The sequence below is a fragment of the Ranitomeya variabilis genome, chromosome 8, assembly GCF_051348905.1.
Source record: "Ranitomeya variabilis isolate aRanVar5 chromosome 8, aRanVar5.hap1, whole genome shotgun sequence".
Classification (NCBI taxonomy): Eukaryota; Metazoa; Chordata; class Amphibia; order Anura; family Dendrobatidae; genus Ranitomeya; species Ranitomeya variabilis.
Window position 1 is genome coordinate 23925302 of NC_135239.1, and position 288358 is coordinate 24213659.

The 288358-nt window shown below is 44.5% G+C and overlaps 3 protein-coding genes and 2 long non-coding RNA genes across 5 annotated transcripts; 4 read left to right on the forward strand and 1 right to left on the reverse strand.

The window, feature by feature from the left end:
* The first annotated feature begins 11040 nt into the window (after positions 1 to 11040).
* LOC143787473 (uncharacterized) lies at positions 11041 to 13906 on the forward strand. The gene is made up of 3 exons (XR_013218376.1): positions 11041 to 11204; positions 12986 to 13105; positions 13395 to 13906. It is a non-coding gene; the product is annotated as an uncharacterized LOC143787473 (long non-coding RNA).
* Positions 13907 to 59404: 45498 nt separating this feature from the next.
* On the reverse strand, positions 59405 to 166622 carry LOC143788243 (uncharacterized). Its single transcript, XM_077277759.1, has 3 exons — positions 166558 to 166622; positions 67759 to 67855; positions 59405 to 59878 (listed from the first exon to the last, which is right to left on the reverse strand). Exons 1-3 carry the CDS (start codon positions 166578 to 166580, stop codon positions 59405 to 59407), a joined length of 594 nt encoding a protein of 197 aa, XP_077133874.1. The 5' UTR covers positions 166581 to 166622.
* On the forward strand, positions 72887 to 80183 carry LOC143788037 (uncharacterized). The gene is made up of 3 exons (XR_013218539.1): positions 72887 to 72914; positions 78586 to 78673; positions 80043 to 80183. It is a non-coding gene; the product is annotated as an uncharacterized LOC143788037 (long non-coding RNA).
* On the forward strand, positions 154325 to 166391 carry LOC143788132 (uncharacterized). Its single transcript, XM_077277540.1, has 5 exons — positions 154325 to 154407; positions 157239 to 157402; positions 162709 to 162836; positions 164383 to 165045; positions 166335 to 166391. The coding sequence occupies exons 1-5, from the start codon at positions 154325 to 154327 to the stop codon at positions 166389 to 166391; spliced, it is 1095 nt and encodes a 364-aa protein (XP_077133655.1).
* A 3010-nt stretch (positions 166623 to 169632) lies between the features above and the next one.
* LOC143788244 (uncharacterized) lies at positions 169633 to 197045 on the forward strand. The gene is made up of 11 exons (XM_077277760.1): positions 169633 to 169649; positions 170525 to 170688; positions 174554 to 174558; positions 176389 to 177204; positions 178139 to 178197; positions 182630 to 182793; positions 188944 to 189628; positions 189710 to 192582; positions 193042 to 193130; positions 196021 to 196096; positions 196329 to 197045. Exons 1-10 carry the CDS (start codon positions 169633 to 169635, stop codon positions 196075 to 196077), a joined length of 4929 nt encoding a protein of 1642 aa, XP_077133875.1. The 3' UTR covers positions 196078 to 196096; positions 196329 to 197045.
* Positions 197046 to 288358: the final 91313 nt, after the last annotated feature.

Consider the following 288358-nt stretch of genomic DNA (forward strand, 5'->3'; position numbering starts at 1 on the left):
CTTTGGTTCCTGTGAATATTGCAGACGTCCAATGGTTGTTTGATGAAGTCGGGAAGACAGGCGCACTTGGAAATCTGACTGTGGATATTTTCAGCATTACATTTAATGGTAAAGAAGGGTTTCGCCTGACATTTTCATACATGTGTTGATTAATTTAATTCTCAGTTTTCCTCATACAAATCAGATTTACTAACACTGGCATTCTGCCATTCAAACACCATAATTCATATGAGTAAAATGAGCCAAATTTATTAAGAAATGTATTTGACATATCTTTGGCTGTCCTTAGAGATAAAAATCTATGCAGGTTATAAGCAGCAGGCAAACATTGTCGGGAAATTTAATAAAGGCTTTATACCCCTTTTGAGGTTTAAAAAAATAGAAAATTTCAGTGTATGCCATATTTTTTTATCTAGTTTGTGACTTTTCATACCTCAAGTTGCAAGAAGGTATGTAGGTGGTGATTAGCAGAAGGGAGTGAAGTCTCCTGTGAACTCATTGATTTGCCATCACTTATGGTAGAAATTATCCCAAATTTTAGCACAAATCTCTGGAAATTGCACTTTGGCATGATTACTAAGGCCATTGATTAGCTGCAGCAGTGAATTAATAAGTAGGATGGCTCTGCCGCGGCCCAATAAGATGGGTGCAGAGTAGTTGTAGTGGCGTCCAAAGGTAAGTATACTTACCTTATTCTTATTTAATACATTTTAATGCATTACAAGCCATGGCACCATTGTTGGCTGATCCTGAACAACCCTTTAAATAAATCCCACCCCACCTCAAAGCGATTTGGAGGTTTACACTAGATAATTGAGGCTCTGATTCATTTAAGGATAATTTTTTAAATTAGTTGGCACAGAATTTTGGATGTTTTTGAGGTTTGACAAGTACTTTAATATATTTATCTCACCAGAATTGTAGTCAGTGTTATGGTAATAGGATCTAGTATGCTTAAGACAACTGTTCCTTTGTTTCTTACAAAATGTTATATTTTATAGGTCAACAAGTATTTGTACTAACAACTACTCAACCCCTGACGATGTCTAGCACAACCGATACCACTCCAATAGCCAGTCCAACTCCTGAATTCATTGCCATGTCAAGTGCCCCTACAACACCTGTATTCCCTACTGCAACTCGGGAAGTCTCTACCATGACAAGTCCCACCAGTACACCAATGCCAATTGTCTCCACCACACCTGAAATCCCAACCTCACTAAGTCCCACCACAACACGTGAAGTCACCACTTCAACACCTAAAATTACCACTACACCAAATAGCACAACAACACGTGAAATCACTACTACAACACCTAGAGACACTAGTACAATGTTTCATACAACCACAAACTCACCAAGTGCCGCCACAGTAACAACCAAAACAAGAACCAATACAACACCTGAAATTACTTTTACAACACTTGGAGTCACAACGGCATCAGAAGTCCCCCCCACAACTTCTGAAGTAACCACTACACCAAGTGTCACGGTTACATCTGAAATAACCACAATGCCAAGATGTACTAACAAAACACCTAGTGTCACTATAATATCTGTAGTAACAACCACACCAAATCCCAAAACAACACCTGAAGTTACCACCACATCATATGCCAAAACAACAGAAGATGTCACCACTACAAAACCAGAAGTAACAACTGCACCAATTCCTAACACAACATATGAAGCTAAGACCACAAAAAGTCCCACATCGATACCTGATATCAATACTACAACATCTGGAGTTACCACCACACCAAGTGCCACCACATTATCTAAAGAAACCACCATGGCAACTACTACTAGCACAACTAAAATTACTACCACAACACATGGAGTTACTACTACAACTCCAGAAGTCCCCATCACAACAACTGAAGTAACCACAACACCCAAACTTACTGCTAACATAACACCTGGTATTACTACCATAATACCTGAAGTCACCAGCACAACACTTGTCATCACCAAATCAAATGCTAACGCAATATCAGAAGTGACCAACATAACACCAGAAGTAACCACAATGCCAAGTGCCATCACAACAAGTGAATTTACCATCACACCAAGTTTGACATCAACATCTGAAGTCAATGTTACAACACCTAAGGTTACTACCACACCAAGTGCCACCACAGTGAAAATCAAAACAAGTCCCAATACAAGACCTCAAATTACTACCTCAATACTTGGAATCACTACAACAACACTAGAAGTCCCCTCCACAACTTCTGAAGTAACCTCTACACTAAGTGTCTCTGATACACCTGAAGTAACCACCAAATTCACATTTACTAACACAACATCTCTTGTCACTACCAGTACTCCCGAGGACACCACCTCACACAATCCCACCCCAACATCTAAAGTTACCATTACATCAAATGCCAACACAACACCAGACGTCATCACTACAAGAGCCACCATATTACCTGAAATCACCACATCAACACCTGACATCAACACTACGACACCTAATATAACCACTACGCCCAAATATACTACTAAACCTGGTGTCACTACCACAACACCAGAAATACCCATTACACCAAGTACTACCACAACTGAAATCACCGTCATACCCAGTCCCACATCAACAACTGATATCAGTATGTCAACACCTGGAGTAACCAGCACACCAAGTGCCACCACATCACTTGAAGGAACCACAACACAAAGTTCCACTATAACACCTAAAATTACTATCACAACACCTGGAGTCAATACAAAAATATCAGTAGTCCCCACTACAACATCTGAAGTAACCAATACACCAAGTGTTAACACAAAACTTGAATTTACTACCATCATACCTGGTGTAATTACCACAACACCTGAAGTCACCAGTACAACACCCAAAGATACCACCACATTAAATGCCAGCACAACACCAGAAGTTACCACCAAACCAGAAGTAACCATTACACCAAGTGTCGCCACATCTAAGGTAAGCACACCTAATCCCAACACAACACCTGAAATCACTAACATACCTGAAATCATCACACCTCATACCACCACAATGCCTGAAATAACCACTATACCAAGAGCCACCACAACACCTGAAGTCACTACCACGCCAAGTACCACAACAACTGAAGTCGCTACCACAGCTGAAGTCACTAGTACAAATCCAGACACCAGTACAAACACGACAACCATCACAGTTAGGTCTGAACAAATTGTGGCTGGGGATTCAGGAGAAAACATCATAACGAATATGACTTTTACACTACCCGAGGAAGAATTCACAGATGATCTGAGAGACAATAGCACACAGAAATACCAAACACTGAAAGCCAAAGTAGAGAACGAGGTAAGAAATAATAAAGCAATCACATATTCTCCAGAAAATCAGTTGGATATATTATATTCATTGTCTTCCCAGCTCCTGTGATTTGTCCAGTTTTGGATTAGTGTCTTGATTACCATATTTGGATGATGATTGTGATCAAAGGAATAGAAGATTGTTCTGTGTAAGTGTAAGGTCTACATAATGGATGTAAGAGCTTCAACTATTTTTGCGACATTTCTCCCCACAGCCTAATGCAATCCTAAAGAGAAAGTTTGGTGACACTGTGATTTCAACTTTAGTCAGCTTCAGGTGAGTAAAACCATCATATGATGAAATCTGAGCAAGTCCAGCTAAGGGGTCGCCTGCCTAGCATTCCCTTTTAAAAAAAGGTTATGTTCACCTGGGTTTATGGTCAAGAGGATAAGGGTATCACGTGAAAGCAGGGGTTGCAAATGCAAAGGCATAGCCATAGGGAGTGCAGTGGTAGTGATTGCATCTGGGTACCGATGCTGGAATTGTCCCAAAGGCAATAAATAAGACAATAAGGCAATGGACAGAAATGTTCGATGTGCTCATTAGGATGGGCAGTAGACTGCTGGCATTGTATCTATATTTACATATATATTAAACTCATTGTCCATCAGCCCAGGATCAGTGGCCGTTGTCTTACTAATCACCTTGCCAAATAACACCACTGTCCCGGTGGATATTGAAGAGATCCGACAACTGTTTGATGGTGTCAGAGTATCAGCTACTTTTGGAGACCTGAAAGTGTACATCTTTAGTATCACATTTAATGGTATGTAAAGATATGATCTTATTATATACACAAGGCTATAACGATGGCAGTTCCAGGGGTAGCAATGTAAAACTAGGTCAACATCATGTGGACACAGTCAACCTAGCCACAATAAACAGCAAAAATTATAAGTAGATGCCGCAAACATGTCTACTAGATTTTGCTATCGTTTTATGCGGAGTGATAAATTGTATACAGGATACCGTCTATGATTCTCTATGGCTTGTCATTATAAGATCCTGGTGTATGGGTAGGTGACAGGTATAGCCACATTAATCCTGTCATGGTTGTCCTACTATTAACTTACATTGTTTAAATGTAGAAGCTAATGATATCTACACTAGTGCTCCAGGATATCCCTGTACTTTACTAAGAAGATAGATTTTAGGCTTCTTATACTACAGTGAATCAGTGATGTACATGTGGCTGAAAAGTGGCTATCTAGTATCTATTGTAGGGCTAGAGTATTTTTTTGGGTGAAGAACATATATACTGTATATACACTAATATACACTACATTGCTTAATACATTTTTTTCTCAATTATAGGTACTGTGTTGTTTATACAATCGACTATACCGCCTTCTACAATGTTCACTACTACACCAAGTGTCACCACAATACCAGTGGTCACCACCCTCCCAAGTGCCACCACAACAACTTTGTTACCCACCACATCAAGTGCTACCACAACACCAGTGATCACAACCCTGCCAAATGCTACCACAACCCCTCCAGTCACCATTACATCTGAGATCAGCATCACACTAAGTGCCACTACAGCACCTCTGGCTGCCATAACAACTGAGATCACCACCGCACTAATTGACACACCAACTCCTGTGGCCACGACCACTAAAAGTGCAACCACAACACTTTTGGTCAGCACCACAACAGAAACCACCACCCTGCCAAGAACCACAACCCCTTTCTTCACAACAATGCGAAGTGAGGCCATATCTCAAGTTACCACTATACAAAGTGCCACCACAACACCTCAGAACAACACAACTGAAATCACACCTCCTAAGGAAACCACAATACTTGTGGTCACCACTAACTCAAGTGCCACAACATCTGAAATCACTACTCTGCCAAGCGCCACCAAAACAAGGTTGGCCACCACAACACCTGAGGTTGTCACTATGCCAAGTGCTACTACAACATCTAAAGTTACAGATACACGAAGGGCCACTACAACACCAAAGATCACCACAATACCTCAGGTCCAAACAATATCTATGGTCGGCACTATACCAAGTTACACCGCAACAACTGACGTTACCACCACACCAAATGCTATTACAATGTCTGTAATTAACACTACACAAAGCACCACCGCAACACTACAGGTCTCCACAACACCAGAGATCACCACCACTCCAAGTACAACCACATCTCTAGTTACCACTTACACAAGTGCCACAACAATGCCTATTGTGACAACTATACCAAATGTGACTACAACCCCTGATGTTAAAACGACACCAGTTGCCACCAAAATGCCTATTTCCATATCAAGATCTGAGATCACAACCACTCAGGTCACAATCACACCAGATATTACCACAGAACCTGAAGTTAGCACCACACCCCTGAGCATGACAACACCAGTCAGTACATCTGAGGTCACCACCAGACCAGTGCCCAGCAGTGGACATCTACTCATTACAGAAACTAGTACCACATCAATGCCTGCAGTCAGTACCAAGTCCATTGTCACGGCACCTGAGGTTAGCGATGCAATAGAAGTCAGTACTACACCTGAAGGCAGCAGTACATCAGGTCCCAGCACTACACATGTAGGTGGAAGTATATCAAACTTTAGCATCATGCCTGAAAGCAGTACTACTCCACTCCCCAGCATTACACCTGGAGGAATCACTATACCATGTCCCAGCACTACACCTGGAGGCAGTACTACAGCAGTCTCAAGCAATGCACCTGCAGGTTGCACTACCTCAGGCACTAGCACTACACCTGGAGGTAGCACTACCTCAGGCGGTAGCATTACACCTGAAGGCAGCAACACATCAGACACCAGCACTAAACCTGGAGGAAGAACTACACATAGAAGCACTACATCAGGTCCTATCACAACACCTGGAAGTAGTACTATACTTGAAGAAAGCACTACATCCGTTCCTAGCATTGCACCTGAAGACAGCACTACATCAGATACCAGAACTAAATTTGGAGGTAGCACCACATCAGGCCCTAGCACTACACCTGTTGGTAGCACTGTATCAGGCCCTAGCAGTACACCTGGAGATAGCACTATATTAGGTCAGAGTACTACGCCTGGAGGTAGCACTAAATTTCACCCTAGCATTACACCTGAAGGCAGCATGACAACAGACACCGGCACTATACCTGGAGGTAGCACTACACATGGAAGTAGCACTACATCAGATCCTAGTTCTACACATGATAGTAGCACTACACCTCAAGAAAGCACTACATCCGGTCCTAGCATTACACCTGAAGACAGCACTACATCAGATACCAGAACTACATCCAGAGGTAGCACTACATCAGGCCCTAACACTACACCTGGAGGTAGCGCTACATCAGATACCAGGACTACATCAGGAGATAGCACTACATCCGGCCCTAGCATTACAACTGAAAACAGTACAACATCAGACCCCAGCACCATATCCAGACGTAGCACTACATTTGGCCCTAGCATCACACCTGAAGATAGCACTACACCAAACCCCAGCATCATATTCAGAGGTAGCACTACATCAGACCCTAGCACAACACCTGGTGGTAGCACTACATTCGACCCCAGCATTTTACCTGAAGACAGCACTACATCAGATACCAGAACTACATCCAGAGGTAGCACTACATCAGACTCTAACACTACACTTGGAGGTAGCACTACATCAGACACCAGAACTACACCTGGAGGTAGCACCATATCAGATACCAGGACTACATCTGGAGGTAGCACTACTTCAGGCTCTATCACTACACTTGGAGGCAGCACTACATCAGACACCAGAACTACACCTGGAGGTAGCACCGCATCAGATACCAGGACTACATCCGGAGGTAGCACTACTTCAGGCTCTATCACTACACTTGGAGGTAGCACTACATCAGACACCAGAACTACACCTGGAGGTAGCACTACATCAGATACCAGGACTACATCAGTAGATAGCAATACATCCGGCCCTAGCATTACAACTGAAAACAGCACAACATCAGACCCCAGCACCATATCGAGAGGCAGCACTACATTTGGCCCTAGCATTATACCTGAAGATAGCACTACATCAGACCCCAGCACCATATCCGGAGGTAGCACTGCATCAGGCCCTAACACTACACCTGGAGGTAGAACTACATCAGAAACCAGACCTACACCTAGAGGTAGAACTACATCAGATATCAGAACTACATCAGGAGACAGCACTACATTCGGCTATAGCATTCCACCTGAACACAGCGCTACATCAGACATCAGCACTATATCCGGAGGTAGCACTACATCAGGCCCCACTGCTACACCTGAAGATAGCACTACATATAGAGGAAGTACTACGCCTGGAGGTAGCACTACACCTGGAGGAAGCACTATCCCCGGAGTTAATACTACAACAGGCCTTTCCACTACACCTGGAGTCATTATTTCCACAGATGACAACGATGTTTTACCTGTCAATAAATCAAGCCCCACCTTAACAATTGGGCCTACCACTCTAACCAGCAATATTGAACCCGGCAGTACATCAAATCCAGATCCTCTTTTAACAGTTGGCCCAACTATTTTATCAAGCGTCAACAATACACTCGGAGCCAGCACTAATGCTGGCGACACGACAACTGCAACCGCAAACACACAGAAGCCAAGAACAACAACCAAGAGCACAACAAAATATACCACAAGGTCTGCATCAACCAGTATACCAGGTACAGCATAGATTTACTTGTGTGACTGTTATATGTGGTATATTTAGCAGATTAATCTTTAAAACACTTTACAGGCCATAAGATCTGTCTCCAATGGCTTCAGCGGAGGGGATATAGACTCTGTAAAAACGACTTCATTACTTTTCTAATTGCTTCCTCCATTCTCCAGAAAGTGTAGCTTTATCAATTGTGCTAATTAGAGATTTCAGTGCACTCTTCATACCACAGCCTTGAATTGTACCACCTTTCTCTACAGATTGTGCTTGTCTAGGTAAGCAAAAAAGGAGGCAGAAACATGCAAATCATGTGAGAGATATGAAAGAGTGCACTGAGCGGAAAAACATTTGATAAGATGAAGAAAGCGGTTTTCTCAAATAAGTAACAAAATTTTCATTATGGCAATCAGTATCATCATGAACCCCTACTGTGGTCAGTGTAAGAATCTGATCCACAAAGTATCTCCTGCAGACAACTTTATGGATCCCTCTGCAGACCTCCAGAGGCGATAATATATCCTTGGAGTGGCAATTCATGGAATTCAAGAAGCCATTTTTTGAGTTTGGCATGTAGATTATTTTGTCACAGTCTAATGGACCACATACACATTAGACTAATGTTGGTCAAATCCGACTATCTCGAGTTCGGTTGATGGTGTAAACTGTATGGGGGCCCCCCGACAACTGATGGTTGGGGTATATGTCAATCGCACATGTCTGATTTTGGACTGCCAATCAAATTGTTCTCCTGAAGCTAAGCCACTGGCCGATGTGTCGGTCAGCAGCTTTATGATAGACAATGCAGGAGATCTTGGCCGAACGAGTGCTCTTGTGTATGGGAAAGTCGGTTGAGATGGCTGTCAAAAAGCACAGTTTGGCCGAAAGTCATCTGATGTGTAGAATCCTTTTGTTACAGAGATTGGAGATAGTGTCCATAACTTGGGAAAAAATTAAGATGTAGTCCGGGAAGACTAGAACAAAGACATCACATCTAAGAAAAGTCAGCTGTAGAGACCAAAGAGCATAACATGGCATTCATAATGACCAATGCTAGTCTAGATTGGTGAAAATACTGGATCCCTTAATCAGATCAAAACGTTCTGATATGAGAGGCAACAGGTGGCGATCTTTTATGCTAATCTTATTTAAACACTAATAGTCTATGCAAGTTCTGTGAGATCCATTCTTCTTCACAAAGAAGAATCCTATGATAGATTTTCAGATGCAGCCCCTTTACAATTTCTCCTTAATGTAAGTGGACAATGATTCAGTCGTGGAGACAGACAAAGGGTAGAGTCTTCTCTAGGTGGTTCAGCTTCAAGGAGAAGAAATATGGCACAGTTCAATGGATGGTGAGGCTGCAGAGTTTTGCTATTTTGCATGGGGAAGATGTCTAGAATTTCTCATAGGGAGAAGGATATATGAAGGAAATGGAGGAACATAATGAAGATGTCTGAGGTAAAGCTTTAACATAATTTTATAAATAAGATCCTCACTGAGCGATCTGTTCAATCGATCAATGAAAAACCAGTTAGGTGGACTCTCTAAGCACAGGTCCAGATGATGAGCAACATGGACAAAAGGCATTGACGAAATGTTGATCAACCAAGCTGAAAACGCTGAACATCATCTGGAGCAAAATGAGATCTCTGAGCTAAATGGTCTGGATGGCACCTATAATGACTAACAGCAGATGGACAGCTTCCCCTAGGTGCGGTATACCAAAAATGAGTATGCTGGACCCCACATTGGTTGTGAAGCAACAGAATTGAGAATGAAGGATGGAACCTTGTCGTGTAATGGTACAATTGATAGGCTGGATGGCGTTTAGGTTGAGGAACATCAGAGCTGGATATGCAGGCGGCTTGTACAGCAAAGCAGAGTATGCAGATAGGCAGCTTGAATCAGCAGAGCCAAGTAGGCAGAAAAACACCTTTGAAGATCAAAGTGGAATTTGCAGACACTTTGGAATAGCAGAGTCAGGTATGCAGACAAACCAAATTGCAAGAAAAACACTTGTGGCACTCATTCCTTATAACTTGTGCTTTATTCCAAATTACATGTAAACTGCACCAGGGAACTGTATGGAAGCAAAACAGCATTGGCTATGGAGTGAGCCCTCTGGCCTGTGTAGTTTACATGTAATTTGGAATAAAGCGCAAGTTATAAGGTACGAGTATCGCAAGTCTTTTCATTGTAATTTGGATACCTGGGTGCTGTTATGCTGAGAAACACTATGCACAGAATACCCTATAAGTGAACGTGGTTGCTGAATACTGTATATCCTGAGAAGCCACTTTCACATGGAGTCGGCAGTGCCAATGTGGAATCCCTGCTTTTTTTTTTTTTTTTATCAAACATGCAGACATGCACCTTAGAACAGCAGATCCAACTATGCGGACAAATCTTGGAAAAGCAGAGCAGATTTTGTAGAATGCACTTTGGAACAGCAGACTCAAGTAGGTTGACATTCACTGTAGGGTATATGTAGCAGACCACAGCTGTGAGGCAGAGCTGGGTTTGTCTTGTAGCACACGGTGAAGCAAGTATAGAATAGCTCAGTCATGTGTCTGAGGCTCCAACTACGTGAATACTCATGCTGTCACCTGAGTCCGTTAAAGAGGCCTAATCAGGTGAAATCAGAGGTACACAATGGGCTACCATGATAATATGACATGCACGAGAGCAGAGGGAACTGGTTGCTGGGGAAAGAAGATGCAGAGTCCAGAGCTGAAGCCTGGACAAGTGAGCAAAATGGTGAAATTAAATGATATGCCCCAGATAAACAATGTGGGAAAGAATAGGTTGTTTTGTAGGAAAATTGGGTTCTTCTATGGGCAAGTGGTTCATTTAGAGGATTTTGTGGTTCATTTAGGAGATTTTTTGGTGGTTCTGGAAAGACGCTTTTCAGTGACCTCAGCAGGTTGATCTAATGCTTCTCGTTAGATTGAAAATTCATGGACTGACCTATACGAAGTGAAAAATAGAAGGTTTGAATCGTTATCTTTAATTGCTGTACATGTCTGTTACGATGAATAAATCAGTGACTTTCTCCTCTACTTTTAGGGATCGCTAGTAGCATTGCTGTGGTTTCTGGTAAGAAATCGTACTTCCCTGCCTTTGCAATTGCACTGATTGTGATGGCCAGCGTGGCAATTCTCCTGTTGCCGTTACTCATTTTTATGGTAAGTACAGTTCAATGCTTTCTAACTGTATAATGGCATAATACAAAGTGTAGCTGTCATACAGTGGAGCTGCTCTCGTACTGTAGGGCTGTGTGTGACATAGCAAATACACAACAGTGCCACTGCCATACATTGCCATGACAATAATGCATAGCACCATACAGTGCCAAAGTAACACAATACCGACAAAGCAGAGTCAGTAGTGCAGCAATAATGACATATACTGGATACATAACAGTGCCATACAATGCACCCCAAAAACATACAGCTACTGTCACAGAAGGATCATGCTATGTAATAAAGTAACATGCATTGAACAAAAAGCGCTGCCAAAGAGTATTAAATAAAAGTACAATACAGTCCCCACATATGACTGACACACATTCATTACATAATAGTGTCCAGATAACAACTTCATAAAGAATAGTACCACTCAGGGAGGGAACAATATTACCTAAACACATAGCAGTGGTCAGATAAAAGCGCCATACAGTCCCCCAAATAATACCTCACCTACTTGATGTAGTGTGATGACTAGATACCTATATTGTGAAGGCTGTAGAGCAATCAGCTCTTAAAGGGAACTGTCCACAGATTTTTCTATATAGTCTAAGAGCACCATGATGTAGGGCCGGAGACCCTGATTCCAGTGATGTGTCACTAACTGGGTTGTGTGTTGTAGTTTCACTAAAATCACTGTTTTATCAGCAGGAAATTATCTCTGCAGGTGTCTCATGCGAAGTAGTCCTCCGGGTTCTGTCTTACCCAGGCTCAGACTGGGTAACAGGGCAATCCCCCGGTGGGCCCCTGTGTAGATCTGGGCCCCCATCCCCCCTGTATGGGCAGTACTTGGCATAATTCACTTGATTCACCCTGTACAGAAAAAAGCAGCATCTCATCATTCATTAACCACACTACTCAGTTTATTATTATATACAGATATAGGTAAATTTGTGAACGAAGGTAGTATAATATTTGCAAGCAGGTGAAAAGTGGGCCCCCCAAAAGTCAATGTTATTGGTGGGCCCTTGTCACCCCAGTGCGACACTGGTCTTACCCGACCACTGATTGGCTGCTTTCTGCTTATGCACAGTGTACACAGAAAGCTGCAAATCAGTGGTTGGGGTGGAATTATGCGAAAAAAAAAGAAAAGATAATTTCTGCTCACCCTTATGTAGGAAGTTATATAGAGCGCAGCATTCTGAGAACTGGTAGATTTGTAGCAGAGAAAACTGTGATTGTATAAAAACGACAACATGCAGCCCAGCAAGTGACGCATCACTAGAATCAGGGTCTCTGTCTCTATATCATGCTGCTCTACGATTATATAACAAAAACCTGGTGACTTTTTCCTTTTAAGGGGAGTCTGTCCAAAAAAACCTTCTACACTCCCAAACCATGTAGCCCTTTAAAAGATAAGCAAATTGATCTCGATATGACGCGAGAGTGATGCTGCAGCAGCGAGAAATGCTCTGGGGCGTGACTATGCATTTACAGCTCCTCAGCCTCACGCAGTATCCCCTGCCAGCGCCACTCTCCTCTGGCTGATTGACAGGATGTTAGCAGGGAATATAGCTCAATGCACTTCCAGATACATCGTATTCTTTACAGAACGTCACTCTGGGGTCATAAAGAGATAAATTAGCTTATCTTTTAATACCTTTTAAAGGACTACACATATATAAGTCATATAAGTGGTTAGGAGGTACAAACATTTCTGACCAGTTCCCTTTAAACCCGTCCTATAAACGTTAGCTGTTCTTCATCTTTCTGTTCCTCAGGCCGTCAGACTGCGGCTGTGTTGTCAGGCTGCTAGTCCATGGACCCAGGCTCCTGTATATGATCTACCAGAGTCCGAAATGCAGGTCCGAAGCACTGGGGTGCAAATGCCGACTATTAAGGTAAGAGATGCGCTACAACATATTCTCAATAAAAAAGATACCAAACCATCCCACAATCATTTTCAACTGCAAATCACTCCATAAAGGTGCAGCTACTTTTTAGGATGCAGATATAATCAGTGATGTTTCCTAGCTATCACATCTACTGGAGCCTATGGGAATCATAAATCCATTTTCTGTCTCCTTGGAGGTTCAGGATGCTTTATTCCTCCTCCATACTTTACATTGGAGCTCTTCAGTGAGCCTATTCACAAATGAAGAGCGTCATTTCTACTTTTCATCATTCCAGAAAGGTTCTTATGTCGTTAATCCATGAAGTGGCCACAAGCTAGAAAATGACTAATATTTACTGGAATACCTGGAATAAGGATTCTCTCTTGACAAGGACAGAGAGGCAAAATCTTGCACTATTTATAGACTTATAGGACCCAATATGATGGGAAATTCTGATGGGTCCAACAAATTTCATGGAGAAGGACTGGAGATGATATCTGGTACAGCGCCCCCTTGTGTCACAAAGAAGGTAACAGCCAGTATGACACATCAGCTGTGTACACTATTTACATGGAGAAGCTCAGGTGATAAGTAGCCATGTGCGCCTTCACCCTAAGTGCTGCCTCCGTGTACTGCTCCCTAAAGGATCCTTTACTATATAAATGCTGTAATTTATTTTTTATAAGATGATTGTATTTTTTATGATTCCGTGCATGCAGATATGTACAAAGCCAGAATGCTTACTAGGTTTTACATGTGAGATTTATGCTAAAAGATCTTATTTATGGCAATATTAATAAAGAAATGACAAAGCAATAATATTCTGGGACTTTTATTACCCACATGATAGGAAATGGATATGACAGGCAGCTCCATTAACCACAATGGAACGGATTGTGCAGAGCAAAATCTTTGGGGTCAATCAAATAATATCTGTCATCTGCACAATAACAATAGCAATTGGATGCTTATCCTTTTATTTTTTTTATTACATTGTTCCTATATTCTATGTTTATTATTTCCAATATATTCATATAAAGGCCATGGCCCTATTTGTTTGTATACCTGTAGTGACCATTAGGGGGTGCTTAGGAGCTACTACATCGTTAGTGAGTTCAGTATATACCCACATTCAGTAAGCTCCCCCTAGTGGTGGCTTCTGACAGACAGAAAATCTTCACTTAAAGGGGTTATCTGAGACTTAGTGCTTAGGCTACTTTCACACTAGCGTCGGGAACAACCCGTCGCCGTGCGTCGGGCCGACGTTCCCGACGCTAGCGTGGTCTCCGCCGCACAACGGGGGCAGCGGATGCATTTTTCCCACGCATCCGCTGCCCCATTGTGAGGTGCGGGGAAGTGCGGGGAGGTGGGGGCGGAGTTCCGGCCGCACATGCGCGGTCGGAAAAAGCGGACCGTTGGGAGCAAAAAACGTTACATGTAACGTTTTTTTCTCCCGACGGTCCGCTACCACACGCCCAAGCGTCGCAAAACGGACGCACCGTTTGGCAATGCGTCGCAAATGCGTCGCTAATGTTAGTCTATGACGAAAAAACGTATCCAGCAAGAACTTTTGCTGGATGCGTAGTTTCGGCAAAACGACGCATTTGCGACGTATTGCAGTTAACGCTAGTGTGAAAGTAGCCTTAGGCACATTCTTGAAAACTAAGAGGAAGGTAAAACGGATTAGTATTATTGCCTAAAACGCTTGCCACATACTCACATAGTGTGAAGACATCTATGTTAAAGCATTTGGCTTGAGCACATTCTAATCGAACCCTAGATCGCTACTTCAGAATGTGATACTCCTTTAAACCTTTAGCTTGGTGATTGTTGGTTCTTTGATCATAGAAATGAGTAGATTAAAGAGTCCAATTGAAAGGGGTTGTCCCCCTTATATTACTTTTTTTTACTTATATACATGTATGTTGGGCTAAAAATAATATTTGCAATAGGGTTTCATTAAAAGTGTTGCACCATTTGCCTTCTGGTAGTCACCAGACATAGACACATCAAAGTTGAATGTGCAGGAAAACAAATGTTTGTAAAAGCGAAATAGTGCTAATGTTTTAATTAAATCCAAAGGCAAAAAATATTTTTACTCCAAATGTATGCATTTCAAATAAATAAATAAAGTGGTCTGAAAGCTAGACATCCCCTTGAAACCTATGGTCAACTGCTGAATTCTAGATTCGTGGTCCTCAGGTCTCCAAACTAAAACAAAAAAGGAAACGTCTGTCCTTGTTCTTTTGTTGCAGACATTCTCTGCAATGTGTGATTCCTGGAACTTTATTTATTTATTTATGGAAATTGTCTAAATATCCGCCTCCATGTATACAACAAACATTATGATGAGGCGAGTATGACAATACACTATAGCTAAATTCTCAATTACAACTTCTCAGAGGCTCGTTGTAACATCGAGTATAATGAGCTACGCTAAGTGAACTTCCCCTTTAAATTTTGCATGCATAAAGCATCTTCGGAAATCAGTACGGTCATCTGTCGCGAAGGTTTTGGCTTCAGCACAATAGTACATCACGGATATTATTTCCCTCTTACGAGACTGTATTACAACACAGCTATGGGCAGTGACTCCAGCTTAGATCCCTTGTCAATTAGAGTCTGTGGTAGTCTGAACTCATCCTACTGTCACCTATGTGAAAAATAAAAGGTTTTCAGGTAACTGCTGCATACAGACTGATAAGCCCCAATAGTGCTAATGAAAACTATATACCTGAGTCAGTCCCTCAGCAGCTTCCAGGAAGGCTATGTCTCGCGTGACATTACAAGAAATAACTCATAAGGATTCGGTGCCAGTAAAAATAATTAGAGCGAAGTCAGCTATCTGGCACCTGGGATTTGGTTGGCCATCCACTTAATTTGTGCAATTAAACCGAACCTGTCAGCAGGATTGTGCACAGTAACCTATAGTCTGTGTCAGGTCGGCGCCGTTATACTGATTTCAGTGATACCTTGGTTGATAAAATCCGTCTTGTGGTTGTTGTTAGTAATGAGCGAGTGTGCTCCTTATTCGAGATTTCCCGAGCATGCTCGGGTGATCTCCGAGTATTTGTGAGTGCTCGGAGATTTAGTTTATGTCGATGCAGCTGCATGACTTGCGGCTGCTAGACAGCCTGAATACATGTGGGGATTGTTGTGATTAGACTTTTTGGCTCCCTCTTGTGGTTACTAGTGATATGACTCTGGGATTTTCTTCCCTCAGTTTGCACCCAGCTGGGTCGTTAGTTCAGGGGTGTTGCTATATAAACCTCCTGGATCCTTAGTCCAGTGCCTGGCATCGTTGTAATCAGACACATTCTGTTTGCTCCTATCTGCTGGTCCTGGTTCGTGCAAAATTAAGCTAAGTCCTGCTTCTTTGTTTTTTGGGTTATTTGCTTGCTCTCATTTTGTCCAGCTTGTACTAAATGTGATTCCTGACCTTGCTGGAAGCTCTAGGGGGCTGGTGTTCTCCCCCCGGGCCGTTAGACGGTTCGGGGGTTCTTGAATTCCAGTGTGGATATTTTTGATAGGGTTTTTTCTGACAATATAAGTTATCTTTCTATATTCTGCTATTAGCTAGTGGGCCTCTCTTTGCTAAATACCTAGCTCATTCTTGTGTTTGTCTTTTCCTCTTAGGCTGGTTTCACACTTGCGTTTTTGTCTGCAGCGTTTTTTGCACAAAAAACGCATGCGTTTTTTTCCCCTATATTTAACATTGAAAACGCATGCGTTTTTTTGCACATGCATTTGGTCGCGTTTTCAAACGCATGCGTTTTTTGTCTGCATGCGTTCATTTTCAAAAATGCTACCTGCAGTATTTTCTTGCGCGTTTTTTTGCCGCGAAAAAATGCATGCGTTTTTTTCGCGGCAAAAAAATGCATTGCTGTCTATGTAAACGCATGCGTTTTTAAGCACATGCGTTTGTTTGCGCTAAAAACGCATGCGTTTTTATAGAAAAAAACCAGAAAACACACTGAAAAGCCACCCACCACCATCAAGGTGATAAAGGGATCCAAACCCTAACCCTAACTCTACCCCTAACCTCACCCCTAACCGTTTAATGAACATTTTCTGACAGTCATATTGCCACGTATTTAAGTGCCACGTATCACGTATTTCAGTGCCACGTATGCCACGTGCCACGTATTTAAGTGCCACGTGCCACATATTTAAGTGCCACGTGCCACGTATTAAAGTGCCACGTGGCACGTATTAAAGTGCCACGTGCCACGTATTTAAGTGCCACGTGGCACATATTTAACCCCTTTCTGTCATTAGACGTACTATTCCGTCCATGTGGGGTGGGCCCTACTTCCCAAGGACGGAGTAGTACGTCATACGCGATAGGCCGCGCTCACGGGGGGAGCGCGGCCGATCGCGGCCGGGTGTCAGCTGACTATCGCAGCTGACATCCGGCACTGTGTGCCAGGAGCGGTCACGGACCGCCCCCGGCACATTAACCCCCGGCACACCGCGATCAAACATGATCGCGGTGTACCGGCGGTATAGGGAAGCATCGCGCAGGGAGGGGGCTCCCTGCGGGCTTCCCTGAGACCCCCGGAGCAACGCGATGTGATCGCGTTGCTCTGAGGGTCTCCTACCTCCCTCCTCGCCGCAGGTCCCGGATCCAAGATGGCCGCGGCATCCGGGTCCTGCAGGGAGGGAGGTGGCTTACCGAGTGTCTGCTCAGAGCAGACACTTGGTAAGCCTGCAGCCCTGCACAGCAGATCGCAGATCTGGCAGAGTGCTGTGCACACTGCCAGATCAATGATCTGTAATGTCCCCCCCCCCCGGGACAAAGTAAAAAAGTTAAAAAAAAATGTCCACATGTGTAAAAAAAAAAAAAAAAAAAATCCTAAATAAATAAATTAAAAAAAAATATTATTCCCATAAATACATTTCTTTATCTAAATAAAAAAAAAATCAAACAATAAAAGTACACATATTTAGTATCGTAACGACCCCACCTACAAAACTATATCACTAGTTAACCCCTTCAGTGAACACCGTAAAAAAAAAAAAAAAAAAAACGAGGCAAAAAACAACGCTTTATTCTCATACCGCCAAACAAAAAGTGGAATAACACGCGATCAAAAAGACGGATATAAATAACCATGGTACCGCTGAAAACGTCATCTTGTCCCGCAAAAAACGAGCCGCCATACACCATCATGTGCGAAAAAATAAAAAAGTTATAGTCCTCAGAATAAAGCGATGCCAAAATAATTATTTTTTCTATAAAATAGTTTTTATCGTATAAAAGCGCCAAAACAAAAAAAAATGATATAAATGAGGTATCGCTGTAATCGTACTGACCCGAAGAATAAAACTGCTTTATCAATTTTACCAAACGCGGAACGGTATAAACGCCTCCCCCAAAAGAAATTCATGAATAGCTGGTTTTTGGTCATTCTGCCTCACAAAAATCGGAATAAAAAGCGATCAAAAAAATATCCCGTGCCCGAACATGTTACCAATAAAAACGTCAACTCGTCCCACAAAAAACAAGACCTCACATGACTCTGTGGTCTCAAATATGGAAAAATTATAGCTCTCAAAATGTGGTAACGCAAAAAATATTTTTTGCAATAAAAAGCGTCTTTCATGTGTGATGGCTGCCAATCATAAAAATCCGCTAAATAACCCGCTATAAAAGTAAATCAAACCCCCCTTCATCACCCGCTTAGTTAGGGAAAAATTAAAAAAATGTAAAAAATGTATTTATTTCCATTTTCCCATTAGGGTTGGGGCTAGGGCTAGGGTTAGGGTTAGGGTTAGGGTTAAGGCTACAGTTAGGGTTGGGGCTAAAGTTAGGGTTAGGGTTTGGATTACATTTACGGTTGGGATTAGGGTTGGGATTAGGGTTAGGGGTGTGTCTGGGTTAGAGGTGTGGTTAGGGTTACCGTTGGGATTAGGGTTAGGGGTGTGTTTGGATTAGGGTTTCAGTTATAATTGGGGGGTTTCCACTGTTTAGGCACATCAGGGGCTCTCCAAACGTGACATGGCGTCCGATTTCAATTCCAGCCAATTCTGCGTTGAAAAAGTAAAACAGTGCTTCTTCCCTTCCAAACTCTCCCGTGCGCCCAAACAGGGGTTTACCCCAACATATGGGGTATCAGCGTACTCGGAACACATTGGAAAACAACTTTTGGGGTCCAATTTCTCCTGTTACCCTTGGGAAAATACAAAACTAGGGGCTAAAAAATAATTTTTGTGGAAAAAAAAAAAAAATTTATTTGCATGGATCTGCGTTATAAACTGTAGTGAAACACTTGGGGGTTCAAAGCTCTCACAACACATCTAGATGAGTTCCTTAGGGGTTCTACTTTCCAAAATGGTGTCACTTGTGGGGGGGTTTTACTGTTTAGGTACATTAGGGGCTCTGCAAACGCAATGTGACGCCTGCAGACCATTCCATCTAAGTCTGCATTCCAAATGGCGCTCCTTCCTTTCCGAGCCCTCCCATGCGCCCAAACGGTGGTTCCCCCCCACATATGGGGTATCAGCGCACTCAGGACAAATTGGACAACAACTTTTGGGGTCCAATTTCTCCTGTTACCATTGGGAAAATACAAAACTAGGGGCTAAAAAATAATTTTTGTGGAAAAAAAAAAAAAAAATTATTTGCATGGATCTGTGTTATAAACTGTAGTGAAACACTTGGGGGTTCAAAGCTCTCACAACACATCTAGATGAGTTCCTTAGGGGTTTTACTTTCCAAAATGGTGTCACTTGTGGGGGGGTTTTACTGTTTAGGTACATTAGGGGCTCTGCAAACGCAATGTGACGCCTGCAGACCATTCCATCTAAGTCTGCATTCCAAATGGCGCTCCTTCCTTTCCGAGCCCTCCCATGCGCCCAAACGGTGGTTCCCCCCCACATATGGGGTATCAGCGCACTCAGGACAAATTGGACAACAACTTTTGGGGTCCAATTTCTCCTGTTACCATTGGGAAAATACAAAACTGGGGGCTAAAAAATAATTTTTTGGGGAAATTTTTTTTTTTTTTTATCTTCACGGCTCTGCGTTCTAAACTGTAGTGAAACGCTTGGGGGTTCAAAGTTCTCACAACACAACTAGATAAGTTCCTTGGGGGGTCTAGTTTCCAATATTGGGTCACTTGTGGGGGGTTTATACTGTTTAGGTACATTAGGGGCTCTGCAAACGCAATGTGACGCCTGTAGACCAATCCATCTAAGTCTGCATTGCAAATGATGATCCTTCCCTTCCAAGCTCTGCCATGCGCTCAAACGGTGGTTCACCCCCAGATATCAGGTATCAGCGTACTCAGGACAAATTGGACAACAATATATAGGGTCCAATTTCTCCTGTTACCCTTGGAAAAATACAAAACTGGGGGCTAAAAAATAATTTTTGTGGAAAAAAAATATTTTTTATTTGCACGGCTCTGCGTTATAAATTGTAGTGAAACAATTGGGGGTTCAAAGCTCTCACAACACATCTAGATGAGTTCCTTAGGGGGTCTACTTTCCAAAATGGTGTCACTTGTGGGGGGGGTTTTACTGTTTAGGTACATTAGGGGCTCTGCAAACGCAATGTGATGCCTGCAGACCATTCCATCTAAGTCTGCATTCCAAATGGCGCTCCATCCCTTCCGAGCCCTCCCATGCGCCCAAACGGTGGTTCCCCCCCACATATGGGGTATCAGCGTAATCAGGACAAATTGGACAACAACTATTGGGGTCCAATTTCTCCTGTTACCCTTGGGAAAATACAAAACTGGGGGCTAAAAAATAATTTTTGTGGGAAAAAAATTTTGTTTTATTTTTACGGCTCTGCATTATAAACTTCTGTGAAGCACTTGGTGGGTCAAAGTGCTCACCACAGCTCTAGATAAGTTCCTTAGGGGGTCTACTTTCCAAAATGGTGTCACTTGTGGGGGGGCTTCAATGTTTAGGCACATCAGTGGCTCTCCAAACGCAACATGGCGTCCCATCTCAATTCCTGTCAATTTTGCAGTGAAAAGTCAAACGGCGCTTCTTCCCTTCCGAGCTCTCCCATGCGCCCAAACAGTGGTTTACCCCCACATATGGGGTATCAGCGTACTCAGGACAAATTGTACAACAACTTTTGGGGTCCAATTTCTTCTCTTACCCTTGGGAAAATAAAAAATTGGGGGTGAAAAGATAATTTTTGTGAAAAAATATGATTTTTTATTTTTACGGTTCTGCATTATAAACTTCTGTGAAGCACTTGGTGGGTCAAAGTGCTCACCACACATCTAGATAAGTTCCTTAGGGGGTCTACTTTCCAAAATGGTGTCACTTGTGGGGGGTTTCAATGTTTAGGCACATCAGTGGCTCTCCAAACGCAACATGGCGTCCCATCTCAATTCCTGTCAATTTTGCAGTGAAAAGTCAAACGGCGCTCCTTCCCTTCCGAGCTCTCCCATGCGCCCAAACAGTGGTTTACCCCCACATATGGGGTATCAGCGTACTCAGGACAAATTGTACAACAACTTTTGGGGTCCAATTTCTTCTCTTACCCTTGGGAAAATAAAAAATTGGGGGCGAAAAGATCATTTTTGTGAAAAAATATGATTTTTTATTTTTACGGTTCTGCATTATAAACTTCTGTGAAGCACTTGGTGGGTCAAAGTGCTCACCACACATCTAGATAAGTTCCTTAGGGGGTCTACTTTCCAAAATGGTGTCACTTGTGGGGGGTTTCAATGTTTAGGCACATCAGTGGCTCTCCAAACGCAACATGGCGTCCCATCTCAATTCCAGTCAATTTTGCATTGAAAAGTCAAATGGCGCTCCTTCGCTTCCGAGCTCTGTCATGCGCCCAAACAGTGGTTTACCCCTACATATGGAGTATCGGCGTACTCAGGACAAATTGTATAATATCTTTTGGGGTCCATTTTTTCCTGTTACCCTTGGTAAAATAAAACAAATTGGAGCTGAAGTAAATTTTGTGTGAAAAAAAGTTAAATGTTCATTTTTATTTAAACATTCCAAAAATTCCTGTGAAACATCTGAAGGGTTAATAAACTTTTTGAATGTGGTTTTGAGCACCTTGAGGGGTGCAGTTTTTAGAATGGTGTCACACTTGGGTATTTTCTATCATATAGACCCCTCAAAATGACTTCAAATGAGATGTGGTCCCTAAAAAAAAATGGTGTTGTAAAAATGAGAAATTGCTGGTCAACTTTTAACCCTTATAACTCCCTAACAAAAAAAAATGTTGGTTCCAAAATGGTGCTGATGTAAAGTAGACATGTGGGAAATGTTACTTATTAAGTATTTTGTGTGACATATCACTGTGATTTAATTGCATAAAAATTAAAATTTGGAAAATTGCGAAATTTTCAAAATTTTCGCCAAATTTCCATTTTTTTCACAAATAAACGCAGGTAATATCAAAGAAATTTTACCACTATCATGAAGTACAATATGTCACGAGAAAACAATGTCAGAATCACCAGGATCCGTTGAAGCGTTCCAGAGTTATAACTTCATAAAGGGACAGTGGTCAGAATTGTAAAAATTGGCCCGGTCCATAACGTGCAAACCACCCTTGGGGGTGAAGGGGTTAAGTGCCACGTGCCACGTATTTAAGTGCCACGTGCCACGTATTTAAGTGCCACGTGGCACATATTTAAGTGCCACGTGCTACGTATTTAAGTGCCACGTGCCACGTATTTAAGTGCCACATGCCACGTATTTAAGTGCCACGTGCCACGTATTTAAGTGCCACGTGCCACGTATTTAAGTGCCACATGCCACATATTTAAGTGCCACATGCCACGTATTTAAGTGCCACGTATTTAAGTGCCACGTATTTCAGTTGCACGTATTTCAGTGCCACGTATTTCAGTCACGTTTAGGGTTAGGGGTAGGGGTAGGGTTAGGGTTTTCTTGTTTTTTCTTGTGTTTTCTTGTGTTTTTCTATAAAAACGCATGCGTCTAAAAAACGCATGCGTTTTACTGCGTTTACATGCGTTTTTCACACATGCGTTTTTTTTTTTAAACGCATGCAGATAAAAACGCAAGTGTGAAACCAGCCTTACCTCACCGTTATTATTTGTTGGGGGCTTGTATCCAACTTTTGGGGTCTATTCTCTGGAGGCAAGAAAGGTCTTTCTTTTCCCTTCTAGGGTTAGTTAGTTCTCCGGCTGGCGCGAGACGTCTAGGATCAACGTAGGCACGTTCCCCGGCTGCTGGTATTTGTGGTGCTAGGATTAGATATATGGTCAGCCCAGTTACCACTGCCCTATGAGCTGGTTTTCTGTGTTTGCAGACTTAGCCATTATTCCTGAGACCCTCTGCCATTGGGGTCATAACAGTATGCCAGGCCAACATTGAATGTTTAATGCATTGCAGAAGTGGGATAATAAGAAAGGAAATTCTGAGTTTTTTTTTTTTTTCCTCTCTTCCTCCCCTTTACCTTGAGTGGCTTGTGCTTGCTGCAGACATGAATGTCCAGACCTTGATTACAAGTGTAAACCAGCTGGCAGCTCGTGTGCAGGGCATACAAGATTTTGTTACCAGTAGTCCTATGTCTGAACCTAAAATACCTATTCCGGAATTATTTTCTGGAGACCGATTTAGGTTTAGGAATTTCATGAATAATTGTAAATTGTTTCTTTCTCTGAGACCCCGTTCATCTGGAGATTCAGCTCAGCAAGTTAAAATTGTTATTTCTTTTTTACGGGGCGACCCTCAGGATTGGGCTTTCTCCCTAGCGCCAGGAGATCCGGCATTGGCAAATATTGATGCGTTTTTTCTGGCGCTCGGATTGCTTTACGAGGAACCCAATCTTGAAATTCAGGCAGAAAAAGCATTGCTGGCTATTTCTCAGGGCCAGGATGAAGCTGAAGTGTATTGCCAAAAATTTCGGAAATGGTCCGTGCTTACTAAGTGGAATGAGTGTGCTCTGGCCGCAAATTTCAGAAATGGCCTTTCTGAAGCCATTAAGAATGTGATGGTGGGTTTCCCTGTTCCTACAAATCTGAATGATTCTATGGCGCTGGCTATTCAAATTGACCGGCGTTTGCGGGAGCGCAAAACCGCTAATCCTCTGGTGGTGTTGTCTGAACAAACACCTGATTTAATGCAATGTGATAGAATTCAGACTAGAAATGAGCGGAAAAATCATAGACGTCAGAATGGGTTATGTTTTTACTGTGGTGATTCTACACATGTTATATCAGCATGCTCTAGACGTCTAACAAGGGTTGTTAGTCCTGTCGCCATTGGTAATTTGCAACCTAAATTTATTTTGTCTGTGACTTTAATTTGCTCATTGTCTTCTTACCCTGTTATGGCGTTTGTGGATTCAGGTGCTGCCCTGAGTCTTATGGATCTGTCATTTGCCAAGCGCTGTGGTTTTGTTCTTGAACCGTTGGTAAATCCTATTCCTCTTAGAGGTATTGATGCTACGCCATTGGCGGAAAATAAACCACAGTTTTGGACGCAGGTAACCATGTGCATGACTCCTGAACATCGGGAGGTGATTCGTTTTCTTGTTCTGCATAAAATGCATGATTTGGTCGTTTTGGGTCTGCCATGGTTAGACCCACAATCCAGTCTTGGATTGGAAGGCAATGTCTGTGTCAAGTTGGGGCTGTCAGGGAATTCATGCTGATTCCCCGCCGGTGTCTATTGCTTCCTCTACTCCTTCGGAAGTTCCTGAGTATTTGTCTGATTATCAGGATGTATTCAGCGAGTCCAGATCCAGTGCTCTGCCTCCTCATAGGGACTGTGACTGCGCCATAGATTTGATTCCAGGTATTAAATTTCCCAAGGGAAGATTATTTAATCTGTCTGTACCTGAGCATGCCGCAATGCGTTCGTATATCAAAGAGTCTCTGGAGAAGGGGCATATCCGTCCTTCCTCTTCCCCTCTTGGTGCGGGATTCTTTTTTGTGGCCAAGAAGGACGGATCTTTGAGACCTTGTATTGACTATCGGCTTCTGAATAAAATCACTGTTAAATTTCAGTATCCTTTGCCTCTGTTGTCGGACTTGTTTGCCCGGATTAAAGGTGCCAAGTGGTTCACCAAGATAGATCTTCGTGGTGCGTACAACCTTGTGCGCATTAAGCAAGGAGATGAATGGAAGACTGCATTTAATACGCCCGAAGGTCATTTTGAGTACTTGGTGATGCCTTTTGGGCTCTTTAATGCTCCCTCAGTGTTTCAGTCCTTTATGCATGATATTTTCCGGAAGTATCTGGATAAATTTATGATTGTTTATCTGGATGATATTCTGGTGTTCTCTGAAGATTGGGACTCACATGTGGAGCAGGTCAGGATGGTGTTTCAGGTTTTGCGTGAGAATGCTTTGTTTGTTAAAGGCTCAAAGTGTCTCTTTGGAGTACAGAAGGTTCCCTTTTTGGGGTTTATTTTTTCCCCTTCTGCTGTGGAGATGGACCCAGTCAAGGTCCGAGCTATTCATGAGTGGACTCAACCCACGTCAGTTAAGAGTCTTCAGAAGTTCTTGGGTTTTGCTAACTTCTACCATCGTTTTATCGCTAATTTTTCTAGCGTTGTTAAACCTTTGACGGATATGACCAAGAAAGGTTCTGATGTTGCTAACTGGGCTCCTGCAGCCGTGGAGGCCTTCCAAGAGTTGAAGCGCCGGTTCACTTCGGCGCCTGTTTTGTGCCAGCCTGATGTCTCACTTCCCTTTCAGGTCGAAGTGGATGCTTCTGAGATTGGGGCAGGGGCCGTTTTGTCACAGAGAGGCCCTGGTTGCTCGGTAATGAGACCATGTGCTTTCTTCTCTAGGAAGTTTTCGCCTGCTGAGCGGAATTATGATGTTGGCAATCGGGAGTTACTGGCCATGAAGTGGGCATTTGAGGAGTGGCGTCATTGGCTCGAGGGTGCTAAGCATCGTGTGGTGGTCTTGACTGATCACAAAAATTTGATGTATCTCGAGTCTGCTAAGCGCCTGAATCCTAGACAGGCCCGCTGGTCATTGTTTTTCTCCCGTTTTGACTTTGTGGTCTCGTATTTACCAGGTTCAAAGAATGTGAAGGCTGATGCTCTTTCAAGGAGCTTTGTGCCTGACTCTCCTGGAGTCGCAGAGCCTGTTGGTATTCTTAGAGAGGGAGTTATCTTGTCAGCCATTTCTCCTGATTTGCGACGCGTGTTGCAGAGATTTCAGGCTGGTAGACCTGACTCTTGTCCACCTGACAGACTGTTTGTTCCGGATAAGTGGACCAGCAGAGTCATTTCCGAGGTTCATTCCTCGGTGTTGGCAGGTCATCCGGGAATTTTTGGCACCAGAGATCTGGTGGCTAGGTCCTTTTGGTGGCCTTCCTTGTCACGGGATGTGCGGTCATTTGTGCAGTCCTGTGGGACTTGTGCTCGAGCTAAGCCTTGCTGTTCTCGTGCCAGCGGGTTGCTCTTGCCCTTGCCTGTCCCGAAGAGGCCTTGGACACACATTTCCATGGATTTCATTTCTGATCTTCCGGTGTCTCAGGGTATGTCTGTCATCTGGGTGGTATGTGATCGCTTCTCGAAAATGGTCCATTTGGTGCCTTTGCCTAAGCTGCCTTCCTGTTGTGAATTTGACTTTTTTGGCTCCCTCTAGTGGTTACTAGTGATATGACTCTGGGATTTCCTTCCCTCTGTTTGCACCCAGCTGGGTCGTTACTTCAGGGGTGTTGCTATATAAACCTCCTGGAACCTTAGTCCAGTGCCTGGCATCGGTGTTATCAGACACATTCTGTTTGCTCCTGTTTGCTGGTCCTGGTTCGTGCTTAATTAAGCTAAGTCTTGCTTCTTTGTTTTTTGGGTTATTTGTTTGCTATCATTTTTGTCCAGCTTGTACTAAATGTGATTCCTGACCTTGCTGGAAGCTCTAGGGGGCTGGTGTTCTCCCCCCGGGCCGTTAGACGGTTCGGGGGTTCTTGAATTTCCAGTGTGGATATTTTTGATAGGATTTTTTGCTGACCATATAAGTTATCTTTCTATATTCTGCTATTAGCTAGTGGGCCTCTCTTTGCTAAATTCCTAGCTCATTCTTATGTTTGCCTTTTCCTCTTACCTCACCGTTATTATTTGTGGGGGGCTTCTATCCAACTTTTTGGGGTATTTCCTCTGGAGGCAAGAAAGGTCTTTCTTTTCCCTTCTAGGGGTAGTTAGCTCTCCGGCTGGCGCGAGACGTCTAGGATCAACGTAGGAACGTTCCCCGGCTGCTGGTATTTGTGGTGCTAGGATTAGTTATATGGTCAGCCCAGTTACCACTGCCCTATGAGCTGGTTTTCTGTATTTACTGACTTAGCATAATTCCTGAGACCCTCTGCCATTGGGGTCACAACAGTATGCCAGGCCAATATTGAATGTTTAAAGCATTGCAGAAGTGGGATAATAAGAAAGGAAATTCTGAGTTTTTTTTTTTCCTTCCTTCTCTTCCTCCCCTTTACCTTTGAGTGGCGTGTGCTTGCTGCAGACATGAATGTGCAGACCTTGATTACAAGTGTTGACCAGCTGGCAGCTCGTGTGCAGGGTATACAAGATTTTGTTACCAGTAGTCCTATGTCTGAACCTAAAATACCTATTCCGGAATTGTTTTCTGGAGATCGATTTAGGTTTAGGAATTTCAAGAATAATTGTAAATTGTTTCTTTCTCTGAGACCCCGTTCATCTGGAGATTCTGCTCAGCAAGTTAAAATTGTTATTTCTTTTTTGCGGGGCGACCCTCAGGATTGGGCTTTCTCGCTAGCGCCAGGAGATACGGCATTGGCGAATATTGATGCGTTTTTTCTGGCGCTCGGATTGCTTTACGAGGAACCCAATCTTGAAATTCAGGCAGAAAAAGCCTTGCTGGCTATTTCTCAGGGTCAGGATGAAGCTGAAGTGTATTGCCAAAAATTTCGGAAATGGTCCGTGCTTACTCAGTGGAATGAGTGTGCTCTGGCCGCAAATTTCAGAAATGGCCTTTCTGAAGCCATTAAGAATGTGATGGTGGGTTTCCCCATTCCTACAAGTCTGAATGATTCTATGGCGCTTGCTATTCAAATTGACCGGCGTTTGCGGGAGCGCAAAACCGCTAATCCTCTGGTGGTGTTGTCTGAACAAACACCTGATTTAATGCAATGTGATAGAATTCAGACTAGAAATGAACGGAAAAATCATAGACGTCAGAATGGGTTATGTTTTTACTGTGGTGATTCTACACATGTTATATCAGCATGCTCTAAACGCCTAACAAGGGTTGTTAGTCCTGTCGCCATTGGTAATTTGCAACCTAAATTTATTTTGTCTGTGACTTTAATTTGCTCTTTGTCTTCTTACCCTGTTATGGCGTTTGTGGATTCAGGTGCTGCCCTGAGTCTTATGGATCTGTCATTTGCCAAGCGCTGTGGTTTTGTTCTTGAACCGTTGGTAAATCCTATTCCTCTTAGAGGTATTGATGCTACGCCATTGGCGGAAAATAAACCGCAGTTTTGGACGCAGGTAACCATGTGCATGACTCCTGAACATCGGGAGGTGATTCGTTTTCTTGTTCTGCATAAAATGCATGATTTGGTCGTTTTGGGTCTGCCATGGTTACAGACCCACAATCCAGTCCTGGATTGGAAGGCAATGTCTGTGTCAAGTTGGGGCTGTCGGGGAATTCATGCTGATTCCCCGCCGGTGTCTATTGCTTCCTCTACTCCTTCGGAAGTTCCTGAGTATTTGTCTGATTATCAGGATGTATTCAGTGAGTCCAGATCCAGTGCTCTGCCTCCTCATAGGGACTGTGACTGCGCCATAGATTTGATTCCAGGTAGTAAATTTCCTAAGGGAAGATTATTTAATCTGTCAGTACCTGAGCATGCCGCAATGCGTTCATATATCAAGGAGTCTCTGGAGAAGGGGCATATCCGTCCATCCTCTTCCCCTCTTGGAGCGGGATTCTTTTTTGTGGCTAGAAGGACGGCTCTTTGAGACCTTGTATTGACTATCGGCTACTGAATAAAATCACTGTAAAATTTCAGTATCCTTTGCCTCTCTTGTCGGACTTGTTTGCCCGGATTAAGGGTGCCAAGTGGTTCACCAAGATAGATCTTCGTGGTGCATACAACCTTGTGCGCATTAAGCAAGGTGATGAATGGAAGACTGCATTTAATACGCCCGAAGGTCATTTTGAGTACTTGGTGATGCCTTTTGGGCTTTCTAATGCTCCCTCAGTATTTCAGTCCTTTATGCATGATATTTTCCGGAAGTATCTGGATAAATTTATGATTGTTTATCTGGACGATATTCTGGTTTTCTCTGAAGATTGGGACTCACATGTGGAGCAGGTCAGGATGGTGTTTCAGGTTTTGCGTGAGAATGCCTTGTTTGTTAAAGGCTCAAAGTGTCTCTTTGGAGTACAGAAAGTTCCCTTTTTGGGGTTTATTTTTTCCCCTTCTGCTGTGGAGATGGACCCAGTCAAGGTCCGAGCTATTCATGAGTGGACTCAACCCACGTCAGTTAAGAGTCTTCAGAAGTTCTTGGGTTTTGCTAACTTCTACCGTCGTTTTATCGCTAATTTTTCTAGCGTTGTTAAACCTTTGACGGATATGACCAAGAAAGGTTCTGATGTTGCTAACTGGGCTCCTGCAGCCGTGGAGGCGTTCCAGGAGTTGAAGCGCCGGTTTACTTCGGCGCCTGTTTTGTGCCAGCCTGATGTCTCACTTCCCTTTCAGGTCGAGGTGGATGCTTCTGAGATTGGGGCAGGGGCCGTTTTGTCACAGAGAGGCCCTGGTTGCTCGGTAATGAGACCATGTGCTTTCTTCTCTAGGAAGTTTTCGCCTGCTGAGCGGAATTATGATGTGGGCAATCGGGAATTACTGGCCATGAAGTGGGCATTTGAGGAGTGGCGTCATTGGCTCGAGGGTGCTAAGCATCGTGTGGTGGTCTTGACTGATCACAAAAATTTGATGTATCTCGAGTCTGCTAAACGCTTGAATCCTAGACAGGCCCGCTGGTCATTGTTTTTCTCCCGTTTTGACTTTGTGGTCTCGTATTTACCAGGTTCAAAGAATGTGAAAGCTGATGCTCTTTCAAGGAGCTTTGTGCCTGACTCTCCTGGAGTCACAGAACCTGTTGGTATTCTTAAAGAAGGAGTTATTTTGTCAGCCATTTCTCCTGATTTGCGACGTGTGTTGCAGAGATTTCAAGCTGGTAGACCTGACTCTTGTCCACCTGACAGACTGTTTGTTCCTGATAAGTGGACCAGCAGAGTCATTTCCGAGGTTCATTCCTCGGTGTTGGCAGGTCATCCGGGAATTTTTGGCACCAGAGATCTGGTGGCTAGGTCATTTTGGTGGCCTTCCTTGTCACGGGATGTACGGTCATTTGTGCAGTCCTGTGGGACTTGTGCTCGAGCTAAGCCTTGCTGTTCCCATGCCAGCGGGTTGCTCTTGCCCTTGCCTGTCCCGAAGAGGCCTTGGACACATATTTCCATGGATTTCATTTCTGATCTCCCGGTGTCTTGGGGTATGTCTGTCATCTGGGTGGTATGTGATCGCTTTTCAAAAATGGTCCATTTGGTGCCTTTGCCTAAGCTGCCTTCCTCTTCCGATCTGGTTCCTGTGTTCCTTCAGAATGTGGTTCGTTTACACGGCATTCCTGAGAATATTGTGTCTGACAGAGGATCCCAGTTTGTTTCCAGGTTCTGGCGATCCTTTTGTGCTAGGATGGGCATTGATTTATCGTTCTCGTCTGCCTTTCATCCTCAGACTAATGGACAAACGGAGCGAACTAATCAGACTCTGGAAGCTTACTTGAGGTGTTTTGTTTCGGTCAGATCAGGATGATTGGGTGACCTTCTTGCCGTTGGCTGAGTTTGCCCTAAATAATCGGGCTAGTTCCGCTACTTTGGTTTCGCCATTTTTCTGCAACTCTGGTTTCCATCCTCGTTTTTCCTCGGGACATGTGGAGCCTTCTGACTGTCCTGGAGTAGATTCTGTGGTGGATAGGTTGCAGCAGATCTGGAATCATGTGGTGGACAACTTGAAGTTGTCACAGGAGAAGGCTCAGCATTTTGCCAACCGCCGCCGCGGTGTGGGTCCCCGACTTCGTGTTGGGGATTTGGTGTGGCTGTCTTCTCGATTTGTTCCTATGAAGGTCTCCTCTCCTAAATTTAAGCCTCGCTTCATCGGTCCTTACAAGATATTGGAAATCCTTAATCCTGTGTCCTTTCGCTTGGATCTTCCGGTTTCGTTTGCCATTCACAACGTGTTCCATAGGTCTTTGTTACGACGCTACGTTGTGCCTGTGGTTCCTTCTGCTGAGCCTCCTGCTCCGGTGTTGGTTGAGGGCGAGTTGGAGTACGTGGTGGAGAAGATCTTGGATTCTCCTCTCTCCAGGCGGAGGCTTCAGTATTTGGTCAAGTGGAAGGGTTATGGTCAGGAGGATAATTCCTGGGTGGTTGCCTCTGATGTGCATGCGGCCGATTTGGTTCGTGCCTTTCACGCTGCTCATCCTGATCGCCCTGGTGGTGTTGGTGAGGGTTCGGTGACCCCTCCTTAAGGGGGGGTACTGTTGTGAATTTGACTTTTTTGGCTCCCTCTAGTGGTTACTAGTGATATGACTCTGGGATTTCCTTCCCTCTGTTTGCACCCAGCTGGGTCGTTACTTCAGGGGTGTTACTATATAAACCTCCTGGAACCTTAGTCCAGTGCCTGGCATCGGTGTTATCAGACACATTCTGTTTGCTCCTGTTTGCTGGTCCTGGTTCGTGCTAAATTAAGCTAAGTCTTGCTTCTTTGTTTTTTGGGTTATTTGTTTGCTATCATTTTTGTCCAGCTTGTACTAAATGTGATTCCTGACCTTGCTGGAAGCTCTAGGGGGCTGGTGTTCTCCCCCCGGGCCGTTAGACGGTTCGGGGGTTCTTGAATTTCCAGTGTGGATATTTTTGATAGGGTTTTTTCTGACCATATAAGTTATCTTTCTATATTCTGCTATTAGCTAGTGGGCCTCTCTTTGCTAAATACCTAGCTCATTCTTGTGTTTGTCTTTTCCTCTTACCTCACCGTTATTATTTGTTGGGGGCTTGTATCCAACTTTTGGGGTCTATCCTCTGGAGGCAAGAAAGGTCTTTCTTTTCCCTTCTAGGGGTAGTTAGCTCTCCGGCTGGCGCGAGACGTCTAGGATCAACGTAGGAACGTTCCCCGGCTGCTGGTATTTGTGGTGCTAGGATTAGTTATATGGTCAGCCCAGTTACCACTGCCCTATGAGCTGGTTTTCTGTATTTACTGACTTAGCATTATTCCTGAGACCCTCTGCCATTGGGGTCACAACACCTTCCTCTTCCGATCTGGTTCCTGTGTTCCTTCAGAATGTGGTTCGTTTACACGGCATTCCTGAGAATATTGTGTCTGACAGAGGATCCCAGTTTGTTTCCAGGTTCTGGCGATCCTTTTGTGCTAGGATGGGCATTGATTTGTCGTTCTCGTCTGCCTTTCATCCTCAGACTAATGGACAAACGGAGCGAACTAATCAGACTCTGGAGGCTTATTTGAGGTGTTTTGTTTTGGCAGATCAGGATGATTGGGTGACCTTCTTGCCGTTGGCTGAGTTTGCCCTTAATAATCGGGCTAGTTCCGCTACTTTGGTTTCGCCATTTTTCTGCAACTCTGGTTTCCATCCTCGTTTTTCCTCGGGACATGTGGAGCCTTCTGACTGTCCTGGGGTAGATTCTGTGGTGGATAGGTTGCAGCAGATCTGGAATCATGTGGTGGACAACTTAAAATTGTCACAGGAGAAGGCTCAGCGTTTTGCCAACCGCCGCCGCGGTGTGGGTCCCCGACGTCGTGTTGGGGATTTGGTGTGGCTGTCTTCTCGATTTGTTCCTATGAAGGTCTCCTCTCCTAAATTTAAGCCTCGCTTCATCGGTCCTTACAAGATATTGGAAATCCTTAATCCAGTGTCCTTTCGCTTGGATCTTCCGGTTTCGTTTGCCATTCACAACGTGTTCCATAGGTCTTTATTGCGACGCTACGTTGTGCCTGTGGTTCCTTCTGCTGAGCCTCCTGCTCCGGTGTTGGTTGAGGGCGAGTTGGAGTACGTGGTTGAGAAGATCTTGGATTCTCGTCTCTCCAGACGGAGGCTTCAGTATTTGGTCAAGTGGAAGGGCTATGGTCAGGAGGATAATTCCTGGGTGGTTGCCTCTGATGTGCATGCGGCCGATTTAGTTCGCGCCTTTCACGCTGCTCATCCTGATCGCCCTGGTGGTCTTGGTGAGGGTTCGGTGACCCCTCCTTAAGGGGGGGGTACTGTTGTGAATTAGACTTTTTGGCTCCCTCTTGTGGTTACTAGTGATATGACTCTGGGATTTTCTTCCCTCAGTTTGCACCCAGCTGGGTCGTTAGTTCAGGGGTGTTGCTATATAAACCTCCTGGATCCTTAGTCCAGTGCCTGGCATCGTTGTAATCAGACACATTCTGTTTGCTCCTATCTGCTGGTCCTGGTTCGTGCAAAATTAAGCTAAGTCCTGCTTCTTTGTTTTTTGGGTTATTTGCTTGCTCTCATTTTTGTCCAGCTTGTACTAAATGTGATTCCTGACCTTGCTGGAAGCTCTAGGGGGCTGGTGTTCTCCCCCCGGGCCGTTAGACGGTTCGGGGGTTCTTGAATTTCCAGTGTGGATATTTTTGATAGGGTTTTTTCTGACCATATAAGTTATCTTTCTATATTCTGCTATTAGCTAGTGGGCCTCTCTTTGCTAAATACCTAGCTCATTCTTGTGTTTGTCTTTTCCTCTTACCTCACCGTTATTATTTGTTGGGGGCTTGTATCCAACTTTTGGGGTCTATCCTCTGGAGGCAAGAAAGGTCTTTCTTTTCCCTTCTAGGGTTAGTTAGTTCTCCGGCTGGCGCGAGACGTCTAGGATCAACGTAGGCACGTTCCCCGGCTGCTGGTATTTGTGGTGCTAGGATTAGATATATGGTCAGCCCAGTTACCACTGCCCTATGAGCTGGTTTTCTGTGTTTGCAGACTTAGCAATTATTCCTGAGACCCTCTGCCATTGGGGTCATAACAGGGGATTCCCTAACAAACAGCTGTCTAGCAGCCGCAAATCATGCAGCTGCGTCAACATAAACTGAATCTCCGAGCACACCTAAGAAACTCGGAGATCACCTGAGCGTGCTCAGGAAATCTCGAGTAACGAGTATACTCGCTCATCACTAGTTGTCCTTTAATCCTTGTTTTCAGTTTTGAGTTAATGATATGCTCTTGCTCCGGGGCGCCCTGTGGGGTGGGCTTCATGTGGTGCTCTGCTTAGGTATTCATGTGTATGGCTTCTGAAAAAACAATGATCCCTCACTGACCTGCCCGCTAGTTTACATAATGAATATTATATATATATATATATATATATATATATATATATATATATATATATTTTGCAAAAAAAGAAAAAACCTGTTATGGTCCTGGTGGTAGGAACACATGAACTGACCTGATAGGTAAACCAAAACATAGGACAAGCTCTGGGGATGTGGGAACTTTACTGACCGCAATTCTGATCCTATCAAAACACACTATAGGCAGCCGTGGAGCGTTCCTAACTCGGCCTAGACGCCTCTGCACAGCCTGAGAAACTAGCTACCCCTAGAGAGAAACAAAGCCTCACTTGCCTCAGAGAAATTTTCCCCAAAGTGAGAGCAGCCCCCACAAATAATAACGGTGAGTTAAGAGGAAAACACAAACATAGAAATGAAAACAGGTTTTAGCAAATGAGGCCCGCTAAAAACTAAATAGTCAGAAGATAGCAAGGAATCTGTGCGGTCAGTATAAAATACTACAAAAAATTATCCACGCAGAGAATACAAAAAGACCCCCACACCGACTCACGATGTGAGGGGCGCAACTCCGCACCCCAGAGCTTCCAGCTAGCAATCAAATAGCATATAAGCAAGCTGGACTGAACTCATCATATACTGAGAAACATTTTCAAATAGCAATGAGAAAAAATAGACTAGCATGAACTTAGCTTCTCCACGAGGAGACAGGTCACAAGGGAAGTCCCAGAGAGATCTGAACCAGTACTGAATACAACGACAGCAGGCAACAAGTAAAGGTCCAAGTGGACTTAAATAGGCAGCAAGCCTAGCAGGAAACGAGGCAGCTGGAGTCCAGCTACAGACCAGCCGTAACACTCAAAGCCACCAGAGGGAGCCCAAGAACAGAACTCACAAAGTACCACTCATGACCACAGGAGGGAGCCCGAGAACGGAATTTACAACAAAAACCCTTCTGCAGACAGGTGCTGGTGGTGACGCCTGTGCTGCACCGTGATCGCATATGTACTATGCATACAATTAAAGGGACTCTGTCACCTGAATTTGGAGGGCCCAGTTTTGGGTCATATGGGCGGGGTTTTCGGGTGTTTGATTCACCCTTTCCTTACCCGCTGGCTGCATGCTGGCTGCAATATTGGATTGAAGTTCATTCTCTGTCCTCCATAGTACATACCTGCACAAGGCAATCTTGCCTTACGCAGGCGTGTACTATGGAGGACAGAGAATGAACTTCAATCCAATATTGCAGCCAGCATGCAGCCAGCGGGTAAGGAAAGGGTGAATCAAACACCCGAAAACCCCGCCCATATGACTGAAAATTGTTCCCTCCAAATTCAGGTGACAGAGTCCCTTTAATTTGTTTGATGTAATCCTGATATTCATAAAAAAAGATCTGTTTGAAAATGGCGCCATCCGTGCCTGTGCAGTTACAGCTATTGGTGATGCGATAGCTGCTACTGTCATCTTGCCAGAGAAAAAAAAAATTTGTCCTCCAAGATGGCGCCGATGGTGCCAGCGCCTGCCTGCAGAAGGTTTTTTTTTTTCCAAGCTATACAGTGGGGCAAAAAAGTATTTAGTCAGTCAGCAATAGTGCAAGTTCCACCACTTAAAAAGATGAGAGGCGTCTGTAATTTACATCATAGGTAGACCTCAACTATGGGAGACAAACTGAGAAAAAAAAATCCAGAAAATCACATTGTCTGTTTTTTTATCATTTTATTTGCATATTATGGTGGAAAATAAGTATTTGGTCAGAAACAAAATTTCATCTCAATACTTTGTAATACATCCTTTGTTGGCAATGACAGAGGTCAAACATTTTCTGTAAGTCTTCACAAGGTTGCCACACACTGTTGTTGGTATGTTGGCCCATTCCTCCATGCAGATCTCCTCTAGAGCAGTGATGTTTTTGGCTTTTCGCTTGGCAACACGGACTTTCAACTCCCTCCAAAGGTTTTCTATAGGGTTGAGATCTGGAGACTGGCTAGGCCACTCCAGGACCTTGAAATGCTTCTTACGAAGCCACTCCTTCGTTGCCCTGGCGGTGTGCTTTGGATCATTGTCATGTTGAAAGACCCAGCCACATTTCATCTTCAATGCCCTTGCTGATGGAAGGAGGTTTGCACTCAAAATCTCACGATACATGGCCCCATTCATTCTTTCATGTACCCGGATCAGTCGTCCTGGCCCCTTTGCAGAGAAACAGCCCCAAAGCATGATGTTTCCACCACCATGCTTTACAGTAGGTATGGTGTTTGATGAATGCAACTCAGTATTCTTTTTCCTCCAAACACGACAAGTTGTGTTTCTACCAAACAGTTCCAGTTTGGTTTCATCAGACCATAGGACATTCTCCCAAAACTCCTCTGGATCATCCAAATGCTCTCTAGCAAAGTTCAGACGGGCCCGGACATGTACTGGCTTAAGCAGTGGGACACGTCTGGCACTGCAGGATCTGAGTCCATGGTGGCGTAGTGTGTTACTTATGGTAGGCCTTGTTACATTGGTCCCAGCTCTCTGCAGTTCATTCACTAGGTCCCCCCGCGTGGTTCTGGGATTTTTGCTCACCGTTCTTGTGATCATTCTGACCCCACGGGGTGGGATTTTGCGTGGAGCCCCAGATCGAGGGAGATTATCAGTGGTCTTGAATGTCTTCCATTTTCTAATTATTGCTCCCACTGTTGATTTCTTCACTCCAAGCTGGTTGGCTATTGCAGATTCAGTCTTCCCAGCCTGGTGCAGGGCTACAATTTTGTTTCTGGTGTCCTTTGACAGCTCTTTGGTCTTCACCATAGTGGAGTTTGGAGTCAGACTGTTTGAGGGTGTGCACATGTGTCTTTTTATACTGATAACAAGTTTAAACAGGTGCCATTACTACAGGTAATGAGTGGAGGAAAGAGGAGACTCTTAAAGAAGAAGTTACAGGTCTGTGAGAGCCAGAAATCTTGATTGTTTGTTTCTGACCAAATACTTATTTTCCACCATAATATGCAAATAAAATGATAAAAAAACAGACAATGTGATTTTCTGGATTTTTTTTTCTCAGTTTGTCTCCCATAGTTGAGGTCTACCTATGATGTAAATTACAGACGCCTCTCATCTTTTTAAGTGGTGGAACTTGCATTATTGCTGACTGACTAAATACTTTTTTGCCCCACTGTATATAGAATATTCATTATGTAAACTAAGGGATCAGTGACCTGTCAGCAGTCAGATTACCTAATCAGAGCACCACATGAAGACCCACCACCCCCAAAAATAAAGATTACACAACAACCACAAGACGGATTTCATCAACCAAGGTATCATTGTAATCAGTATGACGCCGCCGACCTGACACTGTCTGTAGGCTGCTGTGCACAATCCTGCTGACAGGTTCCCTTTAATCTCATGATCGCTTAAGCTTTCTTCTAGTTTTAAACAGTAACCATCTTTTTATTTTTTTATAAATCAAGTGCACTCATGAAATTTTGTAATATATTTTATTATAGAAATCTGCGTTTTTCTTCTCAAGGACTGATCATTCATTCTCAAAATTCTTAGTTCACAAGTAAAATCTGCCTTCAGTGAATACAGATTTTTCCATTACTGAGATAGAAGATGACAGTTGGTGTTCATAAAGCTCTATGGGGCTATAGAATATTTGTGTCTGCCTCTTGCTCCTCCTCTCTCCATAGAATTGTAAAAGAACCAACTGAAATTTATCTCAGTAAGTGGAAAATATGTCTTCACGGAATACAGATTTTACTAATGTTTTCCCCTAAATTGAGAAATAATTATTAGTTCAGGATGCGAAAGAAGCAGCTTTATCTGATAAGATATATTACAAAGTTGCTCACTTTCTTGCATACTATTCATTTATGAGATAACAAGTGAGGTACTCTTTAAATATCAGCCTCTACCTAGTATTTGCAGGCCTCTTAGCCGGGGTGACCACTCTCAGCACATGTGGTGGTTACTGGGCTCCTCTACAAATTACTGCCAAAAAGGAGGATCCCAAGATGGACAGACGTGAAAAAAGTACAGGTGAGTCGAACGTAAAGAAGGGACAAAGAAGACAAATTACTCACAGGTATTTAGTGAATTAGGACCAATAGAGAGGAAAGCTGTGATTAGAGAAGCCCCTCGATTAGCCCCATGAACTCCAACTGGATATGTAGAAGATTGTCCCAAAAAGGTGAAGAATGGCAAAGGAAATGTATAGCTAGAGGGAACAGACAGGGTTATGGGTTTTCCCAAAACGCAAGTTTGATATGTCAAGTTTCCACCAAAGATCCCCAAGGTTGAAAAATCTTAGATATTATCAATATACATTATGGGTGCAGAATCTAGGTTAATAAATCACATCAACCTTAGTAGCATTTCAGGTTAAATGTGAACCACGGAGATTCAGGGCAGGCTGACCAGAAGGGTAATAGGGCAGTGCTTGGCCAAAGAGGGCAAACAGCCTTTAGGACGCACGTTATCCACAGTAGATACACAATAACCATGAACCAGCCAAAAGGAATCAGAAAGAAAGAAATATCAGTCATATGGTTATTATGTTGCTGTATGTTTCTGAGTATTCAGTATTCTTGCATACATTTTATATCAGAACATGAAATGGCAATCATTAAAATTTTACAGTGATAATTAATCTGTTATTATGCTATTATAACCGGCTATTATGTGTTATTATGTTCTATGCGAAATAACAAAGGAAGTCACTCCAGGACGGAGCCGACTATTACCTAGCAAGAAGTCTTCCTGCAGCATTCCCATGAGGTTACATGTTTCCAAATACTCACATATCAAGCTATGCAAATGTGGCTATTATAATGTACACATTCAGTCCTGTAGATGGGACTACAGAGTTATGATGAGCTGAGTTTTGTCTTAAAGGGATATAGTCTTATTACATTGTTCCCCAACTTATAGCTGCAAAACTACAACTCCCAGCATTTTGGGGGCTGACCACTGACACTACAAAAGACCCTATTCTTCTACATACACTACAGATAAACTGTAGGAAAAATCTGGAATCTGGCTAAGGGTACCGTTACACAAAACGATTTACCAACGATCACGACCAGCGATACGACCTGGCCGTGATCGTTGGTAAGTCGTTGTGTGGTCGCTGGGGAGCTGTCACACAGACAGCTCTCCAGCGACCAACGATGCCGAGGTCCCCGGGTAACCAGGGTAAACATCGGGTTACTAAGCGCAGGGCCGCGCTTAGTAACCCGATGTTTACCCTGGTTACCATCGTAAATGTAAAAAAAAAAAAAACAGTACATACTCACATTCCGGTGTCCGTCAGGTCCCTTGCCGTCTGCTTCCCGCACTGACTGACTGCCGGCCGTAAAGTGAAAGCAGAGCACAGCGGTGACGTAACCGCTGTGCTCTGCTTTCACTTTACGGCCGGCAGTCAGTCAGTGCGGGAAGCAGACGGCAAGGGACCTGACGGACACCGGAATGTGAGTATGTACTGTTTTTTTTTTTAACATTTACGATGGTAACCAGGGTAAACATCGGGTTACTAAGCGTGGCCCTGCGCTTAGTAACCCGATGTTTACCCTGGTTACAAGCGAACGCATCGTTGGATCGGTGTCACACACACCGATCCAACGATGACAGCGGGAGATCCAGCGACGAAAGAAAGTTCCAAACGATCTGCTACGACGTACGATTCTCAGCGGGGTCCCTGATCGCTGCTGCGTGTCAGACACAGCGATATCGTATGGATATCGCTGGAACGTCACGGATCGTGCCGTCGTAGCGATCAAAGTGCCACTGTGAGACGGTACCCTAAGTGTTTTTGAGGACTGACACAGCGTACGCTCCTCTGTGATGTTGTTTTGTACTGGTGCTGGAGAGCAGTAATCATGGGGATCCTGATAGTCAAAGTGCTCACCAAGCTAATATTTGACATCTATTCAGTGGCTAGGTGAGAAAAGATTTTGGCTGGTATTATGTACCTTTAAAAGATACCCATACTGCACCTCTTCAGTCTTCGGTAAATTGGGGATTGTTTACATTATCTCTATTTTATTACATTTGGTCATTATACTGTTACTTACTAGTATATACAGGGGCTACTCACAAAATTAGAATATCATCAAAAGGTTAATTTCAGTTCTTCAATACAAAAAGCGAATCTCATATATTATATAGAGTCATTACACACAGAATGATCTATTTGACGTGTTTACTACTGTTAATGTTGATGATTATGGCTTACAGCCAATGAAAACCCAAAAGTCATTATCTCAGTAAATTAGAATATTTTATAACACCAGCTTGAAAAATGATTTTAAAATCTGAAATGTTGTCCTACTGAAATGTATGTTCAGTAAATGCACTCAATACTTGATCGGGGCTCCTTTTGCATCAATTATTCCATCAATGGCATGGAGGTGATCAGCCTGTGGTACTGCTGAGGGGTTATGGAAGCCCAGGTTGCTTTGATAGCAGCCTTCAGCTCATCTGCATTGTTGGGTCTGGTGTCTCTCATCTTCCTCTTGACAATATCCCATAGATTCTCTATGGGGTTAAGGTTAGGTGAGTTTTCTGGCCAATCAAGCACAGTGATACTGTTGTTTTTACACCAGGTATTCGTGCTTTTGGCAGTGTGGACAGGTGCCGAGTCCTGCTGGAGAATGGAATTTCCATCTCCAAAGTCGGCAGAGGGACGCATGAAGTGCTCTAAAATTTCCTGGTAGACGCGTTGACTTTGGTCTTGATAAAACACAGTGGACCTACACCAGCAGATGACATGGCTCCCCAAACCATCACTGATTGTGGACACTTCACACTAGACCTCCAGCAGCTTGGATTGTGGCCTCTCCACTCTTCCTCCAGACTCTGGCACCTTGATTTCCAAATGAAATGCAAAATCTACTTTCATCTGAAAACAACACTTTGGACCACTGACAACAGTCCAGTTCTTTTTCTCCTTGGCCCAGGTAAGACGCTTCTGGCGTTGTCTATTGGTCATGAGCGGCTTGACACTAGGAATGCGACACTTGTAGCCCATGTCCTGGATACGTCTGTGTGTGGTGGCTCTTGAAGCAATGACTCCAGCAGCAGTCCACTCCCTGTGAATCTCCTCCTAATTTTTGAATGGCCTTTTCTTAACAATCCTTTCCAGGCTGCGGTTATCCCGGTTGCTTGTGCACCTTTTTCTATCACACTTTTTCCTTCCACTCAACTTTCCATTAATATGCTTGGATCCAGCACTCTGTGAACAGCCGGCTTCTTTAGCAATGACCTTTTGTGGCTTCCCCTCCTTGTGGAGTGTGTCAGTGACTGCCTTCTGGACATCTGTCAGGTCAGCAGTCTTCCCCATGATTGTGGAGCTACTGAAACAGACTAAGGGACCTTTTTAAATGCTTAGGAAGCCTTTGCAGGTGTTTTTTATTAATTATTCTAATTTACTGAGATAATGACTTTTGGGTTTTCATTGGCTGTAAGCCATAATCATCAACATTAACAGAAATAAACACTTGAAATAGATCACTGTTTGTAATGACTTTATATAATATATGAGTTTCACTTTTTGTATTGAAGAGCTGAAATAAACTTTTTGATGATATTCTAATTTTGTGAGAAGCACCTGTAAGTATTAGGCTATGCGCACACAATCTGTAAACACTGCAAGTTGGACTGTGAGTACTTGTGCAGTGTCTATTTTGTGGAGATGCAAGTCTCAGCAAGATAAATTTCACCCGTATTGGACGCGGTGAATCCGCACGGTTCAATGAACACATGCGGATTCACCTGCGTTCAATAGCAGCGCTGCCAATTACTGAACATGTGCACATACCCTTAGAGGTTCTCCTCCTGTTTTGGTTAATGTCGCTTTCCTCATAGACCGCACAGAACTGCGCTTCTCAAAATGACCAGATCTGTCCATCCCCATGTGCAGTGTTTCTCTGTAGGAGAAGGCTGTTGGACAGGTCTGCTCACGTCACTCCATCAGCATTCATTGTGAGAACAGAATCAGAATCAATCAGTGCGTAAGACGAAGAACATGTAATCCTTATGTATTACTGTCACAAATCATGTCAGTAACATATGGTTGCAATCAAAACTGTAAACTCTCATTGCAAATGAGATTTATTTCCAACATTTACAAACTTTCTTCTGTTTGCGATAAACCAATGAACCAGAAAAAACTTTGAATACCTCAACACAACTAATATAACAAGTAGTTTCTCCAAATTTGGCACAAAGTGCCTCTTTTACTGGCTACTACAGTCTGTGAATGATTCACCCTTTTACATCTTTAGTACTTTAGCACCACTTGATGTTATAACCTGCTGCACATAAGCAGCATAGGCAGACGGCAGCTTCTGGCAGTGTTCCTGAGTAAGCTTAGATTTCTCATTACGGGCAATGGCCTCCAAGTCACTAATATTCTTGGGTTGTGAAAAGAGTGGTCCAAAAAGAAAGAAAAGAGATAGTTGCCTTATACAAACAAGGTACGGTAAGTGATAAAAAAAAGATACAAAGCCACTGAATGTTCCTAGAGACACACGCAGCTGGAAGCAGAGATCACAAGTTCAAAGTTATAGGAACTAAACTACAGGCTGTACTTCACTGTAGGCTACGCTACCTGGACATGGCAGTAAGAGGAAGCCGTCACCGGCTGTCACCAGATTCCCGAGGAGGCAAAAATACCAGCAGCAACCTAAGGGAAGGAGGTTTCAGTTTGTACAGTAAGGCTAGGGTGACACAAAAGTGCTACAATTCTTTTCTCACTTGTCATCCGTGTGCAGTCCGTATAATCCGTTTTTACTCAGCCACTAACAGTCATTTACAGGACGATTTACATTTTTCTATGTTACAGAATTGCAATGTATCCTCAAAAAATCAAATGCTATCCTGTGGCTCCATATGGCATCTGATTTTTTCTTATCACACCTGCAGAGTGAAATTGCAGCATGCTGAAATTTTTTTCACAAACAGATTCTTTCAGTGAAAAAAAATGGTCATCATCAGCAGTGCCCCATTGAATAACATTGGTCAGTGTGCTATCCGATAAAAAATTGTATAGCACTCATCCGATTTATACGGTGGTGTGAGCGAGCCCAAAGGCAAATACTAGTCACTGAAATTCTCTATGCCAAAACTCTAAAATGTCACCTATACTTACCCAAAAGCAAAAAAAGTTGTCTCTATTATGTTCAAAACCATATTAATAATCCACAAAAGTTTTGCAATTCCGCTTTGTGGAGAGATTGAACAAAATTGGACATACCTTTCCTACAGTGAAGCATGGTAGCAGCTTAATGATGAAAAAAGAGATATAAGCCAGCTCACCTGTGATGCATAAACCAAACCTCGGGAGCACGGACCCGCTGTGTCCAAGCGTATAAAGTCCAAAAAAGAAGAGAATGTCCAGCTTCACCGAATCCGTAAAAAAGAGTTTTCTTTATTCACAAACTTTAAACATAGAGGATACAGACTTCAGCACGAACCATATGGGTAAGAATCTCAACGCGTTTCTGGAGACTAAGCTCCCTTAAAGGGAACCTATCACCCCGTTTTTTTCGGTATGAGATAAAAATACTGTTAAATAGGGCCTGAGCTGTGCATTACAATAGTGTATTTTGTGGACCCCGATTCCCCACCTATGCTGCCGAAATACGTTACCAAAGTAGTAATTTTCGCCTGTCAATCAGGCTGGTCAGGTCGGATGGGCGTGGCTTCTTCCCCCAGATATTGCGTAGTTTTCCGTTGGTGGCGTAGTGGTGTGCGCATGTCCAAGGTCCCCAATCCTGCACGGGGGGGTGAAAATAGCAGCGATGTCCGTTATTCCATTGGTGGTCGGTGGGCGCGGCCATCTTCCTTTGGCCGCGCGTGCGCAGAAGCGGCGCTCTGCTGGCCGCGGCTTCAGGAAAATGGCCGCCGCGATCTCCATCTGCGCACGCGCGGCATCCCGCGGCCATTTTCCTGAAGCCGCGGCCAGCAGAGCGCCGCTTCTGCGCACGCGCGGCCAAAGGAAGATGGCCGCGCCCACCGACCACCAATGGAATAACGGACATCGCTGCTATTTTCACCCCCCCGTGCAGGATTGGGGACCTTGGACATGCGCACACCACTACGCCACCAACGGAAAACTACGCAATATCTGGGGGAAGAAGCCACGCCCATCCGACCTGACCAGCCTGATTGACAGGCGAAAATTACTACTTTGGTAACGTATTTCGGCAGCATAGGTGGGGAATCGGGGTCCACAAAATACACTATTGTAATGCACAGCTCAGGCCCTATTTAACAGTATTTTTATCTCATACCGAAAAAAACGGGGTGATAGGTTCCCTTTAATCATGACATGATGGTTCGTGCTGAAGTCTGTATCCTCTATGTTTAAAGTTTGTGAATAAAGAAAACTCTTTTTTATGGATTCGGTGAAGCTAGACATTCTCTTCTTTTTAGCAGCTTAATGATGCCTACAGTGAAGCAGGGTAGCTGCTCAGTGATGCCTACAGTGAAGCATGGCAGCGGCTCGGTGATGCATACAGCGAAGCATGGTGAGGGCTCAGTGATGCCTACAGTGAAGGATAGTGGTGGCTTGGTGATGCCAGCAGTGAAGCATAGTGGTTGCTTGGTGATGCCTACAGTGAAGCATGGTAGCAGCTCAGCAATGCCAACAGTAAGGCATATGGGGGCTCAATGATGCTAACAGTGAAGCAAACCACATTAGGAGAACTTTAGGAACATATTCATATTTGTCTTATTTGTGGGTCATATTCATTACAAACAAAAACAAAGGATGAGTTTCACTTTCAATATAAGCCCTTAAAGGCATTGTCTAAGATTAGAGAAACATGGTCGCCTTCATCTTCCAGAAATGTACCACACCTATCTACAAGTTGTGTCTCGTAAGAAAGTAATATTTTTTTTCTAATCCTAACCAATCTTTTTAACCTCCTGGATTAATATTCTAGAGCTCAGGCACAGCGCGAGTTTTGTGATAACAAGAAATCTATCGGAAACCTGAAAGAGAAGTTTCAGATAACCTAAGGCAATCACGTTACAGGAAAACTATTTTCAAAGTGAAATCCTCCTCATGACGCAGTAATTGAGTTTTGATGGTTTGTTTCATTAAAGGAAACTGTGATTTGCATATTATTAAAGGCTTGAAAAATTCCGGGCATGGCTTACATTTTTTTCTAATGGGTGTCTTTTAGTTTTTGATTTTAATTAAATTCAAATGTGTTGATGGAGCAATGAAGTAAGAAACATGTCCTGAACAAAAAAGATGACCCACCTCCGCTATATTATATTCTATAGAACAAGAAATATCACAGAGGCCATTCACCAGGAGCACATAACGTAGCCACCTACACTACAGTTTTCCAAAAATGTGCAAAAAGACAAGTATTGTGTCCTGATTTTGGCACAAGCACAGTTACTTTTTTACAATACAAATAGTTTGAGAAACTACAACTGCATAAACAAATGACTGACTTTGTAAATTCACTGCAGTTTCTCTAGTGGACCCACTGTGTGTATGTATCACGTATCCTGTATAGATCCTGAGTTAGATCCTGTATTATACTCCAGAGCTGCACTCACTATTCTGCTGGTGAAGTCACTGTGTACAAACATTACATTACTGATTCTGTACTGATCCTGAGTTACATTCTGTATTATACTCCAGAGCTGCACTCACTATTCTGCTGGTGCAGTCACTGTGTACATACATTACATTACTGATCCTGAGTTACATCCTGTATTATACCCCAGAGCTGCACTCACTATTCTGCTGGTGCAGTCACTGTGTACATACATTACATTACTGATCCTGAGTTACCTCCTGTATTATACTCCAGAGCTGCACTCACTATTCTGCTGGTGCAGTCACTGTGTACATACATTACATTACTGATCCTGAGTTACCTCCTGTATTATACTCCAGAGCTGCACTCACTATTCTGCTGGTGCAGTCACTGTGTACAAACATTACATTACTGATTCTGTACTGATCCTGAGTTACATTCTGTGTTATACTTCAGAGCTGCACTCACTATTCTGCTGGTGCAGTCACTGTGTACATACATTACATTACTGATCCTGAGTTACCTTCTGTATTATACTCCAGAGCTGCACTCACTATTCTGCTGGTGCAGTCACTGTGTACACACATTACATTACTGATCCTGAGTTACATTCTGTATTATACTCCAGAGCTGCACTCACTATTCTGCTGGTGCAGTCACTGTGTACATACATTACATTACTGATCCTGAGTTTCATCCTGTATTGTACTCCAGAGCTGCACTCACTATTCTGCTGGTGAAGTCACTGTATACAGACATTACTGATCCTGTACTGATCCTGAGTTACATCCTGTATTATACTCCCGAGCGGCACTCACTATTCTGCTGGTGCAGTCACTGTGTACATACATTACATCACTGATCCTGAGTTACATCCTGTATTATACCCCAGAGCCGCACTCACTATTCTGCTGGTGCAGTCACTGTGTACACACATTACATTACTGATCCTGAGTTACATTCTGTATTATACTCCAGAGCTGCACTCACTATTCTGCTGGTGCAGTCACTGTGTACACACATTACATTACTGATCCTGAGTTACATTCTGTATTATACTCCAGAGCTGCACTCACTATTCTGCTGGTGCAGTCACTGTGTACATACATCACATTACTGATCCTGAGTTACATCCTGTATTATACTCCAGAGCCGCACTCACTATTCTGCTGGTGCAGTCACTGTGTACACACATTACATTACTGATCCTGAGTTACATTCTGTATTATACTCCAGAGCTGCACTCACTATTCTGCTGGTGCAGTCACTGTGTACACACATTACATTACTTATCCTGCACTGAACACCTAAAAGCGTTGTGCTTCACATACGATCACATAGTGATCCCTTCACTACAACCATGTAACCAATAGAGGACTATGAAGGTACAATATGTAGAAAGATGAAAATTTATTGAAATAACAAACAATCAGTATATACAAAAAATATCAATATATAGAAACTTTTACAAAAGTTCATACAATACTGTGCCACCTAAAAAAAGGGGGGTCTGGCTGTAAGTCTGAAAGACCCCGATAGGACCACCCATGCAGCAGTGTCTATTATTCCTGTTAGAATGTCACAAGAAAGGCCACTAGGGAGACACTTAAATAGTATCACAGTTTGTAAAACCCCTATCTAAGTTTAATAATGGCTATTATTTTGACACGTGCTTGTAACAATAACACCAATATTGCTGGTATGTATAAATCCATATATCCCAAGTTACTTGCATATGTGATAATATAGCTTGACCTGAAGCTTGAAACAAGTACAGTATCTGCCGAACAATGATACAGCAATCAAAAAACTGTTGTAGGTAAAGTTTTAAAACATACCAGCAGTCATTGTACAGCCTGGATAATGGTCCTATAGCGCACCTCGACGCGCGTTTCACTGCCTCTGCAGTTTCGTCAGGAGATCATTATCCTGTACTGATCCTGAGTTATATTCTCTATTATACTCCAGAGCTGCACTCACTATTCTGCTGGTGCAGTCACTGTGTACATACATTACATTACTGATTCTGTACTGATCCTGAGTTACATCCTGTATTATACTCAAGAGCTGCACTCACTATTCTGCTGGTGCAGTCACTGTGTACATACATTACATTACTGATTCTGTACTGATCCTGAGTTACATCCTGTATTATACTCCAGAGCTGCACTCACTATTCTGCTGGTGCAGTCACTGTGTACACACATTACATTATTGACCCTGTACTGATCCTGAGTTACATCCTGTATTATACCCCAGAGCTGCACTCACTATTCTGCTGGTGCAGTCACTGTGTACATACATTACTGATCCTGTACTGATCCTGAGTTACATCCTGTATCATACGCTAGAGCTGCACTCACTATTCTGCTGGTGCAGTCACTGTGTACATGCATTACTGATCCTGAGTTAGATCCAGAGAGGCCATACTGGGCCTCTGGCCTTAAAGGGAGGCCGACGTGACGGGGTTAAAGTGGGAATAAAGGGAGCTGGGTGGTTTATTGGGAGACTTAAGGTACCGTCACACTAAACGATATCGCTAGCGATCCGTGACGTTGCAGCGTCCTGGCTAGCGATATCGTTGTTTGACACGCAGCAGCGATCAGGATCCTGCTGTGATATCGCTGGTCGTTGATTAAAGTTCAGAACTTTATTTGGTCGTCAGACCGGCGTGTATCGTTGTGTTTGACAGCAAAAGCAACGATACCAGCGATGTTTTACAATGGTAACCAGGGTAAATATCGGGTTACTAAGCGCAGGGCAGCGCTTAGTAACCCGATGTTTACCCTGGTTACCAGTGTAAAATGTAAAAAAACAAACAGTACATACTCACCTTCGCGTCCCCCGCCGTCCGCTTCCTGCACTGACTGCCGGCCATAAAGTGAAAGTACAGCACAGCGGTGACGTCACCGCTCTGCTGTTAGGGCCGGCGCTCAGTCAGTGCAGGAAGCGGACGCCGGGGGACGCGAATGTGAGTATGTACTGTTTGTTTTTTTACATTTTACACTGGTAACCAGGGTAAACATCGGGTTACTAAGCGCGGCCCTGCGCTTAGCAACCCGATGTTTACCCTGGTTACCCGGGGACCTCGGCATCGTTGGTCGCTGGAGAGCGGTCTGTGTGACAGCTCTCCAGCGACCAAACAGCGACGCTGCAGCGATCGGCATCGTTGTCTGTATCGCTGCAGCGTCGCTTAGTGTGACGGTACCTTTAGGGTTAGTAAAGATCAGAGGTGGAATTTAGGTTTGAAGAAGTGAGAGGAGGTGCCAGAGGATAAATAAAGGCTCAGGCATCTTCCTAGGGGAAAACATTTTAGATGCTCATCAGCTACTGGGAAAAGCTAACCAGAAAACCAAAGACTCCAATAGTCCAATGCTACTAAGCTGGAGTCATTGGTCATAGCTAAGCCACAGACCATAGCAGCTCATAGCAGTGTCCACCTCCACCTCGCTGGCGTCTGAGTGGAAGTGGAGGTCTGTGCCGGTCACGGACCAATCCATCTGGTCTGTCAAGAGACACAATCATCTCATCAGTCCATAAAACCTGTGTACAATCTGTCTTCAGATATTTCTTGGACCTATCTTGACGTTTCCCTTTCTGTGTCTCACTCAGTGGTGGTCGGGCTCAGCCTCCTCATCTTGGACATGTCTCAGAACGCCGAACACCTTGTGCTTCAGTGTCTTGCTCAGTGGTGGTCGGGCTCGGCCTCCTCACCTCGGTGGTGTCTTTGAGCACTGAACACCTTGTACTTCTGACCTCCAGGGAGGCTGAAGCTCTGGAATAAGACAGAACTGGCAGATAATGGCTTCCTGGTCACTTCACGTCTGTTTTTTCTCGCATCTTTGGCAGTTAATATGCTTATTTTTTTCTCAACATATTTTTTGAGCCCTGGTGACTATTTGCAACAAAACTTTTGCTAGTTCTGTTATTGACCAAATATGTGATCATTTCCCGAAGCTGGGTCCTCTGTAAGACTTGTAATAATGTGTGACTTTTCAGCGTCAGTTAATTCTCTTTCTGGCCAATTTTCCCTAAGGAAAGTAAACTGCCTTATAATTCTGCACACCTTGATAAAGGGAGTTGTATCCTTAGGCCGCACCCTCATCATTAAACAAATACCATCACCTGATCTGCTTCATCCAATAAGCATTCAAGTTTGTACAAAAAATCTGCATAAAAATAATGACGGTCAAAATACTCACCTGCCTGATTATTGCACACAGTGTATCAGCCAGTAGGTTCCCTGGGCCCCCTGGGGTATTGTTTCGTTAAGGTTCAAGGAATTGTGATAAATAAATAAATGCTCACATGACAATTGAATAAACTAAAATGAACTTACTTAATAAAAGATAATAAATATAAACAGTCACTCAAAATAGCAAATAATCAATAAAGTCATAAGTCATACATTACATTAGCATGGTAGGAGTTCAAATCAACCTTGGTCTCTCTCAATGTCCTCACTCTTCCATCTGTGTCTCTCTGTCCCATGTCTAAAGGTACCGTCTCACAGTGGCACTTTGGTTGCTACGACGGCACGATCCGTGACGCTCCAGCGTCGCTGCATTATCGCTCCAGCGTCGTAGAATGTGGTCACACGGGCATGTCACACAGGAGGTGCTCTCACAATTCAGAGCACATTTTGCATAATCTATGCGTGACGTTGTTCACGAGGAGCGTGTTGTGCTGCTAGCTAACTACACCTGTAATGTGCTGATTGGCCGTTGGTTACTGTGCGCGCATTGGTTGGAGAGAAAAGAATACAGCGCTCGAGAGCCGCGGTTTTATCTGCCGGGAACAATAGTACCACGTCTGTCGAATGAGCGCACAGTATTGTACCGCCCAATCAGCACACAGGAGGTGGAGAATTTGGCGCTCCTACGTATCAAGCTCCTCCACCCATTACATCGTATACAATATTGTGCACACCTTTGTTACACGATGCGATCATGCCGCCACAGCGGGACACTTGACGACAAAAGAAAGTTTCAAACGATCTGCTACGATGTACGATTCTCAGCGGGGTCCCTGATCGCAGTAGCGTGTCAGACACAGCGAGATCGTAACTATATAGCTGGAACGTCACAGATCGTGCCGTTGTAGCGACCAAAGTGCCACTGTGAGACGGTACCCTAAGGCATACCTCCCATTTATATGCTAAACCAACTCCATTGCAAGTTCTCTAAAGGTACCGTTACACTAAGCGACTTACCAACGATCACGACCAGCCATACGACCTGGCCGTGATCGTTGGTAAGTCGTTGTGTGGTCGCTGGGGAGCTGTCACACAGACAGCTCTCTCCAGTGACCAACGATCAGGGGAACGACTTCGGCATCGTTGAAACTGTCTTCAACGATGCCGAAGTCCCCTGCAGCACCCGGGTAACCAGGGTAAACATCGGGTTACTAAGTGTTGGGCCGCGCTTAGTAACCCGATATTTACCCTGGTTACCATTGTAAAAGTAAAAAAATAACACTACATACTCACCTTCTGATGTCTGTCACGTCCCCCGGCGTCCACGCGCTGCTGCAGAGAGCTTTCCCTGCACTGAATGTGTCAGCGGCGCCGGCAGTAACAGCGGTGACGTCACCGCTGTGCTCTGCTTTACGACTGGCGCTCACAGTCAGTGCAGGGAAAGCTCCCTGCAGCAGCGCGTGGACGCCGGGGGACGTGACAGACATCAGAAAGTTAGTATGTAGTGTTTTTTTTTTACTTTTACAATGGTAACCAGGGTAAATATCGGGTTACTAAGCGCGGCCCTGCGCTTTGTAACCCGATGTTTACCCTGGTTACAAGTGAACACATCGCTGGATCGGTGTCACACACACCGATCCAGCGATGACAGCGGGTGATCAGCGACGAAATAAAGTTCTGGACTTCTAGCTCCGACCAGCGATATCACAGCAGGATCCAGATCGCTGCTGCATGTCAAACACAACGAGATCGCTATCCAAGACGCTGCAACGTCACTGCAACGTCACGGATCGTTGTCGTTCTCGTTGAGTGTGACGGTACCTTAAAGGTTTGATGTTTATCATGGTATGTGTACTGAAGCCTTACGGCCAAATAGATTAGACTTCACTACTTGGCATCCCTGGGGGCTTTAAGACCTCCAATCAACATATGTATGCCTAGGAAGATCTCTCATCTTTGAAGATAAGTGTAAAGTGTACACTAAATGTAAATTACTGGGTCATTTACATTCCTTTGTTTAGACTGACCATTTGGAACAATTGACATGTGGCTGGACAAGTTTTCAATTAGCTTTCTGGTATACCCTTTGAAAGTACATATATATACTGTATATTATATAACAAAACCAATCAATATCTCTATCATTCGTATTAATTATTTGGAGTGTTGAAATCATATTAAATATATACAGTACAGACCAAAAGTTTGGACACACCTTCTCATTTAAAGATTTTTCTGTATTTTCATGACTATGAAAATTGTACATTCACACTGAAGGCATCAAAACTATGAATTAACACATGTGGAATTATATACTTAACAAAAAAGTGTGAAACAACTGAAATTATGTCATATTCTAGGTTCTTCAAAGTATCCACCTTTTGCTTTGATGACTGCATTGCACACTCTTGGCATTCTCTTGATGAGCTTCAAGAGGTAGTCACTGGGAATTGTCTTCCAACAATCTTGAAGGAGTTCCCAGAGATGCTAAGCACTTGTTGACCCTTTTGCCTTCACTCTGCGGTCCAGCTCACCCCAAACCATCTCGATTGGGTTCAGGTCTGGTGACTGTGGAGGCCAGGTCATCTGGCGTAGCACCCCATCACTCTCCTTCTTGGTCAAATAGCCCTTACACAGCCTGGAGGTGTGCTTAGGGTCATTGTCCTGTTGAAAAATAAATGATGGTCCAACTAAACGCAAACCGGATGGAATAGCATGCCGCTGCAAGATGCTGTGGTAGCCATGCTGGTTCAGTATGCCTTCAATTTTGAATAAATCCCCAACAATGTCACCAGCAAAGCACCCCCACACCATCCCACCTCCTCCTCCATGCTTCACGGTGGGAACCAGGCATGTAGAGTCCATCCGTTCACCTTTTCTGCGTCGCACAAAGACACGGTGGTTGGAACCAAAGATCTCAAATTTGGACTCATCAGACCAAAGCACATATTTCCACTGATCTAATATCCATTCCTTGTGTTCTTTAGCCCAAACAAGTGTCTTCTGTTTGTTTCCTGTCCTTAGCAGTGGTTTCCCAGCAGCTATTTTGCCATGAAGGCCTGCTGCACAAAGTCTCCTCTTAACAGTTGTTGTAGAGATGTGTCTGCTGCTAGAACTCTGTGTGGCACTGACCTGGTCTCTAATCTGAGCTGCTGTTAACCTGCGATTTCTGAGGCTGATGACTTGGATAAACTTATCCTCAGAAGCAGAGGTGACTCTTGGTCTTCCTTTCCTGGGGCGGTCCTCATGTGAGCCAGTTTCTTTGTAACGCTTGATGGTTTTTGCCACTGCACTTGGGGACACTTTCAAAGTTTTCCAATTTTTCGGACTGACTGACCTTCATTTCTTAAAGTAATGATGGCCACTCGTTTTTCTTTACTTAGCTGCTTTTTTCTTGTCATAATACAAATTCTATCAGTCTATTCAGTAGGACTATCAGCGGTGTATCCACCAGACTTCTGCAGAACACAACTGATGGTCCGAACCCTATTTATAAGGCAAGAAATCCCACTTATTAAACCTGACAGGGCACACCTGTGAAGTGAAAACCATTCCCAGTGACTACCTTTTGAAGCTCATCAAGAGAATGCCAAGAGTGTGCAAAGCAGTCATCAAAGCAAAAGGTGGCTACTTTGAAGAACCTAGAATATAAAACATAATTTCAGCTGTTTCACACTTTTTTTGTTAAGTATATAATTCCACATGTGTTAATTCATAGTTTTGATGCCTTCAGTGTGAATGTACAATTTTCATAGTCATGAAAATACAGAACAATCTTTAAATGAGATGGTGTGTCCAAACTTTTGGTCTGTACTGTATATACAGGTCCTTCTCAAAAAATTAGCATATAGTGTTAAATTTCATTATTTACCATAATGTAATGATTACAATTAAACTTTCATATATTATAGATTCATTATCCACCAACTGAAATTTGTCAGGTCTTTTATTGTTTTAATACTGATGATTTTGGCATACAACTCCTGATAACCCAAAAAACCTGTCTCAATAAATTAGCATATCAAGAAAAGGTTCTCTAAATGACCTATTACCCTAATCTTCTGAATCAACTAATTAACCCTAAACACATGCAAAAGATACCTGAGGCTTTTAAAAACTCCCTGCCTGGTTCATTACTCAAAACCCCCATCATGGGTAAGACTAGCGACCTGACAGATGTCAAGAAGGCCATCATTGACACCCTCAAGCAAGAGGGTAAGACCTAGAAAGAAATTTCTCAACAAATAGGCTGTTCCCAAAGTGCTGTATCAAGGCACCTCAATGGTAAGTCTGTTGGAAGGAAACAATGTGGCAGAAAACGCTGTACAACGAGAAGAGGTGACCGGAACCTGAGGAAGCAGTGGACTGAGTCTGGTGTGGAAACATCCAGAGCCACCGTGCACAGGCGTGTGCAGGAAATGGGCTACAGGTGCCGCTTTCCCCAGGTAAAGCCACTTTTGAACCATAAACAGCGGCAGAAGCGCCTGACCTGGGCTACAGAGAAGCAGCACTGGACTGTTGCTAAGTGGTCCCAAGTACTTTTTTCTGATGAAAGCAAATTTTGCATGTCATTCGGAAATCAAGGTGCCAGAGTCTGGAGGAAGACTGGGGAGAAGGAAATGCCAAAATGCCTGAAGTCCAGTGTCAAGTACCCACAGTCAGTGATGGTGTGGGGTGCCATGTCAGCTGCTGGTGTTGGTCCACTGTGTTTCATCAAGGGCAGGGTCAATGCAGCTAGCTATCAGGAGATTTTGGAGCACTTCATGCTTCCATCGGCTGAAATGCTTTATGGAGATGAAGATTTCATTTTTCAGCACGACCTGGCACCTGCTCACAGTGCCAAAACCACTGGTAAATGGTTTACTGACCATGGTATTACTGTGCTCAATTGGCCTGCCAACTCTCCTGACCTGAACCCCATAGAGAATCTGTGGGATATTGTGAAGAGAAAGTTGAGAGACGCAAGACCCAACACTCTGGATGAGCTTAAGGCCGCTATTGAAGCATCCTGGGCCTCCATAACATCTCAGCAGTGTCACAGGCTGATTGCCTCCATGCCACGCCGCATTGAAGCAGTCATTTCTGCCAAAGGATTCCCGACCAAGTATTGAGTGCATAACTGAACATTATTATTTGATGGTTTTTTTGTTTCTTATTAAAAAACACTTTTATTTGATTGGTCGGGTGAAATATGCTAATTTATTGAGACAGGTTTTTTGGGTTATCAGGAGTTGTATGCCAAAATCATCAGTATTAAAACAATAAAAGACCTGACAAATTTCAGTTGGTGGATAATGAATCTATAGTATATGAAAGTTTAATTGTAATCATTACATTATGGTAAATAATGAAATTTAACACTATATGCTAATTTTTTGAGAAGGACCTGTATACTACACAGGTATGTAATGTAATATATGGTGTTCTCATGCAACAGTAACTTGTTAGATGGGAGAGGAAGTATACAAACCAGTACAATGTAAGAATCAACGATAATATCATTTTATTGATGTCTTCCATACTTATATTACAGTTCCAGGTTTTATCCACAAAGTGGCATAGCCAACAGGGTCAACTACCTTAAAGGCAAACTGGCATGTCTCCAAATGCTATTACTCAACATATATCGGGTATATAAAATTAATTTTATTTCTACAGGGAGATGCCGGATTTCAGTCATAGAGGTGGCTTCAGTCACCACTCACAGCATTGTGAGCAGCTGCTGTAAGCATGCCCCTTGCACTTTGATTGACAGCTTGCTCTGCACAGATGTGCTGCAGAGCGAGCTGTCAATGTCATGGACTGTGCTTGAAGCCAGTAATCACAGTGGTGTGACTGGTGACTGTTATTGCTCCATGCACACTTGTATGACTGAAAGCTGGTGGCTCCCAGGAACAATAAAGTTATTTTTCTCCTAGGAGCCGCGCTTTCAGTATGTCAACCAAACAGCATTTGAACACAACCTGCAGATTAACAATATATCTGAAGGTTAATAGCATTTGGGTACATGACAGGTTTCCTTTTACAGAAGTCTAGCCAGTGATAGTAAGTAAGGATGAACTACTTTAACCCTGCTGTGGAACCATGGGGTCATATAGACCCCAGCGCTGAATAAATTGAAATATTTCTAAAACTGGTCAATCTCAGACATTGACATTCTATGTATTTTCAAGGAACATATTTCTGCTTATGTTAATGATATTTTGAATTTGTTTTTCAATTTTGTTTCAAAGTTATTTTCAATTTTCTGTGTTTAGGACTCTCCTGACCCCATAGTACCTTTATTGTCTGACATTTTTTTTTAAATATTTTCTGTTTATTCACAGGTTTTGTAATATAATTGTAAATAAACAATGGCTAGTTCCAAGTGACACCAGCAGTGTTACAGGACAGCGCAAATGGTGCTATGTTGTTTTTCCTCGATCGAAGGACAAAAAGACGAGATTTGTTTGCAACGACTGCAAGAAGTTCATTTGTGAAGAACATGGCACTATGACGTGTAGTGAATGCAAGGGCTAAATTTATTGCCAGATCATTCGTTGTCATTATGTTTTTACTAAAATCAGATTCAGTTATTGTGCATTTTTTTTTATTGAATTTGAATACTTTTAGTTATTAGTAAAGCATTTTAGTATAAATTTCATTTTTTTATGTTTGTTGATGACAAATAAATCACTACAAAGTTACATTTGATTTCATAACTGTTTCCTGAAATGATGACAGAATAAAACTTGATTATTCTGAACAGCCAGCATGTTCATTTTAATGAAATATGACGATTTTGAGCCTGGGGTCATATAGACCCCATGGTACCAAAGCAGTGATTTTTTTCATGGTTCCACAGCTGGGTTAAACTACCGTAGTCCGGCGATCACCTTGTTCCTCCGCGGCAGCTGGACCACGACAGAGTTCACTTCTGCCCTTGTAATTCTCTCTCAGAAGGTAACACTCTCTTGGCAGGCTACCACAGAAGCCTATACTTGTTCCTTGACTGGGGTATTTTATATTGTCTTGTCCATCTTTAGTGATAATGCAGGCAGATTTACCTTAGAGGTTCAGCCAGGAAAGAAGGGGCATGGAGTTTTTCACTATGTTTTCAAACAGGCATGAAGTTTTGACTCAAATGAAAAGACTAATGTATCCACCCACTCCATATATAAACCAGGGTCTGAAGGTTTACGAGTCAACTGTGCCTACAATGTGGGCTTGGGGCAAAGAGGGTTAGCAAGGGAATCAATATAGATCCATAAAAGTAAATGGAACAGAAGCTTCCTATTTTTCCTGCTATTATCTCTATATTTGTTCCCTATAAGAATTTTCCATGTATTATACAATGTTATACTCTGTATGCCAGCTCATTATGCTCATGTTCACTCATAGTACACAAATAAACTTCTCATTGTTGACCTGTTTATTAAATCTGTGTCAATTGGAGTTGACAATTGCTGTATAAACAGATAATATTAATAAGTTACCGCTTGTACAATGTCATGCATTAAGTTGCATGGTATGTGACGTTCCCACTCTATTATCCTGCTCCTCCCTAACTTCTAAGCACTCTGGAATATTAAGGAAATTCTCCTGAGTCATAATCATCATCATGCTGCAGAGATGGATGCTCACATGCTGCAGTCGACTTTCACTCCAATCTTTCTATAAATGGGGGGTCTGCAACCAATGACTCAGAAGCTGTAGTGAAGCTACAACTCTTAGAATGCCTGCTGAGGGCTGACGTTTCCCTACAGCTGGAGGACCACTAGATCCAGACCGCTGCCATAAATCATCATGAATCTTATAGGCTTTATGGAACGTATGGACCGCACCAACAATGTTATATACAGTAAATACATTTCACACATGCGCCTTAAACTGTGTAAAGTAACAGTCTTACCTTGGGCCCACCCGCCTTCTTCATACAGTCGAAAACTCAAAATCCTGATGGCGAGGTCATGCTCAAGATTAGGCTCATTATGCCAGAATGCAGTTTAGATTAGTTTCAGGATGAGGCGTATTTTTCTGTTCTTCCTCCTTAAATTCCAGGACCCATCACTCTATTTTTTTGCTGATGTGTTAGGGTGTATTATTTTAGTAGCATTTTTCAGTATGTATAAATTTGAATGAAACTTAAACAATTTTATTCTAAGTACAATTCCCCCCCAAAAAACAAAAAATACATTTTCATTTGATAATTTTTTTTTGCAGTTTTCCAGACATTAGATGTGTATGTACTACACTGGCGTTAACAATTAAAAAAGCGCGGTGGCTTCGCTCACAGAAAATAATATGTTAAATTGTTCATTACGCTTGCTAAGGTTACATTGTCAGTTTCACCCTGAAGTTGACATCTTCAGCGTTTAAAATTAGTTTTTTAACTCTTTTTTGTTAGTTTGGCATTAACAGTTGTTTACTTTTACAAAGCTGTCCTAACACTGATGCGAACAACATCTTCTTTTGGAACAATTTTTTATAGACTATTTACAGTAAATTTACTTTCCTTTCCAAAACACATAAAAAATTGAGAGAGGGCACCATAGTGCAACAATTCATCCCTCTCCCCTTTGTGTAAGGCTACTTTCACACTAGCGTCGTTTTGAATACGTCGCAATGTGTCGTTTAGGAGAAGAAAAGCACCCTGCAAAGTTTTTTCCCCATAGACTAACATTAGCAACGCATTGCGACGTATGGTCACACTTCGCAACCGTTGTGCTACGGTTACGTCGTGTTTTGGCGGACCGTCGGCACAAAAAAACATTACATGTAACATTTTTTTGAGCGTCGTGTCTGCCATTTTCGACCACGCATGCGCGGCCGAAATTCTGCCCCCTCCTCCCCGGACCTTACAATGGGGCAGCGGAAGCGTCGTAAGACTGCTTCCGCTGCCCACGTCGGGCATTATTTTCACAACGCGCGTCAGCACGTCGGGCCGACGCATAGCGACGGCCCCATGCCGACGCTAGTGTGAAAGAAGCCTAACCTATCAGTGGTTAACAGGAAAAGGGGTAAGATTGATTTACAGATACACGGGTGTGTATTGTAATAATAATAATAATCTTGATTTATTGTATTGTAGAGCTTTTTGGTAAACAACGCTTTTCGTTTTCCCTTCAGGTGTATATATGAAAAGATTTTTGGAGCTGCCCACCCTAGAGCAAGCAACGTAGAGTTATTCATGTGAAAAACACGGACTCTCCAAATTAATGCCGACTACTTTAAGTGATTGACCTTGTGCTTTGTTTATAGTCATAGGAAATGCAAGCCGGATTGGAAACTGCAGACGCATAATGCAGACTGTATCATCCGTTACTCCTAAAGATGTCATTCCCAATGTTCAGATGTTTCAGCTTCCTTTGATTCAGCCTGTCTCATCCGTTTTTCCTGAAGACAACGTTCCCGGTGTTCAGATGTTTCAGCTTCCCTTGAATCAGCCTGTCTCATCCATTTCTCCTGAAGATGACATTCCCAGTGTTCAGATGTTTCAGCTTCCCTTGAATCAGCCTGTCTCATCCGTTGTTCCTGAAGACAATGTTCCCGATGTTCAGATGTTTCAGCTTCCCTTGAATCAGCCTTTCTCATCCATTTCTCCTGAAGATGACATTCCCGATGTTCAGATGTTTCAGCTGCCTTTGATTCAGCCTGTCTCATCCGTTTTTCCTGAAGACAACGTTCCCGGTGTTCAGATGTTTCTGCTTCCCTTGAATCAGCCTGTCTCATCCATTTCTCCTGAAGATGACATTCCCAGTGTTCAGATGTTTCAGCTTCCCTTGAATCAGCCTGTCTCCTCTGTTTCTCCTGAAGATGTTTTAATTATTTATTAAAGACACGTTTTACTAAAGCTGGATTCATTTTTTACCTGTAAAAATTGAAAAGGGGAGCAATCTGCAGGGAAAATCCATTTAACAGTTATGATTTATTTATATTTCATCCACAATATTGCCACTGTATTGATCTGTAGATTTCCTGCCAAAAATATTGGACAGAAAATTCTCCGAAATGCTGGAACTTGTGCATTTCCCTTTAGATGTTTGTTGCCCTTGTATGGAATTAATGCTGAAATACATTGCACCTATTAAAATTAAAAGGAGTCGGTTGTTTAGAGCAACGTTCTATATTCTGCTTGATAGAGAAACTGAAATATATTAAGTGTCCTCCCTGAGACTGGTAAGCCAACTAATCAATATTCTCATACAGAAATGTATGCAAATGTCGCTAATGAATTACCCATGACCCAATGTGGAGACAATGTACCCAGCCTCTAATTACAAGCTTAGAGCAGGGAGCATAAGTGGCATCTGTAGATGTGGGTACAGTCATAGAAAATAAGCTTTGTGCAACTTATCAGAGTACTATCTACAAGCTAATATCATTGGGAGAATTTATAGGCGTAGAAAACACGAGTTCTTACATGTGTGACATGACTTGAGTTCATAGAAGCTGGAGGCTCAATATCATCTACAAATCAATAGGATACATAACACTGGAAGCTCCTGGGTCTCAGTGCAATATCAGGGTCCCTGATTTACCATTTGACATTTATAATATTCTGGTCTTCCTATCTGGACTTTTGAGCCCCAGAGGCTTGGGAGTGGCTGCTAAATGTGCATTTGCTATAGCTATATCTGGGATCATAAGTTTAAAAGAGTTTATCTATGTATCTCAAAACTATTAGCTATCTATTTATTATCTATCCATGTATGTATCTCATATCTACAGTGCTGTGCAAATTAATTGGGACAAAGCAAAAAAATAAAATGTTATTATGCACTGTTACATACTAATTCTGAAAATTACCTTTTTCCACTGGCTAGTTGACCAAGATTTATTTATTATATATTAAAACTGGTTTGAATCACTGACTGGTAACCAACTTACTTAAAAAATGCTTTGTCCCAATTAATTTGCACAGCACTGTATCTATCTATCTGTCTATCTCATATAGTATCTAGCCAAACCATTTAGCATCCAACCATCCATCTATATATATCATGTCTATTTATGAATCTGTCAAACAATCCATCATTGAGGAGTAGAGTGGCTAGAGGAAACCCTTGGATCCACAGATCACTGTGCCAATGCATGGATTTCCATACTTAAGTGGCGGACAATAAGGGATTAACTGTAGTTTTCATGTCCACTATATAATGACTGAATTTAATAGAGCTCCTAATATACCTATTTAGATACTTCTATATTTAGGGATTAGTCAGACTACAGTTATCAAATGTAACAAACAAGTTCATCCGTTGTGTTCAGCAAAGTTTACCGGGAACTTTATTTCACAACTGACCATGAACATCTTTGTTCTTATCTGAGAATATTTAAATCAAGTCTGACACCTCTGTTCAACCCAATTGGCCAATGGAGATTTTGCAAAAATAAACTCAGTTTTCACAGCTGCTTAAACCAAATATAAAATGACATTGACAAATAGGTTCTTGCGAAACCTGTGGTTTAGCAAGTCAGTCTCCAGTGCGGTGTCAGTTGGATTAATCATGTGGCTTTCCAATGTCTTCCTGACATTGAGACTTCAAAAATTGTAGTACGCATGTAAGGGGGTTGACTATGATGTGTTGTGTACCTTTAAAGAGTAATCCCTAAAGAAAAACAAGTTATCCCCTATACCAGTGGTTGGATCTCAGCGATCCCGAGAATGGTGCTCTGAAGGCCTCGCCTGAACAGAGCAGAGGTGTACATGCACTGCCTCCATTCATTGTTTAGGATACTGCCATATGGAGCCCTTGGCCTTTTCCTGCAGTTAGCTACAATTTTGACAGGCAAGCTACATACTAACAGTATTTTCATCCCAGACCAGTAAGTAGAGGTTAGCAGACATTTTTAAAATTACTTTATATGAAATGACAAGTGCCGAAAAGCGCGTTGGGGAGGACGCCATCCAGGTGCCAGGGATCTACATTGCTACTGTGAGTTATCCTCCACTTGGGATTTATTTTTACACTCTATCCTCTTTTTCTACACAAGACACATGTTGTATTTTGTTACTTGATGCCCCGATATCCAAATGGCACACACTGTTTATTAACCATGAATCCATGGTAATACTTACTCAGGTTATATTGCATAATCACTTTATTCATATGTTAATAATTTGCACAATTGTTTTTTATACTCTCTATCCATTTTTTGTGCTGTGCAAATCATTCTGCCACTTCTTCCACCCAGTCCTACTGCTTTTACTCTCCTGGGTGTGTGTCCTTGTTTTTATGTAATTTTACCTTACTCTTATCATTGATATTTCTTCTGTTATTTTACCTGTTTAACTTAATAAATTGTATTTTCTCACCATAATACCTTGAACTATAGGGTCAGCTTCTTTTTGCTCTTTTACTTTAGTGATGTGAACAGAAATAAGTGCCTAAATGGCAGTGCAAATTATTTAGACCTCTGTAAGTAAAATTTAGGTAAGAGAGAGGAAAATGAATATTCCACCTACTGCAATACTAAATAATAACCGTATTATTTGAGTTTTAGAATGGCTAAGTTAAAGGTCTGACCTTAACCCCCCCCTTCACGACCTATGACGTATAGGTACATCATTGGTCATGTATTCCCCTTTGATGCGGGCTCTGCCGATCACTGGAGATGAAGCAGAATAAGTGTGTTGACGTCAAGGGGGATTACACTGTAAAGTAGTAAGACAAATTTTCTCAGAAAATTTAGTTTTCGGATTTAGGTAGATACATTATTGAACACTCCTTATATAATGTGAATAAAGGTCACCTAGATTCAAGAATAACGTTTGCTATGGGACCCATTGGACACTAGTTCATCATTGCTTCTGCTCCTTCATTTTAGCGATCAATAGGGGTCTCGACACGTGAAAAGTTTTCTGAAAGTGCGGTTATGCCTAAAGCAATTAGAGCAAATAACATTTGTTAGGGCTCACTCACACGCCGTATAACATGGCTGAGCGCTCTCTGATGTTTTATCAGATAGCACTTGGACCAATGTTATATTATGGGTCAATGCCGATTTGCATTTTTTTAATACAGATTCAGCAGTAGAATAAAAATAACAGCATGCTGTGAGGTTCTGCGCAAGTTGGACCATGGGCACTCATTCAAGTCTATGGGTGCAGGCAAAATATTGGTCTGCATTTGGATGTCATCCTAGTGCAGTCCGATTTATGCGGACATCGACAATGGAGAAATAAATTTCTCCTTCTTCTCCGTGCCTGTGATAAGATGTTCTCATGTGAGAGAATCTGATCACAGTAAACTGACACAAATCTGATGAGATTTTGAGCCAAGTGTCATTACTGTAATCGATCCGATTTTCTCGGAAGAGAGAATCATTGCTTGTGTGAGCGAGCCCTTAACAAAATTTTTTCTTGACACAGGTAACATCTTGTCTAGATTACTTTCGACCTATATATAGCTATAGACATGATGGACCAGGGTGAAGATTGAAGATTTCTAGATAAAGCATTAGTCACAAATTAATGCAGCCAAATCAATTAACAAAGGGAGGAAATTATTACATACCGCACTGCATTCTTATGAAGAACAGTGTAGCATTCATCATTACATTACATTAATATATTCTGCAATCTACTTATAGTCTATCTTCCCAGTTCACATTAAAATCAGCTTTTTGGCAGGATCAAATGCACTTTAACATTGCCAAATATGTGGAGAATCTACAAATGATGGACAGGTACAACCCCAGTATGACCAGGGCACAGCAACGTCCTCTCAGTCTATGAGAACTACAAATGTATTGAGCTGCTATTCCCATCGTGTTTTGTTCTTACCTTGCTGGATGTTTAGTTTCTTTTCATCCTCCAAGGAGGAAAAGGTCAGAGATTCTTATATAATGATTCTCCCTCACTAGCTATTATTTGGAACTTTGTATCAGGAAAATGGTCTTCCAAGGCTCAGTCTGTGGTGCTGTAGGTTTTGTTGTCCTCTAGCTTCAGAGTTTTTCTACATGTGAGGCTAAGCTGAAATTACACTGAAAGATAATCGGGAACGAGTGCTTAAAAACGCTTATTTCACAATTATCTTGCAGTTTAAACAGGCTGCCTATCACAGCGCAGTGCAAAAGATCATTATTTTATAGCAGCTTAAGTGATCTCTAATAGATCTGTAATAGATCCCCCAGTGCGCATCATTTACTTTGGTCTACTTGTGTAAATAAGCTATTAAATGACCACCAGTCAGTAGAGATTTACCAATCAGTGGTGGTATCATGCCTCTGGTTGGTCCATATAAAGAGATCCTTAGTATGTACTTTGCTGTGGACTTTAGTATATTGTTAGCTCGTATGATATTCTCATTCTGGGCCATTTTTATAACTTAACACTGCTTTACTCTTCACAACTTTATCCCTGACCTGTCTGGTGTGTTCCTTGGTTTTCATGAATCGTTTTGATCCCTAATGTTCTTAAACAAACCTCTGAGGCCTTCACAGAACAGCTATAGTTATACTAAGAATAAATTATACAGGTGGTTTCCATTTACTATTTCATTATGTGACTTCAGGAGGCAATTGGTCACTCGGGATTTTATTTAATACAAATACTGAATACAAATGCACATCACAATTTTCAGATTTATATTTAAAAAATATTTAGAAGACTAGGTATCATTACAGTTGCAATTCATAAATACTTGCCACTTTGTGTTGCTATATTGCATAAAATCATAATAATCTACATTCGAGATTGGGGGTATAACGTGAAAAAAAGGGCATGATATATTTTGTGGGGATCAGTTAGAACTTTTGCTATGGGTTCTTTGATTTTTATGCATGCCCCTGCTTTTGATTATCTTAAGTTTATCCCATTTTAGAACCAAAAACTTGTGTATGCATTAATAAATGGAGTACATAGCAAGGCATCAGAAATATGGAACCTTTTACTTCTATGGCAGTATTCATATCTTCTTCAGCAGGTGCAAATTTTTCACCTGTTTGTTGTGCAGATTAATTTTCCCTAGATAGTTGCATAGCTGCCATCAGAAGTTTACTATGTATAGAAAACTTAGAATATGGGGCGGTGGAGTGGCAGTTGAAGTTATAACAGACTTTTGTGTTTCCTCAAGTCTCGATGATATTTAGGAAACATCTTGTTGTTCCCTATGCTTTTTCCATTTATTTAACAATAGTAATTGTCCTTGCTAATCTTTACCTGAACAAGTAGCCTCTATAACGGTGTGTAAATGATTTAACCCCTTTCTGACCTCGGACGGGATAGTACGTCTGAGGTCAGATCCCCTGCTTTGGTGCGGGCTCCGGCGGCCATGCTACACTGTTCTTCATAAGAATGCAGTGCGGTATGTAATAATTTCCTCCCTTTGTTAATTGATTTGGCTGCATTAATTTGTGACTAATGCTTTATCTAGAAATCTTCAATCTTCACCATGATCCATCATGTCTATAGCTATATATAGGTCGAAAGTAATCTAGACAAGATGTTACCTGTGTCAAGAAAAATTTTTGGTAAGGGCTCGCTCACACAAGCAATGATTCTCTCTTCCGAGAAAATCGGATCGATTACAGTAATGACACTTGGCTCAAAATCCCATCAGATTTTGTGTCAGTTTACTGTGATCAGATTCTCTCACATGAGAACATCTTATCACAGGCGTGGAGAAGAAGGAGAAATTAATTTCTCCATTGTCGATGTCCGCAAAAATCGGACTGCTCTAGGATGACATCCAAATGCAGACCAACACCCAACCCCAGATCACAAAAAATGGAGATGTGACAGGTATCAGAAAATGGCGCAATTTTTTTATTAGCAAAGTTTGCAATTTTTTTCCACCACTTACATAAAAAATAACCTAGACATGTTTGGTGTCTATGAACTCATAATGACCTGGAGAATCATAATGACAGGTCCATTTTAGCAATTAGTGAACCTAGCAAAAAAGCCAAACAAAAAACAAGTGTGGGATTGCACTTTTTTTGCAATTTCACCGCACTTGGTATTTTTTTCCCATTTTCTAGTACACGACATGCTAAACCAATAATGTTGTTCAAAAGTACAACTTGTCCCGCAAAAAATAAGCCCTCACATGGCCATATTGACAGAAAAATAAAAAGGTTATGGCTCTGGGAAGGAGGGGAGCGAAAAACTTAAACGCAAAACCGAAAAAAGCTGGGGTCATGAAGGGATTAAGTGAACTTTAGAAAAACTCCCTATTTCTTTCATTATTTATCATCAGGATATTTCTAACCCATGACTATTAATGGTGTTACCATAATGTTACATTATTGCAATGCTTAATCACACAAGTTTGTAAGGGCCCCTTCACACTGTGCAATCAAAGTCTGAACGAGCGTTCGATTTGTGACGTTTATCCGTCCTCGTTCCGAGGTTGCAAAGTGTGACATGGCGTTACGATTTGCGACGCAGCCCAGCATCGTACGATGTGAAAGAAAGAGCAGAACTTTCTTTCGTCGTAAATGTCTCGCTGTGGCGGTCGAAATCGTAGTATGTGACGGCGGTCATACGAGCTCGTAATGCGACTACGTGGGTTGGGCTTCCGCATACCTGTCTCCTGATTGGGCGTGACGTTTTAGCACGCCCATGCTGGTAATACGTCACGCTCGGAGTCGTAGGACTATGGCGGTGTGAAGGGTAGCGTACGATTGCGACGCGTGACGTTCACATCGCAACTACGTCAGAAAAAGCGTTAACATCGTAGAGTGTGACCGCTGGCTACGAGCTCGTACTGCGATGTCGAATATGACGCAAATGCGTCGTAATCGTAGCAGAATCGACCAGTGTGAAGGGGCCCTAAGTTATCTTTCTAATGGAGCTAAAACTACACACAGCAGAGTGAGGTGTCATGCTCTGTAAGGCACCAATTCTAGTTTTCTGGCACAAATTAGTGTTAGGATTAGTATTTGTCACTCCATTTGTCATTCTCAGGGTGAAACCTGTTGGAACCATCTACAATGCAATGAGTGTCCCCTTACCTCAACCCATGCTGGGGTAACAACTTGTTAGCGGGTTATATTCCTCCACCATGCTCAGAGTAAAGGTAAATGCACCACAGGTGCTTGCCAAAATGTGGAGTTTCTTCAAATACAGTATAATATTAACAAAATAGGAACAGAGAAAAAACTGATGTACTCACTGGTAGCTAAAAAGTTATTCCTTTGTTACATACAGGGTGGATGATACAGGCCGACCATAAAGAGAGTGATGGCTGTTTCACACTCCCAAGCGCTTCATTCAGGGTCCATCTTATCTGTTGTCTCTGTGCACATATATCGGACTGCACACAGATGACATCCGAGTGCAATCCGATGTTTTACACGCACCCATAGACTTGTATGGGTGCAAGTGATACAAATATCAGCATGCGGTGATTGCTTCCTTATCCCGAATTGGCATGAGAAATGAATCGCAGATCTGCACTGCCCCATAGTATAACATTGGTCCGAGTTTTATCCGATAAAACATTTCTTTTGGTTTGTTCAATGCATTCAGGTTGAAAATGCTGAGCAAGTTGTGTTATGATGATTAAGATGTACCGTATTTTCTGGCATATAAGACGACCTTTTAACCTCTGAAAATCTTCTTAAAAGTCGGGGTCTCGTCTTATAGGGTGGGTGCATATGGTGGGTGGGGAGGAGTGGTCCCGATGACGAAGAGAGGGGGCGTCTCACTGGGAAGGTGTAAGTGGAGTATCTCCCATTACCTCATTATAGCAAAGCAGCGATGCTCTCTCTGCTGGGGGGACGGCATCAGCGTATCTCTGTGCAGCATCGGGGCTCAGCCGGCATTTCCTCAAAAACCTATATAGAAAGAAATACCAGAAATAACAATTTATATAGACCAATGAAAAAAACACTAAAATAATTAACCCCTAAAAAATTCCATCAGACAAAGAAAGATTCTTTTTATATTTCAGAAAATATATTTTATTTTAAAATTAATTGCAAATCACAAACATTTCCTCAAAGCCCGGAGGCACCGGCAGCTCCATTGCTGCGATGCAGTGGCCTCTGGGAAATGGCCACTGGGGGCGAAGCATGCTCAGATTCAGATCTCGTCCCGAGATCACGGGAGACGAGATCTGAATCTGAGCATGCGCCGCCCCCAACAGCCATTTTCCCGGAGGCCACCACATCACAGCAATGGAGCTGCCGGTGCCTCCGGGCTTTGAGGAAATGCGGAGCCCCGATGCTGCACAGAGATACGCCGCCACCGCCCCCAGCACAGAGCACCCACACTGCACAAAAAGGAGCCGCCGCTGCCCCCAGCACGGAGACCCCACGCTGCACATAGAGGAGCAGCCAACGCTGCCCCCCCAGCACAGAGAGCATCGCTGCTACAATGAGGTAATGGGGGATACTCCACTTACACCTTCCCTGTGAGACGCCCCCTCTCTTTGTCATCGGGACCACTCCACCCCACAATATGCACATTGGTCACCTGCCCTATAAGACAACACACAGCGTATAAGAAGGCCCCTGACTTTTAAGAAGATTTTATATTTTAAGTAGAAAAGTTGGGGGGTCGTCTTATATTCCCAGTCGTCTTATACGCCGGAAAATACGGTATTTATTCTGGCACTTCGGTATTTGTTTTTTGTGTTTTTTTATTGTTGCATATAAATGTTGAATTCAGAAAGTTGTAATTTGAAAAGAAAAAAGGAAGAAACTCACACAAACATAAAATCAGATGATTCAAAGCTTAAAAAAAAATAAAAATTTGATAGATCCCAAGTTGAATCCCTGTACACTAGAACACAAGTAACACACATGCATGTTTTCACAATTTTAAAACACAAGTTTTTTTCACAATTGCGCATCAAAAATTTTGAATTTGATTTCTCCAAAACAAAATATAAACAAACATAGTCTTGTGACATATCAAACAAAATCCGGTACCTTTCTGAGAAAAAAAAGTGCCTCTCCCACCTCTTTATCTTTATTCTAGCCCGAGATATGCTAAAAAATGTAAAGCCATACCAGGCTAAAATCCGCGCTTTTTCAAAACTTTAGAAATCTGTAAAAAAAATTAACTGATGAAGAAAAAAATTCAAAACTTTTAATTTGTAATTAACTAAAGTTGTATTTCATAAAAACTAAAAATAAAAAAAATCTAAAGACGTCAGGTAAAAAAATATTCATATTTGGATCACTTGATATGGAATGACCCTCACCCTGATCCTCCTTCCTCCTACCATGTTGAGTCCCAGGAGACTAGTGATCCCACACTAGGACACTACGAGGAGATCTTCACAACATCATTTCTTGATAGTGGGCTCTCAACCTGCATGTCCCAAGAGGGACAGGAGGAGATGCTGTTTAGTGATGCACAAAACTTAAAGTAGCCACGGTCACAAGAAGATGACGGTGAGGAACGGCAAATTTTGTCTAAGGAGGTACTGTAAGGGTACTGTCACACTCTGCAACTTTCCAACGATCACGACCAGCGATACGACCTGGCCGTGATCGTTGGAAAGTCGTTGTGTGGTCGCTGGAGAGCTGTCACACAGACCGCTCTCCAGCGACCAACGATGCCGAAGGCCCCGGGTAACCAGGGTGAACATCGGGTTACTAAGTGCAGGGCCGCGCTTAGTAACCCGATGTTTACCCTGGTTACCATCGTAAAAGTAAAAAAAAACAAACAGTACATACTCACATTCCGGTGTCCGTCGGGTCCCTTCCCGTCTGCTTCCCGCACTGACTGAGTGCCGCCGTAAAGTGAAAGCAGATCACAGCGGTGACGTCACCGCTGTGCTCTGCTCTTACATTCCGGCCGGCAGTCAGTCAGAGCGGGAAGCAGACTGCAAGGGACCTGACGGACACCGGAATGTGAGTATGTACTGTTTGTTTTTTTTTACTTTTACGATGGTAACCAGGGTAAACATCGGGTTACTAAGCGCGGCCCTGCGCTTAGTAACCCGATGTTTACCCTGGTTACAAGCAAACACATCGTTGGATCGGTGTCACACACACCGATCCAACGATGACAGCGGGAGATCCAGCGACGAAAGAAAGTTCCAAACGATCTGCTACGACGTACGATTCTCAGCAGGGTCCCTGACCGCTGCTGCGTGTCAGACACAGCGATATCGTATGGATATCGCTGGAACATCACGGATTGTACCGTCGTAACGACAAAAGTGCCACTGTGTGACAGTACCCTAAGTGATGATGAGACACAGTTGCCAATAAGTCATGTTGTTGTTAAGTCACCAAGTCAGGAGGACCAGGGTGCAGCGGAGGAAGATGAGGTGGTGGATTACAAAGTCACCAACCTGGGAAACTGGCATGCAGAGCAATGCCAGCAGCGCTAAAGAGGAGGGATCGGCAGTACCAAAACAGGCAGGAAGAGGCAGTGGGGCGACCAGAGAGAGAAGACAGGCAACTGTTCAGCAGAGCGCCAATATTTGTGAATTTCGCCATGAAAGAGTTAGGAATTCCCCAGTCTGGGACATTTTAAAGAAAGACAAAAAAGGTCATTTAAAACCTGTGCCATGCCTCCCGCCCTGCACCCGTTCTTCCACATTTTGAGACACCATCATCAGGCACTTCCAAAAACGAATCCAAGCACAGCGTTTAGCTGTACCTACCCCAGACATTGGAATTAGAAAGAAATTTCACAGCCAACCACCTACAGGCCCAAACACTAAACGGGCATAATTCCAGACTGCTTGTCTTGGAAATGTTGCCATTTCGGCTGGTAGATACTCATGGCAGCAGCCATCCCTCGGTACTTGGTCCCCAGCTGCCACTATTTTTCCCATTGTGGCATCCCTGCCTTGTACCAGCACGTGTCTGGGAACATTACCTGTGCCCTTACCATCTCACTTTCTAGGATTGTACACTTAACGACCAACATGTGGACAGCATTTCAGGCCAGGGATGCTATAGTTCCCTGACGGCACACTGGGTGAACATTGTGGAGGCTGGAGCCAAAACCCACACTGCATGGAACATGCGCTATCGACACTGAGGATTGCTGGCCCTACTTCTATCAGGGTTCCCTCTAACTCCTACACCAGTTCCTGCACTCCCTCCTGCTCTTCCTCATTCTCCAGCTCCGATTTGGTATCTCAGAGCACGTCGTCCACATCAGCCGGAAGCTGGAGGCACCGTAGCACTGCCTCAGCAAAGTGACAGCAATATCTGTTGAAGCTAATTTGTCTAGGAGAAAAAGCGCACACCGCAGTTATTGAAAAGAATAACTGAGAGAAATCAAAGTGGAGACCCTCGGGTTACATTCATCTTGGCCCAAAAAGAGTACTAGTTGTTCACCCTACTAGACCCACTGTCGAAGACCTGGACCAATTTCATGACACCCTCCAGCATTCAAGCCCTGATGACCGGGTAGTTTTGACAAGGAGGGAAAAGTTTTTAAAGATGGTCTAGCAATACCTGACCTACCAAAGCAGCATATTCTCTAATTCCTTTGCAACCTTCAACTATTGGGTCTCAAAGCTGGACACATGTCCTTCTATGCCTTTGAGGTGTTGTGCTGCCCTGCCGTTAGCATTAGGAAATGCTTGGTTTGCGTAACGAGCATCCGAGAATTTTACTGCTCGCTCATCCCTATTTGTAAGCAAAACCACTAGTGGCTAAAAAAAATGCATAAGAAAAAAATGAATAAGTCGTGCACGTGTTTCTATACAAATATAATCGTTCCACTCCCTGTTTTGACTTACAAATACTGATGTAAAATACTGATCAAATACTGAACGTGTGAATGTGGCCTTATTCATATATCAGTCATCTTCCCATTTAGATATTTTAAACATAAACATTTATAGTATAGGATATATAATATATGTGCATCATTATGGTCATTACACAGTTCATTCGTCCTATCTATGTGAATACATAGATAAAAGCACCCCTCACTTAGAGGGGGTTTCCACTTTCAGAACAGTGGACGGCAAATGCTGAATAATACTGAAAATAACATCATGTACTTGCCCTCAGCAGGCCCAGTGCCAGCACCCAGCTACTGCTCAGGTCTCATGAGGGGTCACTTCTGTAGCCAATGACTGAGCTCTGTGACTGTGCCGAAAGAATTTACAGAAAAAGGCAGCCTTTGAGTTAACAAAATGTGAATGCTTTGAGTTAAAAAAAAGGTGAACGTTTTGATTATTAGCAGACCGTGTATGCAACATATTTATGTACCCAAAAATTTCCAAGTGCACTGAGCTGAAACATTGCATACACCAGCTAAAAAAATAATTTCTATAAAAAAATCTATTTCTTTTTTTTATATATCCGGATAGTCTCAATTAGATGTATAGCAAGAATCCAAAGTCAGGAATAACGAACATCTTCATAATTGAATTGCACTAATGCAAATATTATAACTCTTATGACTGATTAATGGCCCCTCTTTTGCACAAGGGCAATCAACATCTCTCATAAGTGCTAATTATAATGTAGCATGGAACTTTCTCTGCTACATGCATTGTCCCATTGATCTCCAGCCCTGGTCTCCCAATAACCTCAGTGATCTAGCTCCAATCACAATGCTGCTCTCTCTCACTTCCTGCAGGTTGCAACCAGATAACTGTAACATTTGCAGGTTCTAGGATTGTGACACGAGCTGTGGCCCCGCCTGGGGTTGTCTCCGTTTCTTTCTCTCATTCCTCACATACTTGTATTCCATTTCATAATGGTGATGACTGTGTTAATTGAGATGTCCTGCTATTCCTGCATCCCAGTGTCAGGTGTGAGCAGGGAAAGGGATGCTATTCTGTACAGGTACCTGACTCATGTAATTAGTTGGCACTGCCCCCTTTATTTAAGCCATTGTCACCTTCCAGGCCTCACAGTTCCCTATATCAGCCAGGAGGATTATACAGAGGGTACAAGCACTCAGGTGAGGATGGAAAATATTATTTTTTTGTCATTTATTCCTGGAAAATGATTTGTTTATTCCAAGTTATTGTATCTCCCCCAACAGTATCTGAGAAAAGATAGCAAATATTATTTATAAGTCCAAAGTCAATGGTCCACTGTGCTTTGTAAATAGGATTTGGGGTAAATACTTTGGACTATTTGGAGGCTATGTGATTTTTATATATATGACAATGAAGATATACTATCCAGATAAAGTAGTAGTTAAGTATGTTACCAACTTCAATCAGCAAGTGTATGGATAGATATCCTGCTTGGCAGACCTGACGTAATGCAAGGGGGGGCGATCTTTACTATATGTGACACTGAACTAGCAGCAAATGACGAAAGATTTGATCTTTGAAACTTGAATTGTGGGGAATAAAATGCTGGATATAACTCAGGATCAGTACAGGATAAGTAATGTATGTACAAAGTAACTCCACCGGCAGAATAGTGAGCGCAGCTCTGGAGTATAATACAGGATGTAACTCAGGATCAGTACAGGATCAGTAATGTAATGTATGTACACAGTGACTGCACCAGCAGAATAGTGAGTGCAGCTCTGGAGTATAATACAGGATGTAACTCAGGATCAGTAATGTAATGTATGTACACAGTGACTGCACCAGCAGAATAGTGAGTGCAGCTCTGGAGTATAATACAGGATGTAACTCAGGATCAGTAATGTAATGTATGTACACAGTGACTGCACCAGCAGAATAGTGAGTGCAGCTCTGGGGTATAATACAGGATGTAACTCAGGATCAGTACAGGATCAGTAATGTAATGTCTGTACACAGTGACTTCACCAGCAGAATAGTGAGTGCAGCTCTGGGGATTAATACAGGATGTAACTCAGGATCAGTACAGGATCAGTAATGTAATGTCTGTACACAGTGACTTCACCAGCAGAATAGTGAGTGCAGCTCTGGAGTATAATACAGGATGTAACTCGGGATCAGTACAGGATCAGTAATGTAATGTCTGTACACAGTGACTGCACCAGCAGAATAGTGAGTGCAGCTCTGGAGTATAATACAGGATGTAACTCGGGATCAGTACAGGATCAGTAATGTAATGTATGTACACAGTGACTGCACCAGCAGAACAGTGAGTGCAGCTCTGAAGTATAGTACAGGATGTAACTCAGGATCAGTGATGTAATGTATGTACACAGTGACTACACCAGCAGAATAGTGAGTGCAGCTCTGGAGTATAATACAGGATGTAACTCAGGATCAGTACAGGATAAATAATGTAATGTATGTACACAGTGACTGCACCAGCAGAATAGTGAGTGTAGCTCTGGAGTATAATACAGGATGTGACTCAGGATCAGTAATGTAATGTGTGTACACAGTGACTGCACCAGCAGAATAGTGAGTGCAGCTCTGGAGTATAATACAGGATGTAACTCAGGATCAGTAATGTAATGTATGTATACAGTGACTGCACCAGCAGAATAGTGAGTGCAGCTCTGGAGTATAATACAGGATGTAACTCAGGATCAGTAATGTAATGTGTGTACACAGTGACTGCACCAGCAGAATAGTGAGTGCAGCTCTGGAGTATAATACAAGATGTAACACTGTACACAATAAGTAATGCTTTGTATTCACCAAGTGACTTTATTTTCCTAATCCCCTTTTTCTGTAAATCTATTTATCTGTTTATGTAAAAGATATCTATTCTTCTGTATCTAAATGTAGGAGTGGGTCAAATTTTTACCTTTAGATAAACAGGTTCATCCACTATAATGAGTGCAGCTACTTGGAAAACTATTTCACAATGGTGAATCAACATCTTTGTCATTGTACATGAATATCTTCTGTCAATCTAGCTATATATTTACCTGCCCATAATTGTATCTATCTATCTATCTATCTACAAATTTGTTAGATGTAATAACTGCTATTTTTAGGAGAAAATTACAAATAAAAAGAATAAGAAACAGAAAGAGTTAATTTTATGAGATAGATTGTAATTCTACACTACAGATACCTCAATGTGTATACATTTAGCATCATATTAATGAATGATCAGTCACTTAAAGTCAATGATGTCAAAACTGTTTTCTGAACATTTTTAACCCCTTTCTGACATTAGACGTACTATCCCGTCGAGGTGGGGTGGGCTCGTATGACCACCGACGGGATAGTACGTCATATGCGATAGGCCGCGCTCACGGGGGGAGCGCGGCCGATCGCGGCCGGGTGTCAGCTGACTATCGCAGCTGACATCCGGCACTATGTGCCAGGAGCGGTCACGGATCGCCCCCGACACATTAACCCCCGGCACACTGCAATCAAACATGATCGCAGTGTTCCGGCGGTGTAGGGAAGCATCGCGCAGGGAAGGGGCTCCCTGCATGCTTCCCTGAGACCCCCGGAGCAACGCGATGTGATCGCGTTGCTCCGAGGGTCTCTTACCTCCTCCTCGCTGCAGCAGGCCCGGATCCAAAATGGCCGCGGCATCCGGGTCCTGCAGGGAGGTGGCTTCACAGCGCCTGCTCAGAGCAGGCGCCGGGAAGCCTGGAGGAGCTCTGCACGTCAGATCGCCGATCTGACACAGTGCACAGCAAAGTGTCAGATCGGCGATCTTACACTAGAACATGATGCCCTCCTCTGGGGCAATGTTATAGTGTAAAAAAAAAAATATTCATATGTGTAAAAAAAATGTAAAAAAAATCCCCCCAAAAATTAAAAAAAAATATATATATTGTTCCTATAAATACATTTCTTTATCTAAATAAAAAAAAACAATAAAAGTACACATATTTAGTATCGCCGCATCCGTAACGACCCAACCTATAAAACTGTCCCACTAGTTAACCCCTTCAGTGAACACCGAAAAAAAAAAAAAACCCGAAGCAAAAAACAACGCTTTATTATCATACCGCCAAACAAAAAGTGGAATAACACGCGATCAAAAAGACAGATATAAATAGCCATGGTACTGCTGAAAACGTCATCTTGTCCAGCAAAAAACGAGACATGATACAGCATCATCAAAGCAAAAATAAAAAGTTATAGTCATCAGAATAAAGCGATGCAAAAATAATTATTTTTTCTATAAAATAGTTTTTATCGTATAAAAGCGCCAAAACATAAAAAAATTATATAAATGAGGTATCGCTGTAATCGTAAAGACCCGAAGAATAAAACTGCTTTATCAATTTTACCAAACGTGGAACGGTATAAACGCCTCCCCCTAAAAAAATTCATGAATAGCTGGTTTTTGGTCATTCTGCCTCACAAAAATCAGAATAAAAAGCGATCAAAAAATGTCACGTGCCTGAAAATGTCACCAATAGAAACGTCAACTTGTCCCACAAAAAACAAGACCTCACATGACTCTGTGGACCAAAATATGGAAAAATTATAGCTCTCAAAATGTGGTAACGCAAAAAATATTTTTTGCAATAAAAAGCGTCTTTCAGTGTGTGACAGCTGCCAGTCATAAAAATCCACTAAAAAACCCCACTATAAAAGTAAATCAAACCCCCTTCATCACCCACTTAGTTAGCGAAAAATTAAAAAATTAAAAAATATGTATTTATTTCCATTTCCCCATTAAGGTTAGGGTTAGGGCTAGGGTTAGGGCTAGGGTTAGGGTTAGGGCAAGGGTTAGGGATATGGCTAGGGTTAGGGCAAGGGTTAGGGTTAAGGCTACAGTTAGGGTTGGGGCTAAAGTTAGGGTTAGGTTTGGGGTTAAAGTTAGGGTTAGGGTTTGGATTACATTTATGGTTGGGAATAGGGTTGGGATTAGGGTTAGGGGTGTGTCAGGGTTAGGGGTGTGGTTAGGGTTACCATTGGGATTAGGGTTAGGGATGTGTTTGGATTAGGGTTTCAGTTATAATTGGGGGGTTTCCACTGTTTAGACACATCAGGGGCTCTCCAAACGCGACATGCCGTCCGATCTCAATTTCAGCCAATTCTGCGTTGAAAAAGTAAAACAGTGCTCCTTCCCTTCCGAGCTCTCCCGTGTGCCCAAACAGGGTTTTACCCCAACATATGGGGTATCAGCGTACTCAGGACACATTGGACAACAACTTTTGGGGTCCATTTCTCCTGTTACCCTTGGGAAAATACAAAACTGGGGGCTAAAAAATAATTTTATTTTCACGGCTCTGCGTTATAAACTGTAGGGGGGGGGTTCAAAGTTCTCACAACACATCTAGATAAGTTCCTTGGGGGGTCTAGTTCCCAATATGGGGTCACTTGTGGGGGTTTCTACTGTTTAGGTACATTAGGGGCTCTGCAAATGCAATGTGATGCCTGCAGACCAATCCAAGTCTGCATTCCAAATGACGCTCCTTCCCTTCCGAGCTCCGCCATGCGCTCAAACGGTGGTTCCCCCCACATATGGGGTATCAGCGTACTCAGGACAAATTGGACAACAACTTTTGGGGTCTAGTTTCAACTGTTACCCTTGGAAAAATACAAAACTGGGGGGCTAAAATATAATTTTTGTGGGAAAAAAAAGGATTTTTTATTTTAACGGCTCTGCGTTATAAACTGCAGTGAAACACTTGGGGGTTCAAAGCTCTCACAACACATCTAGATGAGTTCCTTAGGGGGTCTACTTTCCAAAATGGTGCCACTTGTGGGGGGTTTCAATGTTTAGGCACATCAGGGGCTCTCAAAACGCAACATGGCGTCCCATCTCAATTCCAGTCAATTTTGCATTGAAAAGTCAAACGGCACTCCTTCCCTTCTGAGCTCTGCCATGCGCCCAAACAGTGGTTTACCCCCCATATATGGGGTACTCAGGACAAATTGTACAACAACTTTTGGGGTCCATTTTCTCCTGTTACCCTTGGTAAAATAAAACAAATTGGAGCTAAATTAAATTTTTGGTGAAAAAAGTTAAATGTTCATTTTTATTTAAACATTTCCAAAATTCCTGTGAAACACCTGAAGGGTTAATAAACTTCTTGAATGTGATTTTGAGCATCTTGAGGGGTGCAGTTTTTAGAATGGTGTCACACTTGACTATTTTCTATCATATAGACCCCTCAAAATGACTTAAAATGACATGTGGTCCCTAAAAAAAAATGGTGTTGTAAAAATGAGAAATTGCTGGTCAACTTTTAACCCTTATAACTCCCTAACAAAAAAAAAATTTGGTTCCAAAATTGTGCTGATGTAAAGTAGACATGTGGGAAATGTTTCTTATTAAGTATTTTGTGTGACATATCTCTGTGATTTAATTGCATAAAAATTCAAAGTTTGAAAATTGCGAAATTTTCAAAATTTTTGCCAAATTTCCATTTTTTTCACAAATAAACGCAGGTAATATCAAATAAATTTTACCACTATCATGAAGTACAATATGTCACGAGAAAACACTGTCAGAATCACTGGGGTTCTTTGAAGCATTTCAGAGTTATAACCTCATAAAGGGACAGTGGTCAGAATTGTAAAAATTGGCCCGGTCATTAACGTGCAAAACACCCTTGGGGCTTAAGGGGTTAAAGATTAGAAAAAAAACCGTTCTATTTATATAGGTGATCTTTGGGAGGAAAAAGTGCAATAAAATGTGAAAACCATGGGTCACAAGGAACTTTTTGTCATAAGGATACATTTAAGTTGTGACTGTGCGAGTGTTGATATTAAACTTACCTGGATTTCTCAATGATGAATCCACAGATACTGGGGACCCAGAAGGAAAAGGTCTGAGACTCTGATCTCAGAATGAACTGGAAGGCGCTCACCAAGCTCGGGCTGCTCCTAGCAGGTAAGTGGATAAATCTTTGCACTGGACATAGACCTTGAAAGAGAAATTTTAATGAATTTGAACCACCTGCATCCTTTAAAAATTTTGAGAGGTTTTGCAACCTGCAACAATTGTTAGGTCACGCCTTCATCATTTCTTTTAAAATATTAAGCCCTCTACCATTCAAGGAAAGTATAATCAGAAACAGCCTATTGTTTTTTATGATCCCTCACTAACTAACACTTCTATTATAAAATTAGATCCATACCGAGGAATCACACTATTTTCACTAGCTGGTAATGGACATCTGTCCTATATACATATCATTGCATGTCTTCAACACTATAAATATATTTTACTGAATAAAATTCCTATTTTGCTGCAGTAAAGCAAAGTTCTGGAACTGTTCTTGTAGTACTCGGGCAAGATCGCTGCTCTCAAAATCAGTCACCTCCAGAAACATTACATACCTGCATATATGGGCTAATATGCAGGGAAATACAATTTATATACTGTTTAGCCAATTTCGAGCAAGGAGAAAATGAAGTTTTATACTTCCTGCATGCGCATGCTTTCTGTTATTGGGACAGTGCCGGAAGCCATTATAGTCACCGTGTACTATAAAGTGAGTGCGGCTGTAATCATTCCCTTGCATACTAATTGACAACCAACTCCGCAGCGTCTGTGTGCAGAGCAGGTTGTCAATCAAAGCAGCAGATGGGAACGTATAAGTACAGGGACAATACATTAGATGGTCACTTTAATGGTTGATCTATCAGCTTAATATGTTGCGATTAAAAAATGCGCAGGACATATAATTTAAGAGTGGTGGTATTTATGAGAATTGCATCGCTCCTGCCTCCCCCAGCCCCTCTATGCAATGGCCTACAGGCTGCTGTACATATTTGCATACACAGCAGTACAACAGCCCCTTTTCTGAACAGTGGTGGGAGTTGTAGAGGGGCAGTGCTTTTCTCATATATAACATCGGACTAAAAAATTATGTTTTCAATGTTATTTTTCAGCATTGCTAGTAGCCAAATGGCAGATGCAATATAATGTTTTAAATAAGGTAGCATATTAGGCTGATTAATTTAAAATGTGATATTTTCTTTGGTGCAAAATATTGGCATAAGAAAGCCAACAAATAGGTGGAGCAAAGTTGGCACCAATGTGCAAAAATGCATAATCCAGAGTGAGCCATGTGATAAATTTGGTCATCTTCCTCCTGACAAGCTGACTCCTACCTGTTGCAGCACAGGGGCTAAAACTTCTCACTATCCGGCACTTAGAATGGTGACATAAAAAGGCTGATATAAATGTACATGACATGTAGGTAACATTTCACATCATACAGCTAATAGATAATTCTGTATTTTTCTGTATACAGCTTTGAGCCTGGGAGCTGAAACACAATCGACTACTGGTAAGTTGAGAAGATTTTAAGTAAACAAAAAATCAAAAGTTCTGAACCATGCTTCAAATACCACACAACCCCCACCAGCCCTGAGACTACAACTACCACACAGCCTCCCACCAGCACTGAGCCTACAACTACCACACAACCCCCACCAGCACTGAGACTACAACTACCACACAGCCCCCCACCAGCACTGAGCCTACAACTACCACACAATTTCCACCAGCCCTGAGACTACAACTACCACACAACCCCCACCAGCACTGAGACTACAACTACCACACAGCCTCCCACCAGCACTGAGCCTACAACTACCACACAATCTCCACCAGCACTGAGACTACAACTACCAAACAACTCCCACCAACACTGAGACTACAACTACCACACAACCTCCACAAGCACTGAGCCTACAACTACCACACAACCCCCACCAGCACTGAGACTACAACTACCACACAACCTCCACCAGTACTGAGCCTACAACTACCACACAACCTCCACCAACACTGAGACTACAACTACCACACAACCTCCATCAGCACTGAGACTACAACTACCACACAACCCCCACCAGTACTGAGCCCACAACTACCACACAGCCTCCCACCAGCACTGAGACTACAACTACCACACAACCCCCACCAGTACTAAGCCCACAACTACCACACAGCCTCCCACCAGCACTGAGACTACAACTACCGCACATCCTCCCACCAGCACTGAGACTACAACTACCACACAACCCCCACCAGCACTGAGACTACAACTACCGCACAGCCTCCCACCAGCACTGAGCCTACAACTACCACACAACCCCTACCAGCACTGAGCCTACAACTACCACACAACCCCCACCAGCACTGAGACTACAACTACCACACAACCCCCACCAGCACTGAGACTACAACTACCACACAGCCTCCCACCAGCACTGAGACTCCAACTACCACACAGCCTCCCACCAGCACTGAGACTCCAACTACCACACAGCCTCCCACCAGCACTGAGACTACAACTACCACACAACCTCCACCAGCACTGAGACTACAACTACCACACAACCCCCACCAGCACTGAGACTACAACTACCACACAACCCCCACCAGCATTGAGACTACAACTACCACACAGCCTCCCACCAGCACTGAGACTACAACTACCACACAACCTCCACCAGCACTGAGACTACAACTACCACACAACCCCCACCAGCACTGAGCCTACAACTACCACACAGCCTCCCGCCAGTACTGAGCCTACAACTACCACACAGCCTCCCACCAGCACTGAGCCTACAACTACCACACAATCTCCACCAGCACTGAGACTACAACTACCACACAACCCCCACCAGTACTGAGCCCAAAACTACCACACAGCCTCCCACCAGCACTGAGCCTCTGACTACCACACAACCTCCACCAGCACTGAGACTACAACTACCACACAACCCCCACCAGCACTAAGATTACAACTACTGCACAGCCTCCCACCAGCACTGAGACTACAACTACCACACAACCCCCACCAGCACTGAGACTACAACTACCACACAGCCTCCCACCAGCACTGAGCCTACAACTACCACACAACCTCCAACACTGAGCCTACAACTACCACACAACCCCCACCATCACTGAGCCTTCAACTACCACACATCCTCCCACCAGCACTGAGCCTACAACTACCACACAACCTCCACCAACACTGAGACTACAACTACCACACAACCCCACCAGCACTGAGACTACAACTACCACACAGCCCCCCACCAGCCCTGAGCCTACAACTACCACACAACCCCCACCAGCACTGAGCCTACAACTACCACACATCCTCCCACCAGCACTGAGCCTACAACTACCACACAACCTCCACCAGCACTGAGACTACAACTACCACACAACCCCCACAGCACTGAGACTACAACTATCACACAACCACCACCAGCACTGAGACTACAACTACCACACAGCTCCCAACCAGCACTGAGCCTACAACTACCACACAGCCTCCCACCAGCACTGAGACTACAACTACCACACAACCCCCCCAGCACTGAGCCTATAACTACCACACAGCCTCCCACCAGCACTGAGACTACAACTACCACACAGCCTCCCACCAGCACTGAGACTACAACTACCACACAACCTCCACCAGCACTGAGACTACAACTACCACACAGCCCCCCACCAGCACTAAGACTACAACTACCACACAACCACCACCAGCACTGGGACTACAACTACCACACAGCCCCCCAACCAGTACTGAGCCTCCAACTACCACAGCCTCCCACCAGCACTGAGACTACAACTACCACACAGCCTTCCACCAGCACTGATTCTCCAACTACCACACAGCCCCCCCACCAGTACTGAGCCTCCAACTACCACACAGCCTCCCACCAGCACTGAGACTACAACTACCACACAACCTCCACCAGTACTGAGCCTCCAACTACCACACAGCCCCCCACCAGTACTGAGCCTCCAACTACCACACAGCCTCCCACCAGCACTGAGACTACAACTACCACACAGCCCCCCCACCAGTACTGAGCCTCCAACTACCACAGCCTCCCACCAGCACTGAGACTACAACTACCACACAGCCTCCCACCAGCCCTGAGACTACAACTACCACACAGCCTTCCACCAGCACTGATTCTCCAACTACCACACAGCCCCCCCACCAGTACTGAGCCTCTAACTACCACACAGCCTCCCACCAGCACTGAGACTACAACTACCACACAGCCTCTCACCAGCACTGAGACTACAACTACCACACAGCCCCCCACCAGCACTGATCCTCCAACTACAACACAAACTCCCACCAGCACTGGGCCTCCAACTACCACACAGCCTCCCACCAGCACTAAACCTGGAATTACCACACAGCGAGCCTCCCACCAGCATTGAGCCTCCAACTACCACACAACCTTTCACTAAATTTTCTAGAGGATTTTCTAGAAGTTAAAATATTTTACTTGCTATTGGTGCCGTTGCTCTGGAGGAGTGAGTCCTGCACAAGTTATCACCGCCCAACAGTAAAGTAAATAGGACCTACCAGGATGGGGCCCAACCTATTTCAGCAGGGTCCCATATAGCAGCAACATGGTCTGCTTTTATCTCTTGGCGATCTATTCAGTTCTTTCATTTTTGCTGAGGTTTACTGTTATATTTTTTCCAAGATGAGGATAAACAACAGAATCGAAAACAAATTGAATTCAACACTGCAAAAATGACAGCAGAACTGCCCAATGTAGATACCACCGCACAGAGCTAAAATAATACTATAACCGTGCTATACAATACCTATATTAATGACACCCCCTTCAGCAGAATGGCTAATGTCAACAATTTAACTGCTCAGAATGTAACGCGGTGTTGGGGCGGTATCTGTGGGTTATGCACTCGTCCTCAGCGCTTCTGCGCGTTACATGAAAGTGTGGCTCCTAGTTGGGTGTGTGGACTTGTGCTGCCTGTTCAGGCCGCATGTAACCAATGCTGAAAGAAAAAAGAGAGTGGAGCACTGACTTCATAAAAAAAAACAAGATTTTATTAATACAATAATACATAGTGTAATAATTCAGAACATAAATATAGAGGTAGGATCCACAATAAGTGTCCCGGGAATGAAAGTGTCCCATAGTGGCGAGGGGAAAGTGCCCTAACACTAGCCACTATGGGCCAATCCCAAACATTAACTCTATCCTAACTGACCCTATCATCACTACCAATGCTGGAGTCAATTATCTAAATCCCTATATTATCTGTCTTAGGCCGGCGTCACACACAACATATAAAAAAAATCGGTCTGTTTTACACGGACGAGAATCGTACAAATGTTTCATGAACACTGATCTATGTGCAATGCGAGGATGCGATTTCCTTGCATCAAAGTATCCGTGTGCCATCCTTATGGCATCCGTATGGCGAGATTTTCTCGCTGGCTTGCAAAATGGACATATAATGGATTTATGGGCTCAAATATTCGTGAAAACATATATATAGTGTGTGTATATATATATATATATATATATATATATATACACACCGTATGTATACACTGCTCAAAAAAATAGAGGGAACACTCGAATAACACATCCTGGATTTGAATGAATGAAATATTCTCATTGAATACTTTGCTCTGTACAAATTTGAATGTGCTGACAACAAAATCACACAAAAATCATCAATTAAATTAAATGTATTAACCAATGGAGGTCTAGATTTGGAACGATACTCATAATCAAAGTGGAAAATCAAATTACAGGCTGATCCAACTTCAGTGGAAATGCCTCAAAACAAAGAGATGATGCTCAGTAGTGTGTGTGTGGCCTCCACGTGCCTGTAGGACCTCCCTACAATGCCTGGGCATGCTCCTGATGAGGTGGCGGATGGTCTCCTGAGAGAGATCTTCTCCCAGACCTGGACTAAAGCATCCGCCAACTCCTGGACAGTCTGTGGTGCAACGTGACTTTGGTGGATGGAGCGAGACATGATGTCCCAGTGTTCAATCGGATTCAGGTCTGGGGAACGGGAGGGCCAGTCCATAGCTTTAATTCCTTCATCTTGCAGGAACTGCTAACACACTCCAGCCACATGAGGTCTGGCATTGTCCTGCATTAGGAGGAACCCAGGGCCAACCGCACCAGCATATGGTCTCATAAGAGGTCTGAAGATCTCATCTCGGTACCTAATGACAGTCAGGCTACCTCTGGCGAGCACATGGAGGGCTGTGCGGCCCTCCAAAGAAATGCCACCCCACACCATTACTGATTGATTGCCAAACCGGTCATGCTGAAGGATGTTGCAGGCAGCAGATAGCTCTCCACGGCATCTCCAGACTGTCACATGTGCTCAGTGTGAACCTGCTTTCATCTGTGAAGAACACAGGGCGCCAGTGGCGAATTTGCCAATCTTAGTGTTCTGCGGCAAATGCCAAGCGTCCTGCATGGTGTTGGGCTGTGAGCACAACCCCCATCTGGGGACGTATGGCATTCAGACCATTCTCATGGAGTCGGTTTCTAACCTTTTGTGCAGATACATGCACATTTGTTGCCTGCTGGAGGTCATTTTGCAGGGCTCTGGCAGTGTTCCTCCTGTTCCTCCTTGCAAAAGGGCTGAGGTAGCAGTCCTGCTGCTGGGTTGTTGCCCTCCTACAGCCCCTCCACATCTCCTGGTGTACTGGCCTGTCTCCTGGTAGCGCCTCCTTCTTCTGGACGCTACGCTGACAGACACAGCAAACCTTCTTGCCACAGCTCACATTGATGTGCCATCCTGGATGAGCTGCACTACCTGAGCCACTTGTGTGGGATGTAGAGTCCATCTCATGCTACCACGAGTGTGAAAGCACGACCAACATTCAAAAGTGACCAAAACATCAGCCAGAAAGCATTGGTACTGAGATGTGGTCTGTGGTCCCCACCTGCAGAACCACTCATTTATTGAGGGGGTCTTGATAATTGCCAATAATTTACATCTATTGTCTATTTCATTTGCACAACAACATGTGAAATTGATTGTCAATCAGTGCTGCTTCCTAAGTGGACAGTTTGATTTCACAAAAGTTTGATTTACTTGGAGTTATATTCTGTTGTTTTAAGTATTCCCTTTCTTTTTTTGAGCAGTGTATACATGTTTATATTTTATACAGAGCTAGATAGCAGAAAAGCTGGTAATTCATTAGTCGGCTTTTGCTAAATCATTACCGAACCCGACAGGATATGAGACATGGTTTACACACAGTAAACCATTGCATATCCGTTATATTTTTTATATGTCCCTCCCTAATAATGTTAGTAGTGTGTGTGTTAAATTTTGGAGCTGTAGGTGTTAAAGGATTAATTCACAGTAAAAACTGGCGTGGGCTCCCGTGCAATTTTCTCCGCCAGAGAGGGAAAGCCAGTGACTGAAGGCAGATAATGATAGCCTAGATAGGGATCATGGTTATTGCCCCCCACCGGCTAAAAAATCTGCCCCCAGCCACCCCAGAAAAGGCACATCTGTATCTATTCCGGCACTTAGCCTCACTCTTCCCACTGCCCTGTGGCATTGGCATATGGGGTAATAATGGGTTAATGTCACCTTGCTATTGTAAGGTGACATTAAGCCTGGTTAACAATGGAGAGGTGTCAATAAGACACCTATCCTTTATTAATCCAATAGTCCAAAAGGGTTAAAAATACACACATACAGTCTTTTAATGAAATAATTACACACACAGGTTTTACATCTTAATTGCACGCTCAATGCAAGCAAAGCCATAGTTCTCCTGTAAAAAATTCCAAAATAAAAAAGCAACAATATCCCATACCTGTCTGCCATACAGTCAAGTCCCACGCTGTAAATCCATCTCAAGGGGTTAATTGGTTTACATTACAACTGTAGAGTGGGAAAGTTTCTGAACATTTTCCAACACTGTCAAGTTCACCGCATCAGGCGGGGAGTCAGCGTAGCCTAAGTGACTTCAGTGGTAGTCACTGAGCATGCGCTGACCCCCCGCCTGACGCGGTGAACTGACAGCATGGGAAAATGTTCAGAAACTTTCCCACGCTAATCAGTTCATTTCCGGTCAGGCAGGGAGGCTGTGCAAACTGTGGCTGGCTGCTGACCTGGAAGGCTGTAGCTTGCTGTGGCTGGCTGCTGGCCTAGTAGGCTGTGTCGTGCTGCAGCTGGCTGCTGGCAGGATGTGGCAGGTTTCAGCTCTGGTGGCAGGTCTGTGTCTTCATTGCTTACTTGCTGGCTGGTAAATGGATGAGCCCTATTAGCAGGCTTTATATACACCTTGGGGGCTGGCTTATTGTATCTGAGCATGGCAAGTTAAAAAAACCCAGAATTCGGCGCCGGATTCCGTCATGTGACGGATTCGGCGCCATAGGCTTCCATTGTAGCAAAAGCCGGATGGCGCCGGATCTGGCGCTGTCCGTTTTTTTTGCCGCAGACAAAGAACGTTACTGTGTCCGTTTTTTCCAGATGCCGGATAAATGTGACGGATGAAACATGATGCCATCCGGAGCAATCCGGAGCTAATACAAGTCTATGAGAAAAAAACGGATCCGGCAGCATCATTCGCCGGATCCGTTTTTTTAAAAATTCACCAGATTAAGCCTGACGGCAAAAACCTGATGTGTGAAAGCAGCCTTACTCTGCCGCTTTTTTCCATTTTGCGCTAGTCCCTGTTCCCAAGTTGCTGCCACCACTCTTCTGTGTGTTGCTGATCACTTGCAGTTAATCTGTCTCACAATCTTTTTTCTATTCATATGGTTGGGGATTGCATGGAATGGCATTGTGGGTTGCATGTTGTGCACCCCTGCCCTAAACCAAATATTTACATACACACAAATAAGACAGAATCATAAAACATAATCATAACATGAGCAGCACTCACTGTTCAGCTACATTAACATGACTATTTCCGGTCAGAGTGCTGTCTGTGGAAAAGATTTACATCACACAGGCAGCACTAGAAGTAGGACTAATGTTACCCAATTGGGCAAATCAGATGATCATCTTTTTTGCACATGGACCAAATACCGGCGTGAAAAAAAATTGCAGCATGCACCAAGTCTCTTACATATTTCAGACGAGACTCCCCTACTCAATGTGGCTGTAGTACAGTGTTATCAGTCACCGTGGTTTCAGTATCTCTTAACTAGAGTGCTCCATCAGGGCCTGGAGTAGATCTCTGGAGGAATTTGCATCAATAAGAGGCATAAATTGTAACAAATTAGCAGAGCCCCATTACGCTCATGGTCCGACCATTTTAGTGAATCTGGAAGGGACTGACGTGAAAATGTTCAATGTTATAACATTTTTACGCAATTTCCAAGATATGCAAACAGTTTTCAAGAAACTAAGTTATTTTATGCCATAAAATGACACAAACACTATATGAATCGGGGCCACAGTGTCCATTATATCTCACACACATAACATAGGGAATACTGAGCTGGAGATTTATACAATCACCAATAATCTGTATTTTCTATAGGAGTCTCCAAATGAGAAATTTGTACTGAAATAATCTAACACCTACAAATTTTTCTACAACAGGTGAAACGACCTCAGCACTGACAACAACCGAGTCTACACAAACAAGTAGTACCAAACCTCCAACTACCACACAGCCTCCAACTACCACACAGCCTCCAACTACCACACGGCCTCCAACTACCACACGGCCTCCAACTACCACACGGCCTCCAACTACCACAGAACCTCCAACTACCACACGGCCTCCAACTACCACAGAACCTCCCACTACCACACGGCCTCCAACTACCACAGAACCTCCCACTACCACACGGCCTCCCACTACCACACGGCCTCCCACTACCACACAGCCTCCAACTACCACACGGCCTCCAACTACCACACAGCCTCCAACTACCACACGGCCTCCAACTACCACACGGCCTCCAACTACCACAGAGGCTCCCACTACCACACAGCCTCCTACTACCACACAGCCTCCAACTACCACACGGCCTCCAACTACCACACGGCCTCCAACTACCACACAGCCTCCAACTACCACACGGCCTCCAACTACCACACGGCCTCCAACTACCACACAGCCTCCAACTACCACACGGCCTCCAACTACCACACGGCCTCCAACTACCACAGAGGCTCCCACTACCACACAGCCTCCTACTACCACACAGCCTCCAACTACCACACGGCCTCCAACTACCACACGGCCTCCAACTACCACACAGCCTCCAACTACCACACGGCCTCCAACTACCACACGGCCTCCAACTACCACACAGCCTCCAACTACCACACGGCCTCCAACTACCACAGAGGCTCCCACTACCACACAGCCTCCAACTACCATACGGCCTCCAACTACCACACGGCCTCCAACTACCACACAGCCTCCAACTACCACACAGCCTCCAACTACCACACGGCCTCCAACTACCACACGGCCTCCAACTACCACACGGCCTCCAACTACCACACGGCCTCCAACTACCACAGAGGCTCCCACTACCACACGGCCTCCAACTACCACAGAGGCTCCCACTACCACACGGCCTCCAACTACCACACAGCCTCCAACTACCACACGGCCTCCAACTACCACAGAGGCTCCCACTACCACACAGCCTCCAACTACCACACAGCCTCCAACTACCACACGGCCTCCAACTACCACAGAGGCTCCCACTACCACACGGCCTCCAACTACCACAGAGGCTCCCACTACCACACGGCCTCCACCTACCACAGAGGCTCCCACTACCACACGGCCTCCAACAACCACACAGCCTCCAACTACCACACAGCCTCCTACTACCACACAGCCTCCAACTACCACACGGCCTCCAACTACCACAGAGCCTCCAACTACCACACAACCTCCCACTACCACACGGCCTCCAACTACCACACAGCCTCCAACTACCACAGAGGCTCCCACTACCACACGGACTCCAACTACCACACAGCCTCCAACTACCACACGGCCTCCAACTACCACACGGCCTCCAACTACCACACAGCCTCCAACTACCACAGGGGCTCCCACTACCACACGGCCTCCAACTACCACACGGCCTCCAACTACCACACAGCCTCCAACTACCACACGGCCTCCAACTACCACACAGCCTCCAACTACCACAGAGGCTCCCACTACCACACGGCCTCCAACTACCACACAGCCTCCAACTACCACACGGCCTCCAATTACCACACAGCCTCCAACTACCACAGAGGCTCCCACTACCACACGGCCTCCAACTACCACACAGCCTCCAACTACCACACGGCCTCCAACTACCACACAGCCTCCAACTACCACACGGCCTCCAATTACCACACAGCCTCCAACTACCACAGAGGCTCCCACTACCACACGGCCTCCAACTACCACACAGCCTCCAACTACCACACAGCCTCCAACTACCACACGGCCTCCAACTACCACACGGCCTCCAACTACCACACAGCCTCCAACAACCACAGAGGCTCCCACTACCACACGGCTTCCAACTACCACACAGCCTCCAACTACCACACGGCCTCCAACTACCACACAGCCTCCAACAACCACAGAGGCTCCCACTACCACACGGCTTCCAACTACCACACAGCCTCCAACTACCACACGGCCTCCAACTACCACACGGCCTCCAACTACCACAGAGGCTCCCACTACCACACGGCCTCCAACTACCACACAGCCTCCAACTACCACACAGCCTCCAACTACCACACAGCCTCCAACTACCACACAGCCTCCAACTACCACACGGCCTCCAACTACCACAGAGCCTCCAACTACCACACAGCCTCCAACTACCACAGAACCTCCAACTACCACACGGCCTCCAACTACCACATGGCCTCCCACTACCACAGAGCCTCCTACTACCACACAGCCTCCAACTACCACAGAGCCTCCTACTACCACACAGCCTCCAACTAACACAGAACCTCCAACTACCACAATGCCTCCAACTACCACACAGCCTCCAACTACCACACTGCCTCCAACTACCACACAGCCTCCCACAACCACACAGCCTCCCACAACCACACAGCCTCCAACTACCACAGAGCCTCCAACTACCACACGGCCTCCTACTACCACAGAGCCTCCTACTACCGCACGGCCTCCTACTACCACACGGCCTCCTACTACCACACAGCCTCCAACTACCACACAGCCTCCAACTACCACAAAGCCTCCCACTACCACACAGCCTCCTAATACCACACGGCCTCCAACTATCACACAGTCTCCAACTACCACCGAACCTCCAACTACCACACGGGCTCCAACTACCACACAGCCTCCAACTACCACAGAGCCTCCTACTACCACAGAGCCTCCAACTACCACACAGCCTCCAACTACCACAGAGACTCCAACTACCACAATACCTCCAACTACCACAATGCCTCCAACTACCACAGTGCCTCCAACTACCACAGAGCCTCCTACTACCACAGAGCCTCCTACTACCACACAGCCTCCAACTACCACAGAGCCTCCTACTACCACAGAGCCTCCAACTACCACACAGCCTCCAAATACCACAGAACCTCCAACTACCACAGAACCTCCAACTACCACACAGCCTCCAACTACCACAGAACCTCCAACTACCACACGGGCTCCAACTACCACACAGCCTCCAACTACCACAGAGCCTCCTACTACCACAGAGCCTCCAACCACCACACAGCCTCCAACTACCACAGGACCTCCAACTACCACAGGACCTCCAACTACCACAGAACCTCCAACTACCACACAGCCTCCAACTACCACAGAACCTCCAACTACCACAGAACCTCCAACTACCACAATGCCTCCAACTACCACACAGCCTCCTACCAGAGAGCCTCCAACTACCACACAGCCTCCAACTACCACACAGCCTCCAACTACCACAGAACCTCCAACTACCACAATGTCTCCAACTAGCACACAGCCTCCAACTACCACACTGCCTCCAACTACCACAGAGCCTCCTACTACCACAGAGACTCCAACTACCACAATGTCTCCAACTACCACAATGCCTCCAACTACCACAGAGCCTCCTACTACCACAGAGCCTCCAACTACCACACAGCCTCCAACTACCACACAGCCTCCAACTACCACACAGCCTCCAACTACCACACAGCCTCCCACTACCACACGGCCTCCTACTACCACACGGCCTCCTACTATCACACGGCCTCCAACTACCACACAGTCTCCAACTACCACAGAACCTCCAACTACCACACGGCCTCCAACTACCACAATGCCTCCAACTACCACACAGCCTCCTACTACCACACAGCCTCCCACTACCACACAGCCTCCCACTACCACAGAACCTCCAACTACCACAGAGCCTCCAACTACCACAGAACCTCCAACTACCACAATGCCTCCAACTACCACACAGCCTCCTACTACCACACAGCCTCCCACTACCACACAGCCTCCAACTACCACAGAACATCCAACTACCACAATGTCTCCAACTACCACACAGCTTCCTACTACCACAATGCCTCCAACTACCACAGAGCCTCCAACTACCACACAGCCTCCCACTACCACACAGCCTCCAACTACCACAGAGCCTCCTACTACCACAGAGCCTCCAACTACCACACAGCCTCCAACTACCACAGAACCTCCAACTACCACAGAACCTCCAACTACCACAATGTCTCCAACAACCACACAGCCTCCAACTACCACACTGCCTCCAACTACCACAGAGCCTCCTACTACCACAGAGCCTCCAACTACCACAGAGCCTCCAACTACCACAGAGCCTCCAACTACCACACAGCCTCCAACTACCACACAGCCTCCAACTACCACAGAACCTCCAACTACCACAGAACCTCCAACTACCACAATGTCTCCCACTACCACACAGCCTCCAACTACCACACAGCCTCCTACTACCACACGGCCTCCTACTACCACACGGCCTCCAACTACCACACAGTCTCCAACTACCACAGAACATCCAACTACCACAATGTCTCCAACTACCACACAGCCTCCTACTACCACAATGCCTCCAACTACCACAGAGCCTCCAACTACCACAGAACCTCCAACTACCACAGAACCTCCAACTACCACACGGCCTCCAACTACCACAATGCCTCCAACTACCACAATGCCTCCAACTACCACACAGCCTCGTACTACCACACAGCCTCCTACTACCACACGGCCTCCTACTATCACACGGCCTCCAACTACCACACAGTCTCCAACTACCACAGAACCTCCAACTACCACACGGCCTCCAACTACCACAATGCCTCCAACTACCACACAGCCTCCTACTACCACACAGCCTCCCACTACCACACAGCCTCCCACTACCACAGAACCTCCAACTACCACAGAACCTCCAACTACCACAATGTCTCCAACAACCACACAGCCTCCAACTACCACACTGCCTCCAACTACCACAGAGCCTCCAACTACCACAGAGCCTCCAACTACCACACAGCCTCCAACTACCACACAGCCTCCAACTACCACAGAACCTCCAACTACCACAGAACATCCAACTACCACAATGTCTCCAACTACCACACAGCCTCCTACTACCACAATGCCTCCAACTACCACAGAGCCTCCAACTACCACACAGCCTCCCACTACCACACAGCCTCCCACTACCACAGAGCCTCCCACTACCACAGAACCTCCAACTACCACAGAACCTCCAACTACCACACGGCCTCCCACTACCACACGGCCTCCAACTACCACAATGCCTCCAACTACCACACAGCCTCCTACTACCACACAGCCTCCCACTACCACACAGCCTCCAACTACCACAGAGCCTCCAACTACCACAGAGCCTCCAACTACCACACAGCCTTCAACTACCACACAGCCTCCAACAATAACACGGTTTCCCATTACCACAGAGTCGTCGACAGCAACACAGCCTTCTGTTACCACTGAACCTCCAATTACAACTCAGCATCTTACTACTGTGAAGCATCCAACAACTACTCAAACCAAGACAACTCCACCTGCTAATTTGGTTTGTCCATTAAAAGTCAGAATCGTGAATATTGAATTCACGGACAGTCTCCTGGACACATCGTCTGCAGATTATAAAGCACGGTCCAAAGAAATAAGAGACAAAGTAAGTAACAATTAATGCATCTCCACATCTATATTTATGCAAGTCAAAGAGAGAAAGAAACATGCCAATAGTCAGGGACTACTGTATAAATAACAATTATTTTATTGAAGTGTATAAAAAACAAATAGTGAAAACATTTCAAAAGGATTTAAAAACATGCACCCATTACAGGGAATTAGCACAAAAGACAAATATGCACCACAAAATATATATGCAAAAAATACATCTTAGCAAGAATTATATAAATGATCCTGAAGACACTGGCCTGTCTAGATTAATTAAAACTTTGTCATCCAGTATGTAGCCTCATGCTGTGTAACAGTGATCCCCAACCTGTAGTTCGGGAGCCACATGTGGCTCTCAGGCCCATGATGTGTGGCTCGCGGCTGTCTGCCAGCTTGGTGCATTAGCACCAGTTGTAGCAGTGTACATCTCTACATGGTGACTTTTGTGTGTAGCCCCCCTGCACAGAAGAGCAGATCTGTATGAGGTAAAACAGGAAACCCTGGAGCTTGGCAGCGCCATTTATTCCATGGCGCTTTACATGTGAGGAAGGGTATACATAATAAAAACAAGTACAATAATCTTAAACAATACAAGTCACGACTGGTACAGGAGGAGAGAGGACCCTGCCCGCGAAGGCTCACAATCTACAAGGGATGGGTGAGAATACAGTAGGTGAGGATAGAGCTGGTCGTGCAGTGGTTTGGTGGATCAGTGGTTAATGCAGGTTGTAGGCTTGTTGGAAGAGGTGGGTCTTCAGGTTCTTTTTGAAGGTTTCGATGATAGGCGAAAGTCTGATATGTTGTAGTAGAGGGTTCCAGAGTAGGGGTGATGCGCGAGAGAAATCTTGTATACGATTGTGGGAAGAGGAGATAAGAGGGGAGTAGACTATACACTATAAGGTCATGTACTTAGTAACACTGGCTGGAAATGGCATGTAAAAATAACTTCTATCTATAAATGTCAATATACGGCAACCCAACCTGTAAATACATGAGTTACAAGTGTGATAAAGAAAAGGCAAGATGACGTAAGATATGACCGCACATACAGGCAGTCAAAGAGTATGGGCAGAGGCAAATATACATCTAAGAAGATAAAGAAGATAGCTTTCAAAATAACCTCAAAAACATATAGAGCCTAAAGAGGACCCCTGAGCTGGTTTGCCAAAGTCCAACAATGGGAGCAATAACTTACCTGCGGATCTGCTGTTGCAGTGCCACAAGTTAAGTCCACGAGAGAATGCTCATAGACCAGGACCAGATTGTCGGTGCACATGTCAGAAGGAACGCGGGTTTCTTTCTCTCTTTGTCTTGCATTGTACTATTTGACATGCTTTAGGTTGACCCCGTTTAATCCTGTGATGGTACCCTCCTGTTTGTTTATATACACATCTATATTTATATTATTAGGGAGCAGTACGTACATCTTCACAGTATGATTATTTTTTGTCTTGTACTACCAAGCAGAAGTATGGCAGATTATATTCTCACATCAGATCCTCCCTATAAGGACATTGTCACACATTCAGAATTTGGTCAGTATTTTACATCAGTATTTGTGAGCCAAAACCAGGAGTGGGTGAAAAATGCAGAAGTGGTGACTTGGTTCTATCATGCTTTTCATCTGATTGTTCCACTCCTAATTTTGCCTGGAAAATATTGATGTAAAAAATTGACCGAATACTGAATGTGTGAACTTGGCCTTATGGGGATGATATTCCGTTATACAAGATGTAATAACAATAGTGTTTTTTTACACTGTTCTTAGTGAAACAAATGTATCCTCTACTGATATGAGCAGATGTAATGTTTCCTCCATCACCTGTCCCCTCATTAATATCTATAGAGTATAACCTGCATCAGATTACTCTGGATGCTATAACACAGGATGATGGGGGTGATGCTACAATCACATTACTGGAGATCTCACTCTTTTTTCCTCTGATCTTATTCTACAGATGCTGGTATTTTTACAGCGACTTTTCAGTGCAATTGCGGATATAATCAACATAAGATTTACGTAAGTACTTATTGTATATGAGTGTGATAACAGTGACACAGTGATATGAGTGTGACACAGTGATAATTAATGTTGAGCTGCGGATGAGCGTCTGAGCTTTATACAACGGTCATGGTCACACGTTCAGTATTTGGTCAGTATTTTACATCAGTATTTGTGAGCCAATACCAGGAGTGGGTGAAAAATGCAGAAGTGGTGACGTGTTTTTGTTATGCTTTTCCTCTGATTGTTCTACTCCTACTTTTGGCTTACAAATACTGATGTAAAATACTGACCACATACTGATAGTGTGAATGTGGTCCAAAAGGTCAGAAGACTTGCTTCAAAAGAGGGTTGTCATTCCTATATGGTGAAAATTCAAAATAGACATAAAGAATGTAAAAATGTTCATTCCCCATAGTTACCAATACATATCGCCTCTAACAGCTTGATGCGTTTCCTGTTTTGGGAAGCCGTTCATCAGGAGAGAAGTAAAATGTCACAAAATAATAATGACCCCACTATATCTTTTTTCTATTAGCCAATCAGCACGTATTATCTGGCTAAGGCCGGGGTCACACTAGAGAGGAATACGGACGTATGAAAGGCGCAAAAACAACGCATTGCACAATGACCAATGTTTCTCTATGGGGCAGCTTCCATCAGCCGTATATTTCTCGGCCGTATTTTATGGGCTGAGAAAATCCCAGCATGCTGCATTTGTCAGCATATTCCGAGAAAAATACGCCAATGAAAGTCTATGGGTGCGAGAAAAATACGGATTATACACAGACCACGCGTGTGACCTGCGAGGAATACGCACCGGTGTTCTATAGAAAAGCCAGTAATTCAGCACGGTGTACAGTAAAATCACACTGACAGGTTAGGATAGAATAGATAAAATAAATGTCTACACATAGAATAGGTATATACACTCACCGGCCACTTTATTAGGTACACCTGTCCAACTTCTTGTTAACACTTAATTTCTAATCAGCCAATCACATGGCGGCAACTCAGTGCATTTAGGCATGTAGACATGGTCAAGACAATCTTCTGCAGTTCAAACCGAGCATCAGTATGGGGAAGAAAGGTGATTTGAGTGCCTTTGAACGTGGCATGGTTGTTGGTGCCAGAAGGGCTGGTCTGAGTATTTCAGAAACTGCTGATCTACTGGGATTTTCACGCACAACCATCTCTAGTGTTTACTGAGAATGGTCCGAAAAAGAAAAAAAATCCAGTGAGCGGCAGTTCTGTGGGCGGAAATGCCTTGTTGATGCCAGAGGTCAGAGGAGAATGGGCAGACTGGTTCGAGCTGATAGAAAGGCAACAGTGACTCAAATCGCCACCCGTTACAACCAAGGTAGGCCTAAGAGCATCTCTGAACGCACAGTGCGTCGAACTTTGAGGCAGATGGGCTACAGCAGCAGAAGACCACACCGGGTACCACTCCTTTCAGCTAAGAACAGGAAACTGAGGCTACAATTTGTACAAGCTCATCGAAATTGGACAGTAGAAGATTGGAAAAACGTTGCTTGGTTTGATGAGTCTCGATTTCTGCTGCGACATTCGGATGGTAGGGTCAGAATTTGGCGTAAACAACATGAAAGCATGGATCCATCCTGCCTTGTATGGAGCATCTTTGGGATGTGCAGCCGACAAATCTGCGGCAACAGTGTGATGCCATCATGTCAATATGGACCAAAATCTCTGAGGAATGCTTCCAGCACCTTGTTGAATCTATGCCACGAAGAATTGAGGCAGTTCTGAAGGCCAAAGGGGGTCCAACCCGTTACTAGCATGGTGTACCTAATAAAGTGGCCGGTGAGTGTATATATATATATATATATATATATATATATATATATATATATATATATGTCATTGACACACACACATATATATATTTATATTTAATACAGCGCTAGATAGCATAAAAGCCGATAATTCATTTTCCGGTTTTTGCTAATTCCTTACCAAACCCGACAGGATATGAGACATGGTTTACACACAGTAAACCATTTAAGATTTGTTATATTTTTACATATCCCTCACTAATAATGTTAGTAGTGTGTGTGTGCAAAATTTTGGAGCTCTAGGTGTTAAAATAAAGGGTTAAATCCCAGAAAAAAAGTGACGTGGGCTCCCGCGCAATTCTCTCCGCCAGAGCGGTAAAGCCAGTGACTGAGGGCAGTTCTTAATAGCCTAAAGAGGGACCATGGTTATTGCTCACCCCCCGGCTAAAAACATCTGCCCCCAGCCACCCCAGAAAAGGCACATCTGTAAGATGCGCCTTTTCTGACACTTAGCCACTCTCTTCCCACTCCCGAGTAGCGGTGGGATATGGTGTAATAAGGGGTTTATGTCACCTTGCTATTGTAAGGTGACATTAAGCCTGGTTAATAATGGAGAGATGTCAATGAGACACCTATCCATTATTAATCCAATATTAGTACAGGGTTAAAAATACACACACACATTAAGAATAAAGTATTTTAATGAAATAAATAAACACATGGGGTTTTATTATCTTTATTGTACGCTCAATCCAACTGACGACCCTTGATCTCCTGTAAAAAAAGGAAACAATAATAATAAAAAAGCAACAATATTCCCATACCTGTCTGCCGTACAGTCATGTCCCACGATGTAAATCCATCTGAAGGGGTAAAATTAATTTACAACCAGGATCGCTGCTGATGCGACCACTACTAGCTGTAAAAGACTGGGGAATGAATGGAATGCAGGGAACCTAGCTTCGTAGACTTGTGGTCTTTGTCATCGAAGCTGTGCTCCCTGGTGGCAGAAACTCATTTGAACTGTAGCATGTGAATTTTTCTGCATATTTTCTCACGCTACAGTTCATATAAGTTTATGCCACCAGGGGGCGCAGCTTTGGTGACGGTACCGCAAGTCGCCGAAGCTCCGCCCCCTGCATTTCATTCATTCCCCAGTGTTTTACAGCCGGGAGCGGTAGCATCAGCACCACTCCTGGTTGTAAATGAATTTAACCCCTTGCGATGGATTACTGCGTGGGACATGACTGTACGGAAGACAGGTATGGGATATTGTTGGTGGGGTTTTTTTGGATTTTTTCAGGTGAACGAGGGTCTTCAGGTGGATTGAGTGTACAATAAAGATAATAAAACCCTGTGTGTTTCTTTCTTTCGTTAAAATACTTTATTCTTAATGTGTGTATTTTTAACCCTTTCCTATTATTGGATTAATAATGGATAGGTGTCTTATTGACTCCTCTCTATTATTAACTTGGCTTAATGTCACCTTACAATAGCAAGGTGACATTAACCCCTTATTACCCCATATCCCACCGCTACAGGGGAGTGGGAAGAGAGTGGCTAAGTGCCAGAATAGGCGCATCTTACAGATGTGCCTTTTCTGGGGTGGCTGGGGGCAGATGTTTTTAGCCAGGAGGGGGGCAATAACCAATGTCCCTCTCTAGGCTATTAATATCTGTCCTCAGTCACTGGCTTTCCCACTCTGGCGGAGAAAATTGTGCGGGAGCCCACGCCAGTTTTTTAACCTTTTATTTTAACACCTAGAGCTGCCAAATTTTGCACACACACACACTACTAACATTATTAGTGAGGAATATGTAAAAATATAACAGATATGAAATGGTTTACTGTGTGTAACCATGTCTCATATTCTGTCGGGTTCGGTAAGGACCTCGCAAAAGCCGGCAATTGAATTACCCACTTTTCTGCTATCTCTGTATTAAATATAAAAAAATATATATATATATGTGTCTTACTGATAGGTATAGGTATATATATATATATATATACACTCACCGGCCACTTTATTAGGTACACCATGCTAGTGACGGGTTGGACCCCCTTTTGCCTTCAGAACTGCCTCAATTCTTCGTGGCATAGATTCAACAAGGTGCTGGAAGCATTCCTCAGAGATTTTGGTCCATATTGACATGATGGCATCACACAGTTGCCGCAGATTTGTCGGCTGCACATCCCAAAGATGCTCCATACAAGGCAGGATGGATCCATGCTTTCATGTTGTTTACGCCAAATTCTGACCCTACCATCCGAATGTCGCAGCAGAAATCGAGACTCATCAGACCAAGCAACGTTTTTCCAATCTTCTACTGTCCAATTTCGATGAGCTTGTACAAATTGTAGCCTCAGTTTCCTGTTCTTAGCTGAAAGGAGTGGTACCCGGTGTGGTCTTCTGCTGCTGTAGCCCATCTGCCTCAAAGTTCGACGCACTGTGCGTTCAGAGATGCTCTTAGGCCTACCTTGGTTGTAACGGGTGGCGATTTGAGTCACTGTTGCCTTTCTATCAGCTCGAACCAGTCTGCCCATTCTCCTCTGACCTCTGGCATCAACAAGGCATTTCCGCCCACAGAACTGCCGCTCACTGGATTTTTTTTCTTTTTCGGACCATTCTCTGTAAACCCTAGAGATGGTTGTGCGTGAAAATCCCAGTAGATCAGCAGTTTCTGAAATACTCAGACCAGCCCTTCTGGCACCAACAACCATGCCACGTTCAAAGGCACTCAAATCACCTTTCTTCCCCATACTGATGCTCGGTTTGAACTGCAGGAGATTGTCTTGACCATGTCTACATGCCTAAATGCACTGAGTTGCCGCCATGTGATTGGCTGATTAGAAATTAAGTGTTAACAAGAAGTTGGACAGGTGTACCTAATAAAGTGGCCAGTGAGTGTATATATATATATATATATATATATATACACACACAATACAGACCAAAAGTTTGGACACACCTTCTCATTTAAAGATTTTTCTGTATTTTCATGACTATGAAAATTGTACATTCACACTGAAGGCATCAAAACTATGAATTAACACACGTGGAATTATATACTTAACAATAAAGTGTGAAACAACTGAAAATATGTCTATATTTTAGGTTCTTCAAAGTAGCCACCTTTTGCTTTGATGACTGCTTTGCACACTCTTGGCATTCTCTTGTTGAGCTTCAAGAGGTAGTCACCGGGAATGGTATTTACTTCACAGGTGTGCCCTGTCAGGTTTAATAAGTGGGATTTCTTGCCTTATAAATGGGGTTGGGACCATCAGTTGTGTTGTGCAGAAGTCTGGTGGATAAACAGCTGATAGTCCTACTGAATAGACTGTTAGAATTTGTATTATGGCAAGAAAAAAGCAGCTATGTAAAGAAAAACGAGTGGCCATCATTACATTAAGAAATGAAGGTCAGTCAGTCTGAAAAATTGGGAAAACTTTGAAAGTGTCCCCAAGTGCAGTGGCAAAAACCAACAAGCGCTACAAAGAAACTGGCTCACATGGGGACCACCCCAGGAAAGGAAGACCAAGAGTCACCTCTGCTTCTGAGGATAAGTTTATCCCAGTCACCAGCCTCAGAAATCACAGGTTAACAGCAGCACAGATTAGAGACCAGGTCAATGCCACACAGAGTTCTAGCAGCAGACAAATTTCTACAACAACTGTTAAGAGGAGGCTTTGTGCAGCAGGCCTTCATGGTAAAATAGCTGCTAGGAAACCACAGCTAAGGACAGTCAACAAGCAGAAGAGACTTGTTTGGGTTAAAGAACACAAGGAATGGATATTAGACCAGTGGAATTCTGTGCTTTCGTCTGATGAGTCCAAATTTGAGATCTTTGGTTCCAACCACCGTGTCTTTGTGTGACGCAGAACAGGTGAACAGATGGACTCTACATGCCTGGTTCCCACCATGAAGCATGGAGGAGGTGTGATGGTGTGGGAGTTCTTTGCTGGTGACACTGTTGGGGATTTATTCAAAATTGAAGGCATACTGAACCAGCATGGCTACCACAGCATCTTGCATCTTCCAGACCTGAACCCAATCGAGATGGTTTGGGGTGAGCTGAACCGCAGAGTGAATGCAAAAGGGCCAACAAGTGCGAAGCATCTCTGGGAACTCCTTCAAGATTGATGGAAGACCATTCCCGGTGACTACCTCTTGAAGCTCAACAAGACAATGCCAAGAGTGTGCAAAGCAGTCATCAAAGCAAAAGGTGGCTACTTTGAAGAACCTAGAATATAAGACATAATTTCAGTTGTTTCACACTTTTTTGTTAAGTATATAATTCCACATGTGTTAACTCGTAGTTTTGATGCCTTCAGTGTGAATGTACAATTTTCATAGTCATGAAAATACAGAATAATCTTACAATGAGAAGGTGTGTCCAAACTTTTGGTCTGTACTATATATATATATATATATATATATATATATATATATATATATATATATATACTGTATATATGTTTTGGAGAACATTTGAGCCCATGGATCCATTATACAGTATTTCCATTTAAGAAGCCGGCAAGAAAATCTCGCTGTACGGATGCCATGCGGAAGTTTACATGAGCAAAATAAGCAGCCACATCTTGCCAACGGATGACATACGGATCAGTGTTCAGGGAACATTTCTGCATATTTGGTCCGTAAAAAACGGACCGTATTTTTATACGTTGTGTGTGACTCCAGCCTTACTCTGTGGCAAAAACTTGTCTCAAGATTGTGAGCATATTTTTTTAAGCACAGAGCTGCACTAAGAACACATCCCCTTTCCAGCTAGGCCAGGCTTCCTTATCAATCAAGGAGATAAACGTATTTACAACTCAATAAATCTGATTAAAATAAAAAAATAAGGTTTTCTTAGTGCAAAAAGTGCCAGAATTCAGCTGCATTGTATAATAAATCTTTCCTACAGATTTCAGTACAGAAGAGACTTCCCCATGAAATTATTCTCACCATCAACATCCCCAATTCTGCTGTCAGACACAATATACTGAATATTGAAGAAGTTTTAACCTGATTTTTTGGCTCCTTCCTGCAGGAAAGGTTCCTTAATCACCTCCATGGATACAGTTTATAAAAGTGCTGAAGATACTCCTACCTCCGAAGAGATGGTTGAAGCAGTGAGTGAAGGATTGAAAGACTCCTCAAATAATTTTCAAGGTTTAGAGTTTGATCCTCAGAGCATTCAATCTAGAGGTAAATGTACACTGGGATTATTCTGGACTATATAATAGTCACACAACCCCCCATAAGTCAAAATATTATTCATAAAAAGAGCAATATTATTTAAAAGTAAATTATTGATAGCAAGAAAAAAAACATTCTCCAGCACTTTTATTATAGAGTAACAATGTATCTTTTTAGTGTCTATAACTATTAGCAGAGACTCCTAAATAGTTGTGGGTTCTCACTGCTAAATAACATGAGAATGTTCCCCCTCCTGTCTATCACTGACCAGGGAATTTGTTTGGTGAGCGTCTACATTTAGATCAGGACGTCATCTTCATACAATTTAGGGGATGTAGAGGTGCAGGGCTCTCCCTCTATCACAAAACGTCCTTATGTAATGAGCCCCGTTCCCTAAAAAACATATACCGGTAGGTGACCTCTATCAAAAAATGAACCTTGTTGAAATACTGTGAAAAACTAAGGAATATGTAACTGTTCCCTCCTTCAATTTATGTCGAACCCCTGACTCCAGGCTCCAAGAATGGATTAGATAGGAGCTCCATCCTGGGGATGTCTGTCACATATTTCCAATATATTAAATGAGTTGTGTCCAATAAGCTACCAGTCAGTGAAACACTGTCGAGTTACAAAATGCACTGTACTACATAAGTTGTATAGTGAATAATCAATGCGATCAAAGGATTGTATTTCATGCAGTATGTAATGGGTGGATGTCCTCAATTACATAAAGATTGGTAAACATTTTTAATCTAGGTATTATCCCATTTTTCTACTAAAATGTTGTTTTAGCCCCTAATTTTCCATTTTCGCAATAAGTAGTAGAAAAAAATTAATCCGACAATGTAATATACACTTTTTCCCAAGTGAAATAATAGCATGTTTGATCGCCGTACAAAGGTGCACAAGCCAATATTATTGTTCATGGGAATACGATCAGAGCAATACCAGATTTATAAAAGTGTTTGTTTTGCTTCTTTTGCACATTCTAAACTTTTTTTTTTTTAAAGAAAGTTTTTAGATTAGTATCCTGCATCTTCGGAGACTTATTCTTTTTTTTTGCTAATGTGTTATACAAGGGTTTGTTTTTTTACTGGATGAGTTGAAGTTTTCAGTGCAGGTTTAAACTTATTTATCCTTTTCTATGATATTCACCATATGATTTATATAATGGGACAGTTTTAACTCGAAACATTCCAAACACAGTGATACTATTCGGGGGAGGGTTGTACATAAAAAAAAGCATATTTAATAGTGAAAGATTTTTCCGTGATTATTTATTTACCTTTTTATTTTGTCCCGCTATGAAAATTGAACATTTTACATATTGTTTTCTGGTTTAATGTACTACCATTCTTCTGTATCGCTGTACTTTAAACTTTTAATGTCTTAATATTTTAATAAGCCCATTGCAAAGGATAAAACTCTTCCCTAAGATAAATCATATCAATAAATAACCCAGGTGTGTGTAAACCAAAAGGTAACAAGGAGTATTGCACAAAAGTATATATATATATTTTTTAAATATATTTTTATTGAAAATTGTTAAAAAAGATATATTACAGTAAGAAAGGTGCAGAATAAGAAAGAGGGATCAGAATTTGAAAGTGAAACTTGCAGGATATGGTAATTAATATAACATTCAATAATTGTACAATGGCATTCTGATAAGACATAATTGCATTGGTAAATCGATCATAGGTTTTTAAAGTGCATAAATAGTCAAAAAAAGTATAATACAAATTGAAGTAAATGCTTATATCAATTGTATCAACTACACAAAACCTTATTGTAATAAAACAATATTTCGCTATAAAGTGGGAATATGCATTAGGTAAACAGTAATATTTGTCCTTTTTTTCCCTTTGCCGTATTTTTTAGCATTCAAAAAGGAAAGAATAGCCTATCTGAGGTATATAGCAGAATATATAAGGTGCTAAGAGAGTGCATCTGGTTGTGACCGAAAAAATCAGGGTCTGATGTACCTCATGGCAGACATTTAGCAGACCTGGTCACACACCTATGGAAACAATGTTAGGGGACCGAATATATTCTTGGTTGTGAGATGCAAGGGAAAAGTGAGAAGAAGCAGTGCGACACGTGCTTGTCAGGGCAGAGGGACTGGCTTGTACTACAGCTACTAATTGCTTAGAACTCAGGTAATAACTTCAGTTTTCCACTTCTCACTTTTCCCTTGCATCTTACAACCAGAAATGTATTCGGTCCTCTAACATTGTTTCTATAGGTGTGTGACCAGGTCGCAGACCCTGATTTTTTCGGTCATAACCAGATGCATTCTATTAGCACTTATACATTCTGCTATATACGTCATATAGGCTTTTCTTTCCTTTTTGAATGCTAAAAAGGGTGGAGAAAAGCAAATATTACAGTTTACCTAATGCATATGTCACTGTAAAAGTCAGAAGGACGGTAAAACCTAGGATTTACCGGTCAATCTGGACATTCACCGAGGCCGTCGGTAAAAGCTCAAAATGAAAAGTAAAATTGGACTTTTACCGGTGAAGTCTTGGTAAATGTTAACATTTCTCAACAGCGTTGGTAAAAGTCAGAAATATCTGGTGTGAAGATGGAACATCTGACTTTAACCAAGCGCTGTTGGTAAATGTGCACATTTACCACGGCTTCTTGGTAAATGTAGCTGAGAAGGGTGTAATAAGAGTCGGAAATTGCGTTTAGTTAACTTATACCACCATCATCTGCTGGTCAGAGTCAGAATTCTGTGACTCAAAGTTACTTTTACCAGCACATGCTGGTAAATGTAAAGATTTACCAATTCGCCCAGGTAAAAGTCCAAAATCGTTCGTTTATATGGAATACATCTGACTTTTACCAACGCTGTTGAGAAATGTTAACATTTACCAAGACCTCACCGGTAAAAGTCCAATTTTACTTTTCATTTTGAGCTTTTACCGATGGCCTCGGTGAATGTCCAGATTGACCGGTAAATCCTAGGTTTTACCGTCCTTCTGACTTTTACAGTAAGGGTACCATCACATTAAGCGACGCTGCAGCGATATAGACAACGATGCTGATCGCTGTTTAGTCGTTGTGTGGTCGCTGGAGAGCTGTCACACAGACAGCTCTCCAGCGACCAACGATGCCGAAGTCCCCGGGTAACCAGGGTAAACATCGGGTTACTAAGCGCAGGGCCGCGCTTAGTAACCCGATGTTTACCCTGGTTACCAGTGTAAAATGTAAAAAAAAAAAACCACTACATACTTACATTCCGGTGTCTGTCACGTCCCTCGCCGTCAGCTTCCCTGCACTGTGTCAGCGCGGCCGTAAAGTAAAAGCAGAGCACAGCGGTGACGTCACCGCTGTGCTGTGTTTTACGGCCGGCGCTGACACAGTCAGTGCAGAGAAGCTGACGGCGAGGGACGTGACAGACATCGGAATGTGAGTATGTTGTGTTTTGGTTTTTTTTACATTTACAATGGTAACCAGGCCCTGCGCTTAGTAACCCAATGTTTACCCTGGTTACAAGCAAACACATCGCTGATCGGCGTCACACACGCCGATCCAGCGATGTCAGCGGGTGATCCAGCGACGAAATAAAGTTCTGGCCTTCTAGCTCCGACCAGCGATGTCACAGCAGGATCCTGATCGCTGCTGCGTGTCAAACACAACGATATCGCTATCCAGGACGCTGCAACGTCACGGATCGCTATCGTTATCGTTCTAAAGTTACTCAGTGTGAAGGTACCTTAACACATATACTCACTTTATAGCGATATATTGTTTTATTACAATTATGGTTTTGTGTAATAGATACAATCGATTATAATCATTTACTTCAATTTGTATTAACTTTTTTGCACTGGTTATGCACTTTAAAAACCTATGATCGTTTTACCAATGAGACAGTATGCAATTACGTCTTATCAACATACCATTGTGCAATTATTGAATGCTATATTAATTACCATATCCTGCAAATTTCACTTTCAAATTCTGGTCCCTCTTTCTTATTCTGCACCTTTCTTATTTGAATATATCTTTTTTAACAATGTTCAATAACAATATATATTTTTTTAATGTATATGATTTGTGCAACACTCCTTGTTACTTTTGGCTTACACACACCTAGGTTATTTGTTGATATGTGCAATAAACCTGTCAGGTTAACACATGGCCTGCTAGATCTGCTTATGATAGAGACTAGCTGGACACTACAGAGGTAGATGACAAAAGACAATACTACTGTATATATTCAAGGGTTAGATACACTTATGTAACCGATCAATTGTAAAAAAAACCCCATAAATAATATAATGGTGTTAGATGTATCAAACCAATAATACTGTTGAATCCAAGACCTTCTTAGGGTATGTGTCCACGTTCAGGATTGCATCAGGATTTGGTCAGGATTTTTCATCAGTATTTGTAAGCCAAAACCAGGAGTGGAACAATTAGAGGAAAAGTATAATAGAAACATATGCTCCACTTCTGCATTTATCACCCACTCCTGGTTTTGGCTTACAAATACTGATGAAAAATCCTGACCAAATCCTGATGCAATCCTGAACATGGACACATACCCTAAGGGTATGTCTCCACGTTCAGGATGGCCGGCGGGAACGCCGCTCGGCGCTAAGCCCCGCCCCCTTTCTGGGACGCGATCATGCCGGATGTGTTAACTCTTCACATCCGGGATGATCGCTCTCTCCCATAGGGCCCTGTGATATGCCTTGCGGGGACGCTGCGTCCCCGCAAGGTGTACGGACATGCTGCGATCTGAAAAGACGCGCAGCATATCCGGAGTCGCAGGGCCGCCGCGTGCGGGTTTCCACGCATAGTGGAGACGGGATTTCATAAAATCCCCTCCACTATGCTGGAACATCTGGACGCTGCTTTTTTGACGCTGCAGCTCTGCGCAGCGTAAAAAAAGCAGCGTTTCCTGAACGTGGAAACATACCCTTAGGGAGCAGAGTCAGCTGAGGATGTCAGTGGAGGAGAACAACAAGTGTATAACTGCTCAAAACAGCTTCATCACTGAAGAGAAGTTGTAGTATACAGCTGATACCTGCTGAGCCTGCACCTACAGGCTGAAGTTAATTTATTCCACAGAGCCCCCTTGTTATGGACTGAGGATTAAGCGAATAATACACCCAAGCAGGTACATGCTGTGTGAATATCACCTATATATTACAGCCATCACGGTGCTGCACCAGACACGATTGGAGCCCCACTGATCAGCTGAAAACAGGTCCGGAGGTCGCTGGATGTAAACACATTAGACATAGTGGCTGAGCCCAGCGCCATTCAATGTGTAGCAGCTGCTGCTGAGTATTGCAGAATAGATCCTAAGGGTACCGTCACACAGTACCATTTACATCGCTACGACGGCACGATTCGTGACGTCGCAGCGTCGTATAATTATCGCTCCAGCGTCGTAGACTGCGGTCACACGTTGCAATCACGGCGCTGGAGCGATGCCGAAGTCCCCAGGTAACCAGGGTAAACATCGGGTTACTAAGCGCAGGGCCGCGCTTAGTAACCCGATGTTTACCGTGGTTACCAGCGTAAAAGTAAAAAAAAACAAACAGTACATACTCACCATCTGATGTCCGTCAGGTCCCTTGCCGTCTGCTTCCTGCTCTGACTGAGATCCGGCCGTACAGTGAGAGCAGAGCGCAGCGGCGACGTCACCGCTGTGATCTGCTCTCACTTTCCGGCCGGCAGACAGTCAGAGCGGAAAGCAGACGGCAAGGGACCTGACGGACATCAGATGGTGAGTATGTACTGTTTGTTTTTTTTTACTTTTACGCTGGTAACCACGGTAAACATCGGGTTACTAAGCGCGGCCCTGCGCTTAGTTACCCGATGTTTACCCTCGTTACAAGCGAACGCATCGCTGGATCGCTGTCACACACAACGATCCAGCGATGACAGCGGGAGATCCAGCGACGAAAGAAAGTTTCAAACGATGTGCTACGACGTACGATTCTCAGCAGGGTGCCTGATCGCAGTAGCGTGTCAGACACTGCGAGATCGTAACGATATCGCTAGAACGTCACGAATCGTGCCGTCGTAGCGATAAAAATGCCACTGTGTGACGGTACCCTTAGTAGTGATGCGCGCATATACTCGTTACTCGAGATTTCTCGAGCACGCCTGGTTGCTAGGGAATCCCCACATGTACTTATGCTGGCTATCAGATGTAAGTCATTCAGCTGCGGCAAGAAAAACTAAAACTATGAGCACTAAAAAATACATGGAGGACCCCCGAGCATGCTCGAGAAATCTCGAGTAACGAGTATATTCGCTCATAACTAATCCTAAGCTTTTGATCAGGAGTTGTGCTGCCGGACCTGGCAGAGGCCACTACACATTAGAGATGCACATTTTCTTGTATAACACAGTAATGTAGCACCTACACAGAGCAAACTTTAGCTGAACTAACTTTGTCACTGTAAAATTGTAACACCCCAGGTAACCGGTTGTTAGAGTGATGTTGCCTTCCTTTTGGGGAGGGTGATATCATGCTTGGAGGCAAGGAGGATTCTCTTTACTAGGTAAGCACACGCATTCAACACATTCTGAATCCAGGCCAGGAGGGGGAGCTCAGGAACTGGATTCAGGGGAGATTCCCTCAAATATGGATATATGTCCTGGTCTGGAGGAGGAGTTAGTCAGTCTCAGAGAAACACCGAAGGAGAAGGAAGTCTGAGAGAGCAGACAGCGGAGCCGTGCAGCCAGGACTGGGCTGCGGTTCCTGGAAAGGAAGAGAACCCGAGGGGTTGTTGTATGCAGTGAAGCTATTGAGGGAAGGTGCTCAGGAGAGGAAAAGGGCTCAGAGGGGAACTGTGACCGGGCACCCTCAGAGCCAAACCGCAGAAACAGGGTACCGGGAGCCTGAGGATTTTGTGGGACTCTAAGACACATAGCAGAACCGAGGGCTTAGAACTGTATGTAATTTGCTCGCACCACACCTGGAGGTGAAGCAGCACCGTAGGAGCCCGGGTCATCAGAGAGACCCTGTAAAACTGCTCAAGCTGCCCATCATACAGGTACCAGTTCTAGGACAGGAGGAGAGGACTTTGCCAGCAAGCTTCAGGCAGCAGGGACCCACATATTAGCGCAGTAGGAAGGCTTACGGACCTCACCTAGGAGAGGGATCACTTTTACCTCCAAGCCGGCCGGACAACATCACTACCGTTCCCTTTTAAATGAGTGCCCATAGCCACAGACCGGGTCGCAGCCACCGTGACATCCCCTTTAAGAGCGACCGGACCCGGTACCGAGCACCCCACTGCCATGGCGGGCGACTTAAAATCTCAACCAGAATTCAATAATGAACAGTGCCATAATGGAATTTTTTAGACTCCTGATATAAGTAATAGATAAGTAATAGATTTATTAGCTAGCCAAAAAATTATATTACAACTGTTCAGAGCACAGAGGCCCCTATATCAGGTATATATGGAATAAGCATGAGGAATCTATGAAAGGATATAAAATGCAAGAACAATCTGATATTCCACTCAACACTAAAGAAAAATATGTAGATGACATAATTCAGCGACAGCTTATTAATATTCGAAGTTATAGGCCTGAGGCTGCTGAATTGGACTGATCATATTACAGCAATTAATGATTTAAGTTATAACTGTATTGTCGGCTGCATACAGCTGAAAATGACAACTATAAGGCCAATTCAACATATCGTGCCATTGCAGAAGGGCAGAGCTTTAGCAGCTTTACCACCAACCGTCACCACCACACCTAATGGCTGGATCTGAATTCACATAATAGTTCACACATGATTCAATCAAATCTACTAGATAATGTGGACATTGATGTGGATGGTGATTCCATCCAACCAAGATCTCAATACAAAGTCTTCTCATAGCTCCAGCAATCAGATAAATAGTGACCATGTCAGTAACTGGTGAGTAACTCTAGGAATCATCTGTATAATTCTCTCTATAACCCAGGATGAGATTCATGGAGATTTTATAGTGAGATCCACAAAGAACAAAAGGAGCAAAACAGTTTGTAAATGTCAATTTTTCTATTTTTGCAGATGTAATGGAACCCACTATGACACCGAGCACAGAACAAACTACCACAGGACCAGCAACCACTACCACACAGCCTCCCACTACCACACAGCCTCCCACTACCACTGAGCCTCCCACTACCACACAGCCTCCCACCACCACACAGCCTCCCACTACCACACAGCCTCCCACCACCACACAGCCTCCCACCACCACACAGCCTCCCACTACCACACAGCCTCCCACTACCACACAGCCTCCCACTACCACACAGCCTCCCACTACCACTCAGCCTCCAACTACCACACAGCCTCCCACCACCACACAGCCTCCAACTACCACACAACCTCCCACTACCACACGGCCTCCCACTACCACACGGCCTCAAACTACCACACGGCCTCCAACCACCACACGGCCTCCCACTACCACACAACCTCCCACTACCACACGGCCTCCCACTACCACACGGCCTCAAACTACCACACGGCCTCCAACCACCACATGGCCTCCCACTACCACACAGCCTCCCACTACCACACGGCCTCCCACTACCACACGGCCTCCCACTACCACACAGCCTCCCACCACCACACAGCCTCCCACTACCACACAGCCTCCCACCACCACACAGCCTCCAACTACCACAGAGCCTCCAACTACCACACAGCCTCCAACTACCACACAGCCTCCAACTACCACACAGCCTCCCACTACCACACAGCCTCCTACTACCACACAGCCTCCTACTACCACACGGCCTCCTACTACCACACGGCCTCCAACTATCACACAGTCTCCAACTACCACCGAACCTCCAACTACCACACGGGCTCCAACTACCACACAGCCTCCAACTACCACAGAGCCTCCAACTACCACAGAACCTCCAACTACCACAGAGCCTCCAACTACCACACAGCCTCCAACTACCACAGAGACTCCAACTACCACAATGCCTCCAACTACCACAATGCCTCCAACTACCACAGTGCCTCCAACTACCACAGAGCCTCCTACTACCACAGAGCCTCCTACTACCACAGAGCCTCCTACTACCACACAGCCTCCAACTACCACAGAGCCTCCTACTACCACAGAGCCTCCAACTACCACACAGCCTCCAAATACCACAGAACCTCCAACTACCACAGAACCTCCAACTACCACACAGCCTCCAACTACCACAGAACCTCCAACTACCACACGGGCTCCAACTACCACACAGCCTCCAACTACCACAGAGCCTCCTACTACCACAGAGCCTCCAACTACCACTCAGCCTCCAACTACCACAGGACCTCCAACTACCACAGGACCTCCAACTACCACAGAAGCTCCAACTACCACACAGCCTCCAACTACCACAGAACCTCCAACTACCACAGAACCTCCAACTACCACAATGCCTCCAACTACCACACAGCCTCCTACCAGAGAGCCTCCAACTACCACACAGCTTCCAACTACCACAGAACCTCCTACTACCACAGAGCCTCCAACTACCACACAGCCTCCAACTACCACAGAACCTCCAACTACCACAATGTCTCCAACTAGCACACAGCCTCCAACTACCACACTGCCTCCAACTACCACAGAGCCTCCTACTACCACACAGCTTTCAACTACCACAGAGACTCCAACTACCACAATGTCTCCAACTACCACAATGCCTCCAACTACCACAGAGCCTCCTACTACCACACAGCCTCCAACTACCACACAGCCTCCAACTACCACACAGCCTCCCACTACCACACAGCCTCCTACTACCACACGGCCTCCTACTATCACACGGCCTCCAACTACCACACAGTCTCCAACTACCACAGAACCTCCAACTACCACACGGCCTCCAACTACCACAATGCCTCCAACTACCACACAGCCTCCTACTACCACACAGCCTCCCACTACCACACAGCCTCCCACTACCACAGAACCTCCAACTACCACAGAGCCTCCAACTACCACAGAACCTCCAACTACCACAATGCCTCCAACTACCACACAGCCTCCTACTACCACACAGCCTCCAACTACCACAGAACATCCAACTACCACACAGCTTCCTACTACCACAATGCCTCCAACTACCACAGAGCCTCCAACTACCACACAGCCTCCCACTACCACACAGCCTCCAACTACCACAGAGCCTCCTACTACCACAGAGCCTCCAACTACCACAGAACCTCCAACTACCACAGAACCTCCAACTACCACAATGTCTCCAACAACCACACAGCCTCCAACTACCACACTGCCTCCAACTACCACAGAGCCTCCTACTACCACAGAGCCTCCAACTACCACAGAGCCTCCAACTACCACAGAGCCTCCAACTACCACACAGCCTCCAACTACCACAGGACCTCCAACTACCACAGAACCTCCAACTACCACAATGTCTCCCACTACCACACAGCCTCCAACTACCACACAGCCTCCTACTACCACACGGCCTCCTACTACCACACAGCCTCCCACTACCACACAGCCTCCCACTACCACAGAGCCTTCCACTACCACAGAACCTCCAACTACCACAATGTCTCCAACTACCACACAGCCTCCTACTACCACAATGCCTCCAACTACCACAGAGCCTCCAACTACCACACAGCCTCCCACTACCACACAGCCTCCCACTACCACAGAGCCTTCCACTACCACAGAACCTCCAACTACCACAGAACCTCCAACTACCACGGAACCTCCAACTACCACACGGCCTCCAACTACCACAATGCCTCCAACTACCACAATGCCTCCAACTACCACACAGCCTCGTACTACCACACAGCCTCCAGCTACCCCACAGCCTCCCACTACCACACGGCCTCCAACTACCACAATGCCTCCAACTACCACACAGCCTCCTACTACCACACAGCCTCCCACTACCACACAGCCTCCAACTACCACAGAGCCTCCAACTACCACACAGCCTCCCACTACCACACAGCCTCCCACTACCACACAGCCTCCAACTACCACAGAGCCTCCAACTACCACAGAGCCTCCAACTACCACAGAGCCTCCAACTACCACACAGCCTCCAACTACCACACAGCCTCCAACAATAACACGGTTTCCCATTACCACAGAGTCGTCGACAGCAACACAGCCTTCTGTTACCACTGAACATCCAATTACAACTCAGCATCTTACTACTGTGAAGCATCCAACAACTACTCAAACCAAGACAACTCCACCTGCTAATTTGGTTTGTCCATTAAAAGTCAGAATCGTGAATATTGAATTCACGGACAGTCTCCTGGACACGTCGTCTGAAGATTATAAAGCACGGTCCAAAGAAATAGGAGACAAAGTAAGTAACAATTAATGCATCTCCACATCTATATTTATGCAAGTCAAAGAGAGAAAGAAACATGCCAATAGTCAGGGACTACCATATAAATAACAATTATTTTATTGAAGTGTATAAAAAACAAATAGTGAAAACATTTCAAAAGGATTTAAAAACATGCACCCATTACAGAGAATTAGTACAAAAGACAAATATGCACCACAAAATATATATGCAAAAAATACATCTTAGCAAGAATTATATAAATGATCCTGAAGACACTGGCCTGTCTAGATTAATTAAAACTTTGGCATCCAGTATGTAGCCTCATGCTGTGTAACAGTGATCCCCAACCTGTAGTTCGGGAGCCACATGTGGCTCTCAGGCCCATGATGTGTGGCTCGCGGCTGTCTACCAGCTTGGAGCATTAGCACCAGTTGTAGCAGTGTACATCTCTACATGGTGACTTTTGTGTGTAGCCCCCCTGCACAGAAGAGCAGATCTGTATGAGGTAAAACAGGAAACCCTGGAGCTTGGCATACTGCCTTGGTGTGATTTCAGTGGAAAAGCTTTGGCTGTCATTATACCGGTAATAGGGGAATCTGGGTGTCACTATTGTGAGTGGGGCAGGTGCTTTAGCACCAAGTCTAGCAAACAGCTGGGAAGGACAGGTCTTCAGATGGTGACTTGTATGAGTAGAAGAGCAGATCTGGATGGGTATATACTGGCTTTGTGGTCGCAGAGGTACATTAAGTACTAAACTGGACAAAGGATGATACTTCCAGATAGAAGGGCTGTTTGAAACTGGATGGGTTAGCATGGTGGGAGTGCTTGATGTAAGAATATCGAATGAGGATAAGGTGGGAGTCCATGGATGTACAGTATGTATTCTGTCTTGGTGTGACTTATTATACCGGTAATAGGGGCTCTGGGTGTAACTACTGTGGGAGGAGGGGGATCTTCGGATGTGGCTCGCGACCCTCTTTCAGAGCTGAATGTGGCTCTCAAGATGAGTGGGGTTGGGAACACTGCTCTATAAGTATGCATGTATTTTCAGTTTCCACTATTATTAGGTATTATTATAGCGCCATTTATTCCATAGCGCTTTACATGTGAGGAGGGGTATACATAATAAAAACAAGTACAATAATCTTAAACAATACAGGTCACAACTAGTACAGGAGGAGAGAGGACCCTGCCCGTGAAGGCTCACAATCTACAAGGGATGGGTGAGAATACAGTAGGTGAGGATAGAGCTGGTCGTGCAGCGGTTTGGTGGATCAGTGGTTAATGCAGGTTGTAGGCTTGTTGGAAGACGTGGGTCTTCAGGTTCTTTTTGAAAGTTTCGATGATAGGCGAAAGTCTGATATGTTGTAGTAGAGGGTTCCAGAGTAGGGGTGATGCGCGAGTGAAATCTTGTATGCGATCGTGGGAAGAGGAGATAAGAGGGGAGTAGACTATACACTATAAGGTCATGTACTTAGTAACACTGGCTGGAAATGGCATGTAAAAATAACTTCTATCTATAAATGTCAATATACGGCAACCCAACCTGTGAATACACGAGTCACAAGTGTGATAAAGAAAAGGCAAGATGACGTAAGATACGACCGCACATACAGGCAGTCAAAGAGTATGGGCAGAGGCAAATATACATCTAAGAAGATAAAGAAGATAGCTTTCAAAATAACCTCAAAAACATATAGAGCCTAAAGAGGACCCCAGAGCTGGTTTGCCAAAGTCCAACAATGGGAGCAATAACTTACCTGCGGCTGCGGATCTGCGGTTGCAGTGCCACAAGTTAAGTCCACGAGAGAATGCTCATAGACCAGGACCAGATTGTCGGTGCACATGTCAGAAGGAACTCGGGTTTCTTTCTCTCTTTGTCTTGCATTGTACTATTTGACATGCTTTAGGTTGACCCCGTTTAATCCTTTGATGGTGCCCTCCTGTTTGTTTATATACACATCTATATTTATATTATTAGGGAGCAGTACGTACATCTTCACAGTATGATTATTTTTTGTCTTGTACTACCAAGCAGACGTATGGCAGATTATATTCTCACATCAGATCCTCCCTATAAGGACATTGTCACACATTCAGTATTTGGTCAGTATTTTACATCAGTATTTGTGAGCCAAAACCAGGAGTGGGTGAAAAATGCAGAAGTGGTGACTTGGTTCTATCATGCTTTTCATCTGATTGTTCCACTCCTAATTTTGCCTGGAAAATATTGATGTAAAAAATTGACCGAATACTGAACGTGTGAACTTGGCCTTATAGGGATGATATTCCTATATGCAAGACGTAATAACAATAGTGTTTTTTTACACTGTTCTTAGTGAAACAAATGTATCCTCTACTGATATGAGCAGATGTAATGTTTCCTCCATCACCTGTCCCCTCATTAATATCTATAGAGTATAACCTGCATCAGATTACTCTGGATGCTATAACACAGGATGATGGGGGTGATGCTACAATCACATTACTGGAGATCTCACTCTTTTTTCCTCTGATCTTATTCTACAGATGCTGGTATTTTTACAGAAACTTTTCATTGCAATTGTGCGTATAATCAACATAAGATTTACGTAAGTACTTATTGTATATGAGTGTGATAACAGTGACACAGTGATATGAGTGTGACGCAGTGATAATTAATGTTGAGCTGCGGATGAGCGTCTGAGCTTTATACAACGGTCACGGTCACACGTTCAGTATTTGGTCAGTATTTTACATCAGTATTTGTGAGCCAAAACCAGGAGTGGGTGAAAAATGCAGAAGTGGTGACGTGTTTCTGTTATGCTTTTCCTCTGATTGTTCTACTCCTAGTTTTGGCTTACAAATACTGATGTAAAATACTGACCACATACTGATAGTGTGAATGTGGTCCAAAAGGTCAGAAGACTTGCTTCAAAAGAGGGTTGTCATTCCTATATGGTGAAAATTCAAAATAGACATGAAGAATGTAAAAATGTTCATTCCCCGTAGTTACCAATACATATCGCCTCTAACAGCTCGATGCGTTTCCTGTTTTAGGAAGCCGCTCATCAGGAGAGAAGTAAAATGTCACAAAATAATAATGACCCCACTATATCTTTTTTCTATTAGCCAATCAGCACGTATTATCTGGCTAAGGCCGGGGTCACACCAGAGAGGAATACGGACGTATGAGAGGCGCAAAAACAACGCATTGCACAATGACCAATGTTTCTCTATGGGGCAGCTTCCATCAGCCGTATATTTCTCGGCCGTATTTTATGGGCTGAGAAAATCGCAGCATGCTGCATTTGTCAGCATATTCCGAGAAAAATACGCCAATGAAAGTCTATGGGTGCGAGAAAAATACGGATTATACACAGACCACGCGTGTGACTTGCGAGGAATACGCACCGGTGTTCTATAGAAAAGCCGGTAATTCAGCACGGTGCACAGTAAAATCACACTGACAGGTTAGGATAGAATAGATAAAATAAATGTCTACACATAGAATAGGTATATATATATATATATATATATATATATATATATATATATATATATCATTGACACACACACACATATATATATTTATATTTAATACAGCGCTAGATAGCATAAAAGCCGATAATTCATTTGCCGGTTTTTGCTAATTCCTTACCAAACCCGACAGGATATGAGACATGGTTTACACACAGTAAACCATTTAAGATTTGTTATATTTTTACATATCCCTCACTAATAATGTTAGTAGTGTGTGTGTGCAAAATTTTGGAGCTCTAGGTGTTAAAATAAAGGGTTAAATCCCAGAAAAAAAGTGACGTGGGCTCCCGCGCAATTTTCTCCGCCAGAGCAGTAAAGCCAGTGACTGAGGGCAGATATTAATAGCCTAAAGAGGGACCATGGTTATTGCTCACCCCCCGGCTAAAAACATCTGCCCCCAGCCACCCCAGAAAAGGCACATCTGTAAGATGCGCCTTTTCTGACACTTAGCCACTCTCTTCCCACTCCCGAGTAGCGGTGGGATATGGTGTAATAAGGGGTTTATGTCACCTTGCTATTGTAAGGTGACATTAAGCCTAGTTAATAATGGAGAGATGTCAATGAGACACCTATCCATTATTAATCCAATATTAGTACAGGGTTAAAAATACACACACACAAAGTATTTTAATGAAATAAATAAACACATGGGGTTTTATTATCTTTATTGTACGCTCAATCCAACTGACGACCCTTGATCTCCTGTAAAAAAAGGAAACAATAATAATAAAAAAGCAACAATATTCCCATACCTGTCTGCCGTACAGTCATGTCCCACGATGTAAATCCATCTGAAGGGGTAAAATTAATTTACAACCAGGATCGCTGCTGATGCGACCACTACTAGCTGTAAAAGACTGGGGAATGAATGGAATGCAGGGAACCTAGCTTCGTAGACTTGTGGTACTGTCATCGAAGCTGTGCCCCCTGGTGGCTTAAACTCATTTGAACTGTAGCATGTGAATTTTTCTGCATATTTTCTCACGCTACAGTTCATATAAGTTTATGCCACCAGGGGGCGCAGCTTTGGTGACGGTACCGCAAGTCACCGAAGCTCGGCCCCCTGCATTTCATTCATTCCCCAGTGTTTTACAGCCGGGAGCGGTAGCATCAGCACCACTCCTGGTTGTAAATGAATTTAACCCCTTGCGATGGATTACTGCGTGGGACATGACTGTACGGAAGACAGGTATGGGATATTGTTGGTGGGTTTTTTTGGGATTTTTTCAGGTGAACGAGGGTCTTCAGGTGGATTAAGTGTACAATAAAGATAATAAAACCCTGTGTGTTTCTTTCTTTCGTTAAAATACTTTATTCTTAATGTGTGTATTTTTAACCCTTTCCTATTATTGGATTAATAATGGATAGGTGTCTTATTGACTCCTCTCTATTATTAACTTGGCTTAATGTCACCTTACAATAGCAAGGTGACATTAACCCCTTATTACCCCATATCCCACCGCTACAGGGGAGTGGGAAGAGAGTGGCTAAGTGCCAGAATAGGTGCATCTTACAGATGTGCCTTTTCTGGAGTGGCTGGGGGCAGATGTTTTTAGCCAGGAGGGGGGCAATAACCAATGTCCCTCTCTAGGCTATTAATATCTGCCCTCATTCACTGGCTTTCCCACTCTGGCGGAAAAAATTGTGCGGGAGCCCACGCCAGTTTTTTCCGTGATTTAACCTTTTATTTTAACACCTAGAGCTGCCAAATTTTGCACACACACACACTACTAACATTATTAGTGAGGAATATGTAAAAATATAACAGATATGAAATGGTTTACTGTGTGTAACCATGTCTCATATCCTGTCGGGTTCGGTAAGGACCTCGCAAAAGCCGGCAATTGAATTACCCACTTTTCTGCTATCTCTGTATTAAATATAAAAAAAAATATATATATATGTGTCTTACTGATAGGTATAGGTATATATATATATATTATATATATATATATACACACAATACAGACCAAAAGTTTGGACACACCTTCTCATTTAAAGATTTTTCTGTATTTTCATGACTATGAAAATTGTACATTCACACTGAAGGCATCAAAACTATGAATTAACACACGTGGAATTATATACTTAACAATAAAGTGTGAAACAACTGAAAATATGTCTTATATTTTAGGTTATTCAAAGTAGCCACCTTTTGCTTTGATGACTGCTTTGCACACTCTTGGCATTCTCTTGTTGAGCTTCAAGAGGTAGTCACCGGGAATGGTATTTACTTCACAGGTGTGCCCTGTCAGGTTTAATAAGTGGGATTTCTTGCCTTATAAATGGGGTTGGGACCATCAGTTGTGTTGTGCAGAAGTCTGGTGGATAAACAGCTGATAGTCCTACTGAATAGACTGTTAGAATTTGTATTATGGCAAGAAAAAAGCAGCTATGTTAAGAAAAACGAGTGGCCATCATTACGTTAAGAAATGAAGGTCAGTCAGTCTGAAAAATTGGGAAAACTTTGAAAGTGTCCCCAAGTGCAGTGGCAAAAACCAACAAGCGCTACAAAGAAACTGGCTCACATGGGGACCACCCCAGGAAAGGAAGACCAAGAGTCACCTCTGCTTCTGAGGATAAGTTTATCCCAGTCACCAGCCTCAGAAATCACAGGTTAACAGCAGCACAGATTAGAGACCAGGTCAATGCCACACAGAGTTCTAGCAGCAGACAAATTTCTACAACAACTGTTAAGAGGAGGCTTTGTGCAGCAGGCCTTCATGGCAAAATAGCTGCTAGGAAACCACTGCTAAGGACAGTCAACAAGCAGAAGAGACTTGTTTGGGTTAAAGAACACAAGGAATGGATATTAGACCAGTGGAATTCTGTGCTTTCGTCTGATGAGTCCAAATTTGAGATCTTTGGTTCCAACCACCGTGTCTTTGTGTGACGCAGAACAGGTGAACAGATGGACTCTACATGCCTGGTTCCCACCATGAAGCATGGAGGAGGTGTGATGGTGTGGGAGTTCTTTGCTGGTGACACTGTTGGGGATTTATTCAAAATTGAAGGCATACTGAACCAGCATGGCTACCACAGCATCTTGCATCTTCCAGACCTGAACCCAATCGAGATGGTTTGGGGTGAGCTGAACCGCAGAGTGAATGCAAAAGGGCCAACAAGTGCGAAGCATCTCTGGGAACTCCTTCAAGATTGATGGAAGACCATTCCCGGTGACTACCTCTTGAAGCTCAACAAGACAATGCCAAGAGTGTGCAAAGCAGTCATCAAAGCAAAAGGTGGCTACTTTGAAGAACCTAGAATATAAGACATAATTTCAGTTGTTTCACACTTTTTTGTTAAGTATATAATTCCACATGTGTTAATTCATAGTTTTGATGCCTTCAGTGTGAATGTACAATTTTCATAGTCATGAAAATACAGAATAAACTTACAATGAGAAGGTGTGTCCAAACTTTTGGTCTGTACTATATATATATATATATATATATATATATATACTGTATATATGTTTTGGAGAACATTTGAGCCCATGGATCCATTATACAGTATTTCCATTTAAGAAGCCGGCAAGAAAATCTCGCTGTACGGATGCCATACGGAGGTTTACATGAGCAAAATAAGCAGCCACACCTTGCCAACAGATGACATACGGATCACAGTTCAGGGAACATTTCTGCATATTTGGTCCGTAAAAAACGGACCGTATTTTTATACGTTGTGTGTGACTCCAGCCTTACTCTGTGGCAAAAACTTGTCTCAAGATTGTGAGCATATTTTTTGAAGCACAGAGCTGCACTAAGAACACATCCCCTTTCCAGATAGGCCAGGCTTCCTTATCAATCAAGGAGATAAACGTATTTACAACTCAATAAATCTGATTCAAATAAAAAAATAAGGTTTTCTTAGTGCAAAAAGTGCCAGAATTCAGCTGCATTTTATAATAAATCTTTCCTACAGATTTCAGTACAGAAGAGACTTCCCCATGAAATTATTCCCACCATCAACATCCCCAATTCTGCTGTCAGACACAATATACTGAATATTGAAGAAGTTTTAACCTGATTTTTTTTGCTCCTTCCTGCAGGAAAGGTTCTTTAATCACCTCCATGGATACAGTTTATAAAAGTGCTGAAGATACTCCTACCTCCGAAGAGATGGTTGAAGCAGTGAGTGAAGGATTGAAAGACTCCTCAAATAATTTTGAAGGTTTAGAGTTTGATCCTCAGAGCATTCAGTCTAGAGGTAAATGTACACTGGGATTATTCTGGACTATATAATAGTCACACAACCCCCCATAAGTCAAAATATTATTCATAAAAAGAGCAATATTATTTAAAAGTAAATTATTGATAGCAAGAAAAAAAACATTCTCCAGCACTTTTATTATAGAGTAACAATGTATCTTTTTAGTGTCTATAACTATTAGCAGAGACTCCTAAATAGTTGTGGGTTCTCACTGCTAAATAACATGAGAATGTTCCCCCTCCTGTCTATAACTGACAGGGAATTTGTTTGGTGAGTGTCTACATTTAGATCAGGACGTCATCTTCATACAATTTAGGGGATGTAGAGGTGCAGGGCTCTCCCTCTATCACAAAACGTCCTTATGTAATGAGCCCCGTTCCCTAAAAAACATATAGGTGACCTCTCTCAAAAAATGAACCTTGTTGAAATACTGTGAAAAATTAAGGAATATGTAACTGTTCCCTCCTTCAATTTATGTCGAACCCCTGACTCCAGGCTCCAAGAATGGATTAGATAGGAGCTCCATCCTGGGGATGTCTGTCACATATTTCCAATATATTAAATGAGTTGTGTCCAATAAGCTACCAGTCAGTGAAACACTGTCGAGTTACAAAATGCACTGTACTACATAAGTTGTATAGTGAATAATCAATGCGATCAAAGGATTGTATTTCATGCAGTATGTAATGGGTGGATGTCCTCAATTACATAAAGATTGGTAAACATTTTTAATCTAGGTATTATCCCATTTTTCTACTAAAATGTTGTTTTAGCCCCTAATTTTCCATTTTCGCAATAAGTAGTAGAAAAAAATTAATCCGACAATGTAATATACACTTTTTCCCAAGTGAAATAATAGCATGTTTGATCGCCGTACAAAGGTGCACAAGCCAACATTATTGTTCATGGAAATACGATCAGAGCAATACCAGATTTATAAAAGTGGTTGTTTTGCTTCTTTTGCACATTCTAAACTTTTTTTTTTTTAAAGAAAGTTTTTAGATTAGTATCCTGCATCTTCGGAGACTTATTCTTTTTTTTGCTAATATGTTATACAAGGGTTTGTTTTTTTACTGGATGAGTTGAAGTTTTCAGTGCAGGTTTAAACTTATTTATCCTTTTCTATGGTATTCACCATATGATTTATATAATGGGACAGTTTTAACTCGAAACATTCCAAACACAGTGATACTATTCGGGGGAGGGTTGTACATAAAAAAAAGCATATTTAATAGTGAAAGATTTTTCCGTGATTATTTATTTACCTTTTTATTTTGTCCCGCTATGAAAATTGAACATTTTACATATTGTTTTCTGGTTTAATGTACTACCATTCTTCTGTATCGCTGTACTTTAAACTTTTAATGTCCTAATATTTTAATAAGCCCATTGCAAAGGATAAAACTCTTCCCTAAAATAAATCATATCAATAAATAACCCAGGTGTGTGTAAACCAAAAGGTAACAAGGAGTATTGCACAAAAGTATATATATATTTTTTTTAAATATATTTTTATTGAAAATTGTTAAAAAAGATATATTACAGTAAGAAAGGTGCAGAATAAGAAAGAGGGATCAGAATTTGAAAGTGAAACTTGCAGGATATGGTAATTAATATAACATTCAATAATTGTACAATGGCATTCTGATAAGACATAATTGCATTGGTAAATCGATCATAGGTTTTTAAAGTGCATAAATAGTCCAAAAAAGTATAATACAAATTGAAGTAAATGCTTATATCAATTGTATCAACTACACAAAACCTTATTGTAATAAAACAATATTTCGCTATAAAGTGGGAATATGCATTAGGTAAACAGTAATATTTGTCCTTTTTTTCCCTTTGCCGTATTTTTTAGCATTCAAAAAGGAAAGAATAGCCTATCTGAGGTATATAGCAGAATATATAAGGTGCTAAGAGAGTGCATCTGGTTGTGACCGAAAAAATCAGGGTCTGATGTACCTCATGGCAGACATTTAGCAGACCTGGTCACACACCTATGGAAACAATGTTAGGGGACCGAATATATTCTTGGTTGTGAGATGCAAGGGAAAAGTGAGAAGAAGCAGTGTGACACGTGCTTGTCAGGGCAGAGGGACTGGCTTGTACTACAGCTACTAATTGCTTAGAACTCAGGTAATAACTTCAGTTTTCCACTTCTCACTTTTCCCTTGCATCTTACAACCAGAAATCTATTCGGTCCTCTAACATTGTTTCTATAGGTGTGTGACCATGTCACAGACCCTGATTTTTTCGGTCACAACCAGATGCATTCTATTAGCACTTTACATTCTGCTATATACGTCATATAGGCTTTTCTTTCCTTTTTGAATGCTAAAAAAGGGTGGAGAAAAGCAAATATTACAGTTTACCTAATGCATATGTCACTGTAAAAGTCAGAAGGACGGTAAAACCTAGGATTTACCGGTCAATCTGGACATTCACCGAGGCCGTCGGTAAAAGCTCAAAATGAAAAGTAAAATTGGACTTTTACCGGTGAAGTCTTGGTAAATGTTAACATTTCTCAACAGCGTTGGTAAAAGTCAGAAATATCTGGTGTGAAGATGGAACATCTGACTTTAACCAAGCGCTGTTGGTAAATGTGCACATTTACCACGGCTTCTTGGTAAATGTATCTGAGAAGGGTGTAATAAAAGTCGGAAATTGCGTTTAGTTAACTTTTACCACCATCATCTGCTGGTCAGAGTCAGAATTCTGTGACTCAAAGTTACTTTTACCAACACATGCTGGTAAATGTAAAGATTTACCAATTCGCCCAGGTAAAAGTCCAAAATCGTTCGTTTATATGGAATACATCTGACTTTAACCAACGCTGTTGAGAAATGTTAACATTTACCAAGACCTCACCAGTAAAAGTCCAATTTTACTTTTCATTTTGAGCTTTTACCGATGGCCTCGGTGAATGTCCAGATTGACCGGTAAATCCTAGGTTTTACCGTCCTTCTGACTTTTACAGTAAGGGTACCATCACATTAAGCGACGCTGCAGCGATATAGACAACGATGCTGATCGCTGCAGCGTCGCTGTTTAGTCGTTGTGTGGTCGCTGGAGAGCTGTCACACAGACAGCTCTCCAGCGGCCAACGATGCCGAAGTCCCCTGGTAACCAGGGTAAACATCGGGTTACTAAGCGCAGGGCCGCGCTTAGCAACCCGATGTTTACCCTGGTTACCATTGTAAATGTAAAAAACCCCAAAAAACACTACATACTTACATTCCGGTGTCTGTCACGTCCCTCGCCGTCAGCTTCCCCGCACTGTGTCAGCGCGGCCGTAAAGTAAAAGCAGAGCACAGCGGTGACGTCACCGCTGTGCTGTGCTTTACGGCCGGCGCTGACACAGTCAGTGCAGAGAAGCTGACGGCGAGGGACGTGACAGACATCGGAATGTGAGTATGTTGTGTTTTTTTTTTTTTTTATATTTACAATGGTAACCAGGCCCTGCGCTTAGTAACCCAATGTTTACCCTGGTTACAAGCAAACACATCGCTGATCGGCGTCACACACGCCGATCCAGCGATGTCAGCGGGTGATCCAGCGACGAAATAAAGTTCTGGCCTTCTAGCTCCGACCAGCGATGTCACAGCAGGATCCTGATCGCTGCTGCGTGTCAAACTCAACGATATCGCTATCCAGGACGCTGCAACGTCACGGATCGCTATCGTTATCGTTCTAAAGTTACTTAGTGTGAAGGTACCTTAACACATATACTCACTTTATAGCGATATATTGTTTTATTACAATTATGGTTTTGTGTAATAGATACAATCGATTATAATCATTTACTTCAATTTGTATTAACTTTTTTGCACTGGTTATGCACTTTAAAAACCTATGATCGTTTTACCAATGAGACAGTATGCAATTACGTCTTATCAACATACCATTGTGCAATTATTGAATGCTATATTAATTACCATATCCTGCAAATTTCACTTTCAAATTCTGGTCCCTCTTTCTTATTCTGCACCTTTCTTATTTGAATATATTTTTTTTAACAATGTTCAATAACAATATATATATTTTTAATGTATATGATTTGTGCAACACTCCTTGTTACTTTTGGCTTACACACACCTAGGTTATTTGTTGATATGTGCAATAAACCTGTCAGGTTAACACATGGCCTGCTAGATCTGCTTATGATAGGGACTAGCTGGACACTACAGAGGTAGATGACAAAAGACAATACTACTGTATATATTCAAGGGTTAGATACACTTATGTAACCGATCAATTGTAAAAAAAAACCCATAAATAATATAATGGTGTTAGATGTATCAAACCAATAATACTGTTGAATCCAAGACCTTCTTAGGGTATGTGTCCACGTTCAGGATTGCATCAGGATTTGGTCAGGATTTTTCATCAGTATCTGTAAGCCAAAACCAGGAGTGGAACAATTAGAGGAAAAGTATAATAGAAACATATGCTCCACTTCTGCATTTATCACCCACTCCTGGTTTTGGCTTACAAATACTGATGAAAAATTCTGACCAAATCCTGATGCAATCCTGAACATGGACACATACCCTTAGGGAGCAGAGTCAGCTGAGGATGTCAGTGGAGGAGAGCAACAAGTGTATAGCTGCTCAAAACAGGTTTATAACTGAAGAGAAGTTGTAGTATACAGCTGATACCTGCTGAGCCTGCACCTACAGGCTGAAGTTAATTTATTCCACAGAGCCCCCTTGTTATGGACTGAGGATTAAGCGAATAATACACCCAAGCAGGTACATGCTGTGTGAATATCACCTATATATTACAGCCAACACGGTGCTGCACCAGACACGATTGGAGCCCCACTGATCAGCTGAAAACAGGTCCGGAGGTCGCTGGATGTAAATGGAGCGCCCCTACACCGCCGCAGGGCCGAGGGGTACCCGGAGCCGGGCCTCTAGGTCTCAGTCCTGGGGTTGTCACGGTGGCTAGACCCGGTCCGTGGCCCTGTCTGTCAATGGGGGACGTCCAGTGCAATAAGTGGTGTAGTAACGGTGTCGCGGTGCAGTTGTGGGGTGCAGGTCGCGGTAAATAACGAGGACACCAGGTTGCAGTCTCTTTACCTCTTTACTGAAGCTCTCTGGGTCCTCAGTCCAGAATACGGCCCACCAGGCTGCGCAAGTCCGGCCGGTCCAATGGCACTTCCAGAGCTCTCCTTGCAGGTGGAAATCGGTGCCTTCCTTCTAGCGCTATGTGTTGCAGTCCTTCCCTGCTGTGCTTACGGAAAGTACCCCACAACTGTTGTGTCTGTTTCTCGTGTTCCCTCACAACAACTTAATTCGCAATGATCTTCCTCGTCCCTCCAGATACTATGGTAGGAACGCACCCGTATGACGGGGAGGCTCGGAGATCTTCCGGGACTCTATCTGCGCCCCTCTCCTGTTGGTACCCCCCTTTGCCTTCCTGGGTGATGCGTGAGACAGTCCGCCTAAAGCTAACTGCCCTGCCGTAGGTCTGAGGTATGGCTTGAAACTCTTTACCTCCTCGGCGTTCCGGCCACCGGTAGTGCGCCTCAGTAAGGTGCTGCCTCTTTCAGCACAACCCTCACTGGTATCTCCTTTCGCTTGACTTCGTTTCTCACTCAGCACAATCTATCTCGCTTCTAGTCCTTTCTTGAGTCCCGCCGCTTCCAGGAGCCTGCGCGGACCCGTTACGTTCTTTCAATGCCAAGCCTCTGCCAGGATCCCACCCCTGGCAGAGACCCTACAGTCTCTCCCTTCACAACACCCCCTGCCACAGGGTGTTGCTCCGTTCAATCCCGTCAGCGTTCTCTCTAACTTCCTGCCTGACCCCCAGTTTACCCACTATGGTGGGGAGTGGCCTAATGAATAGCACCCTTAGCTCCCCCCGGAGGCCCAGCTGTGAAATGTATTGGTGACTGTGATACCTGCTCAGAGAACTCCTTCCGTGCCATCGAACGCAGCATGGCCCCCCCTAGTGGCTGAACCATGCTACTGCAACGACCAGGACTCTGGGGCGCTGCACTCCCCCCTGGTTAAACACAGTACTCCGGGACTGGGAAGAAAAACAACAATACAGGTTAGCAAAAAGACATACAATTTTGTTGAGTGCAAATAACAATAAGTATACTTAAGTAGGCTTCCCTTTATGGGAGGTGAGGACACTTTTAACGTTACAAACATAATCAACATTATAAATTACAGAGCATAAATAACTTCTGTTACCCAACCGGGTATTCTACTTAGTGCAATTTTTAGAACAATAACTTAACATTGCCTTTAAGAAACTCACACTCTTAGTCTATCAAAGGCCTTCCTATAATCACATTATAAGGCATTTCAACTTTACATTCTCCTTCTTGTGAACCTGCAGGACCGCCTGTCCCTACGGCACCAGGCCTACTGCCTCTCCTTTCTTTTACAGGACCGCCCTGTTCAGCCAGGGCCTTCTGCCTTTCGCTACTATACACAGTATAGACATAACATTCCTTTCATTTAAAGAACTCTGAGCCCGCTCTACTCGGCTCCTTTAAGGACTCACTCTCTAACCCCTACGGGTTCACTCTCTGTCCTTAGTAACAAAGTAACTTTTCAATGGGGACGCGGGGTTTACCTTCTATCCTCACCTTCATTATTACTTCTTTTACTTTCAACTATGCAGGCTTCTACATCTACCCCTACGGGCTCTCTGCATCTTTCCTTTCTACAAAACATTATTCAGATTTCACATTTCAACAACTTCAACACATATAACTCGGCATGTAAAACAGTTACATTTTCTTTTTCAAGGCATCATTATCACATTACTGTTCGGTAACAGTATCTCTTTCAAATTTACTTCGTCACATCCCCTTTAAGAGGGGACCAAGTCTTTCTGAGGTAGCTCGTCTTCTCAGCCTACCAGCCCATGCAAAGGTTCCGGCATGGTATCTTCGCAAAGTGTCTTTAACTAAAACCAGTAGGGAGCACCTTTAAGAAGGTGCAAACTATTTACAAAGGAAGTTCGAATCATGCACAGTCCATGATTTCTGCAGTTCTTTAAACTTGTGCAAAAATTTTAGGAAAGGAAAACAAACAAGGAACAGTTAAAGGAATGAACAGTTAACTATTTACATTTTTCCATGGTATCGAGGTTTATTCTTTTTCTGGTGGCTCGGGCTCCTGAACCCCGGCCACTGTAGCACGAACACCAGCGGCAAGCTCCGCAGGGACCACCTGATCACCTGCCGTCTGAATTTGAAGCCTAACTCTGTCGGCAAGTTCAGGAGCTGCTACAAAGCGTACAGTAGAAACGGTGACAAGATCTGGCAGCCCTGGATTGACCACAGTTGGGGCCGCAGGTGCCATTCTCTCAGACTCGCATCGCTGAACTTTCCGGGCACGCCACCCTTGTGTGTTCCAGTGGCGGGTATATGTCACCTGATCCCCCTCCCGGAGTGGTTCACCTTCTCGATCACAGCAGGGGGTCTCCACATCGTAACCGGCAACGAAGATGCCAGTAGGTAGGCCCGACTCCCAAATGGAACCCCACCCCTTCTTTGGGTGGAATGCCGCCACCGTCCCTCGCCTGACAGCATCCGTCCCATCATAGATCATTTTTTTGTTCTGCAGTTCCCGTCTTTCAACTTCGGTGCGCTGTCCCCAATGCTGGAGCACGCATTGTTTGTATTGGTCCCAGGTAAGTATCGCAATAGTGAGACCTTCCATTGGAATCCCATCCTGCTCGACCCAGGGAACATCCCATCGGAACATCACCTGTCATGATCTCTGCAGGCAGAGATCATAGCAAGCCTATAGAGGGACAAGCTCTCGGAAGATGGAACTATACTGACCATGAACTAAGCCTGCCGCGCAACTAGAAATAGCCAGGTAGCATTTCCTATTTATCGCTAGATGCCCAGCTCTGGCCTAAGACCTAAATAGCTAACAGAGGGAAATATAAGACCTGGCTCACCTCCAGAGAAATATTCCAAAGAAGACAGTAGCCCCCCACATATAATGACGGTGAGTTCAGATGAAACAACAAACGCAGCAGGAAAATAGTCTTAGCAAATTTGAGGTCCGCTTACTAGATAGCAGAAGACAGATAGTATACTTTCATGGTCAGCAGAAAAACACTAACAAAACACCATCCAGAGATTACCTTAAACTCTGGCATTAACTCATAACGCCAGAGTAGCAATCCCTGATCAACGAGAGCTTTCCAGACACAGTAACAAAACCTCAGCTGTGAACTGGAACAAATAGGCAAAACAAAACATGGACAAAAGTCCAACTTATCTAGTAGTTGTCTAGAAGCAGGAACAAGCACTGAGAGACATCAGATAACATTGTTGACCGGCAAGAAACCACCAGAGAAATGAGCTTAAATAGCGACACCCACTACTGATGGAACCAGGTGAAACAGGAAAGAGGAAGACAAGTCCAATTCCACAAGCGGCCACCGGGGGAGCCCAGAATCCAAATTCACAACAGTACCCCCCCCTCAAGGAGGGGGCACCGAACCCTCACCAGATCCACCAGGGCGACCAGGACGAGCCCTATGGAAGGCACGAACAAGATCAGAAGCATGAACATCAGATGCATTGACCCAAGAATTATCCTCCTGGCCGTAACCCTTCCAGTTGACCAGATACTGGAGTCTCCGTCTGGAAACACGAGAGTCCAAAATTTTCTCCACAACGTACTCCAACTCACCCTCAACCAACACCGGAGCAGGAGGTTCAACTGAAGGTACAACAGGTACCTCATACCTGCGCAATAACGACCGATGAAAAACGTTATGAATGGAAAAGGACGCAGGGAGGTCCAAACGGAAAGAAACAGGATTAAGAATCTCCAATATTCTATAAGGGCCGATGAACCGAGGTTTAAACTTAGGAGAAGAGACCCTCATAGGGACAAAACGAGAAGACAACCACACTAAATCTCCAACACAAAGCCGAGAACCAACACGACGATGACGGTTGGCAAAACGCTGAGTCTTCTCCTGGGACAACTTCAAATTGTCCATAACCTGCCCCCAGATGTGATGCAATCTCTCCACCACAGCATCCACTCCAGGACAATCCGAGGATTCCACCTGACCGGAGGAAAATCGAGGGTGAAACCCCGAATTACAGAAAAACGGGGACACCAAGGTGGAAGAACTGGCCCGATTATTGAGGGCGAACTCTGCCAATGGCAAAAAAGCAACCCAATCATCCTGGTCAGCAGAGACAAAACACCTCAGATATGTCTCAAGGGTCTGATTAGTCCGCTCGGTCTGGCCATTAGTCTGAGGGTGAAAAGCAGATGAAAAAGACAAATCTATGCCCATCCTAGCACAGAATGCCCGCCAAAATCTAGACACAAATTGGGTACCTCTGTCAGAAACAATATTCTCAGGAATACCGTGCAATCGGACAACATTCTGAAAAAACAGAGGAACCAACTCAGAAGAAGAAGGCAACTTGGGCAGAGGAACCAAATGGACCATTTTAGAGAAACGGTCACAGACCACCCAGATGACAGACATCTTCTGGGAAACAGGCAGATCTGAAATAAAATCCATCGAGATGTGTGTCCAAGGCCTCTTAGGAATAGGCAAGGGCAACAGCAGTCCGCTAGCCCGAGAACTACAAGACTTGGCCCGAGCACAAACGTCACATGACTGCACAAAGACTCGCACATCTCGTGACAGGGAAGGCCACCAGAAGGATCTTGCCACCAAATCCCTGGTACCAAAAATTCCGGGATGACCTGCCAATGCAGAAGAATGTACCTCAGAGATGACTCTGCTGGTCCAATCATCCGGAACAAACAGTCTATCAGGCGGACAACGATCCGGTCTATCCGCCTGAAACTCTTGCAAGGACCGCCGCAGATCAGGAGAAACGGCCGACAAAATTACTCCCTCCCTAAGGATACCTGTGGGTTCAGAATTACCAGGAGAGTCCGGGTCAAAACTCCTAGAAAGGGCATCTGCCTTAACATTCTTAGAACCCGGTAGGTATGACACCACAAAATTAAAGCGAGAAAAAAATAAAGACCAGCGCGCCTGTCTAGGATTCAGGCGTCTGGCAGTCTCAAGATAAATCAAATTTTTGTGGTCAGTCAATACCACCACCTGATGCCTAGCCCCCTCGAGCCAATGGCGCCACTCCTCAAACGCCCACTTCATGGCCAAAAGCTCCCGATTCCCAACATCATAATTCCGCTCTGCGGGCGAAAATTTGCGAGAAAAGAAGGCACAAGGCCTAATGACGGAGCAGTCGGAACCTTTCTGCGACAACACTGCCCCAGCTCCGATCTCCGAAGCGTCAACCTCAACCTGAAAAGGCAGATTCACATCAGGCTGACGCAACACAGGGGCAGAGGCAAAACGGCGCTTAAGCTCCTGAAAGGCCTCTACAGCATGAGGGGACCAATTAGCAACATCAGCGCCTTGTCTGGTCAAATCAGTCAGTGGTTTAACGACATCCGAAAAACCAGCAATAAATCGGCGGTAAAAGTTGGCAAAGCCCAAAAATCTCTGAAGACCCTTAAGAGAGGAGGGCTGAGTCCAGTCACAAATAGCTTGCACCTTGACGGGATCCATCTCAATGGAAGAGGGGGAAAAAATATACCCCAAAAAGGAAATTTTCTGGACCCCAAAAACGCACTTAGACCCCTTCACACATAAAGAATTAGACCGCAGAACCTGAAAAACTCTCCTGACCTGCTGGACATGAGAGTCCCAGTCATCAGAAAAAATCAGAATATCATCCAGATATATTATCATAAATTTATCCAGAAAATCGCGGAAAATATCATGCATAAAAGACTGGAAAACTGAAGGGGCATTAGAAAGACCAAAAGGCATGACCAAATACTCAAAGTGGCCCTCGGGCGTATTAAATGCGGTCTTCCACTCATCCCCCTGCCTGATCCGCACCAAATTATACGCCCCACGAAGATCAATTTTAGAGAACCACTTAGCACCCTCTATACGAGCAAACAAATCAGTAAGCAATGGCAATGGGTATTGATACTTAACAGTGATCTTATTCAGAAGCCGATAATCAATACATGGTCTCAAAGAGCCGTCCTTTTTTGAGACAAAGAAAAACCCAGCTCCCAAGGGAGAAGAAGATGGACGAATATGTCCCTTTTCCAAAGACTCCTTTATATATTCCCGCATAGCAGCATGTTCCGGCACAGACAAATTAAACAAACGACCCTTTGGATATTTACAACCCGGTATCAAATCTATGGCACAATCGCACTCACGGTGCGGAGGTAACGACCCAAGCTTGGGTTCGTCAAAGACGTCTTGATAATCAGAGAGGAACTCAGGGACTTCAGAGGGAATGGACGACGAAATAGAAACCAAAGGTACGTCCCCATGAATACCCTTACATCCCCAGCTCAACACAGACATTGCTCTCCAGTCCAAGACTGGGTTGTGAGACTGCAACCATGGCAATCCCAGTACCAAATCGTCATGTAAATTATACAGCACCAGGAAACGAATAATCTCCTGGTGATCCGGATTGATACGCATGGTTACTTGTGTCCAGTATTGTGGTTTATTATTAGCCAATGGGGTGGAGTCAATCCCCTTCAGAGGAATAAGAGTCTCCAAAGGCTCTAAATCAAAACCACAACGATTGGCAAAGGACCAATCCATAAGACTCAGAGCGGCGCCAGAGTCAACATAGGCGTCCGTGGCAATGGATGACAAAGAGCAAATCAGGGTTACAGACAAAATAAACCTAGACTGAATGGTGCCAATGGAAACAGACTTATCAAGCTTCTTTGTACGCCTAGAGCATGCTGATATAACATGAGTAGAATCCCCACAATAGAAACACAATCCATTCTTCCGTCTAAAATTCTGTCGCTCGCTCCTGGACAGAATTCTATCACACTGCATACTTTCTGGCGTCTTTTCCATAGACACCGCCAGATGGTGCACCGGTTTGCGCTCCCGCAGACGCCTATCAATCTGAATAGCCATTGTCATGGACTCATTCAGACCTGCAGGCAAAGGGAACCCCACCATAACATCCTTAACGGCATCAGAGAGACCTTCTCTGAAAGTTGCCGCCAAGGCGCACTCATTCCACTGAGTAAGCACAGACCATTTACGGAATTTTTGGCAGAAAACTTCAGCTTCGTCTTGCCCCTGAGATAGTGCCATCAAAGTTTTTTCTGCCTGAAGTTCCAAATGAGGTTCCTCATAAAGCAAGCCCAAGGCCAGAAAAAACGCATCCACATCGCGTAACGCAGGATCCCCTGCTGGCAATGAGAAGGCCCAATCTTGAGGGTCACCCCTGAGCAAGGAAATCACAATCCTAACCTGCTGAGCAGGGTCTCCAGCTGAACGAGACTTCAGGGACAAATAAAGCTTACAATTATTTCGGAAATTCTGGAAGCTAGCTCTATTCCCTGTGAAGAACTCCGGCAAAGGAATTCTCGGCTCAGATACCGGAGCATGTACCACAAAATCTTGTAAATTTTGTACTTTCGTGATGAGATTATTCAAACCCGCAGTTACACTCTGGAGATCCATTATTGTCAGGTGCACACAGAGCATACAGAGATTAGGAGGAGAGAGAGAAAAAAGACTGCAGCAAGGCAGACTGGAGGAAAAAAAAAAAAAAAATTCCAGCAGACTTCTTATAACTCTCCTTTCTCAACCTGGGTCTTTAACACTTTATTGGCCGGTCAAACTGTCATGATCTCTGCAGGCAGAGATCATAGCAAGCCTATAGAGGGACAAGCTCTCGGAAGATGGAACTATACTGACCATGAACTAAGCCTGCCGCGCAACTAGAAATAGCCAGGTAGCATTTCCTATTTATCGCTAGATGCCCAGCTCTGGCCTAAGACCTAAATAGCTAACAGAGGGAAATATAAGACCTGGCTCACCTCCAGAGAAATATTCCAAAGAAGACAGTAGCCCCCCACATATAATGACGGTGAGTTCAGATGAAACAACAAACGCAGCAGGAAAATAGTCTTAGCAAATTTGAGGTCCGCTTACTAGATAGCAGAAGACAGATAGTATACTTTCATGGTCAGCAGAAAAACACTAACAAAACACCATCCAGAGATTACCTTAAACTCTGGCATTAACTCATAACGCCAGAGTAGCAATCCCTGATCAACGAGAGCTTTCCAGACACAGTAACAAAACCTCAGCTGTGAACTGGAACAAATAGGCAAAACAAAACATGGACAAAAGTCCAACTTATCTAGTAGTTGTCTAGAAGCAGGAACAAGCACTGAGAGACATCAGATAACATTGTTGACCGGCAAGAAACCACCAGAGAAATGAGCTTAAATAGCGACACCCACTACTGATGGAACCAGGTGAAACAGGAAAGAGGAAGACAAGTCCAATTCCACAAGCGGCCACCGGGGGAGCCCAGAATCCAAATTCACAACAATCACCCCTCCTGGGTCCATTTCTATGGGCTCTCCCCACCTGGTTGGCAATGGTGGTAACAACTTCCCCAACGCACCGGGGGTGAGAACCGCTCGGTCGATTGTAAACGCGGGGTTACTGTTGCGGGGAGGATCGGTCGGGAGAGCAGAACCGTCCAGGGGAGTAGGGGCGCCGCCCATACCTGCGCCTGATGTGGTTCCATCGGTGCTGCTCCGGTCCGTTAACAAAGACGCTGGAATCTGCTGCAGCCCGGACCGGGGCCCCGCCAATGGGATGCTCGGATTCCGCTCCGCCTGCAGTGGTTCCTCCTCCTCTAACTCCAAGGTCGGGATTGGTGGACACAGCTCCGCTGTCGGATTCGCAGGCTTCCGGTCCATCTCCGGTGAAGAAGGGCAGGCCTGAACCACTTCTTCCTCGCTCAGGCACTCGCCGTTCATCATCGCCGCCTGATAGTCGCTGGCAGTGCATGCACCTAACTCCGCCATTTCTCTGAGGTCGGGCTTCTCCATCACCCGCTTCCCGCCGTTGCATCTCAGGGGGTTGTCTTCTGTTTTGGGGCAGGTCATCTCTTTGCAGCCAGAAGTGCAGGGGGCGGTAGCCATTTCTCGCGCCACACTGGGAGTCTCCGCCCATAACACACCCTCCTTCTCCTGGGGTGTAGCAATGGCGGCGCCTTTTGGCGGGAACTTCTGGCGGCCAATGGCGCAACACAATCTTGCAATAAAGTACAGTTCAAGCACAGTAAATCACAGTCTCTAGGCACACATGACCTGATTCTTCAGGCTTAAGTAGATCCTGTTCGTGACGCCAAGTTGGAGCGCCCCCACACCGCCGCAGGGCCGAGGGGTACCCGGAGCCGGGCCTCTAGGTCTCAGTCCTGGGGTTGTCACGGTGGCTAGACCCGGTCCGTGGCCCTGTCTGTCAATGGGGGACGTCCAGTGCAATAAGTGGTGTAGTAACGGTGTCGCGGTGCAGTTGTGGGGTGCAGGTCGCGGTAAATAACGAGGACACCAGGTTGCAGTCTCTTTACCTCTTTACTGAAGCTCTCTGGGTCCTCAGTCCAGAATACGGCCCACCAGGCTGCGCAAGTCCGGCCGGTCCAATGGCACTTCCAGAGCTCTCCTTGCAGGTGGAAATCGGTGCCTTCCTTCTAGCGCTATGTGTTGCAGTCCTTCCCTGCTGTGCTTACGGAAAGTACCCCACAACTGTTGTGTCTGTTTCTCGTGTTCCCTCACAACAACTTAATTCGCAATGATCTTCCTCGTCCCTCCAGATACTATGGTAGGAACGCACCCGTATGACGGGGAGGCTCGGAGATCTTCCGGGACTCTATCTGCGCCCCTCTCCTGTTGGTACCCCCCTTTGCCTTCCTGGGTGATGCGTGAGACAGTCCGCCTAAAGCTAACTGCCCTGCCGTAGGTCTGAGGTATGGCTTGAAACTCTTTACCTCCTCGGCGTTCCGGCCACCGGTAGTGCGCCTCAGTAAGGTGCTGCCTCTTTCAGCACAACCCTCACTGGTATCTCCTTTCGCTTGACTTCGTTTCTCACTCAGCACAATCTATCTCGCTTCTAGTCCTTTCTTGAGTCCCGCCGCTTCCAGGAGCCTGCGCGGACCCGTTACGTTCTTTCAATGCCAAGCCTCTGCCAGGATCCCACCCCTGGCAGAGACCCTACAGTCTCTCCCTTCACAACACCCCCTGCCACAGGGTGTTGCTCCGTTCAATCCCGTCAGCGTTCTCTCTAACTTCCTGCCTGACCCCCAGTTTACCCACTATGGTGGGGAGTGGCCTAATGAATAGCACCCTTAGCTCCCCCCGGAGGCCCAGCTGTGAAATGTATTGGTGACTGTGATACCTGCTCAGAGAACTCCTTCCGTGCCATCGAACGCAGCATGGCCCCCCCTAGTGGCTGAACCATGCTACTGCAACGACCAGGACTCTGGGGCGCTGCACTCCCCCCTGGTTAAACACAGTACTCCGGGACTGGGAAGAAAAACAACAATACAGGTTAGCAAAAAGACATACAATTTTGTTGAGTGCAAATAACAATAAGTATACTTAAGTAGGCTTCCCTTTATGGGAGGTGAGGACACTTTTAACGTTACAAACATAATCAACATTATAAATTACAGAGCATAAATAACTTCTGTTACCCAACCGGGTATTCTACTTAGTGCAATTTTTAGAACAATAACTTAACATTGCCTTTAAGAAACTCACACTCTTAGTCTATCAAAGGCCTTCCTATAATCACATTATAAGGCATTTCAACTTTACATTCTCCTTCTTGTGAACCTGCAGGACCGCCTGTCCCTACGGCACCAGGCCTACTGCCTCTCCTTTCTTTTACAGGACCGCCCTGTTCAGCCAGGGCCTTCTGCCTTTCGCTACTATACACAGTATAGACATAACATTCCTTTCATTTAAAGAACTCTGAGCCCGCTCTACTCGGCTCCTTTAAGGACTCACTCTCTAACCCCTACGGGTTCACTCTCTGTCCTTAGTAACAAAGTAACTTTTCAATGGGGACGCGGGGTTTACCTTCTATCCTCACCTTCATTATTACTTCTTTTACTTTCAACTATGCAGGCTTCTACATCTACCCCTACGGGCTCTCTGCATCTTTCCTTTCTACAAAACATTATTCAGATTTCACATTTCAACAACTTCAACACATATAACTCGGCATGTAAAACAGTTACATTTTCTTTTTCAAGGCATCATTATCACATTACTGTTCGGTAACAGTATCTCTTTCAAATTTACTTCGTCACATCCCCTTTAAGAGGGGACCAAGTCTTTCTGAGGTAGCTCGTCTTCTCAGCCTACCAGCCCATGCAAAGGTTCCGGCATGGTATCTTCGCAAAGTGTCTTTAACTAAAACCAGTAGGGAGCACCTTTAAGAAGGTGCAAACTATTTACAAAGGAAGTTCGAATCATGCACAGTCCATGATTTCTGCAGTTCTTTAAACTTGTGCAAAAATTTTAGGAAAGGAAAACAAACAAGGAACAGTTAAAGGAATGAACAGTTAACTATTTACATTTTTCCATGGTATCGAGGTTTATTCTTTTTCTGGTGGCTCGGGCTCCTGAACCCCGGCCACTGTAGCACGAACACCAGCGGCAAGCTCCGCAGGGACCACCTGATCACCTGCCGTCTGAATTTGAAGCCTAACTCTGTCGGCAAGTTCAGGAGCTGCTACAAAGCGTACAGTAGAAACGGTGACAAGATCTGGCAGCCCTGGATTGACCACAGTTGGGGCCGCAGGTGCCATTCTCTCAGACTCGCATCGCTGAACTTTCCGGGCACGCCACCCTTGTGTGTTCCAGTGGCGGGTATATGTCACCTGATCCCCCTCCCGGAGTGGTTCACCTTCTCGATCACAGCAGGGGGTCTCCACATCGTAACCGGCAACGAAGATGCCAGTAGGTAGGCCCGACTCCCAAATGGAACCCCACCCCTTCTTTGGGTGGAATGCCGCCACCGTCCCTCGCCTGACAGCATCCGTCCCATCATAGATCATTTTTTTGTTCTGCAGTTCCCGTCTTTCAACTTCGGTGCGCTGTCCCCAATGCTGGAGCACGCATTGTTTGTATTGGTCCCAGGTAAGTATCGCAATAGTGAGACCTTCCATTGGAATCCCATCCTGCTCGACCCAGGGAACATCCCATCGGAACATCACCCCTCCTGGGTCCATTTCTATGGGCTCTCCCCACCTGGTTGGCAATGGTGGTAACAACTTCCCCAACGCACCGGGGGTGAGAACCGCTCGGTCGATTGTAAACGCGGGGTTACTGTTGCGGGGAGGATCGGTCGGGAGAGCAGAACCGTCCAGGGGAGTAGGGGCGCCGCCCATACCTGCGCCTGATGTGGTTCCATCGGTGCTGCTCCGGTCCGTTAACAAAGACGCTGGAATCTGCTGCAGCCCGGACCGGGGCCCCGCCAATGGGATGCTCGGATTCCGCTCCGCCTGCAGTGGTTCCTCCTCCTCTAACTCCAAGGTCGGGATTGGTGGACACAGCTCCGCTGTCGGATTCGCAGGCTTCCGGTCCATCTCCGGTGAAGAAGGGCAGGCCTGAACCACTTCTTCCTCGCTCAGGCACTCGCCGTTCATCATCGCCGCCTGATAGTCGCTGGCAGTGCATGCACCTAACTCCGCCATTTCTCTGAGGTCGGGCTTCTCCATCACCCGCTTCCCGCCGTTGCATCTCAGGGGGTTGTCTTCTGTTTTGGGGCAGGTCATCTCTTTGCAGCCAGAAGTGCAGGGGGCGGTAGCCATTTCTCGCGCCACACTGGGAGTCTCCGCCCATAACACACCCTCCTTCTCCTGGGGTGTAGCAATGGCGGCGCCTTTTGGCGGGAACTTCTGGCGGCCAATGGCGCAACACAATCTTGCAATAAAGTACAGTTCAAGCACAGTAAATCACAGTCTCTAGGCACACATGACCTGATTCTTCAGGCTTAAGTAGATCCTGTTCGTGACGCCAAGTTGGAGCGCCCCCACACCGCCGCAGGGCCGAGGGGTACCCGGAGCCGGGCCTCTAGGTCTCAGTCCTGGGGTTGTCACGGTGGCTAGACCCGGTCCGTGGCCCTGTCTGTCAATGGGGGACGTCCAGTGCAATAAGTGGTGTAGTAACGGTGTCGCGGTGCAGTTGTGGGGTGCAGGTCGCGGTAAATAACGAGGACACCAGGTTGCAGTCTCTTTACCTCTTTACTGAAGCTCTCTGGGTCCTCAGTCCAGAATACGGCCCACCAGGCTGCGCAAGTCCGGCCGGTCCAATGGCACTTCCAGAGCTCTCCTTGCAGGTGGAAATCGGTGCCTTCCTTCTAGCGCTATGTGTTGCAGTCCTTCCCTGCTGTGCTTACGGAAAGTACCCCACAACTGTTGTGTCTGTTTCTCGTGTTCCCTCACAACAACTTAATTCGCAATGATCTTCCTCGTCCCTCCAGATACTATGGTAGGAACGCACCCGTATGACGGGGAGGCTCGGAGATCTTCCGGGACTCTATCTGCGCCCCTCTCCTGTTGGTACCCCCCTTTGCCTTCCTGGGTGATGCGTGAGACAGTCCGCCTAAAGCTAACTGCCCTGCCGTAGGTCTGAGGTATGGCTTGAAACTCTTTACCTCCTCGGCGTTCCGGCCACCGGTAGTGCGCCTCAGTAAGGTGCTGCCTCTTTCAGCACAACCCTCACTGGTATCTCCTTTCGCTTGACTTCGTTTCTCACTCAGCACAATCTATCTCGCTTCTAGTCCTTTCTTGAGTCCCGCCGCTTCCAGGAGCCTGCGCGGACCCGTTACGTTCTTTCAATGCCAAGCCTCTGCCAGGATCCCACCCCTGGCAGAGACCCTACAGTCTCTCCCTTCACAACACCCCCTGCCACAGGGTGTTGCTCCGTTCAATCCCGTCAGCGTTCTCTCTAACTTCCTGCCTGACCCCCAGTTTACCCACTATGGTGGGGAGTGGCCTAATGAATAGCACCCTTAGCTCCCCCCGGAGGCCCAGCTGTGAAATGTATTGGTGACTGTGATACCTGCTCAGAGAACTCCTTCCGTGCCATCGAACGCAGCATGGCCCCCCCTAGTGGCTGAACCATGCTACTGCAACGACCAGGACTCTGGGGCGCTGCATAAACACATTAGACATAGTGGCTGAGCCCAGCGCCATTCAATGTGTAGCAGCTGCTGCTGAGTATTGCAGAATAGATCCTAAGTAGTGAAGCGCGCATATACTCGTTACTCGAGATTCCCTGAGCATGTTCGGGGGTCCTCTGAGTATTTTTTAGTGCTCGGAGTTTTAATTTTTCTTGCCGCAGCTGAATGATTTACATCTGTTAGCCAGCATAAGTACATGTGGGGTTGCCTGGTTGCTAGGAAACCCCCACATGTACTTATGCTGGCTAGCAGATGTAAATCATTCAGCTGCGGCAAGAAAAACTAAAACTCAGAGCACTAAAAAATACTCGGAGGACCCCCGAGCGTGCTCGAGAAATATCGGGTAACGAGTATATTCGCTCATAACTAATCCTAAGCTTTTGATCAGGAGTTGTGCTGCAGGACCTGGCAGAGGCCACTACACTTTAGAGATGCACATTTTCTTGTATAACACAGTAATGTAGCACCTACACAGAGCAAACTTTAGCTGAACTAACTTTGTCACCGTAAAATTGTAACACCCCAGGTAACTGGTTGTTAGAGTGATGTTGCCTTCCTTTCGGGGAGGGAGATATCATGCTTGGAGGAAAGGAGGATTCTCTTTACTAGGTAAACACACGCATTCAACACATTCTGAATCCAGGCCAGGAGGGGGAGCTCAGGAACTGGATTCAGGGGAGATTCCCTCAAATATGGATATATGTCCTGGTCTGGAGGAGGAGTTAGTCAGTCTCAGAGAAACACCGAAGGAGAAGGAAGTCTGAGAGAGCAGACAGCGGAGCCGTGCAGCCAGGACTGGGCTGCGGTTCCTGGAAAGGAAGAGAACCCGAGGGGTTGTTGTATGCAGTGAAGCTATTGAGGGAAGGTGCTCAGGAGAGGAAAAGGGCTCAGAGGGGAACTGTGACCGGGCACCCTCAGAGCCAAACCGCAGAAACAGGGTACCGGGAGCCTGAGGATTTTGTGGGACTCTAAGACACATAGCAGAACCGGAGGGCTTAGAACTGTATGTAATTTGCCCGCACCACACCTGGAGGTGAAGCAGCACCGTAGGAGCCCGGGTCATGATAGAGACCCCGTAAAACTGCTCAAGCTGCCCATCATACAGGTACCAGTTCTAGGACAGGAGGAGAGGACTTTGCCAGCAAGCTTCAGGCAGCAGGGACCCATATATTAGCGCAGTAGGAAGGCTTACGGACCTCACCTAGGAGAGGGATCACTTTTACCTCCAAGCCGGCTGGACAACATCACTACCGTTCCCTTTTAATTGAGTGACCATGGCCACGGACCGGGTCGCAGCCATCGTGACATCCCCTTTAAGAGCGACCGGACCCGGTACCGAGCACCCCACTGCCATGGCTGGCGACTTAAAATCTCAACCAGAATTCAATAATGAACAGTGCCATAATGGAATTTTTTAGACTACTGATATAAGTAATAGATAAGTAATAGATTTATTAGCTTATATTACAACTGTTCAGAGCACAGAGGCCCCTATATCAGGTATGTATGGAATAAGCATGAGGAATCTATGAAAGGATATAAAATGCAAGAACAATCTGATATTCCACTCAACACTAAAGAAAAATATGTAGATGACATAATTCAGCGACAGCTTATTAATATTCGAAGTTATAGGCCTGAGGCTGCTGAATTGGACTGATCATATTACAGTAATTAATGATTTAAGTTATAACTGTATTGTCGGCTGCATACAGCTGAAAATGACAATTATAAGGCCAATTCAACATATCGTGCCAATGCAGAAGGGCAGAGCTTTAGCAGCTTTACCACCAACCGTCACCGCCACACCTAATGGCTGAATCCGAATTCACATCATTGTTCACACATGATTCAATCAAATCTACTAGATGATGTGGACATTGATGTGGATGGTGAATTCCATCCAACCAAGATCTCAATACAAAGTCTTCTCATAGATCCAGCAATCAGATAAATAGTGACCATGTCAGTAATTGGTGAGAAACTCTAGGAATCATCTGTATAATTCTCTCTATAATCCAGGATGAGATTCATGGAGATTTTATAGTGAGATCCACAAATAACAAAAGGAGCAAAACAGTTTGTAAATATCAATTATTCTATTTTTGCAGAAGAAACAATACCCACGATGGAACCGAGCACAGAACCAACTCCCACAGGACCAGCAACCACTACCACACAGCCTCCCACTACCACTCAGCCTCCCAATACCACACAGCCTCCCACTACCACACAGCCTCCCACCACCACACGGCCTCCCACTACCACTCAGCCTCCCACTACCACTCAGCCTTCCACTACCACTCAGCCTCCCACTACCACTCAGCCTCCCACTACCACACAGCCTCCCACCACCACACAGCCTCCCACCACCACACAGCCTCCCACCACCACACAGCCTCCCACTACCACACAGCCTCCCGCTACCACTCAGCCTCCCACTACCACACAGCCTCCCACCACCACACAGCCTCCCACCACCACACAGCCTCCCACCACCACACAGCCTCCCACTACCACACAGCCTCCCACTACCACACAGCCTCCCACCACCACACAGCCTCCCACTACCACACAGCCTCCCACCACCACACAGCCTCCCACTACCACACGGCCTCCAACTACCACACAGCCTCCCACTACCACTCAGCCTCCCACTACCACTCAGACTCCCACCACCACACAGCCTCCCACTACCACACAGCCTCCCACCACCACACAGCCTCCAACTACCACAGAGCCTCCCACTACCACTCAGCCTCCCACTACCACTCAGCCTCCCACTACCACTCAGCCTCCCACTACCACACAGCCTCCCACTACCACACAGCCTCCCACCACCACACAGCCTCCCACTACCACACAGCCTCCCACCACCACACAGCCTCCCACTAAAACAGAGCCTCCAACTACAACAGAGCCTCCATCTACAACAGAGCCTCCAACTACCACACAGCCTCCAACTACCACACAGCCTCCAACTACCACAGAGCTTCCCACTACAACACAGCCTCCAACTACAACACAGCCTCCAACTACAACAGAGCCTCCAACAACAACAGAGCCTCCCACTACAACACGGCCTCCAACTACCACAGAGCCTCCCACTACAACAGAGCCTCCAACTAACACACAGCCTCCCACTACAACAGAGCCTCCCACTACAACAGAGCCACCAACTACAACAGAGCCACCAACTACACAGCTTCCAACTACCACTCAGCCTCCCACTACTACAGAGCCTCCCACTACCACACAGCTTCCAACTACCACAGAGCCTCCCTTTACAGCAGAGCCTCCAACTACCACACAGCCTCCAACTACCACACAGTCTCCCACTAAAACACAGCTTACAACTACCACAGAGCCTCCCACTACCACAAAGCCTCCAACTACCACAAAGCCTCCAACTACAACAGAGCCTCCATCTACAACAGAGCCTCCAACTACCACACAGCCTCCAACTACCACAGAGCTTCCCACTACAACACAGCCTCCAACTACAACACAGCCTCCAACTACAACAGAGCCTCCAACAACAACAGAGCCTCCCACTACAACACGGCCTCCAACTACCACAGAGCCTCCCACTACAACAGAGCCTCCAACTACCACAGAGCCTCCCACTACTACAGAGCCTCCCACTACCACACAGCTTCCAACTACCACAGAGCCTCCCTTTACAGCAGAGCCTCCAACTAGCACACAGCCTCCAACTACCACACAGTCTCCCACTAGCACACAGCTTACAACTACCACAGAGCCTCCCACTACCACAAAGACTCCAACTACCACAAAGCCTCCAACTACAACAGAGCCTCCATCTACAACAGAGCCTCCAACTACCACACAGCCTCCAACTACCACACAGTCTCCCACTACTACACAGCTTACAACTACCACAAAGCCTCCCACTACCACAAAGCCTCCAACTACCACAAAGCCTCCAACTACCACAGAGCCTCCAACTACCACACAGCCTCCCACTACAACAGAGCCTCCAACAACAACAGAGCCTCCCACTACAACAGAGCCTCCCACTACAACAGAGCCACCAACTACAACAGAGCCACCAACTACACAGCCTCCAACTACCACAGAGCCTCCCACTACTACAGAGCCTCCCACTACCACACAGCTTCCAACTACCACAGAGCCTCCCTTTACAGCAGAGCCTCCAACTACCACACAGCCTCCAACTACCACACAGTCTCCCACTACCACACAGCTTACAACTACCACAGAGCCTCCCACTACCACAAAGCCTCCAACTACCACAAAGCCTCCAACTACAACAGAGCCTCCATCTACAACAGAGCCTCCATCTACAACAGAGCCTCCATCTACAACAGAGCCTCCAACTACCACAGAGCTTCCCACTACAACAGAGCCTCCAACTACAACAGAGCCTCCAACAACAACAGAGCCTCCCACTACAACACAGCCTCCAACTACAACAGAGCCTCCAACTACCACAGAGCTTCCCACTACAACAGAGCCTCCAACTACAACAGAGCCTCCAACAACAACAGAGCTTCCCACTACAACACAGCCTCCAACTACAACAGAGCCTCCAACAACAACAGAGCCTCCCACTACAACACGGCCTCCAACTACCACAGAGCCTCCAACTACCACACAGCCTCCCACTACAACAGAGCCTCCAACAACAGAGCCTCCAACTACCACACAGCCTCCCACTACAACAGAGCCACCAACTACACAGCCTCCAGCTACCACAGAGCCTCCCACTACTACAGAGCCTCCCACTACCACACAGCTTCCAACTACCACAGAGCCTCCCTTTACAGCAGAGCCTCCAACTACCACAGAGCCTCCCACTACCACAAAGCCTCCAACTACCACAAAGCCTCCAACTACCACAAAGCCTCCAACTACTGCAGAGCCTCCAACTACCACACGGCCTCCAACTACCACACAGCCTCCCACTACCACACAGGCTCCAACTACCACACAGCCTCCCACTACCACACAGCCTCCAACTACAACTCAGCCCCCCACCAGTACTAAGCCTACAACAACTATTCTGCCAAAGACAACCACAACTGCTAAAAACGTATGTCCATTACAATTCACGATTATAAACAGATCATATATGGACAGTCTTGGGGACACATCGTCTGAAGACTATAACAGAGAGTCCACTGAGATAAGAGACAAAGTAAGTAACAATGAATTCATTTCCATACTCTTTTCTATAATCAGATTGTTAGGATGTTGTCCATATATATTTCACAGGGCGCTGTTATACCGTGTACTACCAGGCAGATATATGGCAGATTATAATATTACATCTGATCCTGTCCTATGTTGGGATTTTCATCTAATTTAATGGATTCCTGTAAATCACATGCATTATGTCCTCATTCAGACGTCCGCGAATCTCGTACATGTTCCATCAGTGATTTTCAAAAATAATACACTCATTTATTAAAGTCTATGGAGCTTTTCACACATCTGTGTTGTTTGTGCACTTTGTATCCTTACAATAATCCCTGGGACATGTCTATTGTTGATTGAGTTACAGATCAAAATTGCCCATACAATCTCTTGTCAGTGAAAATTACGGACAGCACTTAGATGTCCTCAGTGTGAGCTGTCCATGTGCTGCCCATGATTAACATAGTTATAGATAGGAGAAGCTTTGTAATCTACGTTTTTTCATATGTGAACATAACTGATGAACCTTGATGGACACACTGAGCAAACACTGATAAAATCGGATACAAAACACTGATGATGCTGGGACTGTTTATACAGACGTCTGAATCAGGCCTAATAGTGATATTTTTTAAACCAGTCTAAGATGGGAGGTGAAATAAATTAATTAAAACGCGCCGCGATATTACTAATGTTTTGTATTTTTACCTTATTGACAGTTATAATGAAATCTATGACTGATATGAGCAGATGTAGTAGACTTGCAAGAAATTTTGTGCCATCTCCTCTTCCTGTAGTTACATGTTCATTATCTGCTGCGTCAGTCATATCTAGGAGTATAGACTAGAGGCTGCAATACAGGATGATGAGAGTATTCCCACTGTCATTACTGGAGCTCTCACCCTTCTCTCCTTTCATCTCTCTACAGGTGATGGTATTTTTAAAGAAAATTTTCCTTGTTATAAGAATATTTAACATAGTATTCACGTAAGTGTTTATTATATTTATTATATACAGTATAAGTGTCAAGAATTTATTACAGTTTTGCACAAAATGTAACAAAAGGGACTCCCACAATTTGATAAATTAATGGAAATTCAAAGATTTATTTTTTGTGCTTTTTTTAGAGTAAAATGTCACACAAGCTCCAATGAGTTTTAAAATGACACACGTTAGTCTCCAACTGTGCAAAATTATTTTATAGATTTTGTAGGTTACTAGGGTACAATTGCTCAACAATGTGACATTTTGAAAAGTAAAAAATGATGACTAAGGCTAAAACATCTAGCCCAAAACAACCTCCATAATGCTGAAAGAAAGAAAAAACATGAACACAACCAAGTAAACAAAAAAGGTGCAAATTACATAATGAATACAGTGTAAATAGTCACTCTTAGAACATTCTACTATATAATTGTCTAAGGGTCACTTCCGTCTTTTTGTATGTCTGTCTGTCTGTCACAGAAATCCCAAGTCGCTGATTGGTCGCGGTCAAACGGCCACAACCAATCAGCGACGGGCACAGTGCGGCCGCGAAATGGCCGCTCCCTACTCCCCTGTAGTCAGTGCCCGCTCCATATTCCCCTCCAGTCAGTGCTCACACAGGGTTAATGGCAGCGTTAACGGACTGCACTCTGTTAACGCTGCTATTAAATTTGTGTGACCAACTTTTTACTATTGATGCTGCCTATGCAGCATCAATAGTAAAAAGATCTAATGTTAAAAATAATTAAAAAAATAAAAAATAATTACATACTCACCTTCTGTCGGCCCCTGGATACTGCCCAGGTCTTTCCCGCTCCTCGCGACGCTCGGGTCCATGCATTGCGGTCTTGTGAGATGATGACGTACCAGTCTCACGAGACCGCTACGTCATCATCTCACAAGACTGCAATGCACTCTTGGGACCGGAGCGTCACGAGGAGCATCGGTAAACGCCTGGGCTAGATCCGGGGGCCGACGGAAGGTGAGTATGTAACTATTTTTTTATTTTAATTCTTTTTTTTAACAGGGATATGGTGCCCACATTGCAATATACCGTACTACGTGGGCTGTGTTATATACTACGTGGGATGTGTTATATACTACATCTCTGTGCTATATACTATGTGGGCTGTGCTATATACTTTGTGGCTGTGGTATATATTACGTGGCTGGGCAATATACTACATCACTGTGCTCTATACTACGTGGCCTAGGTTATATACTGCATGGGCAGTGTTATATACTACGTCTCTGTCCTATATACTACGTGGCTGTGCAATATGCTATGTGGCTGTGCAATATATTACGTGGCTGTGCAATATACTACGTGGCTGTGCAATATATTACGTGGCTGGGCAATATACTATGTGTCTGTGCTATATACTACGTTTCTGTTATATACTACGTGGCTGTGCTATATACTACGTGGAAGGGCAATATACTATGTGGCTGTGTTATACACTGCATGGGCAGTGTTATATACTACGTGGCTGTGCAATATACTACATGGCTGTGCAATATACTACGTGGCTGTGCAATATATTATGTGGCTGAGCAATATACTACGTGTCTGTGCTATATACTACGTGTCTGTGCTATATACTACGTGTCTGTGCTATTTACTACGTGGCTGAGCAATATACTACGTGGCTGGGCAATATACTACGTGTCTGTGCTATTTACTACATGGGCTGTTATATACTACGTGGGCTGTGTTATATACTACGTGTGCTGTGTTATATACTGCGTGGGCTGTGTTATACGCTACTTGGCTGTGCTATATACTACGTGGCTGTGTTAAATACTACGTGGGCTGTGTTATATGCTACTTGGCTGTGTTATATACTGCGTGAGCTGTGTTATATGCTACTTGGCTGTGCTATATTTCTCTGCTGTATCTGTGCATCATGAATCTTGGTATGTGTTAAAGAGCGGGGCCCACTGAGACTCTTTCGCCCAGGGCCCTCAAAAACCTGGAGCCGGCCCTGGCTTCACTGATTGGTCACGCCCGGCCGCGAACAATCAGCGACAGTCGCAGTCCACCCGAGAATTGGCGCGGAATTTGAACCACGCTTCGCTAATTGGTCGCGGCCGGCTGAATCCTTTGTATAAATTGCATTATTCTGAAAACTTCATATATAAACTACATACATATTCTAAAATACCCGATGCGTTAGAATCGGGCCACCATCTAGTTTTTAATATTAGAACAAAGGTGTAAAAGCCACGCGCATCGGCACATAAGACATTTTTTATCCAAGACGGATAAGTCAGATTACTGGTGATTAATATTAAAATGTAGTGACCTCCATAATGAATAATGTAGGGGTCCTTTGTCTTCTTTTCTTCATGAACAGCACAACATGCAGAATTTATAATGAGCTGTGGGTTAATCATGTGCTGCTGCTTCATATATCTGCAGACTATAAAAGCACCACTCCAACGTTTGTTATTTCAGCACTGGAGTGGCACTTTAAGGCCATGTGCACACGCTGCGGATTCCATTGCGGAATTTTCCACAGCGGATTTGCTAAATCCGCAGTGAAAAACCGCTGCGGTTTTTACTGCGGATTTATCGCGGTTTCTTTTGCAGTTTCCTCTGCGGGTTTTCACCTGCAGATTTCTATTGGAGCAGGTGCAAACCCGCAGCGGAATCCGCAGAAAGAATTGACATGCTGCGGAAAATAAACCGCTGCGTTTCCGCGCGTTTTTTTCCGCAGCATGTGCACTGCGGATTTCATTTCCCATAGCTTTACATGGTACTGTAAATGCATGGGAAACTGCTGCGAATCCGCAGCTACGGAAACGCTGCGGATCCGCAGCAAAATCCGCAGCGTGTGCACATACCCTAAATGTAAGCCCCCTGCCCCCGCTCTTATACCTTCTGGCGGCTTCACCTCATCCTGACGCCGCTCCCATTTTGCAGTGCCATCTTGGCCGGAAGTCTGAAGTTGCGTCACAAGAGTTCAATGTACACCATGTTCCAAATTATTATGCAAATTATATTTTTCTCAGATTTTCCTAAATGGTCGGTGCAAATGACAGTCAGTCTAATAAAAGTCATCACCCGTTAGATTATACATTGAATTTTATTGAAGAAACCTCCCAATGATAACAGTATAATCTCCAAAATGAATAAAAACTCAAAACGCACTGTTACAAATTATTAGGAACAGTAGAATTTCTAAACATTTGAGATGTTTTAACCCCTTAATCCCATATGACGTACTATCCCGTCAAGGTGACCTGGGACTTAATTCCCAGGGACGGGATAGTACGTCATAGCGATCGACTGCGCTCACGGGGGGAGCGTGGCCGATCACGGCCGGGTGTCAGCTGACTATCGCAGCTGACATCTGGCACTATGTGCCAGGAGCGGTCACGGACTGCCCCGAGCACATTAACCCCCGGCACACTGCGATCAAACATGATCGCAGTGTTTCGGGAACATAGGGAAGCATCGCGCAGGGAGGGGACTCCCTGCGGGCTACCCTGAGACCCTCGGTACAAGGCGATGTGCTCACCTTGTACCGAGCGTCTCCTCCCTGCAGGCTCCGGATCCAAAATGGCCACGGGGCTGCATCCTGGTCCTGCAGGGAGGTGGCTTACCAAGCGCCTGTGGATCGCCCCCACGCAAGGGCAATGGGGTATTCGGTACCGGGTCCTGCGGTTCGAAGGGATGTCACGGTGGCCCGACCCGGTCCGTGGCCCTTTGAGAGACATCCAGTAAAAGAGTCTATAAATGTGGGGAATGTTCGTGACGCCACCTGTGGTATTCGGTCAGGGTGACCGACGCTGCTAGGGGTCCGCTGGGGTGATGGAATGGCAGCTAGATGGTATACCTTCCCACAGGTGAAGTGTATCCCCAGGGCTTCCCAGAAGTGTAGATGGTGATGGTGAACGATGTAAGGCGCAATGAATAACGAGGACACAAAGGTTACAGTCTCTTTACCTTTACTGAAGACTTCAGCATCCACAGTCCAGAGTACCGACCACAGGGCAGGCAGAGTTCGGCCGGTCCGAAGGCAAATCCAGAGTTCCCTTATCCAGGTGTAAATCAGTAGCCTTCCTACTAGCGCCTGTGTGTTGTAGTACTTCCCTGCTGAGCACCACGGGATAGTCCTCACAACCTTTGTAGATGTTCTAGATGTGATTTCTTCCTCTCTGTCCCCCAGATGGTGTGGATAGGACAAACCCGTATAACTGGGATGGCCTGAGGCTTGTTTATAGGGACCCTAGAGATGCCTCGACCCCCACAATTTGCCACCGTGTCTTCTTAGGTATTTAAGGTCAGGCAGCCAACTTGGAATAGACTGTCCCGCCGGTCTCTGAAGTAAAGCGTAGAGTCAATTACTCCCTCGGTGTTCCGGCCACTGGCTACGCGCCTCAGAAGGAGGCAGCCTCTACAGGACAGAACTCCTCCTGGTGTGGTCTCCTTGTGCTGTGACTTCGTTTCTCACTCTCCACAATACAATTCCTTTCTTGTCCTTTCTTAGGATGCTGCCGCACGTGGGGCAGGCGCAGCTCCATGTCTTTCTGTCTCGTGCTAGGCCTCTGTCAGGATCCCACCCCTGACAAGGGCCCTCTGTCTGCAGCTCAGATGTTCTTCCTTTCCCCCTGTCTGCCTGACAGGTCTTTCCTGGGCCGAGCCCATTCAGCTTCTCTCTGACTTGATGTTACCTGGGCAGAGCCCAGCCTGCTTCTGATTCACTTCCTATCCAACCCACCAGTTTTACCCTACTGTGAGGAGTGCCCTAATAGATAGGAGCAAGGCTCCCCCTGGTGGACTGGAGTGTGAAGTGTAGTGTGTGTCTTGTGATACCTGGCAAGGTGAACTCCTTTAGTGCCATCAGACGTAACATTACTCCCCCTGGTGGAAGAATGACGTTACTGCAACGACCAGGACTCTGGGGCGCTGCACCTGCTCAGAGCAAGCGCTGGTAAGCCTGCAGCCCTGCATGTGCTCAGTGCTCTGCAAAGTGTCAGATCAGCGATCTGACCTTATAACATGATGCCCCCCCTCGAGCAATATTATAAAGTAAAAAAAAAATATTTAGATGTGAAAAAAAAAAAAAATTCCTAAATAAAGAAAAAAAAAATATTGCTCCCATAAATACATTCCTTTATCTAAATTAAAAAAAACAATAAAAGTACACATATTTAGTATCGCCGCTTCCATAACAACGCGACCTATAAAACTGACCCACTAGTTAACCCCTTCAGTGAACACAGTAAAAAAAAAACAAAAAAAAACGAGGCAAAAAACAACGCTTTATTATCATACTGCCGAACAAAAAGTGGAATAGCACGCGATCAAAAACACAGATATAAATAACCATGGTACTTCTGAAAACATCATCTTGTCCCGCAAAAAACGAGCTGCCATACAGTGTCATCAGCGAAAAAATAAAAAAGTTATAGTCCTCAGAATAAAGCGATGCAAAAATAATTCTTTTTTCTATAAAATAGTTTTTATCGTATAAAAGCGCCAAAACATAGAAAAATGATATAAATGAGGTATCGCTGTAATCGTACTGACCCGACGAATAAAACTGCTTTATCCATTTTACCAAACGCAGAACGGTATAAACGCCCCCCCTTATCTACAGCATTCTGGAATATAATGGAACTAGAGAGAGTACAAAGGAGGGCAACAAAATTAATAAAGGGGATGGGAGAACTACAATACCCAGATAGATTAGCGAAATTAGGATTATTTAGTCTAGAAAAAAGACGACTGAGGGGCGATCTAATAACCATGTATAAGTATATAAGGGGACAATACAAATATCTCGCTGAGGATCTGTTAATACCAAGGAAGGTGACGGGCACAAGGGGGCATTCTTTGCGTCTGGAGGATAGAAGGTTTTTCCACCAACATAGAAGAGGATTCTTTACTGTTAGGCCGGCGTCACACTGGCGTATTGCATCCGATGCGAGAGCATCGGATGCGATATGCTAATGACACTCGGCTCCTGCTCGCCGCAGAGCAGGAGCCGAGTGTCATGCGTCTGTGCTCCGATTCTCTTGCACAGGGAGGATCGGAGCACCGCTGCGGAGGAGGCGGAGAAATGAATTTCTCCATCTCCTCCATTGCTGGGGTCCGCTTTTAACGCACAGCACTCGGATGATATCTGAGTGGTGTGCGCTGTCTCACTCGCACCCATAGGCTTATATGGGTGCGAGTGAGCCCAGAGTTTTCCTCGGTCCGAGACAATCGCAGCATGCTGCGATTGTCTCGGACCGAAGAAAACGGCCGACAAAAAGTCGGCTGCTGGGAGCTGCCCCATAGCTGAACATTGGTCCGAGTGCAATGCGATTTTTTATCGCATTGCACTCGGCCGTTTAAAACGCCAGTGTGACGCCGGCCTTAGGGCGGTGAGAATCTGGAATTGCTTGCCTGAGGAGGTGGTGATGGCGAACTCAGTCAAGGGGTTCAAGAGAAGCCTGGATGTCTTCCTGGAGCAGAACAATATTGTATCATACAATTATTAGGTTCTGTAGAAGGACGTAGATCTGGGGATTTATTATGATGGAATATAGGCTGAACTGGATGGACAAATGTCTTTTTTCGGCCTTACTAACTATGTTACTATGTTACTATTCTGTAATGCTGCAGATAAGCCTGCGATGTATCCTGAAAGATAAGAAAAACAGGTTATATTATACTCACCCAGGGGCAGTCCAGGTTTGGTACGGGTCCGATGGATGTCGCGGTCCGGGTCCGGCGTCTCCCATCTTCATGCGATGACGTCCTCTTCTTGTCTTCCTGCCGCGACTCCTGCGCATGCGTACTTTGTCTGCCCTGTTGAGGGCAGCGTAAAGTACTGCAGTGCACAGGCGCCGGGCCTCCCTGACCTTTCCTGGCGCCTGCGCACTGCAGTACTTTGTTCTGCCCTCAACAGGGCAGACAAAGTACGCCTGCGCAGGAGCCGCGGCAGGAAGAAAAGAAGAGGACGACATCGTATGAAGATAGGAGGCGCCGGACCCGGAACGCGACTCCCATAGGACCCGGACAGAATCAGGACCGCCCCTGGGTGAGTATAATATACCAGTTTTTCTTATCTTTCAGGATACATCGGGGGCTTATCTGCAGCATTACAGAATGCTGTAGATAAGCCCCTGATGCGGGTGGGCTTAGTTGATAGGCCAATTTTGGGGTCACAGATTCCCTTTAAATCCAATTTGCATAATAATTTGGAACATGGTGTAAGTCTATGAGAGCCAGAAAGAGACCAGAGAGAGGCTGTCATAGAGATGTATTGAAAAGTGACCTCTACGCCAATCCATGAAACACTGGAGCTGCCAGCAGGTCACTTTTTGTCAGAAACAGACGGGAGCTACACTGGAAAAGGATGAAGGCGGCGGCAGGTGAGTAAGAGACAGAGAGCAGGAGAATTACATTTAAAGCACCATTCCAGCGGTGAAAAAACAAAAGCTGAAGTGGTGCTTTAAATAAACTGGACACCTGTGATTCCAATTGAATCAGTGTCGGACTGGAGCACCTTGGGTCCACCAGAGAAAATCATTCTTGGGGCCAACTATGTAGCTACATAGAAATAAATACAAGACCAGCAATTGTGCTGTAAATCATGCTCATATCAGGGTATAATAAGGTAGTACATGTCTTAATTATGTAACAGGGGTTGGGGCAGCCCCCTCATAGAATATAAAGTAGCCTCCTCACAGAATATAATGAAGCCTTCATATAATATAATGCAGCCCCCTCATAGAATATAATGTAGCCCCCCTCATAGAATATAATGTAGCCCCTTCATAGAATATAATGCAGTCCACCCATAGAATATAATGTAGTCCCCTCATAGTATAATGTAGCCCCCTAATATAGTATAATGCAACTCCCCAGAATATAATGTAGCCCCCTCAGAGTATAATGCAACCTCCTCATAAGGTATAATGCAGCCCCCCATAGAATATAATGTAATCCCCCATAGGGTATAATGCCGCCGCCCCCTCACAGAATATAATGTAGCCCCCTCAGAGTGTAATGCAGTCCCACTCATAGGGTATAATGCAGCCCCCCTCATGGGGTATAATGTAGCCCCTCTCATAGGGTATAATGCAGCCACCCTCATAGGGTATAATGCAGCCCCTCCACAGGATATAATGCAGCCCCACAAAAGTAAGAAATGCACATAGGTTTTAATCTGTTTCCGCTGCAGAAACACATAAAAAACGCATGTTATCCGCATCTTTGTATATCAATAAAGTTTTGTCAAAGCCAAATACCAGGAAGCATCAAAAACAGCTTTACTTAAAGGGAAGGTGCCACCAGTTTTCTTGTAGTTTGTTTTTTGTGAAATTAAGCTTAAAATAGTAAATAAAATGTATTAATGCAATGTTTGCACTGTTTGCAAACATTTCTATATGAAAAATATTATATATTTTCTTACAAATATATATATTGACCACTAGGGGGAGCATTTTCCGTTTTAGACCTCAAGCAGCTATAGTGAGACTTACCAGCTTTACTGTTAGCTGGAAAATCTGGGCAGTAACTGCTGACATCAGCATTTCCCTCTCCTTTTGGGTGGTCTAATATCCCTGGGGCAGAATGAAGAGCAGCATCACAGGGCAGAGCCATTTTGTGTGTGACTGACCTGTGATCTGCTATCACCAGCAGTTAGTGCATCAGAAGCACAGTTAGTTTATGTGATGTGTATGGAGCAGCATTGTCTGTGCAGAGCTGTCTGTGACTCATCCCTCAGTAAGATAAGAAGGAGCTCCAGGTCTGCAGTGAATGGCCAGGCATTGTGGAGGGAGGGGAGAGATACATTGTATGGCAGAGAGAGGTGTCAGGTGTCACCTCTCTGCAGGCTGGGAATGCAGCTTAATGGAGTGAATGGAGCTCCTGTGATAGAGAGTAAGTGGAGCTGGGCAGAGAGCACTGGGCTATAATAAAATGGCTGCTAGTCACACCTACAGCAGTGAGTTGTGCAGCCCACAGAGGCGTGCCCAGCTCACTGCTAACACCTCTCCAATGTTAAAGATAGGGTCAGCGTCGGTCTATTATCTCCTATGTCCATGGGGTGCTGTAAAATGACACTGTTAGTGCCCTGCTACTGCTGCAAAACCAAGATGTCAGCCCCCAGTTCCTTCTTTAAACACATATAACACACGAAATCTGTTTCACATGCATTTAAAACTTGGTTATAGCAGCATGTTATGCTACATTACAGTGATTTATTAATGATCTACAAACGCGGTACCTTACCTTTAAAGCATCACACTTCAAAAAGAGACAAAAATGCAGCGTCAAAAAAAGCGATAAAAATGCAATGAAAAGCCACAAGTAATCTAACTTAAATAATAGGTGCAGAAATAGTTCTGAAATTCTGCAGCGTCAAAAACGCACCAAAAGCTCATGGTGGGAATGTAGTCTAAGGCCACATTCACATGTTCAGTATTTGGTCAGTATATTACATCAGTATTTGTAAGCCAAAATCAGGAGTGGATGAAAATTGCAGAATTGTTGATGAGTTTCTATTGTACTTTTCCTCTGATTGTTCCACTCCTGGTTTTGGCGCAGTCAGACGGCTGTATAACACAGAGATGATCGCACAGCAATGCCCGGCCTGGAAGGCGCTCTCCTGATTCTAGTGTGAGACCGGCATAGAAATACAAGCTGTCATGTTCGGGTCAGGAGAGCGGCTGGATTATAATGAGCGGTGGTTGAGCGTGTGCAGCGGCTTCATATAACTGCAGAACATTAAATAAACCACTGGTCACTTTTCTTTGGCTTTTCCTGTAACTCCCTCTGAATCATACAGTCATACCATAAAGGGGACTGTAAGACTTAATATACACTTGTATATCAGTGAGCAGGTGTCAGAATTACCATCGATAGCCACCAAAAAGAACAAATATGGCTGCAACTTCTTGTCCTCAGGTAAAACAGACTGCAGCTCTGCAATAGGAATAGTCACAGGAAAATGTCTAGTTCATGGAAGATTGATGGGTGTGAGGACAGCTGGTGGAGGAGGGATACAAAGAAACTATTTTAGTCCTAAATAAGTGAATAAATGTGCAGGTGCAAATCTGCAATGTAGAATATGTAGGTTTTGGTGTAGGAGAGACTTTCTCCTGGAATAATCGTCACCTACATCCCCCATTCTGCTGTCATGTACAATACACTGGATGCTTCACACTTCTAACCTGACTCTTTTGGATCTTTTCTGCAGGAGCGGTTCCTTAGTTCCCTCCATGGATGCAGAATTTGAAAATGCCACAGTAACCCCGACCTCCAGAGAAATGGTGGAAAAAGTCGCTGCAGAACTGGCACAGACGACCCCACCGAACACCATTGATGATTTACAGATTGATCCCCAGAGTATTCGGTCTAGAGGTAAGTCTACACTGGGATTATTCAGAACCATGTCACACTCACAACTGAACTCCAAAAGCAAAAACAGACCCCACACCAGACCCCCAATAAATATAGACCAGGTTCTGTGAGTGGGAGCTGAGTGTCAGTGCTTTGTGCTCCGATCCTCTCGCGAGAGAGAATACTATCACAGCTACGGAGTAGACGGAGAAATCAATTACTCCATCTCCTATGCTGCCATGCCATTTCCTCCGTCTCTACTGCAGCCATGCTCTGATCCTGTCATGCCATAGGATCGGAGCACACAGCACTGACACTCGGCTCCCGCTCGCAGCAGAGTTGAGCCAGTGTTATTAGTACGGTATATTGTATCCGATGCTCTCACATCAGATGTGATACAATCGTGTGTCTCCTGCCTCAATCTCCAAACAAAACGCTAGTTTTTTTTATTCCGTTTTTTTGGAGAGTTACTGCTCCAAAAACTCAGCTTAACCCCTTAATGACCGTCAATATGTCGTTTAACTGACCTGAGATATAAGAGAGTATCATCCCCATACAGGTGACAATGGAGCAGCTGACACTACACTATAGCTGGCAACTTGCTGCATCAGACACAATCAGTGTTGGCACCGTCCATATCAGGTTAACCCCTTAGATGCTGCTGTCAATAATGACTATATCATATAAATGGTTAACAGAGTGTGGGGGCTTCCTCTTTATCCCCATGGGCCCCCTGAGATCATGATTGTGTTGTCCTGATGTTTGCTATGGCACTTCACGGCCAAATAGCGGCCTTAGAGTCTGCCGGCTACACTGGCCTGTTCAAAAGTCAGCGACATTTAGGTGGTAATGATCAACTTTTTCATTCCTGTCATGTCACTTTGCATTAATTCCTGAAAAGCACCTGAAGGGTTAATAAACTACCCGACAACAGTTTTCAATATGTCAAGGGGTGCTGGTTTTAAAATGGTATCAGTTTGGGGGGATTTCCTATATATAGGACCTCTAAAGTCACTTTAAACCTAGATAGGTTCCTAAAAAAAATAATTTTGCAAATTTCCATGAAAAAATGAAAAATTACAGCTACATTTTTAAACCTCCTAAAATACTAACAAAATAAAATTACATTTTACAAATGATACTGATGTAAAGCAAACATGCGGGAAATGTTATTTATTAATATTTTTCTATGGTATGACCATCTAAATTAAAGGGATAATCATTCAAACTTTGAAAATTGCAATTTTTTTACATTTTTGTCAAATTTGTGATATGTTTTATAAATAAACACAACACATATGCACCTAAATTTACCATTATCATAAAGTATAATGTGTCACGAAAAAACACTCTCAAAATCACTGGGATTTGTCAAAGCGTTCCTGAGTTATTACCACATAAAGTGACACAGGTCAGATTTTTAAAATTTAGCTCTGTCACTAAGGGGTTAAAAGCTAGGCTCCCACCATGAGCTTTTAGTGAGTTTTCAAGCTGCATGTTTTTGCTGAGTAAAAAATGCAGCATCTTACAGTTCTAGCAAAGTGGATATGATTTATAGAAATCTCTAGGCCACTGTGCTTCTTTTTAACGCTGCATAAACTTCCCTGTGGTGTATTTTTCAAATCTGCAGACTGCCAATTTTTCTTGCGGGTATGCTGAGTTTTCTGTGCGGATTTTTCCCAAAGACATTTATTAGATGCAGAAACATCTGCAGCAACAAAAATGCCTATGCGTTTTTAGTGAGTTTCTGCGGCAGAAACGCATGACCAACTCATGTTATCGGCACCTAAGTATAGCAATAAAGTTTTTTCAAAGCAAAAAACCAAGAAGCATCAAAAACAAAGCAGTTTTACTTAACCCCTTCACCCCGAAGCCTGTTTTCACCTTCCTGACCAGGCCAATTTTTACAATTCTGACCACTGTCACTTTATGAGGTCATAACTCTTCAATGGATCCCGGTGATTCTGAGATTGACATATTGTACTTCATGTTAGTTGTAAAATTTCTTTGATATGACTTACGTTTATTTGGGGAAAAAAAAAAGAAATTTGATGAAAATTTTGAAAATTTTGCAATTTTCAAAATTTTAATTTTTATGCCTTAAATCAGAGAGTCATATCTCACAAAATAGTTATTAAATAACATTTCCCACATGTCTACATTACATCAGCACAATTTTTTTGTTAGGAAGTTATAAGGGCTAAAAGTTGACCAGCGACTTCTCATTTTTACAACAAAATTTGCAAAACCATTTTTTTTAGGGACCACCTAAAATTTGAAGTGACTTTAAGGGGCCTATATGAGAGAAAATACCCAATATGACACCATTCTAAAAACTGAACCCCTCAATGTGCTCAAAACAACATTCATGAAGTTTATTAACCCTTCAGGTGCTTCACAGAAATTTTTGGAATGGGAAGAAAAAAATAAACATTTACTTTTATTTCACAAAAATTTCCCTTTATACCTATTGTTTTTTTACTTTTGAAAGGGTCACAAGAGAAAATAGACCATACATTTTGTTATGCAATTTCTCCTGAGAGTGCAGATACCTAATATGTGGAGGAAAACAACTGTTTGCGTGCACAGCAGGGCTTGGAAGGGAAGGAGCGCCATTTGACTTTATGAATCTAAAATATGCTGGAATAATTAGTGGTTGCCATGTCGCGTTTGGAGAGCCCCTGATGTACCTAAACAGTGGAAACCCCCAACAAGTGACCCCATTTTTGAAACTAGGCCCCTGAGGGAACTTATCCAGATGTGTATTGAGCACGTTGATCCCACAGGTGCTTCACAGAAGTTTATAACGTTAAGCCGTAGAAATAAAAATAAAATCACATTTTTCTCGCAAAAAACTTTTTTTAGCTCCATATTTTGCATTTTCATAAGGGTAAAAGGAAAAATGGACCTCAAAGTTTGTTGTGCAATTTTTCCGAGTTTACCGATACCCCATATGTAGTCGAAAACTACTTTTGAGGCACAGTGCAAAGCTCAGAAAAGAAGTAGCGCCATATTACAGTGCAGATTTTGCTGCACTTGTTTCAGGGTGCCATGTTACATTGGCAGAGCCCCTGAGGTGCCAGAATAGCAGAACCCCCCCATAGGTGACCCCATTTTACCAATTAAACCTCTTAATGTATTCATCTAGGTGCAGTGATTATATTGACATCATAGGTGTATCGCAGACTTTTATACCATTGGGCAGTGAAGAAAAAATAATTTACATTTTTACAACCAAGATTGTGTGTGAGTTCCAAGTTTTACATTATCACACTAGGAAATTGGTAAAAATGGCACCAAAATGTATCCCACAATTTCTGCTGAATGTTGAAATACCCCATATGTGGCTGTACAGTACTACTTTGCGATACGGGGTGACTTGGGAGGAACAGAACGCTATTTGCCTTTTGGAGCACAAATTTTCCTAGACTAGTTTGCGGATTCCATATAAAGAGCCCCTATGTGCTAGAAAAGCAGAATCCCCTGAAGTGACCACATTTTGGAAATGATATCCCTTTGGGAATTTATCTACAGATGTAGTGACATAACATTTCACAGTTATCTGGTGCTCTACGCTGACCACTTACTTTGGGGTTTCCATCTAAATCTCTGAGTGACATGATTCAGATAAAGCCCCGAGGGGGGAGGCAGAATGAAAAAATCAACAGCATTTAAAGAATTGGTTTTATTTATTTTTTATGCAGTTCCTCGTGCGGTATAAGAGATTAGACAACTTTACTCTTCGGGTCGGTGCGATTACAGCGATACCAGATTTATATTGGGTTTTTGTGTTCGGCTGCTCTCACACATTAAAAGACGCTTCTTATTGCGAAAACTAGTTTTTGCGTCAGCATATTTTGAGAGCTATAATTTTTTCATATTTTGGCCAATAGAGTCATGTGAGGGCTTGTTTTTTTTTGCGGGACGAGCCGACGTTTTTATTGGTACCATTTTCGGGCACATGACATTTTTTAATCGCTTTCTACTCTGATTTTTGGGAGACAATGAAGAAAAACCAGCAGTTCAGGAATTGCTTCTTTTTTTCTTTTTTTTTTACCATTCCATGTGTGGTAAAATTAGTAAGACCGCTTTATTTTTTGGGGTCATTTATATATTTTTTGTTTTGGCGCTTTTACACAATGAAAACTATTTTATAGAAAAAAAATAATAATAATTTTTGCATCGCTTTATTCTGAGAGCTATAACTTTAATATTTTTCTGCTGCTGGAGCTGTATCATTGCTTGTTTTTTTGCGGGATAAGATGATGTTTTCAGTGGTACCATTTTTATTTACATCATCTTTTTGATTGCATTTTATTGCACTTTTTGTTCGGCGGTATGATGATAAAGCATTGTTTTCTGATCCCGTCATAGCTTACTACTAACTGTTATTTGTCTACTGTTGGTTTAAGGCCGGTTTCACAAGTCAGTGGCTCTGGTACGTGTGGTGTCAGTTTTCTCACGTACCGGAGACACTGACACACGTATACACATTAAAATCAATGTGTCTCTGCACATGTCAGCGTGTTTTCAAGGACCGTGTGTCCGTTTGAAAAACACGGAGACATGTCAGTGTTCGTGGGAGCGCACGGATCACACGGACCCATTAAAGTCAATGGGTCCGTGTAAAACACGTATCGCACACGGATGCTGTCCGTGTCCAGTCCGTGTGCCGTGCAGGAGACAGCGCTACAGTAAGCGCTGTCCCCCCAGCGTGGTGCTGAAGCTGCCATTTATTTCTTCTCTCCAGCAGCGTTCGCTGGAGAGAAGGAATGAAAAATCATTCCACACATAGGGGTGGAGCCGCATATTCATCACTGTAATGAGCGGTACCACGTGACCGCTCATACAGGAAGAAGCTGCGGCGCTGAGAGGAAGCATCGAAGGAGCCGGGTGAGTATTTTATTTCCAGCGGGCGGGCGCACAGGGGGTGGAAGGGGGGAGGTGACAAGGATCTTTATTTTAAACACAAAAAAAATTTAAAAAACAATGATTTTTCATTCCTTCTCTCCAGCGAACGCTGCTGGGAAGAAGGAATGAATTCCGGCTTCAGCACCAGATGCAGGGGACAGCGCTTATCTCTAGCGCTGTCTCCTGCACGGTCCGTGTGATACCCAGTCGGCACACGGGCGGCACACTGATGTGCCACGTGAGCACACGGACACGGATAACTCCGGTACCGATTTTTCCGGTACCGGAATTATCTGGACTACAATAACATAAACAGAGTACAATTTCTAAAAGTCCCATAATTTCAGTTGGGCACAAAAACGAAATCTCTACCCATCAAAAACTAAAGGAATTAATTTCTGTTTGTGTCAATGCAGTCTATGGTTATGTTGAGTGGCAGTCTAAACCCTATTTTAGGAGGATTCAGATGGAACCACCAAATGCAGTGCAGAAAACTCAATGTGAACAGGGCCTGAGGCTGCTGCACATCACTGATCTTATGACAGCAATTCCTGGTCTAATCTTTAAAACAAAACGAACTGAATCCAAATCAACTCAATGTTCACATGAATAAAGAAAATTACAATGTGATTATTAATGTGGTTGGTGATGTGGATCACTCCAAGATTTATAAGGCCGGGTTCACATTACGTTTGTACCACACACTGAAGCCCTGAAATATGAGGTTTGGGCAGAATCCCCGACAAAGCCATTCACAATATGACAGACGGAATTTCTCTGGCATCTGACATCAGTGTCCAGCAAAGTCAGAGAACAAAGTGACTCCATATCATTAGTCAATGGCTTCATCATGGTTCTGTCCAAATCCCGAATTTCAAGCTTTAGGTCAGAAGCCACAACAAAGCCAGGAACGTGTTGTCCAAACAATGTGAAAATAACCTAAGACAATACAAAGTCTTCTCATAGCTCCAGCAATCAGATAAATAGTGACCATGTCAGCAACTGGTGAGTAACTATAAGAATCATCTGTATAATTCTCTCTATAATCCAGGATGAGATTCATGAAGATTTTATAGTGAGATCCACAAATAACAAAAGGAGCAAAACAGTTTGTAAATCTCAATATTTCTATTTTTGCAGAAGCAACAATACCCACGATGGAACCGAGCACAGAACCAACTACCACAGGACCAGCAACCACTACAACACAGCCTCCCACTACCACAAAGCCTCCCACTACCACACAGCCTCCAACTACCACACAGCCTCCCACTACCACACAGCCTCCCACTACCACACAACCTCCCACTACCACACAGCCTCCCACTACCACACAACCTCCCACTACCACACGACCTCCCACTACCACAGAGGCTCCCACAACCACACAGCCTCCCACTACCACACAACCTCCCACTACCACACAGCCTCCCACTACCACACAGCCTCCCACTACCACACAACCTCCCACTACCACACAGCCTCCCACTACCACACAGCCTCCCACTACCACACAACCTCCCACTACCACACAACCTCCCACTACCACACAGCCTCCCACTACCACACGACCTCCCACTACCACAGAGGCTCCCACTACCACACAACCTCCCACTACCACACAGCCTCCAACTACCACAAAACCTCCCACTACCACACAGCCTCCCACTACCACACAGCCTCCAACTACCACTCAGCCTCCCACTACCACACAGCCTCCCACTACCACACAGCCTCCAACTACCACACAGCCTCCCACTACCACACAGCCTCCAGCTACCACACAGCCTCCCACTACCACACAGCCTCTCACTACCACACAGCCTCCCACTACCACACTGCCTCCCACTACCACACAGCCTCCTACTACCACACAGCCACCTACTACCACACAGCCTCCCACTACCACACGACCTCCCACTACCACAGAGGCTCCCACTACCACACAACCTCCCACTACCACACAGCCTCCCACTACCACACAGCCTCCCACTACCACACAGCCACCTACCACACAGCCTCCAACTACCACACAGCCTCCCACTACCACACAGCCTCCCACTACCACACAGCCTCCCACTACCACACAGCCTCCTACTACCACACAGCCACCTACTACCACACGACCTCCCACTACTACAGAGGCTCCCACTACCACACAACCTCCCACTACCACACAGCCTCCCACTACCACACAGCCTCCCACTACCACACAGCCTCCAACTACCACTCAGCCTCCCACTACCACACAGCCACCTACCACACAGCCTCCAACTACCACACAGCCTCCCACTACCACACAGCCTCCCACTACCACACAGCCTCCCACTACCACACAGCCTCCCACAACCACACTGCCACCTACTACCACACAGCCTCCCATTACAACACAGCCTCCCACTACCACACAGCCTCCCACTACCACAAAGCCACCTACTACCACACAGCCTCCCACTACCACACAGCCTCCAACTACCACTCAGCCTCCCACTACCACACAGCCACCTACTACCACACAGCCTCCCACTACCACACAGCCTCCAACTACCACTCAGCCTCCCACTACCACACAGCCACCTACTACCACACAGCCTCCAACTACCACACAGCCTGCAACTACCACAGAGCCTCCCACTACCACACAGCCTGCAACTACCACAAAGCCTCCCACTACCACAGAGCCTCCAACTACCACACAGCCTCCCACTACCACACATGCTCCCACTACCACACATGCTCCAACTACCACAGGGGCTCCCACTACCACACAGCCTCCCACTACCACCCAGCCTCCAACTACCACCCAGCCTCCAACTACCACACAGGCTCCCACTACAACAGAGCCTCCCACTACCACAGAGCCTCCCACTACCACAGAGCCTCCAACTACTACCCAGCCTCCAACTACCACCCAGCCTCCAACTACCACAAAGCTTCCAACTACCACACAACCTCCCACTACCACGCAGCCTCCCACTACCACGCAGCCTCCCACTACAACGCTGCCTCCAACTACCACGCTGCCTCCAACTACCACGCTGCCTCCAACTACCACACAGCCTCCAACTACCACACAGCCTCCAACTACCACACAGGCTCCAACTACCACACAGCCTCCAACTACCAAAGAGCCTTTCACTACCACAGAGCCTCCCACTACCACACAGGCTCCCACTACCACAGGGGCTCCCACTACCACACAGCCTCCCACTACCACACAGCCTCCCACTACCACACAGGCTCCAACTACCACAGGGGCTCCCACTACCACACAGCCTCCCACTACCACCCAACCTCCAACTACCACACAGCCTCCCACTACCACAAAGCTTCCCACTACCACACAGCCTCCCACTACCACACAGCCTCCCACTACCACACAGCCTCCCACTACCACAATCTCTCCTACTACCACAGAGCCTCCAACTACCACACAGCATCCCACTACCACAGAACATCCAACTACCACCCAGCCTCCCACTACCACAATCCCTACCACTATCACAGAGCCTCCAACTACCACACAGCCTCCCACTACCACACAGCCTCCCACTACCACAAAGCCTCCAACAACCACACAGCCTCCCACTACCACAAAGCCTCCCACTACTACAGAGCCTCCAACTACCACACAGGCTCCCACTACCACAATCCCTCCCACTATCACAGAGCCTCCAACTACCACACAGCCTCCCACTACCACACAGCCTCCAACAACCACACAGCCTCCCACTACCACAAAGCCTCCCACTACTACAGAGCCTCCAACTACCACACAGGCTCCCACTACCACAAAGCCTCCAACTACCACAAAGCCTCCCACTACCACACAGCCTCCAACTACCACACAGCCTCCCAGTACCACACAGCCTCCCACTACCACACAGCCTCCAACTACCACACAGCCTCCCAGTACCACACAGCCTCCCACTACCACACAGCCTCCAACTACCACACAATCTCCCACAAGTACTAAGCCTACAACAACTATTCTGCCAAAGACAACCACAACTGCTATAAACGTATGTCCATTACAATTTAGGATTATAAACAGAACATATACGGAGAGTCTCGGGGACAGATCGTCTGCAGACTATAACAGAGAATCCACTGAAATAAGTTATAACGTAAGTAACAATGAATTCATTTCCATACTCTTTTCTATAATCACATTGTTAGGATGTTGTCCATATATTTTTCACAGGGCGTTGTTATACCGTGTACTACCAGGCAGATGTATGGCAGATTATAATCTTACATCTTACCTGTCCTCTGTTGGGATTTTCATCTAATTTAATGGATTCCTGTAAATCACCTGCATTAAGGCCTCAATGAGTCGTCCACGAATCTCGTACATGTTCCATCCGTGATTTTCAAAGATAAAACACTCAGTTATTAAAGTCTATGGTGCTTTTCACACATCTGTGTTTTTTGTGCTCTTTGTGTCCTTACAATAATTCCTGGGACATGTCTATTGTTGATTGAGTTACAGATCAAAATTACCCAATCAATCTTTGGTCAGTGAAAATTATGGACAGCACTTAGATGTCCTCAGTGTGAGCTGTCCATGTGCGGCCCATGATTAACACAGTTATAGATAGGAGAAGCTTTGTAATCTATGTTTTTTCATATGTGAACATAACTAATGAACCTTGATGGTAAAAACTTGGACAGACTGAGCAAACACTGATAAAATCGGATACAAAACACTGATGATGCTGGGACTGTTTATACAGACGTCTGAATCAGGCCAAATAGTGATATTTTTTAAACCAGTCTAAGAAGTGAGGTGAAATAAATTCAATAAAAGGAGCCGCGATATTACTAATGTTTTGTATTTTTACCTTCTTGATAGTTATAATAATGAAATCTATGACTGACATGAGCAGATGTAGTAGACTTACAACAAATGTTGTGCCATCTCCTCTTCCTGTAGTTACATGTTCATTATCTGCTGCGTCAGTCATATCTAGGAGTATAGACTAGAGGCTGCAATACAGGATGATGAGAGTATTCCCACTGTCATTACTGGAGCTCTCACCCTTCTCTCCTTTCATCTCTCTACAGGTGATGGTATTTTTACAGAAAATTTTCTTTGTTATAAGGATATCTAACATAGTATTCACGTAAGTGTTTAACAAAATGGACTCACAAAATTTGATAAAATAATGGAGATTCAAAGATGCTTCTTTTTTGTGCTTTTTTTTTTTTTTTAGAGTAAAATGTCACACGTTAGTCTCCAGCTGTGCAAAATTATTTGATAGATTTTGTAGGGTACTGGGGTACAATTGCACAAAAAATGTGACATTTTGAAAAGTAAAAAATGATTACTAAGGCTAAAACATCTAGACCAAAACCACCTCCATAATCCTGAAAGAAAAAAAAATCAAGGACACAACCAAGTAAACAAAAAAGTGCAAATTACATAATGAACACAGTGCAAATAAAGAGTCACTCTTAGAACAATTTTTAATATTAACACAAAGGTGTAAAAGCCACGTGCATCGGCCCATAAGACATTTTTTTATCCAAGACGGATAAGTCAGATTACTGGTGATTAATATTAAAATGTAGTGACCCCCATAATGAATAATGTAGGGTCCTTTGTCCCCTCTTCTTCATCAACAGCACAAAGTGCAGATTTTATAATGAGCTGTGGGTTAATCATGTGCTGCGGCGTCATATATCTGCAGACTATAAAAGCACCACTCCAGCGTTTTTATTATTTCAGCAGTGGAGTGGTGCTTTAAATGTAAGTCCCCTGCCCCTGATCTTATACATACCTTCTTGCGGCTTCACCTTTTACCAATGACACTCCCGTTTCGCGGTGCCATCTTGCCCATAGAATATAATGTACCCCCTCATATAGTATAATGCAGCCACCTCATAGAATATAATGTAGCCCCTTCATAGAATATAATGTAGTCCCCTAATATAGTATAATGCAGCCCCCCAGAATATAATGTAGCCTCTCAGAGTATAATGCAACCCCTCATAAGGTATAATGCAGCCCCTCCATTGAATATAATGTAGCCCCCCCATAGGGTATAATGCAGCCCCCTCATATAGTGTAATGTAGCCCCCCACAGAATATAATGCAGCCCCCACAGAATATAATGTAGCCCCCTCAGAGTTTAATGCAGCCCCCTCATAGAGTGTAATGCAGCCCCCCCTCGTAGGGTATAATGCAGCCTCCCTCGTAGGGTATAATGCAGTCCCCTCATAGGGTATAATGCAGCCCCATCATTGCATATAACGCAGCCAGCGTCGGACTGGAGCACCTTGGGCCCACCAGAGAAAATCATTCTTGGGGCCCACTATGTAGCTACATAGAAATAGATACTATTGAAGCATGGCACATCTTAAAAAAAAATGTTTTTCAAAATGTGAAAAAAATAAAAAAAATAAAAGTTTAAATCACCCCCCTTTCGCACCATCCTAAATAAAACCCCCCCAAAAAATCTAACCTCACATATATGGTATTGCCGCGTTCAGAATCGCCCGATCTATCAATAAAAGAAGCATTAACCTGATCGCTAAACAGCGTAGCGAGAAAAAAATCTAAATGCCAGAATTTTAAAATGCAATAACAGGCGATCAAAGGAACATATCTGCACAAACGCAGTATCACTAAAAACGTCAGCTCGGCACGCAAAAAATAAGCCCTCACCCGACCCCAGATCACGAAAAATGGAGACGCTACGGGTATCGGAAAATGGCGCTTTTCTTCCGCAAAGTTTTGAATTTTTTTTTACCACTTAGATAAAAAATAACCTAGATATGTTTGGTGTCTATGAACTCATAATGACCTGGAGAATCATAATATCAGGTTAGTTTTAGCATTTAGAGAAGCTAGAAAAAAAAGCCAAACAAAAAACAAGTGTGAGATTGCACTTTTTTTGCAATTTCACCACACTTTGAATTTTTTTCCCGTTTTCTAGTACAAGACATGCTAAAACCAATGATGTCGTTCAAAAGTACAACTCGTCCCGCAAAAAATAAGCCCTCACATGACCATATTGACCGAAAAATAAAAAAAGTTATGGCTCTGGGAAGGAGGAGAGCAAAAACTGAAAACGCAAAAATGAAAAAGGGCCGCGGCGGGAAGGGGTTAAGCGGCGAACTAATAGTTGTAATCGTTGTTGTTATAATTTAAGATTTATGGTTCCATGTTTCTATCTATATAATTTAATGATATTGGTAATTCGATATACACAATTTGCTATCTTTGAAACGTTGCATATATAATAGAAATAATATTTTGGTTAAGAATAAGGCACGCATTTTATTAGAAATTTAATAATGCATATCATTATCTGTACCTTATGTTGCACTTGACCATGACGAATGCAAATGTGTATGTTGTATGGTTTATCCTACAGTTAATAAACGAATTTAAAAAAAAAGAAGCTCATTGTGGGAATGTAGTCTAAGGCCACGTTCACACGTTCAGTATGTGGTCAGTATATTACATCAACATTTGTAAGCCAAAAATCAGGAGTGGATGAAAAATGCAGATGTGGTGACAAGTTTCTATTATACTTTTCCTCTGATTGTTCCACTCCTGGTTTTGGCGCAGTCAGACGGCCGTATAACACAGAGATGATCGCACAGCAATGCCCGGCCTAGAAGGCGCTCTCCTGATTCTAGTGTGAGACCGGCATAGAAATACAAGCTGTCATGTTCGGGTCAGGAGAGCCGCTGGTTTATAATGTGCGGTGGTTGAGCGTGTGCAGCGGCTTCATATAACTGAAGACCATTAAATAAACCACTGGACACTTTTCCTTGGCTTTTCCTGTAACTCCCTCTGAATCATACAGTCATACCATAAAGAGAACTGTAAGACTTAATATACACTTGTATATCAGTGAGCAGGTGTCAGAATTACCATCAATAGCCACCAAAAAGGACAAATATGGCTGCAACTTCTTGTCCTCAGGTAAAACAGACTGCAGCTCTGCAATAGGAATAGTCACAGGAAAATGTCTAGTTCATGGAAGGTTGATGGGTGTGAGGACGACTGGTGGAGGAGGGATACAAAGAAACTATTTTAGTCCTAAATAAGTGACATAAATGTGCAGGTTCAAATCTGAAATGTAGAATATGTAGGTTTTGGTGTAGGAGAGACTTTCTCATAGACTAATCGTCACCTACATCCTCCATTCTGCTGTCATGTACAATACACTGGATGCTCCACATTTCTAACCTGACTCTTCCACATCCTTTCTGCAGGAGAGGTTCCTTAGTTTCCTCCATGGATGTAGAATTTCAAAATGCCACAGTAACCCCGACCCACAGAGAAATGGTGGATAAAGTCGCTGCAGAACTGGCACGGACGACCCCACCGAACACCATTGGTGATTTACTGATTGATCGTCAGAGTATTCGGTCTAGAGGTAAGTCTACACTGGGGTTATTCAGAACCATGTCACACTCACAACTGAACTCCAAAAGCAAAAACAGACCCCACACCAGACCCCCAATAAATATAGACCTGGTTCTGTGAGTGGGAGCTGAGTGTCAGTGCTTTGTGCTCCGATCCTCTCGCAAGAGGGAATACTATCACAGCTACGGAGTAGATGGAGAAATCAATTTCTCCCTCTCCTATGCTGCCATGCCATTTCCTCCGTCTCTACCGCAGCCATGCTCTGATCCTGTCATGCCAGAGGATCGGAGCACACAGCACTGACACTCGGCTCCCGCTCGCAGCAGAGTTGGAGCCGAGTGTTATTAGTATATTGTATCCGATGCTCTCACATCGGATGTGATACGATCGTGTGTCTCCGGCCTCAATCTCCAATCATAACGCTAGGTTTTTTAATTCCTTGTAGCTTTTGGAGAGTTACTGCTGCAAAAACTCAGCCAAAAAGCTACGTTCCCACAATGAGCTTTTGGTGCATTTTCAAGCTGCATGTTTTTGCTAAGTAACAAATGCGGCATTTTACAGTTCAAGCAAAGTGGATATGATTTATAGAAATCTCTTGCCCACTGTTCTTCTTTTTAATGCAGCATAAACTTCCCTGTGGTGTATTTTTCAAATCTGCAGAATATCAATTTCCCTTGCGGGTACGCTGAGTTTTCTGTGCGGATTTTTCCCATAGACTTACATTAGATGCAGAAAATCTGCAGCAGAAAAATGCACATGTGTATTTAGTGTGTTTCTGCGACGGAAACTCATCAACAGCTCATGTTATCTGCATCTAAGTATAGCAATAAAGTTTTCTCAAAGCATAAAACCAAGTAGCATAAAAAACAAAGCAGCTTTATTTAACCCATTCACCCCGAAGCCTGTTTTCACCTTCCTGACCAGGCCAATTTTTACAGTTCTGACCACTGCCACTTTATGAGGTCATAACTCTTCAATGGATCCCGGTGATTCTGAGATTGACACATTGTACTTTATGTTAGTTGTAAAATTTCTTTGATATGACTTATGTTTATTTGTGAAAAAAAAAACGGAAATTTAGAAAATTTCACAATTTTCATTTTTATGCCCTTAAATCAAAGAGTCATATCTCACAAAATAGTTATTAAATAACATTCCCCACATGTGTACATTACATCAGCACAATTTTTTTGTTAGGAAGTTATAAGGGCTAAAAGTTTACCTCCCATAGGGGTGGAGCCGCATATTCATCACTGTAATGAGCGGCACCACGTGACCGCTCATACAGGACAAGCTGCGGGGCTGAGAGGACGCATCGAGGGAGCTGGGTGAGTATTTTATTTCCAGCGGGCGGGCGCACAGAGGGTGGGAGGGGGTTGGTTACAGGGTACTTTATTTTAACCGGAAAAAAAAATAGAAAAACTATTATTTTTCATTCCTTCTCTCCAGCGAACGCTGCTGGAGAGAAGAAATGAATGGCGGCTTCAGCACCCAAAGCAGGGGACAGCGCTTACTGTAGCGCTGTCTCCTGCATGGTCCGTGTGGTACCCAGTCGGCACACGGTGCGGCACACGGCTGCCACACGTGTGCCACACTGATGTGCCACGTGAGCACACGGACACGGATAACTCCGGTACCGATTTTTCCGGTACCGGAATTATCTGGACGTGTGAGACTGGCCTAAGCCGTAGAAATTTTTTAAAAAAAACACATTTTTCTGGCAAAAATCTTTTTTAGCTCCATATTTTGCATTTTCATAGGGGCAAAAGGAGAAAACGGACCCAAAAGTTTGTTGTGCAATTTTTCCGAGATTACCGATACCCTATATGTGGTTGAAAACTACTTTTGAGGCACAGTGCAAAGCTCAGAAAAGAAGTAGCGTCATATTACAGTGCAGATTTTGCTGCACTTGTTTGAGGGTGCCATGTTACATTGGTAGGGCCCCTGAGGTGCCAGAACAGCAGAACCCCATAAGTGACCCAATTTTACCAATTAAACCTCTCAATGTATTCATCTAGGTGCAGTGATTATATTGACACCACAGGTGTCTCACAGACTTTTATACCATTGGGCAGTTAAGAAAAAACAATTTTCATTTTTATCACCAAGATTGTGTGTGAGTTCCAAGTTTTATATTTTCACACTAGGAAATGGGTAAAAATGGCACCAAAATGTATCCCACATTTTCTGCTGAATGTTGAAATGCCCCATATGTGGCTGTACAGTACTACTTTGCGATACGGAGTGACTCGGGAGGAACAGAGCACTATTTGCCTTTTGGAGCGCAGATTTTTCCTAGAATAGTTAAATTCCATATAAAGAGCCCCTATGTACTAGAAAAGCAGAATCCCCTGAAGTGACCACATTTTGGAAATTATATCCCTTTGGGAATTTATCTACAGATGTAGTGACATAACGTTTGGGATCACAGTTATCTGGTGCTCTACGCTGACCGCTTACTTTGGGGTTTCCATCTAAATCTCTGAGTGAGATGATATAAATTAAAGTCCTGAGGTGGGAGGCAGAATGAAAAAATCAACAGCATGTAAAGAATTGGTTTTATTTATTTTTTATGCAGTTCCTTGTGCGGTATAAGAGATTAGATGACTTTGTTCTTCAGGTCGGTGCAATTACAGCGATACCAGATTTATATTGGGTTTTTGTGTTCGGCTGCTGTCACACATTAAAAGACGCTTTTTATTGCGAAAACTAGTTTTGGTGTCAGCATATTTTGAGAGCTATAATTTTTTCATATTTTGGCCAAAATAGTCATGTGAGGGCTTGTTTTTTGCGGGACGAACCGACTTTTTTATTGGTACCATTTTTGAGCACATGACATTTTTTAATCGCTTTCTATTCTGATTTTTGGGAGACAATGAAGAAAAACCAGCAGTTCAGGAATTGCTTCTTTTTTTTTTTCACCATTCCACGTGTGGTAAAATTCGTAAGGTTATGTGCACACGTATTTAGGTCCTTTTGATAAATCCGCAGTGGAAAACCGCAGCGGATTTATCGCGGATTTTCCTCGGATTTACCGTGGTTTTTCTGCGGTTTTCACTGCGGTTTTACAACTGCGGTTTTTCATAAGGGCAGTTGTAAAAACGCAGAAAAGAAGTGACATGCTGCGGAATGTAAATGGTTGCGTTTCCGCGCGTTTTTTTCCGCAGCATGTGCACAGCGTTTTTGGTTTCCCATAGGTTTACATTGTACTGTAAACTCATGGGAAACTGCTGCGGATCCGCAGCTGCGGAAACGCTGCAGATCCGCAGCAAAATCCGCATCGTGTGCACATAGCCTAAGACCGCTTTATTCTTTGGGATCATTGCAATTACAGCGATACCTCATTTATATATTTTTTTGTTTTGGCGCTTTTACACAATGAAAAATATTTTATAGAAAAAAATAATAATTTTTGCATCGCTTTATTCTGAGAGCTATAACTTTTATATTTTTCTGCTGATGGAGCTGTATCATTGCTTGTTTTTTGCGGGATAAGATGATGTTTTCAGTGGTACCATCTTTATTTACATCGTCTTTTTGATTGCATTTTATTGCACTTTTTGTTCGGCGGTATGATGATAAAGCATTGTTTTGTGATCCCGTCATAGCTTACTACTAACTGTTATTTGTCTACTGTTGGTTTAACACACGGTTATACAATCTGATAGTCACCCTTTAACTTTGAGGGCCACGGGTGGACTGCCATGATATTTACATGTTTTTAATTGTTTTTGTTTGTGGATTTGTGTGTTCTAGTGTTCGACTAAAGCTATATATTTTATCATTGTTTTCTTGGTCTGAGTATTGAAACAGGTGTGCACACCCATCATGTGTCTGGTCCTTCTTGCTTTCTGTTCATGTTGTATTATTTTCAGGCACGGTGTGGCACCCTGGTACATACATTGACATGCATACTATGGAGGTGCACCCTATTCCTCTTTTGTGACATTGAATACCAAATGCTGGCGTGGAGAATAGAGATCATTTTCTCCCTGCTGCATTCAGCTGCGTGCAGGCGCCGGGCAGTACCATAAGGCTGCCGTCACACTAGCAGTATTTGGTCAGTATTTTGCATCAGTATTTGTAAGCCAAAACCAGGAGTGGGCGATAAATACAGAAGTGGTGCATATGTTTCTATTATACTTTTCCTCTAATTGTTCCACTCCAGGTTTTGGCTTACAAATACTCATGTAAAATACTGACCAAATACTGCTAGTGTGACGGCTGCCTAAGGCCGGGATCACACATGCGAGAAATACGGCCGAGTCTCGCATGTTAATACCCGGCATTGCTGCCGTCACTCAGGAGCGGAGCGTGCGGCTCCATGTATTGCTATGCAGCCTCAGGCTCCGCTCCTGAGTGATGGTGGCAGTGCCGGGTATTAACATGCGAGACTCTGCCGTATTTCTCGCATATGTGATCCCGGCCTAACGCTGTTAATCAGCAGATTAACAGCATATCTGCAGGTTAACAGCGTTATTTCTGGTGACAGGTTCCCTTTAAATTCGAGGACCCATGCACCTGAATCCCCGTAATAACGGGACTCCCTATGGGGTGTCAGACTACAATAACATAAACAGAGTTCAATTTCTAAAAGTCCCATAATTTCAGTTGAGCACACAAACAAAATCTCTACCCATTAAAAACTAAAGGAATTCATTTCTGTTTGTGTCAATGCAGTCTGGTTATGTTGAGTGTCAGTCTAAATCCCAATTTAGGAGGATTCAGATGGAACCCCCAAATGCAGTGCAGAAAACTCAATGTGAACAGGGCCTGAGGCTGCTGCACATCACTGATCTTATGACCGCAATTCCTGGTCTAATCTTTAAGAAAAAACGAGCTGAATCAAAATCAACTCAATGACAACATGAATAAAGAAAATTACAATGTGATTATTAATGTGGTTGGTGATTTGGATCACTCCAAGATCTATAAGGCCGGGTTCACATTACGTTTGGACCACACATTGAAGCCCTGAAATATGAGGTTTGGGCAGAATCCCCGACAAAGCCATTCACAATAATATGACTGGTGGAATTTCTCTGGCATCTGACATCAGTGTCCAGCAAAGTCAGAGAACAAAATGACTCCATATCACTAGTCAATGGCTTCATCATGGTTCTGTCCAAATCCTGAATTTCAAGCTTTAGGTCAGAAACCACAACAAAGCCAGGAACATGTTGTCCAAACAATGTGAAAATAACCACAGACAATACAAAGTCTTCTCATAGCTCCAGCAATCCGATAAATAGTGATCATGTCAGTAACTGGTGAGAAACTCTAGGAATCATCTGTATAATTCTCTCTATAATCCAGGATGAGATTCATGGAGATTTTATAGTGAGATCCACAAATAACAAAAGGAGCAAAACAGTTTGTAAATGTCAATATTTCTATTTTTGCAGAAGCAACAATACCCACGATGGAACCGAGCACAGAACCAACTACCACAGGACCAGCAACCACTACCACACAGCCTCCCACTACCACACAGCCTCCCACTACCACACAGCCTCCCACTACCACCCAGCCTCCAACTACCACCCAGCCTCCAACTACCACACTGGCTCCCACTACAACAGAGCCTCCCACTACCACAGAGCCTCCCACTACCACAGAGCCTCCAACTACCACCCAGCCTCCAACTACCACCCAGCCTCCAACTACCACAAAGCTTCCAACTACCACACAACCTCCCACTACCACGCAGCCTCCCACTACCACGCAGCCTCCCACTGCCACGCTGCCTCCAACTACCACGCTGCCTCCCACTGCCACGCTGCCTCCAACTACCACGCTGCCTCCAACTACCACGCTGCCTCCAACTACCACGCTGCCTCCAACTACCACACAGCCTCCAACTACCACACAGCCTCCAACTACCACACAGGCTCCAACTACCACACAGCCTCCAACTACCAAAGAGCCTTTCACTACCACAGAGCCTCCCACTACCACACAGGCTCCCACTACCACAGGGGCTCCCACTACCACACAGCCTCCCACTACCACACAGCCTCCCACTACCACAAAGCCTCCCACTACCACACAGGCTCCAACTACCACAGGGGCTCCCACTACCACACAGCCTCCCACTACCACCCAACCTCCAACTACCACACAGCCTCCCACTACCACAAAGCCTCCCACTACCACCCAGCCTCCCACTACCACACAGCCTCCCACTACCACACAGCCTCCCACTACCACACAGCCTCCCACTACCACAAAGCCTCCCACTACTACAGAGCCTCCAACTACCACACAGGCTCCCACTACCACAATCCCTCCCACTATCACAGAGCCTCCAACTACCACACAGCCTCCCACTACCACACAGCCTCCAACTACCACACAATCTCCCACAAGTACTAAGCCTACAACAACTATTCTGCCAAAGACAACCACAACTGCTATAAACGTATGTCCATTACAATTTAGGATTATAAACAGAACATATACGGACAGTCTCGGGGACACATCGTCTGCAGACTATAACAGAGAATCCACTGAAATAAGTTATAACGTAAGTAACAATTAATTCATTTCCATACTCTTTTCTATAATCACATTGTTAGGATGTTGTCCATATATATTTCACAGGGCGTTGTTATACCGTGTACTACCAGGCAGATGTATGGTAGATTATAATCTTACATCTTACCTGTCCTCTGTTGAGATTTTCATCTAATTTAATGGATTCCTGTAAATCACATGCATTAAGGACTCATTGAGTCGTCCGCGAATCTCGTACATGTTCCATCAGTGATTTTCAAAAATAAAACATTCAGTTCTATGGAGCTTTTCACACATCTGTGTTTTTTGTGCTCTTTGTGTCCTTACAATAATCCCTGGGACATGTCTATTGTTGATTGAGTTACAGATCAAAATTACCCAATCAATCTTTGGTCAGTGAAAATTATGGACAGCACTTAGATGTCCTCAGTGTGAGCTGTCCATGTGCTGCCTATGATTAACACAGTTATAGATAGGAGAAGCTTTGTAATCTATGTTTTTTCATATGTGAACATAACTGATGAACCTTGATGGTAAAAACTTGGACACACTGAGCAAACACTGATAAAATCGGATACAAAACACTGATGATGCTGGGACTGTTTATACAGACGTCTGAATCAGGCCTAATAGTGATATTTTTTTAAAACCAGTCTAAGAAGGGAGGTGAAATAAATTCAATAAAAGGAGCCGCGATATTACTAATGTTTTGTATTTTTACCTTCTTGACAGTTATAATAATGAAAACTATGACTGATATGAGCATATGTAGTAGATTTGCAACAAATGTTGTGCCATCTCCTCTTCCTGTAGTTACATGTTCATTATCTGCTGCGTCAGTCATATCTAGGAGTATAGACTAGAGTCTGCAATACAGGATGATGAGAGTATTCCCACTGTCATTACTGGAGCTCTCACCCTTCTCTCCTTTCATCTCTCTACAGGTGCGGGTATTTTTACAGGATATTTTCTTTGTTATAAGGATATTTAACATAGTATTCACGTAAGTGTTTAACAAAATGGACTCACAAAATTTGATAAAATAATGGAAATTCAAAGATGCTTCTTTTTTATGCTTTTTTTTTTTTTTTAGAATAAAATGTCACACGTTAGTCTCCAGCTGTGCAAAATTATTTGATAGATTTTGTAGGGTACTGGGGTACAATTGCACAAAAAATGTGACATTTTGAAAAGTAAAAAATGATTACTAAGGCTAAAACATCTAGACCAAAACCACCTCCATAATCCTGAAAGAAAAAAAAATCAAGGACACAACCAAGTAAACAAAAAAGTGCAAATTACATAATGAACACAGTGCAAATAAAGAGTCACTCTTAGGCCGGCGTCACACTTGGCGTAAGACAATACGCCACGTATTATACGTCCGTACTACGGCCGTAATACGGAGAAATGTTCCCAAAATATTGATCCGTAGTCAGGGTGTGTCAGCGTATTTTGCGCATGGCATCCTCCGTATGTAATCCGTATGGCATCCGTACTGCGAGATTTTCGCGCAGGCTTGCAAAACCGACATCTAATGGATTTATGTGCTCAAATGTTAGGGAAAACATATATACAGTATATATATATATATATATGTCATTGAGACACATATATATATAGTCTGTATTTATATTTACTTCAGCGCGATATCTGTGAAAAGCCGATAATTCAATTGCCGGCTTCTCATTTCTCCTGCACAAACCCGACAGGATATGAGACATGGTTTACATATAGTAAACCATCTCATATCCCCTTTTTTTGTGCATATTCCACACTACTAATGTTAGTAGTGTGTATGTGCAAAATTTCAGCGCTGTAGCTGCTAAAATAAAGGGTTAAATGGCGGAAAAAATTGGCGTGGGCTCCCGCGCAATTTTCTCCGCCAGAATGGTAAAGCCAGTGACTGACGGCAGATATTAATAGCCAGGAGAGGGTCCATGGTTATTGGCCCCCCCCTGGCTAAAAACATCTGCCCCCAGCCACCCCAGAAAAGGCACATCTGGAAGATGCGCCTATTCTGGCACTTGGCCACTCTCTTCCCACTCCCTGTAGCGGTGGGATATGGGGTAATGAAGGGTTAATGCCACCTTGCTATTGTAAGGTGACATTAAGCCAGATTAATAATGGAGAGGCGTCAATTATGACACCTATCCATTATTAATCCAATTGTTTGAAAGGGTTAAAAAACACACACACACATGATTTAAAAGTATTTTAATGAAATAAACACAGCGGTTGTTGTAATAATTTATTGCTCTCTCAATCCATTTCCAAGCCCTCGCTTGGCAAAATAATGTGGTACCCACTCGCCATATGGGAGGCACACGTGTGCCGCACGTATGGCCTACGTGAGTTCCCAGGCACACGGACACGGATAACTCCGGTACCGATTTATTCCGGTACCAGAATTATCTGGATGTGTGGGACAGCCCTTAGGGTATGTGTCCACGTTCAGGATTGCATCAGTATTTGGTCAGGATTTTTCATCAGTATTTGTAAGCCAAAACCAGGAGTGGGTGATAAATACAGAAGTGGTGCATATGTTTCTATTATACTTTTCCTCTATTTGTTCCACTCCTGGTTTTGGCTACAAATACTGATGGAAAATCCTGACCAAATCCTGATGCAATCCTGAATGTGGACACATACCCTTAGAACAATTTTTAATATTAGCACAAAGGTGTAAAAGCCACGTGCATCGGCCCATAAGACATTTTTTTATCCAAGACGGATAAGTCAGATTACTGGTGATTAATATTAAAATGTAGTGACCCCCATAATGAATAATGTAGGGTCCTTTGTCCCCTCTTCTTCATCAACAGCACAAAGTGCAGATTTTATAATGAGCTGTGGGTTAATCATGTGCTGCGGCTTCATATATCTGCAGACTATAAAAGCACCACTCCAGCGTTTTTATTATTTCAGCACTGGAGTGGCGCTTTAAATGTAAGTCCCCTGCCCCTGATCTTATACATACCTTCTTGCGGCTTCACCTTTTACCAATGACACTCCCGTTTCGCGGTGCCATCTTGCCCATAGAATATAATGTAGCCCCTCATATAGTATAATGCAGCCACCTCATAGAATATAATGTAGCCCCTTCATAGAATATAATGTAGTCCCCTAATATAGTATAATGCAGCGCCCCAGAATATAATGTAGCCTCTCAGAGTATAATGCAACCCCTCATAAGATATAATGCAGCCCCTCCATTGAATATAATGTAGCCCCCCATAGGGTATAATGCAGCCCCCTCATATAGTGTAATGTAGCCCCCCACAGAATATAATGCAGCCCCCACAGAATATAATGTAGCCCCCTCAGAGTTTAATGCAGCCCCCTCATAGAGTGTAATGCAGCCCCCCTCGTAGGGTATAATGCAGCCTCCCTCGTAGGGTATAATGCAGTCCCCTCATAGGGTATAATGCAGCCCCATCATTGCATATAACGCAGCCAGCGTCGGACTGGAGCACCTTGGGCCCACCAGAGAAAATCATTCTTGGGGCCCACTATGTAGCTACATAGAAATAGATACTATTGAAGCATGGCACATCTTAAAAAAAATGTTTTTCAAAATGTGAAAAAAAAAAAAAATAAAAAAAATAAAAGTTTAAATCACCCCCCTTTCGCACCATCCTAAATAACCCCCCCCCAAAAAATCTAACCTCACATATATGGTATTGCCGCGTTCAGAATCGCCCGATCTATCAATAAAACAAGCATTAATCTGATCGCTAAACAGCGTAGCGAGAAAAAAATCTAAACGCCAGAATTTTAAAATGCAATAACAGGCGATCAAAGGAACATATCTGCACAAACGCAGTATCACTAAAAACGTCAGCTCGGCATGCAAAAAATAAGCCCTCACCCGACCCCAGATCACGAAAAATGGAGACGCTACGGGTATCGGAAAATGGCGCTTTTCTTCCGCAAAGTTTTGAATTTTTTTTCACCACTTAGATAAAAAATAACCTAGATATGTTTGGTGTCTATGAACTCATAATGACCTGGAGAATCATAATATCAGGTTAGTTTTAGCATTTAGAGAAGCTAGAAAAAAAAAGCCAAACAAAAAACAAGTGTGAGATTGCACTTTTTTTGCAATTTCACCAAACTTGGAATTTTTTTTCCCGTTTTCTAGTACAAGACATGCTAAAACCAATGATGTCGTTCAAAAGTACAACTCGTCCCGCAAAAAATAAGCCCTCACATGACCATATTGACCGAAAAATAAAAAAAGTTATGGCTCTGGGAAGGAGGAGAGCAAAAACTGAAACCGCAAAAATGAAAAAGGGCCGCGGCGGGAAGGGGTTAAGCGGCGAACTAATAGTTGTAATCGTTGTTGTTATAATTTAAGATTTATGGTTCCATGTTTCTATCTATATAATTTAATGATATTGGTAATTCGATATACACAATTTGCTATCTTTGAAACGTTGCATATCTAATAGAAATAATATTTTGGTTAAGAATAAGGCACGCATTTTATTAGAAATTTAATAATGCATATCATTATCTGTACTTTATGTTGTACTTGACCATGACGAATGCAAATGTGTATGTTGTATGGTTTATCCTACAGTTAATAAACGAATTTAAAAAAGAAAAAGCTCATTGTGGGAATGTAGTCTAAGGCCACGTTCACACGTTCAGTATGTGGTCAGTATATTACATCAACATTTGTAAGCGAAAAATCAGGAGTGGATGTAAAATGCAGACATGGTGACGAGTTTCTATTGTACTTTTCCTCTGATTGTTCCACTCCTGGTTTGGGCGCAGTCAGACGGCCGTATAACACAGAGATGATCGCACAGCAATGCCCGGCCTGGAAGGCGCTCTCCTGATTCTAGTGTGAGACCGGCATAGAAATACAAGCTGTCATGTTCGGGTCAGGAGAGCCGCTGGTTTATAATGTGCGGTGGTTGAGCGTGTGCAGCGGCTTCATATAACTGAAGACCATTAAATAAACCACTGGACACTTTTCCTTGGCTTTTCCTGTAACTCCCTCTGAATCATACAGTCATACCATAAAGAGAACTGTAAGACTTAATATACACTTGTATATCAGTGAGCAGGTGTCAGAATTACCATCAATAGCCACCAAAAAGGACAAATATGGCTGCAACTTCTTGTCCTCAGGTAAAACAGACTGCAGCTCTGCAATAGGAATAGTCACAGGAAAATGTCTAGTTCATGGAAGGTTGATGGGTGTGAGGACGACTGGTGGAGGAGGGATACAAAGAAACTATTTTAGTCCTAAATAAGTGACATAAATGTGCAGGTTCAAATCTGAAATGTAGAATATGTAGGTTTTGGTGTAGGAGAGACTTTCTCATAGACTAATCGTCACCTACATCCTCCATTCTGCTGTCATGTACAATACACTGGATGCTCCACATTTCTAACCTGACTCTTCCACATCCTTTCTGCAGGAGAGGTTCCTTAGTTTCCTCCATGGATGTAGAATTTCAAAATGCCACAGTAACCCCGACCCACAGAGAAATGGTGGATAAAGTCGCTGCAGAACTGGCAAAGACGACCCCACCGAACACCATTGGTGATTTACTGATTGATCGTCAGAGTATTCGGTCTAGAGGTAAGTCTACACTGGGATTATTCAGAACCATGTCACAGTCACAGCTGAACTCCAAAAGCAAAAACAGACCCCACACCAGACCCCCAATAAATATAGACCTGGTTCTGTGAGTGGGAGCTGAGTGTCAGTGCTTTGTGCTCCGATCCTCTCGCAAGAGGGAATACTATCACAGCTACGGAGTAGATGGAGAAATCAATTTCTCCCTCTCCTATGCTGCCATGCCATTTCCTCCGTCTCTACCGCAGCCATGCTCTGATCCTGTCATGCCAGAGGATCGGAGCACACAGCACTGACACTCGGCTCCCGCTCGCAGCAGAGTTGGAGCCGAGTGTTATTAGTATATTGTATCCGATGCTCTCACATCGGATGTGATACGATCGTGTGTCTCCGGCCTCAATCTCCAATCATAACGCTAGGTTTTTTAATTCCTTGTAGCTTTTGGAGAGTTACTGCTGCAAAAACTCAGCCAAAAAGCTACGTTCCCACAATGAGCTTTTGGTGCATTTTCAAGCTGCATGTTTTTGCTAAGTAACAAATGCGGCATTTTACAGTTCAAGCAAAGTGGATATGATTTATAGAAATCTCTTGCCCACTGTTCTTCTTTTTAATGCAGCATAAACTTCCCTGTGGTGTATTTTTCAAATCTGCAGAATATCAATTTCCCTTGCGGGTACGCTGAGTTTTCTGTGCGGATTTTTCCCATAGACTTACATTAGATGCAGAAAATCTGCAGCAGAAAAATGCACATGTGTATTTAGTGTGTTTCTGCGACGGAAACTCATCAACAGCTCATGTTATCTGCACCTAAGTATAGCAATAAAGTTTTCTCAAAGCATAAAACCAAGTAGCATCAAAAACAAAGCAGCTTTATTTAACCCATTCACCCCGAAGCCTGTTTTCACCTTCCTGACCAGGCCAATTTTTACAGTTCTGACCACTGCCACTTTATGAGGTCATAACTTTTCAATGGATCCCGGTGATTCTGAGATTGACATGTTGTACTTCATGTTAGTTGTAAAATTTATTTGATATGACTTACGTTTATTTGTGAAAAAAAAAACGGAAATTTAGAAAATTTCACAATTTTCATTTTTATGCCCTTAAATCAAAGAGTCATATCTCACAAAATAGTTATTAAATAACATTCCCCACATGTGTACATTACATCAGCACAATTTTTTTGTTAGGAAGTTATAAGGGCTAAAAGTTTACCTCCCATAGGGGTGGAGCCGCATATTCATCACTGTAATGAGCGGCACCATGTGACCGCTCATACAGGACAAGCTGCGGCGCTGAGAGGACGCATCGAGGGAGCTGGATGAGTATTTTATTTCCAGCGGGCGGGCGCACAGGGGGTGGGAGGGGGTTGGTTACAGGGTACTTTATTTTAACCGGAAAAAAAATAAAAAAACTATTATTTTTCATTCCTTCTCTCCAGCGAACGCTGCTGGAGAGAAGAAATGAATGGCGGCTTCAGCACCCAAAGCAGGGGACAGCGCTTACTGTAGCGCTGTCTCCTGCACGGTCCGTGTGGTACCCAGTCGGCACACGGTGCGGCACACGGCTGCCACACGTGTGCCACACTGATGTGCCACGTGAGCACACGGACACGGATAACTCCGGTACCGATTTTTCCGGTACCGGAATTATCTGGACGTGTGAGACTGGCCTAAGCCGTAGAAATTTAAAAAAAAAATCACATTTTTCTGGCAAAAATCTTTTTTAGCTCCATATTTTGCATTTTCATAGGGGCAAAAGGAGAAAACGGACCCAAAAGTTTGTTGTGCAATTTTTCCCAGATTACCGATACCCTATATGTGGTTGAAAACTACTTTTGAGGCACAGTGCAAAGCTCAGAAAAGAAGTAGCGTCATATTACAGTGCAGATTTTGCTGCACTTGTTTGAGGGTGCCATGTTACATTGGCAGAGCCCCTGAGGTGCCAGAACAGCAGAACCCCATAAGTGACCCCATTTTACCAATTAAACCTCTCAATGTATTCATCTAGGTGCAGTGATTATATTGACACCACAGGTGTCTCACAGACTTTTATACCATTGGGCAGTTAAGAAAAAACAATTTTCATTTTTATCACCAAGATTGTGTGTGAGTTCCAAGTTTTATATATTCACACTAGGAAATGAGTAAAAATGGCACCAAAATGTATCCCACAATTTCTGCTAAATGTTGAAATGCCCCATATGTGGCTGTACAGTACTACTTTGCGATACGGAGTGACTCGGGAGGAACAGAGCACTATTTGCCTTTTGGAGCGCAGATTTTTCCTAGAATAGTTAAATTCCATATAAAGAGCCCCTATGTACTAGAAAAGCAGAATCCCCTGAAGTGACCACATTTTGGAAATGATATCCCTTTGGGAATTTATCTACAGATGTAGTGACATAACGTTTGGGATCACAGTTATCTGGTGCTCTACGCTGACCACTTACTTTGGGGTTTCCATCTAAATCTCTGAGTGAGATGATATAGATTAAAGTCCTGAGGTAGGAGGCAGAATGAAAAAATCAACAGCATGTAAAGAATTGGTTTTATTTATTTTTTATGCAGTTCCTTGTGCGGTATAAGAGATTAGATGACTTTATTCTTCAGGTCGGTGCAATTACAGCGATACCAGATTTATATTGGGTTTTTGTGTTCGGCTGCTGTCACACATTAAAAGACGCTTTTTATTGCGAAAACTAGTTTTGGCGTCAACATATTTTGAGAGCTATAATTTTTTCATATTTTGGCCAAAATAGTCATGTGAGGGCTTGTTTTTTTGCGGGACGAACCGACTTTTTTATTGGTACCATTTTTGAGCACATGACATTTTTTAATCGCTTTCTATTCTGATTTTTGGGAGACAATGAAGAAAAACCAGCAGTTCAGGAATTGCTTCTTTTTTTTTTTTCACCATTCCACGTGTGGTAAAATTAGTAAGGTTATGTGCACAAGTATTTAGGTCCACTTCGGATTTTTCTGCAGCGGATTTGATAAATCCGCAGTGGAAAACCGCAGCGGATTTATCGTGGATTTTCCTCGGATTTACTGTGGTTTTTCTGCGGTTTTCACTGCGGTTTTACAACTGCGGTTTTTCATAAGGGCAGTTGTAAAAACGCAGAAAAGAAGTGACATGCTGCGGAATGTAAACCGCTGCGTTTCCGCACGTTTTTTTCCGCAGCATGTGCACAGCGTTTTTGGTTTCCCATAGGTTTACATTGTACTGTAAACTTATGGGAAACTGCTGCGGATCCGCAGCTGCGGAAACGCTGCAGATCCGCAGCAAAATCCGCATCGTGTGCACATAGCCTAAGACCGCTTTATTTTTTGGGGTCATTGCAATTACAGCGATACCTCATTTATATATTTTTTTGTTTTGGCGCTTTTACACAATGAAAAATATTTTATAGAAAAAAAAAATAATTTTTGCATCGCTTTATTCTGAGAGCTATAACTTTTATATTTTTCTGCTGATGGAGCTGTATCATTGCTTGTTTTTTTGCGGGATAAGATGATGTTTTCAGTGGTACCAGCTTTATTTACATCGTCTTTTTGATTGCATTTTATTGCACTTTTTGTTCGGCGGTATGATGATAAAGCATTGTTTTGTGATCCCGTCATAGCTTACTACTAACTGTTATTTGTCTACTGTTGGTTTAACACACGGTTATACAATCTGATAGTCACCCTTTAACTTTGAGGGCCACGGGTAGACTGCCATGATATTTACATGTTTTTAATTGTTTTTGTTTGTGGATTTGTGTGTTCTAGTGTTCGACTAAAGCTATATATTTTATCATTGTTTTCTTGGTCTGAGTATTGAAACAGGTGTGCACATCCATCATGTGTCTGGTCTTTCTTGCTTTCTGTTCATGTTGTATTTTCAGTCACGGTGTGGCACCCTGGTACATACATTGACATGCATACTATGGAGGTGCACCCTATTTCTCTTATGTTACATTGAATACCAAATGCTGGCGTGGAGAATAGAGATCATTTTCTCCCTGCTGCATTCAGCTGCGTGCAGGCGCCGGGCAGTACCATTAGGCTATATGCACACGATGCGGATTTTGCTGCGGATCTGCAGCGTTTCCGCAGCTGCGGATCCGCAGCAGTTTCCCATGAGTTTACAGTTCAATGTAAACCTATGGGAAACCAAAAACGCTGTGCACATGCTGCGGAAAAAAAAGCGTGGAAACGCATCGGTTTACATTCCGCAGCATGTCACTTCTTTCTGCGTTTTCCACAGCAGTTTTACAACTGCCCTTATGGAAAACCGCAGTTGTAAAACCGCAGTGAAAACCGCAGAAAAACCGCGGTAAATCCGCAGCGGTTTTCCACTGCGGATTTATCAAATCCGCTGCAGAAAAATCCGCAGTGGACCTAAATACGTGTGCACATAGCCTAAGGCTGCCGTCACACTAGCAGTATTCGGTCAGTATTTTACATCAGTATTTGTAAGCCAAAACCAGGAGTTGGTGATAAATGCAGAAGTGGTGCATATGTTTCTAGTATACTTTTCCTCTAATTGTTCCACTCCTGGATTTGGCTTACAAATACTGATGTAAAATACTGACCAAATACTGCTAGTGTGTCGGCAGCCTAAGGCCGGGATCACACATGCGAGAAATACGGCCGAGTCTCGCATGTTTATACCCGGCATTGCTGCCGTCACTCAGGAGCGGAGCGTGCGGCTCCATGTATTGCTATGCGGCCTTAGGCTCCACTCCTGAGTGATGGTGGCAGTGCCGGGTATTAACATGCGAGACTCGGCCGTATTTCTCGCATGTGTGACCCCGGCCTAATGCTGTTAATCGGCAGATTAACAGCATATCTGCAGGTTAACAGCGTTATTTCTGGTGACAGGTTCCCTTTAAATTTGAGGACCCATGCACATGAATACCCCTAATAACGGGACTCCCTATGGGGTGTCAGACTACAATAACACAAACAGAGTACAATTTCTAAAAGTCCCATAATTTCAGTTGGGCACAAAAACGAAATCTCTACCCATTAAAAACTAAAGGAATTAATTTCTGTTTGTGTCAATGCAGTCTATGGTTATGTTGAGTGTCAGTCTAAATCCTATTTTAGGAGGATTCAGATGGAACCACCAAATGCAGTGCAGGAAACTCAATGTGAACAGGGCCTGAGGCTCCTGCACATCACTGATCTTATGACAGGAATTCCTGTTCTAATCTTTAAAACAAAACGAGCTGAATCCAAATCCACTCAATGTTCACATGAATAAAGAAAATTACAATGTGATTATTAATGTGGTTGGTGATGTGGATCACTCCAAAATCTATAAGGCCAGATTCACATTACGTTTGGACCACACATTAAAGCCCTGAAATCTGAGGTTTGGGCAGAATCCCCGACAAAGCCATTCACAATATGACAGACGGAATTTCTCCAGCATCTGACATCAGTGTCCAGCAAAGTCAGAGAACAAAGTGACTCCATATCATTAGTCAATGGCTTCATCATGGTTCTGTCCAACTCCTGAATTTCAAGCTTTAGCTCAGAAGCCACAACAAAGCCAGGAACATGTTGTCCAAACAATGTGAAAATAAGGCTACTTTCACACTAGCGTTTTTTTGCATATGTCGCAATGCGTCGTTTTGGCGAAAAAACGCATCCTGCAAAGTCGTCTGCAGGATGCGTTTTTTCCCCATAGACTAACATTAGCGACACATTGCGACGTATTGACACACGTCGCAACCGTTACATGTAATTTTTTTTTGTGCCGACGGTCCGCCATTTCCGACCGCGCATGCGCGGCCAGAACTCCGCCCCCACGTCCTTGCACCTCACAATGGGGAAGCGGATGCGTGGAAAAACAGCATCCGCTGCCCCCGTTGTGCGGCGCTTGCACAGTATGCGTCGGTACGTCGGGCCGACGCAGCGCGACGGCCCCGTTCCGACGCTAGTGTGAAAGAAGCCTAACCTAAGACAATACAAAGTCTTCTCATAGCTCCAGCAATCCGACAAATGGTGACCATGTCAGTAACTGGTTAGTAACTCTAGGAATCATCTGTATAATTCTCTCTATAATCCAGGATGAGATTCATGGAGATTTTATAGTGAGATCCACAAATAACAAAAGGAGCAAAACAGTTTGTAAATGTCAATATTTCTATTTTTGCAGAAGCAACAATGCCCACGATGGAACCGAGCACAGAACCAACTACCACAGGACCAGCAACCACTACCACACGACCTCCCACTACCACACAGCCTCCCACTACCACACAGCCTCCCACTACCACACGGCCTCCAAGTACCACACGGCCTCCAAGTACCACACAGCCTCCAACTACCACACAGGCTCCCACTACCACACAGCCTCCCACTACCACACGGCCTCCCACTACCACACGGCCTCCCACTACCACACAGCCTCCCACTACCACATGGTCTCCCACTACCACACGGTCTCCCACTACCACACGGCCTCCCACTACCACACAGCCTCCCAATACCACTGAGCCTCCCAATACAACACAGCTTCCCACTACCAAACAGCCTCCAACTATCAAACAGCCTCCCACTACCACTCAGCCTCCCACTACCACACAGCCTCCCACTACTACACGGCCTCCCACCACCACACAGCCTCCTATTACCACAGAGCCTCCAACTACCACACAGCCTCCCACCACCACCACACAGCCTCCTACTACCACTGAGCCTCCTACTACCCCTGAGCCTCCCACTACCACACAGCCTCCTACTACCACTGAGCCTCCAACTACCACTGAGCCTCCTACTACCACTGAGCCTCCTACTACCCCTGAGCCTCCAACTACCACACCGCCTCCTACTACCACAGAGCCTCCAACTACCACACAGCCTCCAACTACCACACAGCCTCCAACTACCACACAGCCTCCTACTACCACTGAGCCTCCTACTACCACTGAGCCTCCTACTACCACTGAGCCTCCAACTACCACACCGCCTCCTACTACCACAGAGCCTCCAACTACCACAGAGCCTCCAACTACCACAGAGCCTCCAACTACCACACAGCCTCCTACTACCACTGAGCCTCCAACTACCACACAGCCTCCTACTACCACTGAGCCTCCTACTACCACTGAGTCTCCAACTACCACAGAGCCTCCAACTACCACAGAGCCTCCTACTACCACTGAGCCTTCTACTACCACCACTGAGCCTCCAACTACAACTGAGCCTCCAACTACCACAGAGCTTCCTACTACCACTGAGCCTCCAACTACAACTGAGCCTCCGACTACTACAGAGCCTCCTACAACCACTGAGCCTCCAACTACCACACCGCCTCCTACTACCACTGAGCCTCCAACTACCACAGAGCTTCCTACTACCACTGAGCCTCCTACTACCACTGAGTCTCCAACTACCACAGAGCCTCCAACTACCACAGAGCCTCCTACTACCACAGAGCCTCCTACTACCACAGAGCCTCCTACTACCACCACTGAGCCTCCAACTACAACTGAGCCTCCAACTACCACAGAGCTTCCTACTACCACTGAGCCTCCAACTACAACTAAGCCTCCGACTACTACAGAGCCTCCTACAACCACTGAGCCTCCAACTACCACACCGCCTCCTACTACCACTGCGCCTCCAACTACCACAGAGCTTCCTACTACCACTGAGCCTCCTACTACCACTGAGCCGCCAACTACAACTGAGCCTCCTACTACCACTGAGCCTCCAACTACCACACAGCCTCCTTCTACCACTAAGCCTCCAACTACTACCACAGAGCCTCCGACTACCACAGAGCCTCCGACTACCACAGAGCCTCCGACTACCACACAGCCTCCAACTACCACAGAGCCTCCGACTACCACAGAGCCTCCAACTACCACACAGCCTCAAACTACCACACAGCCTCCAACTACCACAGAGCTTCCAACTACCACTGAGCCTCCAACTGAGCCTCCAACTACCACAGAGCCTCCAACTACCACTGAGCCTCCAACTACCACAGAGCCTCCAACTACTACAGAGCCTCCAACTACCACACAGCCTCCAACTACCACTGAGCCTCCAACTACCACACAGCCTCCTTCTACCACTAAGCCTCCAACTACCACTGTGCCTCCAACTACCACAAACCCTCCGACTACCACAGAGCCTCCGACTACCACAGAGCCTCCAACTACCACACAGCCTCCAACTACCACACAGCCTCCTACTACCACAGAGCCTCCAACTACTACACAGCCTCCATCTACCACAGAGCCTCCCACTACCATACAGCCTCCAACTAACACACAGCCTCCCACCAGAACAGGGCCTCCAACTACCACAGAGCCTCCAACTACCACACAGCCTCCAACTACCACTGAGCCTCCAACTACCACACAGCCTCCTTCTACCACTAAGCCTCCAACTACCACTGTGCCTCCAACTACCACAAACCCTCCGACTACCACAGAGCCTCCGACTACCACAGAGCCTCCAACTACCACACAGCCTCCAACTACCACACAGCCTCCTACTACCACAGAGCCTCCAACTACTACACAGCCTCCATCTACCACAGAGCCTCCCACTACCATACAGCCTCCAACTAACACACAGCCTCCCACCAGAACAGGGCCTCCAACTACCACACCAACTGCAACAACAACCCCAGGGCCTGCAACAACAACCCGAGGACCCGCAACAACAACACCACGACTCGCATCAACAACCCCAAGACCTGCAACAACCACCCCAGGGCCCACATCAACAACCCCAGGACCCGCATCAACAACCCCAGGATCCAAACCAACAACCCCAGTGCCCGCATCAACAACCCCAGGGCCCTCAACAACCCCAGGGCCCACATCAACAACCCCAGGGCCCGCATCAACAACCCCAGGGCCCGCATCAACAACCCCAGGGCCCGCATCAACAACCCCAGGGCCCGCATCAACAACCCCAGGGCCCGCATCAACAACCCCAGGGCCCGCATCAACAACCGCAGGATCCAAATCAACAACCCCAGGGCCCGCATCAACAACCCCAGTGCCCGCATCAACAACCCCAGGGCCCTCAACAACCCCAGTGCCCGCAAGAACTCCAGGGCCTGCATCAACAACCCCAGGACCCGCATCAACAACCCCAGGACCCACATCAACAACCCCAGGACCCACATCAACAACCCCAGGATCCAAGTCAACTACCCCAAGGCCCGCATCAACAACCTCAGGGCCCTCAACAACCCCAGGGCCCTCAACAACCCCAGGGCCCACAACAACAACCCCAGGGTCCACAACAACAACCCCAGGGCCCACAACAACAACCCCAGGGCCCGCATCAACAACCCCAGGACCCACATCAACAACCCCAGGATCCAAATCAACAACCCCAGGGCCCACATCAACAACCCCAGGGCCCACATCAACAACCCCAGAGCCCACATCAACAACCCCAGTGCCCGCATCAACAACCCCAGTGCCCGCATCAACAACCCCAGGGCCCACAACAACTCCAGGGCCTGCATCAACAACCCCAGGATCCAAATCAACTACCCCAGGGGCCGCATCAACAACCCCAGTGCTCGCATCAACAACCCCAGGGCCCGCAACAACAACCCCAAGACCCACATCAACAACCCCAGGGCCCGCATCAACAACCCCACGAGAGGCATCACCTACTCCAGGGCCCGCATCAACAACCCCAGAACCGGCATCAACAACCCCGGTGCCTGCAACAACAACAACCCCAGGACCTGCAACACCAACTCTGGGAACTGCAACAATGCAAAGTTTAGCTCCAACTGAATCAAATCAGTCACAAGGTAAAGAGACCAGTAACACAGATACATAGCACTGCTAATTTTGAATTGATCTTTGGTATTTTGGCTTAACAAAATTTTATTAAATTCCCATATGCTTACAGCTAGGTTGTTTTGACCGTCAACAAAAAAAAGTGATTCTAGCTTAGGTAAAAGATACAATTAAACATGGAAATGGTAAAGTGTTTAACAATAGGCAGTGTGAATAATGAAAGGAAGCACAAATGCTAAATATTTGTAAACCTGCCAATGGTTAAATTACACATAGCATAAGTACTAGTAGCAGGCAAACATTTAAAGATAACTCCTAAAGGTAGGAACATCACCTGAGTAAAAGGACAATGGAATCCAAGAATAGACTTAGTACAGTCGCACCTCCCCAACCCCTACACCGTTTCGCATTAAAGCTTCAGGGGGTGTATATTATGTATATAATTTTGTTCCATTTTGTTTTTTCTACAGGAATTACTGCCTCTATCCCTGCCTTTGGAATTGCCCTCATTGTTCTGGTCATTGTCGTTATCGTTATTGTACCTGTATGCTTTATTGTGGTATGTAGATAAATATTACTGGGACTCCTATCAATATAATGACAATTATCCCCTGCTTACCGTAGTTTGGAGAACATTTTATACCATACTCATTCCCTTGTCCATATTTCCTAAACTGGAGAGCCTCTCAGAGCCCTCTCCATTTTAAGAAAGCTCAGATCTGCTGAATTAAAAAAAAAAGTTATTATGGCAAGATTGTTCCTTAAAATGTATTTCATGTCTAGGGAAAGTATTTCTAGTATTTCATACGCCTGATAAAACTGATACAATGTATCCAGTCTAAACAATTCTCTAAGCTACTGTAAGTGAAGCAGCAGTATAAATCCTTTCCCTGTCCTAGACCAGACTGATAGCTTTTACCTAGACTGATACATTGTAGAAGCTTGACACTCAAAAAGTCAGGAAAATTATTCACATAGCACCACGCGATTTTTTCGCAACACATAGCACGAATACTATATGGAACTTGCACTTTTCTCTGCAACCTGAGTTCGAAAAAGGCCCATGTTGTAGGGTCGAAACATTACTACTATTTTGGGGATTGCCTTATAAATAAAATCATATTTTCCTGATTTTTTGAGTGCCGAGTATTTCTATAATAATTATTGGTTCAGAGTGGACCCCTTACTTGAGCACCAAATCCTGAGTGCCGCACATTCATCCACATTGTAGAAGCCCATCAGCTGTGTGAGCAGGACTAAATCAGGAGAGAAGCTTCTGAATGTTGACAATGAGCAATGGTCCTAAAGACATAGAAGTTATGATTAGTGATGAGCGAGTGTACTCGTTGCTCGGGTTTTCCCGAGCACACTCGGGTGACCTCCGAGTATTTATGACTGCTCGAAGATTTAGTTTTCATCACAGCAGCTGAATGATTTACAGCTACTAGCCTGCTTGAGTACATGTGGGGATTCCCAAGCAACCAGGTAGCCCCCACATGTACTCAGCCTGGCTAGTAGCTGTAAATCATTCAGCTGCCGGGATGAAAACTAAATCTCCCAGCAGTCACAAATACTCGGAGGTCACCCGAGCGTGCAAGGAGTACACTCGCTCATCACTAGTTATGATTAGTACTGTCCTCTTCATTTTATACTGGTATTACCTGCCACAACTCATTCTGTGGAAGTCGTGACAGCTCTGGTTCTGCTTTAATTTGAACAAGGTTTTTCCTTTTGGGCCAGCAAGGGTTAATGTCAGTTACCTTGCTGGCAGCTGCCGTGTTTGCTGGTCAGCTGATGTGGGTGGTGACCACTCCCACCATCCTTTAAATAGTCACCTGATGCATCATCTGACTGTTGGAGATAGAGTTTTTCTATGGAGACCAGCCAAGGAGTTGGGAGCTCTCTGATGCCAGCGGGGATCAGCTGATTGAGGTCCTAGTTCCATATCCTCTGTTGTGTGGAGCTTACAGAAGATGCTTGAAAGCTAAGTTTTCTTGTTCCCTGTCTTGTGCTTGTCACTACCCCCCGTGTTTATCAAAATACTAACTAGCCGTAAGGTTTAAAGAGTGCGGGACTCGGGGTCATGCGCGAGGTATGATCACATAATGAAAAAGGTGCAAATATAGATCATAGCAGAAAAATATATATATACTGTATATATATATATATATATATATATATATATATATATATATATATATATATATATATATTGAATGAAATATTAATACAAGATAAAAAAAAACAGCTGAACCGAATTGGGAATGATAATAGTAATAATAACTTCAAAAAGGATGTTAAGGGTAATAAACTCAATTTGCATAACAGAACAACATAATTATACAAAGAATGTTAAAGATCAAGCACCTGATAGCATAAAAAGCTAATATATAGTATAGATGTGGTAGAAACACCAAAGCAGATATACATATATTGTAAAGGTGCAAGGCACAGAGTATATGGAGTTACTAGACCACAATTGAAAGAATAAAGTGCAAATGCTATGAGGTAGATGAATGACACTAATCAGTCAAGTAGACACGACATGCATATTGACCAGAAACATGATATTAAGTAAAGTGCTTATGCAAAGAGAAGTTAATAAAGGTATAAAGTTTGTTTACCCAAAGTGTGAGCGTGCTGCCGGTTCCCCTATGTATATTTATATCTGTTTTGGTTTTCCTACCACATCTATACCATATATTAGCTTTTTAAGCTATCAGGTGTTTGATCTTCAACATTCTTTGTATAATTATGTAATGTTATGCAGATTGACTTTATTACCCTTAACATCTTTTTTGGAGTTATTATTACTATTACCATTCCCAATTTGTGACGTGCTCCATCATCTTGGTTCAGCTGGTTTTAGCTTGTTTTAATATTTCATTCAATAAAATTTGTAATTTTACAGTTATATAAATATAAATATATATATATGTGTGTGTCTATCTATCTATCTATCTATCTATCTATCTATCTATCTATCTATCTATCTATCTATCTGCTATGGTCTATAGTTGCACTTTTTCCATTATATGATCATACTACCCCCTGTGTCTACACCATCTGCAGCAACGAGGCTATTGTCCTTGCTGGCCAGTGCATAAGCCAGTGTATAGGGACTTGAGGTGACAGCTAGGGACCAGGCACGTGACGGCGGTGGGAGGAAGGACCCACATAGGGTGTTAGTGGAGCTTAGCGATAGGCACAGGCTGTGTTAGGAGGTGCCCCATCCGTCGTTTCCTATTGTTAGGGCCTTCCTCTCCCTTTTTCCATCCCCACTGTTGGTGTCTGTTGTGCCGTCCGCTGGACTGACCCTTGTGGCATTACCTGATTAATGTGAAATACAGAGCGCACAAGGTCCAAAATAGTTGCACATATCATTCTTGGCTGTTTTTCAGGTTTTCTTTTCCATACCAGTGTGATACATCTCATTTTTTTATTTTCAGGCTGCCAGATTCACTACTGTGTCCTTTACCTTGCCTAATGTTGGGATCCGGACCTAAAGTTTTGACATTTGCAAAGGTAAGATCATTTCTGTTGGTTTCTTCCCACATGTCCTAAGTGACTGTGTTAGAATCCAGTTGGATTATTGTCACTTTGCACTAACCTCATCCACATTGACAAATGTTATGTGGCTATATCTCAAAAATACAGAACAGATGTGCATTATACTTATGCACAAATCTACAGACAATGGCGAGTATATCAGTCCTGTATCCATCATATTTAATGATGTAATTTTTTTTCCGTGCAGAGATGTTGATGCCTGATTCAGTGATCAACCAAGAAACCACAAAAAAAGGGACAAACTGCAAAGAGAGAAGTCCAATATTTCTCAAAGAACATTGCAACAGGAGTTAAAGAATGACTTATGATTCAGAGATCCTGATAAATCTACAAACCTGAAAACTAGCAATACAACAGAAAAGAGAAACCATCTCCATACAGTCTGTGACTATTGGGCCATTCTAAGAGTTACTGTTTCCACAGCTGGAAAGATGCCGAATGAAGACCATTATCATATGTCCTCTGCTCTATAATCTCCTAGTATGACCCTGCGTCACGATTCTGCCATTTCCCAGATTCACTTCCAGTATTGGTGACCACATTTTGAAAACATGTAATATGCATATAGCTGTGGTCACTGGTAGATGTCTGGAGTAAAGGAGGGTCAGACAAATGTGGATTTGCACTAATGTCTACAATGATTTTGGCCTTATCAATGGATGGTCAGATATCGCACACATGGCATCATATGACAAACAGGACAATGGTTAATTTCTACATACAGTATCATGCCTGTCTGCTGCACATGATGAATAACACCAAGCACACACATGAGCGCTTAATTTATTTATCTTATATGTCTATTTATTGAATGATTTCTCTTTTTTAAAGGTTTTATTGAGAGCAACTTGATATTTGTATATATAAATATATGTAATAATTTTGATCATTTTGATGTATAATCTGTGGCCTTATAAATAAAAAATATGACAATCAAAGCCAGAAGCGTAATAAATTTTGATAATGTGGCATCAAATTTTGGATTACCATCTGAACTACCGGATGTATATACACATACACGCATGCAGAAATCATAACCTTTAATTACCGTTATTTATTAGAAATTTAATTTGTTCCACCTTGTCAGAGCATCAGGTGAGCTCACGATAATTCCCCTATTGATGGTGACATTAATGCTCAATGAGGACTTTTGTTATATTGACCTAGACATAGAATGCAATAGTGGTAGCACAAAGGAAAAAGCATCTAAGCCTTTTGAAATCATCAACTGTTGCCACTGTGACCAGCTCCTGAATTTGCCTGTTTTAGAGACTAAGGCCATGCTCACACGTTCAGTATTTAGTCAGTATTTTATATTAGTATTTTTAAGCCAAAACCAGGAGTGAATGAAAAATATTGAAGTAGTGACGTGTTTCTATTATACTTTTCCTGTGATTGTTCCAATCCTGATTTTATCTTACAAATACTGAACAAATACTGAAGGTGTGAATCTGACCTCATGCTGTAGTTCTCATGGTAAATAATCCTTTTCTCATCTGGAGACTGAACCTTTCATTCTCCAGGGGAAGGAAGTACCTTCTCATCTTTTAAAGGGGTTTTACATGAAACAGCTTTTGACCATACTTTTTATATGGGCCATTTTTGTGCTTGTTCAAGTTAATCACAGCCCCCCTTATTCTTCTCTTCTGAAGATTAAAAAAATTGTAATTCTTGTAATCCTTCCTCGTAATTAAGATCCTTCATGTCTCTTATCAGTTTTGTGGCTCTTCTATTTATGCATCCTTTATATGCATCCTTTTATATCAGCTGGTGCCCAGAACTGAATTTCATATTCCAGATAAGGCTGCACTAAGGCTTTGTAAATTGGCAGTATTATACCCATGTTTCACGAGTTCATGCCTCTTTTCATATATGATAATATCCTGCTGGCATTAGAAGCTGGTGTGGTGCAGTGGTATCCACACTGTGCAGTGATGAGGCAGTGACCCAGCAAAGTTCAAAGCAAAAGGTGTTTTAATGTTCAACTCACAGAAAATACACAGCACATGATATCCTCCAGATCACAGTCGGGAAACAAGACAGTCCACATCCGAGACCTGGTTGCCGTGGGCTACTGCAGCGCCGTGTAATAGGTGGGTGCCAGGCCTTTTGGCTTTGCTTGGCCTTTTGGCTCCGCTTGCCTGTGATACCTCACACAGGTGGGGTTCTGCAGAGCCTTCTGCTCTATATACTTGCAAAACCAAACTGACACCTACAACCCTCTGCTTCAGAGGTTTATACAAGGAACCGGTGGCCGTAGGCCACATGGAACACCTGGCCGGGAAGGAAATGGACTGCCCATCTACCATCCTGTAGTCCATTTCAAAAATAAAATCCCAGAGCAGGTTTTCTTAAATCTGCCTTGGACAAATAGCTTGCCCAAGACCAACGCTTACTTTTATTTTGCATTGCAATCACAGCTATGCCTATGACTGCAATGCACTCCCATGGCCTCTAAACGCCTACGTGCGCATCTGGGAGGGACACATAGCAATTATCGCATGTGACACTGGTCACTGCCTCACATACCTCCCCTCTGTTCAATACTGTAGGGTTGAACACTTGTTACCACGCAGGGGGCACGTGACAGGGCATCTGTATGTCCCTGTGACTTCCCCGCTCGATGCTCTACTGAGAAACCAAAGTATTGTATGGACTGGAACCATCGGTTGACGCAAGCATTCCTCCCCTTTGCGTTTCTCATCACACTTTGATACGTGATCAACCACTTCCCCGTTCTCCGTTCCAGAAGACACGCCTCTATAGGGAGCATTATATGGGGCCAATTTAATATGGAGCCAATTTAATATGGTGCATCTTATGGGGCCAATTCAATATGGAGCAGTATATGGGGCCAACAATATATGAAGCATCTTATGGGACTAATTATATATGGAGCATTTTATATGGCAAATTATATATGGAGCATTATATGGGGCCCATTATACATGGAGCATCTTATGGGGACAATTATTTTTGGAGCATTATATGGGCCCATTCTGTATGGAGCATCATATGGGGCTCATTCTGTATGGAGCAATATATGGGACTCGGTATACTGTATGGGGCCGATCATATAGGGGCCGATCATATACTGTATGGAGCATTATATGAGGCCCATTATATATGGAGCAGTAGATGGGGCCCATCATATACTGTATGGAGAATTATATGTGGCTCACTATACTGTATGGAGCATTATATGGGGTCAATTCCGTATGGAGCAATATATGCGGCTCATTCTGTATGGAGCACTCTGGTGCTCATTGTACTGCATAGAGCATTATATGAGGCTCATTATTTTGTTTGGAGCAATATATGGGGCTCATTATTCTGTATACAGGTCTATGTGGTGCCAATTATACTGTATGGAGCACTATATGGGGCCATTATACTGTATGGGGCAATATATGGGGCTCATTATTCTGTTTGGAGCAATATACAGGGCTCATTATTCTGTATAGAGGACTATACTGTCCGGTTTCTGAGCTAATGTAGAATGTACAATAGATATCACTCATGTAATGTAAGAAGTAAGTGAAATCTTTGGCATTGTACTATACCTTTATTTCTCTGCCATATCGGTGCATTATGAATTGTGGTATGTGTTAAAGGGGCCCATGGGACTCTTTCGCCCAGGACCCATGAAAACCTGGAGCTGGCCCTGTGCACAGTGTCTGGACAACCTATTGATCATGCCCATAGTATTAGCAGGCGGGCCGTCCAGCACTATATATAAGTGCACCACACAAAAACAAGCCAACATAAAGGGGCCCTGCCGCACCCTGCAAAAATGATAAAAAGTGCTATAAAAAGATGAAAAAATTAATGCATATAATACATTAAATGAGGGATTGGTTACAATTTTGGCCAAAATGGATAAGTTCGCAACCCAACGTCAAGGGTCCTCATAAACTTGCGAGTCCTACGCTAATATCAAAACAGCTAACATAGAGAAACTCAAAAAAACACATCTGTTAGTGCATTTGTAATCTGACAAGGTTTTGGTGAGTCTGCTTTTTATGATGGGCCTCCACTTCAGCCCACTGTGACATCGGCAAGCTCTCCCGCTCTGCTGTGCGCTCAAACACGGTGAGGAAGGCTTCCATATCGTCCTCAAGACTCATCTTCCCCAGCGCTGTGCGGACTTTGTACCGGGCCTCAGCATGGATCGGTGTCACTGTTGAGGGTGCATAGCCGCCACCTACTGCAGAATCAGCTCATTAGTCTTTTGCTGCTACTGATACAACAGCTGCTGATGATGATTGTACTGCTCCTGCTGCCATTGCTGCTGCCCCAGCTGCCGCCGCTGTAACTGGAGTTGCTCCTGCTGCTGCCGCTGAAACTGCAACTGCTGCTGCTCCAGCTGCCATTGCTGCTGCTCCTGCTGCGGTTGCTGAGTGAGGACCAGCTGCTGCAAAAGCTCCTCCATCTTGTCAGCAGGCTTGGGCTGCAGTGTTGAAGGTCTAATAACTGACAGACAGCGGGCTTTGGGCATGCCTTAGTTTACAATGCCCACATGTAGTGCAGCGGTATCCACACTATGCAGTTATGAGGCAGTGACCCAGCAAAGATCAAAGCAAAACATGTTCTAATGTCCAACTCACAGAAAATATACAGCACATGATATATTCCGGATCGCAGCTGGGTAATAAGACAGTCTACATCCAAGACCTGGTTGTCATTGGCTACTGCAGTGCCGTGTATGCTGTGGGTACCAAGCCCTTTAGCTTTGTTTGGCCTTTTGGCTCCGCTTTCCTGTGTTACCTCACACAGGTGGAGCTCTGCAGAGCCTTCCGCTCTGCACACTTGCAAAACCAAACTGAGACCCCCAACCCTCTCCTTCAGGGGCTTTTTACAAGGAACCTGTGGCTGTATGCCACATTGAAAACCCGGCTGGGAAGGAAACGGGCAGCTCCACTACCATCCTGTAGTCCATTTAAAAAATAAAAGCCCAGAGCAGGTTTTCTTAAATTTGCCTTGGACAAATAGCTTGCCCAAGATCAACACTTACTTTTATTTTGCATTGCAATCAAAGCTATGCCTGTGACTGCAATGCACTCCTATGGCCTCAATATGCCTCCGTGCGCAGGGGCGGGCTGGGCCGAGTGGCAGAGAGGCAAATGCCCCCCCCCCCCGGGTTGCTCCCCCAACAGCAGTACAGGGCCAGCCGCCTGATGGAAATTGTGCGCGGCCATGTTCGCTGTACTGTGACAGGGCCGGCAGCAGACACAGCCGCATCACAGTATCAGGGCACATGTTTGCGCCGGGGCCGGGAGCTCTGCGCGGCCGTCACCTTGACAGCTGCGCAGCTCCTGCTCTCTCCATGTTCTCTGTACTTCCGGGTCAGGTGTCGGGCGTGCTCGATGACATCATAGTGCACGCGCTGACATGTCCCGGACGCTGGAAGCAGAGAGGCGCTACAGGGGAGTGACTGGTGAGGTAAGTATGAAAAACTTTTTTATCTTCTTTATAAAATGAATTCAATGGGTGAGGGTAACTGCAAGTGATGAAGTAGGGGGTAAGTGTGGCTGCACATGATGGAGTTTGGGGTTAAAGGAGACTGCACATGATGGAGTAGGGGGTAAGTGGGGCTGCCCATGATGAAAGGGGAGTGGGGCTGCACATGATGGAGTTTGGGGGTTAAAGGAGACTGCACTTGATGGAGTGGGGGGTAAGTGGGGCTGCACATGATGAAGGGGGAGTGAGGCTGCACAATAATGAGTTTAGGGGTTAAAGGAGACTGCACATGATGGAGATGGGGTGTAAGTGGGGCTGCACATGCTGGAGTTGGGGGTAAGTGGGGCTGCACATGATGAAAGGGGAGTGGGGCTGCACATGATGGAGTTTGGGGTTAAAGGAGACTGCACATGATGGAGTAGGGGGTAAGTGGGGCTGCCCATGATGAAAGGGGAGTGGGGCTGCACATGATGGAGTTTGGGGGTTAAAGGAGACTGCACTTGATGGAGTGGGGGGTAAGTGGGGCTGCACATGATGAAGGGGGAGTGAGGCTGCACAATAATGAGTTTAGGGGTTAAAGGAGACTGCACATGATGGAGATGGGGTGTAAGTGGGGCTGCACATGCTGGAGTTGGGGGTAAGTGGGGCTGCACATGATGAAGGGGGAGTGAGGCTGCACATGATGGAGTTTGGGGTTTAAAGGAGACTGCACATGATGGAGTGGGGGGGGGTAAGTGGGGCTGCACATGATGAAGTAGAGGAAGTGGGGCTGTACATGATGGAGTGGGGCGGTACATGATGATGTGGGGGATAAGGGGGACTGCACATGATGAAGGGGGACTGGTGATGCACATGAAGAAGAAGGGGGAGTGGGGCGGCACATTATGATGTGGGGCAGTGGGGCTGCACATGATGAAGTGGGGGAGTGGGGCTGCACATGATGAAGTGGGGGGGTAAGTGGGACTGCACATGAAGTGGGGTTAAGGGGGACTGCACATGATGAAGCGGGGGGTAAGGTGGACTGCACATCAAGTGGGGGGTAAGGGGGACTGCACATGATGAAGTGGGGAGAAGGGGACGGCACATGATGAAGTGTGTCTGGAGGTGGACTGCACATGATGAAATTGAAGGGGGACAATTGGCTGCAAATGATGAAGGGGCACTGCAAATGAAGTGAGGGAGTGATAGGGGACTGCAATGGATGAAGGGGCTGCACATGATGAAGGGGGAGTGAGGCTGCACAATAATGAGTTTAGGGGTTAAAGGAGACTGCACATGATGGAGATGGGGTGTAAGTGGGGCTGCACATGCTGGAGTTGGGGGTAAGTGGGGCTGCACATGATGAAGGGGGAGTGAGGCTGCACATGATGGAGTTTGGGGTTTAAAGGAGACTGCACATGATGGAGTGGGGGGGGTAAGTGGGGCTGCACATGATGAAGTAGAGGAAGTGGGGCTGTACATGATGGAGTGGGGCGGTACATGATGATGTGGGGGATAAGGGGGACTGCACATGATGAAGGGGGACTGGTGATGCACATGAAGAAGAAGGGGGAGTGGGGCGGCACATTATGATGTGGGGCAGTGGGGCTGCACATGATGAAGTGGGGGAGTGGGGCTGCACATGATGAAGTGGGGGGGTAAGTGGGACTGCACATGAAGTGGGGTTAAGGGGGACTGCACATGAAGTGGGGGGTAAGGGGGACTGCACATGATGAAGTGGGGAGAAGGGGACGGCACATGATGAAGTGTGTCTGGAGGTGGACTGCACATGATGAAATTGAAGGGGGACAATTGGCTGCAAATGATGAAGGGGCACTGCAAATGAAGTGAGGGAGTGATAGGGGACTGCAATGGATGAAGGGGACTTCAAATTAATGTGGGGTGACTGCAAATGATGAAGTGGGGAGAGGACGGGGGACTGCAAATGATGAATTCATTTTAAGGACGGGACAGCAATTTAATTGAAGGTGGGGGTGGGGAGAGCAAATGATGAATTGAAGGGGGGTGGAGAGAGCAAATGATGATCTAGGGGAGAACAAATAATGAATTTTGAGGGTGAGGGAGTAAATTATGTATTGAATGTGGGGTAGAGCAGTTGATAATGAATAGAAGGTGGGAGAGAAAGACTTGAAAATGAATTGAAAATGAATTGGGGAGGGAGGGGCATGTAAATATAATGAATCGGGGTTAGGTTTAGAGCGGGAGGTACATAGTGGGGGCGTTGAGGATGAAGTGTCTGGTAATGAATTGGGGGAAAGAGTACAGGTGCTAATTAATTTATATATTAAATGGGGAAAGTGGCTATTTATAGTTAGTGGGTGCACAGTGGTGGATTATAATTTAGATTTGGAATGGTGGGTTAATAATAATAATTTTATTTCTGTTGTGTCAACATATTCTGCAACACTTTACATTTTAGAGGGGACTTGTACAGGCAATGGACATTAAGCATAACAATAAACATAGATCAGCAGATACCAAAAGGAATGAGGGCCCTGCTCGCAAGCTTACAATCTATGAGGTTGCATAATAACCAATTACATATTGATTGTGGGTCCACCTCTGTATTCAGATGTGTAGTGTAGAAGGAAAAAAGTGGGGAATGTGCTCTGGAAGCGGTGCTCTAGGTTATTTTATGAAGAAAGAGTCCTGGCTAAAAGAAGTGATGGTGGTCTGTGCTGGATGAAAAAGAAAAGCAAAGATGAAGGACTTCAGCTAGAGACATCACTGGTGAGTCAGTGTGTTACCTATACACTGACACTATACACTTCATACTATATACAGAGCTCCTGTGTATAATGTCATTGGCAGTGGTGATCACTGTATTACCTGTACACTGATACTATATACAGAGATCCTGTGTATAATGTCACTGGTGATCCCTGTAGTACCTGTACACTGACACTATATACAGAGCTCCTGTGTATAATGTCACCAGTGATCACTGTATTACCTGTACACTGACAGTAAATACAGAGTTCCTGTATACAATGACACTTAGTATTGTGCTTTTAAAAAAAAAATGAATGATCAGTATTGTAGTATTCAGTCCCTATGTGGTGGTAATATGTGGTCTGGTCATGGTGTGGCGGTATTTGTTCTTTGAATGTGGTATTATTCAGTCACTATGTGGTGGTAATATGTAGTCTGGCCATGGTGTGGCAGTATTTGTTCCTTGTATGTGGTATTATTCGGTAACTACAGTATGTGGTGGTAATATGTGGTCTGGTCATGGTGTGACGATTGTTGTGAATTCTGCTCTTGGGCTCCCTCCGGTGGTTATAAGTGGTAGCGCTGCTGTCTCTGGATCACAGCAGTCATCAGGTGTGTTCACTTTTTGCAATTTTGACTGGGCTATTTAGTCTTGCTCCACCCTTTAGTCAGTGCCAGTTGTCCATTGTTTCCTGGAGGATTCACATCCCTGCCTGGTCTCTCCTGCTTTGCTTTTCATTTCAACAAAGATAAGTTCTGGCCTTGATTTTTGCGGTCCACATGCTGTGGGCCTTATTGTTCAGTTCTTTTCCATGTTTTTGTCTTGTCCAGCTTGGTCTGTATAAGGATTTGTTCAGCCAAGCTGGTATCTCTGGAGATGCAGATATACCCTCCATTTCTTTAGTTAGATGTGGAGATTTTGTATTTTCTGTGGTGGATATTTTCTAGTGTTTTAATACTGACTGCATAGTACTCTGTCCTATCCTTTCTATTTAGCTAGAAGTGGCCTCCTTTGCTAAATTCTGATTTCAGTCTGTGTATGTTTTTTCCCTCTCCTCTCACAGTCAATATTTGTGGGGGGTTGTCTATCCTTTGGGGATTTCCTCTGAGGCAAGATAGTTTTCCCTTTTGTATCTCTAGGGGTAATTAGTCCTCCGGCTGTGTCGAGATGTCTAGGGAGTGATAGGTACATTCCACGGCTACTTCTAGTTGCGGTGTTAAGTTCAGGGTGTGCGGTCAGTACGGGTACCACCTTCTCCAGAGTACGTCTCATGCTGCTCTTAGGCCACCAGATCATAACAGTACAACTGGCCAACAATGAGTTAACCGCATCTCAGAAGAAGGGAAGGAAAGTGCTGAGCAATTTTTTTTTCTGTAGTCTGTTGTTTTGTTTTTTTTCCCCTCTTTACCTCTGGGTGGCTCAGGAGTTTGGCGCTGGCATGGACGTTCAGGGATTGGCTTCTCGTGTGGATCAACTTGCTGCTAGAGTACAGGGTATTTCCGATTATATCGTTCAGACTCCGGTTTTAGAGCCTAGAATTCCAACTCCTGATTTGTTTTTTGGGGACAGGTCCAAATTTTTGAGCTTTAAAAATAACTGTAAACTGTTTTTTGCTCTGAAGCCCCGTTCCTCTGGTGATCCCATCCAGCAGGTTAAAATTGTTATATCTCTGCTGCGTGGTGACCCCCAGGATTGAGCTTTTGCCCTGGAACCAGGGAATCCGGCTTTGCTTAATGTAGACACCTTTTTCCAGGGCATTGGGTTATTGTATGATGAACCTAATTCAGTAGATCCTGCTGAGAAGGCCTTGTTGGCCCTGTGTCAGGGTCAAGAAGCGGCAGAATCATATTGCCAGAAATTTAGAAAATGGTCTGTGCTGACTAAATGGAATGAGGATGCCTTGGCGGCAATTTTCAGAAAGGGTCTTTCTGAATCCATTAAAGATGTTATGGTGGGATTCCCCACGCCTGCTGGTTTGAGTGATTCTATGTCTCTGGCCATTCAGATTGATCGGCGCTTGCGCGAGCGCAGAGTTGTGCACACTATGGCGTTGTCTTCCGAGCGGAGTCCTGAGCCTATGCAGTGTGATAGGATTGTGTCTAGAGCTGAACGACAAGGATTCAGACGTCAGAATAGGTTGTGTTTTTACTGCGGCGATTCTGCTCATGTTATTTCTGATTGCCCTAAGCGTACCAAGAGAATCGCTAGTTCTGTTACCATCAGTACTGTACAACCTAAATTTCTGTTATCTGTGACCCTGATCTGCTCATTATCGTCATTTTCTGTCATGGCATTTGTGGATTCAGGCGCCGCTCTAAACTTAATGGACTTAGAATTTGCCAGACTTTGTGGTTTCCCCTTGCAGCCTTTGCAGAGTCCTATTCCTTTGAGGGGCATTGATGCTACACCGTTGGCTAAAAATACACCTCAGTTTTGGACATAGCTGACCATGTGCATGGCGCCAGCCCATCAGGAAGATTGTCGTTTTCTGGTGTTGCATAATTTGCATGATGCTATTGTGCTGGGTTTCCCATGGTTACAGGTGCATAATCCAGTATTAGATTGGAAATCTATGTCTGTGACTAGTTGGGGTTGTCAGGGGGTTCATGGTGACGTTCCTTTGATGTCAATTGCCTCCTGCCCCTCTTCTGAAATTCCTGAGTTTTTGTCAGATTTCCAGGATGTATTCAATGAGCCCAAGTCCAGTTCCCTTCCAACGCATAGGGACTGTGATTGTGCTATTGACTTGATTCCAGGCTGTAAGTTCCCTAAGGGCCGACTTTTCAACCTGTCTGTGCCAGAACATACCGCCATGCGGAGCTATGTTAAGGAGTCTTTGGAGAAGGGGCATATTCGGCCATCTTCTTCACCATTGGGAGCAGGTTTTTTTTTTGTTGCCAAGAAGGATGGCTCCTTGAGACCCTGTATTGATTATCGCCTCTTGAATAAGACCACGGTCAAATTCCAATACCCTTTGCCTTTGCTTTCTGATCTGTTTGCTAGGATTAAGGGGGCTAGTTGGTTTACTAAGATTGACCTTCGAGGGGCATATAATCTTGTTCGTATTAAGCAGGGTGACGAATGGAAAACTGCGTTTAATACGCCCGAAGGCCATTTTGAATACCTTGTGATGCCATTCGGACTCTCTAATGCTCCATCTGTGTTTCAGTCCTTCATGCATGATATATTTCGGAATTATCTTGATAAATTCATGATTGTATATTTGGATGATATTTTGATTTTTTCAGATGATTGGGAGTCTCATGTGAAACAAGTCAGGATGGTATTTCAGATCCTTCGTGATAATGCCTTGTTTGTGAAGGGGTCTAAGTGCCTCTTTGGAGTACAGAAGGTTTCTTTTTTGGGCTTCATTTTTTCTCCCTCATCTATAGAAATGGATCCGGTTAAGGTTCAGGCCATTCATGATTGGATCCAGCCCACATCCGTGAAGAGCCTTCAGAAATGTTTGGGCTTTGCTAATTTTTATCGCTGTTTCATTGCCAACTTCTCCAGTGTGGCTAAACCCCTGACCGATTTGACGAAGAAAGGCGCTGATGTGACGAATTGGTCCTCTGCGGCTGTTTCTGCCTTTCAGGAGCTTAAACGCCGATTTACTTCTGCCCCTGTGTTGCGTCAGCCGGATGTTTCTCTTCCTTTTCAGGTTGAGGTTGACGCTTCTGAGATTGGGGCAGGGGCCGTTTTGTCTCAGAGGAATTCTGATGGTTCCTTGATGAAACCGTGTGCCTTCTTTTCTCGAAAGTTTTCGCCTGCGGAACACAATTATGATGTTGGCAATCATGAGTTGTTGGCTATGAAGTGGGCATTTGAGGAGTGGCGACATTGGCTTGGGGGGCCAAGCACAGTATTGTGGTCTTGACCGATCATAAGAATCTGATTTACCTCGAGTCTGCCAAACGGCTGAATCATAGACAGGCCCGATGGTCCCTGTTTTTCTCCCGTTTTGATTTTGTGGTCTCGTATCTTCCGGGTTCTAAGAATGTTAAGGCTGATGCCCTCTCTATGAGCTTTTTGCCTGATTCTCCTGGGGTCCTTGAGCCAGTCGGCATTCTGAAGGAGGGGGTGATTCTTTCTGCCATCTCCCCTGATTTGCGATGGGTTCTTCAGGAATTTCAGGCTGATAAACCTGACCGCTGTCCAGTGGGGAAACTGTTTGTTCCTGACAGATGGACTAGTAAAGTGATTTCTGAGGTTCATTGTTCTGTGTTGGCTGGTCATCCTGGGATTTTTGGTACCAGAGATTTGGTTGGTAGGTCCTTTTGGTGGCCTTCTTTGTCACGGGATGTGCGTTCTTTTTTGCAGTCCTGTGGGACTTGTGCGCGGGCCAAGCCTTGCTGTTCCCGCGCTAGTGGGTTGCTTTTGCCTTTGCCGGTCCCTGAGAGGCCTTGGACGCATATTTCTATGGATTTTATTTCGGATCTTCCGGTTTCCCAGAGGATGTCGGTTATCTGGGTGTTTTGTGACCGGTTTTCTAAGATGGTTCATTTGGTACCTTTGCCTAAATTGCCTTCCTCTTCTGATTTGGTTCCGTTGTTTTTTCAGCATGTGGTTCGTTTGCATGGCATTCCGGAAAATATTGTGTCCGATAGAGGTTCCCAGTTTGTTTCTAGGTTTTGGCGGCCTTTTGTGCTAGGCTGGGCATTGATTTGTCTTTTTCTTCCGCATTTCATCCTCAGACAAATGGCCAAACCGAGCGAACTAATCAGATTTTGCAAACTTATTTGAGATGCTTTGTGTCTGCTGATCAGGATGATTGGGTGGCTTTCTTGCCATTGGCCGAGTTTGCCCTTAATAATCGGGCTAGTTCTGCTACTTTGGTTTCACCCTCCTTTTGTAACTCTGGTTTTCATCCTCGTGTTTCTTCAGGGCAGGTTGAGCCTTCTGATTGTCCTGGGGTGGACTCTGTGGTTGACAGGTTGCAGCAAATTTGGGCTCATGTTGTTGACAATTTGGTGTTGTCTCAGGAGGGGGCTCAGCGTTTTGCTAACCGTCGTCGGTGTGTTGGTTCCCGGCTTCGGGTTGGGGATTTGGTCTGGTTGTCTTCCCATCATGTTCCTATGAAGGTTTCTTCCCCTAAGTTCAAGCCTCGGTTTATTGGCCCTTATAGGATTTCTGAGATTATCAATCCAGTGTCTTTTTGTTTGGCCCTTCCAGCCTCTTTTTCCATCCATAATGTTTTTCATAGATCTTTGTTGCGGAAATATGTGGTGCCCGTTGTTCCCTCTGTTGATCCTCCTGCCCCGGTGTTGATTGATGGGGAGTTGGAGTATGTGGTTGAGAAGATTTTGGATTCTTGTTTTTCGAGGCGGAAGCTTCAGTATCTTGTCAAATGGAAGGGTTATGGCCAGGAGGATAATTCTTGGGTTTTTGCCTCCGATGTTCATGCTGAGGATTTGGTTCGTGCCTTTCATTTGGCTCGTCCGGATCGGCCTGGGGGATCTGGTGAGGGTTTGATGACCCCTCCTCAAGGGGGGGTACTGTTGTGAATTCTGCTCTTGGGCTCCCTCCGGTGGTTATAAGTGGTAGCGCTGCTGTCTCTGGATCACAGCAGTCATCAGGTGTGTTCACTTTTTGCAATTCTGACTGGGCTATTTAGTCTTGCTCTACCCTTTAGTCAGTGCCAGTTGTCCATTGTTTCCTGGAGGATTCACATCCCTGCCTGGTCTCTCCTGCTTTGCTTTTCATTTCAACAAAGATAAGTTCTGGCCTTGATTTTTGCGGTCCACATGCTGTGGGCCTTATTGTTCAGTTCTTTTCCATGTTTTTGTCTTGTCCAGCTTGGTCTGTATAAGGATTTGTTCAGCCAAGCTGGTATCTCTGGAGATGCAGATATACCCTCCATATCTTTAGTTAGATGTGGAGATTTTGTATTTTCTGTGGTGGATATTTTCTAGTGTTTTAATACTGACCGCATAGTACTCTGCCCTATCCTTTCTATTTAGCTAGAAGTGGCCTACTTTTCTAAATTCTGATTTCAGTCTGTGTATGTTTTTTCCCTCTCCTCTCACAGTCAATATTTGTGGGGGGCTGTCTATCCTTTGGGGATTTCCTCTGAGGCAAGATAGTTTTCCCTTTTGTATCTCTAGGGGTAATTAGTCCTCCGGCTGTGTCGAGATGTCTAGGGAGTGATAGGTACATTCCACGGCTACTTCTAGTTGCGGTGTTAAGTTCAGGGTCTGCGGTCAGTACAGGTACCACCTTCTCCAGAATACGTCTCATGCTGCTTAGGCCACCAGATCATAACAGACGATATTTGTCCCTTGTACTGTATGTGGTATTAATAGTTGTTGTTTTAAAAAAATCTAAATGTATGTCACTCATTCCCTTAAAGAAAAATGCATAAAAATATATTTATTTTTAATAGTTTAGAGTAGAGTAGGGCCAGGCCGAAAGAGTTTACCGTGTCGTGGTGTCAGCTTAAAAATTCTTTTGGCCAGAACAAAAGCTGCTGGTTATGAATGTGATCTGGTGTTTGATGGGAACTGTTAATATTTGATCGGTGAGGATGTGGTGGAGAAGTTGAGTTTTTCCAAGAGAGGGTGGTGGGACGGTGGAGGCGGAGCTGGTGTGGAGCCTGGGCGGAGTGTCAAGGGAACCTGAAAATTTTGCCAAAGTGCAGCTTCCTGAGACTTCAGTGCGCTCATGCAGCCTGCGCAATGACATTATTGCCTCATGCCGCTCTGCGCATCAGAAGTGAAAATGGAGGCTGTAGTGCCGGGAATCAGGATGTGGTGAGTATAAACGTCATTAATTTTAATATGGAGAACTGGGGCCATCATACTATATATATATGGGGGAACTGGGGCCATCTTACTACATACATGGGGAGAACTGAGGCCATCCTACTATATATATGGGGATAACTGGAGCCATCATACTATATATATGGGGAGAACTGGGGCCATCGCACTATATATACTATATATGTGGGGCTGTGAGGACCATCATACTATATATGTGGGGCAGTGGGATACCTTCATACTATATACAATATATATATATATATATATATATAAAAGAAACTGTGGGGACCATCATATGGGTGCTGTGGGGCCACCATATTCCATATAGGGGGCTGTAGGGACATGATACTATATAGAGGAGATGCGGGATCATCACACTATATATAGGAAGCTGTGAGGTGCATAATATCGCAATATCGCAATTAGAGAGCTGTAGGGGACCATCATACTATATATAGGGGGTTTTGTAGACATACTATTTGTGGGAAGCTATAGCATACGGTATATAGAAAACTGTAAAGCCTATATATAGGAGGCAGTGGGGACATCATATTGTATATCCCATATCTACATCTATGGCACTACTCAAAAATGAGTAGTTATACAATTGACTATATGGCTTAATTTCCACATGTATGTATCACACTATATTAGATGTTGTTTGATTATTTGTTGATTTACCAGTCACAGTGACATTGGATTCATCCTAATTACTTTTGGAATGACATTCTGAATATACATGTATACCATATAATGTTATGCTTTGCAACTTCATGTGACCTTGTATATATTTTGTTTCTTTTTTTTCCTTTTTGTTTGGAACTTATTGTGTGTAAGGCATGTATTGATACACTGGTTTTTCTGTTTCCTTTTTTTTATCCTAATCTGTTGAAGGTCTAGATGTAAGACCGAAACGTTATGAATTTTGGGATTGCTTCACTTGAATAAACCTTTTTTTGCATATTATATGAATGCCTGAATTTTTGATGTTTATATCTATGTACCTGCCTGTTTTTAAAGCCTGTTATCTCTGCTGATATAATGCAATGGCCAGAGATAAGCAGGAAAAAGGAGGGCCACCGTAACTCGAGGGTCACTACCTTGTGATTGCCCCCCAGGCTGAAAAGTGCCAGCCTGCCCCTGTCCGTGCGCATCCTGGAGGGGACACATAGTGACGCTCGCATGTGACACCTGTCACTGCCTCATACTGTTGATTGGTATTGCATAATATCAACAGACTATAATCACAGACTAAAGACTCATTCAGATGTCCATGTATCATTCACGTTCCATGTATTGGCATAACTCACCAGAACTTCATTCAGCAACTTTATTTGAAATTAATTATTGCGCCTTTTCCTTCTCTTTTCAATGCTTCCCTTGATACCATTTCTCTTATGGAAGGCCTGCAGATCTTCGTGAGGCATCCAGCAGCAATCACCCATCATGTCCACGTTCGATCTACCTTGGTATTGAGGTTTCATCTTCTTGACATCCCGATTAAGGGAGAAGCGAGACCCGTGGAAGTTAGGATTCTGGTAACAGACCCGAACGTTGTGCAAAGTTCGGTTCGGGTACGAAAACTGTTCCCGAACTTGAACCGGAACCCGAAGACCCCATTGAAAACAATGGAGACACGAACTTTGGATCTCGAAAAATCTCTCTCTCTCCCTAATTGGATGAATCAATAAAGAGTCTCCACTCTCTCACATTGTACTCAATGTTAAATTTTTCCATCAGCCCAGTAACATCATTGCAATACACTAGAGCACCGTCTTGAGAAAAGTATGGAAAAGTATGGAAGGAATTCCTTTTCTCTGCTTCTGTACCATGAAAAACAGGCACCAGGAGCTAGAAGGTATTTTTCCTTTAGTCCAGAGCCTAAAAGTGCTGCAGAATCATTAGGAAGGTCCAAGTCCCTGACTAAATCATTTTATTCAAGCTGTGAAAATAGATGTGGCTCGTTGGGACTAGCGTGAAAGTTATTGTCAGAATCCTGCGCTCCTTGTTCAGAATATTTTGAATCAGGTGTATCTTCAAGTGTCTCCGGAGGTGAAGGGACAGGTATTGAGTCCGGGTACATAAGTTCCTTCTTATTTTTAAGGTTGAATCCAGGGCAGTATTTGCCACTAGGCACGTCAGGACACATGCCTAGGGCGGGGACAATGCAGGGGGCGGCACCTGAGCAAGGTTTGTTGTTTTTTTTTTTTATAAAAGCTGGGTCACCTCGCGACCGACCCCGCGACCCCGCGACCCAGAGTCTGCAAGGGTCCTGTAGCACTGAGTCCGTCACCTTGGTGACTGCATCACCAAGGTGACGGACTCTGTGCTACAGGACCCTTGCAGACTCCGCCCACTCCGGACTGCCTCTGCACCTTTTCTACCCTCCATTAGAAGTGTGGTTTTGACAAAGACCAGCCTTGGTCGAAACGTTAACCGTAACTTAAAGTATCCGTCATTTTCTCTGAACACTAATAAGCATTTGGTGATGCCTGTACTAAAAATAAAAAATACAACTTTCACGTAAAAACCTGCAAGTCTTGAGTGTGCGGCTGTTTTTTCTATAGACATTGTGACTTTGTGTTCAGCCTGCACCTTTTTTTTCCATGCGGAGTGCACCACATCTCTTGTACTACCTGAGTAAGTGATCCGTTACACGGCAGATGCAGAAAAACTGCTCGATCTGCTGCAAAAGGCGACTTTCACATCAGCGATTCTTGCCAAAGTCACTGCCGATAGTGTCATACTCACCAAAGGGGGAGGCAGCTCTAAAAGTGCCTAGGGCAGCAGAAATTCTAAATACGGCCCTGGTTGAATCCCTCCATGTTGCACATACAAAAGTAGCAGTCACCACCAGGGCCGAACTGGCCATTTGGCAGTTCAGGCAAATGCCAGAAGGGCCTGTCTGGTCATGGGCTGCCTTTTCTGCTACATTGTTAACAGAATCGGTGTTCTCAAGACATCCATACCATTAAGATTTTTGATGGATTACAAAGTCGCTGATTCCGTCACTTACCCCAGCAGGCCACGGGTATCATTAGAAATATTGATCTAGTAGAAAATCTTCCTTTCCTCCATCCAGGGTAATATTAATAATATATTCCATCTGGTTCTTGGAGACACGGACCATGGGCTTGTGTGATTTCAATTGCCAGGGCTGAATTTCAGCCCCAGTCCATACCTGGTCACCACTATGATTTTTTGGTTCCCTCCAGATCATAAAAATGCCAAAATGAAAACTCTCTTTCTTCCCTTTAGACCATTGTTCTAGTTCTTCTACACAAACAAAACACATTACATGTGGAGCCCACGGCTTCTCCTGATCGGCTAGTTTTAGACCAAAGGACACATAAAACACTTTTCCAATGAAGTCAGTGGCGAATTTGCCAATCCTAGTGTTCTGTGGCAAATGCCAAGCATCCTGCACGGTGTTGGGCTGTGAGCACAACCCCCATCTGTGGATGTCGGTCACTCAGACCATCCTCATGGAGTCGGTTTCTAACCATTTGTGCAGACACATGAACATTTGTAGCCTGCTGGAGGTCATTTTGCAGGGCTCTGGCAGTGCTACTCCTGTTCCTCCTTGCACAAAGGCTGAGATAGCGGTCCTGCTGTTGGGTTTTTGCCTTCCTATGGCCCCCTCCACGTCTCCTGGTGTACTGGCATGTCTCCTGGTAGTGCCTCACGCCTCTGGACACTACGCTGACAGACACAGCAAACCTTCTTGCCACAGCTCGCATTGATGTGCCATCCTGGATGAGCTGCACTACCTGAGCCAGTTGTGTGGGCTGTAGAGTCCGTCTCATGCTACCACGAGTGTCATGCCTTCAGCCGCAGGTCCGGTCTCCGCTGCGCAGGGAGATTGGCGCCTATCACACAGTCTTACTCACCCTGTCTGTGGCTCCAGACGATCAGCGGCTCCTTTCTCTGCTAAGCACCTGCATCCTCTTGGCAGGTCTCCTGGAAATGCTCTTAGGAGCCGCGACCCGCTTCCTGCACATACTTCAAGTAGAGCACCTGATTGTGTTATGATGCTCTGTGCATAGAAAGCATCTTCCCCTTAAGGGAGGTGACTGGGTAACGATCATTCTCTGGGATTGTTGCCCCAGCTTCAGGCCACGCTCTGCTGTGCTCTGCACTATACTTACGTTTCTATTTTCACAGAGTCCTCTTCTGGCGATTCCTATCCTGATCCCTCTGGTTTCTCCGGTTCCCACTCCAAGTTGACTTGCCTCTCCTCACGGAACCCTCTAGATCCTGCAACTGGCGGGATCAACCTTTCTGGATTTCATGGAGATTCTGGGATTCTCTTCACCAGCAGAGCCAAGTATTCCACAGTGTTTCTAGTCTGTCAATATGGGTCATCCTCTGGTCCTGGATTCGCGGCATTCAGGCCACCTGGTGTTGTGACGGGGGAATCCCTGTATAGGGGTACACCTTGCCTAGTGCTCCACTAAATGGTACAGTGTCGTGATCCAGAGGTTCTTTCCCTCTGACTCCTTTTCCCTTTTTGTTTAACCTTGTTAATAAATATCTTTTGGTTTATGAGCTCCACTGTCCTGTCTTTTGAGTATGGGGTATACAGCCGCCACTGCACCATAGGTGGTCTAGTGAGTCCACTCTACTTTGTCTCGCCATGTGGGTGTAACAGTTTGCCCAGGCCATAGACTCTGCTGATACCCGATTCTCAGTCCAGAGAGAGCTAGCTGCGCTCTGTCAGAGCCAAGATCAGCTAGTCGCCTTTATGCAAACTCTGGATACCCACTTGTCTATTCTACAGGCTGCCGAGCTCATCAACTTGACCCAGCTAGCAGAGCAGTCTGGAATTCACCTCCGAAATGAGATGCAGACCCGATTGCTTGACTACATGACCTCCGTGGATGACCGGTTAACTAAAGTACAGAATCCGACAGTCAGAGCTGGCGTCAGCACCCGGCGCATCCGGGCAAGTGCCGGGGCCCTTAGCAGACAGGGGGCCCACTCGCCGTCGGGGACACTGGCGCGCTATAGTGCCGGCCCCCGCGAGTGGACCCCCGCCTGCTCCGGACCCCGGCACTTGCGATACTTACCTCTCCCGATTCCAGAGCTGCAGCATCTTCCATCCCCTGACTGTGACATTCAGGTCAGAGGGCGTGATGACGTTACCAGTGCGCTCCCTCTGCCTGAGCAGTCGCAGCACAGAGAGTAGGAAGACGCCGACGGTGAGGAGTCAAGAGCAGAGCAGCGTCAAGCAACGAGAGGTGAGTATTTCATTTTATTTTTTTCATATTTGAAGCAATATATGGGGACCATCAGAAGGGGCCCATATATGGAGCATTATATGGGGCTAATTCTATATGGAGTATCTTATGAGGCCAATGATATAGGGAGCATCTTATGAAGCCAATTCTATAGGGAGCATTATATGGGGTTAATTTAATATGGAGCATCTTATGGGGCCAATCCAATATGGAGCAGTATATGGGGCCAATAATATATGAAGCATCTTATGGCACTAATTATATATGGAGCATTTTATATGGCCAATTATATATGGAGCATTATATGGGGCCCATTATACATGGAGCATCTTATGGGGCCAATTATTTTTGGAGAATTATATGGGACCCATTCTGTAAGGAGTTTTATATGGGGCCCATTCTGAATGGAGCATCATATGGGGCCAATTCTGTATGGAGCAATATACGGGACTCAGTATACTGTATGGGGCCGATCATATACTGTATGGAGCATTATATGAGGCCCATTATATATGGAGCAATAGATGGGGCCCATCATATACTGTATGGAGAATTATATGTGGCTCACTATACTGTATGGAGCATTATATGGGGTCAATTCCGTATGGAGCAATATATGCGGCTCATTCTGTATGGAGCACTCTGTGGTGCCAATTATACTGTATGGAGCATTATATGAGGCTCATTATTCTGTATGGAGCATAATATTGGGCTCAATATTCTGTATAAAGGACTATATGGTGCCAATTATACTGTATGGAGCACTATATGGGGGCATTATACTGTATGGGGCAATATATGGGGCTCATTATTCTGTTTGGAGCAATATAAGGGGCTCATTATTCTGTATAGAGGACTATACTGTCTGGTTTCTGAGCTAATGTAGAATGCACAATTGATATCACTCATGTAATGTAAGAAGTATGTGAAATCTTTGGCATTGTACTAATCCTATATTTCTCTGCCGTATCCGTGCATTATGAATTGTGGTATATGTTAAAGGGGCCCACCGGGACTCTTTCGCCCAGGGTCCATGAAAACCTGGAGCCGGCCCTGCCGACGGTTGTGCCCACTATGGCACCCTGTCCTCGTCTCTGCAAGCCTCCTCGTTACTATGGTGACCCCAAGTTGTACAGAGGATTTCTCAACCAATGCTTGCTGCATTTTCATTTTTCGCCTCAGCATTTTCTGACTGACATGGCCAAGGTGGCTTTCCTTTCGTCTCATCTGGAGGGAGAAGCTTTAGCTTGGTTTAACCCCGTAATGGAGCGGAATGATCCCATCGTGTCTGATCTGCAGGTTTTTATGGACACGTTCTGTAAGATATTTGATGACCCTGGTCGTGCCACATCTGCCATGGAGTCTCTCTTCAATTTGCAACAGGGCTCTCTCTCTGTCAGTCAGTATGCCATCCGTTTCCGCACCCTGGCTTCGGAGCTCCAGTGGACCAATGAGCCCCTGGTCAGAGCCTTCCGAAGAGGGTTATCTGGAAGAATCAAGGATGAATTAGCAGGCAGGGACCTACCTGAGACCCTGGATGATCTCATATCCCTCGCCATTCGGACGGACCTGCGTCTTCAGCAGCGCTCCAGAGAGATTCCTCTCTCCCGCTAGCCATATCCATACAGTTGATTTTCGGGAAGGTGTGGTTCTCCGAGATGGCCTATCTGGACTCTGGGTCTGGTGGAAATTTCATCCAGCAAGCTGTGGCCAGGCGGTTCGGGATTCCAATGGTTCCACTGCAGCGGTCCCGGCGCATTGTCTCCGTAGATGGTAGACCCCTGAAGGATGCCATTCTAGGTATCACCAAAGAGATGGAGCTTCTAGTCGGAGCACTCCACAGGGAGAAAATTACCTTCTATGTGTTACCGAATCTTTCTGCGCCATTCCGACTAGGTCTTCCGTGGCTGCGCCTTCATGAACCTGTCCTTGATTGGCGGTCTGGAGATGTCCTTTGATGAGGTCCGTCTTGTCACGAACACTGCCTCAAACCAGTACAGCCTGGTTATACCCCACAGCGTCCTGCAGCTTTACCCGGGTTACCTTCTGCCTACTTGTCCTTTGCAGATGTATTCAACAAGAGGGAAGCCGAGACACTTCCGTCTCACAGGCCTTACGATTGCCCCATCGATCTAATCCCTGGATCTACTCTGCCTCGAGGTAGGATCTACCCTCTTTCTCCCACTGAGACTCAAGCCATGTCCGATTACATCAAGGAGAATTTGGCTAGAGGGTTTATCCAGAAGTCCTCCTCCCCAGCTGGAGCTGGGTTCTTCTTCGTCAAGAAGAAGGATGGGTCTCTTCGCTCGTGCATCTACTACCGTGGTCTCAACCTAATAACGGTAAAGAACAGATACCGTCTTGCCTTAATTCCAGAGCTCTTTGATCGGCTTCGAGGTTCCAGGATTTTCACCAAGTTGGATCTCCATAGGGCTTACAACCTCGTCAGGATACGATCTGGGGATGAGTGGAAAACCGCCTTCAACACGCGAGATGGTCACTACGAATATTGGGTCATGCCTTTCGGGTTAAGCAATGCACCCGCCGTCTTTCAGGAGTTTGTCAATGACGTATTCCATGACCTGCTCAATGTTTGTGTGGTGGTGTATCTGGATGACATCCTGGTGTTTTCTCCCGACTTACCTACTCACAGGAGGAATGTTCGTCTCATTGTTCAAAGATTGAGGGAGAATCGTCTCTACACAAAGTTTGAGAAATGTCTGTTTGAAAGGAGGTCTTTCTTTACCCTTTCTTGGCTATATTATTTCCGATACTGGTCTCGAGATGGATCCAGAGAAGGTCTCTGTCGTGCTTAAGTGGCCCCAACATGAGGGAATCAAGGCCATTCAGCGGTTCCTAGGATTCGCCAACTACTATAGGCAATTCATCCCTCACTTCTCCTCTCTGGTAAGACCACTCACCGCCCTGACTTGTAAAGGTGCCAAACCTAAGGATTGGACTCCTGAGGCCGAATCAGCTTTCGTCTCCCTCAAAGAAGCCTTCTCAACTGCCCCAGCTCTTCATAGGCCTATGATCAATAAACAGTTTTTCCTTGAAGTGGACACTTCGTCATCCAGAGCCAGAGCAGTCCTCACACAAAAACTGTCTACCGTTAAGATGGGGACCTGTGGTTTCCTCTCCAAGGCATTTTCACCCTGTGAACGTAACTACTCAATTGGTGATAGAGAGTTACTGGCAATTAAGCTAGCCTTAGAAGAATGGCGATATCTGCTTGAAGGCACAGTTCATCCAGTCATCATTTACACTGATCATAAGAATCTGTCCTATCTTCAGTCTGCTCAAAGACTCAATCCTCGCCAAGCTCGTTGGTCATTATTCTTTGCTCGGTTCAATTTCTCTCTCCATTTCCGTCCTGCAGAGAAAAATATCAAAGCCGATGCACTTCAAGGTCCTTCTTGTCAGACGACCTTGAAGAGGATAAAAAAAAACAGAAAATAACTGACCACAATCCACACTGCTAAGTAGTATGATGTAATATATAAAGTTTATTTAGAAAATCAGGCAGACCATAATAGAGAACGAACAAAGCAAATATTAAAATCATTAAAAATCAAACAAAATACAAGGGGGCAAGATAATCCAGGAATATAACCTTGACACATATTATATCAACAAGACATCAAATGCATACTAGTAAAAAGTGCACATGCTAAAGGACACTGCTAGGTGTCAGTATAACCACATAATGAGCTAGTAAGCTGAGAAAACTAAAGTGCAATTCATCCAAATGTAAAAAAATATATAAAGCCATAATAAGGCTAATACTTACAAAATGAAGCAATCTCGGTTTCCTGGATGGCGCCCTCCCCAACGCGCATTTCACATGATGCTCAATACTGTATAATGGCCACACAGTGCTCCATACTGTATAATGGACACATAATACTCAATACTGTAAAATGGCTACACAGTGCTCCATACTGTATAATGGCCACACATGATGCTCAATACTGTATAATGGCCACACAGTGCTCCATACTGTATAATGGCCACACATGATGCTCCATACTGTATAATGGCCACACAGTGCTCCATACTGTAAAATGGCCCCACATGATGCTCCATACAGTATAATGGCCACACAGTGCCCCATACTGTATAATGGCCACGCATGATGCTCAATACTGTATAATGGCCACACAGTGCTCCATACTATATAATGGCCACACAGTACTCCAAACTGTATAATGGCCATACATGATGCTCAATACTGTATAATGGCCACACAGTGCTACACACTGTATAATGGCCACACATGATCCTCAATACTGTATGATGGCTACACAGTGCTCCATACTGTATAATGACCACACATGATGCTCAATACTGTTTTTAAGGCCACACAGTGCTCCATACTGTATAATGACCACACAGTGCTCCATAGTGTATAATGGCCACACATGATGCTCAATACTGTATAATGGCCACACAGTGCTCCATACTATATAATGGCCACACAGTGCTCCATACTATATAATGGCCACGCATGATGCTCAATACTATATAATGGACACACAGTACTCCATACTGTATAATGGCCACACATGATGCTCAATACTGTATAATGGCCACACAGTGCTACACACTGTATAATGGTCACACATGATGCTCAATACTGCATAATGGCTACACAGTGCTCCATAGTGTATAATGGCCACACATGATGCTTAATACTGTATAATGGCCACACAGTGCTTCATACTGTATAATGGCCCCACATGATGCTCCATACTGTATAATGGCCACACATGATGCTCAATACCGTATAATGGCCACACAGTGCTCCATACTGTATAACGGCCACACAATGCTCAATACTGCATAATGGCTACACAGTACTCCATACTGTATAATGGCCACACATGATGCTTTGTACAGTGTAATGGCCCCACATGAGGCTGCATACTGTATAATGGTCCCACATGATTCTGCATACAGTATCATGGCCTCACATGATGCTGCGTACAGTATAATGGCCCCACATGATGCGTACAGTATAATGGCCCACGTGATGCTCCATACTGTATAATGGACACATAATACTCAATACTGTAAAATGGCTACACAGTGCTCCATACTGTATAATGGCCACACATGATGCTCAATACTGTATAATGGCCACACAGTGCTCCATACTGTATAATGGCCACACATGATGCTCCATACTGTATAATGGCCACACAGTGCTCCATACTGTAAAATGGCCCCACATGATGCTCCATACAGTATAATGGCCACACAGTGCCCCATACTGTATAATGGCCACGCATGATGCTCAATACTGTATAATGGCCACACAGTGCTCCATACTATATAATGGCCACACAGTACTCCAAACTGTATAATGGCCATACATGATGCTCAATACTGTATAATGGCCACACAGTGCTACACACTGTATAATGGCCACACATGATCCTCAATACTGTATGATGGCTACACAGTGCTCCATACTGTATAATGACCACACATGATGCTCAATACTGTTTTTAAGGCCACACAGTGCTCCATACTGTATAATGACCACACAGTGCTCCATAGTGTATAATGGCCACACATGATGCTCAATACTGTATAATGGCCACACAGTGCTCCATACTATATAATGGCCACACAGTGCTCCATACTATATAATGGCCACGCATGATGCTCAATACTATATAATGGACACACAGTACTCCATACTGTATAATGGCCACACATGATGCTCAATACTGTATAATGGCCACACAGTGCTACACACTGTATAATGGTCACACATGATGCTCAATACTGCATAATGGCTACACAGTGCTCCATAGTGTATAATGGCCACACATGATGCTTAATACTGTATAATGGCCACACAGTGCTTCATACTGTATAATGGCCCCACATGATGCTCCATACTGTATAATGGCCACACATGATGCTCAATACCGTATAATGGCCACACAGTGCTCCATACTGTATAACGGCCACACAATGCTCAATACTGCATAATGGCTACACAGTACTCCATACTGTATAATGGCCACACATGATGCTTTGTACAGTGTAATGGCCCCACATGAGGCTGCATACTGTATAATGGTCCCACATGATTCTGCATACAGTATCATGGCCTCACATGATGCTGCGTACAGTATAATGGCCCCACATGATGCGTACAGTATAATGGCCCACGTGATGCTCCATACAGTATAATGGGCCTACATGATGCTGCATACTGTATAATGGCCTCACATGATGCTTTGTACAGTGTAATGGCCCCACATGATGCTGCATACTGTATAATGGTCCCACATGATGCTGCGTACAGTATAATGGTCCCACATGATGCTGCGTACAGTATAATGGCCCACGTGATGCTCCATACAGTATAATGGGCCCACATGATGCTGCATACTGTATAATGGCCTCACATGATGCTTTGTACAGTATAATGGCCCCACATGATGCTGCATACTGTATAATGGTCCCACATGATGCTGCGTACAGTATAATGGCCCCATATGATGCTGGGTACAGTATAATGGCCGCACATGATGCGGCCTACAGTATAATGGCCACACATAGTTACCCCACCTCCATTATTGCCCTCACACCCTCATCATTGCCTTCTCCCCAACCCCTATCATTGCCTTCTCCATCACTATACACGCACACCTCTCACCACGCTCCATCGCAGCAGTCTGCAGCTTCCTCTCCCGCGGCGCTGAATGTCATCCAGCCGCGCCGTGCCGCTGAATGCTCACGTCGCTGCAGCTCCGGCACACCATTGATAAAGACCTCTCTGTGTCTCCTGTGCCAGTCAGTGTCAGAGCTATATCTGCTCCGATCCGACACAGCTAACAATCGCGCTAGCAGTTTAAAGCGGCGGTACATCTGGTTTGAGGCCAAGCGGGAAAAGGAGGATCCTGGCTGGGACAGAGCCTCAAAATTGGGACCGTCCCGCTGGATCCGGGAAGTTGGGAGTTATGCACATGCGACTCCGCTCCATACGCACACAAGGCTCCGCTCCGTACACCTCGTACGCACCCGGCTCCGCTCCGTACACCTCGTACGCACCCGGTTCCGCTCCGTACACCTCGTACGCACCCGGGTCAGCTCCGTACACCTGGTACGCACCCGGCCCCGCTCCGTACACCTCGTACGCATCCGGCTCCGCTCCGTACACCTCGTACGCACCCGGCTCTGCTCCATACACCTTGTACGTACCCGTCTCCGCTCCGTACACCTCATACACACGTGGCTCTGCTCCGTACACCTCATACACACGCGGCTCCGCTAAGCACACCTCATACACATGCGCCTCCGCTTCGTACACCTCGTACAGACACGGCTCCGCTGCACACACTTCGTAAACATGCGGCTTCGCTCTTTACACCTCATACACACCCGGCTCTGTTCTGTACACCTCACATACACCCTGCTTTGCTCCGTACACCTTGTACATACGCGGCTCCCCTCTGTACACCTTCTACACACGCGGCTGCACTCCGCACACCTCATACACACGCGCCTCTGCTCCGTACACCTCATACACACATGGCTCCGCTCCGTACACCTCGTACACACACGGCTCTGCTACATCCACACTGTAAACCCCTCCTAACCCCACATATAAACTTACCCTCATCCAGCACCATGACAACCAGCACAGCAGAGTCCTGCATACACTGAGGCCCCGATCATGTGACCCCTGACTCCTCCCCTCCTGTGACCTCATCACAAGTCATGTGCACACAGGGCAGCCATATATGTGGTGTGCGGCGCTGTGGGTGGAGGGATGAGGCTGAGGTTCACATTGCAGTGCGCGAAAAGTAAGGTCCCGGCCGTGAGAGTGGGGCAGACTCTCAAAATTGGGACTGCCACGCTGGATCCGGGATGGTGGGGAGGTATGTACAGTATGGTGCAACCTCCATGGATCAGAAATTGTTTTCCCAGAGCTTCTTATGGAGCCCTATACACAGCGAGTTGTGATACTCTGTGTGTTCTGACATTTTTCTATCATAGTTGCATCGCTGTGTGCAGCTTTCAATCATAGCCAGCGGTAACTGAAACTGCAGGACCCTGTCTTCGGTTCACACATCTACTTTTTGGAAGGCACTGTCTGAACACTGTATACTGTATAATGTAGGCCTGCCATTATGAAAATGCACTGATCCAGTCGGATCAAGTGCCACTGTGTAAACAATGCTGTGCCCTTCACCTGGTTTTAATGTTATGGCTGATAAAGGTTCATATACAGGCATATTTATCTGTGCACAGATATACTGTATATACACTTGATGTTTTGCATTGTTTGACCAGCAGGGGGCAGAACCTGTATTTAGCATGTGACATTACACCTTAGGATAAGTGGCTGAGTCATCTATTGCTGGATGTGATTTCTGCCCTGCAGCTTGAATTCTTTTGCATCTTTATTAGCATCAATCATAGTATAATGAGCCAATAAATGTTCCTGTTACATAAAAGCAAAATGTACAATCACAGGGTGAACGTCCTGTTATAATACATCATGTAAGAAATCACAACAATGTTGCTACTACACCACACCTCCCAAGTTGTACATAACAGAAAGAGGAAATGTAACACTGGTGTGGACCCACTAAATGTTTACCAGGTCTTCACTACAGCCACTGATGGTGAAGATATGCTGGGCTGCTGGTAAACAACAGGTACCACTCCAGGGCAGTCTCCATGACTGCAGCAGCTAACCGGAGGGTCAGAGGCACGGGTACGTGGTACAGGAGGGCAAAGACAAAGATATGGTCAGACAATCCTAGGCCGGGGCAGGCAGCACAAGCTTGATTCACATAGTATCAGGACCGCCATCAGGGCCTTACTGCCCTTACCTGCGTATGGGGCCCTGTCCAGGTCCTTTTCTTTGATGGGCTCCAGGGCAAGATTTCAGCCGTTCGCTCAGTCACTGAACGTGCGTCCTTGGAAGCACGCTCAGTTGCAATCTATTGCTGTGGAGGACTCACTTCCTGCACTGCAATTGGAGCCTCTAGCCAATCAGAGGTCAGCAGCTGATGTCAATGGCATATGACGTCACCGTCATGTGCCTGCACTCCTGCGCTTTTTAGCTTCAGAAAGAGGACGCCACTTGACCGTGGCCAGGTAAGGAGGACCTTTTGTGTTGCTGAAATCCGCAGTATGGGGAGACATATGGGGGGTTGAACAGGATGGAGACATGATGGGGCTGGATGGAGACATATGGGGTGGCATGATGGAGACATATGGGGTGGCATGATGGAGACATATGGGGTGGCATGATGGAGACATATGGGGTGGCATGATGGAGACATATGGGGTGGCATGATGGAGACATATGGGGGGCAGGATGGAAACATATGGGGGGCAGAATGGAGACATATGAGGAACAAAATGAAGACATGGGGCCAGGATGAGAGGACATATATGGGGGCAGGATGTAGACATATGGGTAGGCAGGATGGAAGAACATATGAGGGGGCAGGATGGAAACATACGAGGAACAAAATGGAGACATGGGGCCAGGATGAGAGGACATATATGGAGGCAGGATGTAGACATGGGAAGGCTGAATGGAAGAACATATGAGAGGGCAGGATGGAGAAATATGAAAGTTGAATGGAGACATATGGGGCCAGGATGAGATGACATATATGGGGCAGGATGGAGACATATGGGGTGGCAGGATCGAAGAACATATGAGGGGCAGGATAGAGAAATATGGCGGCATGAAGGAGACATATGGGGGGGCAGGATGGAGACATATTGGAGCAGGATGGGGGGTGTTATTACTGGAAGGTGCCAGGATATGGGACATTATTACTAGAAGGACTAATTAAGGTATATTAATACTGCTGTGATGTATTTCCTTTTTTAGGATACTGCTTTCAGTGGGGGTTCCTGTTACTGAGCAGGTTTACACTATCACTTTTTTTTCTTCATCTGGCGTAGTGTAGACGTTTGGGAAAAAATTGGGGAATGTGCTCTAGTTAACTATCTTGTTTTTTGCAGAGATGAAACCTGGCTGGAAGAAGTGATGGCAGTCTGCACTGGATGAATAAGCAAAGCGAAGGTAAATATCTTCAACTAGAGATGTCACTGGTGAGTCAGTGTGTTACCTGTACACCATAACTAAATACTGTATACTATGTACAGATCTCCTGTGCATAATGTCACTGGTGATCCCTGTATTACCTGTACACTGACACTATATACACTGTGTTCCAAATTATTATGCAAATAATATTTCCTCATATTTTCTCTAAATTACCTATCTGAATTGCAGTCATTGTTTTTTTCCAGTCATCTACTATTCTAGTATAATTGCAATGTTTTGGAACAAACTGCCTATGAAAACAGTATCTTTTTTTAAAAAATAAACACTCAAAATGCATGTTCCCAATTATTATGCACAGCAGAGTTTTCAACCATTTTTATTTTATTTTGAACAAAAAAATGGCCAATTGTGAAGTTATAAGCATTATCAGCTTATTACAAAATGAAATCAAACAGTTTTCAAGTGAAAACTTTATTCTAGGTGATGTTACATTTGCACATAGGACCCCTTGTTCGAAAGAAGCTTGTGAACTCTCTCATCCATTGAATTTGTCAGTTTTTGGATGGTTTCTGCTTCAATCGTTTTGCATGTGGACAGAATACCCTCCCAGAGCTGTTGCTTAGATGTGAACTGCCTCCCGCCATCATAGACACTCCTTTTGATGATGCTCCAGAGGTTCTCAATGGGGTTAAGGCAAGGGGAAGATGGTGGCCACACCATAAGTTTGTCCTCTTTTATGCCCATAGCAGCCAGAGATGCAGATGTGTTTTTTGCAGCATGAGACGGTGCATTATCATGCATGAAAATGATCTTGCTGCGGAAAGCACGGTTCTTCCTCTTGAACCATGGCAGGAAGTGTTTTTAGAAACTCCACATAGATTATGGAGTTCATCTTTACCCCTTCAGGGATCATAAAGGGGCCGACAATCTCTCTCCCTATGATTCCAGCCCAAAACATTACTCCACCTCCTCCTTGTTGGCGCCTTAGCCGTGTTTTCATGGGGTGTCCATCAACCAGCCATCCTCCACTCCATCCATCTTGACCATCGAGCGTTGCACGGCACTCATCGGTGAATAAAACAGTTTGGAAGTCAGTCTTCATGTATCGTTTGGCCCACTGGAGCTGTTTCTGCTTGTGTGCAGTGGATAGAGGTGGTCGACAGGATGGCTTACGCACCTCTGAAGGACCCTGCATCTTGTTGTTCTGGGGACGTTGGAGGCACCAGCAGCTTCAAAAACTTGTCTGCTGCTATGACCAGGCATTTTTGCAGCTGCTCTTTTAACCTTACGCAATTGCCTGTTGGAAAGAGTCCTCAATTTTTCCTTATCAGCACGCACACATGTGTGCTGGGAATCAGCTACATACTTCTTGATTGTGCGATGATCATGATGAAGTGTCTTGGCAATGTTGATTGTACTCATGCCTTGACCTAAATACTCCACAATTTGTTGCTTTTCAGCAGCCGACACATCCTTTTTCTTTCCCATTTTGGCAAAAAATGTAGGCTGCTTAATAATGTGGAACAGCCTTCTTAAGTAGTCTTGCCTTTATTTGGACACACCTGCCAAACTAATTTGCACAGGTATCTGCAATTGCTTTCAGTGATATAAAGAGCCCTGACACACATCACCATCAATGAGTTTAAATGACAAACAAAAAAATTCTAACCTTATCACTCCTAAACTGTTTGTGCAAAATAATTTGGAACACAGTGTACAGAGATCCTGTGTATAATGTCACTGGTGATCACTGTATTACCTGTACACTATACAGAATATACAAAGCTCCTGTGTATAATGTCACTGGTGATCACTGTATTACCTGTACACTATATACAAATAATATCGCTGGTGATCACTGTATTAACTGTACACTGACATTATTTACTGTATACTATGTACAGAGCTCCTGTATATAATGTCACTGGTGATCCCTGTATCACCTGTACACTGACACTATATGCAGAGCTCCTGTGTATAATGTCACTGGTGATCACTTACCTGTACACTGACACTATATACAAAGCTAGTGTGTATAATGTCACTGGTGAGTCACTATTACCTGTACACTGACACTATACACTGTATACTATGTACAGAGCTTCTATGTATAATGGCACTCATAGTAATATTAGTATTGTGTCTTTTAATTAATGATCAGTATTGTAGTATTCATTCACTATGTGGTGGTAATATGTAGTCTGCTCATGGTGTGGCAGTATTTGTTCCTTGTATGTGGTAAAATTCGGTCACTATGTGGTGGTAATATATGGTCTGGTCATGGTAAGACAGTATTTGTCCCTTGTGTGTAGTATTATTGGTCATTTTAAAAAATGTATGTGATTCATTCCGGTCACTGGGTCCTTCTCCGGTATCACACAATCAACAGAGCAAGAGAAGAGTGAACAATTCCAAGACCTTTATTTAGGTAAAAATACGAAAGGTCCATATACAATCCACCACACAAAGGATAAGATAGTCCAGAACCTGAATGCAGTTCAGTAAGAGGATAAAAGCCCTGGGAGATGAGAGTCCAACAATCCAGCAGACAAAGGATAACAGTCCATATACGCTTCTTTCTCGCTGAGGTGCTCTGTTCACATCATACTGTAGTTCCACACATGATCTGAGATTGTGTCTCACCTCACTGATATTTTAAAAGTCCCCCTCCTCATTCACAGGTCAGGGGGGAAGGTTGCAGGGGCTCATTGTTTCAACAAGCTAGGTGAACATGTCATTAGCATATTGGCAAACAATACAGTACTGTGGGGCCTGATATCAGATGGCAGCAACATCCATTCATCAATTAGCAAATAACTCATCCTACAAGAAAACACCATGAAAATAAGTAACATAGAAATAAACATAAAAATGATAGCCACGTAGCATATCACACCATCACAACCTCTCTGCCCTCATAATAAGTGAGCACGCTATAAGGTCTACACAGACCTCTGGCCTGCTCACTTTAGCTCAATCATTTATAATTCCTTGTACAGTGGCAGGGGTAGGTTGGCCTGGGGAGCCTATGGTTCTTCTTGTCGAGACAGTCCATCTGCGTTCTGTTGGCTTCCTCACTTGTATTGGATGGAGAAGCTGTAAGGTTGTAAGGAAAAGCTCCACCGCAGCAATCTTCCATTGTCCCCTGATACGCGGTTCAGCCATGTGAGGGGGTTGTGGCATGTAACAATTGTAAAGTCTCTGCCATACAAGTATGGCTGCAATTTTTTTGGCGCCCATACGATGGCAAGGCATTCCTTTTCAGTAGTGGCATAGGTAACTTCCCGATCCAGTAGTTTCCAACTGGCAAAAGCAACAGGATGATTTTCTCCGGCGGCATTCTCTTGGCTAAGTACTGCCCCAATCCCAAAGGTGGATGCATCTGTCTGCATGAGGAACCTGCGCTTATAATCAGGGGCAGCCAAAACATGAGCAGTGATGAGGGCGGTCTTTAACCCCTTCACCCCCAAGGGTGGTTTGCACGTTAATGACCGGGCCAATTTTTACAATTCTGACCACTGTCCCTTTATGAGGTTATAACTCTGGAACGCTTCAACGGATCTTGGCGATTCTGACATTGTTTTCTCGTGACATATTGTACTTCATGATAGTGGTAAAATTTCTTTGATATTACCTGCGTTTATTTGCAAAAAAAATAGAAATTTGGCGAAAATTTTGAAAATTTTTCAATTTTCCAACTTTGAATTTTTATGCCCTTAAATCACAGAGATATGTCACACAAAATACTTAATAAGTAACATTTCCCACATGTCTACTTTACATCAGCACAATTTTGGAACCAAAATTTTTTTTTGTTAGGGAGTTATAAGGGTTAAAAGTTGACCAGCAATTTCTCATTTTTACAACACCATTTTTTTTTAGGGACCACATCTCATTTGAAGTCATTTTGAGGGGTCTATATGATAGAAAATACCCAAGTGTGACACCATTCTAAAAACTGCACCCCTCAAGGTGCTCAAAACCACATTCAAGAAGTTTATTAACCCTTCTGGTGCTTCACAGGAATTTTTGGAATGTTTAAATAAAAATGAACATTTAACTTTTTTTCACAAAAAATTTACTTCAGCTCCAATTTGTTTTATTTTACCAAGGGTAACAGGAGAAAATGGACCCCAAAAGTTGTTGTACAATTTGTCCTGAGTACGCCGATACCCCATATGTGGGGGTAAACCACTGTTTGGGCGCATGACAGAGCTCGGAAGCGAAGGAGCGCCATTTGACTTTTCAATGCAAAATTGACTGGAATTGAGATGGGACGCCATGTTGCGTTTGCGGAGCCCCTGATGTGCCTAAACATTGAAACCCCCCACAAGTGACACCATTTTGGAAAGTAGACCCCCTAAGGAACTTATCTAGATGTGTTTTGAGCGCTTTGACCCACCAAGGGCTTCACAGAAGTTTATAATGCAGAACCGTAAAAATAAAAAATCATATTTTTTCACAAAAATTATTTTTCGCCCCCAATTTTATATTTTCCCAAGGGTAAGAGAAGAAATTGGACCCCAAAAGTTGTTGTACAATTTGTCCTGAGTACGCTGATACCCCATATGTGGGGGTAAACCACTGTTTGGGCGCATGGGAGAGCTCAGAAGGGAAGTAGCACCGTTTGACTTTTCAATGCAAAATTGACAGGAATTGAGATGGGACGCCATGTTGCGTTTGGAGAGCCACTGATGCGCCTAAACATTGAAACCCCCCACAAGTGACACCATTTTGGAAAGTAGACCCCCTAAGGAACTTATCTAGATGTGTTTTGAGCGCTTTGACCCACCAAGGGCTTCACAGAAGTTAATAATGCAGAGCCGTAAAAATAAAACAAAAATTTTTTCCCACAAAAATTATTTTTCAGCCCCCAGTTTTGTATTTTCCCGAGGGTAACAGGAGAAATTGGACCCCAAAATTTGTTGTCCAATTTGTCCTGAGTGCGCTGATACCCCATATGTGGGGGGGAACCACCGTTTGGACGCATGGAAGGGCTCGGAAGTGAAGGAGCGCCATTTGGAATGCAGACTTAGATGGAATGGTCTGCAGGCGTCACATTGCGTTTGCAGAGCCCCTAATGTACCTAAACAGTAGAAACCCCCCACAAGTGACACCATGTTGGAAACTAGACCCCCCAAGGAACTTATCTAGATGTGTTGTAAGAACTTTGAACCCCCAAGTGTTTCACTACAGTTTATAACGCAGAGCCGTGAAAATAAAAAATCCTTTTTTTTCCCACAAAAATTATTTTTTAGCCCCCAGTTTTGTATTTTCCCAGGGGTAACAGGAGAAATTGGACCCCAAAGGTTGTTGTCCTATTTGTCCTGAGTATGTTGATACCCCATATGTTGGGGTAAACCCCTGTTTGGGCACACGGGAGAGCTCGGAAGGGAAGGAGCACTGTTTTACTTTTTCAACGCAGAATTGACTGGAATTGAGATCGGACGCCATGTCGCGTTTGGAGAGCTGTTGTGGATTCTGTTTGTGGGCTCCCTCTGGTGGTTACTGCTGGTACTGGGTGACTTTGGTGGGTTGCGGCCTTTGGTTTCCACCTGTCCATCAGTGGCTGGGTGTTTCCTATTTTACCTGGCCTTTCTGTCATTTCCCTTGCCGGCTATCAATGTATTCAGATGTGCTCTGTTTGGTTCCTGCCTACCTGCTCCCAGATCTTTCAGGATAAGCTAAGTGCTGATTTTCAGTTGTTTGGTTTTTTTGTCCAGCTTGCTTATTATGTCTCTATGCTAGCTGGTAGCTCTAGTGGACTGAGGTTCTCCCCATGTGCCATGAGTTGGCACATGGGTTCTTGTAATCTCAGGATGGTTTTTTTGATTAGGGTTTTTTGCTGACCGCTCAGTCCCCTTTTGTATCGTTCTGCTTTCTAGTTTACAGCGGGCCTCAATTTGCTAAAACTATATATATCATCTCTATGTGTGTGCCTTCCTCTCATTTCACCGTCAATACATGTGGGGGGCAACTATATCTTTTGGGGTTCATTCTGCTGGAGGCAAGTGAGGTCTTTATTTTCTCTGCAGTGCTAGTTAGCTCTTAGGCTGGTGCGTGGCGTCTAGAACCAACGTAGGCACGCTCCCTGGCTATCTCTAGTTGCGTTTGTCAGGCGTAGGGCAGCGGTCAGCCCATGTTCCATCACCCTAGAGCTCGTCCGTAATATATTTGTACTTTGCTTGTCCTGTGCTATCCCTAGCCATTGGGATTCATGACAGTATAGCCGGCCCACAAAGTGTTAATTGTTTGGGCTAAGCAGGAGAAAGAGAAGTGTTTAAGGGAAATTTTTTTTTTTTTTTTTTTCCCTTCAGAGTTTTGCTGCCTAGCCCTTAATTGCTGTCTAGCTGCTTCTTACCTCCTCTTAACCCTTGAATGGCTCTGATCTTAGCTGTTTAACATGGATGTCCAGAGTTTGGCTTCCAGCCTGAGTAATCTCGCGGCAAAAGTTCAAAACATACAGGATTTTGTTGTTCACACTCCCATGTCTGAACCTAGAATTCCTATTCCAGAGTTCTTTTCTGGAGATAGATCTACCTTCCTGAATTTCAGGAACAATTGTAAATTGTTTCTTTCTTTAAAATCACGCTCCTCTGGAGACCCTGCTCAACAGGTCAAGATTGTAATATCTTTCCTGCGGGGCGACCCTCAGAATTGGGCTTTTGCATTGGCACCAGGGGATCCTGCATTGCTCAGTGTGGATGCGTTTTTTCTGGCATTGGGATTGCTCTATGAAGAACCTAACCTGGAGATTCAGGCTGAAAAGGCTTTATTAGCCCTCTCTCAGGGGCATGATGAAGCGGAGATATATTGTCAGAAGTTTCGGAAATGGTCGGTGCTTACTCAGTGGAATGAGTGCGCCCTGGCTGCAAACTTCAGAAATGGTCTTTCTGAGGCCATTAAGGATATTATGGTGGGGTTCCCTACACCTACAGGTCTGAATGAGTCTATGGCTATGGCCATTCAGATTGATCGGCGTTTACGGGAGCGCAAACCCGTGCACCAGTTGGCGGTGTCTTCTGAACAGGCACCTGAGACTATGCAATGTGATAGAATTCAGTCCAGAAGTGAACGGCAAAATTATAGGCGGAAAAATGGATTGTGTTTCTATTGTGGTGATTCAGCTCATGTTATATCAGCATGCTCTAAACGCACAAAAAGGGTTGATAAATCTTTTGCCATTGGTACTCTGCAGCCTAAGTTCATTTTGTCTGTGACTCTGATTTTTTCACTGTCTTCCATTTCCGTTGATGCCTATGTGGATTCGGGCGCTGCCCTGAGTCTTATGGATTGGTCATTTGCTAAACGCTGCGGTTTTAGTCTGGAACCTCTGGAAGTTCCTATTCCTCTGAAGGGAATTGACTCTACACCATTGGCTATGAATAAACCGCAGTATTGGACACAAGTGACCATGCGCATGACTCCCGTTCATCAGGAGGTGATTCGCTTCCTTGTACTTTATAATTTACATGATGTACTAGTGCTTGGTCTGCCATGGTTACAAACTCATAATCCTGTCCTGGACTGGAAAACAATGTCTGTGTTAAGCTGGGGATGTCAGGGGGTTCATGATGATGCACCTCCGATTTCAATCGCTTCATCTACTCCTTCTGAGATCCCTGCGTTTTTGTCTGACTATAGGGATGTTTTTGAGGAGCCTAAGCTCAATTCGCTCCCTCCGCATAGAGATTGTGACTGTGCTATAGAGTTGATTCCTGGCAGTAAGTTCCCTAAGGGTCGTTTATTTAATCTGTCACTGCCAGAGCATACTGCTATGCGGAATTATATTAAGGAGTCCTTGGAAAAGGGACATATTCGTCCATCTTCGTCCCCTCTGGGAGCAGGTTTTTTTTTTGTGGCAAAAAAAGATGGTTCCCTGAGGCCTTGTATAGATTATCGCCTTCTGAATAAGATTACAGTCAAGTATCAGTATCCATTGCCATTATTGACTGATTTGTTTGCTCGCATTAAGGGGGCTAGGTGGTTCACTAAGATAGATCTTCGCGGTGCGTATAATCTGGTGCGGATAAAACAGGGTGGTGAGTGGAAAACCGCATTTAATACGCCTGAGGGCCATTTTGAGTATTTGGTAATGCCTTTTGGACTCTCCAATGCTCCGTCAGTCTTTCAGTCCTTTATGCACAATATTTTCCGTGAATATCTGGATAAGTTTATGATTGTGTATTTGGATGATATTTTGGTGTTTTCTGATGACTGGGAGTCTCATGTTCTACAGGTCAGGAAGGTGTTTCAGGTTCTGCGGGCCAATTCTCTGTTTGTGAAGGGCTCAAAGTGTCTCTTCGGAGTCCAGAAGATTTCTTTTTTGGGGTACATTTTTTCTCCTTCTACTATTGAGATGGATCCCGTCAAGGTTCAGGCGATTTGTGACTGGACACAACCTACATCTGTTAAGAGCCTTCAGAAGTTCTTGGGGTTTGCTAATTTTTATCGTCGGTTCATTGCTAATTTTTCCAGTATTGTTAAACCTTTGACTGATTTGACTAAAAAGGGTGCTGATGTTGCTAATTGGTCTCCTGCGGCCGTGGAGGCCTTTCAGGAACTTAAGCGCCGGTTTTCTTCTGCTCCTGTGTTGTGTCAACCAGATGTTTCACTTCCTTTTCAGGTTGAGGTTGATGCTTCCGAGATTGGAGCGGGGGAGGTTTTGTCACAGAGAAGTTCTAATGGCTCGGTGATGAAGCCATGTGCATTCTTCTCTAGAAAATTCTCGCCCGCCGAGCGCAATTATGATGTGGGTAATCGGGAGCTTTTGGCCATGAAGTGGGCATTTGAGGAGTGGCGTCATTGGCTTGAGGGTGCTAAACATCGTGTGGTGGTCTTGACTGATCACAAGAATCTCATTTACCTTGAGTCTGCCAGGCGTTTGAATCCTAGACAGGCTCGTTGGTCGTTGTTTTTTTCTCGTTTCAATTTCGTGGTTTCATACCTGCCAGGTTCAAAGAATGTGAAGGCAGATGCTCTTTCCAGGAGTTTTGTGCCTGACTCTCCTGGAGACTCTGGGCCTACTGGTATCCTTAGGGATGGGGTAATATTGTCCGCCGTATCCCCAGACTTGCGACGTGCATTGCAGGAGTTTCAGGTGGATAAACCGGATCGTTGTCCACCAGAAAGACTGTTTGTTCCGGATGATTGGACCAGTAGAGTCATCTCCGAGGTCCATTCTTCTGTGTTGGCTGGTCATCCTGGAATATTTGGTACTAGAGACTTGGTGGCCAGGTCTTTTTGGTGGCCTTCCTTGTCTAGGGATGTGCGTACCTTTGTGCAGTCTTGTGAAGTGTGTGCTCGAGCTAAGCCTTGCTGTTCTCGGGCCAGTGGGTTGTTGTTATCCTTGCCCATCCCGAAGAGGCCTTGGACGCACATTTCCATGGATTTTATTTCTGATCTCCCGGTTTCACAGAAAATGTCCGTTATCTGGGTTGTGTGTGACCGCTTTTCTAAGATGGTTCATTTGGTGCCCTTGCCTAAGTTGCCTTCCTCCTCTGAGTTGGTCCCTTTATTTTTTCAGAACGTGGTTCGTTTGCATGGGATTCCGGAGAATATCGTTTCTGACAGGGGATCCCAGTTTGTGTCTAGATTTTGGCGGACGTTTTGTGCCAAGATGGGCATTGATTTGTCTTTCTCGTCTGCATTCCATCCTCAGACGAATGGCCAGACGGAGCGAACTAATCAGACCTTGGAAACTTATTTGAGGTGTTTTGTTTCTGCTGATCAAGATGACTGGGTTGCTTTTTTGCCACTGGCCGAATTTGCTCTTAATAATCGGGCTAGTTCGGCCACGTTGGTCTCTCCTTTTTTTGTAATTCGGGGTTTCATCCTCGTTTTTCCTCTGGTCAGGTGGAGCCTTCGGATTGTCCTGGAGTGGACGTGGTGGTGGACAGACTACATCAGATTTGGAATCAGGTGGTGGACAATTTGAAGTTATCTCAGGAGAAGACTCAGCAGTTTGCTAATCGCCGTCGCCGCGTGGGTCCCCGACTTCTGGTTGGGGATTTGGTGTGGTTGTCTTCTCGTTTTGTCCCTATGAAGGTCTCTTCTCCTAAGTTCAAGCCTCGGTTCATCGGTCCTTATAGGATCTCGGAGATTCTTAACCCTGTATCTTTTCGTTTGGATCTCCCAGCATCGTTTGCTATTCATAATGTGTTCCATCGGTCGTTGTTGCGGAGGTATGAGGTGCCCGTTGTTCCTTCGGTTGAGCCTCCTGCTCCGGTGCTGGTGGAGGGAGAATTGGAGTATGTTGTTGAGAAGATCTTGGATTCTCGTGTTTCCAGACGCAAACTCCAGTATTTGGTTAAGTGGAAGGGTTATGGTCAGGAGGATAATTCCTGGGTGGTCGCCTCCGATGTTCATGCGACTGATTTGGTCCGCGCCTTCCATAGAGCTCACCCTGATCGCCCTGGGGGTTCTCGTGAGGGTTCGGTGACCCCTCCTCAAGGGGGGGGTACTGTTGTGGATTCTGTTTGTGGGCTCCCTCTGGTGGTTACTGCTGGTACTGGGTGACTTTGGTGGGTTGCGGCCTTTGGTTTCCACCTGTCCATCAGTGGCTGGGTGTTTCCTATTTTACCTGGCCTTTCTGTCATTTCCCTTGCCGGCTATCAATGTATTCAGATGTGCTCTGTTTGGTTCCTGCCTACCTGCTCCCAGATCTTTCAGGATAAGCTAAGTGCTGATTTTCAGTTGTTTGGTTTTTTTGTCCAGCTTGCTTATTATGTCTCTATGCTAGCTGGTAGCTCTAGTGGACTGAGGTTCTCCCCATGTGCCATGAGTTGGCACATGGGTTCTTGTAATCTCAGGATGGTTTTTTTGATTAGGGTTTTTTGCTGACCGCTCAGTCCCCTTTTGTATCGTTCTGCTTTCTAGTTTACAGCGGGCCTCAATTTGCTAAAACTATATATATCATCTCTATGTGTGTGCCTTCCTCTCATTTCACCGTCAATACATGTGGGGGGCAACTATATCTTTTGGGGTTCATTCTGCTGGAGGCAAGTGAGGTCTTTATTTTCTCTGCAGTGCTAGTTAGCTCTTAGGCTGGTGCGTGGCATCTAGAACCAACGTAGGCACGCTCCCTGGCTATCTCTAGTTGCGTTTGTCAGGCGTAGGGCAGCGGTCAGCCCAGGTTCCATCACCCTAGAGCTCGTCCGTAATATATTTGTACTTTGCTTGTCCTGTGCTATCCCTAGCCATTGGGATTCATGACAGAGAGCCCCTGATGTGCCGAAACAGTGGAAACCCCCCAATTATAACTGAAACCCTAATCCAAGCACACCCCTAACCCTAATCCCAACAGTAACCCTAACCACACCTCTAACCCTGACACACCCCTAACCCTAATCCCAACCCTATTCCCAACCGTAAATGTAATCTAAACCCTAACCGCAACTTTAGCCCCAACCCTAACCCTAACTTTAGCCCCAACCCTAACTGTAGCCTTAACCCTAGCCCCAACCCTAGCCCTAACCCTAACCCTAATGGGAAAATGGAAATAAATACATTTTTTTTATTTTTCCCTAACTAAGGGGGTGATAAAGGGGGATTTGATTTACTTTTATAGCGAGTTTTTTAGCGGATTTTTGTGATTGGCAGCCGTCACACACTGAAAGACGCTTTTTATTGCAAAAAATATTTTTTGCGTTACCACATTTTGAGAGCTATAAATTTTCCATATTTTGGTCCACAGAGTCATGTGAGGTCTTGTTTTTTGTGGGACGAGTTGACGTTTTTATTGGTAACTTTTTGGGCACGTCACATTTTTTGATCGCTTTTTATTCCGATTTTTGTGAGGCAGAATGACCAAAAACCAGCTATTCATGAATTTCTTTTGGGAGAGGCGTTTATACTGTTCCGCGTTTGGTAAAATTGATAAAGCAGTTTTATTCATCGGGTCAGTACGATTACAGCGATACCTCATTTATATTATTTTTTTATGTTTTGGCGCTTTTATACGATAAAAACTATTTTATGGAAAAAATAATTATTTTTGCATCGCTTTATTCTCAGGACTATAACTTTTTTATTTTTTTGCTGATCATGCTGTATGGCGGCTCGTTTATTTGCGGGACAAGATGACGCTTTCAGCGGTACCATGGTTATTTATATCTGTCTTTTTGATCGCGTGTTATTCCACTTTTTGTTCGGCGGTATGATAATAAAGCGTTGTTTTTTGCCTCGTTTTTTTTTTTTTCTTACGGTGTTTACTGAAGGGGTTAACTAGTGGGCCAGTTTTATAGGTCGGGTCGTTACGGACGCGGCGATACTAAATATGTGTACTTTTATTGTTTTTTTTATTATTTAGATAAAGAAATGTATTTATGGGAATATTTATTTTTTTTTTTTTCATTATTTTGGAATATTTTTTTTTATTTTTTTTTTACACATTTGGAAAAAATTTTTTTAACTTTTTTACTTTGCCCCAGGGGGGGACAATACAGATCGGTGATCTGCCAGTTTGCATAGCACTCTGACAGATCACCGATCTGCGAGAAGTGCAGGCTGCTTCACAGTGCCTGCTCTGAGCAGGCTTCTGTGAAGCCACCTCCCTCCCTGCAGGACCCGGATCCGCGGCCATCTTGGATCCGGGTCTGGAGCAGGCAGGGAGGGAGGTAAGACCCTCGCAGCAACGCGATCACATCGCGTTGCTGCGGGGGGCTCAGGGAAGCCTGCGGGGAGCCCCCTCCCTGCGCGATGCTTCCCTGCACCGCCGGCACATCGCGATCATGTTTGATCGCGGTGTGCCGGGGGTTAATGTGCCGGGAGCGGTCCGTGACCGCTCCTGGCACATAGTGCCGGATGTCAGCTGCGATAGGCAGCTGACACCCGGCCGCGATCGGCCGCGCTCCCCCCGTGAGCGCCGCCGATCGCGCTGGACGTACTATCCCGTCGGCGGTCATACGGGCCCACCCCACCTCGACGGGATAGTACGTCGGATGTCAGGAAGGGGTTAACGCTGAAAAAGCATCCTCACATGCAGTCGTCCACGTCACATTCCTAGGCATATTCTTGCGGGTCAGGTCAGTTAGGGGTTTGGTCAAGGTGCTGAAGTTAGGCTACTTTCACACTAGCGTCGTGCACTGCATGTCGCTATGCGTCGTTTTGTAGAAAAAACGCATCCTGCAAAAGTGCTTGCAGGATGCGTTTTTTCTCCATAGACTAGCATTAGCGACGCATTGCCACACGTCGCAACCGTCGTGCGACGGTTGCGTCGTGTTGCGTCGGACCGTCGCCACCAAAAAACGTTGCATGTAACTGTAGCGCCCCCACTGCCGCAGGGCCGAGGGGTACCCGGTACCGGGCCTCTGAGTCTCTGCTCTGGGGTTGTCACGGTGGCTAGACCCGGTCCGTGACCCTGCTGAGGGGCGTACAGTGATAGATGTAGATAGTGGTGGTGGTGCGGTGCAGTAAATAACGAGGACACCAGGTTGCAGTCTCTTTACCTCTTTACTGAAGGTCTCTGGGTCCTCAGTCCGGAATACGGTTCACCAGGCTGCGCAAGTCTGGCCGGTCCGATGGCACCTCCAGAGTTCTCCTTGCAGGTGGAAATCTGTGCCTTCCTGCTAGCGCTATGTGTTGTGGTCCTCCCCTGCTGTGCTTACGGGATAGTCCCCACAACTGTTGTGTCTGTTTCTCGTGTTCCCTCACAACAACTCGATTAGATGATGTTCTGCTAATCCTCCATCCATCCCGGTGTTATGGTTGGGACGCACCCGTATGACGGGTAGGCTCGGAGCTCTTCCGGGACCCTAGAGTCGCCCCTCTCCACAGGTTGCCCCCTATGTCTGCATAGGTGATTTAGGTGAGACAGCCCGCCTATGACTGACTGTCCTGCCGTTGGTTTGAAGTATTGCCTGAAGCTGAATATAGTAATACTTCCTCGGCGTTCCGGCCGCCGGTTATGCGCCTCAGTAGGATGTTGCCTCGGTCTTACAGCACGACTCCTACTGGTATTCTCCTTCTTGCTTTGATCTCGTTTCTCACTCAGCAGAATATATCTCGCTTCTGTTCCTTTCTTAGGGCACCGCCGCTATGCTGAGCAGGCACGGTCCCGTGACGTTCTTCCTTGTTGCCAGGCCTCTGTCAGGGTCCCAAACCTGACAGGGACCCTACCGAATCTTCCCCCACAACACCCTCTGCCACAAGGTGTTGCCTGGTTCCAACCCAGTCAGCTTTCTCAACTAACTTCCTGCCTGACCCCCAGTTTACCCACACGGTGAGGAGTGGCCTAATAAATAGCACCCTTAGCTCCCCCTGGAGGCCCGACTGTGAAATGTATTGGTGTATGTGATACCTGGTCAGATGAACTCCTTCAGTGCCATCAGACGTACCATAGCCCCCCTTAGCGGCGGAGCCACAGTACTGCAACGACCAGGACTCTGGGGCGCTGCATAACGATTTTTGGTGCGTCGTGTCCAGCATTTCTGACCGCGCAAGCGCGGCCGGAATTCCACCCCCTCCTCCCCGCACCTCACAATGGGGCAGCGGATGTGTTGAAAAACAGCATCCGCTGCCCCCGTTGTGCGGCGCATTCACTGCTAGCGTCGGTACGTCGCAACGACGCAATTCGTCGTGCGTCGTACGACGCTAGTGTGAAAGTAGCCTTAGAAACAAATTTGCGATAGTAACCAGCAGTTCCTAAAAATGCAAGTACCTGCTTTTTAGTCTGGGGTCTACACCAGTTGCTAATGGCTTCCACCTTGGCAGGCTCAGGCCTTGGAGTCCCACCCCCTACTCTATGCCCGAGGTACTGCACCTCAGCCATCCCTATTTGGCATTTATCATGGCGAATGGTCAGTCCTGCAGCAAGGATACAGTCTAGCACTATGCCCAAGTGTTTAAGATGTTCCTCCCAGGTGGTGCTAAAAATGGCAGTCATCTAAGTAAGCACAGGCAAAGTCCTGATATTGTTGTAACAGTTGATCTACCAGTCTCTGGAAAGTAGCGGGGCATTTTTCATCCCAAAGGGCATTCCCAGGAACTCAAAAAGCCCAAATGGAGTAATGAAGGCAGAGCGCTCCCGAGCATCCTCTGTTAGGGGTATCTGCCAGTACCCCTTGCTCAAGTCTAACGTTACAAATTGGACGCTGGCCAGATGATCCAATAGATCATCAATCCTGGGCATGGGGTAAGCATCACTCTTGGTGGCATCATTTAATCGTCTGTAATCAATGCAGATTCGTATTGTACCATCCTTCTTGGGGACCAGGACGACAGGAGAGGCCCAAGAATTGTGAGATGGCTGAACAACTCCCAGTCGTTTCATCTCCTCCAGTTCGTTTTTTTATCATACCTTGAACAGCCTCTGGGACCCGGTAGGCAGCCTGCTGGATGGGGCATTTTCTGGGGGTTTCCACATGGTGGCTGGTGAGAGTAGTCTCCCCAGACTTTGAGGAGAAGGCAGCAGCCCTCGGCCTTAGTACGGTGAAAATATCTTCCTTTTGTATATCCGATAAATAGGAGCCCAGGGGCACTTTTTCCAGTGATCCTCCCGCTTGGGTGGATAAACTTGGCACACACTAAACGAAGATGCGGTGAGATTTAATGACGTAAAGAGTACATACAGTAGACGTTTCGGTCAGTTTTGACCTTCATCAATGTACCTCATACAGCTATTTTTACGTCTCAGGGTCATATTAAGTCTCCTGACCTGGTGTCACTGTGGCATTACCGGTCAACCTACTAGCATTGGGAATTCTCATATATGACCCTGAGACTTAAAAAAATAGCTGTATGAGGTACATTGATGAAGGTCAAAACTGACCGAAACGTCTACTGTATGTACTCTTTACCTCTTTAAATCTCACCGCATCTGTGTTTTGTGTGTGCCAAGTTTATCTATCTAACTAGCATGGTTTCGGCACCTACTTGAGCACCACTAGCTAGTTGTGCCCACGCTATTTTCTTCCTCCCGCTTGGGTGACCTGGAGAAGATTGGGGAGATACTCGTCGGCGGTATCACTAGGGGGGTGGCAGACGGCTAGAACAGGCAGAGATCGGTCGTGGTAGTCTTTCGGCATGTTATTGTGGACGGTTTTCTGTCGTTGACCACTAGAGTCCAGGGCAATAACGTAGTCATTAGCAGGGGAAGCGGTAATCATGAGCACTTGTTGCCCTTCCATAAATTCCCAGGTCCTGGCATTATGGTCATACCAGGTTTTTTGTCTGGAGTGGGCCATTCGCTTATGTTCTTTAGCCAAGGTAGCTAGCTGGGCGAGACGGTCTCTGAACTCTAGAACATAGGGAATGATGGGCATTCCGGTGTCTGAGATATCTCCCTCCAAATGTTCTTTCAGAAGAGTGAGAGTCCCACAGACCTTCCGGCTAAACAGTAGTTCGAAGGGAGAGAACCCTGTGGACTCTTGGGGAACCTCCCGATAGGAGAAGAGGAGATGTGGCAGGTATTTTTCCCAGTCTTTTTCAACGTCAACAAAAGCCCTCAGCATATTTTTTAGGGTTCCCTTAAAGCGTTCACATAGTCCGTTGGTCTGCGGGTGGTATGGGGTGGTGCGAATGGCTTGAACACCACAGGTATGCCATAGGGACTGGACCAGATCTGACATGAACTGAGTGCCTTGATCCGATAATATTTCACTAGGAAACCCTACCCAGGTAAAGATGGTAACAAGGGCCTCGGCTACCTTTACTGCTGTAATACTGGACAGGGCCACAGCGTCAGTATACCTAGTGGCATAGTCCACCACTGTCAGGATATATTTTTTCCCCGACCGGCTGGGGTGGGCCAGAGGACCTATGATGTCGACAGCTACATGTTGAAATGGTTCTTAAATTATGGGCAGGGATTGCAGGGGTACCTTTTGTCAAGCTCCTGGATGCTGCATTCGCTGGCACACATCGCAGGTGCGGCAATAATGGGCTACCGACTGCGAGATGCCAGTCCAGTAAAAATTTCGGGTGAGTCTCTTTTCGGTCCTTTTCCTCCCTTGATGCCCAGCCAAGGGGATGTCATGGGCCAGTTGGAGTAGCTGTGCCCTGTACTTCTGAGGGACAATGAGTTGCCTGGTCGTTGAGTCAGGGTTGCCCTTGTCACTGACCGTTGTTACGCAATAATACAGTCCGTTTTCTCGAGTGAAGCCATCCCCATTATCTCCCATGTGTCCAGTTTCTGCCCTTAGCCTAAGGGATTCTAAGGTAGTGTCACCCTCTATTTCTCTCCTAAACTCCTCTCTATCCTAAGACTCTCCCAATGTAGCAGCAGTGAACATATTGCTTACCAACTCTGATGCGGTTCGTGGTGGTTGCTCCCCGGTGAGGTCCGGATGACGTAGTGCTTGAAGGGCCTGTAGTCGGGTGACTGCTCCCACAAATTGGCACTGTAACTCCCCAATGTCATTCCCAAGGAGGATATCTGCAGGAAGTCCTCCCACAACTCCAATCCAGCAGTTTTTCTCCACAACGATAATCGAAATGCACAGAAGCTCGCTGTATATGTTTGCGGGCACCACCCGCCAAGACAATGGGAATTCCCGGACCCTGGTAAATTGCCTCGGGTCGAACCACACGGGGGTCAGCGATAGTCAGGAATGTCCCCATTTCTCTAAATCCTGACACTTTGTATCCATCAATTAAGACGTCCTGCAGGTGCCATTGCCGTTGCTCTGGGTAGCTTAAGGACAAAGGCCGGAGTCCGTACATTCCAGGAGGGGGTATCTATGGTGCCGTGGTCGGTGGTCCACTCTGGTGGGGGTGGTGGTAGCTTCCTCAGGCAGGATGGAGTGTACAGGATGCACTGGACGAGGTGGGGCTCCGAATCCTTGAGGGACAGCCAGACTGCAAATGTCCAGGTTGCCCACACCCATAACATCTCCTCTCTGTGATACCCCGAGGTCGTGGTCGGAGCTGTTGGGGCCCAGGATTGTGAGGCGTGATTGTTATCGGCTTGCGACCTAGGTGGAAGGGCAGATATAATCGGAGGGGGACGGGGCGCAGGAGCAGGCCGTGGTTCATTGTCCAGAAGCCTACTCCATTGCAGATGGATAGTAAGGGCTTCATCTGCCAGGGCTGCAGCTCTATCCCCGGTACACGGCGTGCGCTCCCGGACCCATTGCCGTACCTCTGCGGGGCACTTGGCAAGAAATTGTTCTATAAGGAATGCCTGTATAACATCATCCACAGTAAAGGCGTTTTCTGCTTCCAGCCATCTCTGACATGCCTGGGACATCTTATGTGCATACATCCTAAACAATCCCCCCTGGGGTGATAGCATGGTAATCCAGGATAGTCTGCTTTACAATGTTATAACCCCGATTCCGCTGTGCATCAATGGTTCGGTAAGCCTCCGCCATGCTGCCGTTCAGGAGTCCCACTAACAAACGCATCCAGCCAGAGTGGGGCACCTCCACCACAGCACACTGCTGCTCAAAGTCCTTGAAGAACCCCTCCTCATCTCCGTAAGCCTCATCAAATGGCTTAAACTCTGTCCGGGTGATCCGTACAGGCTCCCGGATCGTTGGGTTTACACTCCACATTGCGTTACTCCCTCTTTCAAGCTCCATTGCTTCTTGTCTCCACTGTGCCCAGCGGGCAGCCTCCTCCTTGTACTCCTGAGAGACACCTGGGCCCAGAACCGCCATCTCTTTTTCGTACCATACCAACCACTGGCTTTTTGGGGTGAGGATCCCTGAGGATCTGGGGTGCACGCATGTGGGGGTGCACGCAAGCATCCCAGAAGCAAAGTGTCATGAAGCTAAGTGTCGTGATACAGCAGTTATTCCATGGCAGTCAGGGCAGGAGTCAGGTAACCCACACTCTGCACTCCCTTCTATCCATGTTATTTATTCCTATCCTCCTATGCTCCCTTGTAATCCACATTCACCGCCCAATACTCCCTCCATCACAACTCATATACATCAGCTCCTCTATACTTCCCTCTCCCATGTACAGCTCCCATGCACTTCTCACCTTCCTGAAAAACCTCAGCCCATATTGTCCAAACACACTGCACAAAACAAGTCATATAATTTCAAAAACTACTTGCTTTTTATCTTCCTACTCCTACTGATTTCAGGGGACATCTCCCCCAACCCTGGTCCACCATCCACCAATCTTACTAATATTAATTGCACTCCTTCATCTCCTTCTTTTAATTGTGCCCTTTGGAATCCACGGTCTGTATGTAACAAGCTTCCTTTCTTACACAATTGCTTTCTGAAAAACTCTCTGAATCTGTTGGCCCTAACAGAAACCTGGATTCAGGATTCTGACACTGTCTCCCCTGCTGCCATTTCCCATGGTGGCTTACAATTTTCACATTCCCCGAGACCCACAAACAGACATGGTGGTGGAGTAGGCATACGCCTGTCTCCACAATGCACGTTCCAGGTTATCCCTCCAGCTCCATCACTCTCATTTTCTTCTTTTGAGGTCCACACCATCAGGCTCTTTCGTCCCCTCTTCCGCAGAGTAGCGGTCATATACCGGCCCCCAGGCTCACCCATCCACTTCCTGGACCATTTCTCTGCCTGGCTGCCACACTTCATGTCCTCAGAACTACCAACCCTTTTCCTGGGAGACTTCAACATCCCCATTAACAGCCCCACTTCCACATCTGCATCCCAGCTTCTATCACTAACCAATTCACTAGGCCTCTTACAGCTCTCAACTTCTGAAACACACAAAGAAGGTAACACCCTGGACCTGGTCTTTTTCCGGCTCTGTTCAATCTCCTACCTAGATAAGTCACAGCTTCCCTTCTCTGACCACAACATTCTATCCTTCACACCCACAATTCCTCGCCCACACCAGCACTCTCCTACCTACCACACATTCAGAAATCTACATGCTATTAATCCTGACGCACTTTCAGACTCCCTACACTGATCATTGTCCCCAATCTCTTCTTTTTCCTGTCCTGATCTGGCTGTACATCACTTCAATGACACTCTTAGAAGCACCCTTGACCAAGTAGCTCCCCTCACCCTCAGAACCTCCAAACACAGAGTGAAACAGCCCTGGCTCACATCACAAACCCGATTTCTCCAGCGATGCTCTAGGTGTGCTTATGGAGGAAAACACGCACACCAGAAGACTTCATACACTTCAAATTTATGTTAATCACCTATAACTCTGTCCTTCACCTTGCCAAACAGACCTACTTCAACACTCTGAACTCCTCGCTATCCAACAACCCCAAGAAACTTTTTTACACCTTTCACTCCCTCCTCAGGCCAAAAGCACAAGACGGTATCACAAACATTTGTGCTGATGACCTAGCCTCCCACTTTATAGAGAAAATAGATAATATCCATCAGGAAATCCACTCCCAGACACCAAGTGCAGTGACTCCCATCTGTCCCTGCATCTCCCCTGGCTCACTCTCCACATTTGATCCCATCACAGAAGAAGAAGTCTCCAAGCTCCTCTCTTCTTCTTGTCCGACTACATGCACCACCGACCCCATTCCCTCACACCTCCTCCAGTCTCTCTCTCCAGTCATCACAACTCACCTAACTACAATCTTTATTCTCTCCCTCCTCTGGCATTTCCCCCTCCTCCTTCACTCTATCATTACTCCATTACTAAAGAAACCCACCCTCGACCCATCCTGCACAAATAACTACAGACTAGTCTCCAATCTCCCCTTCATCTCTAAACTCTTGGAGCACCTGGTCTACTCCCACCTTACCCGTTACCTCTCCACTCACTCCCTCCTAGACCCTTCACAGTCCGGTTTCCGCCCCCTACATTCGACAAAAACTGCAGTCATCAAAGTGACCAATGACCTTCTGACAGCAAAATGTAACGGTGACCACTGCAGCTTTCGACACTGTTGACCACCCTCTCCTACTCTCTAGGCTCCAGTCACTAGGCATTAAGGACACTGATCTCTCCTGTTTCTATCTTTCTGACCACTCCTTCAGTGTTCTGTTCTCTGGCTCCACTTCATCTCCTCTTCCTCTTACTGTTGGGGTACCTCAGGGCTCAGTCCTTGGCCCCCTTCTCTTCTCCCTCTACACAGCCCCAATTGGACAGACCATCAGCAGATTTGGCTTTCAGTACCATCTTTATGCTGATGACACACAACTATACACATCATCCCCTGACCTTAACCCCGCTGTACTACAGAAAGCCTGACTGTCTCTCTGCAGTCTCCAACATCATGTCCGCTCTCTATCTGAAACTCAACCTCTCCAAAACTGAACTTCTTCTGCTCCCGCCGTCTACTAACCTCCTTAAATCTGACATTTCCTTCTCCGTGGGTGGCACCATAATAACACCCCAGCAGCAGGACGCGCTGTCTGGGTGTTATGTTTGACTCCGATCTCTCCTTCACCTCCCATATACAATCTCTTGCCCGCTCGTGCCGCTTACACCTAAAGAACATCTCTAGAATCCGCCCTTTTCTCTCCATGGAAACAACAAAAACCCTCACTGTCGCCCTGATCCACTCCCGCCTGGACTACTGCAATGCTCGATCAATTGGCCTCCCCCTTACTCGACTTTCCCCTCTCCAGTCTATCCTTAATGCAGAAGCCAGGGTTGTCCATCTAGCTAATCGCTACTCGGACTCGTCCGCTCTTCGCCAGTCGTTACACTGGCTGCCCATTCATTACAGGATACAATTCAAAGTACTTGTTCTCACCCACAAAGCTCTCCACAGTGCGGCACCCCCATACATCTCTTCAGTCATTTCTGTCTATCTGCCTAACCGACAGCTGCGCTCTGCAAATGACTTTCGACTAACCTCTGCACTAATCCGTACCTCCCACTCCCAAGACTTCTCCCGTGCTGTGCCAATCCTCTGGAATGCTCTACCCCAAGATATTAGGACCATCCACAATTTGAATAGTTTTAGGCGCTCACTCAAAACACATTTGTTCAGAGAGGCCTACCACGTTCACTAATCAAAGTCATTTTATGTTTGTGTGTGTGTGTGTGTGTGTGTGTGTGTGTAGCCCATTCACTATCTCCATCTATCCTCCACCCCCTGAAGATGGCTGGACCATCATTGTAAATACATCATTGTAAATACACACCTGTACTTTGTATCTCCCCCACCTAATTGTAGATTGTAAGCTCTCATGAGCAGGGTCCGTCATATTTTGCTTTAATTATTGTATTGTTAACGTTGTTACTTATGACTGTTGTGTTTGAAACTGTTAAACTGTAAAGTGCTGCAGAATATGTTGGCGCTATATAAATAAAGATTAGTAGTAGTATTAGTAGTAGTAGTCTCCAGTGCTCGTCTTTCAGACATCTGGGAGGAGGTGGCCGGGCTAGCACCCACCAGTAGGTCAATTAAGGCTTCTTTAGTCAGTCCCTGGTAGTTAAGGCCCAGGTCTCCGGCTCTCTCCTATAAACTGGATGCAGTCCAATTTCTGTACTCACTCTGTGGGTGGTTCTCCATTGGGTTACACTCTGTTGATCCCGCTGCTGAAACCAGTTGTCACGGGGTCCTTCTAAGGTATCACACAATCAACAGAGAAAGAGAAGAGTAAACAATCCCAAGACCTTTATTTAGGCAAAAATAAGAAAGATATATATCTTGGTACCCTGTTAGCCAGTAGATAGAAAAATATTTAGAATTGAGAGTCCTCAGTGGTTGATACCTTTTAATGGCTAACTGAAAAGATGGTAACAAATTCCAAGCTTTTGAGACTACACAGGTCTCTTCATCAGGCAAAGACTAAAAGAAATTCTGAAGAATCACATATTTATGCACAACATAGCACAGAAAAAGAAAAAAAAACATGGATAAGACAGGTGACACGAGGCAGACTTACCATGAGTGATAAACAGTTATGTCCATAAATAGTGCACCAGTTCTTAGATAAGGAATGTTTTATTGTCCTCTGATTGGGGTCTGATTCTGTTGTGATGACCCCATATGGTCTGCGGGGCATGTTCCTTAGTTGATGTAAAAAGACATAAATCCATGCGACACATTCATTCCTGCACTAAGACTGTCAAAGGTCGTCATCAGTTTATGAAAGGTCCATATACAATCCACCACACAAAGGATAAGATAGTCCAGAACCTGAATGCAGTTCAGTAAGAGGATAAAAGCCCTGGGAGATGAGAGTCCAACAATCCAGCAGACAAAGGATAACAGTCCATATACGCTTCTTTCTGAGGTGCTGTGTTCACATCATAGTTCCACACACAATCTGAGATTGTGTCTCACCTCACTGATATTTTAAAAGTCCCCCTCCTCATTCACAGGAAGGTTGTAGGGGCTCATTGTTTCAACAAGCTAGGTCAATATGTCATTAGCATTAGCAAACAATACAGTACTGGGGGGCTGATATCAGATGGCAGCAACAGCCATTCATCAATTAGCAAATAACTCATCCTACAAGAAAACACCATGAAAATAAGTAAAATAGAAATATACACAAAAATGAAACCCACATAGCATATCACACCATCACAATTCCCTTAAAGAAAAATAAATAAAAATATACTTTTAAAGAATATTGGATATTTTAAGAAATGTTTAGTAGGTTAGAGTAGAGTAGGGCGCTGCCAAAACTGACTACCTAGTCATGGTCCTGGCTTAAAAAATCTTTTGGCCAAAACAAAAGCTGATGGCTATGTATGAGATATGGTGTTCGATGGGGACTGTTAAATGCGTGATTGGTGGGCACATGGTGCAGAAGTGGAGTTTTTCTAAGAGTGGGTGTTAGGACTGCGGAAGATTGCACAATTTTGCCAGTATAGAGGGGTGCATACACTAGGTGCTTGCATGCTAGGAACCAATGTTCAGGCGAGGTGGAGTCACCTGATATATCGATAGGCCAGGGATGCAAATCTCTGCAGCTTGGATACAAATTCCTGTAGAGTTCAGCTGCACCCCCCTATGACTCACAACCAGCACAAGGCAACACAAGTCAGGTATTGGATGGAGCAGAGCAACACACATGGTGAGTAGGGCGGCGCTTAGAAGGCGTGTGAGTGACTGGCGTAAAAGGTACAAATGATACAGTGTGCTATGTGCAAATTTTGACCACGGCCATAGACACATCTATTTACCATTTCTTTTTACCATAGCAGGAGGAGATGTGAAGGGTGGTGGCAGTGAGAGACAGCCAACAGATGCTCGGGACTACAGGGCGCAGACCCAAATCTAGGAATGTCCACTGTATCCAGGATGTCTGGGACTACAGATGAGTGGACTCCATCCAGGTGAGTGCTACCTGGCAGCTGGATGGAATGCTTGCAAAGCTCTTTCCTCCCAGCATCCCTGGCACACCTTTTAATTAGCCCGGGCTGGTGCAATGTCATTCATGCGTCATGCTCATCTCTAGTTGGGACCTATGGATTTATTTTTTGTTCACTCATTCACAATCGTAACAGCCAGGACTTTTTCATTTTTATGTAAGCTTCACTATATGACAGCTCACTTTGTGTATGTAAGACCGGTTTCGCACATTGCATAAATACAGTTTTTGCAGATGTTGAAACAAAACTACAGAATAACAATCTTCTCTGATTATTACATTTTGTTGCATTTTTTATTCTTTTTTCCCCCTTATTTGATGTGTTTTTGTTGCAGGTGTTAATCAATCTTTTTAATGTGGTTTTTATAGTACAGAAAAGCTTTGATTCTGCACTTAAAAGGTATCTGCAGTTATTTACGTGCGTTCGTTTTAGGCGCTACATAGAAGCTATAGAGATAAAAAGCACCAAACTTCACAGTTCAGCAGCATCTGTAGACGCACAGTGGGCACAGATTTCATGAAATCACATCAACTGTGCTTGGACAGTTAAACATAGCAGAAAAACAGCAGCATTTACACAACGTGTAAATACGGCCTAAATGTCCAAGCAAATTGGATGTGATTTCATGAAAAAAGTTTTAGTTTTTCAGTACATTATGTGATAAAATTAAAGGTGTCACTGAAAATTGAAGCTCGTCACACAAATAACAAGCTCTCAAACATCTATGAAGATGGCAAATAAAAAACCTGATGGGTTGTCTTGACAGCCAGGGGTCTGCTGAAGTCAGCCCTATCAACCAAAAATTTAAAACATATGGGTCTTGGAAAATCGAACATAAGCAAATAAAATTTTTATGAATTTCCAAATTATTTTTTACCACTTAAAGTGAACCTTTCACCAGGATTTTGCTAAGTGAACTACCAGCATTGTCAGGTTGGGGCTGTTACACTGATTAAAATTATATCTGGGTTGAAGAAATCCATCTTGTAGTTGTTGTTAAATCTTTGTTTGCAGTTTTCAGTTAATGAGATTCTCGTGCTTTGGGGCAGTAAGTGCAATATTTAAAATAGGAGGCAGGTCAATAAAGGTTTCATTTAAGCCCACAAGGATTAAGATGAGGCCAGAGCACCAAATAAAGCCCAGCCCACAGGCCCACCCCGAGGATCTCATTAACTGAAAACTGCAAAGATTAATAATCTTTATTTTTTTTATTTTTATATAGCGATAACATATTCCGCAGCTCTTTACAGTTTAACCCCTTCATGACCCAGCCTATTTTGGCCTTAATGACCTTGCCGTTTTTTGCAATTCTGACCAGTGTCCCTTTATGAGGTAATAACTCGGGAACGCTTCAACGGATTGTAGCGATTCTGAGATTGTTTTTTCGTGACATATTGGGCTTCATGTTAGTGGTAAATTTAGGTCGATAATTTCTGCGTTTATTTGTGAAAAAAATGGAAATTTGGCGAAAATTTTGAAAATTTTGTAATTTTCACATTTTGAATTTTCATTCTGTTAAACCAGAGAGTTATGTGACACAAAATAGTTAATAAATAACATTTACCACATGTTTACTTTACATCAGCACAATTTTGGAAACAACATTTTTTTTTGCTAGGAAGTTATAAGGGTTAAAATTTGACCAGTGATTTCTCATTTTTACAACAAAATTTACAAAACCATTTTTTTTAGGGACCACCTCACATTTGAAGTCAATTTGAGGGTTCTATATGGCTGAAAATACCCAAAAGTGACACCATTCTAAAAACTGCACCCCTCAAGGTGCTCAAAACCACATTCAAGAAGTTTATTAACCCTTCAGGTGTTTCACAGCAGCAGAAGCAACATGGAAGGAAAAAATGAACATTTAACTTTTTAGTCACAAAAATGATCTTTTAGCAACAATTTTTTTATTTTCCCAAGGGTAAAAGGAGAAACTGGACCACGAACGTTGTTGTCCAATTTGTTCTGAGTACGCTGATACCTCATATGTGGGGGTAAACCACTGTTTGGGCGCACGGCAGAACTCGGAAGGGAAGGAGCGCCATTTGACTTTTTGAATGAAAAATTGGCTCCAATCTTTAGCGGACACCATGTCGCGTTTGGAGAGCCCCCGTGTGCCTAAACATTGGAGCTCCCCCACAAGTGACCCCATTTTGGAAACTAGACCCCCCAAGGAACTTATCTAGAAGCATAGTGAGCACTTTAAACCCCCAGGTGCTTCACAAATTGATCCGTAAAAATGAAAAAGTACTTTTTTTTCACAAAAAAAATATTTTAGCCTCAATTTTTTAATTTTCACATGGGCAACAGGATAAAATGGATCCTAAAATTTGTTGGGCAATTTCTCCTGAGTACACTGATACCTCACATGTGGGGGTAAACCACTGTTTGGGCACATGGTAAGTCTCGGAAGGGAAGGAGCGCAATTTGACTTTTTGAATGAAAAATTATCTCCATCGTTAGCGGACACCATGTCGCGTTTGGAGAGCCCCTGTGTGACTAAACATTGGAGCTTCCCCACAAGTGACCCCATTTTGGAAAGGAGACCCCCCAAGGAACTTATCTAGATGCATAGTGAGCACTTTAAACCCTCAGGTGCTTCACAAATTGATCCGTAAAAATGAAAAAGTACTTTTTTTTCACAAAAAAATTCTTTTAGCCTCAATTTTTTAATTTTCACATGGGCAACAGGATAAAATGGATCCTAAAATTTGTTGGGCAATTTCTCCTGAGTACGCCGATACCTCATATGTGGGGGTAAACCACTGTTTGGGCGCATGGCAAGGCTCGGAAGGGAAGGCGCGCCATTTGACTTTTTGAATGGAAAAGTAGCTCCAATCGTTAGCGGACACCATGTCGCGTTTGGAGAGCCCCTGTGTGCCTAAACATTGGAGCTCCCCCACAAGTGACCCCATTTTGGAAACTAGACCCCCCAAGGAACTTATCTAGATGCATAGTGAGCACTTTAAACCAACAAGTGCTTCACAGAAGTTTATAACGCAGAGCCGTGAAAATAAAAAATAATTTTTCTTTCCTCAAAAATGATTTTTAGCCCAGAATTTTTTATTTTCCCAAGGGTAACAGGAGAAATTGGACCCCAAATGTTGTTGTCCAGTTTGTCCTGAGTACGATGATACCCCATATGTGGGGGTAAACCACTGTTTGGGTGCACGGCAGGGCTTGGAAGGGAAGGCACGCCATTTGGCTTTTTGAATGGAAAATTAGCTCCAATCATTAGCGGACACCATGTCGCGTTTGGAGAGCCCCTGTGTGCCTAAACATTGGAGCTTCCCCATAAGTGACCCCATTTTGGAAACTAGACCTCCCAAGGAACTAATCTAGATGTGTGGTGAGCACTTTGAACCCCCAAGTGCTTCACAGAAGTTTATAACGCAGAGCCATGAAAATAAAAAATATTTTTTCTTTTCTAAAAAAAAATTTTTTAGCCCTGAATTTTTTATTTTTCCAAGGGTAACAGGGGAAATTTGACCCCAATAGTTGTTGTCCAGTTTCTCCTGAGTACGCTGATACCCCATATGTGGGGGTAAACCACTGCTTGGGCACACGTCGGGGTTCAGAAGGGAAGTAGTGACGTTTTGAAATGCAGACTTTGATGGAATGCTCTGCGGGCGTCACGTTGCGTTTGCAGAGCCCCTGATGTGCCTAAACAGTAGAAACCCCCAACAAGTGACCCCATTTTGGAAACTAGACCCCCAAATGAACTTATCTAGATGTGTGGTGAGCACTTTGAACCCCTAAGTGCTTCACAGAAGTTTATAACGCAGAGCCGTGAAAATAATAAATACGTTTTCTTTCCTCAAAAAAAAATTTTTTAGCCCTGATTTTTTTATTTTCCCAAGGGTAACAGGAGAAATTTGACCCCAAGATTTGTTGTCCAGTTTCTCCTGAGTATGCTGATACCCCATATGTGGGGGTAAACCACTGTTTGGGCACATGCCGGGGCTTGGAAGTGAAGTAGTGATGTTTTGAAATGCAGACTTTGATGGAATGCTCTGCGGGCATCACGTTGCGTTTGCAGAGCCCCTGATGTGCCTAAACAGTAGAAACCCCCCACAAGTGACCCCATTTTGGAAACTAAACCCCCAAGGGAACTTATCTAGATGTGTGGTGAGCACTTTGAACCTCTAAGTGCTTCACAGAAGTTTATAACGCAGAGCCGTGAAAATAATAAATACGTTTTCTTTCCTCAAAAAAATTTTTTTAGCCCTGATTTTTTTTATTTTCCCAAGGGTAACAGGAGAAATTTGACCCCAAGAGTTGTTGTCCAGTTTCTCCTGAGTACGGTGATACCCCATATGTGGGGGTAAACCACTGTTTGGGCACATGCCGGAGCTCGGAAGTGAAGTAGTGACGTTTTGAAATGCAGACTTTGATGGAATGCTCTGCGGGCATCACGTTGCGTTTGCAGAGCCCCTGATGTGCCTAAACAGTAGAAACTCCCCACAAGTGACCCCATTTTGGAAACTAAACCCCCAAGGGAACTTATCTAGATGTGTGGTTAGCACTTTGAACCCCCAAGTGCTTCACAGAAGTTTATAACGCAGAGCCGTGAAAATAAAAAATCATTTTTCTTTCCTCAAAAATAATTTTTTAGCCCGCAATTTTTTATTTTCCCAAGGGTTACAGGAGAAATTGGACCCCAAAAGTTGTTGATCAGTTTCTCCTGAGTACGCTGGTACCCCATATGTGGGGGTAAAGCACTGTTTGGGCACACGTCGGGGCTCGGAAGGGAGAGAGCACCATTTTACTTTTTCAACGCAAGATTGGCTGGAATCAATGGTGGCGCCGTGTCGCGTTTGGAGACCCCCTGATGTGCCTAAAAAGTGGAAACCCCTCAATTCTACCTCCAACACTAACCCCAACACACCCCTAACTCTAATCCCAACCCTAACCACAACCCTAACCCCAACACACCCCTAACCCTAGTCTTACCCCTAATTCCAACCCTAAGGCTATGTGCTCACGTTGCGGATTTGTGTGGATTTTTCTGCAGTTTTTGAAAAATCTGCAGGTAAAACGCACTGCGCTTTACCTGCGGATTTACCGCGGATTTCCAGTGTTTTTTGTGTGGATTTCACTTGCGGATTCCTATTATGGAGCAGGTGTAAAACGCTGCGGAATTGCACAAAGAATTGACATGCTGCGGAAAATACAACGCAGCGTTTCCGCGCTGTATTTTCCGCACCATGGGCACAGCGGATTTGGTTTTCCATAGGTTTACGTGGTACTGTAAACGTGATGGAAAACTGATACGAATCCGCAGCGACCAATCCGCTGCGGATCCGCAGCCAAATCCGCACCGTGTGCACATAGCCTAATTCTAACCCTAATTCTAACCCTAAGTGCAACCCTAGCCCTAAGTGCAACCCTAGCCCTAAGTGCAACCCTAAGTGCAACCCTAGCCCTAAGTGCAACCCTAAGTGCAACCCTAGCCCTAAGTGCAACCCTAAGTGCAACCCTAAGTGCAACCCTAAGTGCAACCCTAGCCCTAAGTGCAACACTAAGTGCAACCCTAAGTGCAACCCTAAGTGCAACCCTAGCCCTAAGTGCAACCCTAAGTGCAACCCTAAGTGCAACCCTAAGTGCAACCCTAAGTGCAACCCTAGCCCTAAGTGCAACCCTAAGTGCAACCCTAAGTGCAACCCTAGCCCTAAGTGCAACCCTAGCCCTAAGTGCAACCCTAAGTGCAACCCTAAGTGCAACCCTAAGTGCAACCCTAGCCCTAAGTGCAACCCTAAGTGCAATCCTAAGTGCAACCCTAGCCCTAAGTGCAACCCTAAGTGCAACCCTAAGTGCAACCCTAGCCCTAAGTGCAACCCTAAGTGCAACCCTAAGTGCAACCCTAGCCCTAAGTGCAACCCTAGCCCTAAGTGCAACCCTAAGTGCAACCCTAAGTGCAACCCTAAGTGCAACCCTAGCCCTAAGTGCAACCCTAAGTGCAACCCTAAGTGCAACCCTAAGTGCAACCCTAAGTGCAACCCTAGCCCTAAGCGCAACCCTAGCCCTAAGTGCAACCCTAAGTGCAACCCTAAGTGCAACCCTACCCCTAACCCTAACCCTACCCCTAACCCTACCCCTAACCCTAACCCTAATGGAAAAACTAAAATAATTATATTTTCTGTATTTTATTATTATCCCTACCTATGGGGGTGATAAAGGGGGTGATTTATTTACTATTTTTTTTATTTTGATCGCTGTGATAGAACTTATCACAGCGACCAAAATGTGCAGGAACGAATCTGCCGGCTGTCAGATTCGGCGGGCGTACTGCTCATGCGCCCGCCATTTTCCAAGATGGCGGCGCCCATGAAGCAGACGGCCGGACACCGGGAGGGACATCGGAGCTAGGTAAGTATGGGGGGGTGGGACCGGAACACGGGGGGGGGATCGGAGGACCTGGGGAGCGGACAGGAGGACCGGGGGAGCCGACAGGAGGGAGGAGGGGAGCGGAACGGACATCGGGGCAAAAAGGACGACTGGGGGGGCGATCGGTGGGCTGGGGTGGGGGCAGATCGGGGTCTCCAGCCATGGCAGATGCTATTGCAGCATCGGCCATGGCTGGATTGTAATATTTCACCATTTTCATAGGTGAAATATTACAAATCGCTCTGATTGGCAGTTTCACTTTCAACAGCCAATCAGAGCGATCGTAGCCACGGGGGGGGTTAAGCCACCCCCCCTGGGCTGAAGTACCACTCCCCCTCTCCCTGCAGATCGGGTAAAATAGGAGTTAACCCCTTCACCCGATCTGCAGGGACGCGATCATTCTGTGACACAGCATATGCGTCACAGGTCGGGAAGGCACCGACTTTCATGACGCATACGCTGTGTCACAGGTCGGGAAGGGGTTAAAGATTAAACAACAACAACCAGATGACGGATTTCTTCAACCCAGGTATCATTTTGATCAGTGTAACAACGCCAACCTGACAATGCCTATAGTTTACTTAGCAAAATCCTGATGACAGGTTTGCTTTAAGTAAAAAAAAAAACAACCTATGCATGTTTGGTATCACCAAAATTGTGTTAACATGGAGAATAATATTGCCAGGTCATTTGTAGCGCGTAATGAATGCTGTAAGAGCAAGAGACCTCAAAAAACCAATTGAATTGCGGAACTGGGCTTTTTTGTAATTTTGCTTCTCTTGAAATTTTTTTCCCACTTTCCAGAACATCACATAATAAAATGAATGTTTTTATTTAAATGTACAACTCGTCCTGGAAAAAATAAGCCCTCAGAGGACTACGTCTACAGAAATAATAATAATAATAATAAGTTATGGCTCTTGGAAGAAGAGAAGAAAAAAACAAAAACACAAATTGGTCAGGAAGGAGTTAGAGGGTTAAAAAGTCTGTACCTTTCCTATACTGTAAATAAAAAGTTATACTGATGTATAAAATCAAAGATACACTCTTTAGGCACACACTGGGTCTATATAAGTGTATGCACACATTAAGCGTATTTAGTCACAGTATCTAAGAAATTAGCAGCCGTAGGCTGGGCTTCATGGGGGTACAAAGATGGCACCGATGGGGGCTGGCTGTCAAGGCAATACATTGACGATCACAATCGTGTCATTCATGGGGGAGGAGAGGCAGGGTGATGGGTGCCATATGGACGCCTGAAAGGGACTGCACCAGTTACACACCATGGTCAGTGATTATAGCCAGCGCCAATCACTGCCGCTAGATATTGATGTTGATGTCATGTGTCGCTCCCCTGGCACCCGCCATGTATATAAGATATATAAATGACAATATAGTAGTAACTTCCTGACCCGCTACAGCATGGCTCGGACTTTATGAAGGGCTGTATATATTATAGCATATTATTACAGAAGCCATACTTGTGCAGAATCTGGCGAGGTTTTCCACTTTTTCATCCATCCTTGGCCTTATAAATTTACTATAATTTACCATGAAATTGTACTAAATGATAATGGAGTCTGCGCCTCCTCGTGGCCGGTGTTATTGTGTCCCACAGACTGCACAAAATGGGGATGGTTACCAGTCTCCTCTTATGGGGTCTAATTTATAGTTTTGTGTTTTTTGATACACAAAAATTTACCTCAGCACCACTGGCTCCTAAACAGAAATATTTATAATCGCAAACATTTTATTAGTAGCAGGATTAAATTAAATACAATGAACAATGTGACAGGAAAGACTCACCGTGCAGCGGAGGCCTCACTGACAAAAACTGACTGGTTCCACATAGCAATGACACATCAGCTTCCAGGTCTGCTGAGGGAAAGTGAAAGATGTGCTGTGATTGGTTGCTGTGGACAACGAGGCCTAGTTCTTTTATAGCCTGAACACAAGCCTGTTCTCTCTGACTGCTCTTTCTGCGAGTCCACAACACAGCAGAGCATTGTGAACATACAGATGAGCATAATGTAAAATATACACTGGCTCCACCGCTAAGCATAAATTATTACACCTCCATTGAAAATTAAGATTTTAATCAATATCTGACTTAATACAAGAACAGTTTCCTAAATTTTGACAAGACTGGGTTTCATGGAATATTTTTTGACCCATAACATAAATGTAAGGTTATTAATATAACTTTCATCACAAAATCTTCAGTTTTACTCAAATTAGTTGATGCAGAAATGAATACACCCCAAACAGGGTAGGGACGAGGGGTAGGCAAGGTAGGCATCTGCCTAGGGTGCCACCTCCTGTCTACCTGACGGGCACACACTTTAAAAAAAATGCTGAATGTTTATGGTCATCCAACTTATTGCTGTGGCCGCAGATATCCAGCACAGTGACAAACGGGGCATAAGCACGGAGGTGAGCGATATCAGTCACTTACACCACGCACCCCTCTCTCTGCCTACGCCCTGGCCGTCACTCCCTTCCTGCACTCAATTGCATTTGCGTCTATCAGACACGAAAGCATTTGCTGTGTGAACCGCCCGTGACAGGAGCTATACAATGATGAAACAAGAACGCACTGGCTTCCTGTTGTCAATATTCAGCCTGTGACTTTTTGTGCTCAGAGGAAGTGATGTCATCAGATCAGTCGGCAGCAATCGGCACATTATTATGCTTGCTTGCATTGCACACCAGATGAGAATGTAATTTTTCATGCTGCCTATATCAATTAAAACAATATCACACATTTGAGTCTGTGATTTTGTTTCTTACTATTTCTACAGTGAATCATGCCAGGGCCTTTGTTATATCTGGAGTGAAACATGGCAGTGGCTCGGAGATATCTACAGTGAAGCATGGTGGTGGCTCAGTGATGCCTAAAGTGAAGCATTGTGGTGGCTCAGTGACATCTACTGTACAAAGACAAAGGTCTCTATGGTGCCTCGGATGTTTTTGGCTTTCCTGCTGATTTTGGGCCTAGTGGGAGGCCCTGCTGAGTAGCACAAACTCATCAATGGTACATGGGAATTCTATACTGGTCTGGCTTCTGCTGCTTAGATGGAATATGAAGGGTCCAGATAATCGTCTACTGCTTATTAACTCCAGCGGTCACAATCCTGATGTTGGTGGACCACGACTGGCATGGGACAAAGTAGCAAGTGCGTGACTTATGGGGAGCTGAAAAAACATGGTAAAAAAACACAACAACAACTGTGGAGTTGCACTTTTTTTGCAATTTCACTGCACTTGGAATTTTTTCCCCGTTTTCCAGTACACAATATTTATTTATTTAACTCATTTATATAGCGCCATTGATTCCACAGCACTTTAGAGACATTATTGGCACTGTCCCCGATGGCGCTCACAATCTAAATTCCCTATCAGTATGTCTTTGGAATGTGGAAGGAAACCCACGCAAACACCCTGAGAACATACAAACTCTGTGCAGATGTTGTCCTTGGTGGGATTTGAACCCAGTACCCCAGTGCTGCAAGGGTGCAGTGTTAACCACTGAGCCATCGTGCCGCCCTAAATATGTTAAACCAATGTTGTCATTCAAAAGTACAACTTGTCCCGCAAAAAAACAAACCCTCACATGGCCATATTCACCAAAATAAAGAAGTTTTGGCTCTGGGAAGAAGGGGAGTAAAAAACAAAACCGCAAAAATGGAAAATGGGCAGGGGGGTTAAGGGTTTAACCCCTTTCTGCCATTGGACGTACTATTCCGTCCATGTGGGGTGGGCCTTAATTCCCAAGGATGGAATAGTATGTCCAGCGGGATCGGCCGCGCTCACGGGGGGTGCGCGGCCGATCGAGGCCGGGTGTCAGCTGCCTATCGCAGCTGACATCCGGCACTATGTGCCAGGAGCGGTCACGGACCGCCCCCGGCACATTAACCCCCGGCACACAGTGATCAAACATGATCGTGGTGTGCCGGCGGTACAGGGAAGCACCGCGCAGGGAGGGGGCTCCCTGCGTGCTTCCCTGAGACCCCCGGAGCAACGCGATGTGATCGCGTTGCTGCGAGGGTCTCTTACCTCCTATCCCTGCAGGCCCCGGATCCAAAATGGCCGCGGGGCTGCATCCGGGTCCAGCAGGGATTACTTCCGGGTGCAGACCAGGCTCTTGTAAGCCTGCAGCACTGGAACTCAGATCGGTGATCTGACAGAGTGCTGTGCAAACTGTCAGATCAGCGATCTGTGATGTCCCCCCCTGGGACAAAGTAAAAAAGTAAAAAAAAAAAATTCCACATGTGTAAAAAAAAAAAAAAAAAAAAATTTCCTAAATAAAGAAAAAAAAAAATATTATTCCCATGAATACATTTCTTTATCTAAAAAAAATCAAACAATAAAAGTACACATATTTAGTATCGCCGCGTCCATAACGACCCCACCTATAAAACTATATCACTAGTTAACCCCTTCAGTGAACACCGTAAAAAAAAAAAAAAAAAAAAAAACGAGGCAAAAAACAACGCTTTATTCTCATACCGCCAAACAAAAAGTGGAATAACATGCGATCAAAAAGACAGATATAAATAACCATAGTACCACTGAAAACGTCATCTTGTCCCGCAAAAAAACGAGCTGCCATACAGCATCATCAGCGAAAAAATAAAAAAGTTATAGTCCTCAGAATAAAGCGATGCCAAAATAATTAGTTTTTCTATAAAATAGTTTTTAGCGTATAAAAGCGCCAAAACATAAAAAAAATGATATAAATGAGGTATTGCTGTAATCGTACTGACCCGAAGAATAAAAATGCTTTATCAATTTTACCAAACGCGGAACGGTATAAACGCCTCCCCCAAAAGAAATTAATGAATAGCTGGTTTTTGGTCATTCTGCCTCACAAAATCGGAATAAAAAGCGATCAAAAAATCTCCCGTGCCCGAACGTGTTATTAATAAAAACGTCAACTCATCCCACAAAAAACAAGACCTCACATGACTCTGTGGACTCAAATATGGAAAAATTATAGCTCTCAAAATGTGCTAACGCAAAAAATATTTTTTGCAATAAAAAGCGTCTTTCAGTGTGTGACGGCTGCCAATCATAAAAATCCGCTTAAAAAACCCGCTATAAAAGTAAAACAAACCCCCCTTCATCACCCCCTTAGTAAGGGAAAAATTAAAAAATTTAAAAAATGTATTTATTTCCATTTTCCCATTAGGGTTAGGGCAAGGGTTAGGGTTGGGGCTAAAGTTAGGGTTAGGGTTGGGGCGCTAAAGTTAGGGTTAGGGTTTGGATTACATTTACGGTTGGGAATAGGGTTGGGATTAGGGTTAGGGGTGTGTCAGGGTTAGGGGTGTTGTTAGGGTTACCGTTGGGATTAGGGTTAGGGATGTGTTTGGATTAGGGTTTGTTATAATTGGGGGTTTCCACTGTTTAGGCACATCAGGGGCTCTCCAAACGCGACATGGCGTCCGATGTCAATTCCAGCCAATTCTGCGTTGAAAAAGTAAAACAGTGTTCCTTCCCTTCCGAGCTCTCCCGTGCGCTTAAACAGGGGTTTACCCCAACATATGGGGTATCAGCGTACTCAGGACACATTGGACAACTTTTGGGGTCCAATTTCTCTTGTTACCCTTGGGAAAATACAAAACTGGGGGCTAAAAAATAATTTTTGTGGAAAAAAAATATTTTATATTTTCACGACTCTGCGTTATAAACTGTAGTGAAACACTTGGGGGTTCAAAGTTCTCATAACACATCTAGATAAGTTCCTTGGGGGGTCTAGTTTCCAATATGGGGTCACTTGTGGGGGGTTTCTACTGTTTAGGTACTTTAGGGGCTCTGCAAACGCAATGCGACGCCTGCAGACCAATCCATCTAAGTCTGCATTCCAAATGGCACTCCTTCCCTTTTGAGCTCTGCCATGCGCTCAAACGGTGGTTCCCCCCACATATGGGGTATCAGCGTACTCAGGACAAATTGGACAACAACTTTTGGGGTCTAATTTCAACTGTTACCCTTGGAAAAATACAAAACTGGAGGCTCAAAAAAATTTTTGTGGAAATTTATCGGAAACCTGAAAGAGAAGTTTCAGATGACCTTAAGCAGTCTGGTTATAGAAAACTATTCACAATTAAATCCTCCTTATTATGTTGTAATTGAGTTTTATAGACATGTTTAAGTGATTTCATTTAAGTGATTTGCATATTATTAAAGGCTCTAATAATTCCATGCATTGCTTAGATGTTTTTGTAATGGGCGTTTTTATTAATTGATTACATTAACTTCAAATGACTTGATGGAGCAATGAAAGTAAGAAAAGTGTCCTGAACGCAGAGTCTGCCACAACCCAGCTGTATTATATTCTATAGTACAACAAATATCACAGAAGTCATTCACCAGCAGCACATATTGCAGCCACCTACACTACAGTATTCCAAAACCATACAAAAGACAGGTACCATAACATGTTAATGACAGGCATTATATGTTAGGGGTTTAATAACAAGTCATAAATATAATGTCATAAAGACAGTGCAATGCTGTACATAGATCCACAGCTCCTAACATATGAATTGGACAGAGTGGAGACTAATTGTCAACATAATCATAATAAAGAGGGGAGAAGGCAAAAAAACAAAAAAGGACAATTAGAAAGTTTATATTAATGAATACAAAACTTTATTAAATATTAATAACAGGCCTCTATGGGTGAATTAATCCAGATAATGAATGACTATGACTATGATATTATCTTATATTACGTTGCTAATGATTACTATCTATTGCCTTTTCACCCTAATGATTTGTTGTGGATTACCTATCTATATCTATAAGTCTTTGTGGATAATATGACTATAAACAATATTAATTACCCATATGGTCCTATATGCCCCCTGCATGAACAGATGTGTATGTATGGTATATTTTAACCCTCACGAATCCATGCCTGTTATTAATATTTAATAAAGTTTTGTATCATTAATATGGACTTTCTAATTGTACTTTTTTGGCTTTTGCCTTCTGCCCTCTTTAAAAAGACAGGTAGTGCGTCCTGGTTTTGGCACAATCATGTTTTTTTTTTTGTTGTTGTTTTTTTTTTTTTTTTAATGCAGACAGGTTGAGGAACTAGAGCTTCATAAGCAAATTACTTCCTTTGTAAATTCACTGCAGTTTTCTTTAGTGGACCCACTGTGTGTATATATCACGTATCCTGTACAGATCCTGAGTTACATCCTGTATTATACTCTAGAGCTGCACTCACTATTCTGCTGGTGCAGTCACTGTGTACATACATTACATTACTGATCCTGTACTGATCCTGAGTTAGATCCTGTATTATACCCCAGAGCTGCACTCACTATTCTGCTGGTGCAGTCACTGGGTACATACATTACATCACTGATCCTGAGTTACATCCTGTATTATACCGCAGAGCTGCACTCACTATTCTGCTGGTGCAGTCACTGTGTACATACATTACATTACTGATCCCGAGTTACATCCTGTATTATACTCCAGAGCTGCACTCACTATTCTGCTGGTGCAGTCACTGTGTACATACTGTTATGATCCGGTGACCTTGGAGCCGCATGAAACTTTCTCTGGAGTAGGTGGAAACTATACTGACCGCAAATCCTAAACTAACACCGCAACTAGAAGTAGCGGTGGGGTGTGCCTAACAAATCCTAGACACCTCGACACAGCCGGAGGACTAAATACCCCTATAGATGGAAATAAGACTACCTTGCCTCAGAGCAGAACCCCAAAGGATAGGCAGCCCCCCACGAATATTGACTGTGAGTAGTAGAGGAAAGACACATGCAGGCAGAAAACAGGATTTAGCAAAAGAGGCCACTCTAGCTAAATAGGAAAGGATAGGACAGAATACTAAGCGGTCAGTATTAAAACCTTTCCAAAAATATCCACAGCAGATAATACAAAAAGTTCCACCATCTAACTAAAGACATGGAACGTATATCTGCAACTCCTGAGAATCCAACTAGACTGAGAAAATACTGACACAATCTAAAGCCCCCGTCACACTAAGCGAGGTCGCTAGCGAGATCGCTGCTGAGTCACAAGTTTTGTGACGCAACAGCGACCTCAGTAGCGATCTCGCTATGTTTGACACGTACCAGCAACCCGGCCCCTGCTGTGAGATCGCTGGTCGTGTCGGAATGGCCTGGACCTTTTTTTGGTCGTTGAGGTCCCGCTGACATCGCTGAATCGGTGTGTGTGACACGGATTCAGCGATGTCTTCACTGGTAACCAGGGTAAACATCGGGTTACTAAGCGCAGGGCCGCGCTTAGTAACCCGATGTTTACCCTGGTTACCATCGTAAATGTAAAAAAAACCAAACAGTACATACTCACATTCCGGTGTCCGTCAGGTCCCTTGCCGTCCGCTTCCCGCACTGACTGACTGCCGGCCGTAAAGTGAAAGCACAGCACAGCGGTGACGTCACCGCTCTGCTGTTAGGGCCGGCACTCAGTCAGTGCAGGAAGCGGACGCCGGGGGACGCGAAGGTGAGTATGTAGTGTTTGTTTTTTTACATTTTACACTGGTAACCAGGGTAAACATCGGGTTACTAAGCGCGGCCCTGCGCTTAGTAACCCGATGTTTACCCTGGTTACCCCGGGACCTCGGCATCGTTGGTCGCTGGAGAGCGGTCTGTGTGACCGCTCCCCAGCGACCACACAGCGACTAAACAGCGACGCTGCAGCGATCGGCATCGTTGTCTGTATCGCTGCAGCGTCGCTAAGTGTGACGGCGCCTTTAGCTGGACAAGAAAAAACAAATGAATAGCACTGAATTGTAAAGCACACAGCATGTGTACCACAGAAACAAAAACCAGACACTTATCTTTGCTGATTTGGCAGCAAGGCAGGAGGAACCAGACAGAGATCCAAACCTCCCAAAAACCATGGACAACTGGCAAGGACTAATGAATCCTGCACACCTAAATACTGCAATCAGCAGATACACCTGACCAGGATTGCAACCCAGGGACAACTGCATTACCACCTACAACCACCGGAGGGAACCCAAAAGCAGAATTCACAACAACATACATTACATTACTGATCCTGAGTTACATCCTGTATTATACTCCAGAGCTGCACTGGGTTTATTGATGGTTGTTGTGAGACAACTGTAAACAAATTTGTGGATATTGATCCAATAAATCTTTCCTGGAGCCCTTTCTCTCTGATACATTTTCTGCTATATTACCTCGTCACAGGGTTGCTTCTCAAACGGAATATTACTGTATACATAATATTAAACACCAATGAAAGTGTTATAAGTACGGGTAATTCACTTAGATGCTGGCTACACAAATGGTCATTAAAGTTACACCATTAATTACAGCCTACTTGTGTTACTTTCTAGTCACATTCTGATGCAACGTATAATTAGATCCATTGTGAGCTCTTTCTGTTATTCTGATGCACAACTCATGGTCATCAACATGTATTCTCTAGAATTAAATCTGGTAAGAAAGGTCAATAGAGAGATAGGGTACATAATGTAAGGGGGATTGTGCCTGTGTGAAGTATTATGCCTAGAGTTTATGACTAACCATCACTTTATACAATTACCTAATCGAGAGCTTAGGTTGATACAACACCTCACCTGAAAAGGAAGACGTGCAGTGTACAGCAGAGAAAATAGAGAGAAACCTGTGCCCCAGAACAGACTAGAGAGTGTCACGACACAGCTGTCGGGTGACCCGGGACCAGGGGCTCCTTCCCTGTCCATAACTCTAGGGGGCGCCCTAGCTCGCCCTGCTCCCTGGGATACTTCAGATGGTGAAGAAGCCGGGGCCTCTGCCCTTGCCTTATCTCCTAAGTTAGCCCTCCGTCTGTTCTCTTCCCCACCCAAGTAAGAAGGGGTGCTACTGTGTAAGAGGGTTACCTTCTCTGCTCCGTGCCTGGAACCACTTAGCTGTACAGCAGGTTTCCCTGGGGGCAGACTTAGAGGCAGGGACAGGAAGGAAGCCAGGCTGAGAGAGAAAAGAGGCGCGCTTTCCAGGGTTAGAGCAGCGTGCACAGCAGGGAGAGCAGAGTGTGCAGCAGAGAGAGCAGCGGATACAGCGGACAGAACAGCATGCAGCTGCGCTCCGGGGAGGAGAGAGAGCGCTCACGGTCGGAGGACTGAGACAGGAAGATTGTCCTGATAGACTTCATCTTGTGCGTACGTGAAAGCGGACTCTGCTGTGACTGGAGAGGTGCGCCCTTGCGCTCGTGCAAAGACATTGACCAGTGCAAAGACAGTGACCCGTGCAGAGACAGTGGCCCCTAGCACCCACGGCATTAGTGCAGAGCCCCTGATTCCTGTTGGGAGACCCAATAATAGACTGAGCATTGTTCTCCCGAGATAGGCTGCACTGTTGAGGCAGAAGACTCAGCACAGGGGACCCCGTTTGCCTAGCAACCCCTCTACTCACCACAGTGACCCCAGGTTGCGGGTTCCCAGAGACTACACAGCTCACGGAAAACAGGGACGACAAGTGCTGCTGTTTCCTGGTGCCTACGTTGGAGAAGATGACCCTACAAGCAAGGCCTCAGACTGGTAAGTGCTTTTCCCAAGAACTTCCGTTTATTTCTGTTATACTGCTTCCCATATATTTTGCACCATTATTTCTGCAGTTTATATTCTACTGTTTTCTCCCTGTGAGGAGAATATTGCCCCTGTTAATAAACCCCACTCAACAGTTGGTCTGTCTGTTCCGTGGTGACATAGTCTACCCTGCACTCTATTATAACTGTGCACCATCGTACACCACCTCGACAAACAAGGCAACGCAGACAAGGGTTAACACAAAACTCCAGGTATACAAAATATTCACTCACATGTAATACAGGAATACACCGGGATGTGAAGGTAGGGGAATAAACCAAAACAGAGAAGGATAAGGAATTACCACGCATACAAACCAAACAGCAGTCGCTAATCACTCCTTTAACTCTCCTCTTATGTACTCCTCTCCCACCATTAGCCATGCAGCGAATGCTAGCTCTGACAGAGCCCAGATTATAAAGGGAAAATGAGTTGCTAACCAAGCACAGCTGTGAGCACAGGGATTTCCAACATCGCCAATTAACCCCTGTTATGCCAGAAGAAATAAACACATTTAAAATGAAGAAGTGCTTCTTTTCAGCGCCGCAGTACGAGGAATCAGTCGCTGCGGTCTTCTGGCTCCACACTGTCACGGTAACCCTGCGACAGTACTCCCTCTTCTATGAGGGACCTCTGGAACCAATGACCAGGCTTATCAGGGTGTGCCATGTGAAAAGCCTGGACCATTCTAGCATCAGATGCTAGTACCCACATCCTCTCAGGACCATACCCCCTCCAATGTACCAGATACTGAAGCAACCGGCAAACAAAATAGGAATCCAACATCTTCTGAAACAATCTGAAACTCATCGACAATGACAGGAGATGGTGGTAGAGGTGATGGTACAGAAGAAGCAATGCATTTTTTGAGGAGAGAATGATGAAATACATTACAGATCCTAAGGGTAGGTGGTAAGGCAAGGGGAAATGCTAAGGGATTAATAATGATGGCTATGATCTTATAAGGACTGATAAACTTGGGACCCAGTTTCCAAGACGGAACCTTTAGCTTAATGTTCCTAGAGGACAGCTACACCAAGTTACCAACATACAGGTCCAGACCCACCAAATGTCTCCGATCAGCCACACTCCCATCTTCCTCAAATTATTCGTTATTCCCTGGCATATGGTAGAACCGGAAGATGAAAACCATTCTTTCTCTGGTAATCTAGAAGGGCGATTACCATTAAAAGAACTAAACTGAGGATTGAACCCATATGCCCTGAAAAATGGGGACTTATCGGACGATTCCTGACAACGATTATTTACAACTAATACAGCTAACGGTAAATATGTATCCCAGTCCTCCTGATTTTCAGAAACAAAACACCTGAGATAAGTCTCTAGATTCTGGTTAACCTGTTCAGTCTGCCCATTAAACTGTGGGTGAAAAGCGGAAGAAAATGACAAATGGATTCCCGGACAGGTTCACCGGGTGTGCTCTGTACTTGAACCGGCGGACCTTAAAGGTATAGGCCTTTTAATTGCCCATGCACCACTGTTAGGCTACTTTCACACATCAGGTTTTCTGTTTCAGGCAGAATCAGGCTAATGTTGTAAAAAACGAATCTGTTTCAAATAGTGAAAAAACTGATGCAACGGATCCATTTTTCTGCCGGATCCGGTTTTTTTTTTAAACATGGACTTTACAGTGAGTTTCTTCCTGGAGAGAGAGAGAGAGTTCCGTCACTGTGCACTTTTTTCGCCGCACAAAAAAACGTTCCTCTGGACACTTTCTCCGTCTACCGGAAACAACTATTTGGACGGATCCGGAAAAAAACGGATGAAATGTCTGGCCATCAGGCGCAATCCGGCGCTAATATAACTATGAGAAAAAAACGTATCCAGCGTAAAAAAAAGTGTCCGTTTTTTACAAAACTTGCTTGAAACAAAAAACCTGATGTGTGAAAGTAGCCTTATTGCACATAAGCAGTTTATTCACAAATGCAACCTATGGTGCGTTAGCACTGCTAGTTGTACTTACAATTGTTCCCTTGTTTATGCACTACTGCAGGGTTACGTTTTTGGTACATGCCCACTATACTTATTCATTTATATTCCTTTGTACCTGTTTATAGTGCATAAGAATACAGTCGATTGCTCTCCAACATTTGTTTTTTATAGTTATATGTATATAATATTTTTTTTATATTTTTTTGTGCAAATATCATTGGCAATATTGATATCTGATAACCATAATCATCTTGGCACTTCATATCCCATTTTATTAATACATTCCCTTATGTTTTTTTCTGACAACAATTTATGACACTGTCCTCTTCCTCCTCCCCCCTTTTTTTTAGTTTATTTGGGGCCTTATTTATGTGACTGTAACTGATATGTGTTTATTCAATTTTTTACCCCTCTTTTTTGGTCCGCCGTCCTTTTTTGTCATTGCATATTTTTATTATTTTATGTGTATTTGATTTTATATTCCAAGTACGGGCACATTTTTTGATGTAGTGCTACCATTTACCATTGTCTTTTAATACAGGTAATTTTATTGAAATATTTATCAGTCTTAGTATTTCCTTTTTGACCACAACTTCGAGGTTTTCTTTATTAGTTTTTTCTAATTTTCGACTGGTCTGCCATTCATGCACTTCCTACCTACATGTCTGGCAAAAATTAAGAGACCACCACATCAAAACCTTGTCATGGGCAGCCCAATCTCCAGACCTGAACCCCATTGAAAACCTCTGGAATGTAATCAAGAGGATGATGGATAGTCACAAGCCATCAAACAAAGAAGAACTGCTGACATTATTGGGCCAGGAGCAGTGTGAAAGACTGATGGAAAGCATGCCAAGACGCATGAAAGCTGTGATTTAAAATCATGGCTATTCCACAAAATATTGATTTCTGAACTCTTCCTGAGTTAAAACATTAGTATTGTTGTTTCTAAATAATTATGAACTTGTTTTATTTGCATTATTTCAGGTCTGAAAGCACTGTTTTGTTTTGTTTTTATTTTGACAGTTTCTCCTTTTCAGAAAAATAAACAAAATTTATTGCTTGGAACTTCGGAGACATGTTGTCAGAAGTTTATAGAATAAAAGAACAATTTACGTTTTACTCAAAAATATACCTATAAAGAGAATAATCAGACAAACTGAACATTTTGCCGTGGTCTCTAATTTTATTAAAAGAGCTACAGTGCCTACAAGTAGTATTCAACCCCCTGCAGATTTAGCAGGTTTAAGGCCCCGTCTCACATAGCGAGATCGCTAGCGAGATCGCTGCTGAGTCACAAGTTTTGTGACGCAACAGCGACCTCCATAGCGATCTCGCTATGTGTGACACGTACCAGCGATCAGGCCCCTGCTGCGAGATCGCTGGTCGTGTCGGAATGGCCTGGACCTTTTTTTGGTCGTTGAGGCCCCGCTGACATCGCTGAATCGGTGTGTGTGACACCGATCCAGCGATGTCTTCACTGGTAACCAGGGTAAACATCGGGTTACTAAGCGCAGGGCCGCGCTTAGTAACCCGATGTTTACCCTGGTTACCAAAAAAAACAAACAGTACATACTCACCTTTCGGTGTCCAGGTCCCTTGCCGTCTGCTTCCTGCTCTGACTGAGCCGCCGTACAGTGAGAAGTGAGAGCACAGCGGTGACGTCACTGCTGCTCTCACTTCTCACTGTACGGCCGGATCTCAGTCAGAGCAGGAAGCAGACGGCAAGGGACCTGGACACCGAAAGGCGAGTATGTACTGTTTGTTTTTTTTGGTAACCAGGGTAAACATCGGGTTACTAAGCGCGGCCCTGCGCTTAGTAACCCGATGTTTACCCTGGTTACCCGGGTGCTGCAGGGGGACTTCGGCATCGTTGAAGACAGTTTCAACGATGCCGAAGTCGTTCCCCTGATCGTTGGTCGCTGGAGAGAGCTGTCTGTGTGACAGCTCCCCAGCGACCACACAGCGACTTACCAACGATCACGGCCAGGTCGTATCGCTGGTCGTGATCGTTGGTAAATCGCTTAGTGAGACGGGGCCTTTACTCATTTGGAATTAACTTGGCATTGTGACATTTGGACTGTAGATCAGCCTGGAAGTGTGAAATGCACTGCAGCAAAAAAGAATGTTATTTCTTTGTTTATTTATTTTTTTAATTGTGAAAAGTCTTTTCAGAGGGTCATTTATTATTCAACCCCTCAACCCACCAGAATTCTGTTTGGTTCCCCTAAAGTATTAAGAAGTAGTTCAGGCACAAAGAACAATGAGCTTCACATGTTTGGATTAATTATCTCTTTTTCCAGCCTTTTCTGACTATTTAAGACCCTCCCCAAACTTGTGAACAGCACTCAAACATGGTCAACATGGGAAAGACAAAGGAGCATTCCAAGGCCATCAGAGACAAGATCGTGGAGGGTCACAAGGCTGGCAAGGGGTACAAAACCCTCTCCAAGGAGTTGGGCCTACCTGTCTCCACTGTTGGGAGCATCATCCGGAAGTGGAAGGCTTATGGAACTACTGTTAGCCTTCCACGGCCTGGACAGCCTTTGAAAGTTTCCTCCCGTGCCGAGGCCAGGCTTGTCCGAAGAGTCAAGGCTAACCCAAGGACAACAAGGAAGGAGCTCCGGGAAGATCTCATGGCAGTAGGGACATTGGTTTCAGTCAATACCATAAGTAACGTACTCCACCGCAATGGTCTCCGTTCCAGACGAGCCCGTAAGGTACCTTTACTTTCAAAGCGTCATGTCAAGGCTCGTCTACAGTTTGCTCATGATCACTTGGAGGACTCTGAGACTGACTGGTTCAAGGTTCTCTGGTCTGATGAGACCAAGATCGAGATCTTTGGTGCCAACCACACACGTGACGTTTGGAGACTGGATGGCACTGCATACGACCCCAAGAATACCATCCCTACAGTCAAGCATGGTGGTGGCAGCATCATGCTGTGGGGCTGTTTCTCAGCCAAGGGGCCTGGCCATCTGGTCCGCATCCATGGGAAGATGGATAGCACGGCCTACCTGGAGATTTTGGCCAATTGTGGAGGCTCCTCCATCAAGGATCTTAAGATGGGTCGTCATTTCATCTTCCAACAAGACAACGACCCAAAGCACACAGCCAAGAAAACCAAGGCCTGGTTCAAGAGGCAAAAAATCAAGGTGTTGCAGTGGCCTAGTCAGTCTCCTGACCTTAACCCAATTGAAAACTTGTGGAAGAAGCTCAAGATTAAAGTCCACATGAGACACCCAAAGAACCTAGATAACTTGGAGAAGATCTGCATGGAGGAGTGGGCCAAGATAACTCCAGAGACCTGTGCCGGCCTGATCAGGTCTTATAAAAGACGATTATTAGCTGTAATTGCAAACAAAGGTTATTCCACAAAATATTAAACCTAGGGGTTGAATAATAATTGACCCACACTTTTATGTTTAAAATTTATAAAAATTTAACTGAGCAACAAAACTTTTTGGTTTGTAAGACTTATGCATCTGTTAATAAATCCTGCTCTTGTTTGAAGTTTGAAGGCTCTAACTTAATCTTAATCTTATTAAACCTGCTAAATCTGCAGGGGGTTGAATACTACTTTTAGGCACTGTATGTATGTCATTCACTATATATATATATATATATATATATATATATATATATATATATATATTGACTGACCTGTTACCCTGTGATATATAGGTATTGCTACATTTGGTTTGTGTTAATCCTTGTGCGGTATAAGCAATTAGATGACTTTTTGGGCACATGACATTTTTTGATCATTTTCTATTCTGATTTTTGAGAGGGAGAATGAACAAAAAACAGCATTTCGGGAATTTTTATAATTTTTTTTTATACCATTCAGTGTGTGGTAAAATTGATAAGGCAGCTTTATTTTTCGGGTCAGTACGATTACAGCGATACCACATTTAAATAAATATTCTTTGTGTTTTGGCACTTTTACACAATACAAATATTTTATTGCAAAAATAATTATTTTTGCATCGTTTTATTCTGAGAGATATAACTTATTTTTCCGCTGATGGAGCTGTATGGTGGCTTAAGGGACAAAATTACATTTTCAGAGGTACCATGTTCATTTAGATTGGTCCGTTTGATCCAGTTTTATTCTACTTTTTGTTCGGCAGTATGATGATTCAGTATAGCTTTTTGCCTCATTTTTTATTTATTTTTTAATGATGTTCACTGAAGGGGTAAACCAGTGGGACAGTTTTATAGGTTGGGTCGTTTCGGACTTGGCAATACCAAATATGTGTACTTTTTAAATATTTTCTTTTACAATTTTTATTTACTTTTTTACATTGTCCCAGGATGGGATATCAACTTTACTGTGACAGATTCCTGATCTAATACTTTGCAAGAGTATTAGAGCAGCATCTGATATGCAAGGAGGAGGCAAGTCAGCTCGTGCTCTCAGAATGACCTGACATGCCACCGTCCCTGGGTTACCTAGCGGCCATCTTTGGGCCTGGGGTCACCATGGAGACCATCGACATAACACGATTGCATCACATTGTGCAGATGGGAGCACAGAGGGAGCTCCCTCTATGATACCCCGCGATGTCCCTGTCAGTATTAAAAGAGGCATCACAGGGGTAAATGACTGCGATCGGTGCTAGCACCGATCGTGGGCAACGCTGCAGGGTGTCACCTTTCACTTAGAACTGACATCCGGACTCGATCACGGTGGCGCGCAGTGTTAACCGGCACGATCACATCGCCATATAAATAAAGTGGTTTGCAGGAAAGCAGTTGCAGTGGCACCGTATATATAATATATACGACGCATGTCGGGAAGGGGTTAAGTTCTCAGAGAATAACTTCTCTGCAAATCTAATTTCCCAGCAATATTTGCGTGAATAGACAATGTCACATCTTGTCTGATCTGATCATCTCTAAAAGAAAGCAACAGAGATCCATAAAAGCGAAAGGAGCCTAAGACAGAATCTGCCTATTTCTCCAACTTCACTACCTGCTATTATCTCTATATTTCCTCCCTATAAGACATTTCTACATAATATACATAGTTACACTCTATTTTCTATCTCATTATGCTCATATTTCACGCCTGATTCACAAACAAGCTTCATTGCTGGCGTCTATATTTAATTTGTGTCAATGGGAGCCAACAAATGCTGTATAATGAGATAAGTAAAATTAATAAGTTACCTCTTGTATAATGTCACGTATAAAGGCTCTGTGGAGCCGAACCTTTGCAGTTGCACAAATGGCTTATTAAAAGTTTCACTTGATTTATGATAGTTTCCCTTATTTGAATGCTTCCTGCGTTCTTTATTTTTTTTTATTTAATTTACCTATCCACAAACAAAAGAATTTACCATCCTCTGCAAGCACAGAGATGTATGCAAATATTGAATATATCAAATTTAGACTGCAGACTGACATACAGAATATACGTAAAAGCTGCTACATCACTGACAACTTATGATGAGCTCAGAGGCCTAGAGATGAGGCAGAAACACTTGCTCATGTGATAAATCAGGTAGGGAAATGTGTTACCTCACAGAAAGAAGCAGCTGCGAGCCCCTGCTGTGTTGTCTGTATACGTTCTTATTGTTCCTCCTCTGACCAGGAGCTGAGGTAAGCACTGACCATGAACTGAAGCATCTCTGCATGATTGTTCACAGACGATAAGACAGAACATGGCTGGGGCACATTTACAAAATTATCTCGGCACAGGAAAATAATTTTTAACACATCTAATTGCGGAACTTATTATTATACCAGATATATTCATTAAAATGCACTTTGTTCATAGGACAACCCCTTTTTGTTGCTTTAGGCTGCCGTCACACTAGCAGTATGTGGTCAGTATTTTACATCAGTATTTGTAAGCCAAAACCAGGAGTGGGACAAATAGAGGAAAAGTATAATAGAAACATATGCACCACTTCTGTATTTATCACCCACTCCTGGTTTTGGCTACAAATACTGATGTAAAATACTGACCAAATACTGCTAGTGTGACGGCAGCCTTACAGTGTGCGCCTGACATTTAGGTAGCAGAAACAATAATTTTCATATCCACTATATCACAGCTGACCTCAATGGAAATATCTAGATATGTATATTAGCCAGATTACAGTTGTCAAACTTCACAAACAAGTTAATCCATTGTGCTCAGTAAGGGTACCGTCTCACTATACGATTTACCAACGATCACAACCTGCGATACGACCTGGCCGTGATCGTTGGTAAGTCGTTGTGTGGTCGCTGGGGAGCTGTCACACAGACCGCTCTCCAGCGACCAACGATGCCGAGGTTCGCTGGTAACCAGGGTAAACATCGGGTTACTAAGCGCAGGGCCGCGCTTAGTAACCCGATGTTTACCCTGGTTACCAGCATAAAAGTAAAAAAAAAAAAACTGTACATACTCACCATCTGATGTCCGTCAGGTCCCCTGCCGTCTGCTTCCTGCTGTGACTGAGCCACCGTACAGTGAGAGCAGAGTGCAGCGATGACGTCACCGCTGTGATCTGCTCTCACTTTCCGGCCGGCAGACAGTCAGAGCGGGAAGCAGACGGCAAGGAACCTGACGGACATCAGATGGTGAGTATGTACGGTTTGTTTTTTTTTACTTTTACGCTGGTAACCACGGTAAACATCGGGTTACTAAGCGCGGCCCTGCGCTTAGTAACCCGATGTTTACCCTGGTTACAAGCGAACGCATCGCTGGATCGCTGTCACACACAACGATCCAGCGATGACAGCAGGAGATCCAGCGAAAGAAAGTTTCAAACGATCTGCTACGACGTACGATTCTCAGCGGGGTCCATGATCGCTGCTGCGTGTCAGACACTGCGAGATCGTAACTATATCGCTAGAACGTCACGGATCGTGCCGTCGTAGCGATGAAAATGCCACTGTGTGACGGTACCCTAAGTTTACCAGGAACTTTAGTTCTCAATTAACAATGAACAACTTTGCTCTTATCTCTGAATATTTAATCAACTCTGACACTTCTGTTCAACTCAATTGGCAAATGGAGATTTTTTTCTTAAATAAACTCAATTTTCACAGTTACATAAACCAAGTAAAAAAGGACACTGCCAGGTAACTGCTTCTGAAACATGTGGTTTAGCGAGTCAATGTCCAGTGCTGAGTCAGTGGCATTAATCATGGTGAGTGGTGCCAGGTGTATGAGCGGAGTGCTTGGCCTGTGTCGGTGTGTGATTTATGCTCCCATTACAGCATAGGACAGAGGTTGAATGCTGGACTGAGTGAGAGGAGATAGGTTAACCCTTGCAGGTGCAACCCCAAGTCACGTGCTGAGAAGCGAGTATGTGACATTAATATTTGCAAAATTCCAGAATAATAAGAGAGAATGTTTTAAGGCATTTTTATTACTGCAAAGTCAAAAGTTTACATACACTAAGTGTTATCAGGGGTCGATCAGCTGATGGCACAACACACACAACGGGATGGAGATGGGGAGAGGAAAGCCCTACTGATAGGGAAATGAGGGCTGGTCACCTCCTGCTCAAACCTGAGCCTGAACCTGCATTCCCTAACGCCCTAAGTGGGTCCTTCCCCCCACCGCAATCAGGAACCTCGTCCCTCGCTGTCTCCTCACACTGCCCTGGCTAGTGCACTAGCCGTCAAAGGCGCTAGCCTCACCACTGCAGATGGAACAACACAGGAGACAATGACAAACACAAAACAGATGAGGTAAAAACACAATACTTAGCTTTACAACTTTGTCTCCTACAAACCACCAAACAGCAGAAGAAAGGCACCAGGATCACAAACTCACAAAACCAGCAGAGGCACCAGTGAAACCAGAGAGTGTCTTACTCCAGGCTTGGTCACTACAGAGTGCTCTATTGCCGACAGTCAGCTGATGCATCAGGTGACTTTATAAAGGATAGTGGGAGTGGCCACCACCCACATCAGCTGACCTAGCAACTCTGCAGTTGCAGCAAGGGAAACTGACATTAACCCCTGCTGGCCTGAAAGCAAAAAAAGCTACATTTAAAACGTAGTGGAACCAGAGCTGCCACGAATCCAAAAATGGATTGTGACATTAAGATTACTATGCCTGATGATGTCATGTGTTTGGAAGCTTTTTTCACAACATCTGAGTTCATTAGAGAAACACCTGTGGATGTATTTTAATGCACACCTGAAACACACTGCTCCTTGGTGTAGCATCATGGGAAAGTCTCAAGAAATCAGCCAAGATATCAGAAAGACAATTATGGACTTGCACAAGTCTGGCTCATCCTTGGGTTCAATTTCAAGATACCTGAAGGTGCCTCGTTCATCTGTACAAACAATTATATGCAAGTACAAACAAGATGGGAATGTCCAGCCATCATACCTCTCAGGAAGGAGATGGGTTCTGTATCCCAGAAATGAATGTGCTTTGGTCCCAGGAACAAAAGCAAACGACCTTGTGAAAATGATGGCGGAAGCTGCTAAGATTGTGTCAATATCCACAGTGAAACGAGTACTGTATCAACATGAGCTGAAAGGCCACTCTGCCGGGAAGAAGCCATTACTCCAAAAGAAACATAAAAAGCCAGATTAATGTTTGCAAGTGCACACAGGAACACAGACCATAATTTTTGGAGACATGTTCTGTGGTCTGATTAAACTAAAATTAAACTTTATGGGCATAATGACCATCATTATGTTTAGAGGAATTAGGGAAGAGCTTTGAAACCAAAGAACACCATCCCAACTTTGAAACACTGGGTTGGCAGCATCATGTTGTGGGGCGGTTTGCTGCTGGAGGGACTGGTACACATCACAATTATAGATGGCATCATGATAAAAGAAGATTATGTGGCAGTACTGAACCAACATCTCAACACATCAGCCAGGAAGTTGATGTGTATATGTGTGTACTATGTGTGTAATGTGTATATGTATGTGATGTGCATATGAGAGCCAATCACTGAAATTGAAGAATCAAGTTTGCTATGGGGCCCATTGGACACTAGTTCACCATTGCTTCTGCTACATCATATTAGTGATTAATTGGTGTCTCGACATGAGAAAAGGTTTCGGAAAGTGCAGTTATGCCTGAAGCAATGAGAGTAAATAACCCATGGGCAGACATACCGCCGGTTCAACCAGTGTGGCTGCACTGGGGCCCGGAGGCTCCGGGGGGCCCCTGCAGGGTGGATAATAATGAGGGCAATCTGGCCAGTTTATCTGGCCCCAGGGCCACTGGTCAGATTGCCCTCATGTGCGGCGGACAGGGAGCAATCCCTGCAGCTCTGCTGCCTGCAAGAGTAAATGGCAGCAGAGCAGAGCTGCAGGGAATGGATCCGTCCTGCTTCCTGCCCGCGCCTCCTGTCTCACACAGCAGCGGCTGAATGACATCATCATTCAGCGCCATGGCTGTGAGAGACAGGAAGCTGACGGTGATGATGTGGCTTCAGAATACCGTGTGCAGAGGTGAGGTGTGTGTGTGTGTGTATGTAGAGAGGTGAATGGTGCTGTGTGTGTCTGTCTGTGTGTGTATGCAGAGAGGTGAATGGTGCTGTGTGTGTCTGTCTGTGTGTATGTGTATGCAGAGGTGAATGGTGCTGTGTGTCTGTCTGTGTGTGTGCATGTGTATGCAGAGAGGTGAATGGTGCTGTGTGTATGCAGAGAGGTGAATGGTTCTGCGTGTGTGTAGCTGGAGGAGAGGGCAATGATGGGGGTGATGGGGCAGAGGGCAATGATTGGGTTGACGGAGAGGGAAATGATGGGGGTGATGGGGCAGAAGGCAATGATTGGGTTGACATAGAGGGTAATGATGGGTGTGATGGGGCAGAGGGCAATGATTAGGTTGACGGAGAGGGCAAGGATGGGGGTGATGGGACAGAAGGCAATGATTGTGCTGACATAGAGGGCAATGATGGGGCAGAAGGCAATGATTGAGTTGACAGAGAGGGCAATCATGGGGTGATGGGGCAAACGGCAATGATTGGGTTGACGGAGAGGGCAATGATAGGGGTGGTGGGGGAGAAAGCAATGATGGGGTTGGTGGAAAGAGCAATAATGGGGGTGGTGGGGAGGAGGAAATGAAGGAGGTGGTAAATGGGCAATAATGGGGGTGGTGGAGAGGAGTAAATGATGGAGGCAGTGTAATGGGCAATGATATGGGTGGTGGGGGAAAAGACAATGATGGCGGTGGTGGAAAGGGCAATGATGAGGATGGTGGGGAGGAGGAAATGATGGAGGTCATGGAATGGGTGATTATGGCGGAGAAGACAATGATGATGGCAGTGGAAAGGACAATGATGGGGTGGCGGGGAGGAAGCAGTGATAGAGGTGGTGGAATGGGTAATGATGGGATGTGGGGAGGAGAAAATTATGGAGGTCGTGGAATGGGTAATGATGGGGGTGGTGGGGGAGAATACAATGATGATGGCGGTGGAAAGGACAATGATGGGGTGGGGGTGAGGAGGAAATGATGGGGTGGTGGAATGGGTAATGAAGAGGGGTTGGGGAGAAGGCAATAATGGTGGCAGTGGAAAGGACAATGACGGGGGTGGTGGGGAGGAGGCAATGATGGAGGTGGTGGAATGGGCAATAATGGGGGAGAGGGCAATAATGGGATGTGGGGGGAGGACAATGAGGGGTGTGGGAGATTGGGATGGCAGGAAGGGGGATTTATAATGGATTTAGGAACAGGGGGAGGTGGAGGAAGAAGCTATTATTGATTATTATGTCTAACACAGTCCCTTAGTATAAAGTGTACTCACTTATTATGTATAGCACAGTCCCTTAGTGTATAGTGCACTCACATATGTATAACAACATCCTTAGTTACAGTTTCCTCTTTTTGTTATGTATAACACCGTCCCTTATTACGTACCATCCTTTCTAGTTAATATTGATACCCTCCCTTATTATATAGCTTCCTCTACTGTTATGTACAGTGCTGTCTCTTACAGAGTGTATTCTTGTTATTTTTGTTATTTTTGTTATTCGCAGCTCCTTCTTTTATTACATAGTCCCCTCTCTTGTTAGATATAAATTGACTACTGATGGAGGAGCCGGTGACCAAATGACCAGTCCATCAGCTCCTCCTTTAGAAAAGAAGCTTTCCCATGCTCCATCAGCCATCACTGCATTATAAAGCTAATAAGACAAGACGGTATGTAATAAAAAACAGGACTCTATAAAATCCAATATGTAAGGGACGGTGCTGTACATAACAAGAGAGGGCACTGTATAATAAGGGACGGCAATATACATAATAAAGGAGACTATGTAAAATATACATGTATGTGTGTGTGGCTATACAGTATATAGCCACACACACATACATGTATATTTTACATAGTCTCCTTTATTATGTATGTAGCTTCTTTGTTGCCTTGAAAGGAGGGGGGCCCAGACACATTTCCTGCACAGGAGCCCCAAGCTGTCTGTGTCCACCCCTGAAATATCCTTTGTTACCCGAATCTTGTCCTGACACACGTAACATCTTGTCTACATTAACTTTAACCTATATATAGCTATGGGCAGGATGGATCAGGGTGAAGGCTGAAGACTCCTAGAAAAACCATTAGTCACAAGTTAATGCAACCAAATCAATTAACAAAGGGAGGAAATTATCGCATACCGCACTGCATTCTTATGAAGAACAGTGTAGCATTCATCATTACATTACATTAATATATACTGCAATCTACTTATAATCTATATTCCCAGTTCAAATTAAAATGAGCTTTTTGGCAGAACAAATGTACTTTAGCATTACCAAAGTATGTGATACATCTACAAATGAGGGACAGGTACAAACCCAGTAAGAGCATGGCACAGCGTCTTGTTTTCAGTCTATGACAAGCATAAATGTATTGTGCTGCTATGCCCACTGTGTTTTCTCCTCAGGGTATGTGTACATGATATCTTAATTCCAAACACAAAGCCTCTGGGGTTTTCGTAGGGAAAGCCAATTCAGGAAAAAGTCGTCACTATTTTATCTTAAGTGACTTTGCCGGCGTGTTTGCCAACTTTTTTCTCTGCCATCTTTTTCCTGTGACTTAAATTAAAGAGAGCAGGCAACTTCTGTCATGAATCTGTTGTCAGGTGTCCCTGGACCAAGCGGCTCCTTTCCTGTCCCCAACGCTAGGTGCGCCCTAGCTCGCCCTGCTCCCCGGATTACTTCTGATGTTGAAGATGCTGGGGCCACGTACCTAACCTTAGCTCCTGGATCCGTCCTCAGTCTGTACCCTTCCCCCACGCAGGGAAGAGGGGAGTAGTAGTGTACCATAGTACACCCACCAAACTAACAAGGTAATACGAGCAGGGGTAATGAAAAATACCAAACATATAAATGTACTCACACATACAACAGTGGAATGCACCTGGGAGTGGAAGATGGGGTTAAACGAAAATGGAGAAGAAAGGAAATTATCACACACTCAAAACCTAGCAACAATCTCAGATAAAGCCACCAAAAATGCCTTCTCCAATGATAACCAACAACAACCTTCAGCCATGCAGCACAAGCTTGCTCTGACAATGAGTGCTAGCCAGGACCCAGATGATATAGGAGATGGGAGTGGCTAACAGTACACAGTGGAGCGCCTTAACGCTCCAGGAGCACCGAAATGAGCAGATTAGCCCCTGCACTGCTAAAATAATTTTACACCATTTAATATGAAAGTGAAGTGCATTTATAAGTACAGGAGTAGGAGAAATCAGACGCTCTGGTCTTCTGGCTCCTATCTGCCGCGGTAAACCCGTGACAGCTTAGTTAGGAAGAATGAACTGATTACATCTTTTAAAGTTCAAGGAAAAGACGCTGAAATGGTTAAAAGACGTAACAAAAGACTGATCATGTGCACAACAATGTCGTTTTTACATTCCTGTCCATTATGTTCACTTTTTCGGCGGATCTGTGGTGCTTTTTCAGGTGAAATGTGCCTTAAAAAGACTTTGTGTGCACATAACTTTACTCAGCTGGATGTACAGTTTCTCTCTCTCCTCCAAGGAGGAAGAAGTCAGTAATTCTTATAAAATTATTGTCCCCCACCAGTGAGAATATATGGAGAAACATTCTATCAGGATAATGGCCTCATCTTAAAAGGTCTCCTGGTCACAGTGTTGGTCTAGTTTGCTCTCCCCGCTTTGACTGTGCTGCTTTATTTGCCTCTGTGCCGGCCAGCATGTACCTCCCTTGAAACCCAACCATTGTGTAACATTGATAAAATAAAATCCAGCTTACCGTAATTGCATATTGATTAAGGGTATGCAGACACCTGAAACGCGTTGCTGCGGGTCATGTGAATTTGTATAGTTGCCTGTGTATGTCCTCCTAATTGCTTATGTGAATAAAGAATTACATTTTGTGGAGCTGAAATCTCTTCATTTTGCGTTGTGTAACATCCTGTCTTTTCTTACAACAGTTTGTAGCTGTCTGAGAAGTGAGGAGAACAATTGCTGTAGTTTTAGGAGCAAAATGTCAGGGCTTCCATCAGGGTAGTACCCTTACTGTTGCATGGGACATGGTGAGCAGGAGTAAAGTCTGGACCCAGTCTGAGCTCCCTGCCTCTTGTGCTTCTGCTCACCGGCCCCAGGATATAATGAAGTATTGCATGCCTGTGCTGCTGGTTGCGCACATCTCAGAACGAGAAGTCTTCCTGGAGCTTCACGGAACAGCTGTGCAGCTCCAAGGCGACAGCAGAGGAGAGGTGAGTGATTATTTAATTTTTAATTTATGTAACAATATATAGGGCCCATTATACTGTATGGAACAATATATGGGGTCCATAATAGAGTATGAATGACTATGTGGTTCCCATAATATGGTATGGAGGACTATGTGGTGCCCGTAATACTGTATGGAGGACTATACTGTCCAGTCTAAAATGATAGAGTGATTGCAGACTTATGTGACTCCACATTTTTGAATCCCCCCAGTGCAAGCAACGTGCACTGCGAGGATTCACCGGTTTCTGAGCTATTGTAGAATTTTCAACAAATATCACTCATATAATGTACAGGAAAGAAATATATCTTGGTACCGTGTTAGCCAGTAGATAGAAAAATATTTAGAATTGAGAGTCCTCAGTGGTTGATACCTTTTAATGGCTAACTGAAAGGATGGTAACAAATTGCAAGCTTTCGAGACTACATACGTCTCTTCATCAGGCAAAGACTAAAACAAATTCTGAAGAATCACATATTTATGCACAACATAGTATAGGAAAAAAAAAAAAACAACAAAGGGAGAGGGGAAAAAAAACCATGGATAAGCCAGGTGACATGAAGCAGAATAACTGTTTATCACCCATGGTAATTCTGCTTCATGTCACCTGGCTTATCCATGGTTTTTTTTCCCCTCTCCCTTTGTTTTTTTTTTTTTTTCCTATACTATGTTGTGCATAAATATGTGATTCTTCAGAATTTGTTTTAGTCTTTGCCTGATGAAGAGACGTATGTAGTCTCGAAAGCTTGCAATTTGTTACCATCCTTTCAGTTAGCCATTAAAAGGTATCAACCACTGAGGACTCTCAATTCTAAATATTTTTCATATAATGTAAGAAGTAAGTGAAATCTTTGGAATTGTACTATACCTATATTTCTTAACTGTGCATCTTGAATCGCAGTATGTGTTAAAGGGGCCCATTGAGACTCTTTCGCCCAGGGCCCACGAAAACCTTGAGCCAGTCCTGCCCTCATATGACGCGGTCTGGTCTGATGGGCATCGCTAGCCTTGCTCGGCGCATCCTCTCTCCTCGCAATCGCAGTCATCCTGCTTTGGTCCAAGTGGATGACATGTCCTACATCATCCACACAGCGTCCAAAATTTTGTTTCTGCGCCGGCGTACCTCACTCTGTACTGCTGAGTGCAGAGCAAAGAACTGTATTACACGTGCCCCAGGAGAGGACACAAAAGTGGCAATGACCCTGAAGTAAAATTGCCACATGTGCACTACATTACTTTGCTCTGCCCTCAGCAGCAGCCCAACAACATGACAGACCCATGATATAATTAAAATAATATTCCATTAAGGGAGGGAAACTTATTATAAGATAAACTGGGGAAACCTAGCAAATTTTTAAAACATCGCCGACTCCAACTAGAATGTCCCAAAACTGCACCAAAGCCAACACAGTAGCTCATACTGAATGATACTGGTGCACATCAGACCCCCATACAGCCAACACTAACATTTGATTATCTTACGTTTATACCATTTTTGAATGAAAAACCTGTGTATGCATTAATAAATGCAGCAGATGGCAGGGGAATCTAAATTCCGACGTATTTTTGTTTGTTTACAATGTTTTATTTATTTAGAATCATAAGATGGTAGGGTAAACTCGAAAAACAGCAGAGGCATAGAAATTTCACTTTTTTTAAAAGCTATTCAAGTCTTAAAAGGAATAAATTACATCTAATAAAGTACCTAAAATGCCAGAAATATGAAATAATTGCCTCTGTTAAAACATCATTAATACAGAAAATGAAAGATTTTTTACTTCTATTAACAAATAAACAAAATAAAGTTGGTTAACTGAGGCTCTGGGGATCAAAAAGTCGCCATTAGATAGTTATGAAACCAACTAGAAACAAAGAACACATAAAGGGGTAAATGGAACTGAAAGACAGTGTCATGGAAAGGGGGAGGGGGAGGGAAGATGGAAGGGAAATAGGTCCGCTGGTGCATTGGTCATGTCCGAAATCAAGGTGTGGAATCCGGCACACATAAGGATATAAATTTATCCGAGTTCCTAAAAGTTAACCAGGAGTTCCACACACATGTAAAGGAGGCTGACGTATTTTTGTGAGCACATTGTCAACTTTTAATTTTGTTGTATATTTTCTATATATTGGCACAATCATTATTATAATGAGACAACAAATTAAAATGATCATATTCTGGCTATTCAAATGCCAGTAGACCTGTGACCAGTTCGTGCATCGTGGTCTATGCATTGTGGTCCATGCTCAGACAGTGATACATAGACATCTAAATGAGGCTTTAAATTCATCAGCAAATGTGAAAATATTCCTGCTCCACAAGGATAAAAATACTTTATTGTGATATTAAAACCAAATTATCTAAAATTATCATAGAAGAAAAAGGTAATATGTTTCAAATGGAAGCATGTGATCTTAATCATGATCTAAAAAAAATGGCAAAAATGGTGAGTAAGAAAGGGTAGAAGGTTTCTGTCAAATAGGTGGGAAACACGTCACTCCAAGCAGATAAGCAGAATAATCCATCTATTTTAAAAGAGAAATTCCATATTGAACAGTTAAGAATTGTGCAAATAACATTAATTATAATTATAAAGACCCAAAAAAGGGAGAAAACCAGACAATATTATATTCTAATTAAAAATAAATTGTTTTCATAGGTTTAAACATTTAGGAGATGTAATGTCAAGTGTGAACATCCAGAAAGCTTCTCGATCCAGTAGGCGCCTTCTGATATCCCCACTTCTGGGTAAATAATGAATTCTTTCTATTCCATAGACTCTGAATGTTGATATGTTCCTATGATAATCAACAGATACTTATTAACTTTTATTACCCGCCTTTTATGACATTTTATTTTATACCACTGCTAAGAATTGAATGATTGCACTTGAAACGCGTTGGATTTTTTTACTTTTGGATTATGAAGCTTTAATATCACAATAGAGATTCAATATTTTTAGCCATGTGGAACTGGAATATTTTCAGATTTGTATCTATCGGTGTTCCAGAAAGCGGACACATTAGGTAATGTGGATCTTCTAAGCACAAGGTCCAGGTAGGCACGTGGGTCACGGGCGTCTGTGCAGCAGGCAGTTGTTGCATGCAAAAAATAGCAGAGTTACTGGAGGCACACTAAAAGTCACAAAGGGATCCTGGAAGATGCAAGCGGACAGGAGATGTCATTGGTGCGGCAGGCGGACACATAGAGGTAAAATGAAAGTCATAAAGGGGTCCTGGAAGCCACAAGTGGCCAGGAAACGTTCAGACACATAGAAGCAAACAAAGTTTTAAAGGGGTTCTGGAAGCTGCAAGCACACAGGAGACGTCCTTGAATCAGCAGGCAGACACAAAGGGAAACTAAAGGTACCGTCACATTAAGCGACGCTGCAGCGATAGCGACAACGATGCCGATCGCTGCAGCGTCGCTGTTTGATTGCTGGAGAGCTGTCACACAGACCGCTCTCCAGCGACCAACGATGCCGAGGTCCCCGGGTAACCAGGGTAAACATCGGGTTGCTAAGCGCAGGGCCGCGCTTAGTAACCCGATGTTTACCCTGGTTACCAGCGTAAAAGTAAAAAAAACAAACAGTACATACTCACCCAGCGTCCCCCAGCTTCTGCTTCCTGACACTGACTGAGCTCCGGCCCTAACAGCACAGCGGCTTTCACTTTCACTTTAGGGCCGGCGCTCAGTCAGTGTCAGGAAGCAGACGCTGGGGGAGGTATGACGCTGGGTGAGTATGTACTGTTTGTTTTTTTTTTTTCTTTTACGCTGGTAACCAGGGTAAACATTGGGTTACTAAGCACGGCCCTGCGCTTGGTAACCCGATGTTTACCCTGGTTACCAGTGTAAAACATCGCTGGTATCGTTGCTTTTGGTGTCAAACACAACGATACACGGCGATCGGACGACCAAATAAAGTTCTGGACTTTATTCAGCGACCAGCGACATCACAGCAGGATCCTGATCGCTGCTGCGTGTCAAACTAAACGATATCGCTAGCGAGGACGCTGCAACGTCACGGATCGCTAGCGATATCGTTTAGTGTGACGGTACCTTAAGTCACAAAGGGGTTCTGAAGGCTGCAAGTAGACAGGAAACATCTAGTAAGCCACCAGCAGACACGTAGAGGCAAACTGAAAGTTAAAAAGGTCATGTAAGCCACAAGCAGACACGTAATGTCCTGGAAGCCACAATCGGACACATACAGGCAAATTGAGAGTCTTAAAGGGGTCCTGAAAGCCACAGACAAACAGATGAAGTCCTAAAGACCACTGACAGGTTGCAGTGTTAGGGTACTGTCACACAGTGAAATTTTGATCGCTACGACGGTACGATTCGTGACGTTCTAGCGATATCGTTACGATATCGCAGTGTCTGACACGCAGCAGCGATCAGGGATCCTGCTGAGAATCGTACGTCGTAGCAGATCGTTTGGAACTTTCTTTCGTCGCTTGATCACCCGCTGACATCGCTGGATCGTTGTGTGTGACAGCGATCCAGCGATGTGTTCGCTTGTAACCAGGGTAAACATCGGGTAACTAAGCGCAGGGCCGCGCTTAGTAACCCGATGTTTACCCTGGTTACCAGCGTAAACGTAAAAAAAACAAACAGTACATACTCACATTCCGGTGTCTGTCCTCCGGCGTCTCAGCTTCTCTGCACTGTGAGCGCCGGCCAGCCGGAAAGCGAGCACAGCGGTGACGTCTGACGTCACCGCTGTGCTTTCCGGCTATGGCGCTTACACAGTGGAGAGAAGCAGAACGCCGGAGGACAGACACCGGAATGTGAGTATGTACTGTTTGTTTTTTTTACGTTTACGCTGGTAACCAGGGTAAACATCGGGTTACTAAGCGCGGCCCTGCGCTTAGTTACCCGATGTTTACCCTGGTTACCCGGGGACTTCGGCATCGCTCCAGCGCCGTGATTGCAACGTGTGACCGCAGTCTACGACGCTGGAGCGATAATCATACGATCGCTGCGACGTCACGGATCGTGCCGTCGTAGCGATCAAAATTTCACTGTGTGACAGTACCCTAACTTGAAGCTGAAAACAAACAGGTGAAGTTGTGAAGGCCACTGACAGGTAGTAAGGTTACAGGAAGCTGCAGACAAATAGGTGAAGTACAGAAGGCCACTGACAGGTATCAGGGTTACTGAAAGCCGCAG

Bases quoted from the DNA above. Each gene is read 5' to 3' on its own strand.
- LOC143788132 (XM_077277540.1), top strand. From the start codon at position 154,325: ATGAAACACTGGAGCTGCCAGCAGGTCACTTTTTGTCAGAAACAGACG. The intron at 154,408-157,238 runs GTGAGTAAGAGA...TCTTTTCTGCAG, and splicing joins AAGGATGAAGGCGGCGGCAG to GAGCGGTTCCTTAGTTCCCT. The intron at 162,837-164,382 runs GCAATTCCTGGT...ACTACCACACAG, and splicing joins ACATCACTGATCTTATGACA to CCTCCTACTACCACACAGCC.
- LOC143788243 (XM_077277759.1), bottom strand. From the start codon at position 166,580: ATGAAAATCCCAACAGAGGACAG. The intron at 67,856-166,557 runs GTAAGATGTAAG...CTTTCTATATAG, and splicing joins AAAATCCCAACAGAGGACAG to GTTTTTGAGGAAATGCCGGC. The intron at 59,879-67,758 runs GTAATGGGAGAT...AAACATCTTCAG, and splicing joins CGCTGCTTTGCTATAATGAG to GAGAAACAGAGGAGACAGGC.
- LOC143788244 (XM_077277760.1), top strand. The intron at 189,629-189,709 runs GCCTCCAACTAC...TGAGCCTCCTAC, and splicing joins CCGCCTCCTACTACCACAGA to TACCACTGAGCCTCCTACTA. The intron at 192,583-193,041 runs GTAAAGAGACCA...TTTTTTCTACAG, and splicing joins TGAATCAAATCAGTCACAAG to GAATTACTGCCTCTATCCCT.